Consider the following 288,358-nt stretch of genomic DNA (forward strand, 5'->3'; position numbering starts at 1 on the left):
AGTTCATTTTCAACATAGTGTCTATCAAGTAAAATGACTACATTTGTTCACCCACTGTCTCTCTTTCTGTGTCCCCTTCTTATCCTCCCAAAGATACATAAATGAACAAAAGAGACAAAAACACCCTTTTGTTTCCATTTCCTGATACTCATGTCAATAAATATTATTTTATATGATTAGAGACACAAAGGCATTATGACTTTGGTTTCCCCCCTTAAGAGTATTCTCCTTTGGTCTCACTATCTGTGAATGCCTGGAGTCCTGTATAATTTATAAGTTTTGGTATATTTTAGATCTAGCTTCCACATATGAGAGAAAACGTGAGCCATTTGATATTCTGAGCTTGGGTTATGTCACGTAACATGCTTTGTTCTTGAATATATGTAGGCATATGTACATACATAAATGAATTCATACATATGAATCCATATCATATATTCATATGTAATTATATAAATGGACTGATATTTATCTCTGGCTGTATTAGATCATCAGCATCCAGCTTTTCTATTCTACTTTAAACAAATAGAAAATCATAAAACATTTGAAATTATGTTTTTTAGACTTTATACAGGAGGCAATGCTGGTTGCTCTGTGACTCTACAAAGAAGTAGTGGGTAGGGGATTTTGATTCCTTGTTGATATTTGTATTGAAAATGTCCGTTAAGGATCTGTAGGTGTGATATCATAACCACCACTTCCATCTTCAACTTGATTGTTTTGAGAAATCTCTAGTGTCCTATCTGTGAGGGTCTGTCCAGACACCATTAGATTATGAGGGTCCTGTTATAATCAGTAATTCTACTACTGATAATTGCAGAGTTTGAATAGACTATGGGGAGGTATCTGAGGCCAGGCCATGGACACTGGGGTCTATTTGGAGGAACTCTTGAGTGGGGGAGGGGGAGCATATATTAGACCCTGGATCTTTTTTATTTTTTCCTCTTGCTGCTGGTTTACAATGAGGTGAGTATCTTTCTTTTCTGCTGTTGTTCCTAGTTTGCCATGAACTAAAAGCCATAGATTCATGCACTCAAATACCTGAAACTTTTAGCCAAACGCATCTAGCCTTCCTTTAAGTTGTCTCCACAGATATTTGTCATAGTGATGTAAAACCAGTACAATGTGCTCATCAGCTTTGTGCTCTTGGGAAGTAGTGGGCTCCCTGATAGGGTCTTCTGAGAGGTGGTAGGTGATTGGACAAATAAATATCTTTGGCATAGTAAGTTCTTGGCCTCTTCTCTATATTTTCTTGCAGGAGTGATTTTTGTTCCTGAACACATTCACACCACGACATGCCTCAATGAACTCAAAGCAGCAGTAAATCAACCATGGACTTCAACCTGTGAAACAAATTTTTTCTAGAATTTTTGTTACTCTGAAGGAAGCTTACTAATACACTATCTCAACGCAGTGAGAGAGAAAGTCAGAAAGGATACACACATGTAGCCAGTACTTGAAAGACAACCATGAAGAGAAGGGAGCTGTAGGAGTCAAGCTCAGGAGAGCAACATCTCATTACATTGTAATATGCACAAATAAACAATGAAGGTTGATTAAATTAGTTTGGGAATGGATGCAGTAAGTTGAGCGAGCATGATGGGGAGATATGTTGGATGAAGGAACACTGGTATGCATATATGATCAAGACACATTGTATGCATCTGTGGACATGTCAAAATGAAACTCCCATGTACAACTAATTAATACTAGTCAAAAATATAAAAGCAAAGAACAAATCTTCATTGTACCAATAAATATTCTCTGTATTAAGTCTACACAAAAATGTTATTTATTAATGAAAGACTAATTTCTATCCATTATGACTGGGAAAAGACATAATTGTCCTCCCAAATAATTTTAGTTAACATTGTCCTGAAAGTTCCTCAATGAGTACAATAAGCTGCAAGTTAAGCAAACTTGCATGTGTGTGGGTATATGTACATATACATATGTATTCTTTAAAAATAGCCACATTGTGAAGGAACCAATAAAGCCATTTTATCTGTGGTCATATAACTGCATACGTAATACTAAGGTATCATTTTGCTTATTAAAAGACAATTCCAACAGGATTAAGAAGAAAGCCATACATCAAAAGAAAATGCCTGCACTGAAAAACTTGTATCAAAGAGATATAAAGAAAATTGACAATATAATAAAAATTAACACACACACGCACACACACATACACACATCACTAGAACTAGTGAACTTGCAAAGGATAAATGAGAATGTGATCTGTTGGGAGCCAGAGTGGAATCAAACTGTACCTTGATTTGCATCAGACAATTGCTTTATTGTCTTATTGTTTTCTGGGCTTATTCTGTTTAAATGACCTGAGATTTACCATATGAATGTAACACCTGGAAGTTCCCTGGTTTCAAGAAGGGATAGAAGCCTTGAGTTGAGAATAAACTGGGCTGCAGTCTTTACCTGGGCTGCATATCTCCTGGACCCCATGTTTGTCTCTCTTCTATTTTTTCCAATCCCTGCCCCCTATTTCAGGAACCCCAATTTGCTGCCGGTAGGCCCCAGCAAATGGCACCCGAACAGGGACCCTGAAAATCTGGGACTAAGGTGGAGGACCCCGCTGTGGTAAGTGACACGTCGTAGGAGTATTAGGAGAGGATTTTAAGAGAGTGAGAGAGCGGGAGGCTGTATTGTCGAGAGTAAAAATTATGGGTCAAGTTAATGGCCACAGGCTATATGTACCAGTCCTAAGAGGCATACTTGAAACCCACAGAACGCGGGTGGGACAAGGGCAGCTTGAGAGCTTCCTACAGTTTGTCGAGGAGGCATGCCCGTGGTTTCCATAGGAGGAATCCCTAAATTTAGAAACCTGGCCGAGGATAGGGAAAGGAATTCAAGATTATTATAGTGTATATGGCCCTGAAAAGACCCCAGCAGAGGCTATTACTTTATGGAATTTAGTAAATGAATGCTTAGATCTTCGACATGAGAATGTGGAACTTAATCTTGAGTTAAAGAACCCTTCTGAGAAACCTGAGGCTAAGACGTATGCCGCAGCCCGAGAGAATCTAAGTGAGATTTTGAGAAGGGATCAGCCAGCAGATATCGAGTATAAGAGTTCAGGTTTGGATAACAGGAAGGAAAGATATGATGAGGACTCGCTGGCTGCGGTGGAGAAGAAGTTAGAAGAAATCCTCCATCTACTATCTAACACAGGGATAGTGCAGAGATCCCCCCCTGCCAGAAGTAGGAAATAGATATGAACCCCCGGCCACAATCTTGGCCAAATCTAATCCTTACCCCCTATTCCCACTGCCTCTGGCTGCAGCCTTGCAGCCCCAACCCCCTTCTCAACCTTTATGCATGTCTAAAGGCAACAAGTGCCTCCTAACAAGCACTACAACCAGGCACAGTGCATCGCAACTAATCTTGGCTCAGGCTGCTAAAAGGAGGGAAGATATTTCAGGGCTTCAATGCTTCCCCATTTTAGTTGATCATGAAGAACAAGTACACCATCAACCTGTTCCTTTTAAACTATTACGGGACTTAAAGAGTGCCTACTCCCAATATGGACCAACTGCCCCTTTTACCCAAGTAGCATTGGAGGCCACATGTGCTGACATTTTATGCCCAAATGACTGGAAACAGCTTGCCAGAGCATGCCTTAGTGGGGGAGAGTATTTATTATGGGAAACAGAGTTTACTGCACAGTGTCAAGCTAAAATTGAAGCAAATAGGGCTGAGAACGTGCCTTACACTTTTGATCAGTTGATAGGAGAGGGAACCTATAAAAACACCAAAGATCAATTGGGCTATGCAATGGAAGCCTATATACAAATAAATGCAGCGGCGAAAGAGGCTTGGAAAAAATTACCAAATTCTAACCGTACTAAAAATCTAGTTGAAATTAGACAGGGACCTGATGAACCTTATCAAGAATTTTTGTCTCGATTAATGGAGACTGCAGACCGCCTAGTACAAGATGAGAACGCAAGGAAGGCTATAGTTAGACAAATGGCCTATGAAAATGCCAACGTTGCCTGTCGGGAGGCTATCAGACGCCATAGGAATAAGGGATGAATCAGACTATCTTACACTGTGTGCTGATATTGGACCCTCCCATGCACAAGGCCTCACTTTAGCCGCCGCTCCTCAAGGAAAGACTGTTACTAAATTTATAAAATATAGAGGCCAGCGGCATTCTCGGGCTGCTAGACCCCCAGGGCGTTGCTTCTCTTGTGGACAAATAGGACATTGGATGGCGCAATGCCCACGCCAGGCCAAGTTAGAGAAAGAAACATCACTTGGCACATGTCCACACTGTGGTAAAGGGAAGCACTGGGCTAAAGATTGCAAGTCAACAACAAATTGCAATGGCCGCCCGTTTTCGGGAAACTGGAGAAGGGGTCAGCCCCTGGCCCCACAAAACTATGGGGGCAGTCCCTCCCTCTTCTCAGCCACAAGTACATCTTCTAACAACCCCCCAAAATCAGTCTCCGGCCTCTTCCGTGCCACCCGGGGCAGCACAGGATTGGACCTCTGTTCCTCCACCTGCTCAATATTGACACCAGAGATGGGGATACAAGCTCTCCCCACAGGGGTCTTCGGCCCCTTCCCCCAGGAGTAGCTGGATTGCTGTTAGGGTGAAGTAGCTCAGCCCTTAAAGGGATACAAATTACACCTGGCATAATTGACCAGGATTTTACTGGAGAAATCAAGGTTATGGCCTCTGCCCCGAGACATGTAATATTGATCCCATCAGGACAAAAAATAGCACAGCTAGTGCTTGTGCCTTTACCTCCCGGGGAGACTGCCAATTCCTCTGCCCCACATAGACAGAGAGGATTTAGATCCTCTGATATCTATTGGGTACAAAGCATAAAAAAAGAGAGCAGCGTGCTTTTGCCTTAGTAAAGTGGAAGGATCCCCTAACTGGTGCTTGGCACGGACCCGGTACTATTCTAACCTGGGGTCGAGGGCATGTATGTATTTTTTCACAGGAAGAAAATGATGCCTGCTGGCTCCCTGAATGCTGCGTTCAGATTGTGGAGAGTGACAGTGGCCATCCAAGCAACGACTCACTGGGCCTACACCCCCAGCCCTCCAGTGGTGCATCCTGGGAAGGACCTGAGTTATTTGTGCATGTCAATTGGGACTGCTACTGATCCACGTGTTCAACACATTCATATGAGCTGTGTTTCTCCTCCTTTTGCTATTATGTAGGGACCTTTTAACATATCAATTGACTCTACACAATTTAATGTAACATGTGACATTTGTTCTTTTACAAATTGTATGCTATTGAGATAAAGGATTGTTCTTTTTAGTTTGTCTTTACTATCCCTCTCCTTAACAACCTTTTTTGTAAAAGATGCCCAGGTGAAAAGCAAAGGCCTCCGGAGGTAAGCAGAAGTCGGCCGACCCCCTGTATGTCTGTGTTTTGTTTTGCTTTGTTTTATTTTTTGTTTTTGTTTTTGTTTTTTAAAAAAAGGTGCACTGTGGGCCTAAAACAGAAGCCTGGGTGGTCAGGGGATGCCTTGATCCCCCTTTTGAGTTTCTTGTCGCTAACAGGGCATGCCATTAGAAGTTATTTAAAAGTCTCCGCTTCTCTGTCTTGTTAGTGTTACATATTTTTCCTTGTCCAGCTTTGTCTTTAAAATTGGTACCTGTTCTAAATATGGATCCTTATAGTTTTTCTGTGTGTACTCAAGCACACATCCTTGTCATTTATTTGAACATTTCTGGGCCTAGTATGGCTGCTCCTGCGTGTCTGCAGTTGTAACAAGCCCTGGAAAAATAAATTCCAGCTAAGTTGCCTTGCAAAAAGTTTTGTTTTGAACCTGGTTCTCACCTGCAAGAGTAAAATTGGCAAATCTCTCTTGAACAAACTTCTGGAAAATGAATGGCCAATATTAATTTTGCGCACTTTAAGATCTTTGAGTATGAATGTGTGTGAATGAGTGAGTGAACATGTTCAAGGTTAAATTGTCAGCATGCTGTATAAAACAATGGATAAATTTATACTTAAACACAAAGGCAATTGGGTAAATCTAAGCTTAAAACTTCAAGAAAAGTATTAGGTTTGAATGTTTTACAATGTCTCAAAGGATTATTACATGTGTTAAAGAAAAATTGGTAAAAAGTATTTTTCTAAAGATCCTGAAATCTGCATTTTAAAAATCTGGTTTTGTAATGCATAGAGCTGTTTACATTGTAAACATTGTATCCTGTTTAGCCCAGAGGTATTAGGGAATTTGGGATTTATTACCTTTAGCTAAAGTTTGGACACATGTATTAGAGATTTAAATGTAAAATTGTTCATTAATGTCAGAAACTTTGCCTATCTGTCTTTTCTTGCAGACTGACATTGGAAATCTGATGATAAATTGTGGATTAAAAAAGGGGGGGGGGGAGGAAACTAAGTCCAGACTTAGACTTTTGGTGCACTGATGTTTGTAATTCTTGCATTAGGGAAAAACTGTTATTTGAGTTTAAACTGTTGATGGAGTTCTAGGCAGTAATAATCTAAACTGCAGAATAAAACAAAAAGCCTCTTCTAAAGGCAAAGGCAGTGCCTTGGGCCCTAGGGGGCCTGGAGGCAAAGGGAGTTCCTTGAGCCTTAAAGGTTTTTCAAATGCAAATAAAGACTAAAGTGTGAAGAGTTTAAGTTAAAAAGTGTAAAAGTTTTAAAGAAAATTACAAATGGTTTCTGAACAAAATTTAAAAATAAAGTTGTCCTAAAGTTTTGTTTCAAAAAAAAAAAGAAACAAGGAAAATTAGGACTACCAAAATGGTTGCTTAATTGCTATATAGCTTGCTCTTGTAAGTTACTTTATAGCAATCTCCAGCAGGCCCATGGGGAAGGACAGCAGATCCTCATTCAGATGTAAGTTTGGCCCTCACCAAGTTCCAGGTAAGATCATGCTTAGAGACTATTTCTGTGTTGACCACCTTGTTGCTTCAATTGGAGTAACGTGGCCTTTTGTAGGACTCGTTGATCTGAAAGTCGCAGTTTTGAGCCTGCTCGGGCAAAGCAAAGTCCCTGAGAGACTGTGGTGTCTAATCTGCCAGCAGGATGCTGGGACAGAGTTGTTTTGGAGCTCGAAGTGGCAGAGTGCTAGCTTTGAGCTGGAGAGTTGAGAGACAGCGCCCAGACCCTGAGTTCAAATCCAGCAACCAACAAAGTGAAATGCCAATGGGATGTTTATCCTGGTGTGAAGAGACACTATTGGGACAAAAGTAATAATGCATCCAGAAAGCCTCTGCTTGGATGGCAGAGATGGTGTCAGATCCTAGAGTCACTTGTGCTTGGCCATTCAAATTAATCAGAGCCGGGAGGTCATAGAATAGTTTGTAAGCATACCTTACTAATGCCCGTGCCTTTCATAACTGGGCAGGAACTTGTCAATCTTCTGTGATAGTGGGTAGTTTAAAGCCCTACTTGAGCGAATTTTTTGACACCAGCCACAAATTCAGGAAAGTTTGTGGATCTGGGGCTTGTGTCTCTATTAATCTGTTTAGATCTGACAACTGAAGCATTGTTAAGGTTGCAGAGATTTAGTTCCCCAGACAATCAAGAAAATGCCTTTGCAAATGGGTGCTAAGTAAGCTACACTATTGTAGCCAAAGATGGTTTGTTCAGTTGTTAAATGTTAAATATGATCTCTAGTTTGGAGCAAATTATTGTTCCTGATAAAACAGGCTAGGCTTCTTAAGGTCCCTGATCAAGCACAGAGACAACACCCCTGAGTCAGCTTGAAGAAGTCACAGAAGCTGAATCTCCGCCCATCAATCCCCTTTAGAGGAAGGAACCAGAGTCATTTTTGGAAAGTGAGACAGGATAAATTAGAGGTATTGGAAAGAGTAGAAATTGCACTTGTGCTTCTTTTAAAATAAAAACGGAGGATATGTTGGGAGCCAGAGTGGAATCAAACTGTACCTTGATTTGCAGCAGACAATTCCTTTATTGTCTTATTATTTTCTGTTCTTATTCTGTTTAAATGACCTGAGATTTACCATATGAATGTAACACCTGGAAGTTCCCTGGTTTCAAGAAGGGATATAAGCCTGGAGTTGAGAATAAACGGGGCTGCAGTCTTTACCTATGCTGCAGACCTTCTGGACTCCATGTGTTTGTCTCTTTTCTATTTCTTCCAGTCCCTGCCCCCTATTTCAGGAACCCCAATTTGCTGCCGGTAGGCCTCGGCAGTGATCCAGTGGTGGTAATGTGAAATGGTCTAAACATTTTTTAAAAAAAAGTTTGATGTCATCTTCTACCTAAGCAAAAACAAACCTCCGCAATTGTATTCCTTGTTATTATTCAAAAGAAAGAAAAGCATATGTCCTCAAACTATCAAAGATATTTATTCAAGCAAACATTTCTAGGAGCTTTACTTACAGTAGGCAAAAGTTAGAAACTGTCCAAGTGTCTCCTTATCAAATATATAATAAATTCTTTTGTGTAGTAGAATGCTATTTAGAAACAAAACAAATAAAATAACATAAAAAGAACATGGCTGAATTGCAAAAGTATAATGTTAGGCAAAAGAAGCAGATAGAAGAGTATATACTTTATTATTTCATTTATGTGATATTTTAGAAAATAAATCTGTATTGACAGAAAATACATCAGGGTTTACTAAGGAAATAGGTTTGGTCATGAGTCAATAAATAGCATGAGGACAGAGAATATTTTGAGTGATGGCAATTACCTATATATTTTGTTCATCAAAAGACAATTCCAGGGGCCAGGAGTTTGGCCTGGTGGTAGCGTGCTTGCCTAGCATGCACAAAGACCCAGGTTTCTATTCCTCGGTACCCCATATACATAGCATAAAGCCTGAAGTGGTGCTGAGGCTCAAGTGGTAGAGTGCTAGCCTTGAAAAAGTCCAAGCACAGTGCTCAAGCCCTGAGCCCAAGCCCAAGACTGGCAAAAAAACAACAAAAAAAAGACAATTCCAACAGATTACATGAATGTGTATATGGTAAAACATATACACACAATATATGTTTTACTTCTCATATGTATTCATGAATGTACAGGCACACATGCATATGAGAGAAATTATGTATATATACATATATACATATGTATTAATATAGGTATGTGTGTGTATGGTCACATATATGTGGTTTTTTTTTTGTCAGTCATGGGATTTGAACTCTGCGCCTGGCTCTGTCCCTGAGCTCTTCAGCTCAAGGTTAGCATTTTACTGTGTTAAGCCACAGCACTACTTCTGGTTTTCTGGTGGTTAATTGGAGATAAGAATCTCACAGACTTTCCTGCCCAAGCTACCTTTGAACCATGATCCTCAGATCTCAGCTTCCTGAGTAGCTAGGATTACAGGGATGAACCACTGGGACCAAACTACATATATGTTTTTAAACTTAATACTTTGTCTCTTCTTGTGTATGAATGTCAGTACTAGGCTTTGAACACAGAGCCTAGGAGCTGAGTATTTTTGTTCAAGACTAGGGCTCTACCACTTGAGCCAAGAGTCTCATGGACTTTCCTGTCCATGCTGGCTTTGAAAAATGATCCTCAGTTCAATTTCCTGAGTAGCTAGGACGCAGGCATGAATTAGCATCACCTAGTACAGTTTGTTTGCCTCTGGGAAACATAAACTAAACCAATAATTCCAAGCCACTAGAAAAAAAATAATCAGGCAAAAATAATTGTCTTCATATGACCCTACTTTCAACTGAAATGAAAAGGAAAAAGAAATCATTGAATACTATGTAAAGGGGAATATGTAACCAATACTATCTTTTATGTATTACTGATAGAGGCATCTTTTGATTGTACCACATTATAAAACATTCATCTTCTGTTGAAGCTGAGGAATCGTATGTAAATGTTTCATGAATTAACCATGTGAGTATATGTAAATTCTGTTCTATATGGGTGAACCATACATAACAATATTCATTTTATTATGCTATAATGTAACATAATGAACCATCAAATGTATATCACCAAGATGACAAACTCATACAAAAAAGAATTTTACTGTAATAAAAATAATCTAACCAAAACCATATGTCCCAACATAGAATGGCTGTTGTTAGAGATACAATGCTAAGAAAAATGGCTGGCCCAAAAGATTGTATAATGTTGATACCTCATTTACAGAATTTAAAAACAAATAAAACTTGTATTCATTTTAAAGTGTGGTTATTGTTGGGAGGGTTCATTATAAATTAATATATTAATAAAGGGACAAATTAGACAGAATGTCATAAACTAAGAATTATAATTAATTCAGTCCTTTTTTCTTTCTTTTTTTTTTTTTGGTCCATCATGGGGGCTTGAACTCTAGGTTTGGACACTGTCCCTGAGCACTTTAGATTCAGCACAAGGCTACCATCCTGCCGGGGCCAGCCGGCAGCAAACCAGGGTTCGCAGATTGGGGTTCCTGAAATAGGGGCAAGGACTAGGAAGAAGTAGAAGAGAGACAGACACACCGGGTCCGGGATGTCTGCAGTCCAGGTAAAGACTGCCCCGTTTATTTTCCACTCCAGCCTCTTCCCTTCTCGAGACCCAGGGAACTTCCAGGTGTTACATTCATATGGTAAATCTCAGGCCATTTAAACAGAATAAGGCCAGAAAACAATAAGACAATAAGGCCATTGTCTGATGCAAATCAAGGTACAGTTTGATTCCACTCTGGCTCCCAACACCATCCTACCCTTGGGCCTGGGTGCTATCCCTGACTCTTCAGCTCAAGGCTACCAACCTACCTCTTGAGCCACAGCACTACTTCTCTTTTTCAAGAGGTTAATTGGAGATGAGTCTCACGGATGTTAGTGCCCCACTGGCTTTGAACCTTGATTCTCAGATCTCAGCCTCCTGAGTAGCTAGGATTACAGGTGTGAGCCACTGTGTCTGGCTTATTTCAGTTCTGTATTCCTAGAAGTTCACTTAAAATAAAGATGGAAAGAAAAATGAAGGCAGATGAAACATGTTACAAATGTGTCATAACTACATATTTTGCCTTTCAACATGGAAAATGTTGTTCGTACAATCATCAGGAAAAGATTATTTTAAATACAGAGAAATAGGGTGAGGGGAGGGAAATGGGGACCAAGACATGAGAAAGGGTATCAATGTATGTGAAATAATATACCTTCTATCTGGTGAATATAATGTAACCATTCTATTAATTACAATAAAAATATATGAAAAAATAAAGAGAAATAATAGACTGAGGATGAAACACTAAGCAATGGCTAAGCTAAAAATAGGAAAAAGAAAAGAAGGAAGATTGCCCTTTGGAGACTTGCAGAATATTTTGTTTGGAGACTTGCAGGATATTTTCCGCATATGCCATGCACTTCAATGCCATTTCCTCTCCCTAGATGCACATTCACAAATTCACCTGGCACAATTTTGGTTTTGGAAAATTATTATTCATAAAAGAATATCATGCAGCTATTCAATATTTATGATTATACTACTATATAAGCCAGGAACATAATTAGGGTTTGTATAGACGATGCAAATTTTATCAGTCTCAAACATGTAAAAGCAAAAATTCAAATTATTAAAGGTAGGAGATGGAATAAAGGAAAGAGGAAGTTAGTGACATGGATATTTTCATTCTTTAAAAATAAGGCATGATAAAAAAAATGGATCCATTGAAATTAAAAATTATTCTTTAATTATTTTCAACTACCAATACAGCCAAGAGAAAGTCTGAAAAAATAATACTCTTAACTGTCCAGTTTTGAGAATAGTAGTGAAGAAAAATTGTCAGTGTGAATAAGCTTTGACACCAACTGTGAGGTTAAAAAGCCATAGTTAAATTTATATTTAGGAAAAGGGTTATATAATGATAAGATTTGGAATTTGGAGGAAAGAATCAAAAAACAAATTTTTTTCCAATCTGTGGGCTTAAACTTAGGGCCAGAGCTCAGTCTTAGCCTCTTTGTGTTCAAGGCTAGAGCTCTATCATTTGAGCTGAAGTACCACTTTCAGCTTTTTCTGAGTAGTTTCTTAGAGATAAGAAGATAAGAATCTCAAAGGACTTTCCTGCCTGGGCTGGATTAAAACTCTGTCTTTTTTTTTAATAATTTCATTCGTTCAATGTAATTTATTGCTAATGTGTCAAATTTCACAAGTTTTTCCAACTTTTCTGTATATTGCTTGCAAAAGAACTGGGCAAACATAAGCTACCTATGAAATAGTAGCCATCTATATTGATAGCATAAACATTTTTATATGAAAACAGCAAAATAGCAACAAAATTAAGCCTGGGGTAGTAGCTCATGCCTATAGTACCAACACCTGGAGCTCAATTCAGGAGGACAAAAGTCCTAGATCAGGGTTTTCTCTAAGGTATGTATGTAGCATGGCTACATACATAATCAAATCCTGTCTCAAAAATCAAATAACCCAGTTAATTTTACTTATACCTCAAAAATTTCTTGCTTTCAAAACTCTCCCATGTAATGGTTTCCATATAAAATAAACCAGAACAAAACTTTAGATGTGCAATCATCTTTTACATTTTCCAAAATGACTTAAAATACAATTTGCTTTCACAAAATGTTCATACATGACTACTTTTTGTTTTGGTTTGGTTTGGTTGAATTCAGTCTTTTCAGGAAGTAGGATTGCAGGTGGGAACCACTGGTGCCCAGCCAAAATATTTCTAATTACAAGAAGTTATCTGTGGATAGAAAGATGTATAAATCAGAAAGCTGCTGTGCTTCATTTCAAACTTTTCTACACTAGCTCATATTGCACTAGCTGATATGAATGAACCATTTCATCTAAATAAATGAACAGATAAGTAAATGACACCTATAAAATGCAGATCTTTTATCATTCATATAATTCATAAATGTCACCACCTTATTTTATGTGCCTTCTCAATACAATTTTCATTCTTCTGTCCAGATACACGATCATGGTTTTGTGATGTGTGTTGATTCTTATTTTCCTTCATAAGAAAACGATGTAAATACATACAGTCTCAGAGCTGAATTGCAGTGAGTTTTTCCAGTAGCTTGCAAACAGATTTACAATCGTCACTTAAATGAACTGAATTGTCAGTGTCAATAATGAAGAAGGAACAGACAGAACAGCACAAAGCCCTGGAATCATTAAAGCTAGTTTATAGCCAGAGCCCAACTAAAATTTAGAGATCCCTCTAGGCTGTACAGCGGCTGCTCTGTCCTGTGACCAGCACTACCCCTCAGTCTGAGCACATTCAAAAGGATACCAAAGCTCTAGACTGAGATTTTCTCAATGAACCTTGCTATGACATAGTGCCAGACAGCAGAGATCTGTCTGACCTGCTATGTTAATGCCATCCTGTTTCCCTTAGCTAGCTTTATATGAAAATACTTTGTCTTTTTTTTCAGACTTCTGAAATTCTTGAAGAACAAGGTATTTCCCCTTTTCCTCTTCATAGAGAGGCAGCATTCACAATTTGTCAGCTTGTCCTCTATGAAGATACTTGATATATGCTTAGCATTTTGGGTTTTTAATACCGCTTTCTGTTACTTTAAAAAAGAGGTGTATAATCGCATGGAAGGAATAAAACATTTGCTCTTCCTATTGCAATTAAAAGAGAAGCAATGAAGAGTAATACAGTTTGTCTTCCTGAATTTCATTATAATTGTTGTTCCTCTTTCTTTCCAAGAGACCATTCCAAGCACAAAGCAACCCAGGAACAGGGAAACCCCAAATCACAGCCTTCTAAAATGACTTTGGTAAATAGAACATTCAGTATAGCAGAGATGTGTTATAAAGTGATGATGGATACTACTCAGGTTTTGGTTTTGTTTTCCAGGATTTTGGTTGTTGAATCACCATGTGTTCCTATGCCCTGATTTTACTCTGTAAATTTCTACAGTTTTATTTACCAGAGTTGAATGGAACTTGTGTTTTGCATTGGGCTCAAAGCAGTGAAGAGAGATGAGGAAATAATCTCACAGGATAGGCTTCCCAAGAAGAAAGGATTCCTAAGGGAACACTGCCAACCTCATGATAATATTTGTTTATAGGCCAGAGTGCATAATAAACTGTGAAAGCTTAGTACAATAGACGCAAGTCAAATCACTGTACTGATTAAATAATCACAAGCACATCGGAATGTGCTCAAATTTGACAATTGCTGACTTAGGGCAAGTCACTTCAGAGTTGTATTTAGCACTCTGGATTTGCTGGAACTTTCCACTCTCAAGCAAAGAAGAGATCTTTTTTCAAGTTTACTTAGTCCTGAATTGGGAATAGCGGCCCTGCATGTTCTGTGGCAAAGTAGTGCTCTTAAAGAAACCGCATCCATTTTTATAAGCACCTGAATAAATGGAGCACAGAGGTATGCATAAACAAGTGTGTATGCGGTGCTAATTTGTCTACAGTCTCACTATTCACACTTGGCTTTGAGTAGAGTTCTTTCTATGTAAAACAGATCACCTTGGCTCAGGGCTCACTCTTATTTTACTCTTTCTTTGCCTGTAATGTTCTCCTAAAGACAGCGATATGATTCTGCTTTTCCATCGCTTTGCATCTGGCTCAAATGTTACTTTCTGGGTGAAGTGTCATTAAATTAAAATTACAATTGACCACCCGGCATTCTGCATTTTCCTCCATTTCTGTTTTCTCCCTAGCAGCAGCCACACTGTCCTGTGTTCTACATGGTGCTATTTCTTCTACTCTTTAACATCAAGATGATCGTATTTTTTGAATGAATGGACGAATTTGGAAATGATGCAAATGTCAGTTTGATATCATGACATGAATTTTTACATGATGTTTTTCCTACTATAAATATGCAGTAGACACATTTCAGTAAATTATATTCTCTTTTTATTATCTATGTGCTTTTTGCAAATGACTCTTCAACTTCCACACTTCCCAGTTGCTAATATCTTCTTGGTCTTCTTATCTATCCTTATCCAATGATTCCTTCATATTTCCTTGTTCACTGAGAACCAAGTGGAGAAAGAGGGTTTTCCAAGACTTATCCCTGCCCCCACTCCCCAAGGAAATACCACACACACAATATTGGCTATGGTACAAGGATGAAGAGAATTTGCTGCTAGAGATCACGTAAGCAAACTGAAAAATACCTTGTAGATAGAGGCCTCAGTCCACTCAGGAGAAAAATGTTAGAGTGCCACAGCAGTCCCTTTTCGCCCTTCCTCGGATGAAAAGTCTCAGACAGGACTTCCTGGTCACCCCTCCCACACCAGTCAAAGGACAATAATTCTTCATAGAATTATTTTCCAGTCACTTGAGAAGTTCTGCAGCAAATGCATCCTGAGAAGATGTCTACACTGTAGGTATCATCTCAGAAGATGGATCTGCCTGAATGATTTCTTGCCTAGACTTGACTGGGACTTCTTTTCCATCGACTCCAAATTTTTTTTCAGTCTAAATTTTTTATGAATGTTGAATAATAAGAGTGTTTTAAATGTCTCTAGTAGCTGAGATCGAGTCTTTAGACAAAAGACCTCTAAGACTGAAATATAAATAGAGAGGAGTTCAGGATGACATCATGTTATATGCACACCAGAAGTGACCACAAATAACCTACAATAACCTTCAAAATTAGTTTTTTCCTGACTTCATAAAACAATATTTTATTTGGCAGGCAGGCATTGGCAAGCTCTCTCAAACGCTCTATTTGTTTTCTGTATCCAGGATGATACGGCCCTGTGTTCACACAGGTCTCCTCCTTGCCTGTGGTTTTGCCATTTTCTGCTTCTTTATGAGTGCCTGCTGCAGAGTATTTTTCTTTGGGACATTTATTAAGAGCAACAAGGACAGGAATGAAAAAACCATCCTTATAACAATACAGGGTGGGTTTCTCCTGTGTACTGCTGACCGAATTCAAATGACAGAAGTGCAGCCTATCAATGGGGATATGCTGGCTTTATTCTGAGCTTATATAATAATATGCAGCTGGATAGAAATATATTTTTGTACAATGGAAGAAATCAGTGTGCATGCTTTCTGATGTGTTAATTACATCTAAGGTTATAAAAAGAACGTGACATGCTCATATAATTTTTAAAACACAAAGTATTCTAGTCAAGCTGAAGGGTAACAGGAATAAAACATCATTTTACAGTAAGTCAATGATGTTCCCTTTTATTATAAAAATAAACACAACGTGCTCTCCTTATAAAAATAAAAATGCCATTTTTCTTCTATATGTCAACATATTAGAAAATCCTTTCTGAATCTCATTAAGTTCATGTCACTCAATTTTTCAAAGTCTATGATTTTCTAGAAGACAAAGATGTCAACTTTTTCAATTTCTTAAAAGAGCATAAAAACTTCACCTATGAAACAGCATTTCTAGAATAACCTACTACATTTTATTTTCGTCTTTTGGTTCCTATTAATCTTATGAAGGCAAAAGAGGAAGGGGTCCAATAATTAACCTTGTGCTTGTTGACCTAACCAGAATTAACGGGCTATCCAACAATTTAGTTGTCCATATAAAAACAGGAAGAGAGATTTCCCCAAGTAACCCTTAGTCTCCATGAGAAAAACAGCTGGTGCTCTCTCTTTCTGTAGAAGCCTGTGGGGCATGGATGAAAGGATGTATATTTCTGATATCCTCTCTTGTAAATGGGTGTTTCCCCCCCACTCCATGGAAGTATGCCAACACTCAGTTCCTGAGAGGCAACAGAAAAGTCTGCTCCAAATATTTGGAATTATATCTTCATAAGATGAGGTCTATGAAAATGAACCAAGTTTCCTCACCAGTGTGACATGACTAATCACTGCAAAACAATCAGAGAGACCCTTACTTTTTCCCCCCTAATAAAGGAGGAAAAGATTAATAAGAAACATGGCCTTCCGACGACTGAAATCAAGGTTTACACACCAGACTTCTTTTGTGTCCCTATTTTTTCCAGTAGTTCTGCTACATTTCCCACAGTACACTGCTGGGATTTTTTTAATTTTTTTTTTGCTACGCATGCTCACACATCTGTTGCACATGTGTGATCCACCGACTGGATGTTTGAGCCAAATGTCCTGTTAAATGGACAGAGTGGGCAGAGCATTCCTTTGAGAGTTAGACTCTGCCTCTGGTGGATTGCCGCCAAACGCAATGGTGTAATAAAGAAAAGAAATCTGCTCATTTGAATTGCATTGAAATGAACTGTGTCCTCTCCTAAAATACCATATGGTAATGATCCCTAGAGGTATAGCACGTAACACCTAGGTCTGGCAGGCTCCAGCATCCCTGTAAATGTCCCTAGGTAGTGAAGCTGCAAAAAGGCAAGGTAGTTGACATGAAGCATGTGGGGTGAAACAAGAATCCTATCTGATGTCCCTCGGTCCACTTGAAGTGAAAGAAAGGAGGCTGAACAAAGAAATCCTAGCAAGCCGACTTGGAGAAATCCTTCTTCTCTCATTAAAAGGCAGTTCTTGGATCTCACCTCCAGTAAAGTGAAACCTTATGGAAAGAAAACTCTTTCACCTGAGCAGTAGCCAGAGCTCCTTTGCAGCAAATTATCTCAATAAGACTCAAGTGTACGTCTGCAGGGCAAAATGTAGTATTCATCATCAAACCTCCACCAGAGCTGCAAACAGATGGACCAAGTAACTGGAGCCATTCACAGTCATGCGCTGGCTTGAGCTAGCACTCTCAGTGAACCTGATCCAAACACAGGTAGTAGCTGGTGACCCGAACACTAGTCTATGGGCTCTCTCAAGGGAACCAGACACACAAACACACATTCATGCATGCACGCGCGCACACACACACACACACACACACACACACACACACACACACACACACATGCGTGCGCATACAGACACAATCCAGGCTTTTTTAGTGCAAAGAAATTCAAATATAGACAGAGAAGTGCTGGCAAAATGTCATAATGCTAAATGCTAGAAAAGAGTACATTCCATTAGAAATATACTGTGGGGCTTTAATTACATCAAATTCCAGTGGCCATTAGTAGTCATAAGATTTTTATTTTTTAATTTTTTTAAATTTTTTTTACCAACAATGTAATTCTAATTTTTTTTTGGTTTCTTGTTTTTCCATAAGTTAGTACCAAAGCAAAATCAGTTGGGAGGAAATGAGAAATTGCCTCAAGATATAACATTCTTGCCTCTATTTTTACTTTTCTAATAATGAGTTCATCACGACTGAAGTCAGTTAATGAGGGAAAGGAATTCCTAAAACTACATTTCTTCTCCAATCTCACTTGTTTTTCCTTGAAACACATGAAGAGCTAAATTTTATCCATATACCTAAATACAAATTATGGATTCTTATAATTAACAATCTCAGATTTCCTGAAATTGAACTTGCTGTTTCATGTCAAATGTTTTGATTTCTATAATTTCTGTGTTTTGATTTCTGTAATTTCTTTGTACTAACTGGGTTAAAATTCCCTAATTATTAGTTGTTATATAAAATGTAACAGCATCCTATATTAGACTTTTTTTGTGTGTGCCAATCCTGGGACTTGAACTCAAGGCATGGGCACTGTCCTTCAGCTTTCTCAAGGCTAGCTAACGCTCCTCTACTTGAGCCACATCACTACTTCTGGCTTTTTCTGTGTATGTAGTACCAAGGAATGGAACCCAGGGCTTTGTGTCTGCTAGGCAAGCATTCTATCACTAGATCATAAATCTGGTCCCATATTGAACATGTTTATCTGAGTTTATTTAATCTGTTATATCGTCTATTGGTTTATTTAATTTGAATAATAATTCAATAAGGTATTATTATCTCTGCAAATTATAAGTGAGGAACCTGAAATAATCATAATTTCATACCTTCTTCAAGATCAAAAGTAAACAATATATTTAAGATGTAATTCTATATTTTCTATTTAGAATAATATTATTAAATCTGTATTACAGCATCATGGTTGAAGTATCTGGATATGTGCTTTTTGCTATTGTTTTTTTTGTTTTGCTATTGTTTTTGTTGTTTGGATTCAGACTGAAGAGGTCCCACTTTTCTACATTGTGAGACATTTAAAGAGAAGAAAACACCCTTTGCTCTATAATTTCATAGGACTTTTGAAATTTAATAATGCATTTTTTGCCGGTCCTGGGGCTTGAACTCAGAGCCTGAGTATTGCTTTTGATCTTTCTCAAGGCTAGAGCTCTGCCACTTGAGCCACAGTACCACTTACAGTTTTTTCTATGTATGTGGTACCAAGGAGTCAAACCCATGTCTTTGTGCATGTTAGGCAAGCACTCTACCACTACACAAAACTCCCAGCATTGTATTTTTATTTTTTCAAATAAAAATACGTCCTATGATTAAATGTTAATCCTTTGTCACTACCTTCTTCCACTAACATGATTAATTTTTAATGAGTTCTTTCTTTCTTTCTTTCTTTCTTTCTTTCTTTCTTTCTTTCTTTCTTTCTTTCTTTCTTTCTTTCTTTCTTTCTTTCTTTCTTTCTTTCTTTCTTTCTTTCTTACCAGTCCTGGGGTTTGTACTCAGGGCCTGAGCACTGTCCTTGGCTTTTTCAAGGCTAAAGCTCTATCACTTGAGCAACAGCACCACTTCCAGCTATGTATGTAGTTTCAAACCTGGGTATTTGTGCATATGAGGCAAGTACTCTACCACTAGGCCAAACTCCTGGCACCGATTGATTTTTTTTTTTAAAGCACCAGTTTTTCCAACCAATTCCTCATCAAGATAAAGAAAAATCTCACCTCATTTATCTTACTCTAGGAGCCCTTTCTTTTTTTTCTATTTCAACACATTTTGCCAAAATTGATTCCTATGATAAAAAATTAGAATGTAGATAAGTAGATGTTGGTTAAGGTATTTTGAGAATTTAAATATTTTTCATTGAAGTCTTCCAACATCCAATGCTTTTTCTCTTGGTTGTGAGAGTCTATTTTTTTTCTCTTAAGAATCTCTATGAATTTTGAGATAACAAAAATGGCTTGTAGAAATCATGTAACATTTCCACTGATGTCCATATTTCAGAATAATTCTCAAAATCTCAACACAGATGTTTCTTTTATTTATTAACTACAGTATCTTGATACAGAATTGCCAAATAAATGTCAGCCACTCTTTGTTGCTGATAAAGAGGACAGTGGGTTCTGAAGCAATACTCGAAGCCATATATTACAATCCCACATATTGTTTCAACAGAGGAGTTCTGAGCACAACTGTGTGGGAAGATTATGCATCTTATTTTCACAGATCAGATAGCCAACACATGGAGATTATATTTACAAGGTCAATGAAAATATCAGCAGACTATAATGAGCCAAACCTACATTCCACAAGATATCTAAAAATAAATCAAACGTCCAAATAATATGTGAGTAATATTTTAAAACATCTTGTACAAATATTGAATTCATATAGTCTTGCTTTTTATTTCCATTCCAATTGAGACTACTAACATATTATCTGATGCTCAGAAAATCCCCCAGTACAATTTGACAATTGCTCTTGGAGCAAAAAGCCCAAAGATGTCACATTCATACCTATATTTATGTTTCAAAGTTAAAAGATGTGTATTTCCAAAATGCAATGTCAATGCTAAATAAACCTGCAAGTGTTTTTCCCTTTAGGTGGGAGCAGAAACATAGAAAAACACAGCTTCTCACACTTCTCAGATTGATTCCGACCACTATTTTCTGGTTGCTTTAAGGATGCTAATCAGTTTTGGGGATGGAAAACTCAGGTATAGCTGTCTTCTTTTGCATTCATTAGAACTTTAATAATAATTATACTAACTTGGTTTGCTTTTATTGGCAGCCCTATATCCAACTTCCACATACTAATGTTTAGTAAAGGTCTAGAGTCATGTTTCAGCACAAATGCACCTCCAGCCATTAGTCTCTCCACAATTGTAGTAGCTAAATCCAGATCAAAAACATCACATGGTGTGAGAATTTTCTCAAAAATTCTTACTAGAACCAATTTTTATTTATAATCCCTCTCTCTCTCTCTCTCTCTCTCTCTCTCTCTCTCTCTCTCTCTCTCTCTCTCTCTCTCTCTCTCTCTCTCTCCTTCTCTCTTAGCTTGAGAAAAACCAAATAAGCTAAACTAAGAATTTTGCAGGTCAGCTTCAGACAAATACCTAAATACCGCTGCAACTTGTTGATGATCCAAGTCCCTGTTCAGGGAGCGTACAATGTGCCGTGTGTTGAAATACTCACATATATAAACAGGAATTTGAGCTCAGCAACACTTCGGCTACTTTCTCTTCCTCTCCCCTCCCCTCTCCAAGTCCTTTTACTTCCTAATCTGCCAAATCAAATGCTAAATAAGGAGCAATAGCCTACAATTAGCTTATTCAATTAAAATGTAAAGTTCAAAGTTGATTCCAGAGTGAATAATTGCTTTTGAAAACCACAACCAGCAGGCAGCTGCCCAGATCTTTACAACAGTTTACTTAACCTCAAAACATCTGATCAATTTTATTATCTGGGCAAAAGGAAAATTTTAAATATACTACACAGTCTATGTGCTGGAGAAAAATGCAACCCTGAAATTCTTCAACACCATAAATATTTCTTTGCCATCACCTTGCTGAGAAAACAAACTCAAATGGCTGTATCTTCATTCAAAAGCCAACAGAGATGCAGAACATCAGGACATTTAGCTGGGATGGGAGAGTATGGACAAGGCAGGAACAGAAAATTTACAAAATTACAAGGTTTAAAAACATTCTAACATCCGGCTCATGATGTTTGGATTTTTTTATTCACCCAGAAAGGAGACACAGAGGGAACTGCCAATCTCACCAAAACAAAGAGTATCATGTTTCAAGAATGCTGCTTTTACACAGCCAACCTTATTATTCTCAAATCTGTTCTTTGCTACAGTAAAGAAGTCATTTGAAGCCTTGATGTTATTGTATCAATGGAATAACAGGGTCTCAGCCCTCCTGCCTCCACAGAATGACACCTTCCAGGTTTCTCCCAGCTTTTTCTTCAAGAGTTATCCTCCAAATCCTGCCAAACCACTACAGAGATCCTTAGATTTATTCCCACAATCCCTCTGCAAACATACTGGAACCCAACATAATGATAGTTTGTACTCATTATTTCACAACCACCTCCATCCTCTTCAGAGAGATTAAGAACAAAGACTCCAGCAGTCTTCCTGATTAACAGATCGATCTTCAATTAAGTACGTGACATTTTCCTCATCTGTAACTACGGAGCTTTATGTGGAAGACTCAATGATTATCATGGAAAAAGAGCTCAGTAAGCCTACTAAGCAATATAGAAATTTATCTATTGGAGTTTTTATCATCATCATCATCATCATCATCATCATCATCCTCACTATGAATAAATAGTTGCACAAAGGGATTTCAACTCATCCTTGTCAATTTATGAGTTCCATATATTAGGATCAATGTCATCTAGCCTTTGACATGTGCAGGATGCACTCTGATTTTCCTTGGGTCCGAGCTTTGCCATGGACAATTCAATCCACTTTCAGGCTCATTTCCTAGTTCTTGGAGGCTATTATAGGCTGTTCAAACAGCCTACATAAAGGGTTTGAATAACTGCCTATCTGGACTATTCTTTTGCTCTTGCTCTGAACCCATGATCTAAGAAAGCTTTAATGCCATCCTATCCCTCTCTCATGGTTCCAGAAAACAAGTAGCTCCCAACTATCGCTGTCATAAATGTGATGCTTGAAACTAATTCTAATCAATGCATTTGAAAAATATTAGCTTTGGTCTTTTCTACCTACACTAACAAATGCTACTTTCAAAAAATCACTCCAGAAACATGAGCAAAAAGTATTATATGAAACACTTATTTATGTAGATAGTTAGATCTCACAAAAATATAAATAAATGCCAGCAACAGGCTGAGTTGTTTTTTTATTATTTATTTTAGTTTCTATTCACCAATCTAAAATCTCTCTAGAACCATGCTAATGTATTTGTTGTACTTGAATATCTAGGAATTCTTGTGTAACCTTAGCATTTTAATGTATTTAATGTAAAATGTTTTGTAAGCTAAGAGTCAATAAAACTTGACTCATCATGATTTTATTCTTTTAGTTTTCTAACACATTGCTATAATATATTCATGTCCTTTTGTCTACATGTAATTTGGTATGTTTCATCTCTGCAGAGTAACCCAGAGTATATGTCCATTACATTTTTCACTTCACCATGCAATGCTTGCTGTTGCTACAACAAAAGTATTAAATTCCAATAGTTAATTTCTATTTGATCTAACTTAAAATCATGGTAGTCTTAGTGACTCAGTAAGGGACTTCTTTGCCCTCCAATCCTTATGTAAGATTTTTTCCACCTGAACTACTGAGATAAATTCTTTCATTTTCTAGTAAAAAAAATGCATCAAGTAGCATTTTTTTGTGTTTTGAAATTTGATTGCTGCCATCCAGCACATTTTGTTGATAAAATTAAGTAGCTTTCAGAAACACTGATCATCATAAAACAGTGGGTTTTTTTAATCTAGGGCAATAAGCCAGCCATGATTAAAAAGTAAATAATCAGTCGGTTGTGTTTTCAGTATCCATAGGATTGTGTCTTAGAAATTCAGGAAGTGCACTGAATTCCAAAGATATTTATGCAAGCAACAGATGACTGGAGTGTAAATACATGCCACTATAACAAATGAAGAGATTCTGTCATACCGGCAGGGAAATTTCTTAAACAGCTTAAAAATGAATTGTTCATAAGAAAGACAAGTCCGTGAACAACATTTTACATGGGACTCCACTTTTGTAAAAAACAAAACAAAAAAAAGCTAAATATACACAGGTAGTAATATGAATATATGCAGGATGTTAGCTGGTACATGAAAATGTACAGAAAGAAAGATACAAACTGCGTAGTGGGAATACATGGTCTATAAAAGGAGGAAATGTTAAATTTGATGCTTCATTGCTATTCACATATTGAGCTGTTTACATCAGTATGCGTTAACATTGTATTCAACTTCTCTAAATATAAATGCTGTAAAAATGCAAACCAATATGCCTCCTTTTGAGGTGAGTTGCAGACAGAAATTTACTTACACTGGATGACTATATCACCCAGGATTGGAAGCAGGAAAGAAAGAGCAAATAAAGTATTTCAAATCGCAACTATGCAAGATATGCATCTACATGTTGACATAGTACTTGCAGGGGTGTATGTGCATGAGTACTGTGTGTGTGTGTGTGTGTGTGTGTGTGTGCATATGTGTATGTTGCAATGAGAAATAGAAAGAAAATATTTTTTTGGTTCAATAAAAATGAACCGTTTCCATGAACTTTAAAAAGTCAGAGGAACACTACTTGCTTAGGGGTACCTCCAAAAAAGAGAATTGGAAATGGCTTTCAGATAGTTAAGATTTTAAGAAATGTTTTCTACGTGAAGAATAAATTTGAGCTAACCAGTGATGGACTTTTTTCTGGATGACAATTATGTAAATTTAAATGTAAATACATTTCAGGATATAAAATCTAATGTCTCAATTTTCATGAGTATTTCTCTTTAAAAAATTAATTGCTGATTTATTAGTCAATGTTTTCAAACAGATTGTGCAAATTTTTTAGTTTGTATTCCAAAACAAAACATAGAAACCTAAGACAAAATTTCACCATATTTTAGATCCTTTACAGAAACCAATACAATATATGAAATGTTAATGGAACTATGACAAAAGAGTTTAGATTTAGACTATCCACCCTGGAATGATTCTTTTCTTTCTTTTCCTTTTCTTACTTGTACATTAAGTAGTTGTACAAAAGGGCTTCAATGAATGCTTTTCCTCTTATTATTAATTTAGGTAGCAGATTTTTTTAAAGTACTGAGAACCAAAATTGTTTGTTTCCCAGTGAAATAGTTTATGTTAAATATCTGGGAAAGTTGCAATAGACTAAAAGTTAAAGATGCTCTTTATGTTTATGGGATATAAAACAATCACAGATGAAACAAATCTTGAAGCATACTCATAGCCCGGGACATTTTACATTGTTAGATCCAAATAAGTGTCTGGATTCCATTCCTACATAATAATGGCTTTAAATTCTGACATTTCACATATAAAGATATTAATGTATAACTTCCTTCACAGTTTTTCTTTGCAAGTAAGACTATTCAATAAGATATCAATGAGAAAATTCAATAAGAATGAGAGAACAGCACGTATGGGATAAGTTCTAGCTATTTGCATTTGAATCTGCCTTTCCTGCTTAGTTTCATCAAAAGTGAGACCATTGAAAGGAACTATTTCTGATGTTGTACTCCCTCTAGTGGTCAGTCATATTTTGAAGGGACCCATTCAGCAACCTCTTGAACACACACCACTTTGAACTCCAGAATCCCGAGGATCTTAAATAAAAAGGGTCTCTGCAGGTTGCTTGTAGGAACAAGGCAGCCAAAGACTTCAAGAACGCTGTAGTTTCTTTAGGAACAACTAACGTTAAACGCCATGTCTAAACCAAATCCAAACTCTATTCTTAATAATTTCTTTCTTGGGTTAGTTGAAAAAAAAAATAGAGTTAACTCCTTTTATCACTATCTGTTTCTCTAGTATATCCAGGAAACATCTTAACATAATAGTAGCTACTAACAGAGTAAAGAATGATAGGATGGAGAAGGTATTTCCAATCATTGAGCTTCCAGCAGAGGTAACAAAGGATGGCTACACATCCAATAATAAATGCTATCATAGTAACAAACATATCATGAAGGTAAAATATACTCAACTATTTGTTCATTTTAATTTTTGTTAGAGAACTTTACTTTTATCTGAAACTATGTAAACCAGTTCTAGGGCTGGCACTCAGGGTCTTGATGATATTTCTAAGCTTTTTTGATCAGGTTACTTGCGTCACAACTCCAGCTCTGGGTTTTTGGGGGGGTTTTTGGCAGTTAATGGAAATAAGACTCTTACAACTTTTCTGATCAGGCTGGCTCTTAACAGCAATCCTCAGATCTCAGTAGTCTGAGACACCAGCACCCAGCACTTTCTTTATCTTAAGGAAATATATATATATAATATATATACTTTATCTTAAAAAATGACCAAAGCTTCCCATCAGAGACATTTCTACACAAACAAGATAAGAATATACACAGTCTTTAATTTATATAATCTATGCAATGACCTTGGAAACTTTGGGAATTATAAAGTTTACCTTTTGATACCTTGTACCCAGTATTCAGATTGTTACCACATCATGTCCTATCTGCTCACTCTGCTTCCTTGCTATACTGCATGTGTTCAGTTTTGTTCATGTGGTTTCTATGGCACTGAGTTCAAAAACAAGGCCTTGTTTGTGCATGCTAGACAAGAACTCTATAGTAAGTTACATCTCTAACTCTGGCATACAGTTCTTAAGTGGTGAATTTTCTTCCTGCTATACCAGTGTAGAAATGGCCTCTAGGATTTTAGCTTTAACTTTTTAGGTAAGGAGCTGTATACTATTGTCCAAACTACTCTGTCTAGAGCCCAACCTTTCCTGAAAAATAAGTAGTAGAGTGTGATGATGTGTATCACAACTAAGAACTCAAAGTGAAAATAAATAATGTAGCTTCTCAGTCCATGGGGTTGATATTTAAAGGGAACAAAGCCTTTAAAACCTCTATCTGTCAATAGTTAGGGAAGAGCTTTATCATTGGAGGTCCCCCCCCACACACACCATTCCAGGACTGCTGCATTGAGCACAATTCTTTGGCCTGGGATATTTGCTACATGTTGGTAATAGTATGGGACCAATTTCTCTTCACTGTCTTCTAAACAGAAAGGCTGTCAAACAAGCATCACAGGAACTTAAGCAAGGAACCATTAAATACAAAGGTCTCTGGGAGTCAGTGACACAGAGCAAGGAGGCAGAGGGGGAGAGAGCCAACATGTGTGACTTCTACAAAGGGGTAGTTCCTCTTCATGTCAAGATCACTGTAAGAAAAAGGCCTTACTCAGCCATATAATGCCACTTAATTTTCAAGTATAGGCAATTATATCTTTTATTTAGTACAAAACAGATCATAGAATTAAATCCACCTGCATGGATAATAGTATGTAAACTCTTACTAGTTTTCTTAGTCCTTATAAAGATAAAAGCTGTAAGTTCATGTCACTCAACTGATATATATGTATATATAATCACTCTCAGTTATTTACATAACACTCTTATTTGCTATAAGAGAGACAAGACATACTAATAAATGGAGTCAAGGGGTGGAATAATCAATATTATGACTTGTCTTGATATTTCAAGTATTTCTCCAGTTTACCTTTATGAGTTTCTATTAATTATAGTAGCCTCTGAGTAAATTTCATCATCAAGGGAAAAATATAATCTCAAAAACAATTGATGGAAAGAATTGGTTTGACTTTTACAATATGATCACTCTTGTTATCACTGATGGCCTGAATGTCATGAAACTTCTATAATAATGAAAGCCATGTTTTAACTGTTGATAAAATAAAGTACATGTATAATTTGCAACATCTGTGATAGGGGAAAACCTGAAACATACCTACCTTCATAAGACATGTTTATGCATGCATGTGAATAAAATTGTGCATATTTAAACTCTCTGCATGACAGATCTCAGTGCATATGCTCAAATCCAAACAAAAAAGGCAAATTCTACCACCAGATGGAGCTTAGCTTCCATGTAAGCAGTAGATAAACACAATGGATTTCAATCACTTATTTGATTTCTTTGTATACTTTAGAAAAGGATTTAAGAAAAGAAGTAACTATCAAACCATCTTTTTTTTTAATCACCAGTGACAACTCCCAACTTTAGGGGAACTTTGTGTTTTCCTCTCTAGGTTGATCCTGTAACTAAGGGGTCATGCATCATTGGACAACGGACTTCCTTCCTTTCTGGTTTTTCCCTTTCTTTGTAAGAGACGGTTGTTAAATTCCTACAGACTTAACTACCTTCCTTTAAGTCAAATTATAGATCATTACAACAGAGCATAAAATTATCAAAAGTGGTTCATGATAAGATGAAATCAAATGTTACACACTATAATATGTACAATTAGATAAGATGAAATATTGTATAGAAAGCTTCTAATATGGTACTTGATAGAAAACCAGCAGGTAGCAAAGGTTACAGCTACACTGCTCCCAAAGGAGAAAACCTTTACCCCCGCCCCCAGTTCCTTCTAAATTCCTGTGCTATGTGTCCAGGAAATGCTCATTGTTTGTTCAAAGCAGGACTGGGCCTTGTAGCTCAGTCAGTTATTAACTAAGACATATTTACCTTTAAAGTGGAGAGAAAAGATGCATGTCAGTGTATCCCAAATTGGCATATGTGGACAATGCATTTAAATTGAGTTTATGGCTTGAAAGTATAATAACAATGCAGAGGCCAGGAAAGAATTCTACTCAAACAGGATTGGAAATACATAGTCGAAAGGATGCCAACTGAATAAAAGGGGAAAAGTGATGTGTTCCCAGTAAAAGCAAGGACATCGTCAAAGTGAAGTCAAAGGAAGTGAGTGAGCAGAAATGTGCTCAAAGAGGCAATGTTGCTAATTCCACTGAATGCGTATGTTGGCCTGACAGCAGGACCAGATTACCCATGGTATGGGGAACTAAGATTACGCAAAATATGGTAAAAGACACAGGTGACTTTCCTTGCTAGAGTGGATTACTGAAGATAGTGTGTCAGGAATGTAGAATGAGAAAAAATATTATTTATGAATGGAAAGGTAAAGGCCAGCCTGTGCCGAAAAGTTAGCTAGAACTTCTCTTTAACTGGATAGACACAATAGTTTTCTTGGAGGGAATGAATGACAGTAGTAGCATCCATTTGGCATATATCTAACATTCATATTATAAATAGGGCAAGACCTTTGAGTGGGAGTATAGTTGAAAGCAGACGTTGCCTGTTCTCTGCATCAGAAGTAGTTTGGCCTAAACGGAATGAATCAAGTGGGAATAGGACTCGTATGAGGACCAGATCTACCTTTTATTCTCTTGGTAAAACATGAGCAATGGCAATACATGTTCCTACTTTAAGAGATAGTGCACGCCTCCTTTACAACAGAAAGCTTATCATGGAGTCAGAGCATAGTCTCTACAATTGTCAATCATATGCTTTTAAAATGCTTATTGTCTGGATGCAAAGACAGTTACTTTAGAGAGATTCAGGAATAGCCAAAGCCTTCTGGGGATGGCAGTACCCAACAGAGGGTATTTCTCATAAGCCTCATTACCAACAAGGGGAAGAACTTGGTGGCAAGGTACAAAAAGAAAAGTTTGGTACATGGAAGAGATTCAGCTTAATTCCTGGCAGGAATTATGTCATCTTATTTTTATAATAAAGTGAATTTGCAAAGGACACTTTCATGTAAGTGTAGTCTCATCCATACCCCAGGCTACTGAGGTTGGCAAAATGAAAAAGAGATTGGTGACCATTTTTAAAAAGTGTTCCATCTACATTGTCAATGAGTATTGCTAATTCTCTACACATAATTATTTGTTATAAATGTATTATGTATAAGCACTGGGTACATTTTTTTCTATTTTCCCAACTTTGCAAAACTAGACATACTGTCTCTTCAAGTTCTTCTTGTACATGTATATAAAGCATAAACTTACAAGACATTGTTTTAGACCAACTCTATTAAGAAAATGTCCACCTGGAAAATATATTAGTTTTCCTCTACTCTTGTTGTCTGCATATACACAGAAAATAATGAACATATTATGCTCTAAAATTAAACTTCTAGATAGTCTTTATAAAGAGAGAACACTAGGTCAAAGGTAATGAAAAAATTTTGAGTGTCAAATTATTTTTTATTTATTCTAACACAGTTTTCAGTTCATACTCTGGGAATAATAAGTGCAAGAAAATGTGTCTTTAAAAAAATCTCTCAGGGGGCCGGGAGTTTGGCCTAGTGGTAGAGTGCTTGCCTAGCATGCACAAAGACCCGGGTTCAATTCCTCGGTACCACATATATATAAAAAAAAAAGCCAGAAGTGGTGCTGAGTCTCAAGTGGTAGAGCTCTAGCCTTGAGAAAGTCCAAGGACAGTGCTCTCAGGAGAAAATCACCAATTTTTCAAATTGACATTACCATTTTCAGAAATTGAGGCAATTATGTCAAAGGATCATTATTTTTATTTATGATAAATAATTGCAAGTTTTAATTCTAAAATTCCAAATTGAGTTGTTTAATATTAAGCAACAATAAAAAGTCGGTTTGAGAAGTGGGGTTATGCATAACTACATAATTCATTTAAATATTTTAATATTCATTAAGATTTCTAAACTAGAGTCAATAGTAATTGGTCTGTAGTTTATTCATCCTGATACGGTATCATATTCTATTTGACATAAATTCATAGTTAACAGCAGGATTTATGGATGTTCCCACTGGGATCCTCAAAACTCTTAATTTGTTCAGATATTTTGGCTTCTTTCCAGATTCGTGTGAATGGTAACGGTTCCAAGAAACAAACAAGCGGAAAGGTCTTTGAATAGCATTCTTTTACCGCCAGATCATACATATCTCCATTCAATAAAACAGGCAACTGAATTCCTGAAGTGGACAGTTCACAAATACATTTTTAAAACTCAGATGGGATTTAAGAAAATGAGTTTCTATTCAAACAAGAAAAGAAAAAGGAAATATGAACTTAACAAGGTCTTAAGTACTAGCACAAGACAAAAAAATTCCTCCAAAGGACTGAACAAAATTAGTAATGCAGAGTTTTTTTTTATCTTTTATTTCTTCTTCTTCAAAAAGTTCTCTTGTCTGTTTAAAGAGCTTGCTTTCAACCAAATCAAGGACTTAGATATAAAGACTAAAAGGGGGGAAATAATATATATAAAAAACTTGACATACAATTACCCAACCACTTTCAATAGTCCATTTTGCAAGAATATAGAACAAAGAGTATGATAGATAGTTCCAAAATGGCAACATTCCAGGGACCTTGCTCAGCTAATCCACTGGATGCTTTGCCAAACCTTATCCAAATAACCCAATTATGACAGTCTCCAGACTAGTGGAAATTCTCACAAAATTGGCTTCTATCTGGAATCTCCAGGCATGTCTCCACACAGGTCAAAATGATCATCAGGACTGCCTTTTGAAGCTTTTGCTCTGGGTTCCACTGCAATTTTGCAAAATTGAATATGAGGAAATCCATCCAGTAAAGTCTGTGGATTTAAATCAGATTTTCTTTAACTGTAAGTAAAGAGCCGTATTTCCTACTTTTTTTTTTTTTTTTGCTATACCTGGGGTTTGAACTCAGGGTCTGAGCACTGTCCTTGGCTTTCTCAAGGCTAAAGCTCTACCACTTGAGGCACAGCACCACTTCTGGATTGTTCTATGAATGTGGTATCAAGGAATTGAACCTGGGTCTTCGTGGATGCTAGGCAAGCACTCTTACCACTAGGCCAAACTCCCAGACCGGTGTTTCCTATTCATAATCCATTTCCTAAAAGTCCTCTAATATAAAATATTTCTGCCTTCCAGAACACCAAGTAATAATAAATCTATCTATGTGCCTGAATTTTTGTAATATATGTATATACATGTATGTATGAATGCATGTCTGTGTGTATCATAAGATTGATACAGACCTACTTTGTAAAAACCCTGTGAGGATAGCTAAGATTAAATTAGAAATTTAAAAAAAAAAGTGCTGGGCATGCCTTTAATCCAGCTACTCAGGAGGCTGAGATTTGAGGATTGAGATTCAAAGCCAGCCCAGGCACAAAAGAACCTGAGACTCTTATCCCCAATTAATCTCTAGAAAACAGGAATTGGGGCTTGGCTCAAAGGTAGGGCGGTAACCTTGGGCTGAAGAGCTCAGGGACAGTGTCCAGGCCGAGTTCAAGCCCCATGATCCACACACACACACACACACACACACAAAAGTATGAGACAAGCTAGGGTTCATCTATGCTTCTATACAGATTTATGGTGACAGAGGCTAGCCTATCTCTCTTAATAATTGTTCATATTATTTGGCATCATCTTCATTAAGATGATTAATTAATTTAGAAAATTAATTTGGATGATATATTTCAGTTGTGAAGATATTTTAAAAAAATCAAAGAATCCAATGTTTCAGATAGGAAGAGAAAAACAATTTGGCTCCACTCCACCTTGCTTATCGTACCACCCATTCTCTTCAATTTTTTTTTTCCAACAGGCACAACTATTAGTGAATATGTGACTAAGAGGGTGCCATTGCAAAGGAAGACCATGTATGTTCTCATTCCTGAGCACTTCTAGGAAAAGGTTTACAGACCTTCCTTTCTCTTGAAAGATAGTCAGTAGATAACAGCACTGATTTTCTTGCCTAGTCAGGAAGTGCAGCACCTACAGCTGCATGAAGGCTTCCTGACCAAGAGAGTGCACACTTCTATTTTTTCTCCTCTTCCACTTTCATTATCTGTATGTACTTCATTGCCTGAGAGAACACCAACTTTAGATCTCACAAAAAGGACATTAATAATCTTACATGGATATCAGTCTTCATTGGTTTCCTATGCAATTCCAAGTATCCAAAATAGGTTTGTTGGTGTAGTAACAGGTAAAGGAAAGGAAGACTACAGAGACACAAAGAAGAAATGGGCTTTACCAATTTATGGATATTAAAGAAAAACTTGAATTGTCAATTTTGAGAGCTTTCTCTAAAAACATTAAGTTTGGTGATGTTATACAATATAGTGCCTAGAAATATATGCTCTAGGTTTAGATAACTAAATTTCATTCTTCTCCCACTTGCTATTTCATGGACTCAGAATTAACCACTTTAAGTATGTATCAGATGCTGGTGGCAGCCTAGCTACTCAGGAGAATGAGATCTGAAAATCAAGATGTGAAACCAGCAGACAAATCCTTAAGACTCTTATTTCTAATTAACAAACCAAACTGGGGCATGGATCAAATTGTAGAATTGCAATCATGAATGAAAAGGCTTTGAAGTTCAGATTCCAATATCAGCACAAAAATAATCAAGTATATGAACTTAATTTATATTCTTTGATTGCATCATCTTGCAAGAGATACATATGTACCAAGTAAAACTATTATGAAGAACAACATATATTATGTACATGAAAAACGTTAAGAACAGTTTTTGGAATACAAGTGATCATTCAGTAACTGTTAGTTGGGTTTTTAATATTTTTTAAATATCCATAAATTAACTCCATAACACTTCAAAGAAGTGTCACTGTTTTGAACATTTTTCTAAACTATTCAAGTCTACTCTTCTTCACCTTACAGCAACACTGAATGTGAAGTTATCCTAGGAAACTCCTCAAACCTTCACATCACAGATCATGGCTCCGACCAACAATTCAAAAGTGGATAGTAGTTTAAAAGCAAGGAATATTCATGTAGTTCCATTTGATGGAACTCAGTGGCTGATCTTAGCCAGGTTTTGTCCATCCATGAATTACACAGAGGTCAGCTTCTCCCTGACCCAGCTATCATCTTTTTTTTTCTCAAGCACCAGACCAGGCTGAGCTGGTTCTGGATGATGACAAAAGTGGAGGACAGTAAACAGTAATGCATGGGGTATCTTAAGGCCATTTCTCAGCATCACGTTGTTACTTCTGACTATTGGTCAAATCTGCACATGTGATAAACCCTAAATACATATTATCCTTGTGGAAGGAATGGGGTAGAAGACTTCTGCACAAAAATACAATTCAGCAGACCTTGTTGATTGATTACAACACTGTATTCCACTGTGCTGGATATAAATGCTAAACAAAATCTGCCAAAAATGAGAAGGAAAAAAGTGTTCATGGTTTTGCAATTAAAAAGGAACTACATTATTTTCTTTCTTGGTTTGACTTTTTTCTTGCTTTGTCTTCCCTTCCCCTCACTTTCCCTTCCCTCCTTCCTTCCCTCCCTCCCTCCCTTCTTTACTCCCTTCTTCCTTCCTTGCTTCTTTTTTTAATTTCTTTCTTTCTTTTTCCTTCCTTCCATTCTCATTTTTTCTATCAAGCGGGTTAGAATTCAGGGCATGACATTTGCTCAGCTTGCTTACATGGCTGGTACTCTACCACTTGAATCATACCCCCAATCTGTTTTTTTTTTTGCTTGCTAATTATAGACAGAATCTCTCATACTTTTCTGCCTAGGCTTGACTTCAGACCAGGACATTCTGCAGTTCAGCCTCTTGATTAGCTAGGATTTTAGATGTTAGCCATGAGTATCTAGGGAAATACTTTTTAACAAATTAATCTATTTGAAATTCAAGTTCTGTCTAAAATATGTCATTATTTTACTATATTTTGAGAACATTATAATTATTCAGAAAAATTGAACTTATCTTGAAAGATATTCAGATATATGTAATAAATGAAAGCCATTGGATTTGTAAATATCAGTAATTTATTTAGCCATATAGTTTTATAAAAACAATTATTTAGAAAATGTAATAGTTCCCCTTTACTTTTCATCTTAAAATATGCAAACAAGTTTACAACTTGAAACTAAGAAGTAACACAAATACTACACAGCCACTTCTAGTACACTGACTTTAAAAAATTAATAGTATTGCAGTCTGAACTCAGGACTGAGCAGGCAGTGGCTCACCTGCTTGACTCAAGCCCCATTCCATTATGCTTTGGTTATTTTTGAGATAGTATCACACTTTTGCCTAAGCTAGCCTTTCCTATTTATGTTCCCCACCGTAGCTGTAGTCATTGAGATATTCATCCCACCATTCTGCCATGCTCCACATCTCCACACTGATAAACTTTAAGTACATAATTTTTATGTATTGTGTTTATTGTCAAATATATGTTTAAAATAACCTCACTTTTTCTTCTTCCAAATGATTTTCTAAATGATTTAATTAAACTGTTATGGTTTGCATTTATGGACAGCACCCAGACCCAAAGTTCAAGCTCCAGGACTGGCAAAAAAGAAAAATGTCATGATTTATGTTTTCATGAGCTCACAATGAGGTTAAACATTGCAGTAATAGGAAATTTATATATTTTCACATGAGGTTCTATATGATTTGATTCTCATAAAAAGAGTGTTTATATATATATGAAATTTAAAACAATAGTTATAATAAATTATGCAGAAAATCAATATTCTTAATAAACCAATTACCACAATAACTATGTAAAACATAAAGATGTGACTCTTATCTATGGATGCGTATACTTAACATTAACTCATTTCTTAGTGAGAACTTTAGTGGAAATAAATCACTACCTCTTACCAATATAAGTCATTGATCACTCAGTGTTGAATTTCTAAAATGACTATTTTCAAACTGCACTTAACTAAATAGCATAAAGTTATCAATAAAAGTATTTCCAAAAATTTCCCATGAGTCAAAGCAATTTCCCTCTGAAGCATAATTACCTAAACTTTGGAAAGTGATTTTGGAAAATAAAGTAAGAATGGATCATTTTGCTCGAGGAATACGATTTACAAATTAATGACTAAAAAAGCACCATTGTAATGTTAATTCTGGATCAATAAAATAATATATTTTTACCTCTGGCCCAGTAAGTCCCTCCATCTGCTTAACTCTACTTACACTGTGTGTTCTGGAAAGGTGGCTGAAAAGCCAGAAGCTCCATGACTTCCCTCTGGTGTCTGGGTCCATTCCTCCACAAGGAGAGCCTTGGCTTTTAACTCAAAGCTTTTATTTTTGGATATCTTTTTCAAGAGTCACCATTATGTATGTACATGAGTGTAAATATGATTACCAGTCTTCTGGAGTTTAAGAGGCCTTACATGCAGTGCCTTGAGCAAAGAAATTAAGATCCTGAGTACCAACTTCCTCATCTAAACAGTGGAAGACTCGTGTGTGTGCGCGCGCGCCAGTGTGTGCGTGCGTGGACGTGTGCGCATGCACGCTAAACAAGAGGTTGTCCCTGAGCTGAGAAACACTAATGTAGCCAAGGGATATTCTTGTCCACTGTACTATTTTTTCTTTATTAACCTGAAATCTTCGCTTTCTTAACCACTATTCTACTCCAGAGATAGTGATTTTGCTTTGCCTTTTGAGCTGGCTTTCTGTGTTTTCTGGTCTTCATTGTATTTTTGGCCAGTACTGGGTTGAACATTTGTTTAGCTTGCTTGTTCGGTTGAGGCTTTGCTGAGCCACAATTTTATTCCCACTTTTCATTGATTATTCTGGAGATGAACTCTTGTGGTCTTCCCTTCTGGGGTGGCACTAAATCACAGTCCTCTCACATCCCAGCCTCTTCAGTACCAGGATTATAAGTGTAAGTGTAAGCCATTGCCATTGACACTCAGACCACTGGGGTTTGATCAGACCTGGAGCTTCCAGGCAGGCCCTCAGAAGCTGAGCCACACTTGCAGCAACCTGCCTTTATAAAGCCAATTGCCTGGGTAACATTTCTCTTCTTCCTTTTCTTTCCATAAGTAAAACAACTAGTAATGTAGTCAGTTATCATTATCAAATATTATGTGCTGCTCACAACTGTTCATGCCTAGTCACACAACTAGCAGCTTAACAAATCCCTTTGTTACCGTGAACACATAAATAATACATTTTTCTTTGATGTTAAAATGGCTATGATATTACTAGGCATTCTCTTCTGCCTCTGTGAGCACTTCAGTGTCCTGAAATATTGTTTCTACCAGCACCAAGTGTGGACTTGGCTTTAGTGTCTTTCAGCTCATAAAGACACAGGGATTGTGACCAATCCCTATATGGTAGCTCAGATTTTTTTCATGCAAGAATATGAGTTAACTGATTTATATTACATAACAACTAGAGGTCAAGAAAAAAAGAAGAGGTGGTCAGGAGTTTGCCCTAGTGGTAGAGTGCTTGCCTAGCATGCACAACGACCCAGGTTCAATTCCTCGGCAGCCATAAACAGAAAAAGCTGGAAGTGGTGGTGTGGCTCAAGTGACAGAGCTCTAACTTTGAGAAAGTCCAAAGACAGTGCTCAGGTCCTGAGTTCAAGCTCCAGGATGAGCAAAAAATAAAAAAAGAGAAACCAAGCAATTTAAATGTAAGCCTACATTCAACTCATTACACTGATGTGAATAAATATCAATGATTATTTCATTAGTACTTACATACATACTTTGCTACGATTTAATACTTGAGAAGTACAGGAAAATTATCTAATGTGTTAAAGAAGAAATTTCACAGATTAGACATTTCATTGTCTAACTGAAAATATTTCATGTGAAGCTTTGGAATGATTTGTCCTATTTTATAATATATACATTAAATGACAGGTGGCACTAATAACAATGCACATCATTGGTACATGCAATGTAAAGGCAAATATTAACATTTGAGAGGTATAGACCAATGGAAATTGGGAAAAATAAGGATTTGATTTAACAAGGCAACAATACCTACATCAAAAGAATAACTAGTTTAAAGTCAAGCATGGTGACAGCACTGCAGTGGCTGAGGTAGACAGGTTATGAGTTTCTGGCCAACCAGATCTAGAGAGCAATTTTGAGGCCAGCATGGGCTACATACTGAAAAGATGTTGTGGGCTCTGGGCTTTCATATAATAGAAGGCTACCAACTGGAGATCGGCTAAAATAAGTAAATTTTTATAAACTTCTACAGACTTCTTCAAACTAAAAAATAGAGATTCTACAAAATAGTGAAAGTTAAGATTATATTCATAAACCCAAGAAAAACAATTTTAAAGTAATAGAGAAGCAGAAGACAATTACAACCTCTTCAGGGACGGAGAAGACAGGAAGCAAAATTTGAAATTATTTTGAATGGTTTCATTTTTACTCTTTATTTAAAGTTGTAGAAAAATCCAAAATAAGATAACCCAAAATTTCACCTGCTGAGGACAATCATAAAAAGAAGCATAGTTCAGACTGTTATTATCCATTAGCTTCATTGTAGTGTGCACATTAATGAATCCATAGCTCATAACTGCTTGTTCTTTAAAGGAAGAGCTCATGCCAATCCTGGTTTCCACTTGATCTTTTGACCTTTGTGAAAAGAGTCTTTATATGAAGGCAATTATTCTTATGCCCTTTTTTATGGTTGAGGCAATTTGTGTTGTAATGTACATAATTTCATAGATACAAGCACTGACCCATTGTTACAATTCAAGCACCTACACATGATAAATGGAGAAAACAACATTCTACCCCATACACCTGAAGAAATGGAGGTGGACAATCAAACATCACAGAGATGCACAGGAAAATACTTTCAGAAGTCTCATCGGTGATGTTCTGCCTCTGTTTATCATGCTACCATTAGCTGACCAACAAGTCCAGAGCTTCTTTCTTTAATTAAGGCAGCAATAATGATGGCCCCTTCTCTTAAACTATCCCGAAGCTTCTGCTCACCCTAAAAAATAAAACACAAAGGAAAAAAGCAGTAATTACTTCAGCATACATTCAATTGGATAAGAAGACATTTAGCTAGATCAGCTACTTTCTGTACTTAGCATTTTATAACCTCAGACCCTAGCCACCTGCAAGTTCCCCATTCTTTGAATATAGGAGAAAACAATCTGCAAGCTCTTTTTATTATAGACCAAAAGAAAAAGTCTGCCAAATGTGTAATAAAAGTACTGACAAATCTTGAAATACTAACAAAAGGAACAAGAAATTATTTTTCCTATATCTGTTCTCTGGATGATTTTGACCATCTAGGGAAGAATGAATATTTCCTTAATTTCTCTTTTTTTGGAATGTTCTCCAACTTCCTTGTTCACTGTTTGCAAGTAGTGGTGAATGGAAAAACCTACTGTTTGTGAACAATCAAATTCATGAGGGGAGGTATCTCACCTGTTGCAGATATGTAGATTCTGCCTATGAAATCTTATTACCTAAAAATACCTGATAAATCATTTTCAGGCTTTTTGAAAGTGTGAAGGGCTTATAATATGAAGAGAAGGGAAAATAGAAACAAAGCTACTTGATACCTTTCAAGTCTCTAAGACTGTGCTCTATTTGAAGAAAGATGCCATACTTCATTACCACCCTCAATGTTTCATCTCAATATCCACTGTGTCTCCAGAACCCAAGGAACCCACTTTCCTATTATTTCCTGCATCCTTCCACATCCAGACCAGGCATTACAGATGCTTCTATTCAAAGACCACTGGCAGCATGCAGTTCTGTCCTCAGTTAACAGGACAGGATCATCAATAATCTCCATACAGTCATGCCCTGTTCCCTCCTCATCATGCAGTCCACATACTCATCTTGAAATGTAGACCTGATCATATCACTATTCTGCATACTATCTTCATATGTCAGGACAGAGTCTCACCCTGTCCTCTGGTAACAAGAAGTCTTTTATTCTTCCAGATTCATGACATTAAAATTAGTCCCTTAACTTTATTAGAATCAGTCCATTCTGCAAGCCACATACAACAATCACAAGCTCTCCTCCCTTCTGAGCTTGCTTCCCTCTTTATCAGTGAATTCCTTTGCCAGAAAAGGTTCCCATACTCTACTTGGTTTACTCCACTCTAGTTCCTCCTTGTGGGTTCAATCCAGGTGTCTATGATCCTCCAAAGCTACTTGACTCTAACCCCAGCCAGCTCAGTGTGGGTGAGACTATTTCCACAGGTGGGAATCCCTTTAAATCCCTTCAAATCATCTTTTCTTTTTCTTTTCCGTTTCTTTTTTTCTATTTTTTATGTTTGGTGCCAGTTCTGGAATATCTATTCAGCTTCAGCACTGTCCCTGAGTTGTTTTTGTTTTGATTAAGGGTACTCCTCTATTACTTCTAACTTTTTGCTAGTTCACTGGAGATAACAGTTTCACAGATTTTCCTGCCAGGACTGGCTTCATACAACAATCCTCAGATTTCAGCCTCCCGATTAATTAGGATTACCAGGCATAAGCCACCAGCACCTGGCCATTTTAATAATCTTTCAAACTGAACATCTCTTTTACCAGATGATGAATCAGTGGTCGAAGGCTTTTTTCAATCTATCTCTGAATATGGAATGCTTAGCTCATTGCCAACCCACATGTGGTACTCCATAAATGAGGAATTCAAAGCAAAGGAGGCTCTAGACTAGAGATATCATTGCTCTTAATTCATTTGTTGACAATAACTGCTATTTGGATATTTTGTTGACTCATATTTGCATATTTAGCAGAAAGGCTGGAAACAGAACAAAGAAAAAACAGCCTTAAAGCTCCATCCCGGACTCCCTCCCACTACTGCCTCCCCAGTAGCTTGAGCCCAGAGCCCCATCTGTAAGCATGATGACAAGAAGCTCACTGAGCCTAAGTTGTTCTTTTCCATCCATTTTCTTGACTGGATTCTAAGAAGTGGAACTAGGGAAGACACACTCAAAGGGTGACTGCTTTGGTTTCTTGTTTTGTTTTTTTTCTTTTTCATATATTTTCATTGTAATTAAAAGAAGGGTTACATGATATTTGCCAGATAGAAGGTGCATTAATTCACATACATTGATACCCTTTCACATGTCTTGGTCCCCATTTCCCTCCCCCCCACCCCAACAAGACTGCTTTGTTTTTTGCACATCAGCTTCACAGAAACACTTCAGTATTGTCTTCCAAACATGTCCCTGTTTTCCAGAATATCACAAGGCCTAAGTTACACATAAACAACTCATTCTAACGGTTTAGGCCTTGTGTGTGTGTGTGTGTGTATGTGTGTGTGTGTGTTTGTGTGTGTGTGTGTGTGTGCATATGTATATATTTGCCATACTTCATGATCAATTAATTACAGCAATGCAGAGTGCATAATATACATTGATATTCTGGTCTCGTTACATTGAGACATAACACAGATGATGATAATTAAGGCCTCTTATAAATAAACAGAAAAATCTGTTTAGCTCTTTGAAATTAGTTTATTCTTGTCAAAAGTGACTCTGTAACAAACAAAACTAAGGAAGTTTTTGAGATCCCGGCATTAGCAAAAAACTCATATTTTCCTACGTAGTAAAATCCTGTATCTAATTAATTAATTAATTAAAATAAATAAAAACTGACAAAACACAACAGTAAATCATGTATATAGTTAGAAAAAATTAAATTAGCTACAAAGATCACATATACAATTTATAAATTTGAACTCATCTCAGAACTTCCTGTCTGTCTACAATAGTACAATACAGAGAAGAGCAAAATGAGATACTTTTCTTCAACAAGTGTTCTCTGATGATTAGCATTTACCTATAATGCAAATCCTATCTATACTGAGATATATCACTCTACTTAGAATATTAAAAAGACGGTAGCTGAGAATGTGCAGAAAGGAGAACATTTGCACATTATTGTTGAAAATGAAAAAGAGAAGAGTACAAAGTTCCTCAAAATGTATTAAAACATCAAATTTTCCATTAATTTGAAAACTAGGTATATATACAAAGAAAATAAAATCCTAATCTCCAGTAGATATCTCTTCTTCCATATTTATTGCAGTATTATTCATAATTTTATTAAGAATAATACTCATAATAAATAGGTGAAAAAGATAAAGTAGCAACCATAAAATGGAATTTTGCAAACCTAATAAAACTTTTCATCCTTGACGAGAGTAGGGGCTAATGGGATGTTTGGGAGCGGGGATGAGGTGTTATCATGGCATGCATGGAAACACAGCCCTCTGTGAATTCCAAATAGTAGAGAAGTTTAATGTTAAACAAATTAGAACAGTCAAAACTTATACTGAAAGGATGTATCCTGGATATGTCTCTTCTGGTCTTCTTCAATTATATATATATATATATATATATATACACACACACACACACACACACACACTCTTGGTCTAAGTATGAGGAAAACAGAAAAACAATCTGAAGATAATTCTGCAAGAACACAGGACCAGAATTATCAAGGACAATGAAGAAGCAAAACAAACTCATCTAAAATACTAGAGCAGGAGAAAGGGAAGCTGGATTTAATCCATGAATATAATGTGCATGGAAATATCACACTAAACATTATCAACATGTAAAAGAATACATGTTAATAAAATACAATAATTCTAGCTACTCAAGAGGCTGAGATCTGTGGATCAGCGGTTCAAAGTCAGCCCAGGCACTGAAGGACCTGAGACTCTTATCTCCAATTAACCTCTGGAAAACTGCAAGTGGGGCTTGGCTCAAGGGTAGTGTGGTAGCCTTTAACTGAAGAGCTCAGGGACAGTGCCCAGGCAGAGTTTCAAGCCCCAGGACCCACCCTCTCCCCCAAAAAACCTTTAGAGAACAATAAAGAAAAACAAAAGCCTTCCAACATCGACAAAGCCAGAGAAAGTAAAAAACAATATTAAACAAGAAGAGTCTAAAATGTTTTCCTTAATGTACTATGGTATCTCTCATATCTTTTACTGTCCCTTGGTTATCTCATATTGTTACAGAATTTTACCTTGTTATCTGATATACTGTATATATGCATATTTGGTTATTTGAAATAGGATAAGGAAGGTGGGAAAACAAGATGAGGGGTTGGGTGGAGGGAGGGAAATGGGGACCAAGACATGAGAAAGGGTATCAATGTATGTGAAATAATGCACCTTCTATCTGGTGAATACGATGTAACCCTTCTATTAAATACAATAAAATATATGAAAAAAGATATGACAAATAAAAGTTACATTGTATACTGTAATAAAAGCGCAAAAAGTAAAACTAAGAAAAGCGAAATATATTCTGGAGTTGTTAATAATAATGTAGAAGACGAGACACCAGTGGCTCACACCTGAAAAACTAGGTACTTGAGAGACTGATGTAAAAAAATCACAGTTTGAGAGCAGCTTGGGCAGAAAAGTTTGATTACATGTCAAAATAAGCAGCAAAAAGCAGAACTGAAGGTATGGCTCAAGAAATAGAACATCAGCTTAGCAAGTATAATACTCTAACTTCAAATCACTGTAACATCCATCACTCCTACACACACACACACACACACACACACACACATACACACACACACACACACACACATAAATAATATACATATCATCAGTGATATCTGAATGATATATCTAGATAGATAGATAGACGGCTGGAGTGTTGGCTCATTAATTATAATTATAATTATACATAATGAAGCATAAAGGATACTGGGAAAAACTGTACTGTCTTCTTAATCTTTTTTTTAACACAGTCATGTTTTTATAAAGTATCTTTCAAGTCCCATGACCCCACAAAAAAGTATGTATAATTACAACATTTGAGCATGCTGGTCTCCTTCAATACTTTCTGAGCCCCTAGCTCCATATGTACTCAAGAAGAGACTTGAAGGAGACTTGCATAGAATCAGTGGTAGAAAGCACAGCTGAGTAGTTTTCAAGGCCACCCTCTGTGCATGTGGAGAAAATTAGACTCAAGTCCAGAGAGAATGAAAAAGTTTCAGCGAACATCCATGACTTTCAGTTGAGATCTCAAACTGGCTAAGACTATAGCCAGAAAATAAAGACAAAACCAAACCAGACCTGCCCAAAAAGTTTCAACATCTTTCACAAGATGAAATTTATCTTCCAAGGACACTACTGCTTGCCAAAACAAATTTCTGTATTCTTTAGAGAAGGCTAAACAAGTCTGCAGCCTTTATAGCATTTTGTAACTAAATTGTGACATACAATAAAATATTACTAAGCAAGCAAAGAAGTAGAAGGCAAGGCACAGAAAAATGTAACTCCTAATCAAGGGGAAAAATAAACTGAAACAGATCCAAAAATAATACATCGATTGAAATCAGCATGTAAGGATTTTTAGATAACTCTAGTTTACTACATCATAAAACAGAGGAAGAGATCAAAATGTTGATAGAAATATGTGATTAAAACACAAGCAACATTTTAGAGTTTTAAAAGAGAATACTTGAAATTAATTAATTGTGAGGGCTTATCATGAGAGATGCTGACAAAAGATGATATTAATCTGGATGGTAGCTAAAAACATGTGAGTTGAGGCACAATAAGAAAAAAACTCTCCAGAAATTATATCAGAATCACTTCAATACTTTATGGTCATACTCCATTCCATTTTCCTTTCTCTTTATCTATTGACAACTCCTTCCCACCAAAACCTAGAAGACTGGAACATTTCAAAAGCTACAATTTAGTTCTCAGAGCAGTCCAGTCATCTGGGAATATTGTTTTCCACAAAAAAATGAATTTTTCAAAAGGACAACTCCATTATTACAGAAGAAATGCTGTGTGCAGATGTAGAAAATATATCCCAGACTAGACAGAGGGCAACATTCTCAGCTCTGGGAAAACAAAAAAGACAGAATCAGCAAGGTAACAACAGAATGAGCCAGAATGATGGCTGAACAAGAACTGAAGAATGAGAGTACAGAAGTGAAATTGCAGTACCCAAAATGGATAAGGCCAACATTGAGAATAGAAATAACTGATCCTTACAATGGCATATGAGAGTCATAATTCAGACCATATAAAAGTTTTGCAAGAAAAATGAGCACCCATATTCCCACATTAAAAGTAAAGAAAGCTGGGTGCCAGTGGCTTATACCTATCTGTCTTGCCATTCTAGAGGCTAAGATCTGAGAATAGCAATTCAAACCCAGCTTAGTCAGGAAACTACAAGAGACCCTTATTTCCAGTCAATCACCAAAAAGTTAAAAATGGAATATTCCTCAATAAAATAAAGGCTGTGTATGACAAACCCACAGCGAGTATTATACTTAATGGCGAAAAGCTAAAGCCATTCCCTCTAAAATCAGGAACGAGACAAGGATGCCCACTCTCTCCACTCCTCTTTAACATAGTATTAGAATTCCTAGCCAGTGCAATAAGGCAAGAAGCAAGCATAAAGGGGATCCAAATAGGGAAAGAAGAAGTAAAACTTTCCCTCTTTGCAGATGACATGATTCTGTATTTAAAGAATCCTATAGACTCTACTCCCAAGCTCCTTGAGCTGATTCAAAACTTTGGAAGGGTAGCAGGCTATAAAATTAACCCTCAAAAATCAACTGCCTTCCTTTACGCCAACAGTGAGAGGAACGAGGCAACAATCAGGAAAGCAACTCCTTTCGCAATAGCCTCAAAGAAAATAAAGTACCTAGGAATTAGCTTAACTAAGAATGTAAAGGACCTTTTTGATGAAAACTTTAAAACTCTGAAAAAGGAAATTAAAGCAGAACTGAGGAAATGGAAAAATCTCCCATGTTCCTGGATTGGAAGAATCAATATCGTGAAAATGACAATCTTGCCAAGGGCTATCTACAAATTCAACGCAATACCCATCAATATCTCAATGGCATTCTTTAAAGAAATAGAAGAGGCAATCCAAAATTTCATATGGAATAATAAAAGACCCCATGTAGCAAAAGCACTTCTTAGCAGAAAGAACAGTGCAGGAGGAATTTCAATTCCAAACTTTAGACTCTATTACAGAGCTATAATTATCAAAACAGCTTGGTACTGGCACAGGAACAGGCCTGAAGACCAATGGAATAGAACTGAGGACCCAGATATTAAACCACAGACCTATGGCCACCTAATCTTTGACAAGGGAGCCAAAAAAATAGAGTGGAAGAAAGATAGCCTCTTCAACAAGTGGTGCTGGCAGAACTGGTTAAGCACCTGCAGAAAACTAAACTTGGATCCTTCTTTGTCACCCTGCACTAGAATTAACTCCAAATGGATCAAAGACTCGGAGGTAAAAGCCGACACTCTGAAAACGTTACAAGAAGGAATAGGAGATACACTAGACCTCCTTGGCACAGGTCGAAACTTTGTTAAGAAGGACCAAGAATCACAACAAATCAGAGAAAGGCTGGATAAGTGGGACTGCATTAAACTGCAGAGCTTTTGTATGGCAAAGGACATAGCTGGTAAATTAATTAGGAAGCCTGCAGAGTGGGAGAAGATCTTCACCAACCATACAACAGACAAAGGCCTCATATCTAAAATATATAAATAGCTCAAAAAATTGAATCACTCCAAAACTAATCTCCAAAAATAACAACCATTCCATTAAAAGGTGGGCCAAAGACTTAAAGAGAGTCTTCTCGGGCCGGGAGTTTGGCCTAGTGGTTAAAATGCTTGCCTAGCATGCACGAAGACCCCGGGTTCGATTCCTTGGTACCACATACATAGAAAAAAGCCGGAAGTGGTGCTGAGGCTCAAGTGGTAGAGCTCTAGCCTTGAGAAAAGTCCAAGGACAGTGCTCAGGCCCTGAGCTCCAGCCCAGGACTGGCAAAAAAAAAAAAAAAAAAAAGAGAGAGTCTTCTCTGAAGAAGAAACAAAAATGGCCTATAGACACATGAAGAAATGCTCAACATCTCTGGTCATAAAAGAAATGCAAATCAAAACAACTCTAAGATTCCACCTCACTCCAGTTAGAATGGCCCGGATCAAGAAAACTAGTAACAACAGATGCTGGAGGGGATATGACCAGGAGGGATCACTACTACACTGTTGGTGGGAGTGCAAACTCATTCAACCACTATGGAAAACAGTATGGCAGTTCCTCAAAAGACTAAACATAGAGCTCCCCTATGCCCCAGCAATTCCACTACTTGGCATTTACCCAATCATCCAGAAACAAAGACATACTAAATCCACCAGCACAACAATGTTCATTGCAGCACTATTTACCTTAGCAAAGATATGGAACCAACCTAGATGTCCCTCAGTTGATGAGTGGATCAACAAGATGTGGTATTTGCACACAATGGAATTCTATGCTGCTGTCAGAAAGAATGACATTGCCCCATTTGTTAGGAAATAGAAAGATCATATTAAGTGATGTTGCCAGACTCAAAAGAACTTAGGCTCAATGGTTTCCCTCACTTGTCATAATCAGTAGAAACCTTGGGCTCTCCTAGCAAAGATTTGCAATAGAGCAAAGCCTTGATACAAAAGGCCATATAGTAGGACGCTAAATGAAAGGATCTCTAGGATATAAAAACGTAAGCCATATAATGAATGATTGTTGTTCTTAAGGTACTATGTTATCTCTCATCTCTTTTGCTGTCCCTTGGTTATCTCATATTGTTACAGTATCTCACTTTGTTGCCTGATATATCGGATATATTTGTATTTGGCTATTTGAAATTGTATAGTGAATGGGGGAAAACAAGATAAGGGGTGGGATGGGGGTGAGGGAAATGGGGACCAAGAAATGTGAAAGGGTATCAATGTATGGGAATTAATGCACCATCTATCTGGCAAATATCATGTAACCCTTCTATTAATTACAATAAAAAATATATGAAAAAAAAAGTGGAGCTGTGGTTCAAGTGTTAAAGTGCTAGTGTGCTGTCCTGAGTTCAAGGTCCAGGAGCAATGCTCATACAAACACACACGCACACACACACACACACACATAGAGAAGAAAAACACCCAAAATAAGAGAATTTATTTACACTCTGAAACCTTAGCTACAGGAAATCAGGATTACCCGTATTTCAACTTCCTAGAGATAAAGAGCAGAATGTTAAGTGTAATACTTGAGTTCACATATCCTCCCATAAAAATTTTAACGTTTACATTTGTTGAATCTAAGAAAAATAGAAGATTACTTAATGTTAGAAGAAGCTATCAGATGTACATCACATAGGTGATGTGTATGTGAAATATGAATTTTCCTCAAATCTAAATTAATGCTACAGCTATTATTAATTTTCACTACCCTATTAACTTTATAACAATGACAGTTTATAGTTTAAAAGTTTTAAGCTCTGTCCTCTCAAAGAAGAATAAAAATTAAACTTAATATTTAAAAATACAGTACTTATTCATTTTGATGGTAAAAACTATATTATAGCAAAACTAAACACTAAACTAAATACTCTGTGGTAGTCAGCTTCCTGAAAATTATGAAGGAAAGAACATCAACTGTTAATAAAAGTTATTGGAGCACTGTGGAATTATAGAAAAATTCATTTCTGCTTTGTGATTTACCATAATAGATTTTCCATAATGAACATATTATATGCTCATATAGAGAATAAAGATGAATTTAAAATTCAGGTCAAATTAATATTATGGAAAAATCAAATTTACAGAGACTATCTCCTTCCATAAATATCTTCAAAATATGTACAGAAACTTTTTTACTGAAAATTCTAATCTTCTCCAATAGCCTCCCAGAAAAACCATATTCATAATCTATAAAGTTTTAGCTTTATATTGACCAAGTTGTAAAGAAAATTATTATGAAAGTCAAACTAAAGTAACAAAAATTGTCCTGAATGTTATTCAGCTTGTAACAATTTTTCACTGATAACTTCAAGAATCTGTCAACAATTGGATTTTAAGATTACTAGGAAGAATATAAAATATTATGAAGTTATTTTAATGTTTTATATCTACAAATGAAATTATTTACAATTAGAATTCATTGTGAGTTTTACTTCAAAATCTTTTCCTAGTTAAATCTATTCAATTCATAATTTCAAAAGTAGGTTGAAGTAGTACTATGATTATATGAATGATATACAGAAAAAACTTTATCTTTTTAAGAGATATGGTAACTAATTCTAAGTCTACTATCTAGCCAAATTAAGTTTTGTGAATGGAATTCTGTACAGTACGGTTATATTATTTGTGTGTGTGTGTGTGTGTGTGTGTATCTTTTTTTGTCTTTGGTATGGTAAAGTCTTCAGGGAGATGTTCTCATAGGACTTTTAAGTACTTGGCAAGCTTTGTGGGAAATAGACAAGTCTCTGTGTGTGTGTGTGTGTGTGTGTGTGTGTGTGTGTGTGTGTGCAATATCAGTACTGGAGCTTGAAGTCAGGGTCTGGGTACTGTCCTTTAGATTTTTCACTCAAGGCTTACTCTACCACTGGCACCACAGCAATATTTTGGGCTTTTGTTGTGGTGAACTGGAGAGAGTGTTATGGGCTTTTCTGGCCCAAGCTGGCTTAGACTAGCACAATCTGCAGGTCTAAGACTCCTGAGTAGCCAGGGTTACAGGTGTGAGTTACTTGGCCCTGGCTTAGAAGATTGTTTAATGGCATAGAAGTTTTGGAATGGCAGCATCACTTCTTTTCCTTCCTCACCAGCTTTACCTTAACAAAAGCTGAGTTCCCCAAAAGTGAATCACTGTGTGCATCCCAGAAAGTACCTCAGTGTTGAACTACCTGTGGTATGCAGGCATTTCCAAGCCCTTCCTTATGACTTACTACCTATCCCTTCCATTGTTGAAAAAAGACAGCTTTGAAGGTGGAAGTCCTTTGGAAAAGTAAACTTTTTGTAATATTGAATCACTTTTGTCCCTTTTGCTAGTTGTAGAGCTTGAACTTAGCGTCTGAGCACTGTTCTTGGACTTTCTCAAGGCTAGGGCTCTTCCACTTGAGCCACAGCACCACTTCTGGCTTTTTCCCTGTACATGGTACCAAGGAACAGAACCCAGATCTTCATGCATGCTAGGCAAGCACTCTACTAGGCCAAACTCCTGGCTCCTAATATTGAGTCTTTTTAAGTACTGAATAGAATTTTGTTTAACCTCATCATTCTACTATATAGATTTCACTAATTGAAGTGTATTTAAATTGATGTTAGGCTGTTAAAATGAAATTTTTGTAGATTTTGCAGAGGTCTGTCTCAAAGAATAGCAGGAAAGGCTGTGATGTCATTGTTCTCTAAATCTTTATAGATAACCTGAAAGGAAATTGTAAAAGATGTTCATCCCCCATAGACAACACTCCTAAAGAACACAATGTATTTTTTTTTCTGAAAGAGAACTATAAAGTTAAAATGTGTATATTTATATTTAGGCTTCAGATGTCTCAGGAGATTACACAATCCTTCTGGAACTATAAATATTGCATTGTTTGAACAAATCCTAACACTTGGCTTCATTTCCATGAGATACAAAACTGCTCTGAAATTCAACTTGATTGTAGTTAGTTATTAATAATTACTTTTAATCTTTGATCAGTATGCTATAGAATTTCAATATCCAAAATACATCTTTTTTTTTTTTTTTTTGCCAGTCCTGGGCTTGAGCTCAGAGCCTGAGCACTGTCCTTGGACTTTCTCAAGGCTAGAACTCTACCACTTGAGCCTCAGCACCACTTCCGGCTTTTTCTACATATGTGGTACCAAGGAATCGAACCCGGGTCTTTGTGCATGCTAGGCAAGCACTTTAACCACTAGGCCAAACTCCCAGCCCCCAAAATACATCTTATAGATCAATATTTATACATAAGCTTATCTATCTCTAACCATACCATGTGTAATATACAAAAATCAAAAGTGGAAGACTTCATAAACTTTCAGCCAGCTTCTTACATTGATATGATTATTAACATCATCACTAATATCAAACCAATGTGATAGTAAGTTATTCTTTTTTGTATATTTTAATCATAGGGAAGAAAAAAATTAGTGGTGATACAGTGTCCTCTAGTGGAGAGGAGAAAAAAATGTTCAATTTGTAAAAGTCCAAAATCTGAGGAACGAAGCAGTCAGTCATTGCTAGGATTTGAGAAAAATAAAACAGCTCCATCCAAATGAAAACCACTTGTTCCTTGATCCTTTGAAACAACTGTCTTCTAAAATTTAGATTAAAGAATACTAGTGTTCCAGCACTAGTTTCTCTTGCCTCCTCTCTCTTATTGAATCAGGAGGCTGAGACCTGGAAGATTAAGGATCAGAGCCAGCCAAGGCAGAAAAGTTCCTGAAAAACCATTTCCAGTTAATTGGGAAAATGACGCATGACACCCTGACTCAAGAACAGAGCTCCAGTTATAGCAAAGATAACCTCGTGAATATGGGAGCCCCAGAGTTCGAACCCATGTATTAGTAACATACTAATAAAAACATACTTTGGTTTACTGAATAACAATCACACATAAAATGTTTTGCCTAAGAAGGAACTTTATAATAAAGTAGTGTTCAATAAACATTTGTAGAATAAAATAAGGAAAAAGAGTAAATTTCAAATTAAAAACAAAACAACACACACACACACAACACACACACACACACACACACACACACACACACACACACACACACACCCTAGGAAAAGAGATAAAGAGTCAGATAACAGTGCATAAAACATGGGTAGTCAAAAGCACCAGGATGTATAACCTTAGAAATAAGTAGTTATTGTATAACTTGTCACACTATCACAGTGTATTTTCTTACACAGAATTTATAACATCAATTCCACTTTAATGAAGTTAAAGAAAAGTGGTCTTGTATGTCATGTCCTTTGTAAGAATCCTGAATATTTTGGTCCTACTCAACATAGCCAAATGCTACCATGTTCAGCTAGCTTCCTACTGTGAGATTCTGCACCATCCTATACTGTTTTCAGTTGGCATTCCCTAACTGGCCACCACTTCTTTTAGCAGTAATTCCTCAACAGAGGAGTCATTTTCACTACATGGAATCTCCATTATTCAATATTATACCTCATATGTGTCACTGACAACCAATCCTATCCAATCGATCCTTCCAATGAAAATCCTTTCATGTATACTACACAGAATTCACTGTTGTGGTCTCACTGCTGCAGTCACCATTATCTTACCCCAGTGAAAAGTTTCCTCAACAGTCATGTTTCTAATTGATATCAATCCTCAGAGTCCCAGCTCTAATGGCTTTTTCATGAAGTCATCTACTCATCTGTGTAATAGCAAGTTTTATTATTATAGTTGTCTTCAAAATATGTTACTAGCATCTTGAAGTGGGTATATGTCTAGTTTTCTCAAATAAATTATATAACAAGAAGAGAGTTCTCCTATACTGTATTCTAACCTTACACAACAGTGCAAATGTTCAGGAGACAGTGGCTCAACCCCTGTAATTCCAGCTACTCAGGTGACTAAGATCTGAGAATTGTGGCTAAAAGCTAGCCAGTGTGAAGGAAAAAGGACCATAAAACGCACAAATTATCCAGTAAAAAGCTGGAAATTGAGTTCTAGTTTAAGGGAAAATATGTTAGCCTTGAGCAAATCCAATGCTCAGGCCTGAGTTCACGGCCATACACACACACACACACACACACACACACACACACACACACACACACACACACTTTCCAGGTAATTTAAGGACAGAAATCCCAAGCATAAAAGAGAAAAACAGGTAAATATTAAGATGCTCTCACAATCCTATCCTGTCATAGTTTTTGCATCCAAGGGTAATTTGAAAAAAGTACACAGAAGGAAAAAAAAATGGGGCTAGTCATGGGTACAAAGTGGATCTCCACCCAGACACAGAAAAAAATAGGCCTGAGTTTGGTGTAAAAATACTGAAAAGTGGGGCCGGGAGTGTGGCCTAGTGGTAGAGTGTTTGCCTAGTGTGCCTGAAACCTTGGGTTTGAGTTTTTGGTATAACATCCAAAGAAAAAGCCGAAAGTAGTGCTGTGGTTCAAGGAGTAGAGCACTAGCCCTGAGAAAGTTCACGGATAGTGCCCAGGCCCTGAGTTCAAGCCCCAAGACTAGCAAAAAAAAAAAAAAAGGTGTGAGGTTATAATCAACATTACTGTAGGATTATGTTTGATATATCAGGTTTCCCCTAAAAGAAAGGAACACACAAGGAAAAAAAATATTTCTTAGGCAACTGAGGAAAGTGGGGGGGGAGGAAAAAATTGAAAGGGGGAAAAAGAAATAAAGAAATATGAGAGAAAACACAAGTATCATATAAGTGGGAACCAAGGGGCTAAATTCCCTCCAACAGACTGACTAAAGAAGTTAGATTTTGCTGCACTAACTGCAGAGGGCAGCATTGATTTAGGTATTATATAAACAAGGACATTACAATGAATAGGAGACCTTGAACATTCTACCCCAAATAAATAATGTAAGAGTATGTAGTAACCTTCTTTGTCTTTTCTCACTAATATCAACATATGGGAATTAATGCACCTTCTATCTGGCAAATATCATGTAACCCTTCTATTAATTACAATAAAAATTATAAAAAATAAATAACATAAGATACAGCTACCTTATTTAATGAACTACTCTCTTTCTAAAATAAAAACAAATAAATCAAAAAATTAAAAGCATTTTGTCTAGTTCTAATATTCAAAACTAATCTACTTTTACATACACAATATTCAGTCAATAAATAAATAAATCGAATTAGATCAACCAGGATTTAGGAGTTGTTCAAAACACATTACTAGCAGCATCTAATGAATTATATATAAGTAACTAAAGGGCATAGCAAAGGAAAATAGTCTAACTTGGAAATTGTATTTTGATTCTATTCTGTTTGAGGTGAAACAAGTTTTTATTTTAACTAGCACTTTTGTTTTCCCAGAGGTATGACTTAACAATCCTGAAATGATATTTCTTTGTATTCTCTAACAAACAACTAATCAAACATAGTTAGAGAGCAGTGTTACATATAAGGAAAGGAGAATAAAAAGATTCCATGACATATTAAAATACAGATATCAGAATGAACTCATTGAACTCATTTGTTGTTTTGGACAAATTATACATTACATACAAATATACATATAGAGATAAGTGTGTTTATATGCATAAGAATAAATAATTCCCTATTTCTATACACTGGAAGACCTTATAAATCACACAGCAAGAGCAGAGAGCACCTATAGCGCCCAGATCTTGGTTTCTAAATAACATTTGCTAATAAGAGAAAATCTCATTTCTTGGAGAATTGTTTAATTACAAGGATGAATGAAGAAACCATTGAGATGAGTCTAAAACATATTTAGTAGTCAAAATGCGAGGAAAGGTCAAAACCTGACAAGAACACTGTGAAAGAAATTAGGAGACAAGTAGGGGCTTGCATTAGCTAAGTCTGGGTTAGTCTCAACAACAGGAACACTGTGAAAGAAATTAGGAGACAAGTAGGGGCTTGCATTAGCTAAGTCTGGGTTAGTCTCAACAACAGGAAAAAGAAGCTATGAAGCCAAAATCCACAGAGTAAAGCCAGTACTCATAAGTTCATTGATACGACTTAGAGAAAAAGAAAGGGAAGGAAATGAGGAGCTAGCTAGGTAAACAGATTGCATAGAAGGATGGTCTTCCATAACACAGAATTATTCTAACACATTTGGAGGAATAGAAACAAAAATGATGTTTCTTGTGCAATCAGTCTCTTACAAGGGTTGTCAAGGTATGAGTAAAAGTATGATCAAAACAACAGTCTTTATACATAGCTAGCAAGTTAAATAGAAAGCCCACAGAGTGGTAGAAGATCTTCACTAACCAGACAACAGACAAAGGCCTCATATCTAAAATATATCTACAGCTAAAAATATTGAATCTCTCCAAAACAAATCTTCAAAGAAGCAACCATCCCATTACAAGATGTACCAAAGACTTAAAGAGAGACTTCTCTGAAAAAGAAATAAGAATGGCCTATAAATACATGAAGAAATGCTCAACATCTCTAGCCATAAAAGAAATGAAAATGAAAAAACCTTTTTGAGATTCACCTCGCTCCAGTCAGAATGGCCAAGATCAACAAATCTAATAACAACAGATGCTGGCGGGGATGTGGCCAGGCGTGATCACTACTACACTGCTGGTGGGAGTGCAAACTCATTCAACCACTATGGAAAGCAGTATGGAGATTCCTCAAAAGACTAAACATAGAGCTCCTCTATGACCCAGCAATTCTACTCCTTGGCATATACCCAAAAGTCCAGAAACAAGGGCATAGTAAACCCACTAGCACAATGAGATTCACTGCAGCACTATTTACCATAGCAAAGACATGGAACCAACCCTGATGCCCCTCAGTAGATGATTGGATCAACAAGATGTGGTATTTATACACAATGGAATTCTACGCTGCTATCAGAAAGAATGACATCACCCCATTTGTAGAAATGGAAAGACTTGGAGAAAATGATATTAAGTGAAGTAAGCCAGACCCAAAGGAAAATAGGCTCAATGGTTTTCCTCATTTGTAATAATTAGTACAAACCTAGAACTCTCCTAGCAGAGGTTATTTATAATAGCTCAAAACCTAGATACATAAGGCCATATAGGATGTGGCCAATTTAATGGGCCTCCAGGACATGGAAATAAGCGCTTAATTATGTGTGATTGTTGTTCATAATGCACTATGTTATTTCTTCTCTTTTGTTACCCTTTGGTTAATCTCATATTGTTACAGTATCTGACTTTGTTACCTGGTATATTGTATATATGTTTATTTGTTTATTGAAATAGGATGGGAGGAAAAAGATAAGGGGAGGGGTTCGGGGAGGGAAATGAGGACAAAAACACGAGAAGGGGCATCAATGCGTAGGAAGTAATGTACCTTCTACCTGGCAAATATAACTGTAATCCCTCTATACATTTAAATGAAAATATAAAGAAAAAAACAGCAGTCTTTAAATAGAATCTCCTATAACCATATTCACTATAAAAGGACATAAATTTTCAGAAGACCTAGACGATACCACTTGATGATGATCAAGTCAAAATTATCAAAATTAAAATCAAATAATAAGGCTGGCAAACAAATATGTAATCCCTACCATGGTGTACAAAAAGAATAGTTTTAGTTCTCTGTTGTCTTGTAAAAAATGTATATCCCAAGTCTCATCAGGAGAAGACAATAGAGAAAGATAAAGGGAGATAAGGCACAAAATAATTAAGTAGTAGTTATCAAAAGTACAAAATCAAAAGGACCAGAGACTCTTATCTCCAATTAACATGTAGAAAATGGGAAGTGAGGCTTGGCTCAAGGGTTGGGCAGTAACTTTGAGCTGAAGAGCTCAGGGACAGTGCCCAGACTGACTTCAATCTCCATGATCCACAAAAAAAAAAAAAAAAAAAAAAAAAAAAAGTACGAAAGTACAAAATCATTGAAATCCAAAGAGACTAAGAATATCCACAATAAGATGTATTATGTGTTCCAAAATTGTAGACTGATTCAGAAACTGAATATAAATGAGATGAGCCACAAAAATTACAGCTTTTTGACTTTCTTTCTATATGGAGACTGTCTAAGCAATATGCCTTGAAGCAATATGCCTTGTCCTTACAGCCATCCTGGTGCCTTGCTGGGTGAATGGGGCTTTCTATGCAGCTCTGAAAAACTCTAGACATGATAAAAGACATTCTTTGGATTTCCAGAGTTTTAGAAACTCTTACTTTCCTTAGATAATTGGCTCTTGATTTCACCTGACTCTCTCTTTTGTTCATTTGCTTTGGGTATATTTAACACCTTTATTAAGGTTTAAATGTCCATATTTGCTTTTTTTTTTTTTTTGCTAATGTATGATACTTTTGTTAGGCTAAATTCCTCACACCCTATGTGGCTTTGGCCTATCTGAGCTTTGTGCTAGCTGCATTGAGACTGCTGGTCCTAGACACATGAATTTACCAACAGTTCTCCAACTCTCCAATAAAGACTTGCAGTTTGGCTCTTAAGTGGCTACTTCTCCATTTCTCACAACTGAGTTCTCTTACAACACACTGATGTAAAATCTCTACTCCTGATTCTGGGTCAAGGGGATATAAAAATTATTTACATTTTTCTGGAAAAAATATTTACATTTTTCAAGGTGAAAACTTACAACTTGTTAAAACTGTCATACTATTAGTTGTATGAGAAGGGGGATCCTTGTGATATTTCTAAAAATACATACTATGCATCATGATCAAATTTCACCCCTTCCATCACTATTCCTTACTTGCTTTCTCAACTCCTAAAGCAGTTTCAACAAGTTTCATTTTTCTAGTCTCAAATATGTAAATAAACTACTTTGACTATATTCATCTTCATTCCCTCTGTCAGTTGGCCCTCTTTTACCTCCTACTTCTTTAATATAGCTTGTATCAAAAGATGGAACATTTTAAATGGTAGAAATTTATTTTTTAAAATCCTTTTCAATTAAATAGTTAAAAAAACATATATGAAAATCAATACCCCTTCTCATGTTTTTTGTCCTTCTTTCCCTCCACTCATCCCCTCCCAATCATCTTGTTTTCCCCCTCCCATTCCCTATTTCAAATAAACAAATAAACATATATATCAATGTTCAAGAAGTAAAGTACCAATTAACTGATGAAAGTAACTATGATCCCTCTATACATTACCCCAACAAGAAAATACAATTAAAAATAAAATAAAATAAAATAAAAACATACATGAGAGCAGCAGGACAGATAGAAAGCAAACAACCAGGTGAACAAAACAAATCCAATACTTTAATAATTTCAAAAAATATAATGGACATAGCTCATGGGTAGAAAGACATTTTCAATTTATTTAATCACACCTAAAACACAGGTTTACAAACACTACCAGAAAGAAATCTGCTCCACTGTATGTACCAGAAAACACTGGTAGAGCAACAAGCAGTGTCCCTGATGGGGGGAATAGTGTAAAAATTAAAACTGTAAAAAATTTAATTCTGCAGAAATATTCCTGGAATATGGAAAATAAAAATATCAGATTTGGATATCTGTATGCAAGACATCCAAAGAAACTATCAACTATGAATATGTGTATGTGAATTTGAAACATGAGTTACAGTACTTGCAAATAAAGGACATTGGAATGGGCACAATCCCTAAGGACTACATTGGACAGTGCGATAAAAATACCATTTAGGATCTAGGAGGTAGGGGCGAGGGGATGCTGGTAAGGAGACTAGGAAGGAATCTATATACTTCAAAGAAGAAATTAGATCTTTTAAGTCATGAGTGGTACCCTTTACACTTACTGGTGTTTACATGTTACCCGGGATATTGCCCCTAAGAGACTTTCACCTTGATCAAACTCACTAGTCTCCTCTAAGCCCTCCAGGCTTTCACCTTATTTCTATCACTCAGTTTTAATAAGAATCTCCTACCTGCACAGTCTTATCAGCCTTGAAATCTGATCAAATTTCTCTGTTGGCACATCCTTAAGGTAAAATCTGATCATCTTGGCCTGCCTTCAGCAAGAATCTTTTCAAGTCATTTTAACTTGTTAAACTTATTCCACTATCCCTTTTCAGTAAAATAAAAAAAAAATTAAATGTCATGATTTTACTAACAGATGTCAGTACCTAACTTGAATAAATATAATGAAATTTATGGTATATTATTAGAATCTAATTTATATGCACTTTGTACACAGTACTGCTCAAAGATGAGCAAGAAATGCTATGACATCATTGTCCTCTGAGCCTTCATTTTCACCCACTACTTGCCCACATAAATCTGCACATTTCCTTGTATGCAAACTAGAGTTCGATCTCTGCCCATACAGATGCTATTGTAGTAGTTGCCTTAATAAAATCTTTCTTGGGATCCTTAACAAGAATTAAAATAATTTTAGTATAATGACACACAAAAACTGAAAACATTATAAATAGACATAAAAATGGATAATTTAGAGCCGGGAGTTTGGCCTAGTGGTAGAGGGATGGCCTAGTATGCACAAAGGCCAATTCCTTCATATCACATACATAGAAAAGCAGGAAGTGGTGCTGTGGTTCAAATGATAGAGCGGTAGCCTTGAGGAAAGCCCAAGGACAATGCTCAGGCCCTGAGTTCCAGCCCCAGGACTGGCACAAAATTAAAAAGTAAAAGAAAGATGGATAATTTACTAGCTTATAAAGCAAAGAATCACAACTAAAAATTATGCAACTAAAAATTTTGCAAACTTAAACTTTCAAAAAGCATATCACAAATCCTTGGTATACAATTTCTCAACTATTCAGAATAAATTTAATTGAAAAGTAAATATGTGCTAAAATAATAAAATTTATGAACAGTAAAGCAATTATATGTTAAAAATAATTAGGGAAAGAATAAAGGGAATATAATAAGCTATATTAGATAAATTTCATAACTTGGACACTTAATTCAAGAAAGATTAAGCCATTTGACCACAATCACATTAATAATAACTTGAAACAACATGGATTTTGAGCCAGAATCAAAATCCATAGGATTAAACAATTGAATAACTACATTTAGGATATTCATATATACAAGAATCTACTTCCACTAAAATACTCAAAGTTAATTTTTTCTTAGGTTTTCTAAAGTGAGTCTTGCTACATAGCCCAGAGTGACCAGTTTACTGATATTTCTCTGTAACACCACATATGTAGGATTAGCCCCACTGAGGTAGGTATATTACTTAATATCAAATACAAAAATATAATTCCATTGTTAGTGTTTTAAATGATTCATTCACACCTCACTAGTATGTGTGTCATACTTCCACAATCAAAACTAGTTACCAGGTTGACTTGTGATATGAATACAATCTATGAGTAAATCACACCTTACAGGTCCTCTTCAATCTTGAAAATGGAGAATATCAATAATTCTACATCCAGACAAAAAGTTAAAAGAACACATTTTTCACTGGACAAAGGTGGAAGAATATTGAAATAAAAGTCCTAACAGAGTGGACTTCCAAATATTTCTTGTGTCAGAATGTCATTTTGTGTTAGAGCTTTCAAGGCCACACATGTACATCACAAAGGTAGAGAGAAAGCCTGGCTAATTTCAGGAAGCATCGTGCCATAAATTGATAAGCTTTAGGGATAACAAATACCAGAGTCTAGCAGCTAAAGGGAAGGCAAAAATAAAAACTTAAACCTAAACATACACTAATTTGCTGTCATGGTTGATGAGGTTTGGCATGATCCCTACCAAGATCTGTTTCATATTGGGAAACAATGAACATTTGCTTTCCCTGCTGACATGTTTTCAGTGAGGTGCAGGGCACAGGAAAGGCTTAGCAACATTTAATTCCTGCTTCAGCTTTGTAATAAACTGAAAAAGATCTGGGGAAAACACAATGAGCAGCACTTTAGAAATCTCCTGTGGCATTCGGGAAGCCCTACAAAGGAAATGCTAACATGTTTTCCATTCTCTCAGCTGAACGCATAATTCTCCAGTTCCTGGATATACTAATTTCATAAAGAATAATTTAAGTGGTATATAGAACACACACAATCAAAAGAAAAAGAAAAGCTACAAAATCTTTCTTCCTTTTAATTGTTTACTCATCTTGATTGGGATTGGAAAGCCTTTAAAAGACTAATAAATGTCTGACAGCTATAAATGATTAAACTCTATCAAAGAGCAATAATAATCACAAAAAGGAATGTGTTCATCTTGATTACACATATTTCCAATGAAAAGGGCAAGAGAGGCTTCTTAATACCAACTTATTAAAGTAAAAATGATTAGAAATTTTTATAGGGATGTTTAAAAGGACAATAAACTTGAGCCCAGTGATGTTATTATAATGTAGTTCACCATTCTTACAAATATATACTCCTCCAGATTTTTCTATGACTTGAATATAAAAAGGAAATTTGCACTGAGAAATTTAGCCTGCTCACATTTGTTTTGTTTAGGTTTCTTCTCATATGAAAAGAATCCATCACAGAAAGGACAAAAGAACCCACCTAAAATACTTATTAAAAATTCTAAGTTTGGGGCCGGGAGTTTGGCCTAGTGGTAGAGTTCTTGCCTAGTATGCACAAAGACCCGGGTTTGATTCCTTGGTATCACATACTTAGGAAAAGCCAGAAGTGGTGCTGAGGCTCAAGTGGTAGAGTTCTACTCTTGAGAAAAATCCAAGGACAGTCTTCTGGCCCTGAGCTTAAGCCCAGGACTGGTTAAAAAAAAAAAAATCTAAGTTTTTTGTTTTGTTTTGTTTTTGTTTTTTTTTGTTGTTGTTGTTTTGTTTTGTTTTGTTTGGCCAGTCCTGGGTTTGAGCTCTGGGCCTGAACACTGTCCTTGGTCTTTATTCAAGGCTAGAGCTCTACCACTTGAGCACCACTTCTGGCTTTTCTTCTATGCATGTGGTACCGAGGAAACAAACCCAGGTCTTCATGCATACTAAGCAAGCACTCTACCACTAGGCCAAATTCCCAGCCCTAAAAATTCTAAGTTTTAATGGCATTATTTTTATTACTATACACTGACTGTACAAAATAACAGGTTTTTTTAACTGTAGAATAAGGGAAATATGTTTAGGGGAGGAGAAAAATAAGGAGAGGGTTCCCAGGAATGAAGAGAAAAAGAATGAGCAAATTTAGTCATATTCAATGTATATAATGTAAAAATTAAACTGTGTAATGAGCATAAATAACTTGGGAATGGGGCAATTGAAGAGAATAATGGAAAAGGTGACTATGATCAAAAAACACTGTACTCATAACCTGGCTTACAGACTTTAACCTCTTTGTGCAACTACTTAATAACAAAATTTTTAAGATGTGTTTCATTATGGAATTTACCGTGCATACATAAAATTTGATCATATTCACCTCTTTCTTTATCCCCAACCTCAAGTCCCCTACTTCTTTCTTAATGGCTTCCCTTTCCTTTCATGTCTTTTTTTTTTCTAGATTACACATAGGAGAGGTCATGTTATACTTGTGTTTCTAGTTTGGCTGGTTTCACCTAACCTGATGACTTCTAGTTTATTCATTTACCTGTAAATGACACAATTTCATATGTCATTGTTGTAATATAATATTCCAACATGTGTGTGATATTATCTTTATTTGTATGATATTTATCTTTATCCTCCCATTCTCATTGATGTTTGCCACAGATTTAAAATAAGCCTTTAAAATGTAGAACAAGTTGAAAATTTAAATGGGCACTGTGGCTCATACCTTTAATCCTAGATACTCTGGAGGCTGACCTGAGGATTGGGGTTTGAAGCCAACCTGGGGAAACTTTTATCTCCAATTAACCACCAAAACCTCTATTTTAAGTGGTGGAGTGCTAGCCCTTCAAAAAAAAAAAAAGCTCAGGAACAGCACAGGGGGCCAACTTCAAGCAACTTCAAGCTTCAGCACCAGCAAACACAAGAGGGATTACTTAATTGTTTTGATAGAGCCTTAGTATTTCCTCTTCCTATTCTCTGCACCTATGCTAGAAAATGACTTCATTTACAATTATTTACATTAAAATATAACCATTTATTTGTGCATGTATTTACAGCAAGTGTTAATTTCTGCTATTGGCAAATTATTTGATACATCTAAGGATCACAATCTGAAGCCAGCATGAACAGACAAATCTGAGAGACTCATCTCTAATTAACCATCAAAAAGTTGAAAATAAGATATGGCTCAAGTGGTGGAGTGCCAGCGGTGAGAAGAGAAAAAAAAAAAAAAAGCAAATGAAAACTATAAGCCTAGAGTTCAACCTTCAGTACTAGCACAAAAACAAACACACAAAAATTCCACAAATTTCAGGTAAGTCCAAAGGCAAACTGTGTTAGATTCATGAGGCTCTGGCTTTTTTATTTTTCACTCTTTTCCCAATCAAGTTCTGTCTTGTTTAACAAGAAACACAATTGGAAAACACACTAACTCAGAACTTTGTCTGCCATCAGCCATTGTTACTCCATCTACGAGAGGCGCAGAATATTTTCTAAAAATAACTCCCATACACTCTTAGTAAGGGACCACACAAAAGGAAAGGCCACCCTGAGAATATCTTGTGATACTGATGATCGACTGAAAAATATATATGGCATGCCAAGTTGTATGGTACTTAAGACACATGGGAAGAATTAATTGCATCCAATTAAATTTTATGGAAATCTATGAGTTGGGTATTGGGTATTTAAAAGGGTTTCTGAATTTGCAATGGTTTAATTATTTTATTTACACTTTTCCACATTTTAGAAAAATGGCTTGACAAATTGAGGGACAAGTATGTAACCATTTTCTCTAGCACCAAAAATTTTGTGAAAAGGGATTTTAATTTAATAAAAATTAAAACAAACCAAAAATGTGAATTAAATTTGTTTTAAGCAACATTTATCCTTCTTAAAATGTGGGTCAAGAGTCACTCAGATATCTGAACTGACATTTAAAATAAAATCCCTTATTTTTATTGAAGGGTGAGAAGAGGAAGCCACAAAAGAAAAATTCTGTCTGAAAATGCTACTAAATATGCCACTTTGAAACTTTTTATTTAAAATAAACATAAAGTGGTGTTCTTGTTACTTCAAATGTAGTGACATTCACTTTTTCCCATTAGTAAAACTGATCTAAGTAATTAAATATCTCATTTCTTCATGCCACCCAACAGAATAACTTAGCAGCTTAGTACATAAAAATCTAATAAGTCAACTAGAGCGTAACCACCACAAATTTGAAGACAATATGTAAGAATAATAATAAGCAAAAGCTTTTGATTACTGAGTAATGAGAATTTTAATGACATACTTTTTTGGTCAATACTCTTTGGTGTTTTGTTTGTTTGTTTGTTTGTTTGTTTAAATGAGTCATGTGGCTTGAAATAAGGGCCTGGAATTGTCCCTGAGCTCTTCTGCTCTACAACATCACTCTGCCCACAGCATTACCTCTACTTTTCTGCTAGTTAATGAGTCTCATAGATTTTCCTGCTCAGGACAGGCTTTAAAGTGCAATCCTCAAATCTCAGCCACCTGAGTGGTTTAGGATTCCAAGCATAAGCCTGGAATGGCCAGTAAAAATTAACAAGGTATAATAAAAGCTTGGTAGCTGAGGGCTGCAAACCTACCTACTCAGGATGCTTAGATGTGAGGATCATGTTTCAAAGCCAGCCTGAAAAGGAAGTTAATGAGAGTCTTGTCTCCATTAAACTGACCTCTCCCACACCCCCACACAGAAAGCCAGAAGTGGAGCTGTGGCTCAGGTGGTAGAGCACCTTGAGCAAAAGAGGATCAGGTATAGCAGCATCTAAGCCAAGAGTTCAAACCCCAGGCTCAGCACAAAACTAGGAGGGAAGGGAGAGGGAGATGGGGAGAGATGGGACAAGAGAGAGAAGAAAGAGAAGACAGAGAAAGAGAGAGACAGAGACAGAGACACAGACAGGGACAAAGAGAGTCAGAGACAGAGACAAACAAGAGAGAGCTAGAGATTGATATCAAATGGTAAATTAAAATTTTTGAGAATGCTAGGAAATGTGAAAAAAATTAGGATCACTCTACTCAAAAGAATCAAGTTATCACATACTAGGTCTGCATTACTCAGGTGTCTACTTTAGACTCACCAACACATGCTTCCGTTTATTCAAGAGATTAATACAAATTCACTGCAGTCATGAAATCAGGTCATCAAAATTAGGAAATACAGATGATAGAGTATAAATGAAATATATTCTTGATGTCAAATGAAAATTAACAATGTCATGCATAAAATATCAAAAATTGTATTTGGAGATACTGAAAAAGAAAATACTCAGGAACTCAATGTACTATGTAACATAATAAAAGCAAAGGAGAAATTACTGGAACAAACAACTGTATTTCAAATACAAAGAGGCGGGAAGGAAAGAGAGCAGAGAATATTAAAAGTGTAAGAATAACAGCCACAGTAAAAATAATGCAGTAAACTAGTGATATCACTTGTCTTCTTTTTAGGGAAATTCTAAGAGATGGATGACAAACTATGAAAGTTTCAAAAATGACTATGACTTATAGCATATGCTCATGGAAAAAAAATATTGGGGTTTGTCACAAAAAAAGCAAGGTAAGACAAAGAAAGCATAATGAAGCAATAATCTGCAAACTTGTTGATGAAAGGAATTAAAATAATAGGCTATGGCAACATAGAGCCAATGTTCTCCTCCCACAACACAAGAGAAGAATGTATACAAAGATTCAAAGCTTGGAGTATGTAAGACTCATCCAATGGGATATGATACAAATGAAATGAAAACAAAAATAGACACTTGATCAGAGAAGACTCTCTTTAAGTCTTTGGCCCATCTTTTAATGGGATGGTTGTTACTTTGGAGATTAGTTTTGGAGTGATTCAGTTTTTTGAGCTGTTGATATATTTTAGATATGAGGCCTTTGACCATTGTCTGGTTAGTGAAGATCTTCTCCCATTCTGTAGGCTTCCTATTTAATTTACTAGCTATGTCCTTTGCCCTAAAGAAGGTCTGCAGTTTAATGCAGTCCCACTTATCCAGCCTTTCTCTGACTTGTTGTGTTTCTTGGTCCTTATTGAGAAAGTTTCGACCTGTGCCATTGTCCACTACTTGGCATTTACCCAACCGTCCAGAAACAAGGGCTTACTAAATCCACTAGCACAACGATGTTCATTGCAGCACTATTTACTATAGCAAACATATGGAACCAACCCAGATGTCTCTCAGTTGATGAGTGGATCAACAAGATGTGGTATTTGTATACAATGGAATTCTATGCTGCTGTCAGAAAAATCGACATCATCCCAGGATATAGAAACAGAAGCCATGTGAGTGATTATTGTCCTTAATGTGCTATGTTATCTCTCATCTCTTTTACTGTTCCTTGGTTATCTCATATTATTACAGTATTTCACCTTGCTATCTGATATATTGTATATATGCTTAATTGGTTATTTGAAATAGGATAGGAAAGGGGGAAAGACAAGATAAGGGGCTCGGATGGGGGGGAGGGAAATGGAGACCAAGACATGAGAAAGGATATCAATGTTTGTGAAGTAATGCACCTTCCATCTGGTGAATATTGTGTAACCCTTCTATTAATTACAATAAAAAAAACATGAAAAAAGAAATTAAGAGTTCTCTAAGCAGATAGATATAAGGTCAACATACAAAATAAAATGAGCTTTCCTACATAAAAGAACAGCCACTATAAGATTTAATATTTTTTAAAGATTCTATTCACAAAACTTGGTGGCATTTAAAAATAATCTCAATAACCAACAATAAAATGTAGTAAGAAATCATAATCACAGCTGGGTGCTGTGGCTGTAAGCCAGTAATCTTAGCTACTCAGGAGGCTGAGATCTGAGGATCAAGATTCAAAGCCAGCCTAGGCACAGAAGAAGCTGAGACTCTTATCTCAACTAACCCCTAGAAAATGGGAAGTGGGGATGGCTCAGGGCAGTAGTCTTGAGCTGAAGAACTCAGGGACAGCGCTCAGGCTGAGTTATTCCCATGATCCCCACAAAAAAAAAAAAAGAATGAAAGAAAGAAAAAGAAAAAAACATAATCCCAATAGCAAATTAAAATGAACAAAATCTCACAAAATGATCATAATAAACTCCTAAAAGGTATTAAATATAGCTTCCATTTCTCTCTGTGGCAGTTATAAAACAACTCAAAACAATTGTTTATATTTATACAGTGTTCAAGAAAGTAAATTACCTGTGGTAGTGCATGCTTGTATCCCAGCTACTTTGGCGGTATGGCAGGAAATTAGCCTGAACAAAATAAAGACCTCCCTCCAAAATAAAATGAAATATCAAAAGGTCTAGGGGCATTGCCCACATGGCACCACATTTGACAAGCAAATGTGAGGCTAGAAGTTCAATTTCTGGTACTACAAAGAAAAAAATTACAAAACCTATAATTTAATATATAATGGGATTAATATATTTTGAATTACTTTTTGTTGACAAATCAACTAATTAATTCATTAATGCTATTAAACTAATATACTTAGTATATAAACTAATATAAACTAATATAATTAGTATATTATACTAATATACTAATATACTTAATATACTAAGTAATCAATGCTAATTTTGGTCAACTACTTTCTTCAGCTCTAGCTATGGATACTTTACTTTTGTGGCTCTCATGTGTTAGCAGGAAAAATTATATATATATACATATATATATATAATTTTATTGTCAGGGTAATGTATAGAGTAGTTACAGATACATTCATCAGGCAGTGGGTGCATTACTTCTCAAACACTGATATCCCTTCTCATGTTTTTGTTCCCATTTCTTTCCCCCCACCCCTCCCAATCATCTTGTTTCCCCTCACTCACTTCCTTATTTCAAATAAACATATATACAATATACCAGATAACAAAGTCAGATACAGTAACCACATGAGATTAACCATAAGGGGAAAAAAAGGAGAAAAGAAATAACATAGTATATTAAGGACAGCAATCACAAAGATAAACATCTTGTTCCCACATCCTAGAGTTCATTTCCTTTAGTCTCAACCTATATAAACTTATGTGCACAGCTTTTGAGCTAATGAAGTCCAACTCTTCAAATTATACAATGACAAAGAATATCATTTTCTCTTCTTTTACTAATGTAACACATAGAGCTGTGAGAAATGATTAGCTGCAGTAAAACTAAAATCTCAAGAGTGTTTAAATGAAATTTGCCAACCTGGATTAGAACTAATCTGTGATTTTTGTGGAAGTCAAGTCTGAGAATAGAGTTTCTAATACAAAGAGAAGAAACCAAAAGGCAAATAACTTGGCATGTCCACCAGATAAATTTAAAGGGCCAGGGTATTAGAGTCACATCAGTTGTTCACACTATACTTACACTCAATATGAGGGCAGAATCATTGGAAGTTGGAAAGTCCGGGGATATGAGTACATTCCATAAAAAGAGCTTTTGCTGCTTCCTTGTTGGTCATTTTTTTAGAGGCAGAAGACCAGGTCACCTTGTTCAACATTTTTTACTTGGCTCGTTTAATTTCAAGCTGCCAGTCAAAATAAGCTTCTCATTCCTTGTGTTTTTCCTCTGTTCTATAACCTAATTTAGAAAATCTTAGAATTCTCTTATCAACTTTCCCAAGTGTGAATGGAATAATTTTGGCCATACTTGGTATTAAATGACTATTTCTCAATGGCTTATGGATTTTTAAGGCTCTCTCCAGCTGTTGGCACTACTGTGGTTACTGGGAACTGAGAATTCACATATAGCAAAGAAGAAATCACTTATGTTTATAGTTAAATGGTCTACTAGGAAGAAGGGCTTACTTAGTTGGATGGAGATAACTGGAAGAGAGCTATTGAAGGCTGTATCTTATCTCAGAATGAGTCCTTGCATTTGTCCTTGCATGTAATGCCTCTCAGCCCAGGAACAATAGAGTCAAGGGACCATGACTATCTGAAACCACAGCTAAAATGAAGATCTCCTTTTCAATTCTTTATGTTAAATATTTTGCCACAGTAATGAGAAGTTACTAACACAATTATATACCATGGTGTTTTGGAGTATAAAATTCTTATTGCATTTTCTTCTATTGGAGCACATGCTTTTTAAAGAATAATATGTGGGGCTAGGAGTTTGGCCTAGTGGTAGCGTGCTTGCCTAGCATGCATGAAGACCCAGGTTCAATTCCTCCGTACCACAAATATAGCAAAAAGCCAGAAGTGGTGCTATGGCTCAAGTGGTAGAGCCCTATCCTTGAGAAAATCCACGGAGAGAGCCCAGGCCCTGAGCTCATGCCCAGGACTGGCAAAAAAAAAAAAAAAGAATAATATGTGTTTCCTTGCACCCGATATCTGAAAATTCTGTAATCCCATCATATCTGAATGAAATCTGGGCAAGGATGGAAGTTGTTCTACCTCTGAAAGATCATGAGATTTTCTCTTTTCCCTAGTGGTTATATATTCTTTGACTAGTTCTCAACAAAAGAGATAAATCTTCAAAATATTATTCTTAATGCAGGCATAATTGCAAATGCATATCCAGAAGGTTTTAATAAATCTAAGTAAGTACAGTGTCAGGCAAAAGGTTAACATACACCTCTGTGAAGACCTGGTTGTTGAATGCTTTGAGGGAAGGTAAGACTTTATTATAGAAACTACATCTTGAGCCCTGTAATTATGGCAAGTGTTATTGGTGAAAGTTTCTTCAGCTTATTGGGAATTCCACTTCCTCAGCTGGTAGTGATTACAGACTCAAATAATTCTGCAGTCCCCTTTTGGGATCCCCAAGCTTGTTATGAACACATAGAACAAGCATACAGGAATATGATACTCTGACAATAAACAAAGCCAAGGGGAAGGTTATTCTTTTCCATTAAAAAAATCTTGCTCATAAATGATTCAAAAGCCCAAAGAGAAATAATTCTACAAACATGCAACTTTATCTGAAATCAGAGCCAGCCTCTGCAGAGTTTTGAACTTTGAAAGCAACAGCAACACAATTACTGACGACTTCTTACCCTGTCAGTACATTCATCTAACAAAGCAATTTCCATATGAGCAACCACAAACATCTCTGGCTTCAGTTGTTAATCTCCCATGAAAAACTACTCCAATACTATTTTTAACTTGTATATGGTAATGATTATCTGTTTATCTCTGAAGCATGAAAACTCTTGCAGTTTCCTTTATAAGGCAGTTTTGAATCATATTCCCTTCCAAACCGTTGACAAATAAAGGCTTACATTATTCTCTAAGAACAAGTCAAAAAGTATATTGCTTTCTTTTTAATGGCTCCTTTTCCATCTCCCAAATTCTCAGTCTTAGGTACTTCTCAATAGCTTGCAGTCCTAACCCCTTAGATTAAAAAGTGCAATCATGTAACCCTCAAAAATCAATGGCTTTCCTGTATGCCCTCAACAAGAGGAGCTAGGCAGAAAAGTAACTCTTTTTGCAATAGCCTCAAGAAAATAAAGTAATTAGGGATTAACTTAAACTAAAAATGTAAAGGACTTTTATGATGCAAACTTTAAAACGCTGAAAAAGAAAATGAAAGCAGAACTGAGGATGTGGAAAAACCTCCCATGCTCCTGGACTTGGCAATCTTGCCAAGGGCTATCTACAAATTCAATGCAATACCCATCAATATCCCAAAGTCATTCTTTAAGGAAATAGAAGAAGCAATCCAAAATTTCATATGGAATAATAAAAGACCCCGTACAACAAAAACAATTCTTAGCAGAAAGAACAGCATAGGAGGATGGGCTCTAAACTAACTCATTTAACATACTTACTCACATGTTTTATTGATGAAGAAAAAGTTTACAAAGTTTAAGTATCTTCCTCCTTACAACTCAAATAAATCATGGTCCTGAGCATTCAATTTAATTCCACATGTTCAGAAATAACTTTCTCCTTATGACTCTATGCTCTATCTATCCTTTTTAAAGTTCAGACAAGAACCAATTACAAGCTAGCCTGATGGCACATATGCAAATCCTAAACAAAGTTACAAATCAATGTAAATCAAGGTAAACTGATAAGTAGCCCACAGGCTTTATTCTTAAGAAATTTAATAGCTGATGTTGCAAATATTTTTCTTTCTATAAAGTGTTTTAGAATTGTCTCCATTATTTAAGTATAGAGAGCCTCAGCCTAGGATTTTGGAAGAAAGGAGACATACATTGCTTATCAGGATGGAAAGGAATGCAGTGATAAATCTGACTTACACCAATATATAATAAGCACATTCTATATACAGAGATGTTTTTAATGTCAGCCAAGGTGTTTTTGGAAATGTAATCCATATGACATACATTAATGGAGCTGAGTACTGGTGGCTTATGCCTGTAATCCTAGCTACTCAGGAGGCCAAGATCTGAGGACTGCAGCCAAAGCCAACCTGGGCATAAATGTCTGTGATACTCTTATGTCCAGGTAGCACTCCAAAGGCACAAATGGAGCTGTGACTCAAGTGGCAGAGCAATGGCCTTGAGTAAAAAAGCTCAGAGACAGCACTTAGGCCCTGAGTTCAAGACCCAGGACATTCTCTCCATCTCTCCCTCTCCCTAACACACACACACACACACACACACACACACACACACACACACACACACACAATGTTATATTAAAAGCATCTGCTCAAGTGTTTATAATATATCCAAAGGAGATTGAATTCTAGAAAAAACTGCATAGAAATTTCCCTTAGTATATTATTAAGAATCCTACAACGCCAGGCATAGTAGTACTTACCTATAATCACAGATGTCATGAGCATGATTGTGAGCTCAAAGCCAGACTGGACTATCTAATAAGACGAGTTCAAATATGGGGGGTGAGGAGATAATATTAAAATAATGATATATAAATGCATGGTTAACAATAGGTTTAATTTTCTTTTTAACTACACTGATGCTCTACTTGAATATTTTTGTTAGACTGTCCTCACTTTGGGCAGTTCTATTTTTTCTCTATAGCATTTCATACAGGAAAACATCTTGGGAATAAATGTAATAAATAATTCTGAGTTGGATTTAAGGATTACTGTGACCTTTGCTTTTTCATTACCACAATATAAACAATATACAAAAAAAACCATGATGAATTACCTAGTAAATGTTTGTAATTATAATCTCACACAAAATATGCACATTGAGTGTACATGAAACTAGACATGCTTTATTAAAACCTTAGGAAAATATCACACAGGAGAAATATTTCACAGTCTAAACTTAATTAATTTTTGAAATGACAGAAAGTACATAACATCAATACTATGCCAACAATAAATGCAGTACACTGTGAAAATCTACACTTCTTACAGAAGTGTCATGTTTCTCTAAATCTTTTATAGAAATAATTAGCTATGTTAAAATGAGATAATAATTTTAGAGTATGTCTGCTGGCTAGTTACCAACTGTAATAATCATCTTTCAAATAGGACAAACTATTGAGGATGTCTCAAGAAAAGACGTGTCTTTATAAGGAGAAAACTATCAGAAGTATTTCATCTTGGAGTGAAACAGAGAGGTGAAAACTATGTTAGAGTATAGCCTGAGAAATACAGAAAAGAAATTCAAAGCACACTTAAAGATGACTAAGAATGTTTTTAAACCATTAAAGACCTTGTAAGAGAACAAATTATACTAGTCCATACCTACCTTCAGTGACTTGTGATGTATGCTGTACTACAACTAATGAGGCGTAAGCTAATTATCGTGTAATCCTACGCAACCAAAACATAAACAAAAAATTCAACATGATGATCATGTTATAGGTCATGTTTTCTTATTGCAATAAAATTACTACATGCTATAAATCACTTTTTAAAGAAGTAAAATTGTCTAGGGAGTAAAAATTATCCATTCAACATTTTTTTTTTTTGGTCTTTTCTTTTTGGTACGGGGGACCAAACACAGGACTTTGCACTTGCTAGGTGAGCGCTTTGCCACTGAGCTACATCCCAGCCCCCATTTAACATTTTAAGAGCCAATGTATTCTCTTTATCAGTGCTTACTGTGTATGAAAAAAATCCATTTAATTTAGTAATGGAGGAAGAGAAAGAATCAGAGAAGATGCCTCGAATGGAAGCGCCAATTTAAGTTACAATGGTTTTGCAAAGTGTGCAACTCATTGTCTCAATACTCTCTCTCTCCCTCCCCTCTCCTCCTTCCTTCTCTTGCATCTTCCCTCCTTTCCTCCTACTTTCCCTCTTTCTCATTTTCTCTCTTCCTTTCTAAAATGGAAAAAAAAGTGAAGCATCCATCCCTGAACCTACTATTACAGGACAGAATTGTTTTAGGATTCAAATTAGATGAGATATCTAAGAAAGTCTTAACGAAATGTTAATTTATTTTTGCCAGTCCTGGGGCTTGAACTCAGGGCCTGGGCACTTTTGTTCAAGGCTAGTGCTCTGCCACTTGAGCCACAGTGCCACATCCGGCTCTTTCTGTGTATGTGATACTGGGGAATCGAACCTAGGGCTTCTGGCATGCGATCACTCTACCACTAGGACACACTCCCAGCCCCAAACAATATTTTTAAAAGTTAATTTTCACACAGAATTTATCAGTTATTGACATGATAGTATTGAAGGAAGAGGAAGAGCAAATTACAACTTCTAGACGTCGGTTTCAATACACTTGCATGTTTAAAAATTGTTATATAAAATATGAAATCATAATAAATGCTAAATTAATTAAAATAGAAAAATTATATAGAAATCCAATTTTTTTTCTTTCTCTTGCAACTAGTCTAACAATTGCCATCTGCTTTCTGGTGTCTAGTGTGATATACAGTAAGCATTTGGCAATGACTGACCAAGACAGAAAGGAGGAAAATGTAACTTCTGTGTTAAGTTTGAAATCTTCCAGATGGCTGAAGAGTTAGCACAATTTAAATACTCCCATCCCCAGTCTTGATCTTAGCATTTGAAGAGAAACCATGTGAAGAACTTTGCCCAGAGCAAATAAAATCTGCTACACAATTCACAGAAGTGTCATTCAGGACAGATCTAATTAACTTTAAGATTACTTTTATCTTACCAGCATTACAAACTATTAAAACAGGAACTAGAACTCCTACTTCAATAATGTATATTTTAAGTCAGTATTATAAAGCTGAGAGCAAAAATATGAAAATGTAAATAAGAGTATGTGGTATTCATTAATTTGTTTCTATGCAAGTGACCTTTAAGAAGTATAGGCTTTCCTGAATTAATCATACAAAGAGACAGAACAAAATAAACCATAAAGTTGAATTGCCTTAGTTAAAGAGCGAGTTATAAAGAGGAAACAGTGAATCTTTCCTTTATGTGCCCATTCCTCACCCAGAGCGGTTCCCTGACAGAACCTGTCTAGTCACCCTATAAAGCATAGTTTCAAGACCATATCCTTGGAGAATTTTTATTTTTAAATGATGAAAATCTCAATTTATCATATAAAGAATACCTTTTCTAACTCCCCCATAGACTTTCATCTTTTGCAGAATGCAGGCTCAATAGTTATCAAAAACATTTTGGTAGCTAAATTTCATTCATAAATCTCTGCCACTTTTTGCAACCAAGTTGGGTAGCTCTAATCCTATTTGGGAAACTGTAATTGAGAGGATGAAGGTTTGAATCCACATAAGGCCAAGAAAAATCTGAGATACTTCATCTCCAAAAATAACAACCAAAAGCCAAGGCTGGAAGTGTTTCTCAATGAATAGAGCACCAGTCCAGCAAGTGAAAGGCCCTGAGTTCAAATCTCAGTACCAGCAGAAAATAATAGACTTATCATGATGGTAACAAACTGCTGAGAATAAATCATTCTAATAATACTAACCCATATTTTTGGTGTAAACACCTACATTTTTGAGCAGTTAGGAAGCCTCAAGCATTAAGGATGTGTAAAATATGTTTCATAGAATTAGGAACCAATATATAACATATCAACCATGAACATCTGAAATGAGGCAACATCATTGTACATGTGCTAAAGATTTCCACTTGGACTTCCTGTCTATTTATCAAGCAGGAGGTTGAGGCAGGAGGATTGCAAGTTTATGGACAGCCTGCAAAAACAACCAAAAAATATTTTTTAATTGGGTACACACACACTCATACACATGCATACACACTCACTCATTCACACACACGTACATACACACACACGCATGCACGCATGCATGTGCTTGTGAAACTACCATCCTATTACTCACTTCTTTGCATTTCTTTGTCAGTTGCATTTCTTACTCAGAGGTCAATAAACTCCTACCCTCGAACCAATACAGGCCGCCTCCTGATTTTCCCCTCCAAGTGTCATGGAAACAGGGATCAATTCAGCTGTAATTTGCCCAGGGTTGCTTTTGCTGTACCATAGCAGAGCTGAGGACTCACGAGTCCCATGTCCTTTATTCATTATAAGGAAAGCAAAACTATGTTAAAATAGTTCATAAACAAAAAGCATGTTTGGGAAACTAGATTTTGGTTTTGTGCAGGTCCTACGGCTGAAACTTAGGGACTGGGAACTATCCCTGAGCTTTTAGGTTCAAAGCAAGAAGTGCTCAACTACTTCAACCACATCTCCATTTCTTGGTAGCTAGTTGGGATAAGAGACTCATGGACTTTCCTGTCCTGGCTGCCTTTGAATAGTGATAGGTCACAAGCACCCAGTTAGAAACAACCAGGTTTAAATAAAATTTCTTACATGTTTAATCAGTATTTGACTCCCAAATTTTATTTGAGAAATCAAGAACCATCTTCCACATTTCTCTTACAAATTCATGTAAATAAGAATAAAACAGACCTGAAATAAGCTAACAGCAGTACAGAAATTTCAATTTAATATTCTACAAAAATCTAATACCTCTGAAATAGAGATGAGAGTGAGCTATGTGAGAATATTAAAGCATTGCAGTTTGAAGTACAAATATAAATGACATTGTATATAATCTCTCATTTGGTAAAAATTTGTGACCCTTATCTGGCTAATTACCAGCTATTAGAGGGATTTTTTTAACTACATATGAAATTACCTAAGAAAACTCAAGCAAAATATTTGTATTACTTATTTTATACAAGCCTGGGTCTGAGTAACAAAACACATGTGTGTGCATAAATCAAGATCAAACATTCAATTTGTAAAACAATTTATATGACAAAGCATATTTGGCGTGAAAGATTGCTCATTTCAATAATGTTTTTATATTATGTTTAAAAGATTACATAGGCAGAAAAAGACATTACACTTAAACACAATTCAGATAAAACTGGGATTCTGAGCAATTTTGGGCCAAGCAATTATTCCTTTTAAAATAAAGGTGAAATCTGTGATGTCTTGTATATTTATATAAGTTCACTAATATCTTAATGTTATTGGGGTACAACTTCACAGCCCATTCAAAGTGTACTATCTATATTTTCTGAAAAGATGTGGATATGTAATAAATATCATCTACAGAATAGTATAAAATTTAAAATAGTATAAAATAGTGTAAAATTATTATGAGGCACTAAGTACTTGTAACTGTAGGACACTAATGCATTATCAATTTATCATAGCAAAGAATAATAACTCAACACTATTTCATCTATAACTTGCTTCTTTATTCCTTCAAAATATCTGTAATAGCATTTCACCAGGGTGATTTAAAGGTCAAAAAGAAATAAGAAATAATAATACAACAACAAATACAGTAATTGTACCTGCATAAACTTGGCAGTCTTATGCTATATTTGAAGCTAGCAGACGACAAATAATCTTGAGGAAAGGAAGATGTACTTTTGTGTTATAATTAGCTGAGTTAATGTGCACAAAGCACTAAGAATAATGCCAGACACAGGGTAAGCTGTGTATACAAATGCTGCATCAGAGTCATTACCACCACTACCATCACTACATCTTAGACCTAAAGCTAAAGCTCATCTACAGATTGTTTTCCTCTTAAGATGAGAGATAGAAGTGCATACTTCAGAGTACTGATGAGAAAAAAACTTCCCGACCACCAGAAAAGACATCATAAAGTACCTAAGGAATTACGTGTTCATGCAAATATTGTTAGGCAACAATATCAAGACAAAAACTAATGAAAATATAACACCAGAAAAGTTTACCAATGAAACCTTCTGGACTCTGAGATCATTCAAGCTAAGGTGCAGGAGGAATATTAGTATGTTTCCTCAGCAACGCGTTCACAGTTACTGCTAAGAAGCATCAGCAATGTCTCTGCTACAGATTTCCCAAAGGAGAAGTTGGATGGTGTGCACACTGGTATGAACGGCATAGTATTAACAAAGCTTAAATTTTCCACTAACAAAGGACTGACCAGGGGATTCATTTCTGTAGTCATAAACAATGTGCTAATAGACTCACCATCATTTATAGATTATCCTGAATACTGGCCCCCTTTGAAGTAAATATCCATGGAGAGCAAGGGTGTACTGTAATAGAGGGTCTCATTTATGGCATCTAAATGAACCAAACTCATTGACACAGAATAAAAGGGTTATTTCTACAGGCTAAGAGTTGTGATTATAAGATGAAGAAGTTCTGGTAAACTGTACAGTGTCATGACAACCATTGAAAATACTGTTTTAGATTTGAAGTCTGTTAAGACAGTTCATAAATGTTCTCTCACACAATTAGGCAATGCAATGATTTAAAATACACACACACACACACACACACACACACACACACAACATCTGTCTTCAAGGTTGTAATTCTTGGAGATAAGTAGTTTATAGAATATTACTTACCCTAACAGGGTAGTCAAGAATAAACAATAGTTCTGATTGCCCATCTATAAATTTAAAACTATTTCTTGATATGTATTGGCTGTTAAGGTGGAAAAACCTGGAAATGAGACTACAACATACACAAATCAGGCCTTCAAAGTATTACCTGCTACTGCCTAGATGGATTGAACATGTTTGGGAAACTGGTTGTACATCGTAGGGATTCAAGTATCTACATTATAACCTCATAATAATTGTGCAATATATGGTCACAAATGCAAATTAGCATACAATACATATGATTGTATGAAAAATACAAAGTTCTGAACCTCAGAGTTTCCACATAATTATGAAATTATATGTTTTTATAAAATTGTTACTATTTAGCTGGAAATAAGTAAGTCATGGAAACTTTTACTGGAGTTATGAAATACTTTAAAAACAAGTTAGTTAAAACCCAAAGGATGTAATGCCCCCAAAATACAAAAACAAAAAAGAAAATCAAGATTATAGAATAAAAGGTACAAGTAATTATTCCTAAAAATTTTCAGAAACACTATAAAATATCATAATCTTTCTATGAAATATGAAAATGGAAACAAAATAGGAAACTTGTATAAAATCACAATAATCTATTTTTTCATGTCTAAGTCACAAACACCCTAATCATCACTTTACATGTACATAAGTTTCAGTGTGAAGGCATTTTCTAAATAAAGGCACATCAGCTACGCTGCATGTGTTGGATAGAAAGGCTTCATTGTTAATCAACATGAGAAACATTGGATAACCAGATTTTATTAGTGTTTTATTCCCAGAGTCTTTAATATTAAATAAAACATATATTGTGAGTATCCAAGAGTGGTTTACAGTGTACATCTTTTGCAAATAGGTTTAACTAAACAATCATTGACTTCTTGGCGGGTGTGTGTGAAAACAACTGTGGTAATTCATGCAGTTTGTTATTTCATATTCATTTCCAATATCACCTGAGCCTTACATCAACCAGAGAGGATGGCAGGATGGATAGATTCAGGAAATGACGAGGTAATTTAAACTCAAAGAGAAAATATAAGCAACCAAATATTGAGATCTAACATTAGATGATATAGCAATGAAGTTTTATTGAACTAGGTAAAATTATGATTTCAAAGGGACTATCACACACAAATTGGGGCAAAAGCTTGTATTTCTTTTTCAAATATAATATCTCATTTTACTTAGATTTAAGATCTTTTGGTCACCTTTAAAATTTTTTTTTCAGTGTCAGTCTGGGGCTTAAATTCAGGTCATGGGTGCTGTCCCTGAGCGTCTTTTGTTCAAGGCAAGCACTTTAATCACAGTCCTCAGAACTTAACCTCCTTTGTGCCTAGGATTACAGGTGTGAGCCACTAGTGACAGCTCCATCTAAATCATGTGCCAATACACAATATTTTGTGCCAAAGACATGCTAACAATGACTAAAAAATAATCCTTACCACTGCTGATACACCAGTTTTCTATCTAGTGTATAATAAGGCACCCTGAGTTGAGTAACATAAACATAAGAGTTTTGATTTTGCATGTCAAAAAACTCAGAGTTTAATCAGTGCATAATAAGTCATAAGTTACATAAGAATAAGAAGTACTAGGGACCTATTGTACAGTAGGTTAACCATAGGTGACAATCATATACAGTGTATCTAAGTAGTTAGGAAAATAATGATTCTGGACATTTTCACCATAAACAATAAGTATTTGAGGAGGGAAAAATGTATTTAACATGATTTAAACATTATAGATTATATACATGTATTAAAATATCACACAAGTATGTATACTTTTTAAATTTTAATCTATCAATTAAAATAAATATATCGCCCCATCTGTAAGGAAATGGAAAGACTTAGAAAAAATCATATTAAGTGAAGTAAGTAAGCCAGACTCAAAGGAACATAGGCTCAATGGTTTCCCTCATTTGTCATAATCAGTAGAAACCTTGGGCTCTCCTAGCCGAGATTTGCAATAGAGCAAAACCTAGATACATAAGGCCATACAGGATGACGCTAAATGGAAGGACCTCTTGGATATAAAAACAAAAGCCATATAATGGTGATTGTAGTCCTTAATGTACTATGTTATCTCTCATCTCTTTTGTTGTCCCTTGGTTATCTAATATTGTTACAGTATTTCACTTTGTTATCTGATATATTGGATAAATGGGTATTTGGTTATTTGAAATTGAATAAGGAAGGGGGGAAAGCAAGATGAGGGGTAGGGGTTGGGGGGAGGGAAATGGGGACCAAGACATGAGAAAGGGTATAGACATGAGAAAGGGTATCAATATATATGAAGTAATGCACCTTCTATCTGGTGAATATAATGTAACCCTTCTATTAATTACAATAAAATATATGAAAAAATATTAAATAAAAATTTTAATGGAATCCTGATTAACTTTATGATCATCAACTTTAAAACATCCAAAGATAAATAATCTTCATCCAAAGATATAAACTTTCTGGCTTCCAGGAAAGTCCTTCTCTGATATATGCCATGACTTACCTCGGTTTCCTAAGGATTCATCTTTGCATATAGAACTTTTATCAGGTACTTGATATAAATGTATGGCTATAACACAACTTAATTCCCCAATCACACACACCAATCACTTGTCACTCTCAGGTCTCAGGAGACCAGAATACTGTTAAGAATACCACTGTATAAAGGTTATACTGATGAGGTTTCTGATGGGAATATGGATTCTCTTCAGGATTAGACTAGAGGACAACTGTGTTAGATTCTGCAAAGAAACTGATGCCTGTATGAAAGCACAGGACAAACATTTTTCTTCCTAAAGGAGGAATAGAAAGACACAGAAAAGAGGAAAAAGACAAAAGCAATACTGAACTCTAGCAAATATTAAATCCTCATATCTGACAACTGTGTACAAGGTAGCACACTGAAAGGTCCCAAAGTGCTTGTGGTGGCTATATATCTATAATCTTGCTGGCTGCAGTCAACAAGCATCTCTCTTAGGCTCTGCCTGGTGCTTATACTTTCTGTTAGGAACTTCCCCTACATCTAGTTCTCCAGCTTCCTGGAGTCTCAGCAACTTTGGCTTCTTTCATGCTTTATATATCACCTTCCTTTTAATTTTTTTTTATTTTCATGTTTTGTTGGTTATGGGGATGGAACTCAGAGCCTGTGCATTATCACCAAGCTTTTTTCACTCAAGACTAGCACTCTACCATTTTGAGCCACAGTACCACTTCCAGTTTTCTGGTGGTCAATTGGAGATAAGGGTCTCACAGATTTTCCTTTCTGGGCTGGCTTCAAACCACAATCCTCAGATTTCACCCTCCTGAATAGGCAAGATTACAAGCATGAGCCAAGGGTACCAGACTACATATGATCTTCTAGGGGGCTATTTCAGGGTCTACATTCTTCTTTCCTTATAGTGCTGGTGGGAACTTCCATAATTCCCAAGCTTTTGTATTCTTCATGCCTGCAAACCCTATACCATATGGATAAGGCCAGGCTTGATGTTAGTAGGTGTTCTACTATGGCCACAGGACTAGGGTGAAGGGGTGATGGTGGAGCCCACAGCTTAGGCATCCCCATGTGAAAAAAGTATCCCAGCACTCCCTCCCCAAAGGAAAGTCACCAAAATAATTTCACACCCTTGAGCCTATAATGAGTTGAATCTTGCAGATTCCTGAGAAGCTCTCAAGACATCGTTGCTATTGTCCTGGGATAAAGAACTTGGCTTCTTTTAATGAAGTAATCTCTTTAGCAACCACATCCTTTTTGGCTACAACTTTAAATACATTCTTTTGTCAGGAAAAACTGTATCTTTTCCAAATCTTTTCTTTCTGATTTTTTTTTAACTCCTGGTCATCACATACAGCTAACAGCAGCCAGCAAACCCATGCCACTGCTTGAATGTTGTGCTTGAATTTCCCTTTACTATATTAGTCACCTAAAGTAATGTAGCAATTACTATTCTGCAGGGATATAAATATGACTCATGTAAATCATCCCTATGTCTTGAAGTAGTAATATACCACCTGCATCCTCAGAGACTCCCTATTTCACTGTCAAACTGTTGCTTCCAAGAAAGTGCTGATACAGGACTGGCAAGTAAAAAGATTTTTGTGTGTGTGTCTGTATGGGGGGGGGGGCGGTCATGTGGCTTGGACTCAGCCTGGATACTGTTTCTGAGCTCTTCAACTCAAGACTACCACCCTAACCTTGAACCAAGTCCCACTTCACAATTTCTAGAGGTTGATTAGAGATAAGAGTCTCAGGTCCTAGGCCAGTTGCAGCGTGGTAATCTTAGCTATTCAGGAAGCTGAGATCTGAGGATCAAGGTTCAAAGCCAGCCTGGGCACAACAGGACCTGAGACTCTTATCTCCAATTAACCTTTAGAAAATGGGAAGTGTTGCTTGGCTCAAGGGTAGGGTGGCAGCCTTGAGCTGAAGAGCTCAAGGACAGTGCCCAGGCCCAAGGGTAGGGCAGTAGACATTAGCTGAATAGCTCAGGACAGCACCCAGGCCAAGTTCAAGCCCCATGACCTAGCAAAAAAAAAAAAGTCTCAGATCCTTTTTTGCCTGGGCTGGCTTTAAACTTTGTTCCTCATATCTCAGTCTCCTGAGTAGCTAGGATTACAGGCATGAGTCACTGCCCAGCAAAGATTTTGTTTTTTTAATGAACTGTTAGTTTTAACAATTGTAAAATCTTCAAAAAAAAAAAAAGAGTAAGACTTCCAAATGTAACAAGAGCTGGCTGACATGCTACAGTGAAACAAGGAAATGATAAAATACATATACAACATTTGACTTCACGCACAAGAAAAACAAATTGCAAATGGCAAGCAAAATGCTTTTCTCAGTTAAACTTTTGAAATGTGTTATCATATACTTTAGGCTTGAAACACTTTGCCTCCAGAAAAATGAATAATGTATATCAAGGAATGATAAAATTTGAAATTTAAGTTTGAAAGAACTGCTCCCCTGTTTTAAATATGCTATTATATTTTTCCTTTCCACTTCTTCTCTGCAAGCATGAAAAACTCTTAAGTTTCAAGCAACCACTTTATTGCTATGAGCAGAGTTTAGTGATATAATTCGGTGCTAGAGCTGCATCCCCTGAACCACAGGCCCACTTCTAGTTTTCTGGTGGTTAATTAGAGGTAAGAGTCTCACAGACTTCAGTACCTGGGCTGGCTTTGAAAAGTGATCCTCATTCTTGTGAGTAGCTAGGATTAATGGCTTGAGCCACCGGCAGTGATGTAAATTTCAGATCTTATATTCATAAAGAAGCCATATTTTAAAAAGTAACAAATTAAAAAATGGTTATATTTACAATGTGTTTGACCATCAAGTCACCATATATTAAGCCACTGTTGCTTTGAAAGGAAGTAGGTTGACTCAGAATTTGTGGCTCCCAGTATATCTACCTGGTTTTTGTTTTGTTTTGTTTTTTCTGAATGTCAGGTTTGGCTCTTTCTGGTTGAGGACATATGTAATGTAAAAAATGTAACACATGAAAAGTTTTTACTCATACTACCTAATAACCGACATCATAGAATGACAAACCAGACTTTGATGATATTACAGAATGAAAGACAGTGTTTTCCAGGGAATACACAGAAGTTTCTCTTGAGGGACTTAAAAACTAATGCTAAATATTACACAAATATATGCACAATGAGTATTTCTGTATTAAAGAAATCAAGGCCCTAACTGCTAGAATACTTTAAAATTTCAAAGTAATGCAAACTAAAATATGTAGTATGGCCATAAACTGGAGAAGTTTGGTAGGTAACTAGCAACTTCATCCATAACCAGAAACAGTAAGAAGTTTTAATTGTAAATGAATACCCAAAAGAAGCTACCACTTAATCTCCTATAAACATACACATCATGTTTTAACAGACACTCTTATTTAAAACTTCATTGAAACATTCTATATACAATAAAATAGATGATTTCTCATATAAGCACAATTTTTCTGTTTTGTTTTGTTTTGTTTTTTTTTGCCAGGCCTGGAGTTTGAATTCAGGGCCTGGGCACTGTCCTTGAGCTTTCTCAAGGCTATTGCTCTACCACTTGAGCCATATCACCACTTCTGACTTTTTTAAAGGTGATACAGAGGAATCAAACCCAGGGCTTCATGCATGCTAAGCAAGTACTTTGCCACTAGGCCATACTACCAGCTGAGGCACAATGTTTTGTGCAGTACTTAGAATGTTTTATTCTTATTCTTGCATATTTTAATGAGATGAGGTAAATATTTTTGTTAAGTAATACATTCACAAAGAATCCTTTACAATTCACTTTTAAGAGGATTCAATTCATATTTTTCATTTTCCTTTTTTTTCTTTCTTTGAGGAGGTCATGGGGCTTGAACTCTGGAATGGGCACTGTCCTTGAGCACTTCAGCTCAAGGCTATTGCAATACCCTTGAGCCACTGCCACACTTCCCATTTTTTTTTTCTAGTGATTAATTGGAGATAAGAGTCTCAGGGCTTTGCATTGCCTGGGCTGTCTTTGAACCATGATCCTCAGATCTCAGCCTCTTGAGTAGCTAGGATTACAGGCATGAGCCACCGCACCCAGCCATATTTTCAATTTTCTATATTAAAAGACAACCAATAACATCCTTCAACACACTAGTAATTTTAAATTTTGTTTTAGATATTAAAAGTCTCAGGACTCAGGATGGATATTCATTTTTTTTTCTAGTCCTGGGCCTTGAATTGAGGGCCTGAGCACTGTCCTTGGGCTTTCTCAAGGCTAGAGCTCTACCACTTTAGCCATAATACCACTTCCAGCTTTTTTCTATATATATAGTACCGAGGAATCGAACCTGGTCTTGGTGAATGCTAGGCAAGCACTCTACCACTAGGCAAAACTCCTGGCCAAGGATATTCTTGATACTAACAGAGTAGTCACTGAAGTGACCAGTAACAAATTACCATTATCTTGGATGCTAAATGCTAGGGCTGAATATAAAGAAATATAATGACATATTTTGAAAATATAAACTATGGATTTTCAGTGAAAAGCTAATGGAAAATTGGTCAGAAGTTTTAAATAATGAAAAAACAGGATAGACATGTAAGACCACATAATTATTGCATTTTATATAAAAAGTACAGAAATATTACATAAGCAACAAATAAAAATATTGTAAAATAATATTGATGATGCAGATTAAATGGGTGTAAATGTTAGTGATGTTTAATAAAAGCACATTTTATATGAAATTTCAACATTTAAAAATGCAAGTAGCACTGGCTGTTTACTTGAATTGTAACTGTCTTAAATAACTTCTCTCCAGTGAGAGTTTACAATGGTTAACTTGGGATATCTAAATAAATATTTTTATCTTCCTTACTGTGAATTAGAAACATTTGCATAGTTTGAAAGATTTTTTGCTAATTATCTTTACTACTTTAAATAAGTACTTACAGAAGACATTAGTGTTATTGAGACTGAATTTGATAAAATTGAGGTTAGAAAGCAATAGAAAATACTTTAATGATTGCTTTTTATTATACAAAATAGAAAAAACATATTACTGATTCTGTCATTAAGATGAAAAGGAAGGTCATAGTTTTAAGTTACAAATATGATTTTAACCCAGTGTTCGAAGCTTTTTGGTGGTGAATATATTGACTTGAAATATACATCAACTTCATAGAGGATATTAAAAAAAGAGGAAGGGAAATGCAAATCAAAATTTGTATGCATATGCTGTTCTCTCATATGCTTACCTCTGAGCAACACCAAGCTACTACTTCAATATAAACCCTATAGTATAGGTTTACAAAATATCTACAGAAATATAAATCAAGTTGACTTTCATATATATCTTTTCAATTTCTAACCAATATATGAACTTGTTAGAAAGCTCAAGAAAATTGGCGTTGCTTATTCTCCAACAGAAATCATACTGTGCAAATATTATTTCACATGCTTGAAGGTATAAACAAAAAATGTTTTTCTGATTGGATCTCAAATAATGAGATGTGAACGATTTTATAGTCCATCTTTTAGATGGCCTGAAGACAAAATTATTCATTTTGATATTCAACTTGATTGAGTTGAGAGATGCTTAGGAGATCGTAAAGCACAGCTCTGTATATGGAGGTGATGTCAGCTTCACTCACTGTAGTGAAAATGAGCCACACCCAAGCCAAGTGAACACAAAGTTTATATCAAGGAATGTAAGCTTCATGATTTAGAGCTTGAATATAAGGGAAGAAAGCACTTATCAGATCTACAAACTCATGGCAACAAAGTTAAACTTCAACCACACAAGTGTAAAGTTGAGTTCCTGAATGTTAAGCATATAACTAATCACTGATAAATTTTTTAAAATATTTTTATTGTAATTAATAAAAGGTTACATGATATCTGCCAGATAGAAGGTGCATTAATTCACATACATTGATACCCTTTCACTGAAAAATTTTTAACCAAGTAACATAGACTTTTACCCATGACTATGACTAGAGATTCACAACTTTCATATTTCCCAGTGGTTATCTTTGAAAGTTTAAAACATACCTACCTAGATATAAAAATATATGATGGGCTATATATGTTTTATTACATACATAAATATGTAGCTATGACATACAAACCCTCTGCTTAATTTTCATTATGTTCTAAAATCTGTGTTCCAGGGATTGTATATAAAAATTCCCTTCTGGAATAATTGTTTGTTAAACATGATATTTGAAATATGATGTAAAAAGCAATGTTAATAAAATATTTTTTAAAAGTCATTATTCAGATGAGTTTATTATGTTTGAAAAACAGTCATACTAATATTCAAGGTATATTGCTCTATTTCTTTTTAGCAAAAATTTGAACTAACGATATCACAAATGGTCTACATACTTCAATCATCTCCAAATTTTAATGGCACAAGTATCTTGCAAATGATATATATTCCTGCAATGTCCAAACAAATGATTGGTGGACGTAAATCACTATAAAAGCTACAGGTTAGTTTATAAGTTGTTAAAGTCCTGTGATCAATCATTTCTACTTTACCTGCTTGCTACACATGCACATTAGAAATACATTAATTGAGATAAATCACAAAAATGAAAAAGAATGTCAGCCTTTGGATAAATTTCCTAAAAACAAACAACTTCTTGAAGTAAGAGGAGAAAATGAACCAAACACAACTTTGAACCTTGTGTGTTTTACTGAGCTACCGAAAAACAACCAAAGAACTGGTAGATAATACGTTATCTAGATCATGTAAAGTAGGGTGCTTGGATTGATATTATTAAAACATTGGCAAGTTTCTGAGTTAAAATGACTCTAGGATCAACACTCATTTTTGTGTTTCACTGTTTTTTCCAAGAAATTTTCACTGCTATGTCTCAGAAACTTCGCTACTTTTGTCCAAACTTGTACTTTGTAGCCATTTTTTGTACCTGGTATAGTAATTGGCAGCTTCTCTGAAAGGGCTTGCCCAAGGAGTTAACAGTCTCTCTTTTAGTTTGAATAAGTAAGAAGAAGGTGAAAATATGATCCTAGCTTTCAGAATCCAGGGGCTAAAGTTTTGAGCACACACAAACACCATTCCTGAATGGTCTCTGGAACATTGCTTAGTTCTCTACAGCCCTCCTTCCTCTTAACTTGGAGAATAGTAGATGCTAGCATGACTTCCGAATGAATTTGTGAAATGAGGGTACCACATCTAAGACAACCTCATTCTAAGACACACAGAGAGTTTTGTCTCCATCAAAATGGGGAGGTTTCATACAGTCAGTGATCATAACGTTTTTAAAAAGTAGGGACATAAAGCACTGGTGGCTCACATCTGTAATCCTAACTGCTTTGGGGGTTGAAAATGAGGGATTGTTTGAGACTGGCTCAGGCTGAAAAGCTTGTGAGACTCTCTTCTCAACGCATCACTGGAAGTATGCATCTTTTATGCCAAGCTATGTGGGAGGCTGCATTCAGAAGATATGGGTTTCAGACCAGTTAATGTGGGAGAAAAAAAAAATCTATGGAGACTGTAGCCATCAAGAAAAGTGGGATATAATGGCACATGCCTGTGATCCCAGAAAATTCAGAAAACCTGAAGTAGAAAAATCACAGCTCAGGATTCCTCAGGCAATAAAAGAGCCCCATCCTAAAAATGACCAGTAAAAATGAGGGCGGGAGGCATAGAACAGGAACCAGTATAACAGCAGTCTAGCCAATATGAGGATACCCAGTACCATGTTAAAAAATGGGGCCAGGGGCCAGGAGTTTGGCCTAGTGGTAGAGTGCTTGCCTAGCATGCATGAAGACCCGGGTTTGATTCCTTAGTACCAAATACATAGAAAAAAGCCGGAAGTGGTGCTGAGGCTCAAGTGGTAGAGCTCAAGACTTGAGAAAGTTCAAGGACAATGTTCAGGCCCTGAGCTCAAGCCCAGGACTGGCAAAAAGAAATGGGGGGGGGGTTTCCTATGTCCTCTCCCAAGGATGATTAAAGTTATAGAAAATATGACTTCATTACAGTTTTAGGAAATGTATACACCAGTTGAAATCAAGCCAACAATCCCAAATTCAAGAAATTCTTGATTAAAACAGTCCTTGAAAAACACAAATGAGAAAATTAATGAAGTACCATCCTTGGGTTAACATAACACAGCAACTAGGCAACCAAGGCGTGCTGGTTTTTCTGTCACTTCCCATCTAATACTATAAAGAGATGGTTAAATTAATCCTTCTGGCAATCGAGACATTGTAAATAAAGCAAGTTACAAGTAGTTCTTCAGAAGAGGTTGAAACACATTTTTTGTGTGATTTTGAGGCATAGGAAATGAAACACTAATCTCTCAGAACTAAAATGAATTCTTTTTGTTTTTCCTTAACTAGTCACGAAATGAAATTCTTACTTTTGGAGTCGTGATTTGGAATAACAGAAATGAAAAAATAAAGAGCAAGTTAAAGAAAGCATGAGGAAATAATATGACTATAATTAAGTGGCATTGACGACTAAAACCAACTCATCTTTGCATATTTATGATAATTATATTAATATTAATTAAATTTCTAAATCATAACACATGCTCAGCTCCCTCTTAGCTACTTCCTCTCTTGCTGGGCCTTGCCTCAGCTTGAGCACTGAGACTGCTCTCTATCATTTCTGTCCTCCAGGTAAGCTTGAAGCTGCAGTCACCTCTCCCCTGCCTTGCTTCTTGTTCACAGGCTCACATCTCTTATTAGTCTGTCTCTATTTTCAGTTCATCCAGAAAATTGCTCTTTTTTTTTATTGTAATTAGTAAAAGGTTACATGATATTTCCCAGATAGAAGGTGCATTAATTCACATACATTAATACCCTTTCACATGTCTTGGTACCCGTTTCCCTCCCCCCCCACACCCCCCACCCATCTTGGTTTTCCCCCCTTCCCTATCAAATTTCAAATATCCAAATACAACTAAATTCAATATATCAGATAACAAAGTGAGATACTATACCAATATGAGATAACCAAGGGACAGCAAAGGAGATGAGAGACAACATAGTACATTAAAGACAACAATCATTCATTATATGGCTTTTGTTTCACTATCCTGGAGGTCCTTTCAATTAGCTTCACATTATATGTCCTTATGTATCGAGATTTTGCTCTATTGCAAATCTCTGCTAGTAGAGCCCAAGGTTTCTACTGATTATGACGAATGAGGGAAACCATTGAGCCTAAGTTCCTTTGAGTCTGGCTTACTTCACTTAATATGATTTTTTCTAAGTCTTTCCATTTCCTAACAAATGGGGCGATGTCATTCTTTCTGACAGCAGCATAGAATTCCATTGTGTACAAATACCACAACTTGTTGATCCACTCATCAACTGAGGGACATCTAGGTTGGTTCCATATCTTTGCTATGGTGAATAGTGCTGCAATGAACATTGTTGTGCTAGTGGGTTTAGTATGTCCTTGTTTCTGGGTGGTTGGGTAAATGCCAAGTAGTGGAATTGCTGGGTCATAGGGGAGTTCTATGTTTAGCCTTTTGAGGCACTGCCACACTGCTTTCCATAGTGGTTGAACGAGTTTGCACTCCCACCAACAGTGTAGTAGTGATCCCTCCTGGCCACATCCCCTCCAGCATCTGTTGTCATTCGTTTTCCTGATCCTGGCCATTCTAGCTGGAGTGAGGTGGAATCTTAGAGTTGTTTTGATTTGCATTTCTTTTATGACCAGAGATGTTGAGCATTTCTTCATGTGTCTGTAGGCCATTTTTGTTTCTTCTTCAGAGAAGACTCTCTTTAAGTCTTTGGCCCATTTTTTAATGGGATGGTTGTTACTTTGGAGGTTAGTTTTGGAGTGATTCAATTTTTTGAGTTGTTGATATATTTTAGATATGAGGCCTTTGTCCGTTGTTTGGTTGGTGAAGATCTTCTCCCACTCTGTAGGCTTCCTGATTAGTTTACTAGCTATGTCCTTTGCCATACAAAAGCTCTGCAGTTTAATGCAGTCCCACTTATCCAGCCTTTCTCTGATTTGTTGTGATTCTTGGTCCTTATTAAGAAAGTTTCGACCTGTGCCAAGGAGGCCTAGTGTATCTCCTATTCCTTCCTGTAGAGTTTTCAGTGTGTAGCTTTTACCTCCAGGTCTTTGATCCATTTGGAGTTAAATCTAGTGCAAGGTGACAAGGAAGGATCCAGCTTTAGTTTTCTGCAGGTGTTTAACTAGTTCTGCCAGCACAACTTGTTGAAGAGGCTGTCTTTCTTCCATTCTATTTTTTTTGCTCCCTTGTCAAAGATTAGGTGGCCATAGATCTGTGGTTTAATATCTGGGTCCTCAGTTCTATTCCATTGGTCTTCAGGCCTGTTCCTGTGCCAGTACCAAGCTGTTTTGAGAATTATAGCTCTGTAATAGAGTCTAAAGTTTGGAATTGAAATTCCTCCAGCGCTGTTCTTTCTGCCAAGAAGTGTTTTTGCTATATGGGGTCTTTTATTATTCCATATGAAATTTTGGATTGCCTCTTCTATTTCTTTAAAGAATGACATTGGGATGTTGATGGGTATTGCATTGAATTTGTAGATAGCTCTTGGCAAGATTGTCATTTTCACAATGTTGATTCTTCCAATCCAGGAGCATGGGAGGTTTTTCCATTTCCTTAGTTCTGCTTTAATTTCCTTTTTTAGGGTTTTAAAGTTTTCGTCAAAAGGTCCTAGGTACTTTATTTTCTTTGAGGCTATTGTGAAAGGAGTTTCCTTCCTGATTATTGCCTCGTTCCTCTCACTGTTGGCATAAAGGAAGGCAGTTGATTTTTGAGGGTTGATTTTATAGCCTGCTACTCTTCCAAAGCTTTGAATCAGCTCAAGGAGCTTGGGAGTAGAGTCTATAGGATTCTTTAAATACAGAATCATGTCATCTGCAAACAGGGATAGTTTTATTTCCTCTTTCCCTACTTGGATCCCCTTTATGCTTGCTTCTTGCCTTATTGCACTGGCTAGGAATTCTAGTACTATGTTAAAGAGGAGTGGAGAGAGTGGGCATCCTTGTCTCGTTCCTGATTTTAGAGGGAATGGCTTTAGATTTTCACCATTAAGTGTAATACTAGTAGTAGGTTTCTCATACACAGCCTTTATTACATTGAGGAATGTTCCATGGATTCCTAGTTTCTCCAGACCTTTTAACATAAAGGGGTGTTGGATCTTGTCAAATGCCTTTTCCGCGTCTATTGAGACAATCATGTGATTTTTGTCCTTGCTCCTGTTGATGTGTTGAATTATATTAATTGATTTGCGTATGTTGAACCAGCTTTGCCTCCCTGTGATGAATCCAGTTTGATCATAGTGTATAATTTTTTTGATGAGTTGTTGTAGACGGTTGGCCAGTATTTTGTTGAAAAGTTTTGCATCGATGTTCATCACAGATATAGGTCTATAGTTCTCTTTCTTTGATGAATCTCTGTCTAGTTTGGGGATGAGGGTTATACTGGCTTCATAGAATGAGTTTGGTAAGGAACCTTCATTTTCAATTTCGTTGAAGAGGTTGAGGAGTATTGGTGTGAGCTCTGCTTTGAAGACCTTATAGAATTCAGCTGTGAATCCATCTGGCCCTGGGCTTTTCTTAGGTGGAAGTTCTCTAATTGCCATTTCTATTTCAGAGCTTGAAATAGGCCTGTTTAGTTGGCTTAGTTCTTCTTGGTTCAGTGTGGGTATGTTAATATTGGCTAGGAATTCATCCATTTCATCTAGATTCTCAAATTTGTTGGCATAAAGGTTTGAGAAGTATTCCCTCATGATATTCTGGATCTTGGTAATTTCTGTTGTGATATTACCATTTTCATCTGCGATTTTGTTTATTTCGATATGCACTCTTCTTTTTTTGGTAAGATTTGCTAAGGGCTTGTCAATTTTGTTGATTCTTTCAAAGAACCAACTCCTTGTTTTGTTGATTCTTTCTATAGTTTTTTTGGATTCCAAATCATTTAATTCTGCTTTGATTTTAATTATTTGCTTTCTTCTACTGGGATTAGGGTTGGTTTGTTGCTCTTTTTCCAGGAGCTTAAGGTGAGACATTAACTTGTTGGTTTGCAATTTTTCCAACTTGTTGTTGTAGGCACTCAGCGCTATAAATTTTCCTCTGAGTACTGCTTTTGCTGTGTCCCAAAGGAGTTGGTAGTTTGTGTGCTCCTTACTGTTCAATTTCATAAACTGTTGGATTTCTGTTCTGATCTCTTCGATGACCCATTGGTGATTCAACAATGTGTTGTTCAGTCTCCATGAGTTACAGGGTTTTCGCTGGTGGAGATGTGTGTTCAGTTCCAGTTTGATGCCTTTGTGGTCTGAGAGTGTGCATGGAATAATTTCTGTGTTTCTGAATCTGTCCAGGTTTGTTTTAAAAAGCAAATCTAGTTACACAATTCGTTAGTTTGATTCATTTCAAAATCTACCTGAATGTCTACAAATTTACTTCAAAATTTTTATTGATTCCTAAAAGTAATTTGAAAATGTTACAGGGTTGTCAATATATATATATATATATATTTTTTTTTTTTTTGCCAGTCCTGGGCTTGGGCTTAGGGCCTGAGCACTGTCCTCGGGCTTTCTCAAAGCTAGAACTCTACCACTTGAGCCACAGCACCACTTCTGGCTGTTTTCTCCGTATGTGATACTGAGGAATTGAACCCAGGTCTTCATGCATGCTAAGCAGGCACTCTACCACTAGGCCAAACTCCCAGCCCTCATTTTATAATTTTCACATGCTTTAAGATAATCAAAAACATTTGTTAGATCATTTTGTGTGAATAAGGATCATAGAACAAATTTGTACCAGTCTTTAAGCTTGTTGAATTAAAAAAGAAAATGAGTTTAAGTTATCATCAAAAAGGCCTAAATGTTATTTGCATTGTTTTTGTTTACTATTCTGGACTATTGGATATTAAAAGGAAGACAACCTTTAGGCTAGTAAATGCAAAACAGTACTATTCACTATCTTATGCTATTCTTTAATAAAAATATGCTACTGCACTTTAAATTCTGCATTTTAAATTTTGAGCTACAGAAATTTAGAGAATACTCTAGAAGACTTTTAAAGGACTTCTCCAAAGTGATATTAAGCTAAACATTGTCACATACAGGGTGCTACAATAACTACACAGGTTATAATATAATAATTTAAGAGATATCCAAAGGCCCCTGGCATATCTTACTTCAGCTCTGGACCCGTCACTTTACCTACATCAAGTAGTTTAGTGCGCCCCAGATTCCACACCCTTGAACATGTCATTCTTTCTGTAATGCACTTTTGACTCATCTCCCTTTTCTGTAATTGTACATTTGTATCCATTCTTTATATTCTAGAAGACAGATTATTATTTTAAGGGCTTCATTGATTTCATTTTTTAATCTTTTTTTCATTTTGGGGGTAATGTATAGAGGGGTTACAGTTACATTCATCAGGTAGTAGGTGCATTACTTTTCACATTCATGCCCCTTCTCGTTTTTGTTGAGTTTACTGTATCATATACTAACACTAACATATGCATTTTCCTTTCCCCATTATAATTTCTGGGTAGTAGAAATTACAATAAAAATATTCCAGGACAGTAAATATTGTGAATCCTTTACCAACGAAATATCTACATAAACAGTTACTCAGAAGACAAGCTTCCATCATCTTGAGTCTTGCATCCTGGTTAAAATAGATTAGTTTGTGATAATGTGATATGGTAGAAAACTAAAACTTATGTCCTTATTCATATTATATTTTATCTAATTTCATATTCAAGCATACCTTTTAAAACTAGCAAAGATTCATATTTACATATTTACAATGAAAAAATCATATTCTAAATGTAAAAAGCCCTGAAATAACAAACTTCAGGACATCTATTAAGATAATTTTGTATCTACCTAGCATAAGTAAATCAACTCTTTGTGCAGAACTCACACAACATAACTTTCTGTTTCAAGACCCTCTGAAAGGAGAATGCAATTATCTAAAAACAGAGCCAGCAATTGTAAAACCTGGCAGGTTGATGTTAACCATAAATTCTTGAGTTACATTACAATAATCTGAAGTCTCAGTACAATATCTAAATTATCAAATCTAAATAATCAAATATGAACAATAAGAATGGTAGTCTTGTGTTTCATATGAGATAATTACTAAAAGAACTCTTGCCCCTTTGAAAATACAGCATATATATGTACAAGGTGGAATTATTAGTAATTCCTCTCTGCTAAACTTCAAATTTACTTATTTTAGAATTCAGGTTTGTCTGAAGCAGATATACTTTGCAATTTGTTACCACTACATGGAGTTTCCATGTTTACTTGGCAAGGTATACTCATTCAATATAAAAAGATCTATATAATGAAAAATTTATTTCCTTAGAAAAAATAGAAGGAAAGAGTTCTTGAAGAGATCAGAATTTGTCAATACTTTTCCTTTGCATTTAAAGAACCATGCCTAATTACTGAAAAGACACATTTGAGAGACATAAACTCCATGTTTAGCATTATTTTTAACAATCAAATCTGGCCTTCTGGCCGGGCATGAACATGATGGCTCACACCTGTAATATCTGAAAATCAAGGTTCAAAGGCTGCCCAGGCACTAAAGGACCTGAGACTCATCTCCAGTTAGCATGGAGAAAACAGGAAGTGGAGCTTGGCTCAAGGGTAGGGTGTTATCCTTGAGCAGAAGAGCTCAGGGACAGCACGCAGGCCCAGATCAAGCCCCATAACCCACCCCCACCCCCAAAAAATCTGGCCTTCTGTACAATATGGTTTTTTTTCTTTTGAAGGACATTCTTATTAATTACCCTCACAAGCTTCACTAATGGCCCTTGAAACTTACATAGAAGTTTCTGCCCAGATCAAGGTTGAAACTGTAACCCCATAGCTCTCAGCTTCCTGAGAAGCTGAGATTGAAGGCATGTGGCATGAGCTTACCCATTATACTAGCCATGGTACAGTTTTACTCTGTAGCTCTAAGTCCACACTTCTCAGCATAGCTGTACTTTCCTAATCAGCAGTCACTTAATTTCACTACACTAGTAGTTTCCCTAATGGTGAGAAATTCTTTTTAAATTTTGCCTGAAAGTTTTATAGAAACAATTGTTTTACAGATCTCACTCTCCTTAGTAGCATAAGCCACCAGCACCCAGCTTAATTGCTTAATAATTTTTTTAAAACTTAACAAATGATCCAAAGTCTTACATTTGCTACACCTACTCAGCCTAGTTAACATTTTACTCACTGAGAAATGCATAATGCATATTGAAGTTGGCACTTAAAAAAAACTTTTTTTATAATAGCAAGCAGGATATCCTTAAAACACACACCAACTACAGAAGCTTCTTTTCTTGACAGCCATTTTACAAAACTATTTTCTTATACATTTTCTTCTAAACCTAAATTGAAAATTTTCAAATTTTCTCTATTCATCTCTACTTCTCTCCAAGAAAAATCAGACCATTTTGCCTATTTTTAATTAATAAGCCCTTGTAGATTTTTATGATTATATGCAGTTACAGCACAGCTACAGAGATTAAATGCCCTGGTTAGAATGTACAAGGCAACTAGAAAATATTAACATAGAAACTTAACATATTTAAATTTGTCTTACAACAAAACCCAGATACTTGAATTCTGACATCTGGGGAAAACAGCCACATTTATAAAAATATGTTCAGCAATCATCAGTTCCAGGAACTAGATCAATGCCATAAGTATGTTCTTGCCATCGCAATGTACTATGAGACGATTCATGCTCTTGTAGTAATATATGGATGGTAGAGACCCCCACACATGAAGAGAAGTCACCAATTAACTAACTTCCTATGCATGTGGTCATATGGAAACCACATGTGAGTGCAAATTCAAAAATAGCTTTTTCCTTAGAAATACTGAGAGTGAGGTTACAAAGTGGCATAATTGTTTTCTTCCACCTCTTTCCTGCCCTCTCCACTGCCAGCTACAATTCTTCAAGAAATCATGAACAGCTAAAAACTGTCACACAGAGCTCATGAAAATACATGTAAAAGATGCTTTTGCAGAGGCTTATAGAGCTACCTGTCAGCATTTCTTCCTGTGTTTATAGGCCATTCTTATTTCTTCTTCAGAGAAGTCTCACTTTAAGTCTTTGGCCCATCTTTTAATGGGATGGTTGTTTATTTGAGGATTTGGTTTAGAGAGATTCAACTTTTTCAGCTGTTGATATATTTTAGATATGAAGCCTTTGTATGTTGTATGATTAGTGAAGATCTTCTCCCACTCTGTGGGCTTTCTATTTAACTGGCTATCTATGTCCTTTGCCTTACAGAAGCTGGTCAGTTTAAAGCAGTCCCATTTGTCCAAACTTTCTTTAATTTGTTGTGTTGCTGGGTCAACCTGTACCAAGGAGACCTAATGCATCTCCTTTTCCTTTTTGTAACATTTTCAGGGTATCTGCTTTTACCTCAAGGTCTTTGATCCATTTGGAATTAATCCTGGTGCAAGGTGACATAGAAGGATCCAATTTTAGTTTTCTGCAGGTGCTTAACCAATTCTGTAGAAAACTACTTTTAATAAACCATATGAGTGTATATTCTGTAACTTCCATTGATTCCCAGTTAGTCAGGAATTCATATGCCTATTCATAAATCACTCATTTCATCATTTGCTTCTGTGCCACATTTAAGACCTTTGACCTAGTTTGTTTTCCCCTCTTACAGGTGGTCTGACTGATCTTGCTCTGAGGTATGAACCCAACAGCACTCTGCCACCAGCAGCCTGCCTCTTCCCTCCTCTTCAACTTTACTAGTATCTTCTACTCCCTTTCTCTCAATCTAGCAATGCAATAAAAAAAACTATATAAAACACGTTTTCGAGAGATTTCCAAACAACTTTCATCATCAACATGTCTCAATTTGTAGTCAACTTATTAGGCCCTAACAGAAACCAGTATTTACTTATGTGCAGTTTCCTGGTTGTATTGAGTTGATCTGATTTAAGACTTGTCATCTAATTTACAAACTATCTAAAGCATAGGAAAATTTAATGCTTTTGGGGGACCTTTTTATCTTATCCATATACATGTTTTAAGAAATAAAATGGTATTGCCTCCGATTTTCCAAGGTGAGCTACTCAATCTGGAATAAAGACCAAGAGTTAAAGTCATCAGGTTTGTTGTTGTCAAAATATTGGTACTACCTGATTCAATATAGAATTCTGGAAAAGGAATAGACTCATTTAGGAAAACTAATAATATCTACAAGCTCTTAAAACTAACCAAAAAGTATAGCCCATTAAAACCTCAAATTATAAGAACCAATGGTGCTTCTTTAATTTAGCCTAACACACCTAAGAGGATGAGAAAAAATGCACTGTAGTAAAAGGACAAATAAATAATGTAGAAACTAATTAAATTACTCAGGGATCCACACAGGGAAAAACAAAGATGAAAGCATTTAAAATATTAGTTATCCCATGATATAGCATGAAATCAGTTAACAGTTTAATAGTAAAGCTCTCCAAGTTCACTATACATTCAATGTAATCTCAAAATTTACAATTGAAGCTGGATACTCAAGGCTTATACCTGTAATCTAGCTACTCATATGGCTGAAATCTGAGGATTGCAGTTGGAAGTCAGTTCAGGCAGAAAAGTCTAGGAGATTCTTATCCCCAAATTGCCACCAAATAGTCAGAAGTGGAGCTGTGGCTAAAGTGATAGTGCATTAGCCTTGAGCACAAGAGCTCAGAGACAACACTCAGGCCCCGAGTTCAGGGCACAGCACTAGTACCAAAAAAATAATAAATTCCAGTGGATTACACTTAAGAACACCAATATATAGCATTAAAAGAATCATCTCACTACATTCAAAAATTGAGTTCTTACCTAAAACAATATGAACAAATTTACTGATACATTCATATATTTGGTTCCAACAAATAAATAAATAAGTTAATAGAAGAAAATAGAGTAAAACTTATCCTCTTTGTTCACTGTGAAGGATTTCTTTTTTAGAAATTTTGGGATACATGATCCTACCAATAAAATACAATAAAATTTTAGGGATACATTTTCCCACCAATAAAATACAATAAAAAAATTTCTGGATAAACCAGATTTAAAAATGTACAGACTATACAGATCTATGCAAGACTCACTGAACATGGTCTTTGGATAATAACCAAATGTAATCACCGTGATGTGATTCAGAAATATCGTAACCTCATACATAGAGGTCAAATAAAAAAATCTAGATTGGTAACATCTTGTCATATAAAGCTGGATTCTTTGAAAATAGACACACAGTGCTTTAGGCATTGGGGGACAATAGTCTCTGTGCAACTATCCAGCTCCATGCTTGCAGCACGGAGGGATCAATAGACAATAAAAAGAAAGTTAGTATTCCCCTAGTTAAGCAAGCCAGCAGTAGACATGGCCGTGAGCAAGACTAAACTGTAGTCAGCCATTTGCTGACCCTTTCTAAAACATTCCTTTATCACTTGAGTTAATGAAAAGTCAAAAGTCACCACATTTCATGTACACTCACAAGGAAGAAAGTAGTATATCTTTAAAACAAGAGAAATTTTAGAATGTTACAGAATCAGAGCGGGGCACCAGTGGCTCCTGCCTGTGATCCTAAGCTACTCAGGAGACAGATTTGAGGAACACAATTTGAAACTGGCTTGGGGAGGGGAGTCCATGAATCTCTTATTTTCAATTAGTCACAAAGAAGCTGGAAGTGAAACTGTGGCTTAACTGGTAGAGTGCTACCCTTGAGCAAATGACAAAGGGACAGCACCCAAGCCAAATTTCAAGCTCTAGGACCAGAACAACAGCAAAAATTACAGAATTAGAATATAAAAGTGCTTGATTACATTTTTCCTCAAATGCAAAGCATGGATATTTTTTATTTTTTTCATATATTTTTATTGTAATTAATAGAAGGCTTACATGATATTTGCCAAATAGATGGTGCATTAATACCCATACATTGATACCCTTTCACATGTCTTGGTCCCCATTTTCCTCCCCCCCACCCCCACCCCTCATCTTGTTTTCCCCCCTTCCCTATCCAATTTCAAATAACCAAATACAAATATATCCAATATATCAGGTAACAAAGTGAGATACTGTAACAATATGAGATAACCAAGGGACAGCAAAAGAGATGAGAGATAACATAGTACCTTAAGAACAACAATCATTCATTATATGGCTTATGTTTCTATATCCTAGAGATCCTTTCATTTAGCGCCATACTATATGCAAAGCATGGATTTTTATAGGGAATTTTATTCAATTAATTTTAAATAATTTAGAAAAATTTGCTTTCAGTTATACTCTAAGCAGTACTTCAAAGTAACTATGTAATTCAGCAGAAAGCTAAAGTTAATATCAAAATAATCTATAATTTTCATTAAACTCTTTGAGGAGTAAAATAACTATAGCATAAACACTTCTACATACTTTTAGCCAACTAGAAGATATACCTCTGGTCTCCAACTGAGAGAATAGAAGGCAGTTTTGTTGTTGTTTTTCAAGTAACATCTGGAAATTCTTCACAGTTACATGCCCATATGGTTCAGTGGAAATGTACTACATTTTAAGGCAGTCCATGGAAACCAGTGAAAATGGTTCTCAGAAGCAAAAGCTTAACATTAAAGATAAGTTTGTGAATGTACAGGTAAAGGAAGCTTAATAGCCATAAGATTTGAAAGCTTGCTGTTTAGAAATCTTAAAACAAATAGTTTTACATATACACATACTATAATAATTTCACTAGAATTTTAAGTTAGAATAAAATAATGGATTAAAAGTCACCACCTGTTAGTATACAAAGTCTTTTAACTAATATATTTTAGATTATTATATTTTCATATACCTTATTTGCTTATAAGTGAAATAATCTTTCAACGACTAGAAACAGAAATATTCTAAGTACATGCATTGTTCCGCCAGTAACAAGAATAATGAAACAAACAAACAAAAAACATTTGTAATCTGCTAATTTATTACAGGAGTCACAAAAATGTAAATTATCAATTCATTCTTATTCTTATTCTTATGAAGAACAGTGTTGAGGAGATAAAATTATAGAACACAAAGATCCTCAAGATACTAAATTTTCTCTGTAATCCAACTTCTTGACTGTTCCTTTCAGAACATCATAGTAGTAAGAGAAAATAGTCAAAACTCTTCTTGGTGACAAAAAATCAATATTATGAAGCATTATGCAAGTGAGGGAAGGGGTGATAATTGCTTTTAAAAATGCACTCTGTATCTGACTTATGTAATTGTACCCCTCTGCATATAGCCTTTACAATAACAATAAATATTATTATAAAGAAGCATTATGCATTTCTATTTAAACAGAAAAAAAAACAGAGAAACCCGATTGATCCCCACACTATGAATCATAGGGGACTCACAATTTATTAGTTCCTTATAGGTCTTGATGCCTCTCAACTATGACAACATTCAAAGCAATATTGTGTCTTTCATTCAAAGGTTAATGCAACACAAATTTTCTTTAAACATAGATAGTTTTGTCATTTTGAAAACAGGCATTTATGAAGATAGCAAATTATAATAAAATTTCAAAAGCAGGTAATATTCATATCAAAATTTGTTGTACAATATATAAAACTTTCATTTGGATGTTTATTCATTAGAATAAATTCTCCAAAAATATCTTCCAGTATGAAGATTTCTGGCATCACAAATTCATGCTAAGATGTTTGTGGGAGCCAAACTATTCAGGGGAAATTGCAAGGATTATACAGCATAAGAAACCTGTGGATGAAATCCTGAACTGCAAGTGTGCAATTGATGCAAAAAATACTCGAAAGGATCTAACAACAATTACTGTATTATTGTAATTATTGTATGAATCATTGGCCACCATCTATCCCTGTGGGACATGTCTTAGGTGAACAGATAACATTTCCAAAATAAACTAAACTGACATTGATGCCAGATAACTGGTAACATTTTAATAATATTCAGAATTTCATAATGTCCAACATGTTCAGGATAAATATAAGATACATCAACATCCAAAGGACTAGGAAAATCTCAACAATTATCCAGAGAAAATATAACCAATAGGCAGAATTAAAGATATATAAGCAGATAACATTATCATGTCTTGTGAAGCCCTAAAATCTCTTGACACATACACAATGGAATTCTATGCTGCCATCAGAAAGAATGACATTGCCCCATTTATAAGGAAATGGAAAGACTTGGGAAAAATTATATTAAGTGAAGTAAGCCAGACCCAAAGGAACATAGGCTCAATGGTTTCCCTCATTTGTAATAATCAGTATACATCTAAGACTCTCCTAGCAAAGGGCTACAATAGCTCAAAACGTAAGTATATAAGTTCATATGGGATGAGACTAAATGAAATGAGTTCTAGGATATGGAAACAAGAGCTTCATCTTGTGATTATTGTTCTTAATGTACTATGTTATTTCTCTTCTCTTTTTTTTGCCCTTATGGTTAATCTCATGTGGTTACTGTATCTGACTTTGTTACCTGGTATATTGTATATATGTTTATTTGTTTATTTGAAATAGAAAAGGGAATGGGGGAAAACAAGATGATTGGTAAAGAGTCGGGGGGGGAAGAAATGAGGACAAAAACATGAAAAGGAGTATCAATGTGTGAGAAGTAATGCACCTACTACCTAGGAAATGTAACTGTAACAAGAATAGAATGATAGATAATCACAAAGTAAAAAAGATGACCTAAATGGTGGGTATTAACTTCTTAAAAAATGGAAAATTTTAGAATCAATAAATTTTTTGATACAAAGACAGTATTTAAAAAAAATTAAGAATTAATGGGGCCGGGAATTTGGCCTAGTGATACAGTGCTTGCCTAGCATGCACGAAGACCGGGGTTCAATTCCTCGGTACCACATACATAGAAAAAAGCCAGAAGTGGTGCTGAGGCTCAAGTGGTAGAGCTCTAGCCTTGAGAAAGTCCAAGGAAATGGTTCATGCCCTGAGCTCAAGCCCAGGACTGGCAAAAAAAAAAAAGAATTAATGTTAACAAGAATTTACTTTTCTGAATATGTGAATATATAATCATACAGCTTGAAAATACATGATAAAAATTAGAAAAATCCACAACACACTTAGATGTATTAATTACAAGCTAATGGAACAAGAAGAAAAAATTCCAAGGATATGACCCTTTGAAAATAGAGTTACATGCAACAAACATGAATACAGTAATTTGCTGAACAGCATGGGCTAGATACTGCTTTCGTTGTTGTTGTTTGTTTTCAAGAATATGTAGACCATATCATGTGTCCCTAGATGAAGGTAAAAAATAATTGAAATTATTTAAAGTGTATTGTTGGACCATAATTGAGTTATAAAATAAATCAATAACTAATACTTATCTATCAGATTTCCCAATATTTGAAAGTCATATAAGACATTTATAAATAATCAGTAGATAAAAGACTCAAGATTACATTAGAAAGTATTTTGAATTGAGAGAAGTCAGAGCACAGAGATTTTATTTTGCCAGATTCTCGAACTCAGGGCCTGAGCACTGTCTTTGGGCTTTCTCAAAACTAGAGTTCTACCACTTGAGCCACATTATCACTTCCGGCATTTTATGTATGTGCTAGTAAGTAATCAAACCCAGATCTCTGTGCATCCTAGGCAATCACTCTATCACTAAGAACCCCTCCCAGCCACAATAAAATGTTTATTTTATTTTATTGTTGGGTGATATACAGAGGGGTTGCAGTTACATTCATCAGATAGTGGGTACATTACTTCTTGAACACAAAATAAAATTTTTAAAAATTAAAAAAATACCTAAAGTAAGCAACTGGGCATTCTTAGCTCATATTTATAATACTAGCTATAAAATATGCTCGGCTCAGAAGGTCTGAAAACACAATGAGTAGAAAAGCCCATAGATTCCATCTGTTTACTGGCAAAATACTGAGCTGGAGGCATGGCTCCTATACTAGAGCACCAACCAAGAGCAAGCAAGCCAAGTGAAAGGGTAAGGCCCTGAATTCAGAACTTAGTCTAGTATGTACAAGAAACACATCCACAGCACATACAAAGAGAGTTTAGAATTATCATGGGGCACAGAGATGACAATTGGAAACAAAACTCTGTAAACATCATTCATTTTATCTCTCCCTACTACTCATTCTTCAACAGAATGGAAATACTTACGAAAAAGTATCAAGGATCTGTATACTCAAAGTACAAATCACTGATAAACAAAATTAAGTACTAAATCAATGCATAGTTCACTATCTCTATAAATTTGAAGAACTACTCTGAATTTTATCTAAAATGATCTAAATTTATATTTATGGATATTATTCCCAAGGAAAGACAAAAATTATAGAAATAATGAGTTCATTCTAAAATTTGAATGCAAAAAAATCAATAAACTAGAAAGCCAAAACCATTTTGAAAGGGAATCGAACTAGGTAAATTGATAATTTTTGTGGTGGAGGAGATGAACCCAAGTTCTCATGTATACTAGGAAGTTTTAACACTGAGACAGATTCTTATTCAGATCTGAAGACATTATGTAGCTCAAGTGTTCCAGGTAGCAGCGTATTTGAAAAAAGATAAATGCAAATCAGGGGGACAGCATGAGTCGAGAAATACACACATGAATACGATCAGTTGATGCCTGAATATGACTCCAAAACCATTCACTTGAGACTCATTACTATGCTGACGAAGGAAATAAATGTCACCACCCAGAAAAGCAAAGAAAATGTGCATTCATTTCTACCAAATGTCACTCAGCATGAAAAGGTTCAGAGACAAATGATTTAAAAGGTCAAAGTCATTAAGGATGAAAGTATATATCCTATTAAAACCAAAATATTACAATGAAATTTATCAGGACAATCTAAGTTATCTTTCTTCTTAAATAGAAGTAAAAGCTAAACAGCAATTGTCATATCTTGTTAGTTTTAAATGTTGGCATCTTCAAATGTAATGCTACTTTTCCTACTTTATGTCAGCCAACTAAAACAACTGTGGTTCATCTAAACCCTGGAACTATACTAAGCAGTATCTCTTTACATTTTCCTGCACACTCCCTTACCAATATCCATCATATAATCAGGAGACAGAAAATAGTTTAAATAAAATGTTCCCTCCAAACAGTGTGGAAGAGTCCCCTTTTGGCCACCGATCTGCCAGCATTTTCTATTTTTAGTTTTCTTAATTATGGCCACTCTGAGTGAGGTGGAATCTCAATGTTTTGATTTGCATTTCTCATAAGCCTGACATGTTGGACATGTCTTCATGTGCCTATTGGCCATTCTTTCTTCTTCCTCTGAGAAGTCTTTCAGTCTTCAGCCCATTTATTAATTAAGTTATTCTTTGAAGGTGTATTTTTCAGAAGTTTAATTTTTGAGTTAAGTACACTGTAGATATTAGGCCCTTGTCTGACACATAGCTGCTAAAAATATTCTCCCATTTTGTGGGCTTTCTATTTATCTCATTAGCTGTATCCTTTGCCATGTAAAAGCTCTTTATTTTGATGCGATCCTTTGATTTGATGTGATTCTGTATCTTAGGAAGTTTTGACACATGCCAAATATCTAGCCCTTCCTGTAATATTTTCATGGTATCTTGCCTTACATTGAGGTCTTTGATCCATTTAGAAATGATTCTGGTGCAGGGTGATATACAAGAATCTACCTTTAGTTTTCTGCCATGCCAAAATTAACAGTACCATTTGTTAAAGAGATTGTCTTCCTTCTGATCTGTCTGTCTTTCTGTGATTCTGGCTCCCTTATCAAATATTAGGTGGCTATAGGTCTGTGTGCTGATGGTTTCTCAAAAGACTAAACATAGAGCTTAACTATGACCTAAAAACTCCACTCCTGGCCATTTATCCAAGAAGAAGAAACAAAAATGGCCTATAGACACATGAAGAAATGCTCAACATCTCTGGTCATAAAAGAAATACAAATCAAAACAACTCTAAGATTCCACCTTACTCCAGTTAGAATGGCCAGGATCAAGAAAACGAATAACAACAGATGCTGGAGGGGATGTGGCCAGGAGGGTTCACTACTACACTGTTGGTGGGAGTGCAAACTCCTTCAACCACTATGGAAAACAGTATGGCAGTTCCTCAAAAGACTAAACATAGAGCTCCCCTATGACCCAGCAGTTGCACTACATGGCATTTACCCAATTGTCCAGAAACAAGGACATATCAAATCCACTATCACAACGATGTTCATTGCAGCACTATTTACCATAGAAAAGATATGGAACCAACCCAGATGACTCTCAGTTGATGAATGGATCAACAAGTTGTGGTATTTGTGCACAATGGAATTCTATGCTGCTGTCAGAAAGAATGACATTGCCCCATTTGTTAGGAAATGGAAAGACTTAGAAAAAATCATATTAAGTGAAGTAAGCCAGACTCAAAGGAACATAGGCTCAATGGTTTCCCTCATTTGTCATAATCAGTAGGAACCTTGGGCTCTCCTAGCAGAGATTTGCAATAGAGCAAAACCTAGATACATAAGGTAAAATAGTATGAAGCTAAATGAAAGGACCTCTAGGATATAGAAACAAAAGCCATTTAATGAGTGATTGTTGTCCTTAATGCACTGTTATCTCTCATCCTTTTTGTTGTCCCTTGGTTATCTCATATTGTTACAGTATCTCGCTTTGTTACCTGATATATCGGATATATTTGTATTTGGTTATTTGAAATTGGATAGGGAACGGGGGAAAACAAGATGAGAGGTGAGGGTAGGGGGGAGGGAAATGGGGACCCAGACATGAGAAAGGGTATCAATGTATGTGAATTAATGCACCTTCTATCTGGCAAATATTATGTAACCCTTCTATTAATTACAATAAAAATATATTAAATTTTTTCTTCCTATATAGGATATTGTATATTTAGGTAAGAATAGAATGTCAAGGACTTATTGATCCATCATTATGGATCTCAGGATCTGATCAAAGTATGATCATATAAAAGTATGGATATATAAAGTACATTTAGCGGCCAAACTATATTCTACCGACTGGTAAAAACAGTGGCTATTCTCCAAGTAATAGCCATAATGAAAGTTGTTACATTATCAAATAACTTATCTATCATTCATTACCTGTCATCACAATCTAATTTCAGAATACACACATGACAACAAAAAGTATAAACTCTTTAGGAACAGCTCCCAGAACTTGCGTTCAAGCCCCACGACTGACAAAAGAAAAGTTTATGATCTGGTTGTTATTATTAGTTTTTTTTTTTTTGCTAGTCCTGGGATTTGGGCTCAGGGCCTGCATTGTTCTTGGGCTTTCTCAAGGCTAATGCTCTACCACTTGAGCCACAACACCATTTCTGGCCCTTTCTGTGTATGTAGTACAGAGGAATCGAACCCAGGGATACATTCATGCTAAGCAAGCAATCTACCACGAGGCCATGACCCAGTTACCTCTGATTGTATTTTACTTTCTATATGCAATATTTGCCACATACACAGCTTTAAAGCATAGGCTGTGTGTCTTTATCTATCTTCTGTCTCCAGTATTCAATGCACCAGACGTAAAGTACAAATCCAATGTCATGAAACGATTTCCACCTCTATAATCTAAATCATTCTTTCAAAGTACACATTTTCAAAACTACATTCTCTTTACAAATAAAAGAGGAATCCTTAACTTTTTTCCTTCGTAGGGTGCAGGAAGTATTTCTCCCACTTCTCCCTACTTCAAGCCCATCATACTAAAATAAATCTTTGCTATAAATTTTTAAAAGATAAAGGAATGTTTTTCTTAATACAGAGCATAAATTATTAAATTAATGCAAAAATGTCATACCTGATATACTATAGTCTGGGTGTAATTACTTTTCGGTACACATCTAACCAATTTTAAGATACTTTTACATTAAGAATTAGAAATATTTGGAAATATTTTTAATACTAAATATAAAGAAAAGGCAGAGAACAAACATAAATTGTTTCTTAAGGCAAGGCTTTTTGTTAACAGTAAATAACTTACAGATTTTTGAACTTCTCCATATGCAGTTCATATCCACACTCATAAACAATGCAATTAAAACCTAATAATCAACAGAACTGCTATAACTCTGATCATCATCAATATTTATTTCTCAATCTGTAAGTCTAATGTTCCATTTATATATAAGTTGATAAATATTTGCCACTAGATAAATAAAAACATGAAATCTATTCTCTGCGTTATTTTCATAAAAATCTCTTACTGTCTGGCTGAAATATTGTTCAAAATTCTTCGATCATTGGTAAACTAATTGATGTTAGATGAAATTAATAGGGATAAAAGGAAAATATTTTCTCTTTAAGAAACTATATCAGGACCCGGAGTTTGGCCTAGTGGTAGGGTGTTTGCCTAGCATGCACAAAGACCCTGGTTTGATTCCTAGATAACACATACACAGAATAAAGCGGGAAGTGGCTCAAATGGTAGAATGCTAGCCTTGTGGAAAAAGCCCAAGGACAGTGCTCAGACCCTGAGTTCATGCCCCGGGACTGGCAAAAGTAACTTTACATCAACTTCTATGTACTTAAAATCTAAAACCTATTGATGATGTTTACAAAATAAAAAAATATTGTCAGAAATTTGCCTAGCCTACTTCAGATAAATGACTTCTTGGTTTATTTAGGTGTCGCAGATAAGAGGTTTTCATACCACTGAGAATAGAATTTTGTGTGTATATATATCATATATATGTTAATAAATATATGTATATAGAGATGTGTGTTTATTATACATATATATGCACATATACCTCTATGTATATTGGTTGATTATATATCTATTTATTTGCAAAGACATGATATATTTACAAATAATATGAACATTGACGTTGACATTCTATTGTTTGATAATTTGAATATCTTACACCGATTTGCCTGTTTTTTTTTTTTTGCTCCTTAATAAAGTTCTTTCATTAGTACCAAAATGTAAAAGATGGCGATTTCATATGTTGTAGTCATAATAAAAACAATTTCCAAAGGGGTAGATAATTTAAATACAAACTGAACAACCCCTGTGGAAACCTTTAGTATGTTGTAAAAACAAAACTCAGGAACATAGACACATAATTTTAAAGTATCTCATATGAAATTCAATATTGACAATTTCTTCTCTCGGGCTTAATAAGCCATCAAGACAAGACCAAAGCTCAGTAAAAGTATAGCTAGGTTTACCTCTATCCCTATGACTATATTATCTGGATGTTTATGACTACATATTTATACTCTGGCAAGTTAGAAGCAATAACAAATGAGCAATGATATGCTTGAGCAACAGTTACCACACACCCATATGCAAGGAAAATCTGAGTCAGCAACGAAGACAGAGGTGTAGACTCGGCCAAAAAAATGAATATTCATGTCTTTAGTACTATTCAGGTTCAATAAAATAGTCATTTTACAATTTCATACTGCTATCTTGCCTGACAGGGATACTGAAGTTCATGATATAGGATAAGTCATCAAGAATGCGAATTTAGTTACAGGGAAGAAATGAGACAGAAATTAGCAGGAAACAAAAGAGCATTTTGGTTTTCTTTTTGAATAAAAAGAATGTCATGTAGACAAAGAACATAACATTTTAAGGGAAATAACTCAGGGTAAAAAAAAAAGTTTAGGAAATCTTTCACAAAGGTAATCATCAAATTGGAAAAAGCAGAATATATTGATCTCTTTCTTTTCCAGTATTCTAAGTAGCATATATCTCTGTTCAATATTAAATAAGCTAGTGGTATCTTTACTAGTGACAAATATCTCATTCAGTTTCTCCCCTACAATAATTCTCTGGATAACCATTGCCTATTAAGATCGAATTATAAAAGCTCATATTTTAAATCACAGAAGGCTAGAATTTCAAACATAAGCCCATGATGAAAGTTCACTGAAGCGTATAAATGCCAGACAAGCTCACAGACACACAAACCAGATAGCTAGCTGCTAGCATATGTATACATCTTCACAAGTATCTGTTTCGATTATGTCCTACATTTCCTTTGAAGCTGTCCAGACAAAACTAAACTACAAAGTATTTCCAGTGGTTGACCTTTAATAGAGAACACCTCTAACATGGAAACTCTGCTTTGAAAAATACTTTAAAACATGGGATTTGAAGCTCTTTGAGGCAATAGGAACAAAGAAATTAAGTTAACCACAACTGGAATGGCTCGTTCCAAAATGAATCACATGAGTATAATTTATAAAACAATAAGCATTCCTCAAAAATGCATTCTATTTTGTTAACCAGATAAATGGAAACAAAAATATCTTCTCAAAAAACACAGATCTGGTCATGCCATTTTTCCCATTAAACTTTCAAAAGTTTCTTTTGTCTTCAAAAGTAGCAAAATTTTGCTGTGGCTTTTAGAATTATCTCCAATCGGGCAAGTGCAGAGTATTATAGCCATGTTTTCAACACCTTCACAAACTTGGACTCTTTTCAAATTCAGAATAACTCATAGTCTGTATGATCCCACTAACCCATTCAGTATTTATCTAGGTATATTTTTAATTACCTTTACCCATTACAACACCTATTGGAAAATAATTTATTATCTACACAAGCATTCTCAGAGCCACAACTGCTCTGTGGCTTATGGTTTAGCAATGAGTCCTATGGTGAAGACAGCAAGGAATTGGGAATTTCTTGAGTATTATGTGCATTCATATTGCTGTGGCTTCCATAGCTCAACACCATCCTTACAAAGGACTCAACGCTTTTTTTATTTTTTAAAGAATGAACTTTCGAAACCCAGTGTCTTTAACAGGCTTTGAGAATTTGAACTGATTGCTCCCACAAGTGGACTGGAGTTAGGTTTCTTCTCTCAGCTTCAAGTATATGCACTGATTCTTCTGTGTGTGTGTGTGTGTGTGTGTGTGTGTGTGTGTGTGTGTGTGTGTGTGTGTGTGTGTCTGTAGGCTCTGTGGCTTGAACTCAGGGACTGGGTACTGTGATATGGAAGGCTAGTGATCTACCACTTGAACTACAGCTCTGTTTCTCACACAAATTTTTAACAAATCTGACTTTGAACTTCAATTTTCAGATCTCAGCCTCCTGAATAGTAGGGTTACGGGTATGAGTCACTGGTTTCCAGTTAATAACATATTCTTAATGATGCAACCACTGCTCTTAGCCTCCACCTCATTTTTTTCCCACTAGCACTCATCACATTGGAACATTCTCTATATAGTTTACAATCATTTTTCAAAATAATATTTTACTCTGGTTCTCATTTTTTCTAGCATGGGATTAAATAGCATGCACAAATACACACCTTCAAAAAACTATGAATCAGTACTGATTTTGCTGAGGCAGGATAAAACTATCTCAAGGCACAATCCTCTATGTGCTCACTGCCTTAGATATAAAGAGGACCAGTTCATTTAACTTTACTTTCTTTACTTATGCAGGAGTTGCTCCCTTTTCAGAAATTCAACCCTTTCTAACCTCCTTTTCCAGTCCCACTTCTGTTTATTTAACTAAATAGCAGTGTCTTATTTTTATATATTGTGGATGATTGGATGATCTTGTGAAAATTAAAAAGACAAAATGAACATATAACTAAGATCAACGATTCTTTAGTGTAGAAGTAAACACCTTTTCACCTATGACAAAAAGTAGATGGATAAGGAATGAAGAGGCATTAAGTCACTCTCAGATTATGTTGCAGCACTCAATGTGTATTGAGGAGGAGGAAAAGGTGAACTTAGCTCTTTCTTCTCTAGGCACAACTCTGCTTTCCTAAAGGACTTCAACATTTGGACCTTCTTCAATTGGATGAGACATAGCAATATTATATATTGATTTCCTTCTGGGACAGTAAGTCTATTCTAAAAGCCTGCATTGACCCCAAAGAAATCATAGTACACATACACCCATTTGTTACTGTCTATTTTATCTCAAATTTCCTTACCAAAATCCATCCACCTCCCTTGTCTCCTAACCTTTTCCTAAAATGGATTATAAAGCTTCTACCCAAACAGTATGTCACAGAGCTACAATCAGCCAACAAAAAAGTATGATCGGTCAGCTTTCCATCACTATGGCAATACCCTAGATAAGTGATGACCTATAAGGAGAAGAGATTGTAGCTAATGGTCTCAGAGTGTTTTTTTTTTTATTTCATAGTTGATGATCTTGTTTCTTTAGGCCTGTGATGAGACAGAAGATACAGGAAGGGAGCACATGCTAGAGTAGAGCTGCTAATATGGCAACTAGGTAGTAAAGAAGAGAGGAAAAGGCTGCAAACCCAATTACTCCCCCTTCAAGGACATACTCCTCATGGCATAACTTCCTTCTATTCGAATAATATTGACACAGGCTGAAATCAAGCTTTCATATATGGACCTTGGAGATAGACCATTTAAGATGCAAAATATAAGGCCTGGAGTGTAGTCTACTGGTAGAGTACTCACCTAGCATGCAGGAAGCCCTAGGTTTGATTCCTCTGTATCACATACACAGAAAAACCAGAACTGGTGCTGAGAACAGGCCACCTTGAAGCTGGTAGGGTGCGAAATTAAAGCAAAGGATTTTCAAATGTCTCTGAGCCTTCCAGTAGGTTTTTGCAGTATCATCATATTCATCCCTCTCCCATCAAGAATCTTAGAAGTAATTTCTAAAGACTTAGAAAACTGGCCAGAAGTTTGGCCTAGTGGTAGAGTGCTTGCCTAGCTTGCACCAAGACCTGGGTTTGATTTCTCGGTACCACATACATAGAAAAAAGCTGGAAGTGGTGCTGTGGCTCAAGTGGTAGAGCCCTAGCTTTGAGAAAGTCCAAGAACAGTGCTCAAGCCCAAGACTGGCAAAAAGGGCATAATTTTCTTTATAATATACATTTAAGTGCTCAACTCAAACCAAAGAAAGACATACTATGATGCTTAGAAGTAGAGATAACTGAAGCAAGTTGTGGGCAGCTGTGGAGAAGCAGGGTTACAAATCCCGGGTATTCCACTACCACAACAATGTTCATTGCAGCATTATTCACCATAGCAAAGATATAGAACCAACCTAGATGTCCCTCAGTTGTGGTATTTGTACACAACGGAATTCTATGCTGCTGTCAGAAAAAACGACATCACCCCATTTGTTAGGAAATGGAAAGTCTAAGAAAAAATAATATTAAGTGAAGTAAGCCAGACTCAAAGGAAATTAGGCTCAACGGTTCCCCTCATTTGTCATAATCAGTAGAAACCTTGGGCTCTACTAGCAGAGATCTGCAATAGTGCAAAACCTTGATACATAAGGCCATATAGTATGAAGCTAATTGAAAAGACCTCCAGGATATTGAAACAAAAGACATACAATGAATGTTGTCCTTAATGTACTATGTTATCTCTCATCTCTTTTGCTGACCCTTGGTTATCTCATATTGTTACAGTATCTCACTTTGTTATCTGATATATTGGATTTATTTGTATTTGGTTATTTGAAATTGGATAGGGAAGGGGGGAAATCCAAAAGGGGGGGGTGGAGGGGAGGGTAATGGGGACCAAGAAATGTAAAAGAGTATCAATATATGTGAATTAATGCACCTTCTATCTGGCAAATATCATGTAACCCTTCTATTAATTACAATAAAAAATAAATAAAAAATTAAAAAATTAAAAAAAAAACAAATCCCGGGTATTTTTCCAGAACATATCTGATATTCAGCCCAACATGGCAGTGAACCACAGCAAGTCTGAGAATTACCACTCCTCTAACCAAATTGTTACATGGAGATTCTGGTTTTTAACAAATTTAACTTGTAAATTGGTTCACTCTGTACTTCTTGCCTTTCGTTCTCTTCCCATCGGCCCAGTTGTAGTTTACCAAGGTAGCCAGGGAACAATCTACTGAGGCATTCAGATACCACAACAAATACCACGTCCAGTACATGTCCCTATCTGAAAATTAAACTTAAAACAAAAGTATAGGGTACAAGTGGCATAAGGTACAATTGGTTAGAGCATTTTTCTAGGAATTGCAAAGCCCTGAGTTCAATCCTCAGTACTGATGAAAAATGCTTATCATCATTTTATACTCTTTGAAAATGCTCATTAGTTTATCCATGTGTTGGAGAAAATAAGATATACAATTGAAGTCAGTCAGGTTATCTTAAACTAAGCTGAACATGGTAGTTATTAAAACACTTAGATTCAAGAGAAATTCAGTGGTGTTCACTGAGTAAATTTCAGAGATGTTGTTGAGTCTCAAGCTTATGTATTTAGAAAGAGCTCAGGTTTTGAGACATAATTATACAATGAAGTCATAATCCAAACAATTCATCAAAAAAATCATTTTCACATGTCAGGTGAGGTCTGTTCCTTTTATATCAACTTTCCAGTTTCTTGCTTTCATCTTTACATCCAAAAAGTTCACTTTTAGAAGTTTGCTTCCAGTGCCCACGCAAGAAGACTTCTTACAAGCTAAAGATATACATTATTTTCATACACAAACCACACAAACTCTGCTGATTACTCACATGCTGACAATCAATATTTTAGTGAAATACGACAGGTACTTTGTTCATCTGATATCATCGTTGGGAAAGCCCTGCTTCCCTCCCCAGCAGGTCATCCCCAAATGAAGTACTCATAATGAACAGGTCACATCTACATTGTGAATGCACCATTGTGAACCTGAAGAAAGCTCCAGGGCAAGAAGTGAGAGCACATTATGAAAACGAATCACACCTGGGAACAGAAGCCACTGCAGGCTGGGGATGGGAACAAGATGGCAGAAGGCATTCCATGGTGTACAATCACAAGAATGTTTTTGTTTTATGAAAAGGAAGTACAAGGGCTGGGAATGTGACTTACTAGTAGAGTGCTTACTTAGCATGAAAAGCAAGTATACACTCCTGTAACTCTTAGCATTGTGTCTTATGTACAAAAAAAGACCAACAAAATAAAATAGAAAAACTGGTTGCAATTTAGAGAGAGTATTTCACACTTTTAGATGTCAAATTAGTAATAAGCTCCTTTCTACTAAAAAAAAGAGCCAATATTTAATTAACTAATCAATTAAAATAAATCAAACTTTTCAGTTAAATTTATTTATTATAAAGTAAGAAACTATAGAACTCTGCCCAAACATTTGCACCTATGAAACAAGCAAACTCCACTCTGGCTTTCAGAAACAGGAGGCTGTGGTGTCTCATGTCCACAGATGACTCCAGCATGCATTATAATGCCTGCCCAAGGAAGCTCAAGGCTGCCAGAACAATATGCTGTTTGCTGTAGACAACACCAATTTCCTGGTTTCTCCTTTTCAAAGCTCTTCCTACAAATGTTAGGAGACCAAATCCTTCCTCTGTCCATTTGAGATGTTTATGGACAATGGAGCAGAGTCTTTCTCCAAGTCCTGACAACTACTCCTGTGAAAATTGCACAGCCTATTCCTCCTGCTCTGTATGGGAAACTAGAATTCTAACTTCCTTAACTGCCAAAGAGAAGAGGCAGGAAACTATATGTTATTAATCAACCCATGGTAACTTTTCCCTACAGACTGCTTTCTCCTATCCTGGGAGAAATTTCCCCTCATCTCAATGTATGCCTTTCAAGTAGCTATGGAATCAAATGTTTTCAATGCTTTAAATAATGTCTAACTTTATCTCTAACACTGTTGTCTCATTTGTGGAAAATACGTTGACTACATAATTGTTAAAACCAGTTTAGCCTCATGGCACAAAATTTTCTCAATAGCATGAATAAAAACAAATAAATGAACCATAATACTTAATTACAGCCATTATATTTTCCAACAATTTTATCAATATACAAACACACATGTATGTATGATTCTACACTTCAACTCTGATTGAGACCACAAAACAGAAGATTAATTCTGGAAAAACAAACTAAGATCATACATTTTACTGTTATGATAATTTCTCCTAAGTGGTAGTCACATATAAAACTTGCATCTCTCCCAATCATAGTCTCAAATCATGAAGTAATTTTTAAAAAACTGCAATGAAGATTTTCTTTTATTCTATGAAACATTTTTGAACTGGCTAGATAATTCATTGTGGCAGATTGTGGCTGCTGGTTTCCAGATTTTGTGAATTTCATGGATATAGACACTTCATTCTAATATATGCCAAAACCACTGCTTTAGTATCTCTAAACTCTTCATCGATAAACATTATTCTTGTTTTTGTACAAATGAATGAATTTCTCTAACTAAATAAGTTCATTTTTGGTGATACTGATATTTGAAGTTAGGGCCTGGCACTTGTCTGATAGCTAATCTATTATTTTCTATTATTTGAACCATAACCTTAGTCCTTTTTTTTTTCATCTAGGGTCTCACAGTTTAGCCCAAGGATAGCCTGAGACTGTGATTTTCTGTGTCTCCATATACCTGTGATCACAAGCATGTGCTAATATGACCAGCTTGTTGGTTACGTTTGGAGAGTCCTATCCTGGCCTTGAGCTATGATCTTCTCAATCTCACCCTCCCAAGAGCTGGGATTAAAGTATAAGCTACCACTGTGGGCCAACCTGAATCCTTGTATATGTTATGCTTGCATAATTACTGAATGAATGAATTCTTATCACTTTCAAATTCATGCTTCAACATACAAGAAATAGTTAAATATTACATATCTAGAAAAAGATCTCATAAATTAGAGGTTGGAAATATTAACATGTCAACTTCCATTTACTTAGAATTTCAGAAAATGATTCTGTATTAAAGGTAATATTTAATATTAATGGGTACATTATCAATAAGCATCTAGAAATAGACTAAATTAAATATTTTTGCCATGGTATCCATATCCCTACATTTTATTTGTGAAGTTCTACAACTGTTTACCAAACAGAAATTCAATGAAAAATGCAATTTACTGCTTAAGCTGATTTCTAGTCACCATAAAATTAATTAGGCTGCAGCAGTTCTTTGCTGTAAGAGTTCTTAAAAGTCAATTGTGATTTGTTTAAATAAAATTAGAAGTCAAACCACAAGGCTTTTAATGGAATGTAAATATTACATACATTTAAATTAATGGTATTGTGAAAGAATAATGAATTGGCATATCATCAATTCCCTAAAGCAACAATACAAACCTATTAGACAATGAAGGTTCCCACGGTAGTCTGGTGGGAAAGCAGGTATAAACCTGAAAAGGAAACAGCTAGTGCTCAGAGCTAAAAATTGGCTATTGCTTCACAGTTCACAGGGAAGATGTTACTGTTGAAACCTTCATTGAAAGATTTCACAGGAATTTGACTCTTAAATTTGAATTTCATAGAATTTTGATTTTTGTTAATTTTTCATCTGAATACCTTTCTGTTTTTTTGAACTAAGAATAAATAGGGATATTACACTACACATCTAAATACCTAAACAAATCAATTTATTACAAAGTAAATAAAAGACAATAATTCTGTAATTAAAATTAGATCCTTGAAGTTAAGAGATCAATGTAACATACACATATTATACTATAATAAAGTATAACACTTGAAGTTTCTAGCAATTTTTCTACAAATTTTGAAAGGAGCAAGTGTTAGTGTAATGGTTCTTTATGTAAAGTTGTTAAGTTCTTGAATTTTTTCTGTAGTTTCTTTTGTTGGCATTCCATGCTTTTCATTATCAGGATAATGTATAGGGGGTTCTATTACATTCGTCATTACTTCTCACACATTGATAACCCTTCTCATGATTTTGTGCCCATTTCCCTCCCCACACACTTCCCAATCATCTTGTTTTCCCCCTTCCCTATTTCAAATAAACAAATTACATATACACAATATCCCAGGTAGCAAAGTTAGATACACTAACAATAGATTAGCCATAAGGGCAAAAAAAGAAAAGACAACATAGTACGTTAAGAGCAACAACCACCCAAGATAAAGCTCTTATTTCCATATCCTAGAGATCCTTTCATTTAGTCTCATCCTGTATGACATTATGTATTTAGGTTTAAGATATTGTAATCTTCTGCTAGGAGAGTCCTAGATGTGTACTGATTATTATAAATGAGGCAAACCATTGACGTTTGTTCCTGGCTTCCTTCACTTAATATATTTTCCAAGTGTCTCCATTTCCTTACAAATGGGGCAATGTCATTCTTTCTGATGGCAGCATAGAATTCCATTGTGTATAAGAACAACATCTTCTTAATCCAAACATCTACTGATGGGCATCTGGAATGATTCCATATCTTTGTTATGGTAATGAAGTTTTGATGAGAACATTTCTTACTTTCCAGTGCTTTGCCCTTTCAGTCTGTTTCATGTTATTGTGCTGATTTAAGGTGCCAGTCAAACTTTTGCCCCAAATGGCAATCAGAGTCATTTTTTCCTTATTTCTTCACATATTCATCATTCATGCTTATGTAGTATTTCTGACACCTAACAATCAAAATTTTGAATTACACCTAGTGTTTGCTAAGACTTGATCATGACAAGGTATCAACATTTATTCTGTCTTTGCTCCAAGTTATTGAAATTATATCATATGTCACTTTTAAATTTACCATTTGGTAAGTTATTATGAGAAGATTGTTTTCAAAAAATGAACCACATCTGAATTTCTAGGACAAAAAATTTACTCATGTTCATGTATATTTTCTCACATATTAGAAGTTATTTTAATTTATGTCAGTTGTGGGGCCTGAACTCAGGGCCTGAGTACTGTCCTTGAGTCCTTTTGCTAAAGCTCTACAACTTTGAGCCATAGAATCACTTTTGGTTTTCTGGAGGTTAACTGGAGATAGGCATGTCACTGACTTTGCTGTTCAGGCTGATTTCAAACCATGACCCTCAGATCTCAGCCTCCTGAGTAGCTAGGCTTACAGGCATGAGCCACTAGTGTCCAATTTACACATTGGAATTTAAAAAGTTTTACTTTTGAATGAAAAGGCTTACTTTTGTATAAATTGAAAAGAAAATAATAAAACCTTGATACATAAGGCCATATAGTATGAAGCTAATTGAAAAGACCTCCAGGATATTGAAACAAAAGACATATAATGAATGACTGTTGTCCTTAATGTACTATGTTATCTCTCATCTCTTTTGCTGTCCCTTGGTTATCTCATATTGTTACAGTATCTCACTTTGTTATCTGATATATTGGATTTTTTTGTATTTGGTTATTTGAAATTGGATAGGGAAGGGGGGAAAACTAAGACGAGGGGCGGGGGTGGAGGGGCGGGTAATGGGGACCAAGACATGTGAAAGGGTATCAATATATGTGAATTAATGCACCTTCTATCTGGAAAATATCATGTAACCCTTTTATTAATCACAATAAAAATATATAAAAAAAGAAAAATATATATATATATGGTGTAAACACCTTCCTAATAATGTTTTATGAACTTTTCAAGTAGAGGTTATCTCATAACCTTGTAATGTACTCTTCATTCTTACATACTAAGCACTCAATAAATATATATTGAGATCATATAAATAGTCTACGAAATTTTCTATCCAAGATGTCTGGATATTTTATTTTCCTGGTCTCAATACCCGGCTAGCAGTAAAGGGTCTTCTTGCTGGATCACATCACGGAAGAAGAAAAATCACAAACATGAACGGGAGTGCATTGAAAGAAAGCTAAGCTTTGTGAGATTTTTCAAAACTATATTAACATTTCAAAACAACATAGAAAACATAGACATCATGACATAATCAAATCTTTTTTTTCAAATTTTTAAAACCATTGTGTATAAATACCACATGTTGTTGATCCATTCATCAACTGAGGGGCATCAGGGTTGGTTCCCTATCTTCACTATGGTAAACAATGCAGCAATGAACATCATTGTGCTAGTGGATTTAGTATGTCTTTGTTTCTGGACGATTGGGTAAATGCCACGTAGTGGAATTGCTGGGTCATAGGGGAGTTTTATGAATACTCTTTTGAAGAAATGCCATACTGCTTTCCATACTGATTTGCTCTCCCACCAACAGTGTAGTAGTAAGCCCTCCTGGCCATATCCCCGCCAGCATCTGTTGTTATTAGATTTCTTGATCATGGCAATTCTAACTGGAGTGAGGTGGAATCTTAGAGTTGTTTTGATTGCATTTCTTTTATGGCCAGTGATGTCGAGCATTTCTTCATATGTCTATAGGCCATTTTTGTTTCTTCTTCAGAGAAGACTCTCTTTAGTCTTTGGCCCATCTTTTAATGGGATGGTTGTTTCTTTGGAGATTAGTTTTGGAGTGATTCAATTTTTTGAGCTGTTGGTATATTTTAGATATGAGGCCTTTGTCTATTTTATGGCTAGTAAAGAACTTCTCCCACTCTGTGGGCTTTCTATTTAGCTTGCTAGCTATGTCCTTTGCCACACAGATGCTCTGCAGTTTAACGCAGTCCCATTTGTCCAAACTTTCTTTAATTTGTTGTGTTTCTGGGTCTTTATTAAGAATTTTTCGACCTAGTATATCTCCTATTCCTACTTATAAATTTTTCAGTGTATCTGCTTTTACCTCGAGGTCTTTGGTCTATTTGGAGTTAATCCTTGTGCAGGGTGACATAGAAGGATCCAACTTTAGGTTCCTGCAGGTGCTTAACCAGTTCTGCCAGCACCACTTGCTGAACAGGCGATCTTTCTTCCATTCTATTTTTTTACTCCCTTATCAAAAATTAGGTGGCCATAGGTCTGTGAGTTTATTTCTGGGTCTTCAGTTCTATTCCATTGGTCCTCAGGCCTGTTCTTGTGCCAGTACTAAGCTGTTTTGGTTACTATAGCTCTGAAATAGTCGAAAGTTTGGTATTGAAACTCCTCCTGTGCTGTTCTTTCTGCTAAAAATTGTTTCTGCTATATGGGGTCTTTTATTGTTCCATATGAAATTTTGGGTTGCTTCTTCTATTTCCTTAAAGAATGACATTGGGATATTGCATTGAATTTGTAGATAGTCCTTGGCAAGATTGCCATTTTCACAATGTTAATTCTTCCAATCCAGGAGCATGGGGGCGCTTTTGCACTTCCTCAGATCTGCTTTAATTTCCTTTTTCAGGATTTTAAAGTTTTCATCATAAACATCCTTTACATTCTTAGTTAATTCCAGTACTTAATTTTCTTTGAGGCTATTGCAAAAGGAGTTGCTTTCCTGATTGCTTCTTTGCTCCTCTCATTGTTGGCATACAGGAAGCCTGTTGACTTTTGAGGTTTAATTTTATACCCTGCTACCTTGCAAAAGTTTCAAATCAGCTCCAGCAACTTGAGAGTGGAATTTATAGGCTTCTTTAAATCATGTCATCTGCAAAGAGGGAAAGTTTCACTTCCTCTTTCCCTATTTGGATCACCATTATGCTTGCCTCTTTCCTTATTGCTCTGGCATTATCAACCCTTAAAACTACCAATTCTCTTCATTACTGCAGTGTGGACCAGAAGAACTTTAGAGGACACATTCAAGAGAACTTTCCACCAGAAGAGGTTTAGAAGACACATTCAAACTGAGGCAACTGACCTAATAATTGGTTGATAAGCATTAAGAATCCCTCTCAACTATGCTTACATAAGTTCTTAGTCTGATCATTTTTAGGCTAAATACAGTGCTTCCCTCATTAAAATTGTTAACAGAATTTCAAAAGATTTGCCATTGAATACTTTAATCATTTCTTTGAGATTAGTATGCTTTAGAAAAAAATTCCCTAACCATTATTATGCAAAAATGTAGATTTAGATGTCATCCTATGTATTTTTCCAGTATAAAAAAATAAACTCAGTAACTTTTCAGCCAGAACTTTATTTTGTTTCTCCCTACAAAGGCGAGAGACAGATAATCAAGTTTGAGCTAATTCTTGTCTTTCTTAAATTATATACATCTGTATATAGAGATCACCCTCCCTGATGAGATGTTTTGCATCAAAACATCTTAAATATGGAGTCAGAAATTTAATAAAGTATAAGAGGATTAAAGTACTGAAGAATATACATAATTTTAATTTAAACCCTACTATATTTAGCAAAATTCATTCCAACCTAAAATTCTAAAGTAAACAGTTTTAGTCAGAATCTAAGATACTCAAAGAGCAGATAATCAAGAAATGTTCTCTTTCGTTGGTAAGAATGGTGAACATGATATACAATGCAGATGCCTTAAGACCATAAATGCATTCATTCAGACCAAATTATTTTGTTTGTAGCTTAATAAATGATTTTTATTAACTATACCAGATCTCAAAGGTAAGATCACAATCTGAATTGAAAAAAAAAGCATCCTTGACCTAAATGATACACTAACGCTAAAGAAAGAACTGTTTGGTACTGGCACAAAAACAGACTAGAAGACCAATGAAACACTACAGAAGACTTGAGAGTGGGGGACAGATGAGTGAGAATGTTGAAGAGGTAACAATGACCAAGAGGCATTGTTTTCAGAAACTGCTTTGTAAATGGAAACCCAGATGTCCAACTACTTAAATATAATTTTGAAAAAAGAAAACAACAAAAAATCTGTACAGCAAAAAACACACATTAGAGAAAATACAGCATTCGTTTTTAAGTTTTGTTTGTTTTGTTTTTAATGGTACTGAGTATAGAACTTCAATCATTGTACCTGCTAGGCAAGCATTTCTCCACTAAGCTACACCCCAGCCCAAAGTGATTTTGTTTTTTGGTTTATGGGTTTTTTTGTTTTGTTTTGTTTTGTTTGCCAGTCATGGCTCAAGGCCTGGATGCAGTCCCCAAGTCTCTTTGTACTCAAGTTAATGCTTTACCACTTGAGCCCAAGTGCCACTTCCACAGCCTTTTTTCCCCCCAGTTGTGGGCTTGTACTCAGGGTCTGAGCACTTTTCTTGGGCTTCTTCCTTAAGGATAGCACTCTGTCACTTGAACCACAGCACCATTTCTGGCTTTTTCTATGTTATGGTACCAAGGAGTTGAACCCAGGTCTCCAAGCATGCTAGGCAAGCTCTTTACCACTAGGTCAAACTCCTGGCCCTCTACAGCCTTTTTAACAAATGGTTTCTGAGAAAATTTGATATCTAGCTACAAATATTTCTTATTTTGTATAAAAAAAATCAATTGCAACTGGTTTGGTGAGCTCATAGTAAGATGTAATTTTGAATCTATTATAGGAGAACATTGGAAAACCCTTGAAAGTTATAGACACAGGTAAATATTTTCCAAATATGCCTCCAGTTGCCCAGAGAATAGGACCTCGAATTGACAGAGAAGATTATAAGAAATTAAAGAGTTTCTGCATGCAAAGAAACAAACCCCTGAACCAATTGACGACCAACAGGTGGGAGATAGTCCTTGCCAGTTATTCAATATTAATATCCAGAATATTTAAAAAATTAAACAGTAAATCAATAAGAAATTCAAGTAATAATTCAACTAATAATAAAAACATTAAACAAAAGAAATACAAATCATTGATAAATGAAATGCTCAAAATGTTTAGCAATGAGGAATCAAAATCAAAACTAAATTAAGTGCTTTTTCAGCTTCTATTGAGATGATCATGTGATTCTTGTCTTTCCTCATGGACATGATGAATTACTACAACTGGCTTGCAAATACTGAACCAGCTATGCATAACTGGAATGAATTGTTTGATCATAATGTATAATTTTTTGGATGAGTTATTGAAGTCCATTGAACAGAATTTTGTACAAAGTTTTGCATCAATGTTCATCAAAGAAATGAGTCTATAGTTCTCTTTGATGAGTCCTTGTCTGGTTTTGGGACGAGGGCTATGGTGGCTTTATAGATTGAGTTTCATGGTGAACTTTCACTTTCAATTTCATTGTGGAGTTTGAGGATGTTGGTATCATTTTGTTTTGAAGCCTATAGAATTCCGCTGTGAATCCATCTGGTCCTGAGATCTACTTGGATAGGAGGTCTCTTATTGCCATATCTATTTCATTACTTGATATGGATCTAGTTAGTTGGTTTAGATCTTCTTGGTTTAGTTTGGGTATATCAATATTTGCTAAAAATTGTTCCATTTCCATTTCAAATATGTTGGCATAAAGGTTTGAAAAGTATTTCCTGATAATGTTCTGATTCTTGGTTGTTTCTGTTTGATGTTTTCATTCTCTTCTCTGTGATTTTGTTTATTTGAGTATGTTTTCTTCTCCTTTTGGTAAGACTTGCTAAGGTCTGTCAATTTTGTTAATTTTTTGTTAAAGAACAAACTCTTCAACTCTTCACTTTGTTGCTTGTTCCTATGTTTTGTTTTGTTTTTGTACTCTAATTCATTTAATTCTGGTTACATTTTAATTACTTCTTTCCATCTACTGGATTTGGATTTGGTTTGGTGCTCTTTTTCAAGAAGCCTAAGGTGAATCATTAAATTGTTGGTTTGAGATGACTCCAATTTGTTGATGTAGTCACTCCAAGCTATAAATTTTAATCATGAGTACTGCCTTTGCTAGGTCCTAGAAGAGCTGGTAATTTTTTGTGTTTGTTTGTTTGTTTTTTGTTAAATCCCATTAACATTTGAATTTTCCTTCTGATCTCTTCAGTGTCCCACTGGTGATACAACAATGTGTTGTTCAGTCTCCATAAGTTACAGTATTTTCTATGGTGGATTTTGGATCCAATGTCAATTTATGACAAAAGCTTTGGAGAAACTAGGAATCCATAGAACATTCCTCAATATAATAAAGTCTGTGTATGACAAACCTTAATACTTAATGGTGAAAAATTAAACCCATTTCCTCTAAAACCAGGAAGAAGGCAAGGATGGCCACTCTCTCCACTCCTCTTCTAGTATTAGAATTCATAGCTAGAGTCTAAAAGGAGTTGCTATAGGTATGTTAGTTATTACACCAAATTCTTCCCTAATAACTTAGTGTATGTAATCTTCATTATACATTCAGTATAAATAAGCAGCCGCTCATATAAAGCATTTTTCCTTGCAAGTTGTCAAAAGTAAATAATGGCACAGAGGGAAAACTAATAAAGTCGCTATTTTCTGTATACAAACCTATATGGAAAACATTATTCAATTCCTTTCCCTCTGAATCCCAGGGGAGAAAGTCCTTCCACATTTCCATTGTAATCCTAAGAGCATCAGAAACTTTCTTGTCTGGTCTGGCTTTCACCTTCATCCTCAGATCTCAGCCTCCTAAATAACTAGGATTACAGGTGTGAGTGACTGGCACTTGGCCTAAAATGTGAAATTTTAGAAATTATTTTGGCTCTGTAACTCTCTTACCTACACTGACTTCTAGCATTTACATGATGTTGTCTACTGGATTTAGTTGAACTGCATTTTAGACTATTGTCTTATACCTTCTTTGGCAGTTTGGATGATTGCAACCTTGAGAGGGACCCCAGTCAGAGGACATACCCAGACTGTAATATGGTAAGTACTATTGTTCAGGTCCTACATTTTGGTTATGAATTAAAACATAATGCATACAATGAACAATAGAATTCTGTTCCTTGAGAATTTCTCATGAGAGTATTTCCTTAAAGGACAGTTATCTTCATTTTCATATGCAATGTTGCTTCCTTTTCATAAAACAGATACATCTCCAGCAAATTTTTGTGTCTAAACTGTATTTCACTTAAATAAACCTAAGTAAAATGATCATACTGCCAGTGCTTAATGAGACTACCAAGTGAACTAGCCAAACTCCCTGAAAGCAATTGTACTTTTCAAACTTAAATACCATATTTTATCATCGTCATATCTTCCCAAATAACTGTGAACTATCATAGTCCAAACAATATTGAAAGTACTTAGTCTCATCAACATTCCCACATCAAAAAAGGCTGATTACTCTGAACAGGGTGTTTGGGGGCTTGGGTAAACAGATTTGGTGTTGTGTGTCTGTGTGCATGCCACAGGGTTCACTGCCATGGCAAGTGTGTTTAGTAAATAATTATGTTGAATTCCAAGTAATTGCTCATTGCAGAAAACAAAGACTAACCTCCTCTAAGCTCACTTAAAGTTTTTGTAACTTGAAGCATATACACATTTGCTGTGCAAATGATCATGGCAACTTAAAGAATGACTTCTTTGTAAAGAAACACTGAGCAAAAACAGGCAATTGAGGTAGAAGACTGATGTCTTACCTTGCAAGGAAAATAGACTAGATGGACTTATTCATTTTTTTCTTTTTAAATATTTTCTATATTTTTGTACTGGTGACTGAACTCAGACCCTTGTACTTACTAGACAGATGCTGAACCACTTGTACCATGTCCTAAATCTAATTGTTTTTCTTTATTTATTTTTCAGGTACTAGCTCATTATTTTGCTGAGGCTGGTCTGGTTCATAATTCTCTTTTTTATAATAAAATAAAGTTTATTGTCTTTATATATTCAGGAAGTCTTAACAGTGGATGTCTATTTAGCTTTAGAAATTTAGAAAGTTGCACAGTATAAAGAAAAATGTATTCAGTAAGAATCTCTAGTACAAAGACAATTGAAGCTGACAGCAAACAATATGGCATATAGACTTGCCCACCAATGGGCCAGGGCAGCAGTAATGTGAGATTTTCCTAGATGTAAAAGTTATTTTTAAAAAAAGCAACAACAATGTTCAAGTAACATGCTACCATCCATTGTTTGGGCACTTGAATCTGTATTCCATTTAAAATGAATATTTTATCTTAAAATATTTAATATTTACCATAAGGAAGTAACAACTGATTTTCCTTACCTACCTCTGATTTATTCATCTAGCTGTACTTTTTAACATGGCATAATATATTTATGAAATCTCATTTTATACAAAGTGTCTTTGTGGATTATAGACATGAGAATTCAGATCCTGTTCATTTCGGTTGGACCCAATTCTCCTCTTCTACAAACGTCATGATGCACTACAATTACACACCAGGTTTATCGCTTAGCTGAGGAAGAAACTTGGCATCTCCTTTTGTTAAAAAAAAAAGAATTCCAACTATTTCTGGAACCTTTTATTTTTACAACTCCTGGCTCTTAAATGTTAAAAAAAAAATGTAGGATGCACAGGAAGTAGCTTAAACATAAATGTGTAATTTTAAACATACTACACAGTGAACATAAATGTAAGTATGATGAGGGTATAATATATATCATAAGGAAAGCCTACTATGTACTTTTCCCAGTCACATACACTTCCCTCTACCTATATTTAAATACTACTCTAAATTTTCTTTTATTTTTATCCTGTTTAGACTTACCAACCAAATAAGCATCCACAAACAAAATAGCTTAGTTGTGTCTGAGTTTTGTGAATGTATTTAACCAGGTATTAGTATAAGCATACTTTAGTATCTGATGTTTTTCATCTTTAGTATTTTTTTAATTATTTGTTTCCAGTGCCAGGGCTTGAACTCAGAGCCTGAGAACTGTCATTGAGCTTTTTTAAGGTTAGGGTTCTACCACTTGAACCACAGTGGTTCATAATTCTCATATTGATGTCTCTTGTGTAACTGGAATGACAGATGCTTGCCAGTACATGCAGCATTTATTTATTAATTGCAATGAGGTCTTCCTAACATTTTTCTAGGGTAGCCTCAACTGCAATCCTCCCCATTTATTCCTCTTTAGTAACTAAGATTACAGTCACAAGCCACCTAAACCTATCCAATTCTTTATGTTTCATTATACAAATTTACATTACATACAAAGAGGATCATAATCTTGAGGATATTTCAAAACAACAAAGAACTTTCAAAATTAAAAAAAAATAGAGGATGAAAGTACTTAACATCAACTACAGTGATCTGTGGGTTTTTTTATAGAAGGCTAATTAACATAGCTTCACCTAATTTAATATTGTTACAAAAGATTCTATCTCACAGGGATCAGGAGTGTAGCCTAATGGTAGACTGCTTGCCTAGCATGCACAAAACCCTGGGTTCCATTCCTTAGTACCACACATACAGAAAATGCCATAGTGATGCCATGGCTCAAGTGGCAGAGAGCTAGCCTTGAGCAAAAAGTGTCCAAGGACAGAGCCCCAGGACTGGCAAAAAAAAAAAAAAAATTCATCTCACAATGTTATGCAGCAAGAAAACAAAGAAGCCACAGTTTGAAAGATCAAATCAGGAGTCTATTAAAAAGCTGTCAACTGCATGGTGGACTCCTGGCTCAAAGACCATCAGCCAGCAAATACAATTAACACTGTTAAGAAACTGAGCCATGAAAGCCAGAGATAAAATAAATAAATAAATAAATAAATAAAGGAACAAAAACAATACCAACAGACTAATTCAGCTCCAATAGACAGCTGAAGTGGGACACCTTGGTGACTGGAGAAAAGCCAGGAGACAGGAAACAGGATATGCATGGCATAATGACACCTGAGATAGTCCAGGCCTAAATAGGGTCCAGTCAGGGGACACGGTCACAGCAAACTCTGAGTCCCAGGTACTGGGCTGACAGGGATGTAACCTATTATCTAAGTCTCCACCCCCACCTCCAGGGATTCAGGCATAACTGGGATGCCATGGCTTCACCTTCCCCCACCATGAAGACAAGATGTCACATCCTATCATCTACCATGTGGCCAAGATGGCGCCATCCAGAGCTGAACTCCCCACTTCAACAGTTCTAGCTCATGCTTTTGGAAATTTATATTATGATATGACTTATGAATCTCTCACAAAAAATTAAATGAAGATTCACAACTATGGTTAAATAGCTTCCTCTTCTTTATGACGTCCATATTTAAAGTTATAGTTGCTAGAACTATAGAAAAGTAGAATTCTGGAGCAAGGAGGAGATGATGAAGGGTGATCATAGGACATTTCCAAGCTTAATTTCCATAACCCTGTCAATGACACAGTCCTTCCCAGGGTTCTCATTCTACAAGGATTGTCACACAGCCAAACTTTGCTCTCCAATGTTCTGTCTCACAACATGTCAAGCCCAGTGAAGTTATAACTCAATGGGAATATAGGAGAAAGAGTACATAGGTATACTAGATGGTGAAACTCTCTGTTCACATCCACGCTTAGTCTTTCCTTAGGCCAAGTCACGTAGATCTCGTGTCATTCTGCTGTCTTCCACTTTATTTTTATTGTGATGTCTAAAAAAAAAGAGAAAAGTTCCTTCTCTAAACTATACTAAAATATATTACCTAGAGTAACTAATTTTATGCAGGAAATGAAATAGTGTGGGTAAAATCTGTAGGCACATAAGGAAAGAGCAACATAAGGAAAGCAAACTGGTTCAGTGCTGGTTTCTGTTTGAGTGAAAGATGCTCATAAAACAATGCCCCAATTGAGCCCCAAATGAGCCCCAATTTCTCATTAGACTCAGGTTGTAATGTGCCAATTCTGACATCTGGATTCTAAATGGAGCATCGAGGACTAGAAACATTCATTATTTGTCCAAGGATATTCAGCTAGTTTTTCAGTTCAGAAGGCAACAGACATTAATTCAGTAGAGAAAAAGAAAGAAAAAACTACTTATGGCTTTTGAAGAAAACTCTAATTTTCTGGAAATGTAAAATATATGCATTAAGTAGAAAACTGTAACAGGTCCTTATAAATTTTTGGCTTTAAAATTTTGATTATCACTGAAGTTTACACATAAAATTTTTATAGAAAAGGTAAATATTTTCTTGAAAGTCATTATAAATATACTTCAGACTGCAATAAAATGAAATGTGCAAACTTAAAGCTACTAGTGAGAAAATTGTATTACATTCATACCTAGACCATCAGACCTAGACTTTTATATATTCAAAACATTTAACCTCAATGTAATTTTAAGTCATCGGCCTCAATAATTTGTATATTCAAGCTCGATCAAAAGTGGCAAAGAGCAGTACTTCCTTTTAGAAACTGTTCTTTTAGTACATGATCTCACCATGTACTACTAGCCCAGGCTGGTCTTGAATTTGTAATGAATAACCTGGTCTCAAACTGGTGAGATATTTGCCTCAGTCCCAAGATTACAGGGATATACAACCATACCTGGCCAGGAGTGATATATGCAGCCAAAAGTAGGTAAATCTCCCTTATGCTAGTAAACTCAAGGATATATAGGACCCTTTGAAGCCAGGTCAACATATGCAATCTGCCAAGTAAGAGCTGTTAACACATTGAAAATCTATGCAAAGAAGTAACACTTCAGTCTTTGTCCTAAGAAAAATGCTTAAAAATCTAGAAAGGTTTCTGTGGTTAGATTTAACAATAATGATATAGAAAAACATACTAAAACCAATTAAGAAAGATTGTATTAAGGGATAACAGCCCAATAGATGAACACTACAAAAAGTTCTCTCATGCAACTTCAGAAAGCACACCCACCATTTCTTTTAAATGGATAGTAAATAGAAATACTATCTCATATGTCTTCTATGATCTTAGTGTTCGGAAATGCCTGTCAGGTTAGAAACTACATATTGAATACACTGATGTACACTCTATGCATGTATGATATGCCATGATGAAACCCATTAAAAACTATGAGAAGCTGGGCACGGTGGTTCACACCTACTTAGAAGGCTGGTATGAGGATAGTGGTTCAAAGCCAGCTAGAACAGGAAAAGTCCATGGAGCTCTTATAGTTAATAAAACTACCACAAAACCCAGAGGTGAGCTCTAGCTCAAGTGATAGAGCAGTAAGCCCTTAGCTCAATCCCCAGGACTGGCACATACAAACTCATAAACGTACACACACACACACACACACACACACACACACACACACACACACACACACAGTTCTTAGAAAAAAGGGGTAAAACACTGGAATTCTATGCTGCTGTCAGAAAGAACGACATCCCCCCATTTGTAAGGAAATGGAGAGAGAAAAAATCGTATCAAATGAAGTAAGCCAGACTCAAAGGAACATAGGCTCAGTGGTTTCTCTTACTTGTCATAATCAGTAGAAACCTTGGGCTGTCCTAGCAGAGATTTACAATAGAACAAAACCTAGATACATAAGGCCACATAGTATGATACTAAATGAAAGGACCTCCAGGATACAGAAACAAAAGCTATGCAATGAGTGATTGTTGTCCTTAATGTACTATGTAATCTCTCATCTTTTTTACTGTCCCTTTGTTATCTCATATGGTTACAGTATTTTACCTTGTTACCTGTTATATTGTATAAATGTTTGTTTGGTTATTTGAAATGGGATAGGGAAGGGGGGAAAATAAGATGAGGGGTGGGAGTGCAGGGAGGGAAATGGGGACCAAAATATGAGAAAGGGTATCAATGTTTGTGAAGTAATACACCTTCTATCTGGTGAATATAATGTAACCCTTGTATTACAATTATGGAAAAAAAAGTAAAAAGGGGTAAGAAAAGGGTAACAGATGTGGCGAATATGACCAAAGTACACTATATCATATGTAAAAAGAAAATCATAAAGACCATCCCATGTATAAATAATGTACATAGATTTTAAAAATGGATATACTAAATTATCTTAGTGGAAAATGCATGTAGAAATAAGACTGTATCCTGAAGTGATAGCTTATTTCCTTAGGTTCTAATGTAAATAGCATTTTCCAAAACTATCTACAGGAAATAGTTATCTGAAGAGTTATCCAAGATTAAGGGGCTTCAGGAGAAAAGAGCATAATCCTTCTCTATACTGTGGAGATGTGAAGTGCTTATTATTGTGCGTTAAGGATTTGTGAGAATCACTTCCTTTTCGAAAGTCTAATTCCATTTATTGATGTTACTTTTTAATCATAGCCCTCTCTACCCCTGTTTTTGGAGGTTTGGCAAGGACTTATTTTATCATAGTAGTTTAGACAGGGAGGAGTTGTACCCAGGAGTTTTCATTCAACAAAGCAGTTTATGAATGCCATGCATACTGAACAATGGCACTCCTTTTACGGTTGTCTCCAACACTTCCCAACACACTCTTCAATTTTCTTAATTAGGCAGGAAATGCATGGAATTTTACGACTCTTTTCCTTTGTATTCCTTTAAAAAAAAGTGTGAAATATTTCTTGTTTCTCACTGCTAACCTGAAAATTAAAATCTCAAATGATAGCACCTTTCTATAACTTTTATAATTGTTAAGCTAGAACACACTGTAATATTAGACAATCGTTTTGGGTGGATAATATGAGTTGCACATACTATTCTAAAACATTCCTTCCTCACGGCATAGCCGATAGAACCTCCCATGGTCCTTTAGTAAATGCCCTATGGTGGAGTCATGCATTTGGACAGTGTGTTAAGTTATTGAGGCAATTTACTCTGATGTCTTTGAGGACAAAATCAAATTGATACTGATTCTGTATTTTTTTAAGATTACACAAACAATACATCAAAAGTAAGCTATCTTTGTTTGCTAACATAAAAGAAATAAGAAAAGTTTATGTACTGATAGACTCCTTTCCATTTTCCAGTAACTTAGTTGAGTCCGTTTTACAAGTCTGTGTTCAAAATAGCAAGGATCTGATATCAAGCAATAGTTCCAAAAAACATCTCCTTTCTAACAAGTCAACTTTTCCGGTGAGGAAGGTCTCTCAGACACTGTCACATAGGTACGCACTGCACCCCCACCAATATGCAGAGTATGAACCAGTGGGCAGGAAACAATCTGTATTAACACTTTCAGACTCAGCAGATAAAAGATATCCAGTGAAGTTTGACTTGCATATCAGCAACAAAGAATTTTAAATGCATAGATGTTCCCTATAATATTTGCAAAATACTTAGTTGTGAAAAATATACATAGTTTAGTTGAAATTCAAATGTAACTAGGTATTCCATAATTTATCTGGCAAAGCTATTCTTGATAAAAAGTCAACAGAGGCCTATGCCACCCAACTCTTCCTGGTTTATATCAGGGAGCAGAGTTCAAGAAAATGGGCATCTTCTGTTTCTTTGGTTCTGAGATTTGAGGGAAGTACTGGGGCGATTATGAAAGGAGTGCCATTGGTCAAGAGGCACTGCATTCATAAACTAATTTGTTAAGCTCCAGTAATGTCTATATTGGTGGTATTTTATTACAATGTGGCATGAGCAAAGTCTACTCATGAGTCCTTTAAAAACATAAGGGAGCCAGCCAGCTCATACATGTAATCCTAGTACTCAGGAAGCTGAGATCTGAGGATTGCAGTTCAAAGCCAGCCTAGGAAGGAAAGCCTGTGAGACTCAGGAATATCTACAAGTAGCGCTGTGGCTCAAGTTGTAGACCACTAGCCTTGAGCAAAAAGAAGCTCAGGGAAAGAACCCAGGTCCTGAATTCCAGCCCCAGAAACCACAAGGGAATAAATAAACACAATTTATTAAGGGAAGTATTCCTGACAAAGCATATAGACCTGAGTTCTAGCTCTGCCAATTAACTACCCTTGGAAAACAGTATGCACCACCTTGTGCTTTGCTTGCCTTGATTCTAATAATCTTGATAGCACCAACATTTCCATTTCCATGATTGCAAGCTCAGTTAAATTTGCCACTTTCTTGATGACTAAAAATAAAGAACAGCAATAATAACAAAAAAAGAAATAGCAATTTCAAAGTTAAAGAAAAAAAAGACTAGTTCAATATTGCCTTGATCTTATTTGTTTTGGGGACTGAATGGTGTTATAACTACCCAAGCTAGTGACGGGTTCTTGTGATCTTCCCAACTCGGCCTCCCGCATCTTTGAGATTACAGGAGCCCTCACACTCCTGGTTTTCTAGTGCTTACATTTAATAAAAATTCACTTATTTTAAAACAACACGTCTTTATATGGAATGAAAATTGCACCTTAAATATTTTCATGAATTATTGATGTTACTTGTCACACACACACAAACACACACACACAGTTTAAAATATCCGTCATTCCTTAAGTGACAAAGTATTACAAAGGCAACTGAGTAAGTGCCTAAATAAACATCCTGTACAATACATTCAAGGAATTATAAAGTAGTCACAGGTTTCATGAAAGCTATCTGGGCACAAAGGGAAAATCTAACTTCTATGAAAGGTTCTCCGAATAACTTGTTTTAAATAGCATTCCTTTGCACAAAGAATTGACAATGCTATTTTACTTGAAACTTAAATGCTGATATTAAGGAAAGTGATCATAAATATATTTTTCTAGTCAAGTAGCATGTCCTCATAGCCTCCTATACTCAAAATGCCAAGTATTAATTCCAATTGTTTAAATAGGATGTTAGAGAAGAAAATTATTTCTCTCTAAATATTTTGAACAAAACCATAAAGGAAGCAATTTAAAATCACATCACTGAGGATAAATTATGGCCTTGTAGGCTTGACAGATGGAGTCCTTCAATTAAATTTGAAATTTAAATTCAAATTTGGAGCATAATTACAAGCATAATTAATCTGACAGTCAACTTTACTTGGACATTCAGTAGTTTTGTTTGCTTAATCTGGCAATGCAATGTGGGCAATCCAGTATGAAATTTTTTTTACCACTTTATCTCATTTTTCCCCTGCACACATTTGCTTTTATTTTTATTTTTCTCCTTATTACAGCACATAAGCTGAAGAGTAACTTGCCAGTTATAACTTTCCATTCAAACATCCATTTGATTATAATGAAATCAGCTTTCTACTATTACTTCTATTATTGTTTATGTTATTATAGTCTTCAAAAGATATTCTGAAAACAGCGGCATTTTACTTACCTGTGAATAATCTATGATTAGACCATATAATAAAATATTTCTTTTTTTCATTTCCTTTGCAGATTGCCTGATCCACATGAGGCTCTCCATTTTCTGACTGAGAGGTACTAATTTTAAATCAGAGAAATTCACCTGCAAAATAGAAACAATGGCAGAACCTAAATACCTTCAAATTATTCTTGTGAAATTCTAAAGCTCAAAAACACCACTTAAGCAAGTTAAATAGAAAGCCCACAGAGTGGGAGATCTTCATTAACCGTACAATAGACAAAGGCCTCATAGCTAAAATATCCCTACAGCTCAAAAAATTGAATCTCTCAAAAACAAATCCTCAAAGAAACAACCATCCCATTAAAAGGTGGGCTAAAGACTTACAGAGAGGCTTCTCTGAAGAGGAAATAAGAATGGACTATAGACACATGAAGAAATGCTCAACATCCCTGGCCATAAAAGAAATCAAAACAATTTTGAAGTTGGGCATGGTGGCTCATGCCTATAATTCTACCTACTCAGGAGGCAGAGATCTGAGGAGCAAGGTTCAAAGCCAGCCCAGGCACAAAAGGACCTGAGATTCTTAACTCCAATTAACCTCTAGAAAATTGGGAAGTGAGGCTTAGCTCAAGGGTAGGGTGGTCACCTTGAGCTGAAGAGCTCAGGGACAGTACCCAGGGCAAGAGTCCCAGCCTCATGACCCACCAAAAAAAAAAATTAAGATTCCACCTCACCCCACTTGGAATGGCCATTATCAAAAAATCTAATGACAACAAATGTTGGTAGGGATGTGGCCAGGAGGGATCACTACTACACTGTTGGTGGGAGTTTAAACTCCTTCAACCACTATGGAAAGCAGTATGGCGGTTTCTCAAAAGACTAAACATAGAGCTCCCCTGTGACCCAGCAATTCCACTACTTGGCATTTAACCAAATGTCCAGAACAAAGACATACTAAAGCGACTAGCACAATGACGTTTATTGCAGCATTATTTACCATAGCTAAAATAGTGAATAAACCCAAATGTCCCTCAATAAATGAATGGATCAAAAAGATGTGGTACTTATACACAATGGAATTCTATGCTGCCATCAGAAATAACGATGTTGCCCCATTCATGAGACAATGGAAAGACTTGGAAAAAATCATTAAGTGAAGTAAGCCAGTCCCAAAGGAGGATAGGCTCAGTGATTTCCTTCATGTGTGATAATGAGTACACAGTTAGGATTCTCCCAACAGAGGAACACAATACCTCAAAAGCTGTATACATAAGTTCATACAGAATGAGTCTAAACAAAATGAACTCTAGGTTAAAGGGGTTTATCTTTGTGACTGATATTCTTAACGTACTATGTGAAATTATTTTTCTTTTCTCTTTTTCACACTTGTGGTTATTCTCCTGAGGTTAATCTATCTGAATTTGTAAACTAGTACACTGTATATACACTTATTTGTTTATGTGAAATAGGGAGGAAAAGGGGAAAAGCACGATGACTGGGAGGGGCATAGGTTAGGAAAAGGGAACAAAAAGGTGAGAAAGGGTATCAGGGTTCCAGAGTAATGCATATACTACCTGAAGAATGTAACTGTAACCCCTCTATACATTATCCTGACAATAAAATACAATAAAAAAAAACAAAAAAAACACTACTTAAAATTATAATTTTTTAATTTTATTAATCTAAATTAAGCTGATTTCATTATTTTGTATCAATTTTATGCTAATTTCTAGATATTTCAAGGCATAACTATTTAAAGGATTAATGAATCCTCCCTTTAAAATAGACACAGTAAATACTGAGAATACAATGCTACAAGTACAAAACATTAAGATTCTGTATCTGATTATATCCATAAAGTATATAAATCTGATTTCGTTTATTCAGCTTAAGTCATAATTGACAATTGAGTATGTCTTAGTATATATGTTAAAAAGTTAGCTTTTTAAGTGGCATTCAAAGAGTAAGCAGAGTATTTTAGAAGACTAATATGGATATATAAATATAACTATTTCTTGAAGGCAAAAGGTGTTTTTTTTTTCCTTTGCCACTCCTGGGTCTTGAACTTAGGGTTGGACACTGTCCTTGAACATCTTTTACTTCAGGCTAGCAATCTACCACTTGAACCACAGCTTCACTTTAGCTTTTTTGGTAATTTACTGGAGATAAGAGTCTCACAGACGTTGCTGTCTGGGCTGGCTACAAACTGTGATCCTCAGATTTCAGCCTCTTAAGTATCTAGGATTATAGACCTAAGCCACCATAGCTGCCTTCATGAGACTTAATCATAGATTATTTTAGCAGCGTTACTTATTGTTCATGAAAATATTCAAATGATGTATTAAAAAAACATTAATTTTCTTTAAGTTTTAAGAATCTTTGGGTGGCTGGGTGCCACTGGCTGGGTGCTAGTGGGTCATACTTATTCACACCTGTTTCAGACCCAGAATAAGGGAAAAATTCAAAGTAGTAATCTCAAGGTTATCACCCATCAATTCTCTGAATTATCTTTTTACCAGATTTATTCATCTCTTAGGAAGCATAATACAGTATCCTGGAAAGAAAATTTACCAGTCAGAATGGTTCAAATCTATTTTCTCAGTTACCTAGGAGAAAGAGATCTTGTGACTACAGCAGAATGCCAGCCCTGGTAAAAAGTTGAGAAGACTCAATCAACTAGTAGGCACAGTGATATTCAATCTTTACCAATTACAGCAAAAGTAGATGCCTGAGTCAAGTGGAGCATACCTGTAAACTCCCTAGAGAGGCAAAATAGCAAAAGCAGGAGGATCACAGCCCAGGCCTAACAGAGGATAAAACAAGACCCTACCTGGTAAATAAACAATGCAAAAAACAACTAGAGGCAGGTTAAAGTGGTAGAGTGCTTGCTAGGCAATCCCTCAACACAAGAAAGAAAAGAAAAGAAAAGAAAAGAAAAGAAAAGAAAAGAAAAGAAAGAAAGAAAGAAAGAAAGAAAGAAAGAAAGAGAAAGAGAGAGGGGGGTGGAAGGGAGGGAGGGAGGGGGAGGAAGGGGGAGGGAGGGGGAGGGAGGGAGGGAGGGAGGGAGGGAGGGAGGGAGGGAGGAAGGAAGGAAGGAAGGAAGGAAGGAAGGAAGGAAGGAAGGAAGGAAGGAAGGAAGGAAGGAAATTTCATAAATTAAAATGTAACTCATAGACTAAACATTAGTAGATATAAATGTTCTTTTGTGATAATGAAGTTAAAAATCACTTTAACAATAATCAATTGCAACATTCCACATTAACTAGAAGTATTTTAAAATGTACCTCAGCCTCACTCTACAACACTTTCTCCTATTCTGCTCATCCAGAAGGAAGTAAAGAGACTTTATTATGCTCCTTTAAAAAAATGTGAGAATAAAAAAATGTAATATAAAAAAAATGTGAGAAAGAAACCTCTTTCTCAACACTGCACCTTGCTATTGCAGGGTAGAAAAATTATATGAAATTCCTAAAATTTTTTTCTTTCAATGATGGGGAATATGCCCAGGGAAGGACATGTGAAAGGCCAGGTACCTAACCACTCAGTTCTAACATCCCTTTATGAAAAGAATATTATGCTATGGTGTGATATCCATTAGCTTAATACAGACTCAACAATGATTTCCTATAAATGTCCATTAAATATAGATAAAGACATGCAAATTTATTTCCTCCTGAAATATAAAATGGCATACATACAATTATAATAACTGTATATGTGACAAGGATATAGAGCATGTTAAAAAATAAATGTCAGCCATAAGAACTCTCAAATGTCAGGCCACAAAGGAATTGAAATAAAGAACAAAAAAGTAATTTCTTCGGAAAATGAAAGTAGAGAGATGGGTTTTCTATGAGCTAAGAAAGCTGAAGAGTAAAAGGTGAGATGGTCTTATCTTGTGACATTGAAGTCATCTAATCCTACCACTAGCTCCCTAAAAACTCATGAAGAATTTTTAGCTGTTTTACAAGATACCATAAAAAAATAATACTCCTTTCTTATAAACCACAAGGAGCAGATCTAGTAGTGAAACATAAATGCTAGACTTTTCATCAATATAGTCTGGCTTGTAAACAGATGTTTGGGATCTGGGTCCTAAATGCCCATTAGCTATTGCAGAGATGTTGGTTCCTATTTGTTACTTAAGCTTTGCAAAAAGGACCGGGAGTTTGGCCTAGTGGTAGAGTGCTTGCCTAGCATGCATGAAGACCCAGGTTTGATTCTTGGTACCACATACATAGAAAAAAGCCGGAAATGGTGCTGAGGCTGAAGTGGTAGAGCTCTAGCCTTGAGAAAGTCCAAGGACAGTGCTTAAACCCTGGGCTCAAGCCCAGGACTGGAAAAAAAAAAAAAAAAAAAAAAGCTGGCTCACAAAACATCATTTGTGTTCTGTTTGCCTCGCCCATGAGCAGCAGGGAGGAGTGGGAAGTAAGAAGCAGTCCCTCTACTGATGTGAGAGGAGAGATGAAGAGGCATACCCGTTTACACACCGTGCTCTTTTACATGTTTGAGCCTACTAGTGCTACAAAGACTACTCTCTATCAGTTTAAAATGTTAAGATGAACCAGACTTACTGATAGAAGGCCTGAAAACATAAAGCAAGGAAGTTTGCTGTTTAATACATGCTTTTCCCCCAATAAATCTTGAATTCTATAAAAGCTCGTATTAAAAGAATGGCTATTTTTCTTTTTCTTTTAAAAAACTTAATTGTATTTTAATGTGGTGGGGTGAACACAGGGGTTACCGTTACATTTTTTTTTGAGGGGGAATAGCTTTAATGGCAGAATGTACAAGATTGTTTTAATTCATTACTACACCTACAAAAAATATTTAAAAGGCCTGAGAGGGGCAGACTGGAGAGGCTAGTATCAGTAACAGGAAGGAAGAAGGTCACAATGTAAGTGAGACTGGAACTCTGCCAGGTATGACTGCCATGATAACTGCCACAGTAAGTGTGGTGTTAGGAGAAGGGTACAATTTTAGCTATCCGACAAAAGTAAGGCCTCTGCTTCGAGTTCAGTAGCCAACTTGTAGGTATTCTTACCTTTTTTTTATCAAGTTTAGTTGTAATTCCCAGTTCTGACTATTCTAACATGGGAAACTTGCTTCCTAGCTGATGTCATTTTTGTAGCATATGAACCTAATTCCTACATTTACTGATCTCACAGAGGTAATTTTTCTTAGAAATACATATTTTACAGAAAAAATATATGCTAATATGATGGATCTAATAGCTTCCAGAGTTCCTACAAAATATTTAGATGCCTCAATAGGAACTAGAAGATTTTTCATTCATATTTACTTCTATACCATAACAATATACCCAATTCCATGGAATTGAAAAAATAAGTCAGTGGCATTTTTAAGAGAAATCAAGAGACCAATGCTGTTCAGTGCATATTATCTGAATTAAGGGAAATACAAAAGTAAATTCTAGGAAAGCTATTTATACATCATATCTCACTGCCTCATCCTTGTTACTTCAACAAACCATGTACTTATATTACAAGGAAACGCTAAGAGATGAAATAACTAAACAGAGAAGAAATGTTACAGGTCTTTCTTGTGAATATTTCCTAGATGTTAAGCACTGTGCCAGTTGATGCAAACAGAATAAGTATGTTAAAAGCAGAATAGGTATGAATATTTGCCTTAGGAAATATATAATCAGGTTAAGAAAGTGAAGCCTGAACACAAAGAACTGGGGCTATCATGATAACCAGGGGACAAATCCAAGGAAAAGAATGTCTCTCCTCATACCATAATCTGAAGCATATACTTTACAGAGTGTGACTCAATTTGAACCTGCAATACACAACAACCACTTAATAAGTTCCAGGAGAAAAGCCTAGTTGGTAAAAAAATTATAACTAATTCTAATTTTTAAGCCATTTTTATAACTGTAACAGAGAGTTTGCCATTGGCTCAAGAGAAAGAAAAGTGCTTTGGCCTGAATAAAATTACAACCTAGGCAGGCTTCCATGAATTAAAATGTAGCAGAATATTTCATCTGGTTTGAGTTCTGCAGATGTACAGAAATACATCAAGTAGACATTTTAAATATCATATTTCTCAGTAATTCACATGCAAATCACAATAAAACACTATCTGTTAACTAGCATGATGTTTTTAATAACTTTCACTGGTACCTATTCAAAATAAAAATGATCGTGAGGAAGCTGGCAGTAGCGGTGCATAGCTATATTTCTGGCTAATCAGAAAACTGCTCTCCAGAAGATCTCACTGCTCAAAGCCAGTCTGGGAAGAAGTCAGTTAGACCCCATCTCTAAAATAACTAGCAAACAACCAGGTTGGAGGTACGTATCAAGAGATAGAGTGCTAGCTAAGCAATTAAGAGGCCCAAAATTTAAGCCCTGATAACAGCAGAAGAAAGAAAAATGATGTGAATATGCTTCAGCTCTCCAAAAATTGTCAAACTTAATTTGAAAAAAAAAAAGTAAAGTTACTCAAATACACTGATAAAAATGCTTCAGCACTTAACAGGTGAAGAGCATCAAGGCTTATTGGGTGTTCACAGTGGCTGGATCTCAAAGTTTACCACACAGTTCTTTGCATCTCTTCTGTATTCTGTTCTTGTAACCTTTTATTTTATTCGTAATCCCAGATGAATTAGCATTTCCATATTTTAAAACATGACTGTATTTGAAGACAGTTGCAACTCCTACTGGAGGAGTATATGTCTTGAGCACAGCATTCCTCAAAATCCACACATAATACCTGTGTGTTATCTCAGAGTCCATACTCATGGGAAAGCACAGAGGGAAGTCAGAATTTGTGGTACGAGAACAGAAAGTTAATTTATTCAGCAAAGGGTAGGAAGGACAGTCTAAATGAAAGTTCTGGTAAGTACCAAAGAAATATCATACAAAGAATCAGCAGATAGACTAAAGAATTTCCTCTGAATCAGCACAAGAAATTTTAATGTTCACATATGTGTACAAGAAAGTAAACTGGTTAATTAGGCCTGAAATCTTCAAAACATTACATTTAATAACTGATTTAATCAGCTAACTACTAAATATATGGAAGTAAGAGTTTATCTCAAGGATTAGAAGAAAGCTTAAAAAAACTTCCATCTTCAATTATTTATGAACTATACAGGTTCTGTTCATGAAAATTACTTTAATTTAATGAACTGTACTTTTACAAAAGTAAAAAGAAAAGCTCTAATATTGAGCTTCTCTACTAAAGGACAAGTTTAAATAAATGTCATGAAAGTCTATCATAATTCTGATGACTAGAAACTGATTAAATTATAAGGTGTCACTGAAATCCACAACAAAAACATAAGAACTCACTTATAAATCTTCACAAAACAAAATAGCAAAAACTCTAATAGGTTGGGAAATAGTGGCTTTTTCACATTTTTTATTTATTAATAAGAAAGACTATTTTCCATTAAACACTAACATGAAAGTTTTAAATTACTTTGGATTCAAATAATTCAAAAGTAAATGTTTTATAATATCAGTATTAATGTTGTATTTGAGTACATATTTTATTTTAGATTTTCATTTTAGAGATCAAAGTATCAGACCAGAACTTTTATGTCTTAATCAGTTGAGGGAAAAGTTACTTTAGAAACATTTTTTTTTAATCATGAAATATTTCTCAAGTTACTTTACAAGGTCATGATTTCTATGAGATCATAACTCTACCCAAGTTTACAGGTAAACTCTGGATTGAGTTTTTTAATAAAGATAAACTGGATGCATTTACAGGACTACAAATTTAATATTTTGCCAGTTGCTTATCAACAAGAGTTATATTACAGGAAATAACCCATCCATAACCTCATAGTTAATCCATGTATAACATGATTCAGGTAAAAAGCAAAAATAAACAAGAAAACTTCAGTGATGCTTCATAAATTTTTATCAAAAACTTTGTACTCAGTGAAATAAACTAAAACTTTACTAAATGTATATGGAAAGATGGTACACACACACACATACAAATGACATAGATGCGCACAAGTCCAATTTTTTTTCTTATTTTGTATAGTAGTTATCTATTTAGACTTCATTTTGAAACACATTTTTAAAAGGCTCATTTAAACTTAAAATAGCACTCAAATTCTGGGGGAAGAAAACTATCCTAGACACTACAAATAATTCAAAAGTTAATGCTATTTGTCAGAGTGTACACACACACACACACAAATACACAAAAAAAACTTTTGAGACAAACAACTTTTTGTGAAATAAAAATGCTCAGGAAAAACACACATAGATAACTGTAAGCCCATAATTTTAATTTTATATAAAAAACTTATTTTTCTTAGAGAAAAAATAAAATACTAAAAATTAAACTGTAGTAAAAGTTCATAGAATATATAAACATATGAATAAATATATGGTTCATTTTATAGAATCTGGGAAGCAAAGTGAGACAAAAGGGCCTGAGTCCCGATATGTCTTTAAAACTATGCTTCCCATGATATAATGTCCTCCAACTAGGCCCCTCAAAGGTTTTATAACCTAAACAATAGCACCAGAGCCTGGTACATACCTTTTACACAAATGCCTTTAGTGAGCATCCCAAATCCAAGCTATATAGTACATATTGTTTGTAGTTGCTTTGGCACTCTAAGGATATTGAGTAATTGTCACAAACATCTTATGGCCTGCAAAGTCTAAAATATTTGATTTCTTTCCCTTTGCAATTGTGAATATCATACATATATATATTATACATAGTAATAATCCTAATAATTTAGCAATTCCTAACACAAAGATGCTGTACTAAAAGCAAAAGCTTAATTTGCCTCTGGTAAAGTAAAAGTGCTCTATTAAGTGATAGTTTACCATCTTTTTCTTTAACAACATAGGTTTCTATTACTCAAAAAGGGCAAGTATTGACATTCATGAACATTATGTGGTAAGGCAAAATGAGAACGAGGCTTAATTTTGAATGGAGAATAATGGCATTTATGATAATCAACTCTCAGGACGTCTCTGAGGATTAAATAGGATCATTTATTTTAAAAGAGTGGTGACTCACCTTTTCAAGCATCCAGTAAATGTCTGTTATGACTAACACTGCTATAATTACTTTAATAATAAGAATTAGCAAGCAGCATTTGCTAGAATGGTCTTGAGCCCTATAAGTATGGTGGCAGTTCCACCTTTTCCCAGTGGGAAGAGCAAAAAATATGGTATCATGGTAGTATTCTTACCGGCTTAGAAAACTGGGAACTCAGTCATTACCATACACACATTAAATAAGTTTGAAAATAGTTTCCTACAGTTCTCTCTTAAATGGATCTTCAAGGAGACATACTATTTCACGAATACAGAGGAGACACACAGGTGATGTTATCCAGTCCAGTCATTCCCAACTAATAACACTGATGACTTTAACAGCACTCGAGAGAATTCACAGCAATACTGAATGCGGTTTCACAGCATGCAAGTACAGGAAGTCTAGGATTCAACCCTCATAGGACAAATCAAAACCTCTGGCCCACGGAGAACTGAATCATTCTATACTTTTCCAAAGTCACCTACATAAACTTGTCACCAACAGCATTCAAGCCCAAGCATGCTGTGATCAAGACACATTGCAGTAATCTCATCATTGTTCTACACTTTTGGGAAGAGCGCAATTCAAACTTTCTAGAAAACTGCAAAAGTCATCTATTTGTAGGTGACTACAGTTTATCCTAAGGGACAAACACTAAGGTTTAGTAAAATTTAAATGTTAAAGAAACAATATAGATATCTGATTTTCATTTCCAGCAAAACTTGCTGATTATGTTTTCCCATATATTTTGGGTTTTTTTAAAGAAACTTTCTAGTACAATAGGAAATCTCTTTACTTGCTTTAATGCAAACTTTGTGCTAAGTCTAGAGTATATAAAAATCAAGTCAGATCCCAACAATTTATTTTGGGCAGAGCTGCTTTATAAAATTCTAAATCTGAATTTGTGCCATAGCCTCAGAGCTGCCTAGCCCCAATTTCCACCTTAGCTTCAGATTCACTCATAAGCAATTTCTACTCTCTGTGCCACTGTGTCCACATAGAAAATGCTGTTCCTCAGAGCTAGGTGCTGCACAGTTTTCCAAATCTTTACTTCTTTCTTTCATCCTTAAGGAGATCAACCCAGGCTCCAATATGTTTTCTCAAACATACCTGATAAAAGCTCTTAAACTTCAGGTTAGGCGCTAGAAGGGAAAAGAAACAAGGATCTCTGAACTCTCACCCAGAGGAGAATATAACGTTACTTAACTCGGGCCATTTGAACTCTTATTAAGAATCCTTATTTAGCTAGGCATGGTGGCTCATACCTGTAATCCTAGCTACTCAGGAGGCTGAGAAATGAAGATCGAGGTTCAAAGCCAGCCCATGCACTGAAAACTGTGAGACTCTTATGTCTAATTAACCACTGGAAATCCCGAAGTGGCCCCTTGGCACATGGGGTAGGGTGGTAGCCTTGAGCTGAAGAGCTCAGGGACAGCATCCAGGCCCAGAGGTCAAGCCCCACAACAGAACAAAAAAAAAATCTTATTTAATATATATACAATTTTACAAATTTACCATATTATAGACAAATATTTTGTTAACAGAAGAGATACTTGTTAATTTGCAGTCCTACTACATGTAGCTTGATCCCTAACTCCAAACTCAGCATCCTTACCATATCAGTTTCAGAAGAATATAAAGAAATTTGGGCGTGGAGTGTGGCCTAGAATAGAGTGCTCACTTACTATTCATGAAGCCCTGGGTTCTATTCCTTAGTACCACAAACACATAAAAACTGGGAGTAGTTCAAGTGGCAGAGCACTAGCCTTGTCCAAGGACAGTACTCAGGCCATGAGTTCAAGGCCCAGTACTGGATATATATATATACATATACATATTATATATTATTTTGTATATATTATAATAGTATATTTATATACTATTATAACATAATAGAATAAATATAAATATATTGGTATAATATATTATATATTATATATATAAATATATATAAAATTTCACAGTACAAAGGAACATGCAGGGAAAGAAACAGCCAGGAGTAGTTTCAAAAAGTAAATAACCAAATCACATGTTTAAATCTCCTAGGGCTAACAAAGATATATAATTTAATTTGCTTCATATTTAATGTATTTTATAGGTCAAATTTTATAAACTGATTAATTTGCATACCGTTGACAAGCTTACAAAAAGCTTTGTTTACCTAAGTGGAATCTGTTACTCAAAATGGAGAAAAACATGTATACAATCTGCGTTTAGTTAAGGAAAATGTATTTAAGAAAATTAGAAAAAAATATCCTCTGAATCTATTCTATTTTTATGTTCCACTAAAATCCCATCATATCTCAAAACAAAGCCTTATTCTTTGAAAGAATGAATAATGACAAGGTATGCCTTAGGAGAATCATTTCTTTACAAAGACTTAGACACATGTCCCTCATAATTCATCTTAGCAAGTTCTTATAGCCCACAAAAGAACCTTTCCATTAACCATTTAGCCAAAAGCAAAGACCTCTTAAAACACAGGACAACACAGTCAATTCTCTTTATTCAACACTTCCCTGAGAATGATTTCATAATTCCTCATCTTTGTGTTAAAAATGAATTCCTTCATGACCACAGCTGGAAAAAGTTCTAAAGGCATCCTAAACCAGTATTTATTTAGGTTTTACTATTGATTTAGGCAGGAAATACCTGAGACTTACTCTATTTGCAGAAAACAAATGAAAGAATGTGTAGAACTTGTATAAGTAATTCTTTTTCTTCTGGAGCAGGACACCAACAGTGAATGGGAACACTTTAATATATTTTTAGAAAAAAATCATGAATTTAATACTAAAATAAGGAAAAATAGAAGTATTAACCAAGGTACAATGAAGAGCATTGAGACTACAGTGGAAAAGTCTTTGGGACCTGCTGGCCAGTTAGTGGCTCTTCCTGGACACAATATCCACTTAATATAATCTCAAGACCCAATATACAGATTGTGTAAAGTAAACCCAATGTGGAGATAATGAGATCCAAGGGAGCTGTCATTTGTTGGTGTTAGGACTCTTGAAATCCCATTTTCTTACTATAGTAATAAAAGAGCAAACAGGGTAGAATGATATGGAAAAAGCAGTTAAGTAGAAGGTGACAATAACCCCTGTCTAAGATCTGGTAAGAAGTTTAAGACACAGATTTTATCACTTAAATTCATTAAAGGCTCAAGGCTCTGTCAAGCTAAAATGACAACCCATTTGTATTTAAAAGAAGCAAAACTATATTTTTCCAGTTGTCATTTGTTCCTTATTAGTAAGGAATATTCAATACATATATGTGAGCCTATATATATATTAACCTTTTTTCCATTATTTAACATATCCACAAGAACATAAAAGTAAAAATGTATACGATCTGCAGCACATTGGATTGATTCTGCTCCTGGTGCTGATGCCACCAGCTGTGGAACCTTCTGGAAGCAATTTCCATTTCCTTGACAGTTTCCTTATATGTGAAAATATGAACTATCACTGAATAGTTTTGTCTAGATTTTTCCCCCTTTTATTGGAGGGCAAAGGGATTTTGACACGATCATGTGCAATAATACTTTAAAAAGTATATTCTGATCTAGACCCATCTCAAAAAACAAGCAGGTCTTAGTGGCTCACTTCTGCGTGCTCAGCTCTAGCCTGGGCCAAAAAAAATATGTGTGTGTGTGTGTGTGTGTGTGTGTGTGTGTGTGTGTGTGTGTGTGTGTGTGAAAAAATAAAAGCAAAAAAAATAGTGTTTGGGGCATGGCTTAAGTGATAGAGCTTAGCTTGTTCCATCATAAGCACCATCCATAAGATGATGTATAAAAACTGTACATGTGTATTTGGTGGTGAGAAACAAGGAAAGAAGGCAATGTAAAATCCTAACATGACAGAGCACCAAACTTCAATGCTTTACTTCCACAACTATTGCCATCAGAAAGTCTACATAAAGGGTCTGGGAGGGTGGCCTAGTGGTAAAATGCTTGCCTAGAAAGCTCTGGGTTTGATTCCTTGGTACCGCATACACAGAAAAAGCCAGAAGTGCTGCTGTGGTCCAAGTGGTAGAGCACTGGCCTTGAGAAAGCCCAAGAACTGTGCCCAGACCTTGAGTTCAAGCCCCAGACTGGCAAAGAAAAAAAGAAATTCTACATAAAATAATATGCTTTTCACACATCTAATATGCTGAATTAGAGCATTGTTCCACTGGAAATATGCCACAGAAAATTGGAATATATATTACTAAGGCTTGGGAATAAGAATGGAGTAGCAGAAGTAAACTTGAGTCATGTCTTCCAGGCAGAAAGTAAAAGAGCTAACCTATTTAATCATTGCAGGCTTCCTCAAGGCCTCGCACAGTGCTGTAAACTGCACTTGGCAACCATTACAGTTAGGCATTCAACAGTTTACAGTTGTTTCATTAGCCTCTACTAATGAGTCATAAGGTGCAAGAAAGTTAAGCTTTAAATGAAGTAACATCATGGAAAACCAATATTCTTTTCCTTGTCCTCTTCCCTGTACACCATAACCCCCTACAAGATCATACAGGAGAAAGTGAAGTGAAAGATTTCTAAGAAAAGGGGGAGAGAGGAACAGAATGTCAAACATAGGCCTTCACACCTGCCTGCATCCTACAAAGCCTCCCCAAAATGACTCCTCTTTAAAATGTATTAATAGAAATATAATAGTTTCAAGGGAGAACGCCAATCATGTAGTTGCTTAGAAAGACAAAAACCAAAGTTCAGCAAAATAGAACACCAGGAAGCTAGAACTTAAAAGGGGAAAGGGATAGCCAAATGAAGAGGAAAAGGGGTAGAATGCAATCAGGAATCCAATGTATAGCCTACAAAATTAAGAAGAGTGAAGGAAAGGGTGGATAGGGAAAAGATGAGTGAGAATGTTGAATGATATAGTGCATTCATTCTGTTTCCCTCATTTGTAATAATTAGTACAAAACTTGGACTTTCTTAGCAGAGGATTACAATAGGGCAAAACCTAGATACATAAGGCCATATAGGATGAGGCTAAATGAAAGGACCTCCAAGGTATAGAAACAAGAGCCATATAATGTGTGACTGTCGTTCTTAATGTACTATGTTATTTCTCATGTCTTTTGTTGTTCCTTAGTTGTTGCTCCAATATCTTACCTTGTTATCTGGTATATTGTATATACATTTACTTATTTATTTGAAATAGGATAGGGAAGGGGGGAAAACAAGATGAGGGGAGAGGGTGGGAGGAGGGAAATGGGGACAAAAACATGAGAAGGGGTATCAATGTTTGTGAAGTAATGTACTTTCTATCTGGTGAATATAACTGTAACCTTTTTACTAATTATAAGGAAAAAGATATGGTGCATTCATAAACTGCTTTGGTATATGGCCATTCCTTTGTACAACTACTTAAAGATAATAATAAAAAATAATAATAAAGTTCATTAACAGTCTCTGAGAGAAAAAAATCAATCACATGTAGACCTTGAGTTTCTGTAACCTGCATTTTTACAGCTCATTTTTAGCACAGAACCAAATACAATTGGCCAATGAATGAATTGTACCTTCCCAGTTGCTAATGTGTCTTGCATTGTTCACACATGAAAATTGTGCAAATTATTATCTTTATTCTATGTTAATTATCTTACCTATCAATAACTGAATTCCCCACTTCAGAAACTGGGAAATTGCTAGCATTTTTGACAATTTTTGGAGCCCTTTCCCAGAGCAAAATACCACATACGGCAAGTTCTGTTTCTTAGCAAGTTTCACCAGCATGGCTTCTGTGCCCATTCCTCCTTGATTTTTTTAATCTGATACTCACCTGCGTTACACAGATAATCTCTAATCAAATAAAATTCTGTACTAAATAATAGTATACTCTTATTAATGTACAGAAAAAAATCTCTAAAAATTTTATACTCCAGTCTTCTGGGAATTCTCTTTGATTCATTCTATGTAGGCTATCCATGGAAAAGAATTCAGGAACATATTTTCTACTATTAGATTTCCTTCTTATGACATTATGGTAATAGGCTTTTTAAAAAGCTCTTCATATTATCTAAACAAATTTACCAATTTTAATGAGGATAAAGAAATTAAATGGTTGGTAGGATAAATTTCTTTCTAAACATGTCAGTTCAACCAAAAGACTGCACTAATGAAGCCAAATGCTTGCAGACATCATAGTAAGGCACTGAGCATAAGAGGCCACAGGGAAACATTCCTGATTATGACTTTGAATTGATATTCACAGTTGGAAAAATTTTGTCAAATAGAAATAGGGAGTTATAAGGAAGGATATGCCAGGTGGAAAGAAGAAAACGAGCATTCTCTCACTTACTGAGATCACTACCACAGGATACAAAATGGAAAGGTTGCTCTCTTCAAGCATATTCAGGAGTTTCCAGGTTTCCTGAAAAATCAGACATCATAATCTGAAAAATTAAGAAAATAGGAGGAAGCAAAGAAGCTTTTACATGACCCAAAAGTTAACACAAAGGAAAAAATATTTGGCATAATATTCAAAATGCTTATCAAGATTAAGGCTTTATCAAAAATTAAGCAACTTGAAAGTATATTTATACGTACATGTATTAACATTTTCGGATGATTTGCTAGATCATATTTACAGTTTGTCATCTACACCTAGAAAACAGACAATTGACGATTTTCATGAAGAAACACCATTGTTTCCCATTATGGGATAGAGACTTAGAAAACATAACTTTCCTATTCTAAGAGATAAAGTATACAATTTCCAAATACAAGCTATATGACATAACTCATCTGCTATGAAAATAAATACAAATCAACAATAATCAATTATCTTTATCATTATATTCACACATATTCTCAAGTGCTTGGAACCATTTGCATTTTCTACTTACATTCATACAAACAAAATTGTAGCATTCTGCTAATCTGCTCTGCTGAATATCTCTGCCAGCCTGACATAGTTCTCCAGATTCAATTTTAACATCCTTGGAGGAAAGACACAGGAACAAATTTATACATTAGACAGAAAGACTAAAGATGAACATAAAACAACTTTGTTACAAATGAGCATATAATTGATGTAACTCAGATATATTCAACCTAGGATCCCATATAAAAATAAGCCCTGGTTCAAATTTATCAGGCTACAAGTGAAAGACATTTCAGTCAGGCCACAAATAATGCATATTACCTTAGCAAACTGCTTCAGATAGGAAAAATGTAGATGACATAGAAAATACTCAGTGGGCCAGGAGTTTGGCCTAGTGGTAGAGTGCTTGCCTAGCATGCACAAAGACCCAGGTTCAATTCCTCTGTACCATATACATAGAAAAAAGCTAGAAATGGTGGTGAGGCTCAAGTGGTAGAGCTCTAGCCTTGAGAAAGCTCAAGGACAGTGCTCAGACAATGAGCTCAAGCCCATGGCTGATAAAAAAATATAAAAAGAAAAGACTCGGTAACTAGCAAATAGTCTGGCTTATACAAAAAATGTATTGTAGAGCATATTAAAGTTCTAAAATAGAAAGTCTAGTATTCAGAGATGTTTGGATTAGGAAAGGATGTTGCACATTATTGTTACAAAGATAGAATTCATTATACCTGGAATGACTTAAAGCAGGAAAACAATAAGAGACTATGACAATTTCAGTGAGAAATGAAATAACAATAATAACAAAGACAAAGGACACAGAGTTTATTAAAAGAGATAATCTCAGTGTAGATTTAGAAGGAACAGCCTCCGTGCCCTACAATTGAAATGAATCACACACACACACACACACACACACACACACACAGAGTATTACTCAGCAATACAAAGAAATGGTACGTGCTAGACCACTAGCCATGAACCATGAGAGAAAAAAAAAAAAAACCACCTGAGCAAGAATATAAGGCCTTGAATTCAAGCCTCAACAGGAAGGGGTTTCAATTCAATATGTCAGTTTATCAGGCCAATGCATCTTGGTCAATGCTACCCCTTTCTTCATTCTCCCTTGCCTCTCCAAATTCCATCTGTCCCTCGATTTTTCTAGTTATATTTTCATATAAGTACATAGAGTATTATGACTGAATTCTCCCACTAGTTCTGTCTTCAATCTTCTAGTTCCCCAGAGAGTGAGAGTTGGGAGTCTACTTTTAGATCTCCCAGATGTATTTGGAACTTTCTCAAAAAGTAGATGATTATAGCTATACAGGTTCATTTCTATGTCTTTAAATCTATCCCACTGGTCTTTGAGTCTGGTTTTGTGCCAGTAGCATGCTGGGTTTTTTTGTTGTTGGTGGTGGTGGTGGTGGTTTTGGGGGGTTTTTTGTAAATCTATTGGAAATGTTTTGTTATATAATGAGTGTGGCATAATTTAAAATCTGGTATCTTGATAACTCTAGCATTGCTTTTTTTTATTCCTCAGACTTGCTTTGGCTAATCAAGCCCGTCTTTTTGCTTCCACATGAGTTTTAGTATTGATTTTTCTATTTCTGTGAAGAATAGCACTGGGATTGTAATGGTTATTGCACTGAATTTATATGTTATTTTTGGCAGGGTGGTTATTTCACAATATTAATTGTGCCCATCAATGAGCACTGGAAAATACAAATATTCTTAAACTATTTTCTTTCATTGCCACAAATACTGAGCTCATGTTGTTTTTGACAGTTTTAACTAATATTGGCTGTAGCATACATTTGTTTGCTTGCTAAAACTTTGTTTCTTAAACTTGTCTATTAGCAGTTAATAAAACATATTTTTAATTTTTTACCTTTAAGTAGTTGTATAAAGGAGATGCCCTATAACAAAGCAACTTATGAATATAATAAATCTTCATCCATGTCAGCCTTCCATCATTTCCATCCATCAATCCCTTTCCTGCATACCACTTCCCTCACTCCTTTTAATTCTGTAGAGACACACTGGACTTTTTTTTAATTTTTTATTGTAATTAATAGAAGGGTTACATTATATTCACCAGATAGAAGGTACATTTCTTAACAATCATTGCTACCCCACATTGGATTCTTGACTGAATTCTCACCCTCTTCTCCACTTCATTTGTCCATCCCCTCTCCCCTGACCCAAATCTCACCCTATTTTGCATACAGCTTCCTGGTATAAAACATATTCTTCTGACCAGCTACACAGTGTTAGTTATAACCTAATGACAATTAATACATGTTTGTACAACTGTTTGATAAATTGGAAATGCTAATGTAGATGTCATCAGCAAATGTTCAGATATGTTTTTTAAAATATTAGTATTTTTCTCCTTGGAAAAATACAAGAACAAAGTTAAAATTCTTCTTTTCTTCAAACTAAGCCTCTTAATAATTATTTCCAGTTAAGTAAATTTCTCTCATTTAGTCATACTGGCTTCCTACTCACCAAAAAATAATAATAATAATTGAAATCTTGCATGCTTGAATACAGAAACATAGACTTCACCTAAATATAGCAAAGGAGTCTTTGGCACCTTTAATGAACAAAGGCCACATCACACAGCTCCAATAGGCTGTTTATAAAAAGGCTCTATGGCATCATCTTATGCTGTCGCTCCTATGTTTCCACACTCAAGCACACCAAATGGAACAATCTGCTAACTAGCAGAACTGCTTGTTCTGTAAATATTTTGGTTCATAGAACATTAAAACAATATTTAAAACAATTTTCCAACATGTTCAGTAAAATTAAAGAGTGCTAATATTTAAATATTTTCCTTACAGTACAACAAACAAAAACCCAGGAAAGATTTACCATTATGTAAATACAAACATCTGTATAGTCAAGCATTTTGATGGTGAGTGTTTGGGAAAAAATCAAGAGTTAGGGCTTAATTAAATTTGAAAGACTTTGATTCAAGTCACATGAATCAGAGGTTGAAAAATGTATGAGACGCCAAACCTCTTTCTAACAGAACATGCTGACTAACTCATCTCTGAATCTAAATCTACCAATTTCTCACCTCCTTCCTATTCAAACAGCAGCCTCAACGTGCATATAAATAAGGGGCTTGTAAAGAGATGCATATTCCTTCTACTTCTTTGACATTCTAACAATTACAAGTCCTTTTACCTTCTTTTGGTCAATTTAGCACTCAGCCTGTATTATATTCTTTATTTGAAGCAGCTTCTAAAAGTTCTCATTATAAGGATGGATTCTGGAGCTCAGCCTGCTGGGTTTAAATCTGTCTCTGGAATATGCATGCTATGTGACCGTTGTACTGAAGTCTTATGGCACATTTTGCTAATTTTAGCAAAATGAACTGTTTCATAGAAATCAGGTAAAGTAATATGTGAGTTGAGGATTAATATTCCCCACCTTTCCTGGCTACATATTGTATCCCCAGAAAGTTTCTAACACACACACACACACAGAGTTTGAAATCAATGGATCTTGGGAGGATTTAGGTGATAAACAGGTCCGATTACCAGTCTGTTATGTTATACAAACTCTAGCCCTCAATGATGAAAGCTGATTTGATGGATTACACTGGTAACTATCTACTTCATTAACTGGAACCATAAAATCTAGACCCCAGGCAACTGGTAAGACTATACTCCTCAGGTCAGGTAGTCAGAAGAAAAAAAAATATATTTTATCAAAGATCTACCACGATCTGTTAGTTGGGCACAGTGGCTCATGCCTGTAACCCTAGCTACTCAGGAGGCTAAGATCTGAGGATCAAGCCAACCTGGGCACAAAAGGACCTAAGACTCTTATCTCCAATTAACCTCTAGAAAATGGGAAGTGGGGCTTGGCTCAAGGATAGGGCAGTAGCCCTCATGTAAAGAGCTCAGGGATAGTGCCCAGGCCAAGTTCAAGCCCCATGGCCCACAAAAAAAAAAAACCAAAAAAACAAAAAAACTACCACTACCTGTAACAACACTAGCTGGTTCCCAGTCCCTCACCACACCAGGTAGAACTCCCTTATTATATATTGTAAAAGCTACATAGCACAAAGATTGAAATATAACATGATGCTTGAACATTCTTTTGCAATGTTCCATAAATCAGTAGCACTGTATCTGTTCTGTTCCAAGGATCTTACCAACAATTACTATCTTAGTAAGCCTAAAGTTTAGTTAGTATGTTTTCAGGTCCTTCAAATGGCTTGTTTGAATATGCATAAAATGCTAATCACTATCCTTGTATATTGGGGTATATAAATGCTATTATTATTCTTCCACATTCAGTATATATTTCACATGTTATCTCCATCTGGCCCTCAATTTTATTACCTAAACTACATTGAATATTTATCATTTACTAGAAGCTGTGCTAAATAATTTGCACACAGCACACTTATTCACAGGCATCTGTGCATCATTGTCTTCATGTTCCAGATAAAGAAGCTGTGGCAAAGAAGTTGAAATTCCCTAACATGACACAGCCACTTGGGACTAGTCACTGATACTGATTTGTTTGAACCTCTTAGTCCATACATCTAAAATACATTGTGCATCATTATATCTCTGAGTATTATTACTTTGTCATGGAAGTAATGAGACCAGTTCTCAGAGGAGGAAGATACTATACTAAAATCAACTCAGGAGAAACGCTTACTGTAGAAGAGGTCACCTGAATGTTAACTGCAGGTTCAAACTATCTGTTAACTGGGAAGAAACTTCTTTAAAAGTATCCTTTAGGGGGCCAGGAGTTTGGGCTAGTGGTAGAGTGCTTTCCTAACATTCAGGAAGACCCAGGTTCTATTCCTCAGTACCATATACCTAGGGGGGAAAAAAGTGCTGGAAATGGTATTGTGACTCAAGTGGCAGAGCTCCAGCCTTGAGAAAGCCAAGGACAGGGCTCAGGAGCTGAATTCATGCCCTGCGACTGGCAAAAAACAAACAAAAAAAAAAAACTTTTTTTTAAGTGTCTTTTAATTAAAATCTTCAGACTTGATCTTGAAGAAGAGTCAGGTGCTTTCGAACCATTTCGCTGAATATATACTGACAATATTTTAATATTGAAGTAATTGCAATAATACTGTCTTATGAGCAGTTGAGTGTGAATCTGAAAGTACAAAAACTACAAAAAAACAACAGAGAGAAATAAAACATAAAAACTCTAAATCCTAACATATCTGAGCACATATCATAAGAATTCAAAGTTCCTCGACATGGCCCCATTTGTAAGGAAATGGAAAGACTTAGAAAAAATCATAACAAGTGAAGTAAGCCAGACTCAAAGGAACATAGGCTCAATGGTTTACCTCGTTTGTCATAATCAGTAGAAACCCTGGGCTCTCCTAGCAGAGATTTACAATAGAACAAAACCTAGATACATAAGGCCACATAGTATGACACTAAATGAAAGGACCTCCAGGATATAGAAACAAAAGCCATGCAATGAGTGATTGTTGTCCTTAACGTACTATTTAATCTCTCATCTTTTTTGCTGTCCCTTTGTTATCTCATATGGTTACAGTATTTTACCTTGTTACCTGTTATATTGTATAAACGTTTGCTTGGTTATTTGAAATAGGATAGGGAAGGGGGGAAAACAAGATGAGGGGTGGGAGTGCAGGGAGGGAAATGGGGACCAAGACATGAGAAAGGGTATCAATGTTTGTGAAGTAATGCACCTTCTATCTGGTAAATATAATGTAACCCTTCTATTAATTACAATAAAAAATATATGGGAAAAAAGAATTCAAAGTTCCTATCTTAGTATACATATTATAAATCCAAAGCTAGATATCATCCAAACAAAATGTAAAGCTAGCAAATACAAACCTGATCATCTTACATTTTTGCTGAGTTTTTACTACAGAATTTTCTACTAAAATATGGCCAGTAGACAGTGTTATGAGTAAATAGGAAACTACAGTCACTAACTCATAAATCATGTTTGGCAAGCACAATTTGTATATTTTTCATAGTGGAGAGAACAAAGAGTGGTAGGTTCTAAAGTATATACAGTAACATGATCTGTTTATATTTAATAATAATGCACAAAGGACGGGCAGGATAAAAATTCACAAGATGACACACATTAATCCTATCTGTCCTAAATAAAAACACAAAGTCATAAAGAATATAGTTTCCTAGCCAGGGTCATATTCAAGTTCTATTTTTTAACTGATAAATATTTATTAAGACCTAGATTAAATTATTGAATAAATGTCAATAAATGAGGAATTTCTGCCATCACTAACCTTATATTCAACTGTGAAAATAAAGTATAGGCCTATGTTTACCAAACTTAATTGTAGGCCAGAATCCCAGAAATCTTTTCAAAAATAAAAATTTAGGGTTAGATCATTTGAAACCACATTAATCTGAAAGGACTACCTCATTTTGAGTTGATTCATTCACTGAAGTATGAATGAATCTAATCATTCAGAAACAACTTTACCTTTGAAAATACAACTACAGTTTTCTGCACCATCTAAAATTAATTACCTATGTCATTCCTACATGTATTAGTATGACAAAAGTAAATGACTCAAAGATTTTTTTGGTTGTTTTCAGTCTGTTTGCTTTTTTTGTCTTTGTTTTGGAGGAACTGGCTCATAACAGAATTTCTGTGTATCTTGGGTAAACCTGGAACTCAAACTCACCTTTCCTCAGCCTCCCCAGAGCTAGGGTGACAGATTTATGCTACTACACAAATTAAAGATGGAATGACTTTCAACAGATTTTCAGTCAAATACTTGCCAAATTTACAACATAACTTAACTTCATATGTATATGTATAATGTTTAATTTTTTTCCTAAGAAATACGATATACAGCCTAGCTGGAAATTAAAGTCACATTAAAGAAAACATAAATATGTGTAAAATATGTACCACAAATAAATGATATTCTAGCAAGATATAATGTACTCAAACATAATGAAAATTAACCTAAATGCTGCCATTATATTCCTGCAAACATGATATAGTACACAGCTATTTTTATTAGTATATTTTCCTCCTAGTGTTAAAACTTGTTGTATTTATATTAAAATTTTCCATGTTACATTAATTTGCACTGTATGATATATATGAATTACCTACTGAGTAGCAATTTTTTAGCCTAAAGGCTCAAAATATTTTAGAAACATTAAGGATGGATTGCATTTTCAACAGCAAAAATACAATCCTATGAATTATTTTGAGTATATAAATGTGTGCATCCAGATATTTGTATAAGACTTTTCTAGACAATGAAAAAAGAAGATTCAAATATCAGTATAGAATCTTTGAACCTATTCCAACAAATCTTAAAAATGTTTCTGATTGCTTCTTCTTACTCTTTTCCTGGTAGAATGAGGCTCATCTCTAATTCCATCTCTGTTGCTGACTCTACTTCATCTAATCTCTGCAGCATCTGCAATCTGCCCTTCCCTTCCATTTCCTACAGTGCTGAACACAGACCTTTATCCTGGTTAGGAAATCAATTAGAACATCTTGGGTATACTTAGTGTTTGTGTTTTAGACTTTTCTCAACTATTCGCATGATTGATGGATGCCCAGCAGCTACCTCTTTATCTATAGAAATGTCTCTGGCTGGTGTCCAAGAAGAAAGACATTCCAGAAGCTTTCTTGCACATTGGCCTATCATCAATAACCACAGTTATTTATCTGACTCCCACCAAAGATTCAGCACAGTGTGAGAGACCCATGATAAGTGCTGGTGAAAGAGTTATGCATAATAAAAACAAGTAGGATATGGGGAATTGGACCACTGTTAATATTTTCAGAAATACAGAAACATAAAAGTGAGGACAAATTCATGGAACAAATTAAAGCACCCAGAGCCTTCAAGGAAGCAAAGAAGACTTACAATCGATGATAATGCTGAGTTTAAAAAAATGGAAGTAAAATAAGATACAATATTAAGGCATGTGCAAGACAACATATTGGACCGTGATCCCAATGTCCTTAATTGAGAAAGAAAGTCTTGGTATGGAATGAAGATTGTCTTCAATCATTAGTCAATCAATGGGGACTCTGACTCAAATGTATGAATAGTCACTACACATACGTTCAATGCAAGATAGAAAGCATTAAGAAATACACAATTGATGGGCAACTTTGTAGCTTGGAAATGCATTTTTAGATGACAAAATACCATGAGTAATTTATTCTGATCACAATATCAATGGAGTATATTTAGTTCAGTTTACCCAGAACCACCAAAACTCTGGAACCACTAGTTAGCTAAAGACACCAGAACACTAGAACACACTATTTTTGGCATTGTAAAATAAAATTATACTGCATGTTAATGGCCAAAGTGAAGATGTCTCCTAACTCAATTGTAAAAGGAAGTATTAATAAATCTAAAATATTTCTAACCTATAATCAGAGTCCAAAAAATGAAGTTACCATGAATAAAAATCTAAAGCTATGTCTTAACTTAAAATAGCATGTTTTAGCATACATATAATTTTACTAAACTCAACTAGAGATGCTAGTATGATATAGGACTGTAATCCTAGCACTCAGAAGAAAAAGGCAAGTGAAGTATGAGTTAGATACCAATCTGGGCTACAAGATCTCTAAGGAAAAGAAAAATCTCTTGTCAAGAAAAGAAACAACTGTTGTTAAAAGCTATTAACTATAACCTACACGGCAAATAGTATTGTTTCTTCCAGTGTCAGCCTTGATCCCAGGGTCTTGTGAATACTATCCAAGAACTCCACCACTGAGCCACATCCCAAGGCCAAAAGAAAAAAAAAGCTTAACTTTTTTTAAATGTGTTTCCCTCCTAGAGATATTTATTCTGTGTATTAAAAATCAATCTCTTCAATTAGAAGAAAAGACCCAGCTTCACTAATGGATACCAAAAAATACACAGTCATTCTGGTTTGGGTTTATTTTATTTTATTTTTTATTCTTGGGGCAATGTATAGAGGGGTTACAGTTACATTTGCCAGGTAGTAGGTGCATTACTTTTCACACATTGATACCCCTTCTCATGATTTTTGTCTCCATATCCCTCCCCCAGCCCTGTTTTTCTTTTTAATTCATGAAAATGTCTACAACTCGTGAACAATGACATCATTTCTAAAGTGATGAATTCTACAAACTAACAACATGAATCTTCTAGAAAAAGCAATAACTTGACGGGTTCTAGTGTCTCATAAATATACTCACCAAAAAGCTAAATGTATGTTAAATATATGGGAAAATTTAAGTAACAGTAATCTATCTCCTTTATTAACAGTCACATCATGCCACATCTATGGCTAGCACTGGTTATTATGAATTGATTTTGTCAAATATGGTGTGCACCCAATTTATCCCATCTTAAGCACCAATAGTGCAATAAGTTTAAACTTCCAGCAAATCCTGACTAAGCCAATGAGATGGTCTTAAGCCAGTTCCTAGTCTCATATGCATGTATTCCTTAACGTAAATTGTCTCTGTTCAGAAGACTAACAGAAGAAATAGCCTTACTATTTTATTAACTACACTTAGCAATAAAAATGAAACTCTCCATCTTTAGACTAAAATATATCATCTATTTCAAAATCAACATAAAATAACTATGTTGACTGGGTCTGAAGATGCTGATAAAGCTTAACTTTCTTTCAGTTCTGCTTTTCCTCTGACTGCATTTACTACTCTAGATGTTTTGTTTGACTAATATACACGGGATTTATTGAGATCAATAACAAAAGACCCACATCCGAACACTGGACACAACCTGGAGGGCATGAGGAAAAATAAACTAGGGCTCTTAGAGCAGCGCCAACAAACCACAGCATGCTCTACACGGGCAAAACAAATGATTTCCAGTTATGCCCTGCTTGTCATTGGTGGTTACACAAAACAACAATTAAATTATATGCTCTGAAAAACAGGAAGGAGGGGATCAGCAAAGTACACAAAAGCTTCTACTACCCCCTGCTTGTTCAAGGTATGCAGAGCAGTATTCTTTAGAAACTTCATTTCTTTTATTGTAGGAATTAAAATTGGCTTGAACAGTTTCATGTGATTGTGGGAGTGATGTGATGTATAAAAACATTCAACCTGCATGTCTTCTTCGAGAGAAAGAAAATGTCAGCCCCATAACTTTTTGTAAAAGTGAACTGAATCCTGTCCTTTGCAGCCAAAGTCCTTTAACACTTTATTTTGTTCTTGAGACAACATATAAACTGGTAATACATGCAGTAACTCAGTTAACTCACATGAGACTATAAAGCTACCTTTGAGTCTGTCCCCATCTCTACCCTTGTCTCCCATTGCCCCATCTCCACTCTAACCACAGTTCCCTTGAATGAAGCTCTTTACATGTCTTTCACGCATTGCTCCTTCTAGCTTGCTCTTCAGATAGATTAACATTTGATTGCCCTTCTAGGTTGAGAGAACTCATCTATTGTCTCTATACCCAATAAGTCATTCTCCTGGGAACAGGCTGCTTTGTCTTATATTTGTGACAGTTTTTAATAAAACAGCCATCTGGATGCATATATATCGTTCTATCTCCAATTCAATGTAAAATTCCTTGAGATAGGAACCACAATTGCTTAGCTTAATTCTATATATCCAATAATTGAATTATGATAGTCATTGTGTGTGTGCGCGCGCGTGCACACGCACATGTGCACAACACACAACATACAAACAGTGCTGGGGCTTGAACTCAAGGTCTTGTGTTCCTGTTTGCCTTTTTTTTCTTTTTAATAAAGGCTGGTATTGTACTATTTATATTACATTTCCATTCATGGCCTTTTGCTAATTAATTGGAGATAAGTCTCTTGAATTTACCTACTAGGGCTGGTTTTGAAATGTGATCCAGCAGAATAGGAGTTGATGAACTGGTAAATAAACTAATAGATTAAAAGGGCCTAATAGGAGATTGATGACATTTTCTATACATTCTTTATTTGTTTCAGTAGCGCCAATCAGTATTCAATACTGGTTGCTAAGAGTAGGGAAAAAGCGGAAAAGGCCCCTTCTATCATTGTCTATCCTCTCTGAAGAGTTTTTATTTCTAACACAGGAAGGTTCATTGAAACACTTAAAGATTCATAAAGAACAACCTAACAATTCTGGTCAGAGTGATAATGAAGTGCTATATTAAGTAATAGTGAAATGTACATGTATATAGAGTGATCGTGGTAGGAGAGATATCTCTTAACCAACTCACTCCATAATTTACTGTTTTTAGCACCCTTTTCTGAGAATTTGGTGCTTTCCATTACCATACTCCTAAGATAATTTGGATAACCTGAAAGTTATGTTGTAAAAAGTTTAGCCCAGGTAATTACTGAAAGTATACTCAAATCTCCTCCTTTGGATTCAATGGGAAACATTTTTTCTTTACACATCAATCCTCCCATTTTGTGTTGAGCTGCACCACACCCACTGATCTGCCTCACAGATCTCAATAGTGCTGACTTCATCCTTTTTATAAGTTCTTCTCAAACTCAAGCTCTGGAGGATAAATATGTTAGAATATATGGTGGAATTTTGTGTTTGGTTTAAATTGTGGGCTAGATAACAATTGCCATAAAATAAATTTGCCATTATAAGGAAAAAATAAAACACGTAAAACTAGATAACTGTTTCCCTTTCAGACCTTAACTACAGTGCCAAATGCACTGCTCTTAGACTAATAATCAGTAAAAATCATATCACACCAACTAACATCTATATTCATTAATTATGTGATTCTTGGTAGGTCAAATCCCATTCTCTATTTCTCTATTTCTAAAAAGGAAGGAAGAGAAATTGTAGAATGATTTCAAAGACAAAGTACATAACATTGTTCCTGACAAAAAGATTTGTGACTGCTAAGAAGAGAAAAGAGCATGTTAAGATTTTGGCTTTTTGTTTTAAGAATTTGTTATGACAGAACCAGGTGCTAGTGGCTTACACATGTAATCCTAGCTACTCTGGAGGATGAGATTTGAGGATGGAGGTTCAAAGCCAGCTTGGGCAAAAAAGTCTGTGAGACTCTTATCTCCAATTAACCACCCAAAAACTGGAAGTGGTGTTGGGCATCAAATAGCTCAAATAGTAGAGTGGTAGCCTCGAGATAAAGAGCTCAGGGACACACTACCCAGGCCCAGGGTTTAAGCACCACAAGAGGAAAAAAAAAAAGAATTTCTTATGACAATAAAGAACTCTCCACTGCATGCATCTGAGAGAGCAAAGTGACATCCTTTTCCAAGCCCCACAAGATTGTTACAAGACCAGCATGTCCAAATGTCAGTGATTTAAATTTTTCATTAGACTTCTAGCTATCTATAGTACAGTAAGATATCTGAGGTTAATACAAATTAATTGACTGTCTCACAATAGCCAGGATAAAGCATTTTGAAAGCTCCCAACATATAGAAATTATGAATGTCTACCATAATAGATAAGCCAATTATTCTGATCTAATAATTGTATACTGTATTGGAATGTTATTTTAAAAGTCATAATAAGTACAATGAATATGTCCATTAAGAATATTTTAATAAAAAAATAAAAACCAAGGGACTGCGAGTTGGCCTAGAGGTAGAGTGCTTGCCTAGAATGCATGAAGACCGTGTTCAATTCCTCAGTACCACATACATAGAAAAATGCTGGAAGTGGTGCTTAGTCTCAAGTGGTAGAGCTCTAACCTTGGGAAAGTCCAAGGACAGTGCTCAGGCCCTGAGCTCAAGCCCAAGACTGGCAAAAAAAAAAAAAATTAAAAAACAAAATAAGTTCTGTACCAGCTATTCTAAAAATATAAACAAAACCTATAATACATACTCTACAAAAGACATAATTAAGATGTTTCTGAGAAACAGTCACCGTTCTGTCTTTGGATTCATGCATACTGCATTTAGCTTACTGCAAAACTCCTAACTTTAGGGCCACGAGTTTGGCCTAGTGGTAGAGTGCTTACCTAGCACGCACGAAGACCCGGGTTTGATTCCTCGGTACCTCATGGGTAGCAAAAAGCCAGAAGTGGTGCTGTGGCTCAAGTGGTAGAGCCCTAGCCTTGAGAAAATCCACGGACAGTGCTCAGGCCCTAAGCCCAAGCCCAGGACTGGCAAAAAAAAAAAAAATCCTAACTTTATGTTAAACTTTTTTTTTAAATCCATAGTTCCCCTCTGTATCAACTTAGTTATAAAGTAGGCACTAAAAATGAAATTTAAGCAAGTACTTAAGATTAAAAAGGGCTAAAAAAATCCATTTTGTTCAAGAATGAAGAGGAAGAAGACACTCTATAGCTAGGTATTTTTGTTCTAGTCACTTATAGATCCCTTCAAAAATCAAAAAACAAAAAAGAACAGAAGAATGCCTGAACCAAACATCCATAAACAATGGAAAGTAGAGATAAATTGTCTGCATGTGTACAGGCCCACACAGGTTTAAGAAATCACAACCAAAAGTAAAGAAAACCTAAAAGAGCTAGAAAGCAAAATCATTAGCACAAAACTCCTAATTAGTTTAGCAGGCAATTCTGAAGGAAATAGAAAATAGGGCAGTCCTCTGTGGATGCCAATTCAAACTTCAATATAGAAGAACAAAATGGAGGTTCATGTTTTGCTGTGAATTTAGGAGGATCTAGAACCAAAGAATGCTAAAAATAAATAAAATAAAGCACTCTTAAAGCACTCTTGCAGGCCAAATCACAAGCTGTGAGGTATAGACTCACAGGGAAGGTGGATTAGGAAAACAAAAAAAGAGAAAAGGTCCCAGGATTAAGGAAATGTAAAAGAAAGTGGAAGAATCAGGAAGAATATCTTTCTGACTTTCCTGAAAACAACTAAGAAAGAAGCATTATATCATTAAGGTAGTAAAATCATTCTGATCCATTCATTTCTTCTTCCTAAAGGAGGTAAAAATTATTTTTTTTAAAAAGGAACACTAAATTCGGTGCTGTTGGCTCATTTTTCTTAACCTAGTTACTCAGGAGGCTGAGACCTGAGGATCTTGCAAGGTTCAAAACCAGCTCAGACAGGAAAGCCTATAAAATTTTTATTTCCAATAAACCAACACCAAAAATCCAGAAGTGCAACTATGGCTCAAGTGGTAAAGTGCTAGCCTAGAGCAAAAAAGGTCAGGGACAGTGCTGAGGCCCTGAGTGCAAGCCCTAGGACGGACACACACACACACACACACACACACACACACACACACAGAAGCAGTAGATATTTCATCATATGAGATAATAAAAACAAAAGAATAAAGAGTAAAATAATATTTCTATTGGCAGTAGAGGGGTACAAAATGGACAAAAAGCATGGCCTGATGTTTACAAAAATTAATAAAAATTTCCAAAATTCAGGAGCTTTTGAGCCATGAAACATTTCACAAAATTACTTGGGAATATTTTATTCATAAAGAAATGCATTCCCAGATAAATCTATCAGATTAGTTCAAAGAGCCTAATGATGTGTAGAATGCCATTATACATTTGTAATGACCATTTAATATGTATATACATACAGCAAAGAAGAGTACTTTAAATATGTGTGTTCAACTCTCTCAAATATAATATAGATGTTTTTAATATTTTCAGTATACTGACAAGGAAATTAGGGAACAACAACTTCCCATTTACTGTTTTTTTTTGTTTTTTTGTTTTTTTGCCAGTCTGGGCTTAAGCTCCGGGTCTGAACACTGTTCTTGGGCTTTCTCAAGGCTAAAACTCTACCATTTGAGTCTCAGCACCCTTCCAGTTTTTTTCTATGTATGTGGTACTGAGAAATCGAACCTGGGTCCTCATGCATCCTAGAAAGCACTCTACTACCAGGCTAACCTCCCGGCCCCTGTTTCTTCTATTTTTTGAAGCATAATGATATTTCATTATAACATTTAACTTATCAAAATCCTCTTGATTAATTTATCTTGATTAATTTTTCTACTGTTCTTTATGTAATCAGAAAGGCTTACTACACATCTAGCATGTTCTGGGCACTACCACGCTGAAGTAGATCAGGGCCGTAATTCAGGGCACATGCACCAGGCAGGTCTTGTGCAGTGAGTTACACATGACAATCGGGGGAAATCATACCAGGAATGGACAGGACGTGGAGTAAACTTTAAGCCCTGCATGATAAGAGAGTGAAAAAGCTTCTCAAGGCAGAAAGAGACATTAAGATTGATTTTTTTTCCTATGCTTTTCCAAGGTAGATGTCTATACTACAAAATTTTGTGGCCAACTTTTATCAAACTTACATTTCCAAAATTACATTTTGTATACTTACATTTAATTCATTTTTTAGAGCTTTGAGAAGAGACTCTACGGGTTCTTCATCTTCTTTGGGGTCCATAACTACACAAATTTCATGTGAAATTCTCTCTGAAATAATAGGAAAAAAGAAAAATAAAGATATCATTTTAACATTCAAACAAAATCCTACCATAGAAACCTTTGTTTACTTGTTTCCATAGCTCTTGACCAAGAAGAGGGAGGTTGTGTCTACACACCAATTAAAGTTGCCTAAACTATACATTAAAAAGTCCTGGAGTCTGTTTATCACCCAAATCTATACATTAAACAATGTAATCAATCATAGTAGAACCAACAGAAACAAGAGATTGTAGCTCTGGATTAAAAAGGGACTACGTGGAATTATCCATTTGTCTCTACCAATACCATCAATCCACATTTATAAAGAGTCTCCTAGAATCTGAGAATCTGAGAAATCATAGCTTCTCAGATGATTTGCTCTCTAGCTAAAAGATGTTCCTTTGAGGGAAGAAAGAGAACAGTCCTAGCTAGGACCAGAATTTTCCCTGACTTTTTAAGAGATGGCCAATTCAACATAATCAAGGTCTGTATCAGATGTCTTGATTTTAAATATAAACTGTGAGACATCATGACACTCAAATATGTGCAGTCCTCTGCAGCAGACAAATTTGACATGGTAAGAAATGCATAAATGCTTACCATTTAAGAAGACATTGCTTTGATATGCTGTCATGTGATAAACAAGCAGAGTGTAAAGCCAGATAGGAGGCCAAAATCAAGTCATTCTGAAGACATTATCCAATTTAATGCTTCAAAATAAATATTATTAACTAAATATTGTAATTCCTATTTACATTCAAGATGTTTCCATCCAGATTGTCCCTAAAACTATGCCCTTCTACAAGGTTGCCTACCTTGTATCATTTTCTGTAAAACATAGTAACACATTCTTCACTTAAGTACTTCACTCAAAAAAAACGTGAACATTTGTGAGCAAAGTCATTCAAAATGTTTGAAAATTTCTTCTATTTTGAATATATAGACCTGGTGAAACACTTACATTAACTTTTTGGACTCAATTTACTTATGTGAGAGGATAGTCCCAACTCTTAGAACTCACACATAATTAAGTCAGAAGCCAGTAGTTCACATCTGTAGCCCTAGATTCTTATAAGGCTAAGATTGGCAGACTCATATTTTAAGACCAGCCCAGGTATACCCCAAGAGAGGTCTTCTCAACTAATAGTTGGACACACTTGATGCTCCCTGCCATCCCAGCTACCTGGGAGCCTGAGTTCATGAGACATCACCTTGAAAGAATTAAAGCTTGGCATAATGGTTTGTACTGGTCACCTCTGCTATTAAAAGGGGAAAAAAAATTCCTGGATCTCACTCTAGATGGGGACCTGGGAAAAAAGATAGTAGGTCAAATGAGACAGTGTACAAAAGGCCTAGAGGCATTGCTCAGCAACAAACCTGGTGCCTAACAAAAATAAAGCCTGAGATTCAAACCCCAGTATCCCAAAGAGAAAACGAAAAATAAAGCTAAGACATCTAAATTACATGATCTTAATACAATTTAAGAACACAAAACACAAACAAATGGCTCAGACTGTAAGTACTTATGGAACATCCTGGGGTAAGAGATTTAAACTGGTAAGAATATCAGATTAAGTCTAGAATAAAGGACTCATAGGTCACTCCTAAAAGGTGAGAAGGTTTTCCTAGAGCTGAGAGGAAGGAGCTCTGAAAATAATTAAAGGAAGTTAAAAAAAAAACAGCAGCAAAATGTCCAAATGTATTGATATAAGAAAAGTATCCATGTATGCACAGATTACTGACAATAGAATTACTTGAAAACTATGGAATAATTTGGCAGTGAACTGGCAATGAGATGGGCTGTCTCTGAGGTCATATTCTCGAGATCATGTGAACTCTACAGTGACCAGAAAACTCTCTATCAGAAGATAACTATCCTCCAAGCAGTAGCTTTGGAAGCAAAGCCAACCAAAACTTTGTGTATCATGAAATTCAATGTTTAGACAAAATTTAGCTAGTAATATCCTAGCAAAAATCTAGATAATGAAGTTGGTAAACACTTCTTATGAAAAATAAACACAAAAAACAAAATTTATTGTATAAAGTAATTTATAAATGACACAATTAATGTCATAATACCACACTCATTTTGAAAAATTGATAGAATAATACACAAAAATAGAACAAAATGTAGCAAGAGGTTGATTTTTCATGTTTTGTTGCATAAAATAAATAAAATATATCAAACCTTATAAGTAACCTTTCCAAATTCACTTACAAATTCCAGCTTTAAAAATCTCAAATCTAAAATCCATCATTTTAGATATTCTGTATGAATAAATACTATAATTAAAGTTTTATTTCCTTCTTTTCAACTCATAATTTTATCTGATAAAAAACTGGTGCTAGTTGTTCATGTCTATACTCTTAGCTTCTTGGGAGGCTAAGATCTGAGGATCACAGTTCAAAGCCAACCTGGGCAGGAAAGTTTACAAGATTTATATCCAAGTAACTATCAAATCACAGGAAGTGGAGTTGTGGCTCAAAGTAGTATAGTACTAGCCTTGATCAAAAGAGCTCAATGACAACTTTCAGGCCCTGGGTTCAAGTCCCATGACTGTCAAAACAATAAAAAAGAATTTTGCCAAGAGATGGCTGAATGGAGGCAACCATAGATCCCACCATAGAAAGTGCTGCAGTATCAAGCTGACTTTGAATCACGATCTTCAGAGCTCAGCCTCCTGAGTAGCCAGGATTACATGAGTGAGCCAGGAAAGTCAGGCTTGATAGTTCATTTTTATTCATGTATGTGTAGCCTGTGTACTGTCAAGAAAGTTATATTGGAGTTGAGAGTACAAAGCAGAAAAACATTTCATAATATTTATTATGAAAATTCTTGCCTTTAATAGTAGTACTAGAACCATTAAAGTAACTTTTACATTTAGATGCAAGCTATCTTTGTTTTTCCTTTTGCTTCCTTACTTCTCTTTGCTTATGCTTGCTTTCCTTTGTTTCAGTATTTGTCTTTGTGTATGATTGGATCTAGTTGTATCATTTTGGGTTTGGTTTCATCTGCATGATTATATTAGTTACATACAAGCAAAGAATAGTCTCCAATAGTCTCTTAAATAAAATGCTTAGGAATATAGAGATTAACGCGAAGAATTCTTGGCTGGTTCCCCGATCCACAGTTCACTAGAAAAGACAATACTCTCAAAAGCAAAAGGGTTCATGATCCCTGAAGCATATATACATTGAAAGTAGAGAAGATGGCTTGTCAGATCAGTTGTTTTGTGCAGGGCCCTCCAAAGCAGTAATTGCGTACTGTTACCTCCAACTAGAGAAATACAGGAAAGAACTTTCAAGCAGATGATGAGCCTCATTTTGTTAGGCTTTTCAAACAACTGAGAGAGGAAGGAACATTTTCAGAATTCCAATCATTTCCCCTGGAGGGCCATCAAAAAATGTCTAAGTTGATATCCTGAATGTCAAAATTTTGAATGTATCATTGCTCCTGTGACAGACTCTTTTGAAATTCTCTCAGGTTTCAATTAAGTGGTAAATACACAGAATCACTTGAGGGCTTCCCATCCCCTGACTAGTTCTTTGCCATCTAAAATTTTACTATCTTTTGATAGGTTATATGGTTTAGTAATATATTGCTTACATACAAAGTTTTTCATGCAATTCCAGTGTTACGCTAAATACAGTCATTCAGAAGCAATAGGAACTTTAGTGCATAAATCTGTAAATTTATGAAGGGAGCCAAAATCTCATTTAGGACAGCCATCTTTTAAACATCATATTTTTTTGTTGGACAAATAAACCAAAATACTAGGTGAAACAAGTTCCCTAAGTAAATGGGCAAAAATCCAGTACCATGAGATTTTCCCATAAGACCTTATCCATTGTACTGACCTTTCAAAAGCTTTCGAATGTTTAGGTAATAAGAACTGTATCAAACCCAAGCATATTCACTTCCAAAAAGAAAAAATCACTCCAGGTGAGGGTAGTTAGTACCTTCCATTTTTTGGTTGAGTCCCTTAAATAAAAACCCAATTTGGCTTCCTACATTCTTCCTCTTCATGATTTAAAAATGATATTAAACAGAATCACAATCCAGACATGATTGTGCACATCTGCAATGCTACCAACTGGGAGATAGAGGTAAAAAGACAGAATTCAAAGCCGGCTTGGTCTATATATTGAGATCCTATCTAAAAGAGAAAAAAAAAAACTCACAACTTATGCAACTTGACATCACTCTCTCAGCTTTATTTGCAGAAGGGTGATTAAAGTTTCTCTTAATGTTTGAGAAAAAATGTTATTAGCATAAAAGAGAAGCATGCTGCCAGTGAATGAGTGACAAACAAAAACAAGCCCTGTCTCTAAGACAAATGGGCATCATGATCAAGAAATAAACTTGCCCCTTAGCCTAATTTTGATTAAGTTCTAAATACTAAGTCCCAGTGATTGTAAATAGAGATTCCCTTCTTGAACACTTGTTTGTTAAACTTATCATTTAAAATATAATGTAAAATCAACGTTAATAAATTATTTAATAAAAAAATGTTAGGTAAGGAATACCTAAAATCTGATCGTGATTCACTAATGTTTTTAGATAACCTTACCATGAATAAACCTGTAATTGATAAAAAATAAAAATAAACTTGCTAGAAACCTACACATATGCTGAGAAAAGATAAAGGTGAATTCTGTTGTTAAAGTGGATGTTTCTGGTGGAGGAAATCCAAATCCCGTGGGCAGATTTTTCATAAAGGATGCTTTAAGCCATCAGGTCTGAAGCCCCTTTTCAGATTAGTCATAGAATCCAGTTGGAACTTCCCCAATTTAAAGCTGGAAGAAGTAGGCCTGTGACACCTGATCTCCTATACACACTTTTAGTTGTAAGAAGTGTATACATTTTGGTGCTTTTCAGCTGAATGGGATCATTCCCTTTGTCTGTCTCAGTAAGTATACTTCTCATCTTTATGTTTTTGTACAAAGGGCTTTTGTAAACACAATGCATATTCATTAGTACCATCCATATATATGATCTTCCTTATCTCTCCCAACACGAACCTCTCCTCAATTTTTGTTGTTTCATAAGATATGCACTGAATATTATGACTGCATTCTCCCTACTTTTGTGAAATATTTTTGAAAGAGACACAAGTTTTCAAGGTTAGTGACTCCTCAAATGTTTACAAAAAATTTCTAATATTAGTTTAAACGTATATTATATATGTTTAGCTATCTACGTCAAAATGAAGTATATGTGGCTGGCTTATGTCTATTATCAAGTTTACTTGGCTAGTTGCTTTGTAATATCTGTGGATTTCAAAATTTTGGAAAATGTCAGATTTACTAACTGATGCTTGAATTACCCTTTCACCGATGACAAATTAAGAAAATTATATGACTACACAAACGAGAAAGCCTTACTTTCTCTAAACTTGACCCAAATATTTAACTTACCAAATTACATCTTTTCTTAAAATAAAATTACAAGGAAACTAAATTCTTCTTAAATTATTTTGCTGCCTTCCTATTCTTACTAATGAAAGCTTGACGCAAATGTACTCCCATCTTCACATTAGATACAATCCGAGTGCCACTTTGAAAAGAATAAAGAACAAAAAACTATTATGCACAAAGAAGCTTGCAGATTAATGGGAAATTGAATGTCAGTCAAAAGAGCCAGAAACATCAAAAACTAAGGTCTTCAAATAAATCTTAGCTGTTACTTTGCTTTGTCCAAAGAAACATGGTTAATATAAATGGTGCCATCTCTGAATAATTAACAAGAAAAACCTGACAAAGACATTCTACAGATACATAATACTGTCCTGTTATAGATGTCAAAAAAATAAAATCCTGATTTTAATATTGCTCATCTTTTTAAATTGATTCATGAGTTTCAAAACAATGTTCCACAATCTTAAGTAAACATGTTTAAAAAAAATCACTAAAAACTGGCACAAGAACAGGCCTGAAGACCAATGGAATAAAACTGAAGACCCAGATATTAAACCACAGACCTATGGCCACCTAATCTTTGGCAAGGGAGACAAAAAAATAGAATGGAAGAAAGACAGCCTCTTCAACAAGTGGTGCTGGCAGAACTGGTTAAGCACCTGCAGAAAACTCAACTTGGATCCTTCTTTGTCACCCTGCACTAGAATTAACTCCAAATGGATCAAAGACCTGGAGGTAAAAGCCAACACACTGAAAACTTTACAAGAAGGAATAGGAGATACACTAGGCCTCCTTGGCACAGGTCGAAACTTTCTTAAGAAGGACCAAGAATCACAACAAATCAGAGAAAGGCTGAATAAGTGGGACTGCATTAAACTGCAGAGCTTTTGCATGGCAAAGGACATAGCTAGTAAATTAATTAGGAAGCCTACAGAGTGGGAGAAGATCTTCACCAACCACACAATGGATAAAGGCCTCATATATAAAATATATCAACAGCTCAAAAAATTGAATCACCCCAAAACTAATCTCCAAAGAAACAACCATCCCATTAAAAGATGGGCCAAAGACTTAAAGAGAGTCTTTTCTGAAGAAGAAACAAAAATGGCCTATAGACACATGAAGAAATGCTCAACATCTCTGGTCATAAAAGAGATGCAAGTCAAAACAATTCTAAGATTCCACCTCACTCCAGTTAGAATGGCCAGGATCAAGAAAACTAATAACAACAGATGCTGGAGGGATCACTACTACACTGTTGGTGGAAGTGCAAACTCCTTCAACCACTATGGAAAGCAGATGGCAGTTCCTCAAAAGACTAAACATAGAGCTCCCCTATGCCCCAGCAATTCCACTACTTGGCATTTACCCAACTATCCAGAAACTAGGGCAGACTAAATCCAGTAGCACAACAATGTTCATTGCAGCATTATTCACCATAGCAAAGATATGGAACCAACCTAGATGTCCCTCAGTTGAGGAATGGATCAACAAGATGTGGTATTTGTACACAATGGAATTCCATGCTGCTGTCAGAAAGAATGACATTGCCCCATTTGTTAGGAAATGGAAAGTCTTAGAAAAAATATGAAGTGAAGTAAGCCAGACTCAAAGGAACTTAGGCTCAATGGTTTCCCTCATTTGTCACAATCAGTAGAAACTATGGTCTCTCCTAGCAGAGATTTGCAATAGAGCAAAACCTAGATACATAAGGCCATGTATTATGATGCTAAATGAAAGGACCTCTAGGATATAGAAACAAAAGCCATATAATGAATGATCGTTGTCCTTAAGGTACTATGTTATCTCTCATCTCTTTTGTTGTCCCTTGGTTATCTCATATTGTTACAGTATCTCACTTTGTTACCTGATATATTGGATATATTTGTATTTGATTATTTGGAATTGGATAGGGAAAGGGGGAAAACAAGATGAGGGATGGAGGTGGGGGGGAGGGAAATGGGTACCAAGACATGAGAAAGGGTATCAATGTACGTGAATTAATGTACCTTCTATCTGGCAAATATAATGTAATATAACCCTTCTATTAATTACAATAAAAATATATGAAAAAAAATCACCAAAATGTTGAGGCATAAGTTTCTTTACATACATAAGAAATCTGCTTCAATAGAGTAAGCCATCTCATCTCAGTATTATTGAATCAAATTTGTTCATATGCAATTTTACTTTAGTCCTTTCAATGAGTTGATTTAAATATATATTAAGCTGCTTTCAAGGTATAAGTACAAAAGTGCTTAATGGCTTTACTACCCGTTTAAAAAAAAAACTATTCATGAAGAGAAGGCAATAGGCATGAGAAAGTATAGATTACTGTGTTTAATTGTGTATCAAAAGAAAACCACCTGTATAATTAATGTTCATAAGAGGATATCTCTGAAAGATATTAATGTGCCCAGGTGTCTCTGGCTCAGTTCTACAATCTGAGATACTCAGAAGGTTGAGATCTGAGAATCATGAAATCAGCTCTGGCAGAAAAGTCTGTGAAACTTTATCTCGAATTAGCTACCAAAAGGTAAAAGTGGAGGTATAGCTCCAGTGGTAGAGTGACAGCCTTGAGCAAAAAAGGCAAGCAAGAGTAGAAGGCACTCAGTTCAAACCTCAGTACCAGCAAAATAAATAAACAAAAAAATAAATAAATAAATATCATTTCTAAACCAAATTTTGAGATGAGATGTTATATTGTAGAAGAAAAGAAAGATGATTTATTCCCTTTATAATAAAACAAATACTTGTGGAAGTGACACTGTGACTCAAGTGTTAGAATACAAGCCATGGGCAAAAGAAGCTCAGAGACAGCACCAAGATCCCTGAGTTCAAGCCTTAGGACAGGCACAAAAACAAAACAAATACTTTAAAAGACTGGAGAAGAGGCTGGGAGTTTGACCTAGTGTTTTCCTGGCATGCATGAAGACCTGAGTTCAATTCCTCCATATCACATACATAGAAAAGCCAGAAGAATGGTAGAGCACTAGCCTTGAGGATTAGCCCAAGGACAATGACCAGGCCCTGAGTTCAAGGCCCAGGACTGGCAAAAAAAAAAAAAAGATTGGAAAATATTACATAATGACCTGGAAAGGCACACATTTTTATATGGATATTAATGTGAACTGAAATAATTTTAAATTTTAACATTTTCTTTCCATCATTCTATAAACTGACATAGAAAATGAAGCACTATATGCAGTTTTATGGCAAAAACTTACTTGAACTTCTACAAATACAACCAGAATAAAATAAAATTGTTTTTCACAATATCAAAGTATATACAACTACCAAATTGAATATGTCAGAAGACTGCTGAAGTGTAGGGGTATACAATGAACACAATCTTTTATTTACAAAGTCTATAGAGGCTTTTTTTTTCCACAGAAAATTTTAGAACAGTGACCCTTTTACCAGGATATGGTGGCTAGCATGTTAAATCAAGTGTGTTTTGGGACTGTGTATGGTGTATGTAAATTTTAATAAAGTATGTTACTCCTGCCATCTGTTACCACTTTAATATAGTTTGGGTTTGTCTGAACATGTAGAACAGGCTTGGGTGGGCCCACTGGCTTGTAAGACAAAAGTACAATACCTCTTTGTAAAGGGATGTTTATACATTTATCAGTCAACTGCTTGTATTTTTGTACCAATTAATCATACTACTTTGGAGAAGTTAGTTTTAATTTTCACTCAGAGTAGAAGCTTGAAAGAGTCAAAACAGTAAGTAACAAGGACTAAACCCAGTTCTACTTTAGGATAAAGAAATATTGAGATTGCTTATTTTGTTTGTTTTTGTTTTTGCTTTTTGCATAGTCATAACAATAAACCTGCAATTAACTGCATTTTAACAGACTGCCAAAGACTAATGTGAGGTTTCCACTTCCTATATGTGTTTCCTATTAACAACAGTTCACCATAAATAAAAATCCATGGAAATCCTGAAGCTCAAATAAAACTTACAATTAACCTTAAGACAAAAATGAGATATGGAGACTTAGTGCAGACTATAATTTGGAAAGTTTAGTCAAAAACTGCCTGAAGTTAGCAAATCTAAGTCAAATCAGAATGAAGTGAAATAGCTTTTCCTAACATCAAAATTATCATATTAAAATAAACCCAGATGTTGACTCAGGTGTAAATTAAGTTGTACCAAATACATATGCTAGTGTAACAAGTAATTTTGAAGTTGCAACGGGTCTTGTAAGACATGCAATTTGGTATTTATCCTAGCAAATGTTTCACAGTCAGAAAAATACTAAGTAATCAAAAAATACTTATTAAAATGTCTTCCAACCACAGATATTTAGTAAGCAAGGGAAAAAGCAGCTCACATGCCCCATCACAGAACACTAAGGAGGACGGTCTCTGATCAGTGGTGCACTAAGTGTAGCATCAGAATATCCTAGGAACTTTTTAGAGGACAGGGAAACTCTTGGAGTTTGTTGAACCCTGTTTTCATTTAGCCAGTATTAAAAACAATAGAACATTTCTTAAAAACTCAAAAACTAACAGTACACTGGAGCCTATTGCCTAAATAAGAAAAGCAAATATGCGGAAAATACAGGCCTTCACATATTACAAGCAATAACACATAGGCAAGTCTTGCAATATTTAGACTCCTCAGCTGAAACACCTACTGAATATTCACAAAAGAGATCATTTCTACTTTGTCCCTGAAATGCAGAAGTGACTATGTTATAAAAACCAAAGTTTGGGGCCGGGAGTTTGGCCTAGTGGTTAAAGTGCTTGCCTAGCATGCATGAAGACCCGGGTTCAATTCCTCAGTACCACATACATAGAAAAAAGCCGGAAGTGGTGCTGAGGCTCAAGTGGTAGAGCTCTAGCCTTGAGAAAGTCCAAGGACAGTGCTCAGGCCCTGAGCTCAAGCCCAGAACTGGCAAAAAAAAAAAAAAAAAAAAAAAAGTTTATTCTATTTCTTTGTTTTGAAGGCCTAGCAGACCACCTCATGGGTTAACCCACTTTTCCCAGAGTAATATTTATACATGGCTGGGTTGGCCTATAAATATACGTCAACACTTTGATTTATGGTTGTAGATGATCTGTTTATGCACAGAGATACACAAATTATACTACACTAACGGTTTGAAACAAAATATACTTGAAGGACAAAGAACTTGAGGGTAAACTACTAATATAGTATCAGAATCAGAGAAAAGGTTTCAGTTTCTCACATATGAAGCTAAGTGATTGTCAAATTGATTTTTCCAATAAAATGCATTTTAAAATAAATGCATGTGTTCAGAATTCACATCCAGAACATTTTTTTTCTATTTCAATAAACACTGGAATTAGGAAATTCACTCTCAACACTTGTTTGAAACAAAAGCTGTTACTTTAAACTGCTACATTTGTTTCTGGAATGGTTTTGTCAAGACTATTATATATTTAAAACAATACTCCTCAATGAAAGGTGATTTTATCCCCTATAAAACATTTAACCATGTCAGAAGACATCTTTGATTATAGCGTTGAGGGCTATGACAGAAGACAAATGTTGCTTTTATCTAATGAACACTGCTGGCCATGCTACTTAACAATATATATTTTAATAAAGTCCTAAAATGTAAGGGCTGTCCAGTCTAATTTTCCAGTATATTGCTGAGATTTAAAAATCTAATCTACATGTACATGCTGCACACATGTCCCTTCTGTATCTTGATTAGATTCTTAGCACCATGTTACTATTGTGCACAGTAAGTATTACAGTATTACATAGAGACTACCTCTATGTAGCTGTGATCTCAGCCCTAGAAATGAAAAGGAGCCTCATGCACAAGATATCTGACATTACACAACACTACTGAAGCTACTATTGCAACAAAGAAGAATTTTTAAGAAACAGTTCTGTCCATTTTTTCATATTTTTGAAAGTAATGAGTCTCGTAAGAAAAGTCTGCCCAATACACAGATATGAAAGTGTTGGGGGGTGAGAACTGTCTCTGAGCAGCAAAAATGAGATATTTTTACAATTTTACTGGAATGACACTTTCCATTATTCCCTTTCCAGTAGTATTGATGTCCCCATAATTAAATTAATAAACTAATTTTTCTTCCATAAAAGTTAAAAATCAATGTGGCATAAGAGATAATTTCACAAGCAGGAAACAAAATAAAATGCAATTATTTCAAAGAAGAAATCAGAGGCCTTACTGGCCTATGGGCATTTATCCTCCTGGGATTTAAACTGTCACGAGAAATTCTAAACTGGCTTATATTTTTTAAACACAGGAACTGACAGTCATAAGGCCAAACATACCCTTAATAATCGATTCAGCCGCATACAGATCTCGCTTGTAGGTCACCTAAAGGACAGATAAACCTCATTAGATTTAACAGACCAGGAAGGAATGTGAAAGCAATAAAGTAATGCCCCTAAGGAAATTCTTGATTTTAGAGAAACTGTAAACATATAACACTGATATCTTCTGTTAGAATAGCATTAAAAGTTCATAGTAAATCATACTTTTTTCAAAATGTCAAATGATTAATTTTAAAACTTTAAATAAAATAATATACAGAGATGGTTACCAAAATAGTATTGCTAGAATGTATTCTAATTAAATAAAATGTATTAATATTCATATAAAAATAATGCTGGGTGCTGGTGGCTCACATCCAGAATCTTAGCTACTCAGGGAGTCTGAAATCTGTTTCAAGCCAGCTGAGAAAAAAGTCCAGGACACTATCTTCAATTAATCACGAAAAAGCCAGAAGTAAAGCTATGGCCCAAAGTGGTAGATGTCTAGCCTTGGCAAAAACAAAAACCTCAAAGATAGCTCCTACATCCTGAGTTCAAGCCTCAGAACTGGCACACACATCAAAAAAAAAAAAAAAGTGTTAACATTCCTGTTTAATGCTAAGGGCTTATATGACAAGGACAAGTAGGAGAAAATCTCTGCATTAAAAAAATGACCAAGCTTCATTCATAGTTGAAATTTTCCAACATAAATTCAAATTATAATAAATTTTCTCAAGGATTTCATCATATCTAAAGGAATTTCCTGGTGTATTTAATATGCCTTTAAATTCCTAGATAAGGTTCACATTATAAAATTTGTTTTAAAACATGAATTCCATTTAAAAAAAAATCTAGGAAGTGACACTGTGGCTCAAAATGTCAGCAAGCTAGCCTTGAACAAAAAGAAAAAAATTTCAGGGACAGCAACCAGGCCTTGAGTTCAAACCCGAGTGCCAACAAGGAGGAAAAGAGGCTATAGGGCTCTACTTTATGCTTATCCACAATAGAAATCTTTGATTAAAACCAAACAGCATGCTCATTATTACATACTTTTCCTTAACATTCCAGAATTAGACCTATATCACAGAACTAAAAGGCCTACATAACAAACAATAAAATGATAAGTCAGTAAGATTACAGAAGTTCTTCATTCAGACATCCAGATGATTACAATATAAATGGTCTAAAGTCCTATTTTAACAAATATTTACCTAATTAGTATCTTATCATTCCTGTAAAATTCAACATTTTTTTTTGGTTAGCTCATTACTGGATTTGTACAGATATTTTGTTTAGCAAAAGTGGACAGAAAACTTCCATTAGTAGATTGCTCTGCTGGGCCTTTGTTCTAGGTAAATACTTGAACAAAATTACACCTTATTCTGTAGAATTCAATGAGCATTTAAGTTAGTAAGAAAAAAGAAAAGCTGCTCAAGCATTTAGCCCATCTATTAAAATAAAAAAAGGATATTACTACATTATTCCTAAAATCAGTACATGCCAACAGACATTCCAAGGTAAGTCCTCGTACTAAACTTATGGATGCATGATGCAAATTTTCTTTCTAGAAAACCAGTTATAGAAAACAGAGATTTATAAGTTCACTCTATACATTATCAAATGTACTGATCTTCGTTTTTTTGTTTTTTTTGTTTTTTTGTTTTTTTTTTGCCAGTCCTGGGCTTGAGCTCAGGGCCTGAGCACTGTCCTTGGACTTTCTCAAGGCTAGAGCTCTACCACTTGAGCCTCAGCACCACTTCCGGCTTTTTTCTATGTATGTGGTACCGAGGAATCGAACCCGGGTCTTCATGCATGCTAGGCAAGCACTTTAACCACTAGGCAAAACTCCCAGTCCTGTACTGATCTTATTAATTCAACAAATGTCTAACAACTATGTTCTAGGCTCTGGCCTAAGAGCAAAGAGGGACCAAAATCACTCATCAGTTTTTAATTAATCTACATTTTAATTATCATTGAGTCTTTTGCCTTGAGAATCCAAAATTAACTGGAATCTGAAATCCAACCTAAGACTTGCAATTTAAAGAAAGTAACTATTGCATAAATTAAACCAGGACAGGAACTGAAGGTAAAATACACAGCAAGCATAATTCATTTTCTGTTCTTTCTTGCTTCACAGAGTAAAACTGCATTCCAAATTAAAAATATGACTGACATTTTTTTCAAATAAATCTTAGTGATGGACTTTTAATGCATAGAAAAGTTTTTTCTTAAATACTCAAATAACTTTTATAATTTTTAATTTTTTATTGTATTTTATTTTTGGGGTAACACATAGAGGGATTACAGTTACATTCATCAGGTAGTGGGTACAATACTTCTTGAATATTGATACCCCTTGCCATGTTTTTCTCCCACTTTCTAACTTTTAGAATTCTTACAAGAAAACATTTGTTTTGTAATCACTGACACATAAAACGCATGCTTTCATTACCTAAAGACTGTTCTACTCTATATTAATTAACTATATATACACCAAAAGCCTATAAATTTATTTTTCCTGTCTACTTCAATCTCTAAGCTCCAGCTATTGACTACATGCATATCAAGGCTTTTCTATATGAGTTACTATATTCTATATACATCTGTGAGCACCTCAACCAAAAATTTGGAAATAACATATATATATGTATACATATATTTTGACTTAATAAAAACGAACTTCAGAAAACATATCTGACAAACTTGAAAAGTGCCTTTTTAAGAATAGCCTTATTATTATTTCCTAAATAAAACAGCTAGTGTACTTCAAAGGGAATATTACTGGAAATGTTGTAATTCTCAATTGAGGAGTTATTGAATTTTCTAACTTTTACAATATGTTATCCTCTCATTTTTTAACTTAAGAAACCATCCCAACAATCAGTGTTGAAACAGATTTGCTCTGCCAGTATGATCTGTAGTTTTCCTCTGACCTTGCACAACATCCTACAATGGAAAATAACTACTTAAAAAAAAAATACTTTAGTGATAGAACAGAATACCAGTTCTTTCAGTGACCTGTTTTCACACTGTGCTCACTGGAGTCTCAGGGGTCACATCAAGAAACTGTGCAGGTTAGACACTAGCCCAGCATCTACCACTAGGCTAATTTAGCTCAGTCTTTGTCGATGTGATTTGATTGTGGATCTATGAAGTAATTCCTAAGTGAATTTTGTTTTGGCGGAAAACAAAATTCAATAGGTAAAAGTCCTTAAGTTTACAACTCCAGACTCTATTATCTTCTCATCCCTAAGCCAGAATTCTCCCAGCTCACTCAAGTTACATTCCAGTTGAGACTATTACACTGGTATTTTGTGGGTCTTCTCTGTTGAGACAACTTTCAAAACAGAGCCAGGGCCATTTAGCCACCATCTTCTCTCACAGATTATAGTAAATATGCACTTTTGAAACTAGAAAAGTCACATTTTAAAGATCCAATGCATTTATCAGACACGTGGGTATGTTAATATTTTCCTTTCTACTTCATCAATTATGTACATTTAGAAAATAGGCTTTCCTCTAGACTGGATAATTGCTTGGAAACTTCTATTAAAGAAACATCAGCTCATTGTATTTTCGAGGCAAAAAGAAAATAATGAAACTATTGTGTGTCTATGTTTCTAAACAAAGAGACCAGAACACTGGGATTGAAAAGTATCATCTCCATCAAAAGGAGACTTCAAGGCATTCATCCCAATAATATTGTGATGACACAGTACACTTCAAATGTCCTTCTTTAGATGCATCTTCAGACAATGACACACAGTAGTTAAATTTCTATAACAATTGGTTATAAATCTCATGCCTTGAAGATAGCTTTGACATTTAGAACAAGGAATTGGTCCCATTAAGGCTGTCCAGTGTGGTAAATGCCCTCACTACATACTTTGATAGATGCTAGGCAAAAATATAGGAAAATTATAAAATTCAGTTCTTCTGTTTTTGTTTTTTGTGTAGTTGGGTTTTTTTTGTATTTTTTTTTTTTTTTGCTCGTCTTGGGACTTAAACATAGGGCCTGGTCATTGTCCTTGAGATTTTCAAGGCTTACACTATATCACTTGAGTCACAGCACCATTTCCAGCTTTTTCTGTATACATGGTACCAAGGAATCAAACCGAGGGCTTCATGCATGCTTGGCAAGCACTCTACCATTAGGCCATACGTCTCAATCTAAAATTAAGTTCTTACATAGGCTACATGAAATCTGACCAAAATAAAATATTTACTAGAATCTGTCACAGCACAAATCAAGACAAACATGACAGCTAAATCATATTTCTGGGAAAGAGGGCTGTTCTGCCACCAATCATTCAGGGAAAAATATGTAATATACCTGATCTTCTGAGGTACTTACCAGGTATAGTAATGTAAAAAAAAAATGTTTTCCTCAGAAAACAGGAACAGCTAGTTTAGGAAGGTTGACTTTAGCCATAAAGTTTTCGTTTTTAAAATCATTTTTATCAAAATACGTATTTGAAATTTAAAATTATACTTCTCCTGAAATTTAGTGTGGCAGTTAAAACAATGCTTTATATGCAGCCATCAGAAATATCTACCCATTCTTCATACTTCGTGTTATGTACTCCCTCGCTTCTGAGGGATAGAAGGTAGCTACACCTTCCCTTGACTTACTATTTCATGGTAGTGAAATGCCTCTTAATTCCATTGTAAGGAGTCTTTCTCATTCATTGTGCCAGTCTTTTCAATCCTGCTGCAGGTACTCGGCCATACTACTTGTGAAAAAATATGAGTTCAACACAATTAATACCTTTTATTTCTAATTTTACTGATGGTATCTTTGGAATTAGTATAAAATTAGAACACTAACTTCAAAATAGAGATTACATTGTTGTGGTTTTATACAGCAATTATTCTCTATGCCAATGAAATATTATAAAATTTTAAAACAAAAGATAATTTATACAATATCAGCAAAATTAATTAAATATGGACTAAAATGGCTAAGAAAATACCAAAAAAATGGAAAAGACAGAATAATAACACAAGGCCTGAAACCACTGAAATATTTATACCTGCAACAAATGTGGTACTCACACAGTATTTGCAGGACATCATGCACAATCCATCATATTACAATACAAGCTGTTGTATTGCAGGATGATACATATATTCATTTATTGTCCATGTGCCCGGCACTAATGGCTCACAACTATAATCCTAGCCACCCAGGATGCTGAGATGTGAGGATTGCAATTTGAAGCCTATTTGGGTAGGAAAGTCTATGAGATTCTTATCTCCAATTATCCATCAAAAAGTAGAAAAATGCATGTATGGCTCAATGAGTAGAGCACCAACCTGGAGGAGGAGGAGGAGGAGGAGGAGGAGGAGGAGGAGGAGGAGGAGGAGGAGGAGGAGGAAGAGGAGCAGCAGCAGCAGCAGCAGCCACTTTACCTGATTCATAGGAATGAGGCTCCACAGCTTTGTAAAATAACAAGCAGCATCCTAAGACCTATAGGCTTGAAAGCATGTGTCACCCCATCAGCATGTAACCAAGCACTAAACTGGTTAAATAAGAACAATCAAAAGGAATTTTCTCAGTTATGGAGTCTATATATCTGAAGTCAAGTTGGAAATAGGCCCAGTTGCCTTTTGGATTCTTTTCAGGAAGTTTCTTTCTGGCTTAGATGATTACTGGAAAACTTTGGTGTTCCTTGACTTGTAGATGAATTATTAATTACTCCAATTCTTACTTTCATCCCCATGTGACATTCTCCCCAGTATCTGTATCTTTCCTCATGTTCTTAGAATGGCACTAGCCATGATGGCAGTAAAGTCTACCCTATTCTATACAGTATGAACCATCATACTGGATGACATCATCACACCTGGTTACCTCTGCAAAGACTCTCTTTCCAAGTGCCACATCCACTTTGGAATGCTTAGGACTTGAATAGACATTTCCAAGAGAGACAATTCAACCTACAGTCTTCCTAGTGGAACTACTTTAGGAGCACAGTGGAAACACTACCATGCTACTGTCTCCAAAAAATGTACGATGTATCTGAGAAACTAACACTGTTTTTCTAGGGACAGCGGTAACAGGTGAGTGCTTCAGAACCAAAAAAAATTAAAGAAATATTTGAAAAATTTTCAGTGAAAAATGAAAAGAGCCAAGAGCTTGACAAGTTCGGTGGAGACAAAGATCACTCACAAGATCACAAAATAAAGCCACTGAGTAGGACATGTTAGTAGAAGTACAAAGTCTCAGACTTTATATAGCCATCAAACTAAGTGAAGCGAGAGAGTCAAAAAAAACCTGTTAAAGGGAGCACCAGATCTGTATATCAGGACTAGAAATGAACAAAATAATATTTATTACTATGTATTTATTAGTAGTATAAATAGTATACGAGTAAAATGTTTACAGTGAGTTGTTTTCTCTTTAACATATGGTCAAATTAAAAGATGACAAGCCATAATTTTGACTCTCCCTGATTCATCTAACTCATCTCTAGATAGCCTTAGAAGAGCTCATAAAGTGCACATTAAAGGAAATCCATATGACAAATAAACATGTTTTAAAAAGCAAAATAAATAGTGTGCCTACTGCAATGATGGCATTTAGATGTCCTTAAGGGAGCAGTGCTACTGCATAAACTTCTCTACTAGCAATAATCCATGCATGTCACTATTTGGGGAATTTGAGAATTCAACCCTTTAACTATGTCTAACACAATTTTAGGATGCAGCAAGACCTGTTATGTTACTGTGGAAAATACCCAATCAATTTGTAAGACCATTTTTAAAAATCAGTAAGAGATAATGCTGATGGGCCCAAATAAAGAGTTAGAATGAATCTTTACTAGTGAGAATTTGGTGAAGATTTTATAAGGATTTCCCAATACTACAAAAAATATTTCCAAAGTTGTTCTACCTACTCCAAAATTTAGAAATGGCTCTGAAAGTCTACTCAAAATGGACAGTTGAGTTCAACATATTTCTATCAAATAAATCAGAAACTACAGAGTAGAACATGCTTGCTTCAACAGGAAATTGTAGGGTACTGATATCTTGTTGTGAACAGCCACTGCATTCCCTCCATAAGAAATAACCTTGCCATTAAAAGAGTTGTATCTTTCCAGAGAAAAGGGTACAGTTCTTCAAATATAACCAAGAGTTGTATGAGCCACGGCTCAACTTGTCATAACTGTGCTAGATATACCACCAAGGCAGTGGATTTCATGCTACTCTCCCAACCCTGGAAGGAAATACTGCTATTCTGTAGCGTCGATCCAATGTTTACCGGAATAAAAGCATATATATATATATATATGTACATACATATATACACACATGTATATACGTATATATATATATGGCAAGAAAAAGAAGGCAAAATAAACAAACTTACATGCCAAAATAGAATTTGTCAAAATAAACCCAAAGTAAATTTTCTCAAAGTCAAGTGAATGAAATGACATGCTACACTTTGATGATTGAAAAAAAACCAGTGAGAATCCATTTAAGTGTTCAATTGTTTAAGATCTAAGTGCACACACTACAGAAAAGAGCTAAATAAAGCATCTTTTCTCTTACCTTCCAGAGATCAGGTGACCCTTCTACCAGTTTGGCTTTTGTGTGACTGTATTTTAGAGCCAAGTGCAAGCACTCAGTTCCAAATTCCAAGTCATGGTCACTACACTGGTATAAAAAGGAAGAGAAAAAAATAAATAAGCACAGAGACAGGAAGAGTTAATGATCTATTGTACAATTTTAAATAAAACTAAGCCTTTTCTTCATAAACAATTGCAAACAAAAAGAGAAGAGCCTAGAGAATTCACAAACCATTTAATTAGCTACTGATTACGTTACTGAATAATCCTCCCCAATCCCTAAAGGCAAAACAAAACATAAAACAAATAGGAATGTTGAAATCTTTCTCACAGTTTGGTCTTCCTCGGGAGTTTCAGTGTCCAATAAACACAATACCTTAGTTTCTTCACCCATCGGTTACTTTCACACACTCCATCATAAAATGCCTGAAGCTACAGGGCTGAGGACTAGGTCAAATTTCTCAATTTAACAAGTATTTATGTCTGTAAAACCCTCTATCTTATATTTCTACCAACACATTTATAGGTCTTAGTTTCCTTGTTCATTTTAATATGTAGAATATAATCAATTTTAAATGTTTCTGAGCATGGAAACTATTCAGTCTTTCATTGTACAGAAAATGTCTACATCTGTCAAATTCAGAAAAGTATCATATTAAGCAGAACCATCAAAGTAACAAAGAAATAATATAATTCAGCTGAATATTTATCAACTGTCATACCTCCAAGCTCTGTTCTATAGACTGTCTATTCAAAGATAAATGACACATGTCTAATGTCCCTATGGAGCTCAATGCTAGACAGGGAGGCTGAATCATAATTTTTGAAGAGAATGTGCAGTAAGTACTAGCACAATTAGGTGAGTCCAGTGGGGGGGTACTTAATTTTATGTGAGGATGCCAAGGAAGGCTTATTAGAAGCAATGCAATTAGAAGATAAGGAATACTGTTTAAGTAAAAAATGTGCTGTGCAAAGATACAGACCAGAGATTTGATGGATTTGCATTCAGAAGGAGCAGAGTCATGGAACAAGGAAAGCAGCAATGCCACAAATAATAAACAATAGCAAACATCTTCATTCTGTTACAATGAAAGTTAAAGACTCTCCCTATAATAGTTTGTGGAATTCCTGAAGAAAATACAAACTGAGTCTAATACAACATTATCAATAGTAATTAATTTCAACTAACTTGAGATGAGCTTTGCCCGACTGATTTCTCCACTTTTTGCTATCTGCACAGTGTTAGCTGGGACTATGTGAAGATGCATACAAACATAGTAGTTATTTCCTACAGATGACCAGCAGTAAGCTTCATTGCTTCCCTGACTCATCCCACTAACTTTGTTATTAACAATGCTATTAATGTTAGAATGCCATAACAATGTTATTAAATGCTCAGAAAACATGTCCCCTGTAGGAACAGCACTTCCTGTCATATGAAACAGTAGATGCTGTGATCCCACCAGCCATACAGTGTGTATTCTAGCATCACTAGGAAAATCTAACCACTAGAAAAGCAAACCCCTTAATATATATACAATACATGCATGCATACATGGACAGAGAGACAGACAGACACACAGATATGATAAATGAAGCTAGGCATTCTTTGTGTTGTTGTTGTTGTTTGGTGCCAGCTCTAGGACTTGAACTCCGGGCCTGAGTGCTGTCCCTGAGTTCCTTTTCGCTCAAAACTAACACTTTACTACTGGAGCTACAGCTCTACTTCTGACTTATTTTGGTAGTTTTTAGTGGAGAGAAAAATCCCACAGACTTCCCTGCCAGGCTAGTTTCTGACCACAATCCTCAGCTCTCAGCCTCCTGATTAGCTAGGATTAGAAGGGTGAGCAAGGACCCAGAGGATGGTAGGCCTTTCTACCTTGCATAGACTAATATTATAAGGGTATAGAGCTTAGAAACATTTTTGTAATGAAGCCTTCTTAAAAGTGGATTTAATGAAGACAAGGAAGCTGAAAGATGTCTTGACTGAAGCAATGGAAAACCAAAGTTTAGCAGACAGTTAAGGGAAGACAGCCATTATTCTCATTGTACATACATGAAAACAGCTAAGAAAGTTAGAGACAGGTGTGGTTGGGGCCAACTGGATAAAGATAAGTAAGATAAACAGGACTTTGCTATATGGAAGTCTGTTAGGTGTAGGGAGATAAGCATTCCATAATATTTTAGTGAGCCTGGGTTTCAGGATGATGGATGTCTCGATAGCTCCTGTTCCTCTTTTCTCCCATTGTGGGTTAGAGTCAGGAGTTTCTCTTCTCAGTAGTAAGCTTTTCATTGTTGTGACCAAATATTCGTAGTAAAGACATAAAAGGAAGAATTACTTATTTGCTTATGGTTTCAGAGTCTTTGGTCTATCTTGGCTGGGAAGCTGTGATGGAATAGCTCACATCTGAGTAGACAGGAGGCAGAGCAGAACATTCACAGGAGGTATCAGAACTAGATAGAGCCACATGCCCTGCGTCTCATACTTCTCCCAGTCAGGCTCCACCTCCCACACAATTCCAACACCTTCCAAATGTCCATTCAAATTATGAATCTATAAATGAAGTTGCTAGGTCAGAGCTCTTAAATGAATTAATCATCCCTAGAAATATCCTCACAACACACCACCAACACCCCTAAAGCTGTGCATTCAGTCAAAGTGACAATCAAGATTAACCATCACATCCATGTTCATTAGGCTCTTATTGCGGGAGGGGGAACCTTAGTTTAGGATCATGGAAAATGCTTTCTCCTGAAGGCTGTCTCTATCAAAAAGGACAGAATGTTCGAGTAGATTTGACAATAGTTGCTTTTCATTTTCCTCTAAGAGCATGTTCAGTTTGAGAATCTAGTCAAGTTCCTGGAGGTAAAATTCACTAATATGAAGGTTATACTTATGATGCAATACTTATGAGGCAATTAAGCCTCAGACTTCTCTACACTGACTTTCCAGCATACTTTCATTTTAATTTAGGCATTCCTAGCCTGGCACTACTTTCTAGGGAAATGAGATGTGTTTCTCTGTATTCACCTATCTACCTTTCCACTTTAGGGACAATAGTTTGTTCTATCTTCTCTCAGTGACATGAGAAAGATTATCCCTTTTGACAGTTTAGATTTTTCCTATTATTAGGATGAGGCAATGACCTCTAAGCTCCTTATGTTCTGGACAGGAAACTGGAAGTCCCACATACATTCTCTCAGGAGGCTGTAGAAAATAATAGTATACAAAACTAAAAGACAAATGTAAAAAAAACACATGGGAAATAAAAATCATACATACTACTTATGAAGCCAAGGACTGGTAACTTACATCTGTTATCCTAACGAGTGAAGGTTAGAATTGCTATTTGAAGTCAACCTATCCAAAGGACTCTTATCTCTAATTACCCACCATTAAAAACTTGACGGGAGACATAGTTAAAGTGGTAGAGTATCAGCAGTATGTGAAAAGGCCAAGCAAGAGTGAGAGCCCCTGAGTTCAAGTTCTGGTACCAGCATAAAATAACACACCAACATACCCACATGCACACATATAACACTCTATAGAAGAGAAGCAAAGAGAACTTAGAAGATAGCCGTGAAGCATTTAAAAAGATATTGGGCAAGAAACAAAATGAAACAAAAGGCAAGAGGTTAAGAATGAAAAGAATCTCTTTGTCATAGATTGGAAGGTCTCAGAAAAAACAGAACTAGTAACTTCTATAGAGAAAATTTAAGAGGGAGGATTGGCATAATCTTTTATTTTTGTATCTTTCCTATGAATATACTGTTCTATTATTACTTCTTGTTCCAAATTATTAAGTTTTGCTTACATAGTATATTTATATCACACAGCAAAAACAATCATATTCTAAAAAATAAATATTTATAGTAATTATAGTTTCAACTCCAAACATACTTTATCCTTTCAACAACGCAATCTGATGCTCTTGTGATAAGTTGATATTTAAAACCTAAACAGTTGAATCTGCAAATGTGTATATTGTTTCTATATGACGACACATTGAATTTAATGTTATGATAAACACAGGATATTAATCTTCCCACATGTAAATCAACTACCTCCAACAAAAAGAATGAATATTAGAATCACACAGATTTGGATTCTAATTGTTCTGCAATCACATAACAAGTGGTTAAAATATGGGAAAGTTTTTTGGGTTTGTCAGTTGTGGGATTTGAACTAGCAGCCTAGATACTGTTCCTGAGCTTTTTTACTCAAGTTTAGTGCTCCACTACTTTGAACCACAGTTTCACTTTTGTTTCACAGCTTCACCAGTGGTTAATTGGAGATAAGAGTCCCGTGGCCTTCCCTATCTAGGTTAGCTTCGAACCAGGATACTCAGATCTCAGTCTCCTAATTACAGGTATGAGCCACCAGTGCCTACTAGAAAAGTTATGGAAAAAAAGTTATGGAAAAGTTATTTAATTTATCTATCAGCTTCTATTTTCAAAAATAGAGGATAAGAGCTGTTACAAGGAACCAACATGAAAATACCTATGAGGTATCTGGTAGAGTAACTAGCTTATAGCAAATCTTTAATAAGGTATAAATAATTATTGATTATAAATTTATATAATTAGCCATACAGAGTAAAGCTCAGAAACTCTCAAAGCTTAATGGGTAGCATCTGATGTTTGTATAGAACCTCAGCCTTGTAAAAGTATACCAACTTTGTCTTCTGTTTTGTCCTGAAAAAAGGGACATAAATCCTGATTGTCAAAAACAGAAAGATTTCCTTTGTTTTTATGATTGGAGAAGGTTTCAGTGTTTACATATTTAGGTAATCATATATTCTTTATCCAGTCACCCATTCACAGACAGAGATTTTTCCCATACCTCCACTCCTGAGAAAGCTGCATCAATGCGCATGAGGGAAGATGTTGCTTATGTCAACTTTCTCTGAGTAATCTATGTGCAATTAAGCTTATTTCAATGAGCTTACACCCACATGAATTTTCTGCAGACTGACAGGGTCTAGGAGCTCTAGTCCATGTGCTTGCTTCCCAGCTAAGACTGAAGAGGCAGCAATGGGCTAACCGTACAGGTACACATTAAGTCTACCTGTGTGTTATATATGGTAAATAGCAAGGAAGCCAAATCTAGAATTAAAGATGAGAGAAAGATAATTACATATATATACATACACAGTATATATATATATATATTATATACCTATATACACATATACAGCATATATATTATATATACATATATGTATACATATATACAGTACATACATATATACATATATACACATTGTTGGCAGATATCAAGAATCTGGCTCAGTAATGTTCCTACTATAAACTTCCTGTATGTAACATTCTTATCATAAGCACTTTCTCAAGTTTTTTATTGTATTCATTTTTAAAATATTTCCCTATTTCTCCCCATCCTTATTATAATACATAACCATACTTCTCATCTCTTATCTTTTCAATATCTAGTGTTCCCATCATTGACTATATAAACATAATCATAGTTGAAATTACATATTTCTAAATTTGCTTTCCTGAACAACTCTTTGTTACTCCTGGAACTAAAGCTTATTTTTTGTTTTGTGTGGTTAGAGCCCTATGCATTTATGACTCATTCAACATGACACACTTAGGTATTTACTTAAATCTACTCTCAAGATGTTCTAATACATAAGGCATTCTACCATTTTTAAACTCATAGAAGTATCCCTTGAAGTCCTTTAACCTTTTGCAACATGGACTGTCCATTCTGCCAGTCATATAGCTATCTTCTTAAGATCTTTATGTACATCTTGTTGGGAATATTCTTCATCTCTTCCCTATAAGGATACCCTAACTCCTTCAAATCCCACATAATACTTTTTCTTCACTACTGAATTTTTCTGGAGTAAATCCTATAATTTTATCTATAATGATCATGTTGAGATGTTAATTTGTTCTTAGACAGGACAGATAGCTCAAGTAAACCTCTTCCAAGAATAGAAACCAAACCACCAGGGTGGGAATGGTGGGGAGGGAAATGGGGACCAAGACATGAGAAAGGGTATCAATGTATGTGAAGTAATGCACCTTCCATCTGGTGAATGTAATGTAATGCTTCTATTAGTTACAATAAAAAAATATATGGAAAAAAAGAAACCAAACCGCCAAATATGCCATGGTATTTGTATTAGACAGTCACATGGTATATTAGTATTCGGGGCAGTGAACTCTGCCCTAGATTGCAGCACTTTAGCCCACTTGTCTCTGTTGGGATTTCAGTGACATAGAGTCCAGACCACTTTTTAAGCATCTTTTATCAAATCGTTATTACGTCTTTCTCCACTATACTCTAAGGTTATCTGGTACTGGAAGGTCTAGGACTTTAAGAATTCTTTTTTTTTTTTAAATAATCAGGGTGATGTACAGAAGGGTTACAATTACATTCATCAGGTAGTAGGTACATTACTTTTTGAACATTGATACCCATTCCCATGTTTTTCTACTTCTTTCCTTTTCCCCACCCTCTCCCACTCATCTTATTTTTCCCTTACCTTCCATTTTTCAAATAAACAAATAACAATACACCACCTGATGTATTCCAATACAGTAGCAATATGAGATAAACCATAAGGGGAAAAGGAAAAAGGAAAAAAAACAGATTCATTAAGGAAAACAATAACAGACTTTGAGAATTCTATAGCAAATTCTATACATAGCCCTCTCATTTCATCATAAGTTGACTCTCTTAGATCTACTGAGGCTGATACTGCTAATTCTCAAGATTTTTAGATATTTCTCTTTTGCCACCTCTTCCAGTCCTGGTTGTGAGAATATGTGGCATTTCAAGTAGCTAAAATGATTGAGTAGTAAATAAATTTAAATAACTGTACAATCCATTATGTTTCTTTTTTCTTTTGTTTGCCAGTTCTGAGGCTTAAACTCAAGTCCTGGGCATTACCCTTGGGCTTTCTCAAAGCTAGCAATCCACCACTTGAGCCACAGCACCACTTCTAGATTTTTCTGTATATGTGGTACCTAGGAATCAAACCCAGGGCTTCCTGCTAGGCAAGCACTATACAGCCCTGTAGAATATTTTCTACCCAGAAAAGATTATGAGCCTGTTATTTAAATAAATAATCCAAATGATCTTACACAAAATTGATTTCAATTTATATTCACATAATAATGAAACTGTAGCCAAGCTTTGGATAGAAATCACATTATACAAGCCTTGATACAAATGAAATGACTCACAAGAACTCACAAAACTGACAAAAATATGCCATGTATAATGTGATTAATTTCGGGGGAAGGAATTCCCCAATTTTCAGAAATTATATAGCACCAAAAATTTAGGAACTATTATTTTATGATAATCATGTAATGGTTCATGGCTACAAATAAGCTGATTATATATTCTTCCAGCCATAACATAATTCCAAATACTATTTCAGCAAGACAGCCTGGGAAGTTTGCCCAACAAAGAACAATACATACATTAGAATTAAGTTAAATCAAAGGCATGTATGCACAGGCTTCGCATTCTGTAGTTATAATGCCATGCTCACGATATTTCAAGTAATAACAAAACAGACTAGCTTACAAATAGGTTAAACAATGAACACCTGCATCCAATTTATCATCTCAAAATCAAACCCGAAGCATTTTGCATACATTTACATTGTTTGAATTACGCAATGTTTTAGAATTGCATAAGAGACAGTTGTCCAAGAAGCTTTGTTTTTACATTACATCAGATCATCTTATAAGTAAAAAATTTCATATTATGTCCATACGAAGCTGAAAATAACAGATACAAACCTCACTTTATCGGAAGTAAAGGTAGAAAATGATCTGGCAAGGGCCAAGATTTCTTCATTGGGTACAAATTTATAAATGAATTTACCTAGAGTTGCATTCCCAAAAGGCTTTTAAACACCTATTGGTAGGGGAAAACAATAAATCTATCAGATAATTCAAACTATGAGAAGTCTTACACAACCAAAAAGTTAAAAGGAAACAACAATGAGATCTGTCTTCTAAACAATATCTAGATTTATATGTGTTTCCAAATAACTTGTGGGAAGAAGCAAAATGCAAAACACTTCCATCTGTGATTCTGAAACTGCGTTTTTAGCCATTTCTGATCTTCCCACTCAAATTTTATCAAACACGATAAAAAGGAAGAACTTTGGTGAAATGTTTTATTCCTGGTATCTTCATAGACAAAGTAAACTGATCAGAAGTTAGGCAATAAAAGAGAAAAGCAAAATGTTGCCCTGAAAAATAAATGACTATCCTTATGTGAAAATGAATTAACTGGCTATCATGTAATACATCTAACTGTAGGAAAAAACAAAACCTCGTATCACCACCAAAACCAAGATAAGATTTAAATTCCTTCAGGAGGAGCTGCTGCAGGCTGTTGCCATCATCTGGGAAAGTGAACATAAACAGCTGAAACAAGACCAAGAAACACAGAGAAGGTACAAACTAGATCCAGAAACTTTCAGTTGCAACAAGATTTGTCACATAATTATCTAGGTTAGATGATATAGTAAAATAAGAAAATCTGCTGGTTAGGCTAGTGGGTTTGTTAGATTTAAGTTTACTGTAGGACACAGTAAAAGAAAATACACATAGGCAGTTAAAAATATATGTCCCTTTATTTACAGGAGGAGAATGAAAAAGAATGATTTGATGAGCTTAGGAACATCCACTCCCTAGCAAATTTTGCTAAGAAATATATTGAAAAGGATAAGTAGATCTGAAAAAAAAACTCACCACCCAAGCAAAGGTAAACTGGCTGTACTAGTTATAATTTCACACAAGAATGTCAGGATTGCAACATGTATGTCTTCACATGAGAACAACAGTCACCAGTGATTTCCTTAGATCATATCTCCATTGTGTTCAACTGATACATATAAGTCATATACACATCACAGTAAAGTTAAGCTGAGTTTAGCACAAAAAGTATATCAATCTGTTTTAAACCCTAATCAGACATTATCCTGACTAGTCTATTGACAAATATAGAGTTTTAAAAATATTTTTCATCTTCTATACAAATAGCTTCACTTGCTGAAATACTCTCTATACAAATGCTTAATATCTGCTTACTGCTTTCTAATGATTTTTTTTTTCGGTCGTGGGGCTTGTACTCTGGGTCTGAGTTCTGTCCCTGAGCTCTTCAGCTCAAGGCTCCACCCTGCCACTGGGCCTAGGCATTGTCCTTGAACTCTTCAGCTGAAGGCTACCACCCTACCCCTTGGTCCACAGCACCACTTCCGGTTTTCTAGTGGTTAACTGGAGATAAGAGTCTCATGGACTTGAGTGCCTGGGATTGCTTTGAACCGTTATCCTCAGATCTCAGCCTCCTAAGTAGCTAGGATTACAGGCCCCTAAGCCACTATGCCCAGCTGTCTAATAATCATTTTTATACTTTGCTGCAAACCTCTCACTTCTTAGCTCTTGACACAGATGAGTGGTGTTAAATTAAGAGCATACAGATAGGGAAAGGGACCCAATTCCACAGGAATACAAGGTTACCTTGGAGGGAGATTAAATAATCTTTTGGTGAATTGTTTTGGGGTTACAGGATTGTATGGCCTTGCCAATACTCATATATATTTTGAGGTAATTTTACTGAATATTTAATATGACACAGCAAATCTTAAATATAAAATCAAAACATTATTAATAATTATGACAGTAAAATAATCTAACTAGTAAAAAAAAGTTCTTTACATAAGACTTTTGAGATCTTTAAGGCAAAAAAATTTAATTACAAAATGTTTTTGTTAATCTAAAAAATATGATATAGTACATTAAAAAGATCACAGTTCTTTTCATTTATGACCCACAGATAAATGACAAATCAGAATCTTAACAAATGATTTGTATCTATGATATGAAAAGGCTCTAAAATATCAGTAGCATATGATTTTTAAATTTGGGCAAGATATTTGACAAAAGAAAACACAGATGCTTTATATACACCTGACACTCAATTAAAAAAAGAAAGCTTAAAATGTTAGGTCCTCTCATATTTGTACCTGCCTTTGTATGCCTCAGGTAGTTTCCATTAGAAGATGATACTCTTACCTACCTAGACATAGGCTGGGATGGCCCAGCTAAACTTCCTGGGTACAGAGAGAAGCAGAACTAACAACTAATCCAAGAAACACATGGCTTGTTTCAAGTCATTGAATTAGAGTGTATTTTGGTTTTTGTTCTTGTTCATATATCAATAGCACATGGATCTTGGACATCAATATTTAATAATCCTTTACACGATTGATTGAATTGCATCTCTTCAAAAAGATATGATAAAATCCTTATGTATAGTATCTTAAAACTATGATCCTTTTTAAAAAATTTTTCCCTCCTTGTTATTGTAAAGGTAATGTACAGACTGGTTATGGTTATATAAGTCAGGTAATGAGTACAATTCTTTTTAAATAGTGTTACTTCTTCCCTGCTCTTCTCTGTTTTTCCCTCCAGGTACCCCTTCCCCCACAAGTTGCATAGCTCATTTTCAACATAATATCTACTGAGTATCACTGCTGTATTTGATCACCCACCATTTCTGTGCTCTCTCTTACTCTCCTCAAAATAGATAAGACAGAAGGTACAGAAAGCAAAACAGCAACAAAAGAGAAAAGAAGGGCCTTGAGTTTGGCCTAGTGGAAGAGTGCTTGCCTAGCATGCATGAAGACCTGGGTTCAATTCCTCGGTACCACATACACACATACATACATAGAAAAAAGCTGGAAATGGTGCTGAGGCTCAAGTGGTGGAGCTCTAGCCTTGAAAAAGTCCAAGGACAGTGCACAGGCCTTGAGCTCAAGCCTAGGAGGGGCGAGAGAGAGAGAGAGAGAGAGAGAGAGAGAGAGAGAGAGAGAGAGAGAAGAGAGAGAGAGAGAGAGAGAGAGAGAGAGAGAGAGAGAGAGAGAGAGAGAGAGAGAGGGAAAGAGAAGCAAAAAGTAACATAAAACCTCTTTATTTCCATTTCTTGGCGTTCATGTCAATAGGTCAATAGACATTTTATATAATCAGAACATGTTCTTTTTGAAAAACAGTTTTTACAGAGGCAATCAAGTTAGTGAGTTTATCAGGGTAAGCACTAATCCAATGACTAGAGTCACTGAAAATATGAGACATGATGGTCACTGAAAGTAGTCAAGCATGGAAAGGGCTGAGCATATTACAGACAATGTACTCTTACTGAACTACTCAAATTATCAAACTAGTGTCATCCAAGGACAGTAAACTAAAGCTTAATCACTAAGTATGACAACAGTGCTAATCCCTGAAAGGTCTACCACTTTTTAAAACCATTTCATTTGGGACCAAATTTCCAGAACCCAAAACTTTGCAGAATACACTCAAATATAAATCATAGAAAACATATTTCAACTTTACAGAAACATGCTTAATGGAAGAAAAAGAGGAAGAGGGCAAGATGAGCATTAGGTCTAAAATAATATTCATAAACATGCTCAACTCTAAGTCTCTTAAAAGCACAACATTCCCTCCTAGATTAAAAAGTATCTCCTGAGTGTTGAGATTCATTCTCTGCTACCCAACGTAAGCAAAAGCACATTCTCTTTCCCAAAGGACTGTGATGACATTAAGCAGCTAACAGACACAGGCCTGAAGTAACTCCAAAAATAAATGGAAAAGACCAGTTTTCTGATTTTTTTTATTATGAGAATACCAAGACAAGGAAATATATGTAGAAATTAAGGAAGGAAATTTCTTAAAAGGTAAGTGTCAGGGGATCAAAATAGATCATCTCTTTTATTAAAAAAAAAATCACAGAAAGGTTTTTCTCTAAGGAATTCTCACACAAGCATTGGATTATCAGACTACAAAAAAACTAAACCGATAGTGATATTGCTGAGGGAAAGGTTTTTTTTATCTATGTCAAATGAATTAATAGTTTCTTGTTCATTTTCTTACATGTCCTATATTTAAAGTTAAAAATAATAGATATTCAAATCATTAGATTTGTCTAACCTTCTAGAATTTAACTTGTCATGTACTTCTTGTTTTCAATAATTAAAATCCCTATGAAAGATCACAGCATGATTATACAGAAGACTAAAAGTTTCCTCTTGATCACTCAGACGCAACGTACAAGGATATCATTCTTGATGCCACTGTAAACTGAAGCAATGACTGCACCCAGTACAATTTCAGGGTGCAACAAGGAAAAACAGAATGCTGAATCTTAATGACTTCATGCCAGAATAGTGAACAGCAATAACTAGAATTGGACAGTACATGTTTTGTCATGTTTTAATTTTTCCTGTTTTTCCTAAGAAGAATATTGTCAAGAGGCTTATAGAGGCTAAACCTTAAAATCAACAACTCCAAAGGGGCTCCATCACAGAAGAGTCCCAGCATTCAGTTCAGTTTTCCATAGAGGAGCTTCCCTAGATTCTCAAGATAAACACTGTAGAAAAATTTCTTTGCTCCTCCCAGCACTAAATTTCTCTCTCAGAAGCAACTAGCTAACCAAGGCCTACACGATTAAGGATATTCCAGATCTCACCTGACCTGAAGTAATAGAAATGTCCAATTAGCTGAAAATAACTAATTGTATCCCACTCTAGCTATCCTGCCCCATCTACAGAAACCAACAAACTATGTCTTATAACTTCCACGCAGAGAAATAGGCTCATAAAAAGATGGAGGTCCTGTAATCCCATTACTTAGAACATCTCAACATTTTACCCTCAAACTACTAATATCCTATTTACTATAAGTTCTTTTACCCACCATACAATGTCTATCTTCCACAAACAATTTAAGACATACTAACAGGCAAAATTAGACATGGAGACAAATACCAGTGGCACACACCTTTAATCCTAGATATTCAGGATGCTGAAATCTGTAGATCATGGTTCAAAGCTTGCCTGGGTAGGAAAGTATGAAACTCTGATCTCCAATTAACCACTCAAAAAAGCCAAAAGTAGAGCTGCCATTAAAGGGGTAGAGCACTAACCTTGAGCAAAAATGTTCAGGGACAGCACCCAGGCCCAGCATACAAACCTCAAGACATAATACATAAATACCTAAATAAATAAATGTATATATACATACATGCATGCATTAATGCTAAAATTTATATGAAGCAACAAAAGATTCAGAATAACCAACATAATATTAAAAGGAGAAGATGAATATTCAATTAGTGGTATTATCTGACCTCTAAATTTTCATAAAAGAAGGAAATGAGGAAGGAGGAAAGGACGGAGAGAGAGAGAGGAAGGGAGGGAGGAATGGAGGGAGGGAGGGAGGGAAAAAGGGAGGATGGAGGGAGGGAGGGAGAGAGGGAAGGATGGAGGGAGGGAGGGAGAGAGGGAGGGAGGGAGGGAGGGAGGGAGGGAGAAAGGGAGGGAGGAAGGGAGGGAGGGAGAAAGGGAGGGAGGGAGGGAGGGAGGTAAGGAAGTCAGGCAGGCAGGCAAGAAAGCAGGCAAATCAATGAACTACATAATTACTGATAGAAATAAGTAACATGGAAGATATAAGGAGTTAGAAAAGTAGGACAATGTACACATAGGAAGGCTCCACAAGGAGCCCTGTGACTCCTTGTGACTGAAATGCTGCAATTAAAATTTTTAAGAATTTTGTGCTAATTGAGAAAAAAATAATAAATACCACCAGTTAAGTGTATAAAACCACTAAAACCACAAAAATAGTGCAGTTCCTGCAGCTATTTTGCCAAATACTGCACCCATAGTCTTGTCACTGTCTAATAGATGCAAAGTACACTGGGCCACCGCACTGATGCAAGGGCTAGTCATATAACCTAATTGGTTGGAAGTGATGTAAGTGCTAATAGCTGTAAGCTCACTCTATGCCTCTTCCTTCCAAAGCATCACATCTTTTCCATTATAATCTTGTATATCCTGCCAATGATGGAACAACCTCTCCAAAGTAACTGGTGCCATTCATCATGGGCCCCAGGAGAAATAGAGCAACATGACTACAGCACTCATTATAAAGCCATGTACAGCCAAGCCTACATTTATAGGCAGAGCCACCCAGTCAAGCCTAGGCAAGATCAATCAAAACTCAGTCAACTTGAATAAAGGTGAACAGTGAATGATTGTTTCTTGTCAGAGTTGAGGGAACATTGTGCATGGTTACAGGTGACACACTCACCACCCAAAGTACTAGTCTTCTACATGAGTTACATCATCCAAACTTCCATAAGGTAGACACTGCTTTTAATCCTAATTATTAAAGAAAGTAACATTGGCAGGTTAAATGACCTGTACATTATGATCAAACCCAGGCAGTCCAAATTAGAAGTCCAGTGATTCTTTATCACTGTAATATTCTCCCTCTAATAAATATATCCTGTTCTACTTCTAGGCTAGCACTTATAGAAGTGAATTGTATACATTAAGTGAGCACCTGTGATTCCAGACCTTCTTAGATCAAGCAGAATCTACCTTGGCTGGAGGAAAACTAAAAATAAAACAAAAAAATGCTATTAAGATTTGGCCACACTTTAAGTAATGCTACTACTGTGTCTGCCAGAAATATATAGTATATGTAAACAGACATGTGACACCAGCTATGTGGTGAACTGGAAGATTCTGGGTCTCCAACAACTATGCAATTCCCTATGAAGTATTAGTTTTGTAGTAATTCTCTATTTCTACTAACAGATATAGTCCCTCCAAGAAAAGGTCAAAAACCAATTTAGGTCCAACCCATCAGGCTAATGGAAAAAAAATCAAATTAAACATCTAGAAAAAGCTGAGACATATTAGGGTATGGGTATCATCTGAAGCAGAGTGCCACAGAATTTGGAAGAAATACCCAGTATCAAACTTCTCTCTGTGGAAAGGAGTGTTTGGTACACACCAATAGCACCCTAACTCTAAGGACCTTCCAGGTTTGCCTCATAATTCACAAACTCCGGGAACAGAAGAGATGAGGTAGGAGACCATAAGAAGAAAGTCATATGTTTTCCCAGATAGAGAAAACAAGTATGACAGAAGGCTTTAAAATCAAGCTCCATGTTTCCTTCTTCAATGGGTCTATGACACATCCTCAGAGTGTTTTCTTACAGCCTGGCTTCTAACTAAAAACCATAAACTCAGAAGTAGAGAATAGAACGGTTATCAGGTGGTGATAGCTCTCTTCCTAGCTGATAACTGAGAACTCAATTTGAAGCCAGCTCAGGCAGGAAAGTCCATGAGACTCTCATGTCCAGTTGAGCACTAACAAACCAAAAGTGGAGCTATAGTGCCTGGGGCAGAAGAAAAAAATAGCCAAAGGATAGCACCCAGGCCCTGAGTTCAAGCCCTAGTTCTGACACCCACAAGTAACTAAATAAATATCTAGCGCCTAATAAATCCCTTCATCTGTATTAACAAAGACATCATGGGAATAAACCTTGACTTTAAAATGGAGAGTTCAGCATACTACTCAACATTTCTCTACACATGATGCTGTGCTGTAAGTATAAGCCAGAACATGATACAACATGAGGACTTGTAATAAGGTTGAAAACAAAGGCACAGAAGCATTCCACACTCCATCAGAAGCAGGAATGTGGTAAGGAGACTAGCCTACTGTTAATGAAAGGGGGAAAAAAAGGTCTCTCTGACTTCCTGCCACTCTTAATTCCATTTAATATTCTGTGGTAGGAACACACAGACAGCACAAAATGATGTAACCTCTGTTTATCAGCCTAAGGAGACTTTGGATATTTACTCCTTTTGTTTTTAATTTACAAAGAAACTTGAGATTAACTGAGGGGTAAAGAAAGTTCACAATTTTAGGTACTCTGAGAAAAGGGGATATAAAATTTTTCCTTGCAGTTTTCTGGTTACTTTAAAGACTATTGTGGCTGAGAAATGAGTTGAGTGCCCAAGAAAAGAATTTAATATCATTAAACACATACATTTAATAGAAGTTTTTTGAATGTCTGGCTAAACCCCAGCCATCAAAAAATAGGCATCTGCTTTATGTCTTATAAATAAATGTATTTTCCCCTAAGGCATGTATATCAAAAAGGTATTCAACATAAGGACTGAAGCTCAGAGTGAAACCAGAAGGATGAAAAGCTCAGATGAAAAAAGAATAGGGTTAGTGGGAGGGAAACGGGGACAAAAACCATGAGATGGGGTATCAATGTGTAAGCAGTAATGTACTTACTACCTGGCAAATGTAACTGTAACCCCTCTATACATTACTCTGACAAAAAAAATTTTTAAAGAAAAGTAAAAGGAACAGGGAAGGGAGGAGACCACAGTCAGAAAGTTTAGTGCATTACCAAATGAAGAAAACTGAGGAAAGGGATTGGATTGGGAGGGATGGGGGAGAATGATGAAAGGGGTGACAATAATCAAGATGTATTATACTCACACACAGATCGGTTGAAGTCTTTTGTATAACTACTTAAATATAAATATAAGTATAAATATAATTTTGTTGTCAGTCATGGAGCTCTATCACTTGAGCCACTTCCGGTTTTCTGGTGGTTAATTGGAGGTAAGAGTTTCACAGACTTTACTGCCCGGGCTGGCTTTGAAATGCAACTCAAATGGCAATCAGGTATGGATGAAGTCTGCTCCAAAGAGCAGTTTAGATACAAGAGGTAGCCCAAGACCCAACTGCAATCAATGTAAAGGAAATGAGGCTTTGAACCTCTTAATAGGTCTGTATTCCTTTTCCAATGAACAATAGGTTCTGGGAGTTAATTGCTATGCAAAAATTATACGAGATGAAGGTAGCAATATCCTAGTGAATAAAAATGCAATAGGTATTAAATATGCTTCAGTTCAGTAAGATAAAGAATTAATTATTATTACCAGACCTTTGGACACAAAGGCCAGTATTCGCTACCAAAATGAATCTCCTGGCTTGCTTTATCTTCCAAAGATAAAATCTACTAAAAAGCAATTGTTACTTCTCAAACACAATATTGCCCAATACTACACAATCTGTGCAATGATTTATCTAGCAATTTTTATATGTTTTTATATTTTATAGAAATTTCTCAAACACACACATACATACATGCATACACACACAGTAAAAAAAAATTGCACATACTGCTAGTAACTCACAACTGTACTCCTAGTTACTCAGGAGGTTGGTACTAGGCAGAAAAGTCTATAAAACTAAATCGTCAGTTAATTAGCAAAATCCCAAGATGAAGTGATGGCCCAAGTAGTAGAATGCCAGTTGATCAGGCAAGCCAAACAACTTCAAGCCTCACTTCTGGCAAAAATAAAAACTTTTAATAAAATATAAAAGTAACTTAATATTCAAACATGGGCATAAATTTCATTAAACCCTTACCCAAAATATTCTCAGGGAAAGTAAAAGATTTCTAGTAGTCCTTAAAAAATTAGAAAAAAATAAGTTTATTCAAGAGTGGGTAATGACTTTAATCATCTAGGCTATACAAACTTAACCAAAGAAGTAAAGGAGTTATTTAATGAAAACTATAAAAGCCTAATGAAAGAAATTAAAGAGGACACTAGGAAATGGAAAGACATCCTATGCTCATGGCTAGGGAGAACCAACATAATGAAAATGGCTATACTGCCAAAATTGATATACAAATTCAATGCAATCCCCATCAAAATCCCAAGACATTCTTTACTGAAATAGAAGATATAATCCAAAGGTTCATATGGAATGAGACCAAGAATAGCCAAAATAATTCTAGGCAAAAAAAGCAATGCTGGAGGTATTACAATACCAGACTTCAAACTCTACTATAGAGCTATAATAATAAAAAGCACTTGGTATTGGCACAAAAACAGACCAGATCAGTGGAACAGAATAGAAAACCCAGAAATAGAACCGCATACCTATAGGCAACTTGTATTTGACAAAGGAGCCAAAGATATACAGTGGAACAAACATAGTCTATTCAATTATTGGTGCTGGCAAAACTGGGCAGCCACATGCAGAAAACTAAAAATTGGCCCTAGCGTTTCGCCATGCACAAGCATTAACTCAAAGTGGATCAAAGACTTCAACGTCAGACCGGAAACCGTGAAACTGCTACATGATAAAGTAGGAGAGACACTGGAATTCATAGGCACAGGCAAGACTTTCCTGAACAGAATCCCAGGGTTACAATAGATTGGAGAGAGACTCAATAAATGGGACTACCTAAAAATAAAAAGTTTCTGCACAGATAAAAGCATAGTCGCAAAAGTATGTACAGGGAACTCAAGAAACTAATCCCCCTCCCCTGCAAACCCAACAAATCAATCACTAAATGGGCAAGGGAACTAAACAGAGACTTATCAGAAGAAGAGATTAAAGTGGCAGAAAAGCATATGAGAAAATGTTCAACATCCATGGTCATAAAGGAAATGCAAATAAAAACAACCCTAAGATACCACCTTACCCCAACAAGAATGGCCAAGATTCTGAACTCAGACAATGACAGTTGCTGGCAGGGTTGTGAAGAAAAAGGAACCCTACTGCACTGCTGGTGGGATTGTAAGCTAGTTTAGCCACTCTGGAAAGCAGTGTGGAGGTTTCTTAAAGAACTGAAAATTGACCTTCCCTACAATCCCGCCATACTACTTCTGGGCATCCACCATGAACATCATAACCCAGGATATTATAAGGACACCTGCTCAGCTATGTTCATCTCTGCACTATTCACAATAGCCAAGTGATGGAAACAATCCAGATGCCCTACTGCAGATGAATGGATACAGAAAATGTGGCGCATATATATATATATGTATATATATGTATATATACATATATATATAGTGGAATTCTACATAGCCAACAGACAAGATAAAATAATGGCATTTGCAGGGAAGTGGATGAATCTAGAAAGAATCATGATGAATGAGACAAGTCAAGACCAAAGGAACAGAAGGGCACATGATATCCTTAATATGTGGCTATTAGATCCAAACAGTACAAGAGCGAGGACTCAATATTTGCATACCCAATGTTATCGACATGGTATTAGAAATATAAACACAACTACATAGACATAAAAACCTATGACTCTATAGACATAATGTTTTATTTCATAAATTAATATGTATCTATGATATACAAACCCTTAGCCTAATTTTGATTATGTTCTAAAAACGAAGTGCCAGTGATTGTATATAGAGATTCCCTTCTTGAACACTTGTTTGTTAAACATGTCACTTAAAATATGATGTAAAAATCAATGTTAGTAAATTCTTTAATAAAAAAATTGTTTATTCAAGAGTGGGAAATGACTTTAATCATCTAAGGCTATGTAAAATGGCATCTATAACACATAACCAGAATTATCAATGCCTCACACTAACCATATTAATAAGAAAAATATATATCAACAAAACAATGACATTAACTTTTAAATAATATGTAATGAAAACATTAAATTTTTATTAGAAGTTTATAAAGTTGGGGCTGGTATTTTGTCCCTGTGCTAGGGTAATTTCCTAGCATGCAATATGGCTTAGGATCAATCTCCTAGCACGACAAAAATAAATCAATAATAATAATAATAATAGTAAAAATATATGTATAATGTTCATTTATTTCAAGGGAATGTAATTTTGTAGAGTATGGTTCCCATAGCTACTTCAGAGCTGGCTCATTTCTGTTTCAAAAGTAGTTCATATGCATGCTAGCTTAATATTTGTATAAAGGTAATCCTTTTTAGAAATTACATGTAACTTTTCAATGTTCAAGACAACATATGGATAAACCAAACCTTGCCAAAACCACTTAAAAGTAAAACTTCTCCTTCTATATCTTTTGGCAATGGCTAATGCTTTTTGGTATGAATAGGGGAGAAGTTATTTTACAAACTCAAAGAACTTTGGCACCAAACTCAGAAAATTGCTACATCGCAGAGACCCATATGCATTCTAAAAATGTGTTCTTTTCCAAATGGAAAAAAAAGGATAAGAAGAAAGAGTAAGATGGTTGTAGGGGCCAGGAGTTTGGCCTAATGGTAGAGTGCTTGCCTAGCATGCACCAAGACCTGGGTTCAATTCCTCAGTACCACATACATAGATAAAAGTTGGAAGTGGTGCTGTGGCTCAAATGACAGAGCTCTAGCCTTGAGAAACCCCAAGGACAGTGCTCAGGCCCTGAGTTTAAGGCCCAGGACTGGCAAAAAAAAAAAAAAAGAGTAAGATGGCTGTACAGACATGTAATGTCTACCAAGGACGAATAGCAAATAATCCAGATATGTTCAGGTATGTTCATATTAATGCAGCTGAAAGGTGAATTAACACAACAGTGATAAAGAGATGAATAAAGTCATGATCTGACTGTAAAGTTCATATTTTTTCTTGGCAATATATATTCTCATCCTCACCTTGTTTTCCCATCATACTGCAATTTTCTAAAATAAAAGAGCCAAAAATTCAAGGAAGTGAAACTCTTAGATCTACCAAGGAAATGAGTTTGAAAGTACTGAGTTAATACCTAGATGACAATATATACACTACATGAATTAGCTTCAAAGTACTGAGATCCAGGGAACTCTCATCTGATTTCAGATAAACCCATGCCACCAAGATTTACTCTAGTATTAAATTGAATTAAAGACCTTTTGGTTTTAAGCTTTTTCATTCTCCCTAAATAATGGTACACAAACAGCTCATGATACAATTCCAGGTACCACTTGCTCACCTGTGGTTCTACCACCCTCAGAGTTTCCTTAGAGAACTACCTTGGTACTGATGTCTGTGAGTTCTCATCACATACAAAACCAGAAGTTTCACTGTAAGCTATTTAATTCTCCAGAATCTATCTATGTAAGTCCTTTAATGCATGGCCCCACACACACAGTCCTCCAAAAATCAGCACCTGATTTGAGAGGCAGAATCAGTAATAAATGATGAAGAAAATACATTTTAAATTCCTTTCTATTCATTTGCAGAAGCAACATATCCTGCCAAACTCTTTAACAAAGGTGTCAGGGTTTAAGAGATAAAACAAACAGCCCTTGATAATGCCAGAAGTCCCTTCTGCCTACTACTTATGACAGAATGTGTTCTCACACATTCCATTCGCCAGCTTTAATTTTCTTTTTTTTAGGTGACCATTGTTTTTATTGTTTTTAAAATAATATTTTCAACAAAACTGCCATCTAATAAAATAATTACTTATTATGGATAATCACAATAATGTTGCAACATTCACTTGATTTTACAAACTGTATGAAATATTTACTTCATATTTCTAACATTTACATCTTGTCTATGCAATTTATAAATGTGCATTTGAACAATAGGGTATAACAATTGCATGTCATTTTAGTCTTCAGGGTACATTTACTTCAAAATATTGTCAAGTGTATATACGTCTTCTAGGCAACACATATGAAATCCTACAGATTTAATATTTCATCAAATGTTACCAAATACCAGCTTTAATTTTCTTACCAGCTAAGCACAAACAAGAGATTTCCAGTAATCTTCCAAACTGAAATCCATTCCCAGGATGTGATTATTTTCCCCAGGACAACAGTGTGAACTCAAGACAAACTGCTAGAAGAAAGTAACTTATCTTTTGTAACCTCTGACTGTGCTCTTCTTCTACATCTTCTGTCTCATTTTTTACTTGTCATTTTTTAATCTTTAAAACATTTGCAACTAGACTGCATCCACATTGGATTTTCCAAATGTGTCTAACATGACTATAGATGTTCATATCTTTTAAAGATGTCCCTAAAAAATGTGAAAAAAGTTGAAATCTAAAATTCCGGTAGTCTTCTTTCCAGTGTTCTAGAGTTAAGAATAGTTCTTTCTACTCCAGAGGACATACAGTAAATAAACTCAGAGCTTTAAATACATGCCATATTTTATGCTACCAAAAATCCCTTCTTTATATTTTCATAAAAGCATTCATTACACTACTGCAATATTTGTTGCTTTACAACATAATAGGACCATGATCCCAGCAAAAGCAGACATAAATACAATTTAGAAGGAAAAGGACAAATGTGTCATAATCTTCAAATGTGATCATTTGTGTAAAACACTTAGAATTTAAGTAAAAACTTAAAAGTAAGTTTTCAACAAACTAACAAGCTATAATTTCAATATTCCAAAGAGAAAAAAATAAGTAACAGAACATATTACTCAATGAGATAGAGTCAGGCATAAAGTACCTCAGTATAATCCCAGCTAGTCATAAGGTAAAGGTAAAAGTATCTAAATTCAGGGCTAGCCTGACAAAGCATGACCCTCTGCCTGGAAAACAAACTAAAAGCAAAAGAATTTAAGTTATGGCTTACATGAGTGCCTTGCCTAGCAAACATAAGGCTCTGAGTTCAAGATCAAGTATTGGCAAAAAATAAATCTAAGTAATATTATGTAACAACTAAAACAATACCATTTTGAAAATTATATAATACACAAAGCTAAAAGTATTCAACAAATGTTCAAAACATGTAAACACTCTAAGTATAAAAAATCTAAATAAAAACTTGGTATGGTTATATGGTTATACCTATCTATAATTCTAGCTACATGGGAGACATAGGTAGGAGAGTTGCTATTCAAGACTGGCCTAAGTAATAAACAAGATTTCCCTATGTGAAAAAAAGAAAGCAAAAAGAGTTGGAGGTATAATCAAAGGATGGAATACTTATTAAGAGTAAGACTCTTACATCAACCCTCCCCCGAAAAAAAACACATTAATTTAATTCCCAAGTTTGTAATTCCAAACATTAGCAGTAAACAATCCAGAAGAAATATAAACAAAGATATTTGATAATAAACACAATTCATAGATGTGCTACCTCAGATTCTCTTGTTCTCCCCCATCTGCCTGCCTTATGCATTAAAGCAAGTGGCAGCACATAGACTTGCATGGTATTGTAACTGAGGATGTGAGTCATTCTTCCAGGGCCTTCCTGGTAGCTTACCTGAGGAAGCTCATAAAACACCAGGGTACCTACTATGGGATTTCCCTTCCTTGCTACTTAAACAGCTAGGAAATAGAAACAGGATGTCATTCTCTGAAAGAGAAATGTTAATTATTTCTATCTCTCAGAATAGTCTATTGGAAGAAAACAAATGCAGTTTTAAATAAACCCATGTGTAGATGCCCTAGGTTAAAAAATGACCGGCCATGTACGGTTGTTAATAGACCATTGGCTAGACTGATAGAAAATCAGGCCTCACAATCCAAAATTTCATATGGAATAATAAAAGACACCATATAGCAAAAACACTTCTTAGCAGAAAGAACAGCACAGGAGGAATTTCAATACCAAACTTTAGACTCTATTACAGAGCTATAATTATCAAAACAGCTTGGTACTTGCACAATAACAGGCCTGAAGACCAATGGAATAGAACTGAAGACCCAGATATTAAACCACAGACCTATGGCCACCTAATCTTTGACAAGGGAGCCAAAAAAAATACAATGGAAGAAAGATAGCCTCTTCAACAAGTGGTGCTGGCAGAACTGGTTAAGCACCTGCAGAAAACTCAACTTGGATCCTTCTTTGTCACCCTGCACTAGAATTAACTCCAAATGGATCAAAGACCTCGACGTAAAAGCGGACACACTGAAAACTTTACAAGAAGGAACAGGAGATACACTAGGCCTCTTTGGCACAGGTCGAAACTTTCTTAAGAAGGACCAAGAATCACAACAAATCAGAGAAAGGCTGGATAAGTGGGACTGCATTAAACTGCAGAGCTTTTGTATGGCAAAGGACATAGCTAGAAAATTAATTAGGAAGCCTACAGAGTGGGAGAAGATATTCACCAACCACACAATGGATAAAGGCCTCATATATAAAATATATCAACAGCTCAAAAAATTGAATCACCCCAAAACTAATCTCCAAAGAAACAACCATCCCATTAAAAGATGGGCCAAAGACTTAAAGAGAGTCTTTTCTGAAGAAAAAACAAAAATGGCCTATGGACACATGAAGAAATCCTCAACATCTCTGGTCATAAAAGAAATACAAGTCAAAACAACTCTAAGATTCCACCTCACTCCAGTTAGAATGGCCAGGATCAAGAAAACTAATAACAACAGATGCTGGAGGGGATGTGGCCAGGAGGGATCACTACTACACTGTTGGTGGGAGTGCAAACTCATTCAACCACTATGGAAAGCAGTATGGCAATGCCTCAAAAGACTAAACATAGAGCTCCCCTATGACCCAGCAATTCCACTACTTGGCATTTACCCAACCATCCAGAAACTAGGGCATACTAAATCCACTAGCACAACAATGTTCATTGCAGCATTACTCACCATAGCCAAGATATGGAACCAACCTAGATGTCCCTCAGTTGAGGAGTGGATCAACAAGATGTGGTATTTGTACACAATGGAATTCTATACTGCTGTCAGAAAGAACAACATCACCCCATTTGTTAGGAAATGGAAAGACTTAGAAAAAATCATATTAAGTGAAGTAAGCCAGACTCAAAGGAACTTGGGCTCAATGGTTTCCCTCATTTGTCATAGTAGAAACCTTGGGCTCTCCTAGCAGAGATTTGCAATAGAGCAAAACCTTGATACAAAAGGCCATATAGTATGACACTAAATGAAAGGATCTCTAGGATATAGAAACAAAAGCCATATAGTGAGTGATTGTTGTCCTTAAGGTATTATGTTATCGCTCATCTCTTTTGTTGTCCCTTGGTTATCTCATATTGTTACAGTATCTCACTTTGTTACCTGATATATCGGATATATTTGTATTTGGTTATTGGAAATTGGATAGGGAAGGGGGGAAAACAAGATGAGGGGTGGGAGTGGGGGGAAGGGAAATGGAGACCAATACAGGTGGAAGGTGAATAATGCACCTTCTATCTGGCAAGTATCATGTAACCCTTCTATTAATTACAATAAAAAATATACAAAAAAAAAGAAAATCATGCCTCAACAATTTAGCTTGGTCTTTGGCTTCATTTTCTACAGAGATAATTTTGAAAGTACTTAACAAACCAATGAAATAGTTTCACAGGAAACAAATGAGTGATAAATTCATTCTAACTACATATTAGTAATCATATGCTAGAATTTGAAAATAACTAACAATGCATGGTTTAATAAATGCTGATGAAAACAACCTAGTGGAAGCCCTTTATTGCAGAAAATTTTATATTTTATTATACGGATAATGTATAGAGGGGTTACAGTTACATTAGCCAGGTAGTAGGTGCATTATCTCTCACACATTGATACCCCTTCTCATACTTTTGCCCCCATTTCCCTCCCCTTGCCCCCTCCCAATCATCTTGTTTCCTCTCCCACTTCCCTTTCCAATTTCAAATAAACAAATAAACGTATATGCAAGGTAACAAAATCAGATACAGTAACAATATGAGATTAATCAAAGGGCAAAAAAAGAGAAGAAAAATAGCATAGTACATTAAGAACAACAATCACACAAGATAAAGCTCTTGTTTCCATATCCTAGAGATCCTTTCATTTACTTTCATCCTATATGACATTATGTACCTAGGTTTTGAGCTATTGTAATCCTCTGCTAGGAGAGTCCAAGGTTTGTACCAATTGTTACAAATAAGGAAAACCTTTGAGCCTATGTTCCTTTGGGTCTGGCTTACTTCATTTAATATGTATTTTCCAAGTCTTTCCATTTCCTTTCAAATGGGGAGATGTCATTCTTTCTCATGGCAGCATAGAATTCTATTGTGTATAAGTACCAAATTTGTTCATCCAATCATCTACTGAGGGGCATCTTGGTTGGATCCATATCTTTGCTATGGTAAATAGTACTGCAATGAACACTGTTGTGCTATTTAGTATGTCCTTGTTTCTGGAAGTTTGGGTAAATGCCAAGTAGTGGAAGCTGGGTCATAGGGGAGCATTATGTTTAGTCTTTTGAGGAACCACCATACTGCTTTCCATAGTGGTTGAACAAGTTTACACTCCCACCAACATTGTAGTAGTGATCCCTCCTGGCCACATCACCCCACCCCACCCCCAGCATCTGTTGTTATTAGATTTCATGATCATGGCCATTCTAACTGGAGTGAGGTAGAATCTTAGATATGTTTTGATTTGCATTTCTTTATGGCCAGAGATGTCCAGCATTTCTTCATGAGTCTATAAGCCATTGTCTTCATGTGTCTATAGGCCATTTCCCCCTCAGAGAATTCTCTCTTTAAGTCTTTATCCTGCCTTTTAATGGGATGGTTGTTTCTTTGAAGATTTGTTTTGGAGAGATTCAATTTTTTTTTAGCTGTAGATATATTTTAGATATGAGGCATTTGTCTGTTGTATGGCTAGTGAAGATCTTCTGCACTCTGTGGGCTTTCTATTTAACTTGTTAGCTATTGCAGATTATTTTTAAATAATCTTCAAGTGGGCTAATGATCTAATGTAAAATGTAAAATTATAACATAAATAAAACTACCACTCACCAGAAAATAAAATTTTAAGGCCTAAAACTGAAGAGCATGTGTCTGAATCAAATGGAAGCACAAAAAAAGGACAATGCTAACAGAACAAAGAAGATATGTGCTATGCATAAAACAAAGAAATGATTAGTATTTATAATACATAAGAAACTCCACTAAAGCAACAGTAAAGACATTTGGGGACAAAAAGACAAGATCTATCCATGACCAGTATTAGTAAGATTTCAGTAAGTGTCTAAAGCCCATTTAGTCACTATTAAAATGACTACTATGCCTACATACAAAGTAGAATGGGAATTTGATACAAGCTTAAGTAATTACCAAGAGACAGATACAAAAAGGGAAGAAGGTATTTCAAGCTTTATCCTAAATTCAGTTGCACATCAGGTATTTACAAGTCCAAGTGAAGATTCAGTGCATTTAGCAAGTGTAGCCTCTCACCTCTTAGTCCCAGGTATATTTCTCCTTAAGATTCAAAACTATATGTCTAGAAGTCTCATACTACTTTCTTTTCCCTCTCAAAAACTGTATCTCTAGTCTGTATCCTGCATCTGCATTCTGATTTTTCAAAGCAAATCGTGGAGCCTACCTTTGATACATTGTATACAATCAAAAGGGGAGAATTATCCCAGTTTTATCTTCAAATATGTTCCACATACAAATATTAATATTCCAACTACATTCTCCACTATCCAAGTTGTGCCAATGATCAATGAATATATTGTAGGTGTTGATTAGAATTTCCATTGCTGTGATACAATACTTGACACAGACAATTTAAAGGAGGGAGGAGATAAATTTAAACCAGAGTTTCAAAGGTTTTGGTTCACTGTGGCATAGCACATACGTTTACATCATGGTAACAAAGGAGAAAAAGAGGTACAGGAAGAAATCAGGACAAGATACAACAACAAGGACATACACACACACACACACACACACACACACACAGAGATGGCTATGTATGCAGCTCGGCACGATTTATTGGTATAACATAGGAACTCAGGGCCAGGAGTTTGGCCTAGTATATAGTGCTTGCCTAGCATGCATCAAGACCCAAATTCGATTCCTCAGTACCACATACATAGAAAAGAGCCAGAAGTGGTGCTGTGGCTCACTCAAGTGGTAGAGCTCTAGCCTTGAGAAAGTCCAAGGACAGTGCTCAGGCCCTCAGTTCAAGACCCACACTGGCAAAAAAAAAAACAAAAATAGGAACTCAAAACTTCATATACCTTGTACACAATTAATATTAATAACAAAATTCTAAAAAGTATTCCAGATTATTTTAACAATATGAAAACCACTCTAGACTATTCTTATTAAATGAATTTCTATATAATCAATCTCATTTTAAAAATAGAAAGAGTAATACAGAGTTGAGATCATTAATAACATGACACATGTGGGGCTTACTACCCATTGCCTTAATTATATGTACTATGTTCTTTTAGTAGAGATATGGAAACAAGAGCTTTATTGTGTGATTGTTGTTCTTAATATACTATCTTATTTTTCTTCTCTTCTGTTGCCCTTTGTTTATTCTCATATTGTCACAGTATCTGACTTTGTTACCTGGCATATTGTATATACAGTTTTTGTTTATTTGAAATAGGAAAGGGAAGGGGAGAAACAAAATGATCAGGAGGGGTAGGAGAGAGGGGAATGAGGACAAATCATGAGAAGAGGTATCAATGGGAGAGAAGTAAAGTACCTACTATCTGGAGAATGTAACTGTAACCCCTCTATACATTACAATAAAAAATAAAGAAAAAAATGTTAATATTACCTTTATCTTGCAAAAAAAGGTCAATTTATAGCAACTACTAGCAATCTAATATCAGACAATCCCTGAATGCGTTATTTTAACTATGACACTAAGAAGTTTCCAATAAGCCCAATACGTGGCAGTGAGTAACTGCCTATTCAAAGAGGTAAACCAAGAGTAATAAAAATCATTACAAGAAATGATTCCAAACAAAACAGAAATAAGAAATTCTAGTAACAATAAAATTTTCACAAATCTTAGTTTCTTACCTTAAACTAAAATTAATTAAGATGCCTAAGCTATGCAAAAATTTTACTATCTACAGGCCTAAGAGCCTAAGAGTATTGTCCTAAAAAGACCTGTTTGTAAAAGCTTAGGCCCCAGGCCAGTGTTTTGTGATTATCTGATAGGGATACTTAGCCCTGCCTAGACTATTTGCATGAACAGCAATGTTTATACTGAACAATGCTTGCCAGAAGGTATTTATGTGACCAATCCCAGTAACTATCTTAGATGCTTAAGTTTCTATTAGGCTTCCTTCTTCCTAAAAAGTGCACATATCTGTGTTAACTTTCATTGCAAGTTGGGGAGGGTGTGCTTTGTGTAACCTGTCAAAGGATTCCTGTCAAATCGATTCTTCCAGACTCTGCTGGTATCTGCAGATAGAGCTGCATCTCCTTATTGCTCATTATAATCAGTCTCAGCCAAAAGTGAAAGGTAAGGCTGACTATATGCTGAGCCACTTGTTTCTATGTCCCCAAATGTGCTCATGGTTTGAGGAAGCCACAACACAACAGCAGCCTGTTCACTAACTTAGGATACTTACCTGCTGGTATGCTTCGAAGATCACATTGAATTGAAAAGCCTGTGGCATTTCACTGGCTCTGTGTCTGGCACGTTCCAGGGAGTGGTCTAAACAGCCATCCGCTGAGGGACTGATAACAGTAGATACAAGGGGTCTGATTGCCCCTGCTGCCTAAAGAACAAAAAAAAAATAGGGAAAAGGAAAACAGAAAAACAGAATATTAGTTTCTTTACATTTTGAAGTAAAACTCTAAATTACTGTATTTCCCTTTCAAAAACAGATCTGAGGTCTACCTTCAACAAGCCATCTCAAGAAAGAATCTGAGAAAATGTTGCTTCAATTCTCAAAGTCAAATTATCATCACAAGTCAAGCTTAATTTCATTTCATAGTCATATCATCCCATGTACTACAAAGTGGAAATTATTGTGTTCACTGTAAGTTCAAAATCCTTCTCATCGTAAGTCACTGAGGTCAATATTATAAAGGGATGCTAAGATACAATTGGGTATTCCCTCCAGAGGGGAGGGAAGAAAGAAAAAGACTATTGTGAAATTATTAAAGAGTTGCAGATTAATGTTTACATATTAGTGAGCCTTCAGAAAATTTAATTTACACATTAGAAAGCTGAAGAAACAGACCAACTCCCCAAGTTCCCCAAATTGAGACTAAACAAGCTAAATAACACTGAATTTATGTCTTATTCTAATTCCTTTGAAAAACAGTTCCTTTTAAACTCGACCTCCATGCAATGCATCCTCAGGCAACATACCCACTGATTTTCCTTACTTCGATGAAAATTCTGTCTCATTAGGGGTTGCATCTAAACATTAACATCTTAACAAAGGGTGAACCAATGCAACAGCAATATTCACAGTATGATGGAAATGAACTTTACAACTTGAGGGGGGTGGGGGGAAGAAAGTGGGACAAAAATGAGGGAGGGGATAAACAATGCTTGATGAGAAATGTACTCATTACTTATGTAATTGTAACCCCTCTGTACATCACCTTGACAATATTATTTTCCCTTTGTTTTTGATAGGGGTTCATTTGTAATAAAACCTTGACTAAAATGACCAGAGAGCCACCTTGATGAAGTTACCTTCCAAGAAGGTTTTGGGGTGAGCAGTTAAATCAAACGTTCTTATACTGACTCAAAAATACCATTGACCTCCCGTGATTACCACAGGAACACCACAGCACGTGAAGCCAACACACAAATAGAACAAGTGTGCTTTTGAAGAGACCAACATCTAAACAAGATAGACAGTCCACATGATAATTTATAAAAAGCCAAGAGAGATTGGCTGGAAATCAAAGCTATGATGTGAGCCAAGTAGACAGTTTACAAATTGCATCACCATTTCCAATGCACCAAGTGGAAATTTGGAAGCTAGGCATGAATGCAAACACAGGACAGCTGGGAGTGAGATATGAAATAGTGTCCAAGTAGGTGAAAAGTCTATAGACATAACTGGTCAAGCTTAGCTCTATCATGGGGTGAAGAGATAAGACTGGAGGTAATGTACTATTGTTTAAGGGGGATTATATACTACTGTTAAAGGGGGAATTTTTTCTATTTCAACCACTTATAGATATTCTCATTCTATGTCAGGCTACAAAGTAGGAAAAAACTAAGAGAAACAATAAAATGTCCAAAATGTCTACAAATAACTACTGACTAGTATTTTTAGTACCATTTTAAATCATAATAGTTTTCCCAAAGAACTTAGTAAGTGAAGAAACATAGATTCAAGAAAACCTGAACTTTGCTTCAAAACAAAATGGCATGGCACTTGAGACATCAGTTCTTTCTTCCTTTACTTATCCCCATCTCCAGTTTTGTGTGACAGAATCTAAGATGGTAGGTAGAACTAAAACAAAACAATAAACATACACCCAACTTTTTTTTTCATGACTGGGACTTGAACTCAGGTCCTCGATTTTGTTCAGCTTGCTTGCTCATTTGGCACTTCACCCTTTGTGATCTATGCTTCCAGTTATTTTTGATGTAGAGTTTCATGGACTCTTTTATCCTACCTGGTTTTGAAACATGATCCTCCAGACAAACTATCTGCTTTCATCTTTTAACAAGAATGAAGAAAACATATAACTGAAATCAACAACTTTGGGAAGAAATGTTCAGCTAGCAACCAAAAAAAGGACCCAAATGGGTAAAAACAAGATGTAGTGACAATATTTTAGAAACTTTTCTATAGAGAAGCAAAAAAAAAAAATTAGAGCTGGGTACTGTGGCTCACACCTATAATCCTGGCTACTTAGTAGACTGAGATCTGAGAATCAAGGTTCAAAGTCAGCCCAGACACAAAGGGACCTGAGACTCTCTCTTATCTCCAATTAACCTCTAGAAAACGGAAAGTGGGGCTTGACTCAAGGATAGGGTGGTAGCCTTGAGCTGAAGAGCTCAGGGACTGCGCCCAGGCCAAGTTCAAGCCCCATGATCCACAAAAAAAAAAAAAAAAGATCAATATATAAAAATCAACTGACTTTCCATGTACTAAAAATTACCTTAAAAAAATTCAGTAATTTCTCTTTATGACAGCATCAAAACAAATAAAATAGGGCTGGGAGTTTAGCCTACTGGTAGAGTGCTTGCCTAGCATGCACGCAGACCAGGGTTCGATTCCTCAGTACCACATACATACATAAAAGCTGGTAGTGGTGCTAAGGCTCAAGTAGTAGAGCTCTGGCCTTGAGAAAGTCCAAGGACCGTGCTCAGGCTCTGAGCTCAAGCCCAGGACTGGTAAAAAAAAAAAAAATAAAAATAATAATAATAATAATAATAATAATAATATAAACAGAACTAATGGCAACACCAAAATAATTTAGAATTTATTCTCTGGAGGTCATAACATGTTCCCTGGGTGCCAGGAATTTGGCCCAGTGGTAGAGTGCTTGTGTAGCATGAACAAAGACCTGGGTTAAATTCCTTGGTACCACATACATAGAAAAAAGCCAGAAGTGGTGCTCTGGCTCAAGAGATAGGGCTCTAGCCCTGAGAAAGTCCAAGGACAGTATGTATGTACTGTTGCCTGTTTCCTTCAAGTTCTTCTCCACATCAATAGCCTTTGTGTCTTTTGATTTCTATCCCTCTATTGAATTGCTGCTATTACCATACAAGCTTGCTGTTCCATTAACCACCATGAAACCACACTACTTTTGAATGCAATCTGTCTTCAGATAGTATCAAGTATTTTCATAAAGTTGTAGTTTAGATATGAAATGTCCCTCCACAACTCCAAATCCAAAGGTCTGATCTTCAACACAACAGCATTCAGAGGTAGACCTTGAGAGAAGACTGAATTTTGAAGAATAGAAATTTTAATGTTATCAGTGAACTAACCCATTAGATTTATAGCTGACTGGATAATTAAGGGATGGGGAATTGTTAGAGAAAGTCAGTAAGGACATAAGATTGCACTTAATAGTAATTTTAACCCCAGTTCCTATTATAAATATCTCCTAATAAACTCTCATTGCACTAAAAGCATGACATAATTCGGTTTCATGTTTCTTTTAAAGAATTATATGGTTTATTCAAAAAAACTAAACCTTCAGACAAACCTATGTAGAATCAAGAAAGACACAATGTAGAGCAATGTTCTTTCTCCACACAGATATTCTTTCTAGTAGAGAATGTCTCCCTAGTTTTTCCATTTCTTACAAATGGAATGATGTCATTATTTCTTATGGAAGCAGAGAGTTCCATTGTGTATAAATACCACATTTTCTTGATCCAATTGAAAGATTTGGAAAAAAAAATCATATTAATTGAAGTAAACCAAACCCAAACAAACACAGGCTCCATGGTTTTCTCATTTGTAATAATTAGTATACGTCTAGGATTTTCCTAGCAGAGGATCACAATATCTCAAAAGCTATGTGCATATGGCCATAGAGGATTAGGTTAAGTGAAATGAACCCCAGGATATAGAAATAAGAGGTTTATCTTTGTAGGGTTTTATTGCCAATCCTGGGGCTTAGAGGACCTGAGCACTGTCCTTGTGCTTCCTCAAGGATAAAGCTCTACCATTTGAGCCATAGCATCATTTCTGGCTTTTTCTATGTATGCGGTACCAAGGACTCAAAACCAGGTCTTCATGCATGTTAGGCAAGCACTGTACCACTAGGCCAAACTCCTAGCCCCGTGGTTGTTTTTTTTAAGGTATTATGTGAAGTAATTTCTTTACTCTTGGTTTTCTATTTCCCCCTTATGGTTTATCCCGGATGTTGTTGTACCTGACTTTGGTAGCAGGTGTATTAAATATACATTTATTTGTTCATTTGAATTAGAGAAGGGAAGGGGAAAAGCAAGGTGATGAGGACCAAGGTTGAACCAATGTAACAGCGATATTCACAAGACACTGTTTTGGAAATGAACTTCACAACTTGGGTGAGGGTGTGGGGAAGGAGAATGTCAGAAAAACATGGGAAGGGGTAATAAGGTTAAAGAAGTAATATACTCACTAACTTATGAATGTAACTATAGCCCCTCTATATGTCATCCTGACAATAAAATTAAATTAAATTAAAAAAATCTCTTTCTAATTGTAAACCTTGTCTCCTACGTGCATGCTTTCATTCCTTCATTCATACTTTTTAGAATAAACATTTCCAAACCTTCTCCGTTTGTACTATAAGGTTCTAAGGACTCCAAAACCAAGATACAATTTTGGTCAAAGATCTTAATCCTAGTACATATGGCTGACAAGGAAGAAAACAATACAAGGTATGTTAATGAAAAATATTAAAGGTGGTGATCCCAAGAGTTCCACAGATAAAATGGAAGGCTCTAGCATTCTGAAGCAAGTGGTTGTCAAATGCTGGTGAGGGAAATAATTTGTCAGTGAAGCTACATCTCAAAAAATGTTAACACTTCTCTGTTGTTTCAAAAAGTATACTCCCTACTGAATTATGAATACTATGAATGAAAACAAACACAAATGTCATTTAAGAAGTGTGAGTAAGAAAAAGGGGGCTAGCAGTTACAGAATATGATTCAAAAGCTACCATAATGACGGCATAAAATACATAGAACCTCAATATATAACTTAGGTCACAGCTGAAGAGATAGTTCCATAAATGGAAACAAACAGATAGTTAGCTAACTTGTAGAAAGAAGAAAAATCAAACCCAGATTTATATTACAAAGAGACTTAGTCTTTTAATTTTATTTCTTATCTATGTTTAGAATAAAATAAATATCTTCATTGTGTATACATATGAAATATTAAACCAAAGGCTATAAAGGAAGAAATCAGTAATTTTATCAAAATTAAAAATGTATTTCATTACAAAATACTATTTCTATAACAGAGTATATCACTGGCTATCACCATTTAAAATATGTAATTGCTTGGACTGGGAGTTTGGCGTGGTGGTAGAGTGCTTGCCAAGCATGCAGAAAGACCTGGGTTTGACTCCTCAGTACCACAGAAAAAACAAGAAATGGTGCTGTGGTTCAAGTGGTAGAGCTCTAGCCTTGAGAAAGCCCAAGGACAGTGCTCAGTCCCTGAGTTCAAACCCCAGGACTGGCAAGTGTGCGTGTGTGTGTGTGTATGTGTGTGTGTGTGTGTGTGTGTGTGTGTGTGTAATTCCTATAAGTTAGTCTTTTTTAAATGAAACAGAACAAAAAAATGTATAAGGACATTAGTGAGGATATAAAGGCATATAATTATGACAAATTTAGCCCAATTAACAAATGGCTAAATTAAACTGGAGAAAGTATTCACTGTTAGCTGTTGGGAGCCAGTGTGGAGTCAGACTGACCCATGAATCTGCATCACTGAGTAAGATAACCACACAAAGAAATGAGCTGTCATGTATGACGCCATGCCTATGAACCTTGAGCTATACCGTCAATACTATGAACTTCCTGGCTTTACTAATTTATTGCTTTATCTTTCTGCTGAGACTTGATTACCATTTGGTACAAATGTATTATTGCTTTATCACCTTCTGCTTAATTGGTCTGAGACTAGATTACCATTTGGTGCTAATGTAATCCCTGACAATTTCTTGGTGTTAAGAGAGTATATAAGATTGGAACTAGAAATAAACAATGCTACCGCCTTAAGTTCACAGCCTTAGGCTACAGTATTGGGCTGCTGACTTGAGATGTAGACCTCCCAACCCCATCGTTTTCTTGTCTTCTTCTTTTCCAAGTCCTCATCCCCTAAATCAGGAATCCCACTTCACGGCAGGCTGGCTCCGGCAATTAGCTACATTGGGAAAAATTGAATGCACTAAAAATTGTAAAACTACTAAGTTCTGGTAGGGACACAGAACAACTCACATTCTATAGAACAGCTAAAATTCCTATTATGCATAATCGATGAGATTACAATGTGATACAAATTTGGGAAGAATTCTAATACTGCCTGGTAAAGCTAATCACCTGCATATATCATTGCTCTAGAGAAATCCTTGCACATGGGCAGCAGAACTCATGTATAACAGTGTTCATAACTAGCACCATCTGCATTAGCAAATGCTTGGAAAACAAACGTCATCTGTAAAATGAATGAATTGTGGTAGTACAGATGTGGTTGTGAATTCAGCAGAGCTGCACAGATTTACTTGAAATCATTTTCGTAAATACAACGTGCAGAAAAAGGTCAAAATATGTGCAAAACATAAATCATACAACCATGAGTGTTGGCATATCTTCTTAAGACACACAACTAAAGAGAAAGGCCTAAAATCAGTAATGTTCAGGTCATGTTGATCCATCTGGAGAAGACTACGTTAAGATTTGAAAAGAGAAGTTCTCAAAGTTATGAGAATGAGATCAAAAAGAAGACATAGGTATATGGATTTTTCCCTGCTTCTGTACAGAAAAACAAAGCAAAACAAAAACAAACAAACAAAAAGTTTTCCACCTAGGTACTGGATGCTCCTACCTGTAATTCTAGCTATTCAAGAAGCTGAGATCTGAGGTTCAAAGCCAGTCCAGGCAGAAAAGTCCCATGAGACTCTCTCTTATTATCAATTAAGTACCAAAAAAGACAGGCATGGCTCAAGTAGTAAAGTGCTGTCCTTGAGCAAAAAAGCTCAGGAACAGGACCAAGGCCCTGACTTCAAGTCTCAGGACCAGTATGTACACACACACACACACACACACACACACACACATACACACACATTTTTTTTTCAGTTGTGGGGCTTGAACTCCACCTGGGTGCTGTCCTGAGCTCTTCAGCTTAAGGCCCTACCCCTTGAGCCACAGACTTGCTTCCCATTTTCTACACACAGGAATTCTTAAATGTGTTTTCTGATGCTTCCACTGAAAACCAGTTACTCAGAAGCAGAAATATATCCACATTTTACATAACATCATGGAAGGCTTGATAGATTCAAACCATTAGTAGGCTCTTATCGCTGAAAGCCTCCAAGCCAGTAGGAAAAGTATACAATGCAAAGGTAACTGAAGGTACAAGCTGCCACAAGCCTCAGAGAAATTACTAAGCCAACTGACCATGAAGAGAGATGACAACTATAAACTTCTTATGGTCACTCCCCTAGGAGTCTGGGATGAACAGTCATAGAAGGAAGATGCTAATGCTAATACAGTGGGTTCCCTGTTCAAAAACAAATACACCACGAGTTGTCAGCAAACACTAAAGCATTAAAAACATTAGAGCAGCAAAATGATAATGCAAGTATGGACAATACCAATGATACACAAACATAGGAGTTATCTAGGGACTTTACTATATAAAGCATCATTCATACTTTATCCAGGACCAGTGTCTCTCAGATATTAGCCCAAGTAAGCGTTGGATGGAAGCTTAACAGCTCAGCATTATAGTGATGACTTGCCTCACAAGCTCATCTGTCAAGGTATTTATACATGTCAATGCAAGAAATTATCACAGATACATATCATAAAACACACAATAATGAACCCCACTTCTACTTTTTTAATTTTTAAAAGCTAAATTGAACAATACTTATCCCATGAATACAGCAAGTACAAACATGCATTCCTCCTCAAGCATTTACATTCTGGCTAATTATGACAATGTACAACAGAAATCTTCCAACCATATAATTACAATTTTAGTCAGCCGACTTTCTACCATTGAAACACCATTTAATAAGTATTTATAGAATAGTTTCTTCAAAGCTAATCATTGACAATTAAGAGATTCTGGAAGTAGTCTATAAAAATGTGAAATATCCCATCTCCTTTATAGACAAATCAGCTGAGTAGACCATTTATCTAACACAGAAATAGAGATGTTTTAGAAAAGTTTGGTTCGTATTATTGCATCTCTATACAAAACACCACTAAAAGTAGACAGGAACAGAAAAGGAAAGGAGAGGTTTCCATTTCATGTTAGTCCAAGAGATGGATCAGAAAGTAAGCACAATGGACATTTTAAACAAAAGTAAACCTGACATTTGTCATGAAGTATAGCATATTTTCTGATTTATCACAAAACTGATCATTAACCCCTGGATTTAACTCAATACCAAGGTTTCTCCAGTAATGATGCAAAGCCCAATTACCCAGAAAAGATCATTACTTCACCCATGCAAGTAAAAATGATTTTCAGTACACTTATCAAAATCAAATTATTAGCATAGTTAATTCTATGTAAAATCAAATTTCCAAATGCAGAGTCAAAAATTTGCCAAGTAATTTGCCATTGCTATTCTAAAATACATGAATGGTATTAATTTGTAAAACTAAGCAGTATAAGTATATTCTTCATCATGGATGCAAATGAACTTCAATAGGATTTCCACAGTGCTATGAATGATTACTAAATATACTCATCTTTCAGAATCCATAGATTACTGCAACAATGTTTCTTGTCATAGAAATATCATTGTATCTCAAGAAAAAAACAGTGTAGATGACTCATCTATTCTAACCAGAAACTTGTAAAAAACTCTTTTTATGATGATATATATTTTGTCCTACTCAGATATTAAGTTCTATAAAAACTTCTGCTTTTAAGTATTCTGTTGTGCTAAGTATTCTGTTGCTAAAGGGTTTTGTTTAACTTGCTCAACAAACAAAATATAAAGGGCCATTTGTAAACTCATGTTATATTCATTTGCTCATTAAATCCTAAAGTCAACTGTTCATTGAAGAATGGAGATAAAAGTCATGCATAACACTGTGATCAATTATGATTTTTGCTATTTTATTTTTCTGCCACATTAGTGATTCTACTAGGAATGCTGCTAGACCAACAGTAGTACAGGGGTCCCATGACTGCCTCCACACACACACACACACACACACACACACACACACACACACACACACACACACACACACACACACACACAACAAGGAATCCCTTACGTAAAATGTGGCCAGAGTTAAGAAAATCTGTTCCCCACCAACATTCAAATGCAGAAGAAACAAAAATACTAATGTCTGGATCCTGCACCATTTTTATTTTAAATCCCTGTTATCTTAAACACTGGAAGTTTAACCCCTATATACAATATGAATGGTGGAAAGCTTGTTCTATGACATGAGCAATAGGATGCACCCATGATTTAGTGCAGAAGAAGCCATGGAAATAGCATTTCCATGGGTACATATGCAAAATTGTGGCAGACAAATTGAGATCTAAGCTTCATTCTCAGAGCTGTGGAGACACATGGAGGAAGGCATTTCAAGAAAAGAAATGAGGCATACTGCTATCAGCAAAAAGAAAGGCATGATGAAGGTACACAAAATGCACATGTGGCTTATCACCTTCTAACTCACATCCCACACAGCCAGTCAGATCCAGGCAATCCAGTTCCTCAAACATTCTCCACCATCCTCTTAATTTCAGTGAATTAGATAAGCCTTCATGGTCTCTTACCAAGACCATTGCTATACTTTCCAAACCAAGTTGCATGTCCTTCAAACTCATACCCTAATCTACCTACCAAACCAGAAAGAATTGTCTTTCCAAATTTTTCAAAAATAGAAATCTTCAGTATATTATTTGTAGGAATGGGGTTGGTGAAATGGAATCTATGCTTTCCATTACTGTCAATAGCACAATATTCAAGTCAAGACAACAGAGAGCTGAGAAAATTTAGTCAGGAGCCCAGAATGTAGCCTAATGGTACAGAGACCACCTGAGGCTAGAAGACACCAAAGGTAAATTAATGTGGCTCTATCAATTTGGAAGTTGGGCATAAAAATTCTAATATTCAGGCCAGGAGTTTAGCCTAGTGGTAGAGTGCTTGCCTAGCATGCACGAGGACCGGGGCTTGATTCCTCAGTACCCCATACATAGAAAAAAGCCAGAAATGTTGCTGTGGCTCAAGTGGTAGAGTTCTAGCCCTGAGAAAGCGCAAGCACAGTGCTCAGGCCCTGAGTTCAAGGCCCAGGACTGGCAAAAAAAATGGAAAAAAATTCTGATATTCAGGAAAAAGTGCTCAGCATAAGAGATTGAGGAGATATCCTTCTGTCAGTGGGAGACAGAGTATGCACACAAATATACTATGTAAAGAGAAAGGGTAGTCCCAAAGAGTCACACACTGCACATTCTATTTACACACAGTATTGGGAGGGGGAGGAGGGAAACAAAACTATAGTAACAAAGAATGCATGATTGCCTTGCAAGGATAGGGAGGTCTGGAGTATAAAAGGCAAAGGAGAGAATTCTCTGTGGTGTTCCTACTATCCTACATTCTCTTGTAGTGGTTACAAGGATCTATGCATGTACAATGGCCTGAAATGTGAATTTTACTGCACATTTATAAAAAAAACATTTAAACAATGTAAGCATGATTCAGATTTCTCCAAGACCAGTGGTTTAGCAACAGCCATAGCAAAGAATACAAAGAGGTATCTTTAAAAAATACTGTAAAAGGGAATTTAAAAAGGCATAATTATATAAAACAGTCACAGAAAACAAGGTAGGGAGAAAATTCCAGGAAGAAGGAGCTGGTTAACACTGTCATGATTAATAAAGACTGTGTTCTGTTTCAACACCAACTGGAGAACTATGAAATAATTCAATTCTGATAATAATAGACCCCCAAGTTAAAGGGCACAGTCCAAAGTAAGTCAGCTCTTACTTCCAAAGTCAGCCCCAAGTGAGGTTCTCAAGCCATCCACATTTCCTACCAACTAACTATAACTCCAAGAGATTCCTATGACCCCTACTTAAGTTTTTTTTTTTTTAAAGCAACACACAGAACTGAAAGTGGTAAGCTGAGACCTTCAGATTTACAACAAAGGGCATAAACCAACCATCAAAGAAACTTGTAGGGTATGGTCTCATAGACTCTGAAATATAAAGTTTCTTGTCCTTTATTCAAAAAGTCTGTATACACCACTTCCATTATATCGATGAATTCACCAACTAGGAAGTTAATCTGAGCTTTAAAAGACATGGTTCATTTGAGTTTCATTGCATACCAATGATTCACAAATGATATGAGTCATATGAATCAACATAATCTTCAATCTTGTATGTGAGGACAGCCACACATACAAGTCTCAACTCTCTGATCTCATAATCCATCTTTCTAATAACTTGCTTGCATCCAAAATCATGTCATCCCACCAGTATAAAATCAACATGATGAGAGGAAATTGCAAATCGCAGAGATCCTCCTATTATTTAGAAAACTTAGTATTTTGATTCTTCCTTCCCAAGAACCTGAAACAAAAGCCAGGCAAACACTTGATCACACAATAGACTAAATATATATTCAGTTTTAAATCAGGAGGCCACAAAAGATATTGAGTAAACCCCTCTGTACATCACCTTTACAATAAAATTAAATTAATTTTTCAAAAAACATTGGGTACAATAATCACAGAAGAAGAAGCTGAGTATTAGGCAATGCACAAGTATAAAAGCAAGGACTGTTACTATAACCTACTACAATAAGAAACTGATAAGCTGATTGAAATGGTAACACATACAAGTAGGTACAAAAACAGAGCTAGAAGAAGAAAAGCAAGTTATCTTTCTCCAGGAGAATGCCTGGCTGATGCTTCCTCCTTTTGAGTTCAAGACATTATCTGCACTTTCTGATAGTATTATAAAAGATGGATAGTCCTCAATATGAGTCTCTTCCATCTTTTCAACTTTTTTAACATTCCAACTTAATTTTACTTTCCAACAATGTCCTTATAAGAAAATATTCTTGCTATTCATTTCATCAAGCCTATGAAGAACTGTATGATTATTTCATACATAAGAATGTTAGCAACTATTTTGAGCAAAATGGCAATCATTAGACTCTTGAAAAAAATCATTAAGAAAGGCAGGAAAGAATTTTACGAACTGCTTTTAAGATTATGACTTGGTCCACAACAAAATCTGCCAGGAATAGCAAACAAATCAAGATGATGGAGATGACCTGAATTACCAAAAGGGTTTAGTCTGGAAGTGGAAAAGTAATGAGAAGTAAGATGTTGAGTCTGTGCTAATTGGTTAGGACTGTGGTCCTAACATATACATCTAGAAGGAAGTAAAAACAGCAAATGAAAGACTTCAAACAAGACTGCCTCACATGATTCTGGATCTAGAAAACAGGGGCAGTTTCTTTTGGGAAATCATAGCAAAGAACTTAGCTGCAAGAGCGTTTACAGGTTAACTGAATATTCCCCAAGAATCTAGGAAACTTCAACCTAACAATCAATGCAACGCTGTTGCAAGTTGCTAAAGCAAAACTGTTGGCAGAAAAAACATAAATCCATGGTTCAGAAATATACCCTTCTCCTTTGCCCAAAGGATCCTTGCTGATAAAGTCCTGCCAAAAATAAGCCACACTCATTCTCTGCCATCTGTTACAGCTCAGATTATAAAGCAAAGGAGGAAGCAAATCAGGAGCAAAAGTGAACAGAAATAAGAATTTGGAAAACTACCAAGAGGTACAATTAGCAATTATGTATACATAGTTTAAATATTAAGAAACAAAATGTGAAATCAAAAACAGAAAGACTAATCAGATTTTTTAAATGACTAGAAAGAACTCCAAAGAAGTAGAAAATATTAATGTTTTTTAAAAAATCCTCAAACAGAAGATTAGACACAGTTAAAAAGTGAAATAGAAAACAGATTACCCAGCATCAGCAAACAAAATCATGGAAACATAAACATAAAAATAACAAACATAAAAATAGTATAAAAATCTTGAATATGTATAACAATTCATTAAAAAAGGGAAAAGCAGGCATAGGTAAAATGTGCTAGAGAATCAATATTCAATCAGTTGCTCAGAAACTTCTAGAGCAAACAGATATGACTAAAAGTTCATAAAACACACTAAATGCAAAGAAATGTAAAAAATAGAAACTCAAATCTAGACATTTTAGAAAAGGAATGACTAACAAAAATGAAAATATATACTTGAAAAAGAAGAGATGGATTACTTTCAAAGAAATACAATTTTATGTTAGCAGACTTTACACAAAGCAGCATAAAAACCAGGGAACAATGGCACAATCTTCTTTGCAATAATGAGGAAAACCAGTACACTTAGAATTTTATACCCACATCATTATTAACAATAAGAGACATAATCTTGAAAGAATGTAGCCACTTGCCCTATAGAAGGTATCTTGCCTCCTGATGGAGCCTGAGAATATAGTATATAAAGAGAGAAACTGGGTCCAGGAGATATACAGAGAAAAACTGGGTCCTGACACGTTTTGGATGTATTCAGTGCACATTCAGCCTTACTGCCAGCTTAATTTTAGTCTTTTGAGGTACTGCATCATGACCAATTAATTTATCAAACTACTTGCATCACTATACTATAATAATACCACTATATAATACTTGTCTTCAGTAAAAGGAATTCTGAAACATATTCACAATCTAAAATACTATGCAGTTCCTGAAACAAATCACCATAACATCTGAAGTTCACCACGCCCACTGGAACACTATTTTGATCTACTTCAATATGTCTATTGAACGTCAACAAATCAGGACTAAACGTACTCACCCCGTGTTCCTTAGCAGCTGTGACAATGTTGAAGAGGACATCTTCCTCAACAAAGGGTCTGACAGCATCGTGGATGATCACCACTTCTGGCTTCGAGAGTTGGGAATCTGGCTGATCCTTCGCCAGTGCTTTCAGTCCATTGAAAATTGACCTGTGACGAGTCTCTCCAGCTTCAACCAGTGAGATTCGTTCATGCTGGTACTTGTGAATAATATCCCTCATCACTCCCATGTTCTCTCGTGTCACTGCTACCACAATGTCCTTTATCCAATACACTCTAAAAGAAAACATGCATACATATCATGGAAGGAAACTTGAAAACATCTACAGCTACTAACAGGAAAAATGAATTATAATACTAATAAGTATCAGTATTTTACACAGGGAGATCAAAACCTGAGGGCTAAAAGTTAAATTATTCCTATGCATTTTTGTTAGGTCTGATTTTTTAAAAAAGAGGATGAAAATCAATTTGCATTTCACAGAGATGGTACATGGGATGTAGTGATGTAGTCATAAATATCACAGATGTCAGATATTTTTTACTGCAATTAATCTTTAACAGTAACATTAATTTTCAACTAGTACCACTAATTTTCTAAACAAGAGACCCTAAAAATATGTTTTAAAAGTGATCATTTTGTTAATGTTTTCCTCTGAGTGGGATACAGCCAACTTAAAACCCTTTCTTTTTTTGTTTCTGGGGGTAGAGGTTGGTTTGTTTGTTTGTTTGTTTGTTTGTTTTTGTCAGTCCTAGGGCTTGAACTTGGGCCTGAGCACTGTCCTTGGACTTTCTCAAGGCTAGAGCTCTATCACTTGAGCCACAGAACCACTTCTGGCTTTTTCTATATATGTGATAAAGAGGAATTGAACGTAGGTCTTTATGCATGCCAGGCAGGCACTCTACCATTAGGCCACACTCCCAACCCTCAAAACACTTTTGAATTCAAAAAGTTGACTGTCTCTTTCCAGGAATCCAATTGAGCTGGCAAACTGATTGCTCATCTAACAAAAATTTGACCATATCAAGGTAACTATGTAGTTTAAGTGGAGAAAAATCCATTAAGTTTATAGAAATCACATTTGAATAGAAAAAAAAAACTCACAGCTCTGTGACATTCAAGGAATTGTTCTAGTGAATGGCATCAAATATATAAGGTATTTCTTTTTTCCTTTTTTCTTTATTTTTTTTTCCAGTCCTAGGGCTAGAACTCAAGGCCTGGACACTGTCCTTGGGCTTTCTCAAGGCTAGTGCTCTACTACCTGAGCCACAGCACCACTTTCAGCTTTTTTCTATGTGGTAACAAGGAATTGAACCCAGGGCTTCTTGCATGCTAGACAAGCACTCTATCACTAGGCGACATTCTTGGTCCAGTGCTATTTATTTTCTGCTGTGAAAGCACTGTGCTGAAGGAGAACCTACTGGCTTACTGGACTAGAAACAATACAAGGTACTAAGTGGCTACCAAAACAAAGAATTTGACAGAGTTCTCTTCACCAGTGACCAGTCATAAGAGCTGTCACTGTAGAGGAATTCACCATAGCCAACAGGCTCAAACCAGAACAATTGCCTGTGAACCATAGTATCATTTCTGAATGAAAGTCACTAAAAAATGCTTAATAGAATTACTAGCCTCTGAAATACTGCTAGTGCTAAAACAGACAAGTCCTGAAAAGAAATCAACTATCACATAATATAAAATGATTTAGTTCATCTAATTAATGTTTTCATTCCTATAATTTTCACAGTAATACCCCTTCACTGTCAGAAAGAGATATCAACAAATGCATTATATCTGTGTATTACCCCTTAAAAGGGACTTCACATAGAAAAAAAAAGAGTTACCAGTTATCATTAAGACAATACAAGATTCCATTTTATTTCACCTTCTAGAATATCAGTTTAAGGATACTGGAGATAATAGCTATTTTTTTCCATTGTGTCACTACAAAACTGTTAGTAGGTGCTCCATAAAGAAACACTGGCTGGAGGAAAACATGAGTGGGAGCAATATAACGTCTCATTGATCCCCATCAGCTTAATAGTGCTCCTTACTTTCTGGGCAGCTACTCATATGTACCACACTCCCTTAAAGAAAAAAAAAAAGAAGGAATTATCCTTGCCTATTCAGTATAATTTTGTTATTTGTATTGTTTTGACTTGTTAAGGTATTCTTATTTCTATGCCCTAAGGCTTCTTGAGGGCTAAGCTTACTAATATATTTTATCAGACACCTCTAGAAGATTTTAATCACAAATAAAAACGATACATAACACAGAATGCCAAATAACTGTCTTTATAGGCCATGAAAGAGATCAGGGAATAAGATTGAGTATAAGTCTACCTTTCGGTTTGGTTGGTAGCCAAACTCCCTTCCTTCCATGGAAAAATTTAACAGTTCTAGTAGTCACACTATTGCTTATAGTTTAGAATTTACCCTGTTGATAAAGACCTTAGCAATGGGCTCAGTACCTCCACAGTACCCCAATGTCTGACCTGTGACCCATCATTCTCTATACCCTACTGCTCACCGCTCATGACTGTTTTCTCTTCAAATCCCAACAGGACCCATTCTTATCACTTCTGGATCATCTTTCTCAAGTACAAATTCTGTAGCCATGCCCTGTGAGCTCTTAAGAGTGCTTACCTCAAACCCTACGGCACCTACAACTCACACCTAGCTTTTCCCAAAGACAGCACTCCTTTTCCTCTCACACAAGTCTCCTATTTTCATGCCTTTCAACACTGCCTATTTCCTGACATGTCTTCCTGATTCCAGCCACTCCTGTCTGAGTCTTACTTACTCAAGTCTCAGAGGTTCAATCAAAAGCACCATCAGGCACTTTCTGTAACTGCAACTCTGGAGGGAGCCTCCCTGCTTTTCACTTTCTGAAGACTCATGCCTGGAGGCTTATTATACATCACAGCACACTCAACTTTAATATCCCTCTCACCAGGCTGCCAATTCATAAAGAAGTACAGACTTGGCAGACATTGATCTTCCAATAATAATAAAAGTAGAAATACCTAAGACATGTGGAACATTCAGTAGCTGTCCTTGCCTGTAGAGGACTGTGCCTACAGTACCTCATTTAATATCCATATTGATTCTGTGAGGTAAGTCACTGTTATCCCAATTTTACACATGATGATAAAGTGCTATAATCACAGATGGAAAATGAAAGAAACAAGCTCTATTCCCCATATCACTCTGGAGTCCATGCCTTTAAGCCCTGTAAATATGCCATGTCTCAGAGGGCATGATATGCAAGAGAGAAAATATTATTGGGGATCATTTTGCCTCCAGCACTTAACATATGTTCCTAGGGTTGAACCACATAACTCTACTGCTTTTATAGGAATCAATTTCTTATCATCTCCAGCAACTCAAGCAAAAGTAGATATTCCTTTATCCATGTGTCAACTGAGTCAATCACCAAACATCATGGACTTAGTACACAGCAAGTACTAAGCCAGACACTTGGTGATAGAGTACTGAACAAGACTGACACAGTTCCATACGTCAAACATCAGTCAATATCTGTTTAAAAAAATAAATAAAAACATTCAATTGTTTTTAAAAAAAATCACTTTTGACTTCATAGGAAACCATTAACAGCAATTGAATATATGTTGATTATTTAATATGGTATCACATAGCAAGCGAACTGCCACTGAATTATATCTCAGACATGTTTCATTTTTAATAGAAAAGGAATCATAAGAAATGTTCAGCTAAGTCACAAAGCAAGATCCTTCTGTAAAACCAGAGAAGTTATTAGGTCACAAATAACAAAATCTGTTAGAAGTAGCCCTTTAAAGAGCACACTGAATGAAAAAGTAAAATGCAAAAGAATTAAGAGATGAAAGAAATAAGAAAATGAAGAGATACTATACAACAAAGAAGTTATTTGAATATCTGTTAAATAATTTAATTCACAAGTTTTACTAGAATAACTCTATTCTATTGGAACAGGATATTCTATTTGGAAATATGACTATTTCCAAATAATTGTGTTAGGCTGCAAAAATAATGTTTCAATGACTGTTTCTCAAACTGAATATTTCAGGCCTTAACAATGTATTTGGAAATCAATTTACTTCAGATCAAAACTATTGAGTAGATAGAACAGAAATTCAATTAGGGAAGTTAGACTATATAACACAAAACAGGGAGGAAAGCACCACAGAAAATAAAAGTTTAGAAAACACTGGTTTGGACCACTCAAGAGATAGCAGGCTTATTATGCTATTTTGTTCCACAACTAAGGATACACCCAAGATTTGCAAGACTTTATAAGTACTGTTTGTATTTCAAAGGATTTATTCACATTCTTTTCTAGTTATAGAATTAAATTTTAATACTGCAGAAAGCTTTTAATAATGTAAAACCATGGGACTGCAAAAGACCTTAAGTACCTCACACAGTGCCTACTGAACAAATATTTGCTGAATAAAGGCATCTAGTCTGCCTCTTAGCTGAAGACATGTCTACACCAAACCCCAGCAGTCCTATTTCTATCAAGTTCTCTTGACTATTTCCTTCCTAGCACATTCCATAGCAAAATAAACCTGGCCCCAATCTCCAGAACACCTACAGACTTATTTCAAGGAAGAAACATAATGTCTCAGAAGTTATTTTTTCTTAAAATAACAAATATTACTTACAAGCATGTTCTGCTCAGATGGTTTAATAAGATCAATTGCAAACAGAATATTTCAATAAAGTCTTTTTTTTCAGAATACAGGGAAAATCATGCCTTGTTAAACACCTCCAAAAAGGAAAGCAAAATAACAAAAGAACAACAAACAAACTAAACATTCCCCTCAAGGTGACAAAAATAATCCAGATTCAAAAGGATAGTGGCAGCTGCTACTCAGTATTTTGACAGCCTAAATGGAAACCCACAAGTCAATATGATGAGCAGCTTCCTACTGCCTTCAAAGTGTCAAACCTTTCAGTAGTATCTGAAGGCTTCCAGAAGCCTACTAGTCTCAAGCTAGTTATCCTGGTCTTGTTCTATACAATTCTCATAAGAGGCCTTTGGGAATTCAACATAAACTTCTAATCATATGATCTACAAAAAAAAAGCAGTCAACCTGTTCCTTCCCTTCATCCAGACTTCAGCCTCGTAAGATGAAGTTTGGGGGGGAAAAAAAAACCCTAAATCAAATCAATTAATAAATCTATCTCCCCACTCAACTGAAATTAGCATAAATGTCCTTCTTTCTGAATCTCTGGGCAGTGGATCATTGAGAACCACCGATCCTACTTCTTAAGTATTTTCCCCATCTTCCCCACTTCTTCATTCTTATTACCACAGTTTTAATCATCACATAATCAGTGGACAAACATTCATGTATTTACTTTTCATCTCCCCTGCTCAATAAAATTCACAGTGTTTTATACAAATATCATAGGTGTGAATGACTGGTTAAAGTACATAAGCAAACAAAACCTAAAGAAAGACCAACATTCAGAAAACAGAATGGAAGTGGAGATGTGGCTCAAATAGTAGAGCACCAGCCTTCAGTGAAAAAGGCAAATGAGAGGGCATGGCCCTGAATACAAGCCTCAGGAGTGGTGCATACACAAAAAGTAGTTTAAAAAAAAAAAGACAGGGAAGGGGGGGAAAACCAAGAGGGGGTGGGGGGGAGGGTAATGGGACCAAGACATGTGGAAGGGTATCAACGTATGTGAATTAATGCACCTTCTATCTGGCAAATATCATGTTACCCTTTTATTAAATACAATAAAAAAAGAACAAACAAACAAACAACAAAAAAAAAAAGAAACAAGGGCCGGGAGTTTGGCCTAGTGATAGAGTGCTTGCCTAGCATGCACAAAGACCCGGGTTCGATTCCTCAGTACCACATACATAGAAAAAAGCTGGAAGTGGTGCTGAAGCTCAAGTGGTAGAGTTACTAGCCTTGAGGAAGTCCAAGGACAGTGCTCAGGCCCTGAGCTCAAGCCCAGGACTGGCAAAAAAAAAAAAAAAAAGAAACAAAGAAAAAAAGCTAAATTTTATATTTTAATAGATTGAAAAATTACTCCTTGAAAGAGGAAAGGGACCAGTGGGAGGGAAGAATACTGAAGGATGAGATTAATAGAAAGTATAAAATATACATGTATAAAGATGTCATAGTGAAACATGCTTTGTATAATTAATATATACTACTAGATTTGAATACCAATATATGAGTACATAATGACGTGTATCTGTGTCAGGAAGTCTAGAAATGTTTCTTACCAGTGTGGCAGATCATCTCCTATAGAAGACTTATATAAGACACCAAATTTGTCAGGCATGGATAATATGAAATAACATATTATGGTAAGCAAGATCCTCCACCTAATAAGCTTCCGTAAGAAAATTCATGTTAGTCCTTCTTCATATCTGTTCTCAAAGGAAACAACAGAGTCCATGATCAGATTCTAAGACTCTCAGATATGATTTTCTCTCCCATTAGCATACATTAACTGTTCACCTTCCAGGTTAGAAGAAGCATGGCCAAAGTTTAACTTCTTATTCCATCTTATGGTTTTTGTAATCCTATCTGGCTTTTTAGCTATCTAGGACAACCAACCCTTCTTAAAAGACTGGTTTCCTTAGATATTTGAAACCAGAAATTAGAATATTGGTGAGAATTTTTACTTTCATGTTCCCTCCAAGTTTCCCTTTCACCCCCAGCCAATCTTTCACTCTGTGTCTTGAATGAAATATCACACAATGCCTTTACCATTATGTGACCCAGCCAGGTGCAGATTTTTCCTAGCAAGCTTCAGCCCAGGCCAGGTTCCTTAAATATTATTAGACACTGAGAAAACTTTTTATACTGATTCCTAAAGAGGGAAAGACAAAGGCCCTGGTCCTAAATTAAAGTTCCTTAAACTTTTACCACCCCCATCCCCTAACCCACTCAGGCAGACATATCTAGGTAGCAGTATACCCTTTGCTTTCACTGTCATGCATTGAGTAAATTCTACTAAAAAAAAAAAATGCTTTGTATTCATTGCCCTGACTTGTGCTTCTTTCTTGGGAATCTCAAAAATCTTAGAGGAATTGGGGGCTCTCTCGTGTAAGAATTATCCTAATGTAGCTTTTGTGTCTAGCTACTCAGAAGGCTGAGTTCTGAGGATGGTGGTTCAAAGCCAACTCAGACAAGAAAGTACAGGGACATTCTCATCTCCAATTTACTACCAAAAAGGGGAGTACATGGATCTGTGGCTCAAAGTGATAGAGCTCCAGCCTTGAGCTCGGGGACAACGTTCAAGCCACAGATAGAGAAGGTGGTCAAATGAGTATCATGACATTATTCCAGAGTTGTATGCCCCGTAAACACCATCATTTTCACATGACTTCTTGGAATACTATTTCCTTGCAGAACTCAAGCTAAAAAGCAAGAGTTCTATAAGATGAATATCCTTCTGCTCCATTCCTTGTTACTCAAATGATTTAAAAACAAAACTATGATACTGTTATAATTTGTAAATCAATTGCCCCTAAGAGTTAATATTTGAAGACTGTTGTTACCAATTAAGTGAAAGTGGAAAACATGCAAATGAATACTAAAGTTTTTCCACAGAAAAGGTTAAATATTAAAAAATGTCTACATCCCCCTCTATACAATCACCTAGATCAACAACTCAAGATCTATTGTAGCCGTAGACTTACTCATATAAACAAGCTACCTTGTCACGGTGCCTTTGGCCCTAGAATGTTGTAAGTACATGATTAATAAAATGGTTTCAATCCCCCGTTCCCACTACCTAAAGAAGTAGAAGACTGAGAGGTAGTAACTGGAATGGTTTGTGTGTTTTGCTGTCTTGGCTTCTGCAGTATACCTTTCTGGATAATATGTTGTTTTCTTTTTTTAATTTTTGTTTTGTTTTGAGGAAACAGTGGTTCTAATCTAAGCCATATGCAATGGATGTTGTCTTGAAACCAAACTGGTTTACTTGACTGCCATATTATACCAACGTTCAGAAAGAAAGTTAACTAACTGCCCAACTGTGTGGGCTTTTGCAGTCAGTTTTCCATCCAGCCTCACCCCAGGCTCCATCACATTACAAAAGTGTTGAAAAAAGGCATGCTCGCCTTTTGCACTGTCCCAATTCCTAGCTACTGCTCACCTGGATTTCCTTACCTTTTTCCCTCACCCTCTTTCAGGGACCTAATTAACTCCAGTCCCATTTTCTACAAAGATAAGCACGTGTTGATCTTCTGTTACTCTTAAATCTGTTTCCACTATCAGAAGGTTAGCATTAAATATCCACACCTAACTGTCTTATAGAAGATGCTCAGCAAATGTATACTGGACATAGGAACAGGTGCCCAGGGAACCTCGAGGTGTGTCCACCATACCGCTCAAAGCACGCATGCGCAGAAACGGTGACCAGAGCAAGGAGATCCCTGGGAAGCCCCAGGCGCGAGTCCACCTTACACGCGTGCGCAGAAGCAGCAGCGCGCTGCACCCAGACTCCAGAAATCCCATCCTCCCCATCCCGGCCACGGCTAGAACTAAATATTCTCCGCGCAGCCGCACTGTCCGGCTTTCCCCTCCCTCCTGACAATGCACAAACAGCACCCACAGGGCAGCTGAATAATTAATAATAATAATAGTAATAAAAATAATCATCCGGATGGTCCCATCTGCCAAGGGAGGGCAGGAACTGGGGCTCCCGCTGGAGGGAACCCCACCTTGGCAGCAGGGCGCAGCGGGCGGCGGAAGTGGAGGCCCTGGCGCCCAGCGGGCGCGGGGCTGGGCGCGGCGCGGTGTGGGGAGCGGGTGCGCCGGCGCCGCTTTACCTCTCCAGGGCCTGCAGGGTGTAGCTGATGAGCGGCCGCTCCAGCACCGGGCAGAACTGCTTCGGGGTGGGGACGCCCATCCTCTCCCCGCATCCCCCGGCCGGCAGCACGGCCGCCACGGCAATCGGGTGACTTCCGGGCTGGGCCGGGGCGGCCCTCAACGAAGAGGCCGAGGCCGCGGGCTCCGCGCCCCGCCGGGCGCTCAGGCAAGGCCCGGGCTCCGCAGGCCCCGAGGCTCCGGGCGGCCCTTGTTCCATGGCGGCGCGCTAGCTTCCCGCGCTGCACCCGGGGTGGATGGTGGAGGAGGAGGAAGCGGAGAAGGCCGGGGACTGCGTGCTCCCGCGCGGCCAGACCCGCCGTGGCCGTAGCCCAGCTCTCGGACCTTCCCCGCTGACGCGGCTGCAGCCTCTGCGCGCGCGGGCCCGGCGCCCCGGGCGGCGGGCTTCCTGCAGTCCTCTTCCCAGGAGAACCCGGCCGGCCCCGGAGGTCTTCACCTACTGCAGGGTTGTGTGAAAAAGAAAAAACAAAAACAATTGTGTGTGCAGTTACTGGCAGGACGCTCCCACTCCTCCCCACTTCTAATTGAGTGGGAATCGTAAGAATTCGGATGGGATCGACCATGCGCATGGCCCTCAGTTATCTGATTTCTTTAACTCCGGAGCTTTCTGCTTTCTACCTGAAGACGGGTGGGCTGACATATCTAGACGTATCCTTGATCCATACTGCAATCTAAGTTCAGACCCTTGGAACCTATTAGGTAGTGCATCCTGAGATCCGTGTTCCACCCTCAAGAATCAGGGTCTGATCAGTCTCCGGTGGGCCCTGGGCTTGGAGATGTTACAAGACTCAGGTGGTTCTCACACCTCCGGGGTCCAAGCCTTGATAGGCATGTATCTGTCTAGTTAGCTAGCAGTGAAAGTTGGATTGCTTTTCTTTTACAGAGCAAGTGACAGGGTTAGATCATGTGACCTGTGTAAGGTTGCACAGCTATTGCCCAAGCAGTCTTAAGCCCCATACATGAGTATTACAAGTTGGAGATTTCCAGGCCTGAAGTATTCCTTTCTCTTATTTAGTACTGTGCTTGCTCGAGGTGTTTACCCTGAAAATATAATGGAACATTCGAAGTACCAAAGCACTATTGCGTTTGTCCCTGGAAAGTGAACTCCACCAGAGCAAGACTCTGCTTTTGTGTTTGTTTGGTATTGGTTTGGGTTGTGTGCCCAAAGTCTAGAAAAGTAACAGAAGCTTAATATCTATTATTTCAATGCTGGTTGAATAATGATAACCAAAGAATATACAATTACTTGCCAATTCAGATATCAGTCTTCATCCATAAATATGAATGTAAAATTCATGAAACAATCTTGAGCACTGAAACTATCCAGTTTACTTTTTTCCCCCATTTTTCTAGTTTTAAACACAAAAAAATAAAAACTGCCTGTTCTGATACCCCTTTTGTTTAGCATTGTTGCTTGCATTAGGAGTAATAGATAGTTCCCACACTAATTTAAGTCTGTCAAATACTGTCCCTTGCATGAAAAAAAAAGTAAGCACGATGGTGTATTTATTTTGTTACAATAGTTTCTTTCCAGTGTCTTACTGTATTTTCTTTTAAAGGCATCCATAGTAAGCCAAAAAATACACTCCCAGAGAACCTTAGGATATCAGGCCAGGAGTAGATTCTTGTGGTGGTGTGTTCCTACTTGGTCAGGTGAGACACTACAAGAGGCAGCACAAAAAAAAATATAAAAGAGCATATGGATTTATTATTCACAAACTCTTGAAAGAAGCAGGATGATCACAAAGCTCACTGGGAAAGCTGGAGATGACAGAACATTCAATTAACAAGAGGAGGAAATGCTGTGGGGCAGCTGTGGAACTATGCCATATTAAGATCCATAGACTTTCTAGATTAGGTTGTGCATTCTTTAAAAACCCCATGCCAATGGGGTAATTTCCTTCTGTGATTGTGGTATAAACCTTTGGTGTATCATGATGAACAGCTGAAGCTGAAGTATACTTTAGATTTGGGGGAGGAGGGATTGTGGGATAAGAAATAAGTAGTTATGTTGCAAACAACCAAACACGCTAGAAAAGGTGTTTTTTTTAACTTCCTTCCATATTATTATTCTGAAGGTAAGATTAAAGCTAGTCTTTCTGTTCTCAATCTTGCCCAAAGAAAAGTATTTTAATATTATTATGAAAAAATGCAGATTTTCTCTCATCCCAGTTAACATTGGTAGTTAGAAAACTTTATTATTATTATTATTATTAATTTATTATTTTGCCAGCTCTGGGACTTGAGCAAAGGGCCTGAGCATTATCCTTGGGCTTTCCTCAAGGCTAGCACTCTACCGCTTGAGCCACAGCACCACTTCTAGCTTTTTTTTCAGTGTATGTGGTGCTGAGGAATCAAACCCAGAGTGTCATGCATGCTAGGCAAGCACTATACCACTAGGCCAAACTCCCTGCCCCTACAAAACTTTTTAAAGTCCAAGTTTGCTGCATGCCTTATAATCCCCATACTAGGTAGGCCAAGGAAGGAGAACCACCAGTGTAAGGACAGCCTGGGATACACAGCAATACGGTCCCAAAACACCAAGAAAAAATAATGATAACACATGCTGGCAAGGATGAGGAAGAAAAGTAACTTTCGTATACTTTTGACTGTTTTACAGATATTGAAGAAAACAGTGTGGAAGTTTCTCAAAATTAAAAAAAAAAAACTAAAAGTAGAACTTCCATATGATCCTACTCTGCCAGTCCTAAGTCAATACCAACATCCAAAAGACATACTTGCATTCCTATGTTTACTGTGGCAGCAATCATAACTGACAAGATGTGAAATCAACCTACATACTCAACAGATGAATAGATAAATTATATATCTAATTCTTCTTTAACCAGGAATCCATGGTGAGATATATGCATATATATATATATATATATACACAATTACACACACACACACACACACACACACATATACACACACAGAGACACAATTATTGAGTCCTAAGTAAAGACATTGTGTCATTTGCAGGAAAATGAATAGAACTTGAGGATATCATGTTAAACAATATAAGCCAGACATGTTTTCTCTCATGTTTGGGAATGAAATTTTAACAATTTAAAAAAGGAGAAGAAAGGGGCTGGGAGTGTGGCCTAGTGGTAGAATGCTTGCCTAGCATGCACGAAGACCAGGGTCCGATTCCTTGGAATCATACACAAAGAAAAGGTCAGAAGTGGTGCTGTGGCTCAAGTGGTAGCCTGCTAGCCTTGAGAAAAGCCCAAGGATAGTGTTCAAGCCCTGAGTTCAAGTTCCAGAACTGACAAAAAAAAAAAAGAGAGAAGGAAGGGAAAGAGAAGCTTACCGGTAAGAATGATATGATTAAAATATAATATGCAAATATACAAAAATATCATAGGAAACCTATAGAATTCTAAAAGAAATGTCTTAATAATTGTCACAGACTCGCATTATATCAAGCCATGACAAATTTAGCCACAATTGCATTTTGCATTGAGTTAGTTTTGTTCTTAAGCACAATTATTAATTTAGCTCTGTTCACTAAGAATCTCTAGATCTAAGTATTGCATATAAACAATGTCTAGCAGATCAATTTGTGAACATAAGGACAAACCAATATATTTCTGCATATATTTATAGAGGTAAAAACAGTAAGTTCTACATTATCCATACAATAGGGAAAAAACAGGTTGCTATTTTCTGCCTAGTTAGATCAGCCACATTATGAGAATGTTTCTGTATCCATCATTTGAAAGTGCTATCCTTAGAAAGTGGGGTTCTCTGAAACGCATAGGTAATAACTATATTATGATATTAATTAAAAAGCATAGAAAAATGTAAAACTCAAGCCACATTTGAAGGCAAAGCACAAATAGTGGAAAAGGAAAGGGCCGGGAGTGGTTTTGTTTGCATCTTTGTTTTTTTGTTTGTTTTTGTTTTTTTGGCTGGTCATGGGCTTGAACTCTGGACCTTTGCACAGCTCAAAGCTAGTGTTCTACCCTAGGCCCCAGCACCACTTCCCCCTGGAGTGTTTTTTGTTGTTGTTCTGATCTTACCACAAGAGGCAGAATGATGACTCCAGTCTAGCCCCTGGTTCTAATCCCCTAGACCAAGATATATACCATTTTCCCTTGCTGGAGGGATACTACATTTATGATACCGTGTTTGCCATGGATTATCAAAGTGGGCGCTATATAAGCACAACATTCCTTACTCTATGACGTAGGGAAGAGGACAGAGTGAGACAGGATCATAGTGAAATTATGTAGGCAACATCTTGAAGCTCCTAAAGACAAAGAAATCAACTTTTCACCTGGAATTTCTGACAGAGAACAACCCTACCTCTTTACAGCCCAATGCAGTCTTCTACTTGCAGACTTCTGATACCGGCCACTGAAATAGGTTTGTGGTGTTTTAATCCACTGAGTTTATGGTAATTTATTATAATAACAACTAATTATAAATAATAAATTATAAGAACAACTAATGTAGATTCACATTTGAGAAGAGCTTTAAAGTTTCAATTTGACTTTAATCTCCAAGTTGTACATTGTTTCAATATATTGATCTGATTGGAAAAAAAATAAAGATCTAGTTCCTTAATTTTACTTAATTTTATTACTATTGAGACTTAAAACCTTGTAACTGATGAAATATATTTCATCATACTGCAGTTATTTAAAGTAAAACTTTTAAAGTGTATACCACAATTTTATAAATGTCTTATGACATGTCTTTATTTTCTTTTACCTTTATAAAGAAAACAGGAGGCTTAACTTCACATTTTGGAAAGTGTTAAGTCCAAGTACTAGAGTGCATGCTTCCAAGAGGATCTTATAGTGAGCAGACTTACTGAGGACCTTGCAGGAGGACTATTGAGATGAAAAATCACATAAAGAGACAGAATAGACAGAGGCTGAATGGGACCTCATGCCATGCTCAGGCTTTTATAATGACCCTCGCTTGAGAATTTACCAGGGTCCCATGGGAAATAACTTCATTTTTTTTATGGACCTACACCAGATGACACTGTCCCTAACCATTTTGTGCTCAATGCTTGTACTCTATCACTGAAACCACAGTTCCACTTTATTTTGGTGGTTAATTTGAGAACAATAGTCTAATGAAATTTCCTGCCAGGGTTGGCTTTAATCAGCAATCTCAGCCTCCTGAGTACCTAGGATTATAGGTATGATCCACCAGCTCACAACCAAACAAAAAAATCTTAATAAGAGACAAAGGCAAAACAAACAATAACAACATACACACACACACATACACACACACACACACACACACACACACGTTCACACACACACAGGTTTTTCTGTCTACCAAGGAGATCAATTGTGAGTGCAGAAAATAAATGTTCTTATTACTTCTTAGGCTATGTGTCCTTTGAAAATATAGATGTGTGCTATCTGCTTTTTCTCTACTTTTCCCTGTGTTGTTTACCTAACAACCAGAGCTACAGTTGAATAAGCAGAGAGATAGTTGTAAACATTCTCCAGTGATTAAAGGAATGCTTGGGACAGAAAGCAGGACTTCCACAAGTGATTCATTCTGACTTTATTTTCTTTGTACACTCCTATGGCTGAGGTGGCACTAGTCACTATGGTGCAGATCTGAGTCTCTGGTATGTTCTTCAAGGTTTGAGGAAGCAATATAGAGCTGTACTCTGTCTCTGCCCCTTTTGCCCCTGCACACCGTCAGATTTTGACGCTCACCTATGGGATAAAATCACTTGCAACTCCACTCCTGAACCTAGCAACTAGCTTTCCAAATTGATCCTTCGAAGAAGTGGCCAAGGCAGCTATTAAACTGTTCACTGCAAAGACTATTAACCAAGCAGCCCGCCAGCTGCCCTCATGCCAGCATTAGTTTCTCTGAACATGCCACAGACACCTTGAGGGAGATACAGAGAAACCACAGCAGCTTGTTGGCTCCTGAAGACACATCTGTTCAAACAGTGTACATTGTATGCTTTTCTCTCACTAGCTTCAGTGAACTCTAAATGAACCCACAGTCATTTTCACCTGGTCCAGAAGGGGAGGGAGCATTTCCTCTGGTAGCCCCACAGAAGGCCTGCAATTGGTGCAAATGCCATCCATTTCATAAAGGTTTCTGTGATTGGAAAAGACATCCATGCCACAAACCCTTTCTGGGCATGCTGTTTGGTGGGCTCACTTTTGGAGTTAGCCAGGAGGCTAGGAGGCCAAGAGAACTTACCTGTTCTACACCCTGGAGTTGAAACACTAGAATCAATAAAAGGCTTGAGTGCTTGCGCATGTGTGTGTGTGTGTGTGTGTGTGTGTGTGTGTGTGCACACGCGCGCGCGCAGGTTTTTCTGTTTTTGCTTTGATTTTACAACATTTAGAGAGAATGGCAGCAGTGGCACCTTAAATCCAGCAGTGACAAAGGCAGCAACAGTGATGGGAGCAAGGGCAGCAGTAAGATAGCAAGGAGAAAGCAAGGGACGAGTTTCAGACAGTGGTCAAGTGAAGCAGGAAAGCGAACAACTACAACGGAAACAAAAGTCAAAAATGAACAACCGTGGGCTCTGGTTAGTGGTAGAGCTCCTGAAAGGGCAATCTCCAGTCCCTAAGGTCCTAGAGCTGTAGGGCTGAGGGCCTGTGAAAAAGCTGCTATGCTAGATGATGTCTGCTGCTTTGCTGTTTTCAGCTACCCACTTTCAGAGCCCATTACTGCTGGAAGGCAGAGATTATAATACCTGCTCAGGGCTGGGAGTACTGGTGCATAAAACTTCTACATGAAGTGCTTAGATAGATAGAAAGGCTCAGGCTGCTAAAGCATGTATCTATAGATCCATATTCCTCAAGATCGGAGCTGTTAGCTCTAAGTCTGATCTAGCCCTTAGTCCTTAGGCACTCAAAAGCCCAGGATCCTTGCCTACTCATTATTCCACACCCTGCCCCCGCCAGTCCTGGAGCTTAAACTCAGGGCCTGAGCACTGTCCTTAGGCTTTCTCAAGGCTAGAGCCCTACCACTTGAACCACAGCACCACTTCTGGCTTTTTCTATGTATGTGGTATCAAGGAATTGAACCCCAGGCTTCATGCCTACTAGGCAAGCACTCTACCACTAGGCCAAACTTCCAGCCCTACTTATTACTCTTATATAAATAGAACAAAAGGTCCCAGCTAGCTGATGGTCTACAGTTTTAATGTAAATGATGACATTAGCTTTGCTGTTCTAGAACAAGATAACTAAGAAAGCTAACTTTAAAAAAAAAAAAGTTTACTCAGGGCCAGGATTGTGACCTAATGACAGAATGCTTACTTAGCATGGGTTCAATTCCTCTATATCACATACACAGAAAAAGCTGGAAGTGGTGCTGTGGCTCAAGTGGTAGAGCTCTAGCCTTGAGCAGAAGTACTCAAGGAAAGTGCCCAGGCCCTGAGTTCAAGGCCCAAGACTGGAAACAAAAATGTTAGTTCACAATTAAAACTGTTCAAGGGGTCAAGGCCAAGACTTGAGTTAGAGGAGAGAGCTTGGAACTACCAAAGGTAAACATTTAAATCTGCAACCTAGGTATAATTACTTACCAGGTTTTCACTTTAAATAAGACTGTCTCTCATCTTCCTTTACAAAAGACCAAAGGATTGCTTGTTACAAATTCACTTTTTCTCAGTCTATATATATTGAGAGATTTAAAGAATCATTTTATTATTACAAATTTTAGTTCTAATTGGGTTAATTTTTCTAGCGTTAATTCAAGAATAATAACCACTGTCAGTCACCCTTTTTCTCCCCAACCTCACTGTTTTAATATTATTTCTAGACATGAGTTAGGGTGTTGCTCACAAATACTAATGAACAGTTAATAGCTTACCCTTTAACTCTGTTGAAATTAGAGCCACAGAAAATAAATGATCATTTCCCCACTGATCAGACCCAGCATTTCTGTCAACATGTGATTCAAACTACTGTTTTCCCAGTGAATATTTTATATAAATGATACAGTTAACAGACTATTAATCTCTGATTTTTAATCCATGTTTATATACATAAGAAAAGGTATGCTCAGAATTGAGGTCTCTCTAAAGATAATTCAGACTAACTAATAGCACCTGACTACATTTTTCTCAGTAGTTCTTGGAAAATTAATTATCAACTATTTTAGCTGCCCACTTTGTTTAACCTGTATAGCTAGAAAGGGAAATGGTAAAATTTATTATAGGAACCAAAGTTTACTTTTGCCTTAGCTGTGTTAAAGCTAACTTTTCTTGAGAACTGCTCGGGGACAATTGCTTTTACATTGTAATTTTGTTTATTTGTAAGTATAGTATTTATATATCATATGTCATATAATAATCTTGGAAACATTCCTGGAAGCTACTGATAAAATATTTTATTATTTAGCACTGATTTTTTTGCGGGGGAGGGATCATAGGGCTTGAGCTCGGTTTGGGCGTTGTTCCTGAGCTCTTCAGCTCAAGGCTACCACCCTATCTTTGAGCTAAGGCCCACTTCCCATTTTCTAGAGGTTAATTGGAGGTAAGAGTCTCAGGTTCTTTTGTGCCCCAACTGGCTTTGAACCTTGATCCTCAGCTCTCAGCCTCCTGAGTAGCTCGGATTATAGGCATGAGCCACCACACCCTGCTTAATTCTAGATTTTTAATTGGTTCCAAAAGTGATTTCACTTAAGTATGGTCCAAATTATATATGTGTGTAATATACTATTTTATACTTCTTTGGAGATATACAAACTTGTTTTAAGAGAATGATCACCAATTACCACTAATGATGGTGGAAACAAGGGGGAGAAAAAATCATCTATTTTGTTTAATTCCTCTCATATGAACATGGGATTCCACTAAAAATGTCTTATTGTCCTAGGTTAGACTTTTCATTTGAATTCATGTATGAGCCATTTGACTTGCTTCTTCACATCTTCAGTCTATAACTGGATCAAGAGTCCTATCTCTTAGAAATCTTCTCCCTAGTTACAATGCATCAGATAAAAAACTAGTAGAAGAAGCCAGGCACTGTGGCTCATACCTGTCATCCTACCTACTCAGGAGACTGAGATCTGAAGATTGTGGTTCAAAGCCAGCCCAGTCACTAAAGAACTGAGAGACTCTTACCTCCAATTAATCACTAGAAAACAGGAAGTGGGGCTGTGGCTCAAAAGGTAGGGTGGTATCCTTGAGTTGAAGAGCTCAGGGACAATGCCCAGGCCCAGAGTTCAAGCCCCATAACCAACAAAAAAAAAAAAAAAAGAAAGAAAGAAAAAGAAAGAAAGAAACCGGTAGAAGAAACCATTCACTAATGGGAAAAGTTAGATGCAATACGAGAAGGGATCACTTAAACTTTTGCCATTTTCTGGCATTTTCCCCTGTTTAGATTCCACTGTGAGTGGAAGCCAAGAATGCTTACAAAATAACAACAGTAACTGAGGCAAAGCAATGGAAATTTTAGAACTAAAAGACAAGCTCATATCTTTCTTTGGACCACACATTAGAATCCTCTGTGAGGTTTTTATAGGTATACATACTAAACCTGAATCTCAGGAGCTTTGAAAGGCTTGTTTCAATGAATATATCCATGTTATAAATCATCATACTGATATTACATACAGATTCAACAACTTGTGAACAAAAATAAAAAACAGTGCTGTGCAGTGCACTGAGGACTGTAATCAGGGGGTATATCTGCTTTTATGTATCATGCTAAACATTTGTTGAGTGCTTATAATTATTTTTATGTATTGCATGTCAAGCCCAGTACCATATGCTTAACTGTGTAATACTGCCATGTCTCATAGATGCACTGTGAGCCAAATGTTGTTACTTCCCCCTTATTACAATGGAGAATCCAAAATCAGTGACTTGCTCAAACATATAATAATCTATAATAGCAGGTATATCAAATCTGTACTTGAATTTTGATGGTGAGAGTAATGTTTTCCTATCTGTTCTCATTACTTATAGTGATATTTTAATTTTTAATTGCTTTCTTTGAAACTAAATGGTTTATTTTTTTACATTTTTATAATATTAAACATTGCAAATAACAACTCCCCAATGAGGAATATCTCTTAGAGCAAACTTTGCTGGATGACATGGGATGTGACAAGTGAGAAAGGCCTTGAAACAATAATATGTCTTCAAAATTAAGATGTCTTTTTTATCTTGAATGATGTTTCTTACATCAGCATCCCATGACATGAATCAACTTTTTCTCCAAATAACCTAGTTATTCATTTTATTACCACATTTGTTTTATTTTCTCGTATTTTCTAATATTTGCTTCAAAACTCATCTCAACTCAGCACCACATTAAAAAGGAAACTGTCTCAAAAAATTTCTGACATAAGCCAGAAAGACTTCAATTATTCTTGAATAGAAGTATTAAATATACAAATAAAGAAATTGACCTCTCTCTTCATGATGAAATATTCCCCCTAATTGCCCAGTGTCTCAATTCTTGGTAGTCTTTGTTGTTGAACTTTGAAAGAGTGTTTTCTTTCCAATTTTTAAATACATTCAATTAGTTTTTCAAAGAGCCCTAGTTTCCTTAAGAAGGAGGCACCACTGTTTCCTTAAAAAAAAATCAAATCAAAACAAAACAAACAACCTATTTTCATTTTCTTGATGAGGGGCTCCAGAACTTACTCAGAGCCATGGCTCCACACCCAGAAAACATACTGTGAATTTCCCTCCTACAACTGAGTAATCCCACAATATGAATGAGAAGTTGTTTTATAAATGATTCTTTTTTTTTTTTTTGCCAGTCCTGGGCTTGAGCTCAGGGCCTGAGCACTGTCCTTGGACTTTCTCAAGGCTGGAACTCTACCACCTGAGCCTCAGCACCACTTCCGGCTTGTTCTATATATGTGGTACCAAGGAATTGAACCCGGGTCTTCGTGCATGCTAAGCTAGCACTTTAACCACTAGGCCAAACTCCCGGCCTATAAATAATTATTTTATTTTTTTAACTAATCTTAGAAAATGAGATAGGGGTGATATGTATGTGTAAGACTATGCATGTGCATGTATGTATATGCATTTTAGAATTTTTAAGGAAAAAATATTATGTACTTCTAAATTACATATTTTGTCATTAAAACAAAGGAAGGATTAAATGGCTTTTTTCTTATTAAAAGCTATTCACTGAGCTAGCGTCTAAAACAATGAATTTTAGTATGACAGTGTTTGAAGTTGTCATTTCTTTGTGAAAAGAGAGTTTGTACAAGTTATAGATAAGTAATTAAAGAAGAGCTCCACTAAAAGATCTGTTGTGGAAGGGAAAGTGATCCCTTTTTCATGAAAGAAAACTGTCTTTACAGTGTGGTACAGTTATAACAGCATGAATTCATAACTAATGGAAGACTGAAGCAAAATGCTTCTAAGTTTCAGAGCTTTCCCACTTCTGACTTTAAGAATTTGTGTGGTGGTCTTACAAATGCAATTATATCCACTTATTCACAGTGTTCCTACATATTTATTGACAAACATTTTGATTTTCCATTTACAGAAAGCTGAAAAATATAATTCAGAATGAAACTAATAGAAGTGAGTATGAAATATTTGTATTTCACTAGCATTTGACTTAGGCCTTCATGTTTGGAGTGTGAAGGTCTAGATTTTTCTAGATTGCTTATTATTCACTCAAGGGTTAACACCTAGAACTCAACTCTAGTTCAACCTCACTGATTCACCTACCTATCTTAACTTTTCTTCATCTAATATCTGAATAGTGTTTGTTGTCTATTGTAGATATCCAAGGAAAGAATGTATGCCCTCAAAGTTGTGTAACTCATTAGGGTACCTAAAGTAAGAAGTAAAACTTTGTTTCTGGGGCCGGGAGTTTGGCCTAGTGGTTAAAGTGCTTGCCTAGCATGCATGAAGACCCGGGTTCGATTCCTCGGTACCACATACATAGAAAAAAGCCAGAAGTGGTGCTGAGGCTCAAGTGGTAGAGCTCTAGCCTTGAGAAAGTCCAAGGACAGTGCTCAGGCCCTGAGCTCAAGCCCAAGACTGGCAAAAAAAAAAAAAAAAAAAAAAAAAAAAAAAAAACCCTTTGTTTCTTTGTTTTGCATTTGTTTTTCATGTCATCCTTTAAAATGCCAATTTTGAGTTTTGTGATCTATAATTTTTTAGTAGCGCATATAGTCTACTTACCTTCTGGAAAATGTATACTACTGGAAAATGTATGTTAGTGATAAGCATGCATGCCCAACAATGCATAGAACTAGTTCCATAATCGTTTTACATTCAGAATTGACTGAGTCTATCTGAGTAACAAGTATCTTTCTGATATCAGGTAAATTATTAAATTCCTCTCTGCCTTTATTTTGTGTAGGCCATACTGAGACCAGACCATAACTTATTTTTGTATCCCCAGAATTTTTCACAGTAGTTGACAAATGGAAGATTTTCATTAAATATATGAATAAATGAGTGAGAGTCTATTTACAGTACCATTAAAATCCTCATGAGAAAGAACAAAATGACAGAAATAATCACTAAGTGGGAAGGGCCAGATTCAACCTTGTTCCATCTCTGGCACTGTGCTTTTCATTATTTTTTGTTTCTGTTTCTGTTTTTGTTTTTTGAGCTCAGTTTCTTCTTCTGTAAATTGAGCATAAGCATATCAAATTGCTTTTAGAGTTAAATGTGTGTGAAGTATGTATATGAAACCATTTCACAAACTAAAGAAAACTATGCTGACATTTATTATTATTTCTTGTGCTTATGTTTTCTTCCAAATTGTGACTGTCTTTCTACCGCTATAGAATTCTTGTCAACCTCTAACACACAGTACTTTATCCATTGTGAGTTATATTTTAAAAAATGCTAATGAAAAAAGTGAAAAAATGCTAATGAATGGCAACCTCTATCAAGGCTGTTCTTCCTTTGCAACAAGGAAAAAAAGTGGTATTTGAGGGGTTCCAGTACCAACTTGTATGCCTCCAAGCAATTTTTATCAATAAAAAATGTAAGCATCCACCACATGCTTGATTTATACCTGTCGAGACAGTCAACCTGCCACCCACAGAAGTGCTAGGAGTTTGGCAGTTAATCAGTAAGGCAATTTTTATGCTCCATTCTCCATTGTCATATCTTTGAGCTTTTCCCATGATGGAATTCTTCAGTCATTTTGTTCCATAATGAAAGTTTTGTAAGGAGCATTTCCAGTGACTGAGAGTTCTGTATTTCCCAGGTATTCAATACCTAGTAAATTAAGGAAGTATCTCTTAAAATGAAGTATAGGTGTACTCATTTGAAATTCTGAGTTGTTTATTCAACCATTCAATTGATAGGATTCAGTGAATACTTTTCCTTAATTTTCTTTCTTTTTCCCCCTTTTTTTTTCTTTTTTCTTTTTTGGCAGTTGAGGGGCTAGAATTCCCAGCCTGGGCACTATCCCTGAGCTCTTCAGCTCAAGGCTACCACCCTACCCCTTGAGCAACAGCGCCACTTCCTCCCTAATTTTCTTAAATATGAAACAATTGAATGGATAAGAGTTTGTGTCTGAAATGGAGGTGAGTCTCAGGGGTAGAGCATGAGCCTTGAGAAAAAAGGCCAAATAAAGGCATAAGGCCTGAGTTCAAGTCCCAGTACCAACAGGCAAAAAGAAGAAAGTATGTTAAGATTATTATGTTTTCAGCTCTTTAACTCATATTATAGGTGGATCCTCCTTGTTTTAATATATGTGTAAATGAAGGCTTTGTTTTGATTAATATCCAGTATCATTTAAGCTCTTGTTTCTCTTAGGACCATAATTCATGTTTGAAGGAAAGAATTACTATTCGTTTGAATATAAATGGATCCTCTCTTAAAAAGTATGTTTTTTCTGGGCTACGTTTTTCTAAATTTATAGCCCAAACTATTTTATACTCAAACCACAGGTTATAAAATGATCTTTAAAATTCAACCTCTCAAGGTATTATTAGTTTGTCCTCTCAGAAATTGAATCATGAATTTGAAAGTGAAAAGGCAATTTTCTGTACTATTTAAATTTATTTCCTCTAAGGTGTAGATTTTACATGAAATATTTTCCTCTGAATTAGCTGATGAATATTATTAACTCTACAAGGCCTATACAAGGCCTGTTCAGAACCAAGAGGCCTAGAGTTCTATCCAGCTTCTCAGCCTCCCAGTTCAATTATTTTCTTGTCTCTCCCTGTCCACCTCCAATTGGGTTCAGCTAATAAACAGAGAATTGACCAATAAATAAGGAGTAAGGCATGAGAAGAAACAACCCTCTGGATGAAACTTAGATATTTAGATTTTAGAGTACAGACTTGATTTAAAAATCACTTTTTTTTTTCAATTTGTTGCCCCTTATCTACCCTGCCAAAAAGATTCAATTTGGCAAGATCAGTTGATTCTCCTGCAGATGTTGTAACCTGACAGCTGGCAACAACTGTAGGTCTGGTGACCAAGCAAAGAATTTTGAGAGTATGAAATAAATAGAGATGAATCTTTTTCTCATCAATCAGGATTAGATCTCCAAGAAGTTCTTTAGTCTGTTGCATATTAACAGCATGTTGTGAACATATTATGTGCTTCTAAAATTGTCTATAATTATAAAAAATGAATTTTCTGGCCATAAGTTAATTAAGGGAAAAAAGTGATGGATGAAGGCCTTGTTATTGCTTCATCACATATCCTAAGACCTCATGGGCAGATTAGGATAATTCAGCCTCTTCTCCTTTTAGATAGATGACTAAATCAGGCTCAAGAACTTAATTTAAAATCCAATTTATCAATATTTGTTTACTACAAGGCAATAGGCTTCTTTTTTCAAGTTGACAGATTTCACTGTTATTAAATACATGCAAGCATTTCTTAGATGCCAAAGAGTATAGACACAAAAAATGCTTTTGTAGTTTGGAAAAAACATGCAATCTTTGCAAGTTAGCTACCAAAAATCAATTTATAAATATGTCAAAACTATGCCTAGTCATAAGGAAGTCAAAGTACCACTTTAGCCAGATGTTTTTAATGACGCCCATTCCCATAGTGTATAACCAAATGCCTGCTGATGGATGGTTAATGCCTCTTTCAGGGGAGGGAGGTTAGAGGCTGGGTGGGAGGAAGGAAAGGAGAGAGAGAGAGAGAGAGAGAGAGAGAGAGAGAGAGAGAGAGAGAGAGAGAGAGAGAGAGAGAGAGACAGACAGAGAGACAGACAGAGAGACAGACAGAGAGACAGAGACAGAGAGACAGAGAGACAGAGACAGAGAGGATTCTAAGAGAATGAGAGTAGAACAATCATAGGCATAGGCATAGTGAGCAGAAAAAATATATGCATCTTAAAGAAAGAGTATGCAAAGAATACCACATATTGTGTTTACTGAAAAAAAAATCATGAACATCAAGCAACCAGTCTATAGCAGCCTTCTTTTTATTGTCTTTTATTGTCGAGACAATGTATAGAGGGATTACAGTTACATTCGTCAGATAGTGGAGTGCATTACTTCTCAAACATTTTTACAGCAACCTTCTTTACAGAGGGTTGTACTTCCCTATTGACAAGAGCCTTCAGTAACAAAAGGAATAACTGTTTTGTATCAACAAAGGTCTTGCAAAACAAGGGGTCTGTTATATTTTCTTGTGTGTTTTTCTCATTATAGACATTCAATATTTGCTTACTGTCTTTTCCTACTTCATTGAACTTCTTTTATTTATTTATATTTTTTGCTAGTCCTGGGCTTTGGCCCAGGGCTTGAGCACTGTCCTTGGACTTTCTCAAGGCTAGCACTCTACCACTTGAGCCTCAGCACCGGCTTTTTGCTATGTATGTGGGGTATCAAGGAATCGAACCTGGGTCTTCGTGCATGCTAGGCAAGCACTCTACCACTAGGCCAAACTCCCGGCCCCCGTGAACTTCTTGCCACTTATTTATTTGTTCTTTGGTCTCATGCTCTAAGCAATAATCTACCCATGTTCATTTTTCTTAGAGCAATAGATACTTTCTTAGATTGAAAAATGACATCAGCCCAGTTGCTGTACTTTCAAGGTATTGTAGAGTATAGATGGAATTGTAAAGTATAGATGGTCTTGTGTCCTATCTTCTGATGTGCATGAAAGTAACAGTTTGGATGCATGAGAGACTGCTATGTTTTGGAAGCATATCCTCTAACTGGGAGTTGGTGAAACATTAGGAAAATCTAGTGGGCGGTCCTTACATGACTAGATGTATGTCTGCAAAAGGAATTGTGCGGTCCTATTCCTCCATCCTCTTGCCTATTCTTTTTCCTAGAGATGAGGTGAGCAGTTTTCTCTACTACATGCTCCCTTGACATTGATACCAAGCAAGCCCACAAGATTCCCATAGTAACTGACTTGTCTGATCTTAGCCTGAAACCTCCAAAGCTATGATCCAAAAATAAAACTTTTCTTTCTATTTAATGTCTATTTAATTTATGTCAGGTATTCCATCGTCGTGGCAGTGAGATGAGAAGTGAAGCGAACATATAGATCACTTATTCTTATTGTTCTTGGAAATTGTGTGGGAATATACCAGATTTGGTTTTCTTTTCTATAACTGCTGTGCATTTGGATTGTTTCTACTTAGAAATATTTCTCATAATGCTATAAATATATGTTCACAAAACCTTAATTTCCTTTGGTGAACATATGTATACATTTCCTTGGCATATGTACACAGAAATGGAATTGTTAGGTCATAGGGTAGACATATGTTTCCCTTCAGTATCTATACCAAAAAGTTCATACTTCACCATCATTATGCAAGTGAAAATAGCATCTGTTTACTTTACTGTTGTATTGCCTCACCTGTCAAACCTAATAGGCACTCAAGAAGTATTAGATGCATAATTTCAATTGATCTATACCACCAACATCCAAATGACTTTGGCCTTCTTTTGATTTTTAATTTCCCAGTTTGCAATAAATCAAACAGACTTCTAACCTACAGTTTGGCCAAAATATTTCCTAGGTGTTACAAAAATTAAGTGACCTTCTCTGCTAAATACTCTTTTCCAGTAAAAAGAGATGGTTCATGATGAAATTAAACCCATTCCTTTGGTGATATGGTAAAATATTAACATCTTAGCACAAAAAAAAGACATTTTAGTGTTAACATTCCTACACCTCAAGGTGCAATGCAGGACATAGAGGTCTAAAGAAATCAAGCTATATGCTTGAGCTTAAGACAATATTCTTGGGTATACAGTGTGAGACCTTGTAGGTAATATACAATTCCTCAATGGAGATCTGATTGATCTTATTTAACACATAGATAAAAGAGATATAAATTTCCTTCCACCACATCAATGAGGTCATCTTTGCCCATCACAGCTGGAATTTGATGACCTGATGGAAAAGATCTGGGACTATTTGAATCTAGTAAGAATTTACACTAAACCTGAAGGCCAGTTACCAGATTATACATCTATAATGGTGTTGCCTTACTCAAGGACCACAGTGGAGGATTTTTGCATAAAATTCACAAAATTCTTATCAAGGAATTCAAATGTGCTCTAGTCTCAGGTCTGTCTGTGAAAGTCAGTAAAGATTATACATTGGAGGTTGGATCAGGTTGGGAAGAAGCGAAACCTCCCTCTTCTTAATCTGCTGGGCCAGAAGCAGCTTTCCCCATAGCCAAGCTCCTCCTCAGTTCCTTGTGGATCCAAACACTGGGGTAAATGAGGAACCCAAACTGAACACCATCTGTCTCACCTTGGTGTCACCTTCCATGTCCAACTGCATAAAGGATCTGGTAGATCTGTTGACTAGGTGCAAATATATATTCTTGGAATTCATCAATGGACATTTTTCTTGTTATTTTCTTCCTTAAAATTCAATCAGTTGATGAGTGAATCAACAAGATGTGGTATTTATACACAATGGAATTCTATGCGACCAACAGAAAGAATGACATCACCTTATTTGTAAGGAAATGGAAAGACTTGGAAAAAAATCATACTAAGTGAAATAAGCCAGACCCAAAGGAACATAGGCTCCATGGTTTCTGTCATTTGTAATAATTAGTATATGTCTAGAATTTTCCTAGAAGAGGATCACAATAACTCAAGAATTATGTACATATGGCCATATAGGATGAGGCTAAGTGATATGAAAACAAGAGGTTTATCTTTCTGGTGGTTGTTTTTAATGTACAATGTGAAGTTAATTCTTTTCTTTTTTTTCCCCTTCATGGTTTATCCCCTGTTGTTACTATATCTGATGTTAATACCTGGTGAGAGAAGAGAGAGAGAGAGAGAGAGAGAGAGAGAGAGAGAGAGAGAGAGAGAGAGAGAGAGAGAGAGAGAGAGAGAGAGATTTGAATTAGGAAAGGGGAAAATCAAGATGATGAGACAAAGAACAAAGGTTGAACCAATGTAACCATGATATTCACAAGACAATAGGTTGGAAATAAATTTTACAACTTGGGAGGAGGTAGAGGGAGAAAACGTGGGAGAAAAACATATGAAGGAGTATCAGTGTTCAAGAAGTAAAGTACTCACTGCCTTACAAATGTAACTCCAACTCCTCTATACATTACCCCTACAATAAAATAATTTTAATTCATTAAAAAAACCTTCAGGTTAAGTGGTATTTAATTTGTATAAAAAAATGAGCTTGACAAAAAATTGAATCACTCCCAAACTAATCTCCAAAGTAACAACCATCCCATTAAAAGATGGGCCAAAGACTTAAAGAGAGTCTTCTCTGAAGAAGAAACAAAAATGGCCTATAGACACATGAAGAAATCCTCAACATCTCTGGTCATAAAAGAAATGCAAATCAAAACAACTCTAAAATTCCACCTCACTCCAGTTCGGATGACCAGGATCAAGAAAACTAATAACAACAGATGCTGGAGGGGATGTGGCCAGGAGGGATCACTACTACACTGTTGGTGGGAGTGCAAATTCGTTCAACCACTATGGAAAGCAGTATGGCAGTTCCTCAAAAGACTAAACATAGAGCTTCCCTATGACCCAGCAATTCCACTACTTGGCATTTACCCAAACGTCCAGAAACAAGGACAAATCCACTAGCACAACAATGTTCACTGGAGTACTATTTACCATAGCAAAGATATGGAACCAACCTAGATGTCTCTCAGTTGATGAGTGGATCAAAAAGATGTGGTATTTGTACACAATGGAATTCTTTGCTGCTGTCAGAAAGAACAACATTGCCGCATTTGTAAGGAAATGGAAAGACTTAGAAAAAATCGTATTAAGTGAAGTAAGCTAGACTCAAGGGAACATAGGCCCAATAGTCTCCCTTATTTTTCCTAATCAGTAGAAACCTTGGGATCTCCTAGCAGAGATTTACAATATAACAAAATCTAGAGACATTAGGCCAAATAGTACGACACTAAATGTAAGGACCTTCAGGATATAGAAACAAAAGCCATATAATGAGTGACTGTTGTCCTTAAGGTACTATGTTATCACTCATCTCTTTTGCCATCCCTTGGTTATCTCATAATGTACAATTTTTCACCTTGTTATCTGATATATTTTATATGTGCTTAATTGGTTATTTGAAATTGGATAGAGAAGGGGGAAATCAAGATAAACCGGGTGGGGGGGAGCGTCGGAGGGAAATGGGGACCATGTCATGAGAAAGGGTATCAATGTTTGTGAAGTTATGCACCTTCTGTCTGGTGAATATAATGTAACCCTTCTATTAATCACAATAAAAAATTATTTAATAAAAAAATGAGCTTGAGCAAGAAAAAACTGGAAATTCTTATATTTTAATACAACATTCATTACATTACAAAAAGCTATTTATACCCAATAAATTTTCCCTTTAAATAACAATGACAACTATAAAATATTACAAGGCTTATCAAAAGATAAAAGAACTGAGTTTGAAGAGAATGGACAATCTTTAAAATCGTAGTCAGAGTAATAAGAATGTTGTAATTATTTGATCAGGAATATTTTTAACTATAATTAATATGCTAAGATGTAATATTAAAAGTAGACAGCTCGAAATAACTGTTGGGTACCGAAAGTTAAAAGAAAGCCTCAGAAAGAATCAAAAGCTAGAGAATTTAAAAACATAATAATGAAGTTTTAAAAGTTCCTGCAGTGGGTTCATTAACAGATAGGACCAAATCTCTCACTAAAGAAAGGTGAAGGCTCATATTTTAGTATTGACACAAATGAGATTCATAGAAGGGAAACAGGATCCCAGCCAATTACAAAAACTAATCCTAGGCACCCAAGCCATGGGAGTAAAATAGTAGAAAAATTCTATCCACCTGGAAAGCAATATGTCAAGAAAGCATGCCTTTTAGGCTGCATAAAAAGGCTTCTGACATGAATTTAAAACATAGCCATCTCTTACATGCAGGGGTGGAGCCAAGTTTGACACTTTCTTTGTGAAGCAGAAATTGCAGGCCAAGAAAACAGATCTGGATCCAAGAAAGCAGCCAAATCACAGACAGGTACAACACACGATTTAACAGGCTGCTTCTAACTCCCTAGAATCTCAGGCACATGACTGTAAAGAGAAAGGTTCCCATTAGAAAAATTACAGGTCTGTAAAAAAAGAATCACCATGAAGAAGGGAATCCTAGACCACGAAGCAGAAAGGGATAGACTAATGGAGAAGAGAAGAAGGGAGAAAACAATCAAGAATTCAAAGTATATCCCATAAAAGCAGAGTGAAGGAAGAAATGGATAGGAGAGGGATGGGTAAGAATGATTAAAGAGGTGACATGAATCAAGATGCACTGTATTCATAAACTGTTAAAGGACAAGTCCTTTGTACAACTACTTAAAGATGATTTTTCCCAGAAAATGATCTTTTCAAGGTGAAAAGAGAGATACTTTCTCAAAGAAAAATTAAGGGAATCTATTGTCAATAGACCTGCTCTGCAAGAAGTGTTATGTACACTAAGTCAAAAACTTGAATTTTCATAAAGCATGAAAATCCATATGAGAATGAATAAATGATAGTAAAAGAAAAATTTAACTTTCTTAATTTATCTAATAAATAACAGTTATAAGTAATAACAGAATTAATACATTTTAGTGTATGTCTGGGTTAATATAAAGTTATCAATAAATACAATGGATGACATTCATATTCAAGGAAAGATTTTGAAATATTCTGCTAATATAAGGTATGTATGTCCCCTGTGTAGAAGTATAAGGCTATTTGAAAATGGAATTGAGTAATTGTAATGGATGTTTTAATATCTTGGCAAATTATTAAGAAAAGTTTTTGTTGTTTTTAGTGGTACAAAGATTTGAACTCAAGGATTTGTGCTCTACTATTTACCTTCCTATTTACGCTTCCACTCATAGCCTGATTCCAATCATTTAGCCAAAATGAAAAAATGGAGATAGAAAAAAATGAAATTGATTTATTAAGGCTTTGCAGTTCCTAAAGTTCAAAGTAGAACTTTAAAATACTTTCAGTTCAATTAATCTTATTCCTAGCACATTTACTAATGTGCCATTTTTTATTCATCCAGAAAGGGGGTAGATCTTGTGCAACTACAAAATCTGCACTCATTGTAGGCCATCACTAAGGCCCATTAAATCTGGTTATCTTCAGTGGAAAAGAACAGATTACTATACATGAACATTAAAGTAAAAGGCTTGACTAAATTCTCTCAAAAGTCCTCAAATAAAAAGACTGTCAGTATTAATGACTCTTTATCTATTGTTGCAAAACATTTTATGAACATTATTAAAACAAGATTAGGTCCAAAAAAGAGAAGGAATCAAACAATCATAATGGCCTGACTCAACTAGCCCTAAAACCTATTTTGATGTATGAAAACCATATCAAAGAGAACATTCATCATTTAGACTTGCACAAAACCATACTTTGTTTCATTCACATTGTTGAGATTTTTCTGTTTTATTACACAATGCTTCTTTGTGTTAAGGGCAGTGTGTGTACACTCTAGTCATCTGTTTGAGCTTCAAAACCCTGCCTAGGATGCCAGCTTCAACCTCATAAAGGATTGAGTTACAGAACCAAGAAATGGAGAAGAGAATGGGGAGTTAAGACACCACACTGAGATAATGAACCTGAATGAAAGCAGGAAAACCATGGTAAGAAACAGAGAAAACACTATCTTCATAAAAACAATTTCTTTCTTTCTTTCTTTCTTTCTCTTTCTTTCTTTCTTTCTTTCTTTCTTTCTTTCTTTCTTTCTTTCTTTCTTTCTTATTTCTCCTTCCTTCCTTCCTTCCTTTCTTTCTTTCTTTCTTTCTTTCTTTCTTTCTTTCTTTCTTTCTTTCTTTCTCTTTCTTCCTTCCTTCCTTCCTTCCTTCCTTCCTTCCTTCCTTCCTTCCTTCCTTCCTTCCTTCTGTCCTTTGTTTACAAAATTCTGACACATGCTGAATCCAAGTTCTGTAGTGAATTGTTACTTTCAGCAAAACTTACCAATACTTTTTAGTTTACTATAAATAAACATCACTATTTAATACTCACAGCTAGCCAGGGCCCAAGTTCTGACTACAAAATCCATCAATGACCGGAAGGCTCTGAATCGAGGATTCCTTGTACGACTTGGGGGAACAATTCCATGGTATAAGGAATAAGAGGAAGTTCTTTTAGTCATTTGATTACCCCAGAATCTGTATTGCCTCCATCTCACAACAACCATTCACACAAGTCTCTGATCCACTTGGGATTCTGTGCTTTAGAAAACCAAGAATACTTGGTCCTTACAGCTGTAAAATATGATCTATCTCTCCTGAGATATGGTGATTTAATTAAAGAAAAATATTGTGCGTCTAACCTAGTACAAGGAAGCACTTGATTGTATGGCTTTAGTTATACGGGCATTATATGGTATAGGTACTCGTGAATACAATTATTTCTTTCATCCTAAAGTTTGATCATGAATAGAAGGTTTATATGGGTTGTTGTACTAGAAACAATTTATTTTCTGAATTATTTTATTCTTCTATGACAATGGTTTTGCCCATTGGGGAATGGTACAGAATAAGAGTGGGAAAATTAGATATAATGCCCAAGTTGTGGCTATTTCTAGTACTAAACATAATTTTTCATCTCTAGGAATAAAAATATTGGTATGTCTATTATGTGAATTCCCTTTCTCATAGAAACAAACACAAAGATCTGATATTCATACTAAATAGTCATTTACTTGATACAGTACATTTCTAAATGGTGTAAAACAATTTTACCAAGCATTTTAAGGGTAACCTGGCTTAAAAATTTTTATCATATAATTATTCTTTTTTACCATTCCTGGGCTTGGGCTGAGACATTGTCCTTGGGTTTTTTCAAGGCTAACACTCTACCACTTGAACCATAGCTCCACTTTTTTCTATGTATGTGGTTCTGAAGAATTGAACCTAGGTCTCTGTGCATGCTAGGCAAGCACTCTACCACTAAGCCTAACTCTCGGCCCCATTTTATCACATTATTTAAACCATAAGACTCTGGTGAAGCCCATGTTTACATTTCTTTTAAATATTCTCAAATAAAATGTATTGCCAAATAAATTATGTATGCTTCTCTGAAATTTAGTCATTGTTATCTACAGTAGGGTTAAACATTTCATTTCTCTTAATTATTTTATAGATGTGATCCCTATAGGTTGATCTTGATATGTTGAAAAAATACATGGCAAAGAATATAATAAATATGATCTCAAAAGAAGCTGATTTGTAATGTATAAAGACTGGTGCCATAGAAAGTTTTAATGGATAGCAGCAGTGAGCTGAAAAATAGGCTCAAAAAAAAGGCTTAGAAATACAATTCAAACGAACAGCATAATACCTTGCCAAGCATTCCAACATTGTAGAGGGCTATTATTCTCAGTTAAAATAGTCAAATCCACTGGTCTTTTTTTTCTCTGTATTTTTCTTAGTTCCTTCAGACGATTATACAAACGGCTATAAAGTTGGTGGCTTATAAACAATAAGTATTTATTTCTCATAGTTCTGGAGGCTGGCAAGTTTACGATCAAGAAACTATCGGGAGGTCCCTCTCATTCCTCACAGATGATACTTTTTAGCTGCGTCCTCTCCTGACAGAACAGATTAGCTAGCTCTCTGGAGTTTCTTTTATAAGAACATTAATCCATGCATAAGCATAGAACCTTCTTGATCCAATCATCTCTCAAAACTAGCTCCTAATGTGATCACATTCCCAAACAGATTTTGACCTGAGAAGCGACGAAAAGGGCATAAACCTAGACCATAGAAACACCATTTTTATTATTTCTTTAAACATAATGAGTTGTTGGAATACGGGAAACAAATTTGTGTTCAACTTTGTGTCTTTTTATTCAACATATACTTTTAAGCATGTGTTGTATAATGCATACCTTGATATAATGTATAATTAAAGAAGAAAGAAAATCTAAATGTAGATAGGAACTAGTACTACATATGTATTCAAAATACAGGCTGACTTTAGAGAGTTATATACCATGAATGAACATGAATACCAACAAAAAAAGTAAAGTAAAATAAACAGCCCAGACATCTAGGATGTGGTTGAATCCTGTTATTGAAATTTTGAAAGACAACAACAACAAAATAATCAAACAAAGTTCTTTTGTAAGGGAAATGAGTGAATGAATTAACTATTCCCTGAAGTGTACAACTAGCATAAGTAAGCACCGAAGTAATCAAAGTTAAATATAAGAGGCCAAAGCAACTGTGTAAAAGCATTTCCTGAATCAACTTTTGAATGGTAAAAATATGTGAAATAAATGGAACATGGCAATACAGCCAAGACCAGCATAGGAAGATGCATAAAAACAGCAGGGAAAAACACAGACACAGTAAAAGAAAGGATGTACCTTTGAAAGACACCAAAATCCCAAACCTTTCAATTGTTTTTGAGTTAAAAAAATAAGTCCATATTGGATATATTTGTATTTGGTTATTTGAAACTAGATAGGGAAGGGGGGAAAACAAGATAAGGGGTGGGGTGCGGGGGAGGGAAATGGGGACCAAGACATGAGAAAGGGTATCAATGTATGTGAATTAATGACCTATCTGGCAAATATAATGTAACCCTTCTATTAATTACAATAAAAAATATATGAAAAAAATAGGTCCAGAAGATCCACCACAGACGCTTGTATCCTCCACCTTGAATTTTGCCACCTGGATCTAACTACTTTCTGTCCTCTGCCTCTCTGTGGCTTACTGCCATACCACTTCCGGGATGCAAAGCTGGATGAAATGAAGTCCCTGCTACATCTGCATACCCTCATTCAACTAACTACATATTCTTTCCTGTATCTACAGAAAATAATGATGAGCAAAAATAGTAAGCGTGATGGTAGCTTCGTAAGAGTGACACTACAGCCCTTACATCCAGCAACTCGTCTAAGGGAGACCTTGTCCCACTTTACAAGGGGAGAGACGAGGCATCTCTTCCTCAGTTAGCCACTTTTAATACACAAGGTCAGGATTCCCATCTAGACATTGGGTGCCAATACCTGTCTTGACTACTTCACACTACTACCTAACACCATGGGCAAACCCAAAGGAAGTGTGAATTAGATTCCCATTTCTAAGATCCCAACCTTCCAGAGTCTGCATTTGGGTGTAATGACACTGGCATTAGTAGGTTGATCACAACATACGGCCTTTCAAGCCTCCATGAGGAGGGAAGAGAAGCACGGCATTCAGATGTAGGTGAAGAAAAAAATTGCGGTTGGCAGTTCTTCCTATCCTCTGTACATCTGAAGGCTGCGCTCAGCGGTTGTGACCACGAAGCAAAGCCTGGCACAGCTGTTCATTCTGTCTCATCATCTTTTATCTATGTAGAGCTTTCCCCTGAACACTGAGTCTTTGAAATTCTGAAAGCCGCGTAGTTCGTTTCCCATCATTCCACACCTATGCCAAGTTTCAAGACTGTCTTTGATGTGTATCTAAAGTGGCTTTGGCACCCTGCTGTGCTCATTCCCTGGATTTGTCTCACTGAGTGAAACTATGAGAGGATCACCACTGCATCATGTGAGGAGACCAGCTGCACATGGAACCACACTCATGCGTGCTTCTACAGTTGGATGTGGCTCCCAGGCTGTGCTGATGATGACTTGGAGGCCTACAGTGTGAAGGGTAAGCGTGTCAGGTACCCCACCTTGAAGCCATAGACCTTCAACTTCAGTTCTACAGTGTTAGTCTCACCCCAGGAAGCAAAGCCAGCTATCTTGAAACCGTTGTTAGATGCAAATATTTTGCTTTCTAAAGTTAAGGAATATGCTTAGCATTCTGTGTTCGTTGTATTGTGGGTAATGGTAAGTATTGTTATATTCTATGAGTCATTGTGACAGGTTGATTTCTAATGGATTTGTATATCCTAGGATTTCATCTTCAACTAGTAACACATTTCAAATCTTTAGTAAGATTTTGCAATAATGCCCCAAATTATAATTGGTAGAGAGCACCTGTTCATCATTGATAGGTAGCATAGTCATATATGACTGTTAGTAGAGTATCTAGCATTAGTAACAAATACAGCCCATCCCTCTTCTAGAATTTATGAAGCATGTGAAAATTTCTCAGAGGCTCTGTGATTCTCCAGTAAATATTTTTCTGTGTTCTCTGTGTATCATACTCTACATAATATTCCTCAAACATGTCTCTGTTGTTGTCTTTTGTCTTTAATTTTGGTTGATTTGTTTCTTTCATTACTCTGACTTTCATGTAAAGCAACAAAAGCTTACAGAATTTCTCCCAAATTTGTTACCTCCTTAAAAAAACATTCATTGTTATTATAAAGGTGATGTACATAGTAGTTAAAGTCACATAAGTCAGGTAAAGAATATATTTCTTTTTGGACTATGTCACCCCTTTCCTTTCTGTCTCTCCCAGTTTTGTCCTCCATCCCTTCCCAGAAGTTGTATAGTTGGTTTTAATGTAGTGTCTAGTGAGTAGCAGTGATACCCGTTCTTCATCCTCTATCTCCCCATTTCTGTGCTCCCATTTACCCTCCCAAAGTCAGAGAAATGAACAAAACAAAATGAAAACACCAAAAACAGCAAAAAAGAAAAAGAAAAATCCTCCTTTTCCATGCCTGGAGTTCATTTGGTGAATATTATTTTACATGATCATATACAGGTAAGTATTGTGCCTCTATATTCCTCTCCTAAAAGTACCATCTAGTCTCACTATGTGTGAATACCTCTAGTCCTAAATGAGGTACCACGTCCTAGTGTATTTATTTTATTTTGTTTTCCTCTTTTTACCATCATTACTTGTAGATTTACAGGCACATTCTAGCTACCACAAATGAGGGAAACCATGCAACTTTGGGGAAATAAATTGGTTACCTTCTTAAGTTCAAAAATAATGCAGTGGGAAGATTGATTTAAGAAAGGACTTTATAGAAAATATTTTTTAAAAATAATAACTATTAATAGCAATATATTAATATAATATTATAAATATCAATATAATAACCATTATTATTATTATGTAGTTGAGCAAGAAGTTACAGTACTCTAAGTCAGGTTGTGAGTACAATGTTACCTGATTAATGCCATCACATCCATCAGTCTACCCCACTTTCTCCCTTCCTTCCCTAGTTCAGTTTTTATATAATATGCATTGAATAAAATGATTGCCTTTGTTCAACATTTCTCCTTTTTGCCCTTGCCCCCAAAAACATGTTTCCACACCCTGATAATCATTTTGATAGACAGTACATTAGGTGTTCAGTGGAATTAATACCTTCAGATTCTATCCCTAAGTACACCATCCTTCAGTCATTTTGTTTGTTTGAAAATGCATTGAGTCATGTGTATGCTGTCACGAGTGCCTGTGGCTTAGATCTAGCTTCTACCTATGAAAGAAAATATATATTATTTGTCCCTTTGAGCCTCACTTTCCTCACTAAACATGATTTGTTTAGGTCCATCCATTTCCCTGCAGATGACCCCTTCAGATGGATGAGTAAAATTTTATTGTATATATGTACCATGTTTTCTTAATCCACTTGTACATCATAGGGCATCTGGGCTTCTTCCATAACTTGGCTAATGAGAACAACACAGTAATGAACATGGATGTACAAGTATCTCAACTTGTTCTGCTCTGGATACATGCCAGGACTGGTATTGCTGGTAGTTCTAAAATGTCTAGTTTGGGGGAACTCTCTGAACCTCCAATTCGGGGTGACTGTACTAGTTTACATTCCCACCAATGGTGTAATAGGGTACCTCCCCTCACATCCCACCAGCTTTCTTTATGAATCATATTCCCCTTCCTGGCCAATCTTACTGGAGTGAGATGAAATCTCAGTGTTGTTTTGGTTGGCATTTCCTTGACAGCCAGGGATGTGGAACATTTGATCATGTTTATTGGCTATGCATTACTTTTCTGAGAAGCCTATTTAATTCCTTTGCCCATGTACTGATTGGGTTATTAAATTTTGAAGGATAGATTATTTTCTTAAGTTCCTGTGCATTCTAGATATCATGCCCTTGCCACATGCATAGCTGTTGGTTATCTGTTTAGTTTTTCTCTTTTGCTATGCAGAAACTTTTTAGTGTGATGCAATCCTATTTGTCAAGTGTCTGTCCTGTTTTCTGATCCCCTGGGACTCAATCTTGAAGAGAAACTTAATTATCTACACTTTAGCAGTGAAATGAAAGCAAAAGTATGAGATTTCTGTAATCATTTATTTCAACTAAACACAGCATAGTCTTTTAGGTGTTTTTAGGAAAGGTAAATCAGCACTGGATGGCACTGATTACATGACTTGTCCCCAAGCCCATAGTCTCTTATGAAGTTGTCCACTGGAGAGCAAGGCAGTAAATCAAGTAGAAGAAGAAAGGAGAATGATAAGGCTTTTATTCCTCTTACAAGTCCTACTGAAAAACTTGGATTGATTACAACCTGCTGAGTCTCTTTTTCTCTGCCTTTCCCTTTCACGCTGTATCTTTCCTTCACATTTTAGATCCAGAATTGGTACCCATTCTTTTTTGAGTTTTCTTTTATATATATATTTTTTTATTGCAATTAATAGGATTACAGTTATATTCACCAGATAGAAGGTACATTACTTCACATGCATTGATACCCCTTCTCATGTTTTTGTCCCCATTTCCCTCCCCCATCCCCTTCCCTCATCTTGTTTTCCCCCTTCCCTATCCTATTTCAAATAAACATATATACACTATATCAGATAACAAGTTAAGATACTGTAACAATATGAGAATAAACAAGGGACAAGAAAAGAGATGAGAAATAACATAGTACATTAAGAACAACACCCACACATTATATAGATCTTGTTTCCATATCCTGGGGGTCCTTTCATTTAGCCTCACCAGAATTGGTATCTATTCTGTTGCTGCTACCCTTGCCTAATCTTTTGCCCTCTGCTTCCTGCTTTCTCCATCCAGATTTCAATAATGAGTTTCCTTGTAAATATAATCTGAGTGTCTTCTATTTCCATTGGGGATGCTAACTACTACAGCTGTGCCAACTGTTATCTGAGGAAATTTATGACAGCTGATTTTCCTAGACTATTAAGAAACAACAGATTTAAGATTAGAATTGAGTTTCTATAACTTCTGATAAGTAGAATTTGTAAGGGTTGGGTTTTGTTTGTCTGTGTTTGTCAGTTGTGAGGGTTGAACTGTGGGCCTGGGCGCCGCAGTCTCTGAGCTCTTCAGCTCAAGGCTAGTGCTCTACTACTTAAGCCACCTCCCCAAAAGTAGAGTTTTTAGGCACTCCCTCTGGCATATAGAACAGCTTAAACTGTCCTAGAAAAAGGGCAAGTGTGTTTGAGAGGTACCAGATTTCTTTTTCTTCCTGTTTTCCTTCCTTTCTTTCTTCCTTTTTTCCTTCCTTCCTTCCTTCCCTCCTTCATTCCTTCCTCCCTTCTTTTTCTTTCTTTCCTTCCTTTATTTCTCTCTCTTTCCCTTCCTCCCTGCCTTCCTTCCTACCTCCCTCTTTCTTTCTTTTTCTCTCTTTTTCTCTTTCCTTTCCTCCTTCCCTCCCTCCCACTCTCTCTTTCTTTCTCTCCCCCCTCTATCTCTCTCTCTCATGCTGGCACTGGGGATTGAGCTAAGGGCCTTGCCCTCTCCAGATTTGCTCAAGGCTGGTGCTCTATCACTTTAGCCACAGTTCTACTTCCAGGTAGAAAATCTTTTTAATTTACTGCTGGTACTTAAAATTGATTCAATTCAGATGACACACTTTGATGTGTTATGGGATTTAGATGTTATTTATGGTAACAGATTTGAAAATATCTTCTTTTCTATTCTACTATTTTCCCTTGCCTTGCTTCCAACTTGAGGGTGCTAGTAAGCATTAAGTTTGCAAACCTTGCTTGATGTATTTTTACCTTCAGAGATATTTGTGTTTGTCTTTTGTTGGTTGTGGGGCTTGAACTCTGGGTCTGGCGCTGTCCCTGAGCTCTACCCCTTGAGCCAAGTGCCACTTCTGGTTTTTAGTGGTTAATTGGATATAAGATCTCATGGTATTTTGTGCTCAGGCTGGCTTTTAACCACAATCCTCAGATCTCAGCCTCCTGAGTAGCTAGGATTACAGCTGTGAGCCACCATGCCTGTCTGAGATATTTGTTTTTAAGAGAAATAGGAAGTGTTGAATACCAGAGATAACTCCTAGTTCTGTAATAGAAAGCACTGCTGAAGAAGTGAAGGGAAGTATTTTGTTTCATTTGCTTGCTTTTAGATTTTTAAACCAGGAAAAGAAAGTACTAGGATTTTGATAACCTTGGACTCATGGTACTAAAAGTTCCTGGGAAGCATTCCTGAGAGACTGTGGCTTTTCAGAACTCATTCTAGAGTTACTCAACCGTGTTAATTATGTATCTTTCAGAGACACTTCCCCTCTTGCCAGCATCTGCCAAGTCTGCATTTCATCACAATATACATCAGCCCTGGTTTTGTGTCCATTTTCCCAAGAAACATGCTTATCACAACTACTGACAATAAAAGGGAGAAAAAACTGTAGTCCTCCCTCAGCATGTACAGTAACCATACCTGTCTCAGTTTCATATTGCAGAATCATAAATGTCTTAACTCCAGAGAATACAATGGTCAAAAAAGAACATTATTCCAGCTCCCACATCTGCTAAAGATATCCTTTTAGATTTCCCCCCTACTAAGTGAATGAATAATTAGGAGTGTGATGCCATTCACCTCTTTTATTTCTACTTCAAACCTACGCTAATGACTGAAAACCAAGTTAGCTTATTAGCATAGCTTGCATAACACTGCAATCTCCCATGGTACTTAAAAATTTTCCATATCCTTAGAGCTTCCTTTATGATGACTTCAATATATTCAATAGGCAGATCATACTGTCACAACATCTCCTTCTCTCACACAAATGGATTACAATGGCATTACTTCAGAAATGTACAATGATTTCAAGATACCCTTCTACATATTACATCAAGTAATATTTAGTAGACTGGATGAAGAAATTCTCTACATATTTTGTTAGCTAAAGTTGTCTACAGCTATATTCTTTATACTCATCAGTAATAAAATGACTTTAGTAAATGGAAATTGTTGAGAAGCAGAAATTTTTATTTTTAATATGAATGTTCAGAAGAAGACAGGGTTATAAAAGTTTATGAGTGCATACAGAGTTAAGTAACTATACTGCAGAAATCTATAAGATATCTATTTCATTTTTTCTAATACTTTACTACCCGAAGGTATGTCCTTCTGAGGAATTTACAATTATATCTACTTAAAATCAGATCTTTGGGGCCGGGAGTTTGGCCTAGTGGTTAAAGTGCTTGCCTAGCATGCATGAAGACCCGGGTTCGATTCCTCGGTACCACATACATAGAAAAAAGCCGGAAGTGGGGCTGAGGCTCAAGTGGTAGAGCTCTAGCCTTGAGAAAGTCCAAGGACAATGCTCAGGCCTTGAGCTCAAGCCCAGGACTGGCAAAAAAAAAAAAAAATCAGATCTTTGGCAAACTTTACAATCACAAGGAAAGATGCCTTTTTCTACTACACTTTTATTATTTGTTATAGTTTACTTTTGCTATTCATAGCAATATTAGCACTCCCTTCTGGAATATATTCCTGCTGTTTTAAAGTATAATTCATATAATAGATTCCTAGGACTTAGATTATATGCTTTCACTTTTGCATGTTGCAATGGAGTATTTGTTTCCTTAATTATATTAACATTTGTTCACAATTATCTTCTCAAAATTGATACAGACTTGTAATAATTGAAGAAATATGTTCATAAAATTTCAAGTAGTCTAAATTACATTTTCTAGAAGTATTACTACCTCACATATATAAAATATGAATGTGTTATTGAAAGTATTCAAATGAAAATGTTTCAACATACCCTTGTTTTACAATAAAATCAACTTCTATTATAGGTTGAAGTCATTTTTTCTTATTTTCCTTATAAGCAAGTAAATGCTTGAGGAATAGTTGAGTTTTGTTTTATATTTTAGTTTTGCTATGCATTTAGGGCTGGGCCTGAAACTTAAGATCCTCAAAATGACTGGGACTACAGCTCTTCACCAGCAGCCATCGTGTTTTTGTTTTGGGTGTTTTTTTATTGTTGTTTTTGATAGAAAAAAAAATTTATTGCAACTTTTTTTCACATTTTCTGTGATTCTTAGCATCCTTAATTTGCTGATGTTTACTCAGTTATGAACACAGCATACAAAATGCCTGATAACAAGCTACAGGCCCAGCCTTCTTGGATGGGGGTTTCCTCTTTCATTTGATTTTGCTTTTCATATAGATATTGGATATAGCAGAATGTGTCAGCTTCCATAACAAGTGTGACAATCATATGATTGTGAAGTTTCATGACTAGATGGACTGGAAACATAATGAGAATTCATCATTAGATTGGAAGATGGCCATATTGTTTGATACCACAGATTATTTTAGAGCTTAAAAACATTTAGACATTATGTATTCTGAGATCCCTTCATGTATAGATGACATAACTGAGACAGGAATCTTAAGAAACAAGCGTATGTTTACCTTCCACCACAGTCATATCACAGATCTATTTTCAAGTTCACACGTCTTGAAGTTCATTGCAGATGAATCAAGTTGAAATTTTCATTTGTTATTTTATTAAATATCAAACTGTTTCACAGATTTAGAATAAAATCTTGTTTCCTTGGTATACAGAGGAAACTCAAACTAGTTAGCTCTGAGAAAAGATGAGATCCCAAAGCAAACAAAATGCTAATCCATTGCTCAATTAAGTGCATTAGGCAATGATCTGTCTTTGACTTGCAATAAAAAAATTGTGTTAGGTGAAGTAAGTCAGGCTGGGAGAGACAAAAGTTATGTGTTTTTTTCATATGTGGAAGTTATATCTAAATTATAAATAGACATGAAAACATGTACAAGATCATATGAATCTATACACAAGTATTTTAGCTACACTATGGATTTCAATGATATAAATCTTTCTGAACAACTAGCAGTTTATGGAAATGAAGACTAGAAATATGGAACTTGTGTTGACAAAGGGAAGGGTGTGGGTATGGGGTTGAGGGCGGTGGCAAACAAACGCAGTAGGAAACATTGTGTAAATGCAGGCATGATATTCAACATTTTCATGTGGAGTCAGGTAAATGAAGGGGGTAGATGAGTGGGGCTGGAAGAGATGGGGAGAGTAATGATAGGGGTGACATTGATTAAGATGCATTGTACTCCTAAACTAGCATGTTGAATTATACCTCTTTGTACACCTAAAGATAATTTTTAAAAATTTAGAAGAAAATTGGGGCAATAATGTTTCTTTTGAGGAATGTTTTAAAAGTCAAAGCAATTATTTTTATAGTTTTTAAGCTATGTAAGGAAAGTAAGAAAAGATACCAGGTAAGAAATTATATATAACACTGAAATCCTCAAACATTATCGATGATTTAATATAAAATAGAGCACATATAGGTCATTTCAATGAAATCTTTATTTCATTATGGTACTATATGGTAGATTTCAATGATTTAAACTATCTTCAATGGCCACATTTAGATTAACAATTCAGTATATGGAAGAATTCAAGTTAGTCTGTGGCTAATTTGTCAATATTGTAAAATAAAACACATTTATATTTGTATATATTTTAGTAATAAATTTCAAAGGAAGACTCTATTTCTGTCTTATATGTAAAAAGTAACTCCTATTCAAGCCACAACCACTCTTGATCCATTTCAGTAAAATATACTTGGGTCCAATATGTCTGACAATGCCATTCAATTCAGTCTATCTCAAATTCAAGCACCTAAAAGCATGGCTAAAATTGAAGTTAATAGTAATCATTTTTGGCTTCCAGTTACTAAAATTAAAGGGAAAAACATTTCAAGTTCCTTCGCAAGAATCCCCCAAACTACTTCATTCATTTGTTAACAGAAAATAAATCCTTCAGCAAGTCAGCCAGTGCTGATGATAAACAATCACTCAGTCTAAATTTGCTCTGGAAATAATTATGCAGTCATCTTTGTATTATTTCATTCCAATGAGTTCTTAAACCTGGAAATTGAAAGATATTCTCACTGCGATTTCTGCAGTAACTGTATTCTAAAGATTTTTAAGACAACTTGCAAAATATAAGATGTACAACACTGCTATAAGAATGATGGTAACACTTTGGGGAATGAAACTCATACTGATGAGAAAATGTGCTTTGGTAGGTCTCTTCCAGAAAAATCTCTCTTTGTGAATGAAACAAAGCTTTCTAGTTGATAAATGTATGCCTACTTCAAAAAATCTATACTCATTTTAGTTAAACATACCATAGAACTATATTTTAACAAGGTCCAGTGAAGCTTTGATGGACAAGACCTCTATCTGCCCTTGAGAGAAAGAACTATACAATAATAACATACTGCTATTCTCTTTTTTTTTTTTTTTTTGGCCAGTCCTGGGCTTGAGCTCACGGTCTGAGCACTGTCCTTGGACTTTCTCAAGGCTAGAGCTCTACCACTTGAGCCTCAGCACCACTTCCGGCTTTTTTTCTATGTATGTGGTACTAAGGAATCGAACCCGGGTCTTCATGCATGCTAGGCAAGCACTTTAACCACTAGGCCAAACTCCCGGCCCGATACTGCTATTCTCAAGCAGCGAGTATCTTACACTGTTTTCTTACTGACCTTCTGAATTTGTATGAGATTCCACCAACATTTTTCCATTTTTTATTTTGAATTTCTTTTGTCTTTAAGTAGTATTCATTAAGGAGTTGCCTGCCATTCACCAAAGCAGTTTATGAATACAGTTCATCTTGGTTAATGCCACCTCTTTCAGTATTTTCACCCATGCCTTCCAATCCACACCTTCCCTTACTTATCTTAATTTTTGGTTATATATCACATTTTTGCCATTTAACAAAGCAGTTTATGAGCATACAAGGTATCTTGATCTGTGTCATCACTTCAACATCTTCAACACCCTTTAGTGCCCTTATATTTCTCAATTCTATGGTATATACAATGAATTCTTGCTTGCATTCCCTCCCCTTCATTTTTCCATCCCTCTACTCATGGTCCCCTTCCCCTTGCAAGTACCCATTTCCTGGAACTTACTTTGTTAAGGCTTTGACTTAAAGAATTACATTATTTGTATTCTTCATAAAGTTAACTCATTATTAATCCCTTTCTTACCACCCAGCAGAATTTTTTCTTTAAAAATAAAAGACTAGTAGAGCCGAGAGTTTGGCCTAGTAGTAGAGTGCTTGCCTAGCATGCATGAAGACCGGGGTTCGATTCCTCAGTACCACATACATAGAAAAAAGCTGGAAGTGGTGCTGAGGCTCAAGTGGTAGAGCTCTAGCCTTGGGAAAGTCCAAGGACAGTGCTCAGGCCCTGAGCTAAAGGCCAGGACTGGCAAAAAAAAATAAAATAAAATAAAATAAAAGACTAGGCAGATAGGAAAATGGCGCCGAGACAATAGGGACACTGCCTAGCTCTCTTCCACAAAAAGAGAGAACCAGGGAATCCCACGAGCCAACTACCTTAAGAAATCCACAACAACAAACTCAAGAAGCAATGGAGAAGGACTCAAACCGGAAAAGAAATGCAGATAAAGCTCACATCCAACTTTCTCAAAGAATTCCAAACGCGAGGACCCCTCCCCCACCCCTCACCGCCAGCTCCAAGCTGGGAAAAGCCACCGCGGAGGGCGCCCAGCCAGGCAGCCCCAACCGCCACAGAAACCAGCATAGGACCGGGCCAGCAAGTGGCAGAAGCAGACTCAGGAACCAGCGCAGACCGGAACAGCAAGCACAGGTGGCGGCAGAGATCCGAGGGGAGTGAACGATTCTCCAACGCTGTGGAGCACCCACAGCCAAACACAGAGGAGTGAGTAGAGCAGCGGGTAGCCCAGCGGGTAGCCCAGTGGTCCCCAAACCCATTGGGAAAGCAGAGCTGGTGGCAAGCTACAGAACTTAACTCAGACCCCTCCACCCCTCAAGAGAAAGACTGGCAAGGGCAGGAGGGCAAGGAATTTAGAATCCTGTCCCTTCCCTCAACAGCCCCCTCCCCCAGGACATTGACTGGCAACTAACAGGTGGGAGGACGCTAAGACTCAGCACCCCACCAAGGGAGGCGGAGGGGTCCCAGCCCCCACTCTCCCAACAGCCTCCTCCCCCAGGACATTGACTGGAGACTGACAGGTGGGTGGGCACTAACACCCAGCACCCCACCAAAGGGGGTAGAGGTGTCCCAGCTACCACCCGCCCAGGGCACTGGATCTGGAGAGTGGGGGGGCGCAGAGACCCTGCCTTTCAACAGCAGGTGGGGTGTGTGGGAGTCGAGGAGCCAGCATCTGTCCCACTCAAATCTTGAGCTGGGCACCCTCGTGCTGGGAATCCCCAGCAAGACAGCACCAAGAGGCCCCCCACAGTCACAGACTCTGTCCAAAGCTGTGGAAACAAAGCAGGGAACTGAAAGGCAGACCAGTAGCTGAGCTCACCTTCTGAGAATCAGAAAGGCATGGCTCTGCCCTTGGAGCCCACGTCCCGGGCTGGGCCCCGCCTCTGGGAACAGAGCAGAAACCAGCTGGTCCAACTGAAAGCTCCTGGAAACCCCCAAACTCCAGACTCTTGGCCGGGGCCTGCCCCTGGAAACAGCACAGGAGAACCAACCATCCGCCCAGTGCGCTGAGACTGAAGTGCACAGACCCATCTCACAGCCCACTGTGAGACCACTGGTTGGGCTCAGAGCTAGTCGTGCAGCAGCTCACAGCTTATGGGAACAGGCCGAACACCTGCAAAAACTGCAAACTCTGACCTAGTCAGCAGCAGAATCAATTTGGCTGTGTAAACCACAGGTTTACACAGATTCTCAGAACCACCGGTCCCAATCCAAGTAAAGACAGCCACCTACCAACCACAGAGCAAACTACAACAACAGTTCTCAATGCCTAGGAGAGCGCAAAGACGAATTATGACATACATAAATAATCAAAGTCCCACACATAGCCCAAAAGGAAACAAGAGCAAAGGGGCGAGAGAGATGTCACCATCCCAAGACATGACAGTGAAGAGACACGAAATATGACTCAAATCATGGAGATGATTTTGGAAATGAAGGCTGAATTCCAAAAACAAAAGCAAGAAATTTCCAAGGAACGGGCTGAACAATCCAATCAAAAGCCACAGAGCAGATTAAGAGTGGATTAAGAAACACCACCCATCCATATGTTGCCTCCAAGAGACTCACCTCACTGCCAAAGACTGAAACAAATCCCAAGTGAAAGGATGGAAACAAATTTTCCACTCCAATGCACCATGCAAAAAAGCAGGAGTAGCAATCGTAATCTCCGACAAAATTAACTTCTCAGTAAAATCAGTACATAAAGATAGAGACGGCCATTACATATTAGTAAAGGGTACAATCCATGCCCATAATGTTACAGTTATAAACATTTACTCCCCCAACACAGGAGCACCCAAATTTGTCAAACAAACTCTCTTAGAATTACAGAACAAGATAGACTCAAACACAATCATAGTGGGAGACCTCAATACACCATTCTCAACAAATGACAGGTCAACTCCACAAAAGTTAAGCAAAGACACCATCAACTTAAATGACAACATAGCCCAGCTGGGCTTAACAGATATACACAGAGTCTTCCACCCAACAGCGAAACTTTTTACATTTTTCTCAGCAGCACATGGAACACATACCAAAATTGATCATTTAATAGTTCATACAGAAAACCTAAGCAGATACAAGAGGACTGATATAATCTCATGCATTCTATCAGATCACAGTGGAGTCAGACTAATTCTGAACAATGCAGTCAAAGTCAAAAAACATTCAATCACTTGGAAACTGAACAACACACTTCTGAATAACTCCTGGGTAACAGATCAAATCAGAAAAGAAATTAAAAACTTCCTTGAATGTACTGACAATCAAGAAACATCACAAAGGAACTTATGGGACACAGCAAAGGCAGTTCTAAGAGGCAAATTTATCACACTAGGAGCAAATATTAAAAAGACAGAAGAAGAGCATGTAAATAACCTAAAAAAATAAACTGAAACACCTAGAGGAACAAGAAAAAGTTAATTGTAAAACAACTAGAAGGACAGAAATAACAAAAATAAAATCAGAAATATCAGCGATTGAAATAAGATCTACTATATAAAAAAAATGATAAATCAAAAAGTTGGTTCTTTGAAAGAGTCAACAAAATAGACAGACCCCTGGCAAGATTACTCAAAAAAAGGAGAGGGGAGACTCAAATAAGATCAAATACCCCACAGGAACAATCACAACTGATTCCCAAGAAATTCAGTCCATAATGAATAGGTACTACCAGGGCCTATATTCAAAGAAACAAGAAAATCTAGTAGAAATGGATGATTTCTTAAATACAAATAGGCTACCCACACTGAACAACGATGAGGTAAACAAATTGAACAAACCAAACTCTTAGAATGAAATTGTGGAAGCAATCAGGGAAATACCAACCAAAAAGAGCCCAGGTCCAGATGGTTTCACTGCAGAATTCTACAAGACGTTTAAAGATGAAATAACACCTATACTCTTGAAACTCTTCTGAGAAATAGAAACAGAAGGAGCAATACCAAACTCATTTTATGAAGCTAATATTACTCTCATCCCCAAACCAGGGAAAGACCCAACAAAAAAAGAAAACTACACACCTATCTCTCTAATGAACACAAATGCAAAACTTCTCAATAAAATATAAGCCAACAGAATCCAGAAACAAATTTAAAAAATCATACACTATGATCAAGTAGGCTTCATCCCACAGATGCAAGGCTGGTTTAACATTCGCAAATCAATCATTGTAATACATCACATCAATAGAGCTAAGGATAAGAATCATATGATAATTTCTCTGGATGCGGAGAAGGCATTTGACAAAATAAAACATCCATTCATGTTGAAAGCACTAGAAAAAATAGGAATAAGAGGTACATTCCTCAAAATAGTGAAAGCCATATATGAAAACCTACAGCCAGTATTATACTAAATGGTGAAAGACTGGAACCATTCACCTTAAAATCAGGAACTAGACAGGGATGCCCACTCTCTCCACTTCTCTTCAATATAGTGCTGGAAACCTTAGCCAGAGCAATAAGGCAAGAAAAGGACATCAAAGGGATCCACATAGGGAAAGAAGAAATTAAACTATCCCTATTCACAGATGACATGATCCTCTACTTGAGTGACCCAACAAACTCCACTCCCAAACTTCTAGAATTAATAAACTACTTTAGCAAAGTGGCAGGATACAAAATCAATCTTCAGAAGTCAGTAGCCTTCTTGTACACCAACAATACACAAACAGAAGGCCAAATCAAGAAAATGATCCCATTCACAATAGCCCCCAAAAGAATAAAATACTTAGGAATATACTTAACCAAAGATGTAAAGGAATTATTCAATGAAAACTACAAAAGCCTAATGAAAGAAATTAAAGAGGACACTAGGAAATGGAAAAACATCCCATGATCATGGCTAGGGAGAACCAATATAGTGAAAATGGCTATACTGCCAAAATTGATATACAAATTCAATGCAATCCTCATCAAAATCCCAAAGACATTCTTTACTGAAATAGAAGATATAATTTAAAGATTCATATGGAACAAGAAAAGACCTAGAGGGGCCGGGAGTTTGGCCTAGTGGTTAAAGTGCTTGCCTACCATGCATGAAGACCCGGGTTCGATTCCTCGATACCACATACATAGAAAAAAGCCGGAAGTGGTGCTGAGGCTCAAGTGGTAGAGCTCTAGCCTTGAGAAAGTCCAAGGACAGTGCTCAGGCCCTGAGCTCAAGCCCAGGACTGGCAAAAAAAAAAAAAAAAAGAAAAGAAAAAAAAAAAAGAAAAGACCTAGAATAGCCAAAACAATTCTAGGAGGCAAAAAGAGCAATGCTGGAGGTATTCAATACCAGACTTCAAACTCTACTATAGAGCCATAATAACAAAAACCGCTTGGTTTTGGCACAAAATCAGACCAGAAGATCTATATAGATATAAAAACTTATGACTCTATAGACATGTTTTATTTTCCTAAAATAAACATGTTTCTATAACATACAAACCCTTAGCTTAATTTTGATTAAGTTCTAAATACTAAGTCCCAGTGATTGTAAATAGAGATTCCCTTCTTGAACACTCATTTGTTAAACCTGTCATTTAAAATATGATGTAAAAATCAACGTTAATAAAGAAAAAAAACCTAGATACATAAGGCCATATAGGATGACGCTAAATGAAAGAACCTCCAGGATATAGAAACAAAAGCCATATAATGAGTGATTGTTGTCCTTAATGTACTTACTATGTTATCTCTCATCTCTTTTGCTGTCCCTTGGTTAATTCATTTTGTTATAGTATTTTACCTTGTTATCTGATATATCGTGTATATGTTTATTTGGTTATTTGAAATAGGATAGGGAAGGAGGGAAAACAAGATGAGGGGGCAAGAGTGGGGAGAGGGAAATGGGGACCAAGACATGAGAAAGGGTATCAATGTATGTGAAATAATGCACCTTCTATCTGGTGAATATAATGTAACCCTTTTATTAATTACAATAAAAATATATGAAAAAAAAGACTAGCTGGGCATGGTGGCTCACTTCTGTAATCCTAGCTACTCCAGAGGCTGAAATCTGAGGATCAAGGTTCAAAGCCAGCCCAGGCACAAAAGGACTTGAGACTCTTACCTCCAGTTAACCTCTAGAAAAACAGAAGTGGGGCTTGGCTCAAGCAAGGGTAGGGAAGTAGCCTTGAGCTGAAGAGCTCAGGGACAGTGCCCAGGCTGAGATCAAGCCCCATGACCCTTCCCCCCCAAAAAGACTATATGACTAACTAAAGAAATTGAAGTACTGGGTTAAGGGTATGGAATGAATTATCATTTTTGCACTATCAAATATTTCCAAGTGCTATGAGTTTAGTCTCTCATTATGCTTATATAATCCTTATGTGTGTGTGTGTGTGTGTATGTATATCTACATACACACATATACCTGTATTTATCCATCTGTGTTTCTATGTGTTCACCAAGCCACTCAAAATAGTTATTTATACATTGTAGCCAAAATAATTTGAAGGTATACTGGAGATCATGCTTTGTTCAAATTATCCTAATATGCCATTCAATATGATAGTTATTAAGATCATAATAAAATTATGTATAGTTTATCAGATTTGAACATGTAAGTTAACAGGAAAAAAAGCCTGAAATACAATCAGCAATTCAGACATCATTAGTTTTTTTTTTATCTCATTTAAAAATAACTGGACAACTTTTGCTTTAGTTGACTTTTAATTCTGACTTCACTGAGAGATAGATTTTTATCTCAGGCATTTTCCATTGATTGCTGACCTTTCCTTCTTATTTGATGTTAAATACCATGCAATGAACACGTCACCAATGTAACACAGCCTGTAATGGATCAGCATATTGAATGTGACCATGAGAAATAGTTCCAATTCTTTGGCTTGGCAGAGACTACAGAGGTCTTATTTAGAACCTTCTTTGGTGTCATTTCCTATTTCTTAGTACATTCATGAAGTATTTGCTAATATACCAATTGTGAGTGCTTTTAATTCTTTTTTTTTTTTTACTGAAACATTTTCTTCAGGGTTTTATTAGTAACAGCCATGGTCTTCCTCACGATGAAAAGCCATCACAGGACATATCTTTTCTAGTCCTTGAACTGTAGGAAACAGGAATTCTTGGGACCATTCCTAATGAGTTCTATGATTAAGGAAAAAATAAATAGCTGAATTATCTGATATTATCTGTCATCTTTATCTTTTATGGAAGATCTCATGTTGAACAAGTAAATAGACATGAAATAATATATACTTGGCATACTCAAACTATGATATTTATGAATAGCCTAGGTATTAATATATTACAATGTAAACAGATCTTATTGAGACTGTAAGATAAATTAGTAGTAAACTATCACTTCTTCACAGAGTGGTACAATATTTGGCATTATAAAATCTAGAGATATTTTCTTGTATAATACTCTTCTACCTATTATAAAGAAAGGATTATATCAAGATCTTTATTTAGCTTAATGTGATGTATGTGTGTTATATGTCCTCTGTATACATACAATATAAATGAGATTTATTTTTAACTTCCAATTAAAAAAAAAGAAAAGAAAAACGGGACTGGAGTGTGGCCTAGTGGTAGAGTACTTGCCTAGCATACATGAAGCCCTGGGTAAAATTTGTTGGTTCTACATATACAGAAAATGTTGAAGTAGTGCTATGTTGCTCAAGTGGTAGAGCACTAGGCTTGAGAAAGTTCAAGAGCAGTGACCAGGCCCTAAGTTCAAGCCCTAGGACTTGTTAAAAAAGAAGGGAAAAGAAAAGGAAAGAAAGAAAGAAAGAAAGAAAGAAAGAAAGAAAGAGAGAGAGAGAGAGAGAAAGAGAGAGAGAAAGAAAGGAAAGAGAAAGAAAAAATGTACTGCAAAAAATTTTTTTGAAAATATATGAATGAGCCCTCTGTGCTCCAAAATAAAAAATACCAGGAAATTTTTATTAATATATATATATATATATATATATATATAATCCAGCTTTGATTGTCTTTGCTTATAGATAGGTAGTTAATCATTTGATTGAATTAGCATGATAATCGTTTAACTCTATAATCTGGCCCAAAACTGTGATCATGTTGCTAAACATATAATAATAAGACAAAAGAAGGAACACATAACAGCTTGGGACTGTGTTGTTATTGTTATTGTTTTCATTGTGTGTGTGTGTGTCTGTGTGCGTGTGTGTCTGTTTATGTGTGTATGCCATTCTGGAGATTTAAATTGGGATACCCACACTATTTCTGAGCTTCTTTCATTCAAAACTAGTGTTCTACCACTTGAGCCACAACTTCACTTATGGTTTTCTGTTTGTTTGTTTTGTTTTTAGTAGTTTTATTGGAAATAAGAGTCTCAGAACTTTCTGCGCAGGCTAGTTTCAAACCCCAACCTTCAGATCTCAGCCCCTGGTGCTCAGCTTGTTACACTTTTTGATTTGGAAGTCATACGATAATATCCACAGTTACTCAACAATAGATACTGATTTTGTAACAATTCTTTTTCTTCATTAAACTTAACTGCATATTGACACCTCCTGGAAAATTTTATAAACTCCCAAATCCTGATGCAACTGGAATGGAAGCTTTGTACTGTGCAGCAGAATTTTAACTGCATGTGTCTGATACAGGCACAACATGGCAGCCCAACTTTTTCAACGATCCCTTTTATCAACAATTTCTGTCTGTGTCTCTGTATTTTTCTCTCTGTGTGTATCTCTGTGTATCTCATCTCTCTCCTTCTCTCTCTCTGTTTCTTTTTGGGTGTTATTTCTTTCCCCTCCTGCCCCAGATATTCCTATGAAAATGTGACTGTGACTTAATATTGTTGGTGCTAGGGATGCAGGATTCAGTCAGAAGGAGAGTAGATACTGAGCATGTGCAAGGCCCTGGGTCTCCTCCCAACACCACCACCACCAAAATAGCAGTAACTCGTATAATTTTATTCCACAGTGTTTGTAAACATGTATCTCTAGAGGCAAGGACAATAACTTTTAGCAGTGTTTATTTTTGTTCAAAGAAACCAATGGGATTGAAGATTAAGTCACCTGATTTCACAGACTAAATAAGAAAGTGATACATATTTCAGCTTTACAAAGCATCTTACTGATTTTTAAAAGATCCACACTACGGGTAAAGTTAATGATGAAATGTGTGTAATATAGCAACTAAATTATTTATTTTACATATCTACAATGTGTTTTTTTTCATATTTTCTAGATCAAGCACAAATCATCTAGGAAAATATTCTAGGTACATGACAAGTTTCAAAACATTAAAAAATTAACATTTTGAAAAAAATCACAAGTGAAAGCTCATTAAATAACAACATTGACAAATAAATAATCAGCTTTACTTATTAGCTACTGCCATGCATTTCTGGAATTCCATTCCAAGCAAGGGTCAGCATGCAGGGTATAATTTTGTACTGTGCAGCTGGAGAAAGCTACAGGGCTTATTTTTGAAGTGAAATGCCACATGGTCTTCTACTTTCCTTGAAAGGAAGACCACTCAAGGCTGATAAGCTATTTTCATGGAAATGACCTAGAAAGCACCTTTCTGCAATGGTCCTGTGAAGATTCGTGGTGTTACTCTTTTCAATTTTCTATTTTGAAAAGGTTTTATTTGGAAATAGTGGGGAGGGGCTAAGGAATGGAGGCACAGTAAGAGACCCTATTCTGTTTTAAAATATGTTTCAGCCATTTACATAGTATCAATAGCCTTTTAACAATGATGAGTTAAAACTACAGGATGCATGGAATTAACATGTAAATTGCACTCATACATCTTGGGAGAAAAAAAATATTGAAAAGGAAAAGCTATTCCCAGAGAAGGTCCTGATACTTAGGACAGCTTTCTGGGTTTGATCAAAGCCGAAAGCCTACACTTTCAAGTGAGCAAAATAGCAGTGGCAGGCTTGAGTCTTCCAAGCAATCAAATCTGTAAAGCAGATGGTTTACTAGTCCAGTCTGAGAGTCTGAGTTCTAACTCATGCTGTGCTTGCTAGATTTGCTGGCTCTCTTCCTCTCTCTGTGATGTTGGGCTGGCTTGGCAGGGGACACACTCTCAAAATTGTGGCTAGACTCGTTGTGCTGCCTGGTGTACCTCTTACACTTGCAGGCTGTGACCACCGTGATCTTGTAGGTGCGTGTACTGCCATCCTGGCACTGCAGCTGGATTCTCTGAGTGCGAGTTTTGTCGTTGACACACCTCCATTCCTGGGAGCTCCTCCTGCTCCAGTACTTCGTGCCATAGCCTCCTCCGATCCAGTTAGGGAGCACTGGCAGAGGCAAGCACTCTCCAGCACACACCAGCTCCTTCAGAGGGCTGATGCTGGTGCATTGGCCATCAGAAATGTATTTGGTGGAACGCAGCTCCCGGCAGCCCACTTGAACTCGACCTGCAGGGAACCGAAAAGAATACATCAGAGACACAAAGCAAAGTAATTTGCAATAATCACAAATAAAATATAGAAATTATAGCAAATTGCCAAAACAAAGAGAAAAATCTACTTTATTGTCAAGGCAAACAAAATTTATTTGCCTATATTCTTGCTAGAGGCACTCTGATCTAACATTTTTAGAGATGCAAAAAAAAGTCTAAGTCTGACTCCTTTTTCATTTATGATATGAATTAACTGTGTCTTAGAGCATTTGAAAATCACACATTCTTAGTCTCAATGCTCAATAAGGGTTTTAGCAATTCTGCTGTTTATGTATAAATAGTCACCCTTCAAAGAGCTTGCTTTAAAATTCTCTTTCTCATGGGTCATATTGGTTAATGCCTGCAAGTGCTTTTCATTAGGATTTTAAAAAAATCTGTAGAGAAAATGTGGAAAGTATTTAAATATTGTGTACAGTGCTTGTGCATTTTGTAATATTTGATTTCAATTATAGAGTTCAGCTGCATAGAATTTTACACACATATGGACGCAACCTCTGACATTTGACATTACGAACTCAATAATGACATTTTAAACATAAATTCCCAAGCTGTGTCTTTAAAAAACATAAATGCCAAAATGTTTGAAGTGCAAAATGCCACCACAAAAAAAAAATCAAAATTTAAAGACCTTAAATCAGGAACGTATGGTTGCCATAACAACTTGGCTACATTTCCATGAATTTTATGGCAGAAAAAGACCTAAGATGTCTGATTTACAACTGCAAAAGGGACTAAGGTGCTCATTTCCTGGATAGCAGTCATGGCAAACTCTTTTGTTTTAGTTATTTGGATTTGATGAATTATGTTTTCTAATTGGCTGCTTCTTGTTACATGCTTTGTATGATTAAGATAAAAATTAATCTTGAGAGTTTTGAAGTTTTCCTTACCACTGCTTTGCAACTGAACTTTGGGAGAATTGTCTGTCACCCAGACTTGCCAGCCAGAAACGAGAAAAATTAATGTCTGCAAGCACAAAATGTAAGTAATAAAAAATGTTAAGTGGTTCTATATGGCTGACTGAAAGCAAAGTCACAGTATAAAATGAATTAGGAGTTTTACTTCATCTCTGCACCCCTAGTGCTTGTGAAGTAAGAGAGAAACAGTTTAGGGGAGTCTGGGAGTTGTACACTACATACATATATGCACGCATATAGATCTGGAGTTCTGGAATTGAAACTGAAAAGTAAATGATTGGTCTGAACTGTGTGGTAGTTTTGCTTGTTTCTGAATCATGCTCACTTTCCTGTAGCTACTTCAGGAAGGCACCTGGACACAGCTGGAAATGATTCAGATTTGTTTCTGTGGTCACAGTTCATTCCTTGATGATGAATACCTGCCCCGTGGCTCAGTGATCTAATAATAATGAAATATTTCCTATGAATTTAAGAGTGGCCACCTTTATGTATGTGTAAACACCTTGGTATTCTTGCTCTGACTTTCTAAAGGTCAAAACAACTGTAATAGTTGAAGGGAGCCTAAGGAGGAGGGGTAAGATTTCCTGTGCAAGTTCCTCTGTCTCTCTTAAAATCTGATTATTAACATGTGAATTTTCTAAAGAAAAAGAATGACAAAAAGGAGTTTCACAAAGAAATTTGAGTTCTTCTAACCAATAGCCAATTTGAGTGTCAATTAAGCAACAGAAAAGGATAAAAGAATGCTTTGTACAAAACTTGAGTGTACTGTTATTCTAAACGTCTTAATTTACCAAAAAAAAAAAAAAAACCACAAAAACACAAAACAAAAAAAAAGGCTATACTCTTTCACAGACATGGACAATTACTTAAAAATTTGACCTGGTTATGAACGTCAGCAGCAGTCTTAATTTTTTTTCTCTGCAAGTTTCTACTTTTGTACACTCTATCAAAACTACACATCTAGAAATGAACCTGAAATTAAACTATGTAAAACAATATTTTTTAATTTCCATTTTGCATAGTTTTAAAGAAGCAACAGTTTAATTCCTGGGTATATTTTCTCTGAAGATCTTGATTTAAAAAAAAAAGCCATTCTGATTTTATCCAGCCACTATTTTCACTAGGTTAACTGTGAAATCACTATCTAGGGAAAAATGCCAGCCTCCACACATGCAGTGATTGCTCCCAGATTGTTTTGCAAAATATATATTGTTTGGGTTAGTTATCCAGGAAACAATTCTACAAGAATGTGATCAAATGCTACCAGAAAAGAAAACAAACTAACAAACAAAATTTTGTATAAGTAAAACACACTTACTGCTTCGATCCAGTCCAGTGTTACTGAAATGCCTGCCTCCATTTCTGGCTTGATTCAACGTGCTGTTGCTGCTGGGGTGTGCTGGAACAGGTTTAACCACATGTGAATAAAGGATTTCTGTGGCATCATTTTTAAAAGCCAAACAGCTTTTCATGAGGATGCATGCTAGAGGCATGAGATAGAAATGAATGGCAGGAGGAAGCATGGTGAGTAGAGGTTTTGCTTGGCTGAAGAGCTGCTTAATTCCCTTCCCTCTGCTTCTGCACTGTAACTGTGAAATTCCTCCTCAAGGTTCCCTTTATATATCCACAGAGGTTTGGCGTTCATTCAGGTGTAAAGTTGTGTAGAGCTTCAGAGTGAAAACACTGAGAAGGGGTGGGATCCCTCCATGACCCTGCAAAAAACTTTACCAATGGAAAAGGAGATTGCAGAAAAGGAGGAGCTTGGTATACAAATCACATGAAATTTCAGAGTTGGACTTCACTTTCCTGCCAGCTAAAGAGGCAGGCACATTCTATAACAACTACAGTCTCTCTTCAGCCATTTCCTTTGCAGATTTTAGTTCACAAGCAAGTTTAATTTAAATGAATTTTTGGTTCCTTAAATATGCTGTTGTTCCCATACTTGTTCTATATGTATCTCAAAAGTTGGAATATTTGGGACATAGAGAGGGTTTTTTTTTTTCAGATAATAGGAATCAGTGTTGCATGTTTTGCCTCTTAAAGCAAACCAATGGGGTTTTTTTTGTTGTTGTTGCTTTTCCTTTAATGTATAAGGGACAGAGCTAAAATTCTGCCCTCTGGACATAGTTAAATAAGGCTGCTTTGATCTGTGTAAACTACAGTGCTGCTAGGTAAATTATTGCCAGGGGTTCTGTGTGGAGAATAATGGGCAGAGAGTTCTGTCTGTGTTGAAGTAACTGATACCTGCTTTCATTGTAAAAATATGCCATAAGCATTGCTAACATTCACAGCATCACTTTACAGAAAAGAAATCCATTACCAATGGACTATTATTGGACAAATTCAATGTAATTTTTGGAGATTTTTATTAGTTCTAGAACATGAATTCTAGCTATTATTTATATTAAAATTTTTTGTACATTACTTCTTTTGAATGAAGATAGGTGTTCCATTGATTATTAAGTTACTGATCTTCATCTTTTATAAAACTAATAAATTGCATTTAATTTATGGAAGTTTTGATTGAAATAACAACATATTCTGAATCATCTTTTCAATTATAAATCCTTAGTGTGACTATTAAAATGACTTTTATTTTGTATTTTATTTCTTTCTATTTCATAAGATTTTGGTAATTGTTACTATTTCCTCCCTTCCTCCCTCCCTCCCTCCCTCCCTTCTTTCCTTCTTTCCTCTTTCTCTCTCCATCTCCCTCTCCCTCTCTCTACAAAGGGTCACTGCTGATAGTCTCTGCAACAAGCAATTCTTTCTTGTGAGGAGATTCTCTTGTATGTCAGCCACCATTCCTGGCTCCTAACCTCTAAATACCAGAGACACCCACCCCCTCCACTGCTACCAAAACTATTTCCAGTCATTGTCAAATGTCAGCCAATGAGTGAAATCATCCCTGAGAGCCACCAACTGTCTTCTCACTATGAAAAGAAAGGAAAAATAAGGATAAAAATATATATAATAATAATAAATAATGAAATACTGTTCCTCTCTTGCTACAACAAAAGTAGTACTCTGGTTTTGTTTTAAATTAATATTTGCCTCTCTCCTTTAGTGGTATATATTAAAATATACCTAGATTAAAATGGCACGGTTTCTAAAATAAATCTCAAATATGGAAAAGGAGTTATTAGATATATAAGCACTGAAAGATTAGCCAGGGGTTGGTAGCCATTAGAATAGACAGTGGGTCTTATTATTTTTACTCTCCAGTATGTTCAAAATCAGAGTCAAAGTAATGTACCTACTATCTGGCGAATGTAACTGTAACCCCTCTATACATTACCTCAATAATAATAAAATGCAAAAAAATTACCAGAGTCAAACTATCAGTGTAATGTATACATGTGATCCAGGAACAATAGGATCTCTTTTCTAACATTGAATGTGGTTATTTATCCTTAACACCCTTACTGGAAAAATAACAAATCAAGTTTTACTTTGTGAAAATGAAGATATATATCAAGCATTTTTCTAAAATACTGTAAACAAAATTTCTTATCTTGCTTTTCATAAAACTTGATATCAATCACATTAAATATGTTCATGTAGAACCAATGCCTACACGAAGTAAAAGAGTCTAATTCCTTTCCACTGTTTTTCAATGCACTAGCCTTGAGCTGAAGTGCTCAGGTACAGCATTCAGAGTTCAAACCCCAAGACTGACCCTCCCCCCCAAACACTTTGATTAATTTAAAATAATATCACAAAGAATAACCTCAATGTATAGTTTGATAAGACTGTAGGTATAGATATTAAATACCACAATTGATTTATATTTTCAGACCTTTGTAGGTACCAGCTGTCCTATCCACTCAGAACATTCTTACTTCCTCCTCCTATTCCTTGGTTAACTCTGTTCAGATGGTAACAAAACTAAGAAAACTCCTTGCTCTTTTCTCTTTTTCTTTTTTGTTCCAGTAGTAGGGCTGGAATTCAGAGCCTAGGTTATCTATCTCCCTGAGCTCTTGTGCTTAATATTAGTGCTCTACCACTTGAGCCATGGCTCAACTTCCAGATTTTTTGGTGGTTAATTAGAGATAAGAGTCTAACTCCAGGCCTGGAGAGTTGGTCTAGTGGTAGAGTGCTTGCCTAGCATGCATGAAGCCCTGGGTTCAATTCCTTGGTACCACATACACAAAAAATATTCGGAAGTGGTGCTGTGGCTCAAGTGGTAGAGCGCTAGCCTTGAACAAAGCCCAAGACAGTGTATAGGCCCTGAGTTCAAGCCCCAGGATTGGCCCAAAAAATTGTTTTTCAAAAAAGAGTCTAACAAAGTTTCTTACCGGAGCTGGCTTTGAACTGAGACCCTTAGATCTCAGCCTCCTGAGGAGCTACAATACAGCCAGGTACCACCAGCACTCAACTACTTCATGCTTTTTGAATGTGGATTCCACGTCCCATCTCTAGTCCCCAGAACAGCTTGTTTCCTGATGATTTTACCAGCCCTAGACTAAAAGATCTGTTGTTATTTTATAAATGTGATTAAATCAGGTAAAATAAATATGTAAGAAATACCAAAAATCCCTTAACATACAGAAAGATTGGTGCATATTTGTCCTGAGCAACCTAGTATAACACGATCTTTCCTCCTGGTTACACATCCTTATCACCAACCCTCTTCTTGAATGTGAGGTTGAAGCTAGTGACTCACTTCCATGAAGTATAATGAGCTAACAGGTTGAGATACGACTTCTAAGAGTAGGTTGCCAAAATACTGTGATCTCTGTCACCCTCCCTTTCAATCCTACTTGCTAGGATTGATGAAAGACAGTCACTATCATGTGAGTTTACCAAGGAAGAAGCCCATGTGGTAAGAAACTGATGCCTGTAACTAATAGGGATCTGAGGCCCTCAGCCAAATCACCCAGAATTCTATCAGTAACTAACATGGGTGAACTTGAAAGTAAATCTCCTCGCTGTCAGCTCTCCAAAGCTACAGGTCTTAGCCTATACCCCTAAACGGAATAAGTTGTCTTTTCCTTGCCTTTGCTACCTTACACAATAGGTTGATGTCTGTCTTGTGCATTAAGCCCCTAGAGTCTGTAAACTCATCCTGACCATGACTGGCAGCGTATTCAATATCTTGCCCTGGGTGATAAAAGGAGACTGGAATTCATTTTATTCCGGACAATTATTCTAAAACTTGAAAGTTCATTAGACATGCAGATCTTTGAATCTACCCCTCATACTGAGTCAGGATGCCTTAAGGTTGAGCCTCAGAATCCATGTTTTAACAAGTTTTACAAAAGAGTCATGCACACTAAAGATACGGGTGCCCTGCATTAGGGTACAGACATGGCTTTGCCATGCTGGCCTTCCCTACAGTCTCAATAGTGTAGCTTCTGATCCAAACTCTCCAAGTTTAAACACTCAGATGGAAAAAAAAAAAAAAGCCCTGCCTTTAAGCTCAAGCTATTTGGCCAAAAACCCTAGTCCATTTCCTTCTGCTGCACTGATTTCTCCCTCAGGACTTGGTACTTTATGTTCTCCAATGACTGACTAATGTTCTGTTCCATAGAAATCAGCTCTTAAAACCACAATGATTACTATCAGTTATATAAGATCTCAGTAGAAAAATTTGGCACCCATAACCAAATTGCTCAGAATTCATCACTGACACAGACATAGGCAAAATACATTCATTTCTATGGTCTTGGCTGTTACCAACCAGGCTTAGAGGCATCCCACAGCTACATTGGACTCCTAGCCCTGGAGAATCACAATGTTGCTTTACTTTCTCTTGGTAAGCGTTTTATTTGAGTACCAGAAAGCTTTATGGCACTGCCTAAATCAATTGTGATTTTATATCAGAGTAGACTTGAGCTTAGGATATACATAGTTCAAAGTTGCTTAGTATGCCAGAAAATTGGAAAAATATACATATATATATATATATATATATGAATATGTGTGTGTGTGTGTGTGTGTGTTTCTTGCCAATCCTGAGGCTTGAACTCAGAGCCTGGGCACTGTCCTTGAGCATTTTTTGTGCTAAAGGCTAATGCTCTATCACTTGAACCACAGCACCAATTCTGGCTTTTTCTGTGTATGTGATACCAAGAAATTTAACCCTGTATATACCAGGAAATTGAGCTTTGTATATGATAGGCAAGTTCTCTCCTTCTAGGCCAAACTCTCGGACCAATAAAAGTAATTTTATAAAGGATTTTTCCCCCCAACAGCACATAAAACTTGGAAAATACAGTAATGTCAGAAATTTCTAATTTTAACTGAGATAAATGTATGATATAGAGATAGATATTAGTATAAGGGTTGAATTCAGAACCACTTCCTTATCAGGGAAATGCTCTTTTACTAAGGCAGAGCTCCAGCTCTTTCTTTTTTTTTGTACAGTTGTACTTGTGTTCTCTCTCCCCAACCCCGTGTGTGTGTGTGTGTGTGTGTGTGTGTGTGTGTGTGTGTGTGTGTGTGTAGTACTAGAACTTGAACACAGTGTTTGGGTGCTATTCCTTGGTTTTTACTCAAGGCTAGCACTCTACCACCTAAGCCATTGCTCTAGTTCCAGCCTTTTTTAGTGGCTAGAGATAAGAGTTTCACAGACCTTCCTGCCTAGGCAACTTTAAATCACAATCCTCAGATCCCAGCCTCACGAGTAGCTACAATTACAGGTTTGAGCACCCAGCTGTATTTGTTATTTTGGGGTGTGTGTCAGTCGTGGGACTTGAACTCTGGGCCTGGGCGCTGTCCCTGGGCTCTTCGGCTCCAGGCTACTACCCTACCCCTTGAGCCACAGCACCACTTCCAATTTTCTGGTGGTTAATTAGAGATAAGAATCTCACAGACAGTAATGCCAGTAGTGCGCAGGTTGGCTTTGAATCGAGATCCTCAGATCTCAGCCTACTAATTAGCTAGGATTACAGGTATGAGCCACCGTGCCAAGCTTGCATTTGTTATTTATGAGGTAGTTTTTGATTTATGTCCAGGGCCCTACTTGAACTGTGGTCCTCCTGTTTTCTGCTTCTTATCATCTATGAGATGACAGGAACATATCACCATGCCATTTTCTTCCACTGAGATGGAGTCTTATTTACTTTCTGACCTAGGATGGCCAGGAAAGTCAATCCTTCTGCTATTAGCCTCTCCAGGCTACAGGTGAGGTCCACCCCAGTGTCCAGGTCAATTCTGATCATTTTTAATGAAATAATATCTTCCTTTCAACTTCCATGCTGATGGAGGATCTCAGAACAACAATGTAGCTAGGGTAAAGAGGATATGACTGGAAGAAGAGAAGGTTTGGAGGTTAGGATATTATCTGGCAGCTAACAGAGGGCCATTGAAAGATATATGTGCTGTGTACATATGTGTTTATTTGGTTTTTTTATTTTCACAAAACAAAACGCCAGCAAATTTCAACACAAGTCAAATTATAGAAAATTTCCAGTGTTCAGACATTCTCCTCCTGTCCCTTCCCAGGAACTGTCTCCTTTCTTCTTAAT

The 288,358-nt window shown here is 36.1% G+C and overlaps 2 protein-coding genes across 6 annotated transcripts; both read right to left on the minus strand.

The window, feature by feature from the left end:
• Positions 1-38,050: 38,050 nt before the first annotated feature.
• On the minus strand, positions 38,051-234,978 carry Crppa (CDP-L-ribitol pyrophosphorylase A). 5 transcript variants are annotated; one of them, XM_090332282.1, is made up of 10 exons: positions 234,498-234,978; positions 225,687-225,963; positions 211,751-211,900; positions 182,780-182,884; positions 175,241-175,286; positions 163,451-163,545; positions 148,222-148,314; positions 147,675-147,746; positions 132,334-132,465; positions 38,051-38,214 (listed from the first exon to the last, which is right to left on the minus strand). In XM_090332282.1, the coding sequence occupies exons 1-10, from the start codon at positions 234,752-234,754 to the stop codon at positions 38,110-38,112; spliced, it is 1,332 nt and encodes a 443-aa protein (XP_090188408.1). In that variant the 5' UTR covers positions 234,755-234,978; the 3' UTR covers positions 38,051-38,109. The 5 variants fall into 5 exon arrangements, with proteins under 5 accessions (XP_090188408.1, XP_090188412.1, XP_090188411.1 ...); XM_090332286.1 differs by lacking the exon at positions 234,498-234,978 and adding an exon at positions 233,968-234,048; XM_090332285.1 differs by lacking the exon at positions 234,498-234,978 and adding an exon at positions 233,836-234,043.
• A 43,533-nt stretch (positions 234,979-278,511) lies between these two features.
• On the minus strand, positions 278,512-282,542 carry Sostdc1 (sclerostin domain containing 1). The gene is made up of 2 exons (XM_090332287.1): positions 282,205-282,542; positions 278,512-279,928 (listed from the first exon to the last, which is right to left on the minus strand). The coding sequence occupies exons 1-2, from the start codon at positions 282,407-282,409 to the stop codon at positions 279,513-279,515; spliced, it is 621 nt and encodes a 206-aa protein (XP_090188413.1). The 5' UTR covers positions 282,410-282,542; the 3' UTR covers positions 278,512-279,512.
• Positions 282,543-288,358: the final 5,816 nt, after the last annotated feature.

The sequence above is a fragment of the Megascapheus bottae genome, chromosome 5 (genome assembly GCF_031878675.1).
Source record: "Megascapheus bottae isolate mThoBot1 chromosome 5, mThoBot2.hap1, whole genome shotgun sequence".
NCBI lineage: Eukaryota > Metazoa > Chordata > Mammalia > Rodentia > Geomyidae > Megascapheus > Megascapheus bottae.

Bases quoted from the DNA above. Each gene is read 5' to 3' on its own strand.
- Crppa (XM_090332282.1), bottom strand. From the start codon at position 234,754: ATGGAACAAGGGCCGCCCGGAGCCTCGGGGCCTGCGGAGCCCGGGCCT. The intron at 163,546-175,240 runs GTATGTTTGGCC...CTATTATTTCAG, and splicing joins GGCTGAATCGATTATTAAGG to AGAGAATTTCACATGAAATT. The intron at 148,315-163,450 runs GTAAGTATACAA...CTTTCCTCCAAG, and splicing joins CTCTAAAAAATGAATTAAAT to GATGTTAAAATTGAATCTGG.
- Sostdc1 (XM_090332287.1), bottom strand. From the start codon at position 282,409: ATGCTTCCTCCTGCCATTCATTTCTATCTCATGCCTCTAGCATGCATC. The intron at 279,929-282,204 runs GTAAGTGTGTTT...GGTTCCCTGCAG, and splicing joins CACTGGACTGGATCGAAGCA to GTCGAGTTCAAGTGGGCTGC.